This window comes from Heliconius melpomene, chromosome 17, assembly GCF_056956725.1.
Source record: "Heliconius melpomene rosina isolate 202511_hmr_F chromosome 17, ASM5695672v1, whole genome shotgun sequence".
In the NCBI taxonomy this organism is placed as follows: Eukaryota; Metazoa; Arthropoda; class Insecta; order Lepidoptera; family Nymphalidae; genus Heliconius; species Heliconius melpomene.
This window is the reverse complement of record NC_140405.1, coordinates 2,290,185-2,578,542: the sequence shown is the minus strand read 5'-3', so window position 1 is coordinate 2,578,542 and position 288,358 is coordinate 2,290,185. Positions and strand designations below refer to the sequence as shown.

The window sequence follows — 288,358 nt, the reverse complement described above, 5'->3', positions numbered from 1 at the left end:
GATTAGATAGATAGGTCGTTAGTTAGGATAGGTAGTTATTTTTATTGTCCTGTTCTGTTGAAAATTTCGGGGCGTTAAGTTCCTGCGCTTGAACCCTATGCCACAGCGGCCATATTGTTTTCAATAAGTTTATCTCATTAAACTAAAACATTTTAGTCATTATTTTAAATAATTCTTAGTTCACATATACTATTTTAAAATATATGTTCATAATTTTACTATAGAGTTCAATATTTCCAAGGTAACATTATCTTATTTTTCTTTGCAACACCCGCAGTCCAATCCAATCTCAATAATCTGCATCAGCAATAAACTCGAACGGATACGTGATAATGAGAAACAAAATGAACTGAGATACAGTTAAAGTATAAAAAAAGATGATAATAATTTGTTTTTTTTTCGTCATACATATTTTACACTTTTTTCAGCATAACAGTAGGCAGAGAGAAAAGTGTTAATACATTCCATTACTTACCTTCGCGTTGCGTGTTGTGTGCTCATTTCCACAATCTATACTAATATAATAAAGCGGAAGAGTTTGTTTGTTTGTTTGTTTGAACGCTAAGATCTCTGGATCTGCTGGTCCGATTTATTATGTTTTTGTTTTGTATGAAAGCTGCATTCTTCAGATAACATTACATTACACATATATACTAATAAATTAAAATACTTTCTAATTTGACGTGCAATTTATTCTGCCATGTTAATAACAACCGTCGTTGCTAAGGAACGGTTTGCAAAGTTTCTTTGTTGTTTTAAGAAAACGTCACCCAAAATGAAATAATTTTGATATTCATCCTTATAAAAATAAATATATTATATAATATTTAATAAATATTCTTATAGTTCAAGCAGGCGTAGCCGCGTCCGGGTCCACTAGTTTAAATATAAATGTTATAAGAAGGGAATGAACCCACATCCACCCCGTTCACAGTCAAAATCATCCCACTGTGCCATTTATTAGTGTTTTCTATCGTTACATTTTAAAATAACCGACTTACAACCATTATTTACACTATACGTTATTTTAAATTAATAATATAAAAGTTATTATGAAAGAAAATTGGATCGGATAATTTATTTCACTCTACTCTTATCAAAAATAATATGCGCCAATTTAATCCGGTGTTATTGATATGGAAATCATTTTATGGAGTATTATTTTCATGAATAAAATCTGCCGAGCGATTTTCATTTTGCAACCATTGAATAATATATTATATCGCTTTGTGGTCGCGCTCAGCTGTTAATGGCCTCTTAGCACGGAACTAGTGCTCTTGTATTTTTGGGGCATTAATTGTGAGGAATGACAGGTAGGTATGGGGCTGTTGTATTGATGTGTGGTTGGTGGTTATAATTGAAGATGAAAAATTCTCATCATCATCATCAGCCTGTCCTCGTCCACTGCTGGACATAGGCCTCTCCAATGGCACGCCACTGAGCTCGATCTTCAGCTCTTCGCATCCAGCCGCCGCCTGCGAATATCGTCACCCCATCTAGCTGGAGGACGTCCTACATTACGCTTACCGAGGCGTGGTCCCCACTCTAGAGCGCGCTTACCCCGGTCATCAGTTCTGCGGCAAATGTGACCAGCCCATTGCCACTTCAGCCTGCTAATCCTTTGGAAAAATTCTAATTTTCTTAAATTTATATTACGAATACGAATACGACACTAAACAAACATTAAACATGCCATAAGAGCTATACGAGCACGTATTACGAGAACTCAAAGTTTTTGCCTCTTTCCTTAAAACCCCTTTATTTTAGTATCAAAACATCACAAAACTACCTCCAACCAATATAACCAACATTACACGCTTAATAGTAAAATGCCCATCCAAAACACCAATTTTCCGTGTGTTTTCAATAAAAATTCAGTTCGTACCGAGATGGATATACGGCTAACTGATAAATAGCGGGCGGGCCGGCCATACATCGGTAGTCGGAACACGCGCGGCACACCACGATTTATATACAGATGAAGTTGCCCATATTTATTTTTCTGTCCTAATGCGCCTCCTGAAATATTCATGCAGTGACCGACCCATCCGTCTTGTCGATGTCCCTTGTAATATGATGTAATGCCCCGTATGACGAGATACTCCTAATCATGGAAGGAAGTACTAAAGCTACAGGTTGGATAGCTTGGAAATGTGTTTTGCTATTTCTTTGTTAAGCATTAAATTATATGCTTATAAGCGGCTATATATGCATAAAGTGTGGGGTTAAATTCCGTTAATAAAAATAGTTAAGTATATAGTAAAGTGTCTTAAAATTAATTTCTGCCTATATGGTAAAAGCAGAGAAATTAAAACGTTTTAAAAATTTTACATTTTAGTATCTAACGAGAATTTATAAATTTAATAAAAGTTAACTAATTAACCCAAGGTGCGACGTGTTGGGTGTCACGCTTTATCTTAATAAGCGGGAGGAGGACAGCGAAGGACGTCCTGAGGCCCTCAGTATGTACATTACAAAGTGAGTGAAAACCAGACTTCATATGATGCTAAAAATACGTAATTTAATATTTTTAGAATGTTAGTTTACATTATGAATGGAAAACTAGTATAAAGGCGTATAAATAAATTGTAACCAGCGTATAAGAATTTCGAAATTGCGTGATTATAACGTATGGCTGAATGGTCAGAGCAATTGAACAGTTAATAAGAGGCATGGGTTCGAGTCCCGCTGCGTTCAAAATTTGATATGTTTTCGTAATAAAATTCATGCACCTACATAATCTATCAAAGAAAATCTTGAAACTACTTATAAAACAGCATTCATAGTAAATATCTGTTAGTTTCCTTTACAATTAACAATTTTGATCTATCTCCTATAAACTTATGTCTGTTCGCGACAGTTCGGTGGCCGATTCGAAATTTGATCGTCATTTGTCCATAAATTGCAATATACGGGCAATCATCTCGGTAGCGACGATATTATCGCGCCATTTCCGTCCCACCAGGAATTGATGAGTTTCACATTTTGAATAACAACTCTATTTTCTAACCGAAAATTTTGACGCCATTATAAGTTAGCTCTTAACTAATATGGAATCCAGCTATAGTTGAAAAATGGAAAGTATTAAAATCTTTTTCTGTAAAACAGAAACGCAATAAAAATCAAAGTAGCATTTTGCCAGTAAAAACTAAAAAGTAACGTAAAGTAATTCTGTTATCATATATTACTCATAACTTCGGAGTTCTACGGAAAGTGGGAAATGGCAGAGTCTTAATCAGAAAGGAGTGCCTTAACTCTAGGTTCCCAGGTTCCCTCTGCTTATCCTCCTATATGCGATAAAAAAGGAAGCTGAAGGTAAAAAATTGTATTACTCATGATTTTATAAAATTTACTAATTTTATAAAATCATGAGTAATACAATCAAAAAACTAAACTAAACTTTGTGGAACAGGAGAGAATTTATTCACCTTCCCCTCCACCACTTTTAAGTAACAAAACACTAGACACAAAGACAAAGTAATTTTAGAGCACAGATTGATTTGAAAACAGATAAAGGGTGTTTTTGAATTGAAACGGAAGGTAATCACTGTAAAACAAAAGCGACGCTAGAACGTTAAGCAGACAGTATTAAGAAGGGCAAGGCCGACTAAACAAAAAGATTAAGTACTTACCCTCTAATAGATAACTTAAATCCTAAACCTAATTATTCAGTCGCGTTAATATTCAACGCTCGTGCAAAACAAAGAGAATTAAAAATCAAGATGCTCCAGTTCAGTTAAGGTGGCGTCCAATTCGCGGCGAATACCAATTTAATCTTAGCCACGGACCTCGTTCCGTGAAATTTGGTTACAAAACGACAGAAACAACATGGAATATTAGACTGAAAAGAAAAATAAATGCGGTAAAACGTTGGAGCATACAAAATTAGAGACACCCACAAGTTATAAAAGGTAACGGTGCACCATGAATACGAATCCGGCTGATGGCCGTAGATTGAACTTTTATGGGACATGCAAGAGTTATGGGCCGCGTCATTATTTATCATGCGAATGCTTGGTGTGGTGTGGTGGTAAGGACGTTCAATGTAAGCGTTTTGTGATGTATTTGATTTTAGTTGATGGTTGTGAGTTCGATTTGTTATTGAAGTATGAGGAAAAGTTTAGAAATATTCAAAATGTTTTTCAGGAGCCTAGTGTTAAGATATTCCCCTTCCCACTTTCCGCCAAATTTTGAAGACATACCGTGTTGAGTGGCGGATCTCAACGCCGCGCTCTGCCTTGACCAGAAAGAAGAAATAAAAATACTAAATATTTCATTAACTCGAGTGAGAATCGAACCCACAACAGTCTACTGTCACACGCTTTTGCCTCTGCGTCACAACTGGCTTCGGTAAAATTATTTACTCTTTTCAGGTTCTGGCAAGCACTAATTTGGATTTGGTAGACTCATTTTAGTTACGTTAATTATGTTGTACATTAAAAACATTTATTTTACCACATTGGATTCTGGGGGCAGTAGAACAGAACTCTATCTCTTAACCTTTTTGTCCTGTCTGACTTCTCCTATATGAAGAAATAAGTGTGAAGTTGGATAAAAGCTTATTTCATTTCTTATATGAGTGTCGCAATGATGACGACTTAATTACACATTTTTTTGTATAAATAAAGAATGCCGTTGAGTTTTCTCCACTTAAGAGGTTCTTACACTTGAGAAAACAGTGATTCTTTAATTTTTTGGTTTATATCATAAAATATGAGAGAAAGAGAAAAGAAAATCAAAAATACTTATCAAATAATAAACGCTTATAAACTGTACCACGTAAAACAGTATAAAAAGTTATGCTTAGAAATACTGGAGTTGGTGACAATAATGTATAGCAGATAGCTGTTAATAGCTATATAAAATGTTGTGATTTTTACGGCTACCTCAATAGCCTATGTTTAGAGACTATAGTCCCATATAGAACTTAACATAGAATATTGTCTCGTATGTTTTAGATTATGTTTTAAATAAGAAATAAGGATTTGTAATAATATTTTGCTTAAAAATTTTCACTACCGTACTTAAACAAGATTGTTTCAGAATTTTTTGAACTTATTGTTTACTCGAGTGTATTTCATCGTCGCTCAATGCTCAACACGAAAACGAAGCAATACAGAAATCTGTGCCATCTGTAAGCAATTGTAGGGACACACAGACTGCTACAATGGCACAAAGCCCCGATTATGATCGATGACAATAATAACCGAGGCCCAGGCTCTCGTTCATTATTTATCTTCACACTTCGCCGGTCGGTAAGAATTTTTCATGCAAATATTAGGCTCCCGGGCGTCAGGCAAGTTTCATAAACGCTCTAACGCCGTTTTATGAACTCCCTATTTTTATCTTGATATTTTGAGGCTTTTGTAGCTTGTATTCCCTTTCGAATATTGCTTTGTTGTTGACTATAAATTCGCTTTTACGATTTAATAGCGAGTTTTGTATTATTTTTTTGGCATTCCTTTTTTGTTAATATATTATTATTTCGTGAGCATATTTTGTAATGTGTTTTATTATACGGATGTGGTTCTGGATTCTAATCTGACTCGAGGGGAAACAATTGGGATTTTTCCTTTTCCAGTTATGCAAAATTATGTCTTTGAGTCATCGAACACCCTGTGACTGTTAATGGGTAAAAATAAAAATCAAAGTAACAGGTCTGTGATGATAAAATATGTTATTGAGATTTGTTATTGTAAATAAACTTTGCACCTTGTCAATAGCATGTATGTACGCACATGTAGTGCGTGCATAAGTTCCGTCACTCAACACGCAAATCCTCCAGAATTCGATTGAAAGTGGGGAACAGAGTTTCTTAACACCAGGTGAGGTAACCTAGCCTACCCTTGCTAAGTGGGGGGATACAGTGTAGAGTTAAAAAAAGAAGTCTTCTTAAGCTGAAGTCAGAGTAAAGTATAAGATTTTAGCAATCGCGTTTCCTACGTCCATTAGCCCTAATGTTACGATCTGTTTCAGCGAGCGTTCGTCCGTTGAAGCGTTTTAAAGTACATTTCTCTTTATTTCATAATCTGAGTTACGTTCAACTACAGTGTATTGTGCGCCGTAATGGGAAATATATATAATGGTGTAAATAATATTAAATGTAGTCTTTTGGAGTTGTGCTATAAATCCAATTGGTTTTAATAACGTTGTGTCAAGAAGAAGGCGTTATGTAGTGGTAAACTGCGATAAAATATTTTCGCCTCACGTTGTATCCCGTACACGCACGGAAGGTCGAGGGAACCTGGAAACGTACTGTTGAGACACCCCGTTCCACACTTTTCGCCTAATCATGAACGCTTTTCATGTTGAGTAGCGGATTTGCATCGTTACTAGAGCGAGGAATATAGAGAAATGAAAATATTTAATTTCCGTAGTTAGACATCGAACCATAATTGTCAAGCTTACAGTCGCACGTTATTGCCCCTACGCCACGACTGGCCTCAATAATAATGCTACGTTCATATTAAAACGTTAATATTTAAGTAAATCACCAGAATTGTGTAGATTTCGTAGATATGTTTTTAAGAACGTTCAGGGGTACATCCTCAGGGATTTCATACTGTTTCTCATACGTGTCCATCATAAGGGTGCAATCAGGAGCTTCATCTAAAATTGAGCAAGGATTTCGTGTGGATTATTTGACGAGCCTCGAGATTTCCTTTCGTAAATTCTAAAGAACATTTGTTGGTTATTACGTTTCTCTGTGTTCTTGCTACTTGAACACTAATTCTTCATGTATGATTTTTAATATTTTGTCATAAGTGTCGTCTCCTAAGACTCTTATGTGATTTCTTCTGCATATTAGTGACATGTTAGAGGATTCTAACAAAAAAAATATACGTAAAAATAATTTTATTATAATTAAAGGTCTAGTTTAGGGTTATCTGCACACAAAACTAGAAATAGCAAACTTATATGTTAGATGATATTGCAGTTTCCGCTCAAAGTTTTAAAACGAGCTGTAATGTCTTTTCTCGTCTTTTTATTTACAAAACTGTAACAGTAAAATGCGATAGCCTTAAATTATCTTACACAAAGGTAACATTATCTCAATGAGAGATCTTTTCCGCCTTTCTTCGGAGATGAGGACAATTTTATATTAGATTCTGCAAGGGCTTCTTTTATTATCAGATAAATATAAAAAAAATGTATACACAGCATTTGTGCCTACCCTCAAGCAGTTTTCGTCAGAATTTTGAGTTGCTGTTCTTCAATTAACTTTTTATGATTACGTTTTGCATGAATTGTATTTTTATTGCTTCTATTTTTTTGGGTAATATACGAATAAAAATAAAAATAAATATATTATTGAAGCATATAATAGAATTGTTTCTTAAATGATCCATTAAACATCTTTTTATCCACCACCACTTGAAACAATAAACCTATGAAGTAAGACAATCCTTACCAAAATTATATTAAAAAAAAAACACCTTGATCATTCTAAAAACGAAGTGTACTTAATAAAATATTAAAAAAAAAATAGTATTTCATTCATTAACCGGGAAATATTTAGAACCTTCAGTTTCACAAACAAAAGTCACCTAAAATCGCTGAGCGTTAAATAGTCTCTTTTCAAATGGTAATTTGATTGTATCCAGTTTGGTTCAAAGAGTGAAATATTCTTTTCATAGGTCGGGAAGCCGCGGGAGAATTATTAATGGGCATAAAACTTCGCAAAACTTACGTTCGGTTCGCAAGTTAACACAGAAGTGTCAAGAACTTGCTATATTTTTTTCATTTTGGTAAAGTAGTTAAAGTGCTACGTACCTACACGTTACATATATTATGTAGAGTTTTCAATTTTCTATCGTTATCTTTTTTGTTATAATTTTGATAAATTATGTTTGTTTTTATAATACATACATATGTTAGGCGGTTTCGTGGTCACGTCTTTGAGTTTCACTAATAATAATATACTAAATTTGGAAAAATTGGGCTTTGTATTGGGATCGGAGTGCCTTAACAGTAAAAAATATAATTTAGCAAACGTATTTTTTGAAAAAATAATTAATATTGGCGTAAGCATATCGCTGTTGGGGCGTATCAGGCTAAACGTCACGTTTCAAAAAGGCACAGAACACAAAGGTAATAGAGGCACTTATAGGAATTTAATTTCATTTCTTCGCCATCATAACTAGTGCAGCGTTGTATTCCGCATTAACGACGATTTTAGTACATATATATATCCCAATTTTTACTATAATTAAATTCGTCGCCACCATAAAAGTTGATGCCCAATGAGTTGTGAATGTAAAAACTTTGTAAGGAATATGGTGTGACGCGATACGTCTGTCGCGACGCACTTCATCATTGTATTTTTACGAGCCACAATGAATTTGTACCTCATCTACTTAGCTAAAGCTAAACGCAAAGCTTTTTTAGGAAAATAAAGTATAAAGTAGGAATAATATTTCTTTATTTTTTTTCTGTATGTATACAGTTTAATTTATTTGCGTTGCATACATGGGCTTTACACTCTCTGGTTCTCTCTGCTTACCCTGCATGCGTGAAGTTTTTTGATTCAATTAAGAAACTATATTCATAAATAATTCCGTTTTGAATATCAATAACATTCGAATTAAATTTTTAACCTTTTCAAATTAAGAACAGGTGTTTTAAAGCACACAAGAAGGGGCTAACATAAATAACCTAATTGCATTCCACCGTAATTGACTTCAAATAAATGTATTTTGTTTATTTTACTATGAGCTTTGAGAAAGGAAAGTAAAAATAGAAATATGTTTCTTTCTTGTTTTATAACAAAGAGTTGTTTGTGTTTTTTTAATGATTTCTAAGTGGATTCTTTCAAAACAAGCCATTGTAGTTCGCTGTAACCTTAGGCTGATGTTAGATATAAAACTATATATACACATGCATCTGTACATAAATATAAGTTAGGTACTAAGCGACTGAAAAAGTACTAGGTACATTTTGACTTCTTCTAAAATGAGTGAGAACATTTAGGTGATAATGATAAAAATAACAAAAAAAACGTGTAAGCGTTAATTGGACTCATTCACCGAGGCTTGCGAATTAATATCAAGATTGTATGTCAACGGGAAGTACAATTTATAAAAGTTAATAAACTTAAGTTGAACTTAAAATGAACTACAAATATAACTTTTTTCTATGAAATACATAAATTTTCACTTTTCCTCTATTTATATTATAACTTCATGTCAAATTTCATATTCATACTACAGTTGTAGATACATATTTGATATTAATTTAAGCTTGGCACCTCCACGCAGTTATTATTTTAGTAACAATCCAAAATTATAGCTTTGATATTTAATAATGTTTTTTTTTAATTCTTAAAGGGCATATAAATATAAATGAATTTCTAATGATTAAACGAACCTAATAAAACATAAAAAACATATTACTAAAGCGAATATATATTACGAATTGGTAAAACTGTCTGTTAGTCGAGGAGGCCATATTTTATTCCACATCTTCCTACCGGAAAAGGAAACTATACGTACAACTCAAACCTCAGGTACGCGCTCTGGATTTGAAGCCTACTTCCGGCGCACTTTAAAATTCAAAATTCAATTCTACTGTTTATTCTACGTATATTAATAAATGTTTTATTTTTATAGATTTGACGTGTTTTACCATTGTGTTAGTGATATTTTTTTTGTATAATCGCAAATTGTGTATGTTGATTGTCGAAGAAAAATAAGTTGCTTTTTTCTTTAGAAAAAATGACCAGAAGGGCTAGTGACATGAAAATTTATTTTCTTTTTTTCTATATTAGTCATCAAGCAAGCTAAATAGAGAGAAAGTAGTATAGAGTAAAAAATACATATATGTATCTAGAAAGAGGAAGGAATAATTAAATTCACTGTGGGATTTATTCTGTGACAATTTTGTTGTAAAATAAAACAAAATAATACCATTTATTACCAACAGTAAATATATAAAAAAAATTAAAAGAAAAAAAGAGAGTTCATTACCACCAAAGTAAAAATGAACTCAGTAAAAAGTAAAAACCAAATTAGTGTGTTTACATCGTTAATATCAAAATAAATGTATTCCGGGAAACCTCGGATTTAAATAAATTATTCCTTTATTGATGTCCCGGCCTCAAGTTAGTGTTCTTAATTAAATATTTAGCTCTCAGACTCAAATGAACAGGCGTATTCTGGATATCCATATTTATAATTCAATTAGATTGTAGGTTTGTGCATATTTACAAAAAATAAGCTTTCTAGTATTTTTAGGTATTTAATTATAGCGAAGATATTTTTTTTATAAACGACGAGGATGATATTTTACGTGACGAGGTACGTAGTGTAAGTTTAATCATTACGTAAAGCTAGATTATCAGGAACTGCGCCATTATGGTCTCAAAGGTACAATTATTTTCATATATGATTATTAATTGCAGTAGGTATTTAGAATTTTAACTTGCGTGTGTGTAATTTTTCCAATACATACTTAAAACAGTAACTATGTCGCTCATTTGGGACAACAAGGCAATTACACTTTTAAAAATATATTATATTGTTACCAGAAAAAGTATTTATACAATTTGATCAATCGTCTCTCGTTATTTTAATAAAAGTGCCAGAATAGGGCTACTACGGAGCCCAAAGGCTGTTTGCTGACTGTGGAACTCAGCACTAATTTGTCAACCCTCATTACTGTTATCTTTCGCGTTCCGTGAGATTTTACTACGTAGTTCCCTCTGAGCTACGATCCGCTTGCATTTTGGCTGTAAAAAGGTTTTCCGTGTACCTCGCTTTGATTGATGTTGGTTAAATGAGAAATTGTGTTTTTAAAGTATTGAATCTATTTGTGGTTCATGGTTCAAGGTTTTTCCACATAACATAAGAGATAAGCCTGTCTGGCATGGTCTAACCACCGACGACGCAAAAGATCGTGCAAAGTGGAGTAGGTTGAGTAGGAAGGCAGACCCTGGTAATAGCCGGGATTAATGCCAGGAAGAAACATAAGAGATAAGCCAGTGACAAGACACTCTGTTCCCCATTTTCTATGTAATTTTTCCAGAAATTGAATGTTATGCAGCGGAATTCAACGCCGCTTGATCAGTTTGTCAGAGGGGGATAAATGAAATATATTACGATTTTTGTATGAACAATGAATTATTTAGCACGTTTCAGAAAGTCCTCAATGCATTTACAAAAATACGAATATACCGGACAGAGCTTTGTATGTCCAAAGTTTTTTAGTATTATCAAAAATTACAGACCAACTAGATCCACTTGCAAAGTAACGCTTGGAGTTGTATAGAACATATTCTGCATACATTATACATAAACATATAGTTATATGTTTAGTATTTACATATTCATAAACTTATTTCCAAGCTCACAGATTTCTATGTTTACGTTGAAATGTTAGTGTTTTTGCTTCTGTCTCGGTCATAGTTATAATTTTAGGAATTATTTGGAATTATGTGGATTGTAGGCCAACGAAAAGTGCAACTCATTTTGTATAAAATTTTACTACGATATTCCCTCTGAAGAATTATTATTACAATTATAAGTTTGTTATGATTTATTCTATAAAAAACTAATAAATTTTAACTTTTCGCAATTTTTTATTTATATGTTCTGTAAGACGTCGCTTCGTACCAAATTTCAAAATTTTGAGTTCACGGGCAGTACTCTGTAGCCAGTAACTTTTAATCACGTTGGCTTAGAATTTTATTTTTTCATAGTTCTAAAGTACAGTAGACCTGAGTATTTGATATAAATTTTAGGTTGATACCTCTATGCGTTCCTGAGAAAAAAGATAGGACGGACGGACGGACAAGAAAGTGATCCTATATGGGCACTTTAACTTTGGTATTCTCTATTCACTCTTTCTACAAGATAGACAAATCTTAACTTAGACAAAGCGCTATATAATTATCTTCATTTTTTTTTAAGAAATAAAACATTTCAAGAAAAAAAATCTTTTGTTGAATGAATATGAAATTCTATTATCAATACTGCATATATAAATAAAATATAGACATTTAAATTCTATTTAAAATAATATATTATAATGAAAGAAATCAATAGAGCTGTCACGAAAAAGGAAAGAGAACTTAACCGTTATTTACGAATCGTTAAATCTATTTATGTTCCCGAATAGTCCCATACTTTCGTAACGCTGACTTTATCTAGTATTAAAGAAAGGGCTATAAATTAACGCAGAACAATTTCGCCTCCAATAAATTTCACTAAGTAGCCGCACCCCAATCCTTTTGCCGATTATAATGTGATTAAATTAAATCGGCAATTTCAATAAGTGCTGCGCCTTGGTACACATCTACATATTTTATTCGGCCGAGCTATAAATTTTGTTGAGACGGGATTGTAGTGAAAGTATCTAGATTGATATCGTAAATATTCTGTCGTCTAAATTTTCTTTAAAAGAATAGATTTGGAATTGGAAATGGGCTAGACGTGATAATATAGAAGAGTAAGCTTCGTTTTTACCATATAAAATATAAAAATAGTAGAATAAAAGTATAAAAATACTTATTTTTTAATTAACCAAGCAAGTTCCTACAATAATTATCGACATTTACAATTGTTACATCAACTATATTTCAACAACCCTTAAAGTTAACAGATTGTTTATTTAAATTGTTTTCAAATACATTCAAACTGTATACCAATCTTCCAAAGAATGGGGGTGATTGATCAAAAACAATATATCTATTGATATTAAGATACAATATTTTATGAAAATAAACCGCCAAAGTAAACGAGTCTTAATAAATAATTATTCTTTTTTACTTCCCGATGTATCCCGTATATAGCAGGTTAGGCAGCGAGAGCCTAGTGTTAAAACAATCCGCTCCCCACTTTCGAAATGGCGTAACTCAACGCCACGATAATTAAAGCTAAAATCAAAACCTTATAACACTTACGACATTTCACTAATAAACCTTCTCAAAGGTTTTTGTAGCATTGTCTACACTAATTAATTGTTGAATACCTGCACTGCCTGTGTTTCAGTGGAAAACAAACAGACTGTACACAATTTTTTTTTACTACTTCAATGCAGACCTCTCATTATGTTTACGAACAGAAAGACTGTTTAGTTCTAACATTTAACGTAGATTTATATGCTTGGTAAAGAAATAGCTTTTCATTGTATACCGCATATATAACGGTAATGAGAATATAGTGTTAAGACACTACGTGCTGAGATCCTAGTTAATGTGAGAAAAATATTGTTTGCGCTTTATTACATATTTTAGAGTTTTAAACCTGCTTTAAGTATTTGATACGTTGAATGGATAAAATAAAAATTAATTCAACAAATAGTCAATTAGTAAGAGATTAGTATTTCAATGTTTCATACAATAAGTCAATGAAGAATCATACATACAATAGTCCTTATAATTTTCAACAATCGCCTAGAAGAAACAATGGAACTATTCTGCTAGTAATCCTCTTAATTAACTGAACACCCAATACATCTCTCTCTAAGCATCGACATGCACAATTTTAAAGAAACGCAAATATATTCGTATTAGAGATCATAAATTATGTTCTCGTTTTCAATAGAAGCACCGCGAAACTGGGTCGTAAGGCAGGTGGGGTGCTTTAGGTACTTTCCACATTGGCTTACCTTTTATGAATTGTGTTACTGTAAGAAAAAAATATTTCTTATATTTAAAAACATATTTCTTAATGATGTTATTTAATTTTGTAGTTTGGATTAGAAAATAGTGCGTATACGAGAATATGTATTCTTTTAGTATAAGTAAGGTTAATTTTATTAATAGACATAGGGAAAATATGGGAACATAGTGCTAAGATACTTCGTTTCCTATTAAGACATATCCGTGCTTCCGACACTGAAGCCATATCGCATATATAGATTTGAAAAAGAAAATTTTTTTTCAATTTCATGTGGGGAACTTACCCTTGATCATGTATCTTATTTATATTTGTATAGCAGTCGTAAAGGTGTTCACAGAATACATCTACGTAGCAAGTTTCAAATGTGTGATCCTAATAGTTTCAGAATACAGACATACATATAGACAGACAGACAGACATGATGAGCTTATAAGGGTTCCAATTTTAGTAATAACCTACGGAACCCTAAAAAAGGATTCCATAAATATCAAGAATTAAAATAGACCACGCAACAACAAAACTTTTTAAGCTAAAACTTAAAGGAAAGGATATTTTAACTATATCTTTGTAGAGCACTTACTGGAACACATTTTGGCTGAAAAATGAGAACTCTTTATTCCGAAAATGTATTGTTTTAAACAATGAGGAAAATTTCTCATTCTTAACTGAAAATAAAACGAAAACAATTAAAGAACGCAGGTAGAAAAATTACGTATGAAAGAAATATTGTATGTATTTGTTTGCACAATAATAATTGCATACGGAATATTGTCTTCTTAATTTCTTTTTAATTTAAACTTTCATTATTCTTATTAAAAATTGATTTATGATTATTTTATCGTGAGGTATATAACAAAAAATTATATGTTGTTTAAGTTTTTTATTACTGAGAAGTATTAAGTGTCGCTTCCAAAACTAAGTGGTATGGTTGACTAATGTTGAGATTTTACAGCTTTTATTGAAAATTCTGAATATTTAGAATAAGAGTGATAATTTAAAACTTGTTAAATAATTTAGCAGAATTAATTTGTTTTTATAGGATTATTTGTAACCTCAGTTATCTAAGAAATTAATAACTTTTCAACCGCTGATGAAGGCTTTCAGCATTTAAGATAGACGCGCTTTGTGAAGATACCCAGGTTGTATCGACCTGGAACCATTCCCGCAGGTGGGTAGCGTCGGTTGGTGACGGAACCCTTATATCATCGGAACTCGTATATCATTTATAGAGCGAAGAAGTGAAAATATTAAATATTTCATTTGGCACTTCGGCTGGCCTCAATAAATAAAATCCAAAATAATAATATTAGCTCACCCCCAGTGTGAACACAGCACAGCACGTTAATACATTAATTTAGTCCGCGGCATACGTTGCCAACTATCCCCGTGTCTATTGCCCCATATGGTTAGCGTGATAAACGATGGCGCCGGCGACTCTAATATTGCCTTACGCTCGTTTATGCTCGTCCAATAATATCCTCTTCCCCATTTTGATATATCAGTGTTGCTATATAAAAAAATATTAATTTTTGTCTCATATTGTATTGGTAAATATTTGGTGTATTTCTTTTTTTTTTTGTTTTAAGTTGTAGTGAATTTCTTGTTATGTATAAATTGCAACATCGTCACCCAGTTAGAAAAATATGTAGGTACGATTTGGGAAAAAAATCAATAATCCGATTTATGCGGAATATAAAAATAAGTAGTTAATAATTTTGTGATGTTGATTGTACCTTGAGTATAAGTAGTAAAACGAGCCACAAAAGTACATCAAAATACGTTTGCCAAACTAGGAGATTTATAATAAATAATTAAAATAGGTAAATTATTGAAAAATATTTTTTTTATTGCATTTAATGCTATATAATATATATTAAATATTATTTAAGTACAAATTTAGGTAAGTTAAACAATACAAAAAAATAGCTTAAATAGATTTCTTTGTATGAGATTTATTCTCCAAACATCAAGCGCCATATTCCTCTTGAAAGTGAATTGGTCAAAATACTAGTGAGTTTCGTTTAATTTACATTTTTATTTATGAAAAATATGTTTTAAAACTATTTTTCATAAAAATATACTTCAACAGAAGCGAAGTTGAAATTGAATAAATTTAAGAATTATATGAAACAAAATTTCACGTATGATACAACATGTGTCACGTATTCATATGTAACAAATATAAACGACTTTAAGGCTGTGGACATAGTAGTAGCTTATTGTAATCTTTTCTTTAGCTATGGTTGTGGCTTGAAATCCTGATTAGGGAAATGTTTATATCAGTTCATAAATAAAAAAAATCTGTTATTATAAAGAACTATGTGCTATAATTTTGTTCCAAAATAAGTGTATTTTTTTAATTGGCTGAAAGGCTGAAATTGGCTTTTGGCTAGCAATGTATCGATATTGTCTTTAAAACGATAATGTTATTAGATTACGTAATAAATTCAGTAAGTAAATAACTTTTAGTACTTGTGGGTAAAGCTGCGAGCGGGTTGCTAGTTTGAAATATATCTTTCCTCCATCTGGTTATACAAATACGGACTGTGATAGCTAGATTTTAGGTCATAAACGTTAAGTTCAATTTCAATCATGAAAATAATGAAATCAGTGCAGAAAAAAAATATTTTAATATTACTTTCGCACATTTTTGCGCGAGACAAGCATGTATGACAGTGCTAGCAATAAGTTGGCAAGAATTGCGTTGCCTGAAATTGTAACCAGAATGGAATGCAAATATTGAGAATGGTGCAGTAAAAGGTTTTTATGCAGCGGCACGCTTCAAACACCTACTATTCATTCCCTCGTTTAACATTCATTTTTATAATGCGGACGCACGACGCCGGGACTAAGATAGATCTAGGATATTTTTATCTTTTATCACAACTAGACTCTGCTTCCAGCGACGTCGTTTATTACAGATTTTGTTGAAATATCTGATATTCTGTTGAAGAATATCTATATAAAGAGATTGGCACTGATACGCTTAGAAACACTCGAAGGAATTAACTATTTTCACTTCCTTGCTTTGGTAACAAGACCGGAACCTAAGTGGAGGGTTGCGCCACTCAAATGAAGTGGGGAACGGAAGTGTGTTGATGGGAATAGAGTGTTTAATACTAGGTTCCTTCTGCTTACTCTGCTATGTGCAGGATATATCGTGACAATAATTTTATTCTTTTGTTTAAATTCTTATACAGAAAGTTTATTTGAACAGGTTAATTAGATCAGTAACTTAAATAACTATAAAATAAAATAATATTTCTACAACATATTTATTCTTCAGCAAAACTAAATACTACTTAGCTAATATTACTTATATAGTAATGTTATTAAGCTATTAGGATTATCTAAACTGTAAACACAAGTGAAGTGCCCCACTATGGAAACGTTAAATCATACTGCAATGCAGTTGTCAATCATTCCGAGCACGCGTCGGCTTACGCATGCTCGCTATTATTTACTATCCCTTAACAGTTTGTTATGTAAATACTCTTATATTGATCGATTAATGTCTAATTTAAATATGCTAGATGCTGGATTATTCTTAACTAAGTTAAACAATACTGAAAATTTAAATATAAATAAGCGTGTAGCTGTAGAGGCGACAGCTCATAAGCAGTCAGTAGCTTCCTCAAGTGGGAATCGAGCCTATGGACTAAAAATTAAATATTTATATTTCTTCTCTATCGTAACAACGTAAAGTACGGCGTTGAGTTCTGCCAATCAACACACAATGCCTAGAGAATTCGGCAGAAAGTGGGGAACGGAGTGTCTTAACACTAGTTTTGCTTCCTATATGGAAAAAGACATATTTTTTGTGCGTTTCTTTTTCAAAACGGAAAATAACGAAATAGCAAAATAGTAGTGCATGCGGGCGAAGCTACGAGCGGCGCACTAGTTAAGCGTATATACGAATATATAACTCTAACACAATATGTTTGTTAAAATGTATATAATCTTTATATTATATTATGATATATGTTATACATTTTTCGCGATTGTACAATAGGAGCGTGGTAGAGCAACAGATAAGCTGCTAGAGCTGAGTGCTTCCATTAGTCAAGTCGGACGGTTCCACAGATTTACCGGGCGCTGAGATCCAATACTACAGGTGTGATTTATACTTTCATATCTTAAAATATCAAAGATTCATCTTGAGATTTTATTATTGATTTTTTATTTATAGATTATGATAGGATATTATGGTATGTATATAAGAAATGAGAGCCAAGTTCAATATTAAATAATGTGCCAAAATATTCTAAAGTATTAGATATCTATTTAGGGGAGGGGAAGGGGTAGGTTGTGGTTCTACAAATAGAGTTCATAACTCTACGTATCAGACTGATATGATTGTAGTATTTGATATATCCTAAGAAAAACAATACGACCCATCTCTTCACCTATAGGTAGACGACCCTTATGTTTCAAAACAATGTTTTCCGCATGTTCGACGTCTGTTTGCTAAGGTTTACTCGTTCCCAGTCCTATACATACAAAGCGAGTACGACTTTGAGCCGATAATAAATATATCCCGCATCGTTTTTCCATTCGCCTCCAAATTCGAAATGAAGAAAAACCGTGAAAAGATATGAGCTACAAATTTAGACCCGTGTCTTCTTAACCGTCACATGTCTACCAGATTTATACCTAAAAGGAAATGTCTTCGAGGCGAACGCTTTTATTGAAATTGGTCGCATTACCATAATAATATTAGAGGGATTGGCAACCATCGACGAAGTGTAAAATCTTAGTACACTACTCCCAGTTATCTTCTCCAAGTACTGCAATCTACATACATTTTTCTCTACCATTGTAGCGAATTCAATTATCCAATCTTTTATATTTCGAGCTTTGTTACATATCATTTTGGTATTGGCTGCTCCAATCTGAACGATGAGATGTTAAATTGTTACGTATTCCCCCATTTTACGTAAGCCTATTCGGATTTTTCTTTTATCTTGCTTTTCTATATTTAGTTTGGTGAAGGAATTGAAGGATTTTGGTCCCCTCACAGTACAGTGTATTAGAGCTTAATATGAAATCTCAAATGATTGTTCTTCATTTTCTTATAAAATAAATATGTGCTGGCTTTCTCGTTTCTTGGAAAAAATCTGTTATAAGTATTGTCTTTTTATTATTTGTGATTACTGCACTATGAAAATAAATGTATAGAAAAGCATATTTTTTTCTTATTAAACAAAACACAACGGACATTGGTCGTCTGTGCTCTTTCTGCTCTTTTTATTGTTGTTTTTTGTGATTTGTACTAATTTGATTGTATTTTAATATACTATTTTACATAACCGCGTCCATTTTGAAAGAGGTGAAATCTATACAATTGCAAAAATGAAGAGAAGAAGACTAGAGGAAAAAGTTAAAAGTTTTTAGTAGACTGAAGGAGTCTATTCTTTAAAGAAAAACATATTATGTTTTATAACCTATAATATATGAGTATATTCTCACAAAACAACAAACAAAGCGCATATAGTAAGTAGTAGATACAAAAACTAAATAACAATAGAAATCACAATAGGGGAAGCAGCGTCGCATCGCGATCGTATTTCACAAGGCCTGGTCCACGTCGCGCTCTCCTCGTCCCACCATCACTCATAGCGGGACGGAAAAAAAGGAATAAACTTACAAAGGAACAAATAGCAACACTTTACGTGTCCCACAATTTAAACGTCGCGAAATGGGATCCCGCGTAATGCTGCTATCAGTCTTCGCTAAATGCAATGTGTACTGGGAACATCGTATTTTATTTACTTATTTCTATGTCTTATAGTTACGTATTTTATATATACATATATAATTATGGTCCTTAACAGTTTTAGTAGAATAGTTGAAATATATAGGACCCAAGGAAGCGCTGTTTGGATGTCGTGATGCAAGACATGAGAGCCAATGGTCTAACCACCGAGGACGCAAAAGATCGTGCAAAGTGGAGTAGGTTAAGTAGGAAGGCAGGCCCTGGTAATAGCCGGGATTAATGCCAGGAAGAAGAAGAAGAAGAAGTTGAAATATATACCTAACTAAATATCATATACCGCACATACTCGTAGGAGGCTTTATTTACCCTTCTAAAATGATGGAACCGAGTGTCATGCGTATGTCACCTTCACCTTCTATTCAGCGAGTGAGAATCGAACCCATAACCTGTCTCGTTTACGGTCGCTTGCTCGTACTCCTGCGCCACGACTGGCCCTCTCATATCATATACGTATAATATGTACTTTTAGATCAAGATAGCTAAATAATCTTTAATATCTGAATTGTTATAACAAAAACATTAAAAAAACATTTATTTCGCAGATCGTTCTAAGTGTACTAAGTAATTTACATAAAATATTACAACAGTACAATCTAGATTGAACATTGTTGTGAAATTTAATTCCTAAGATTTTGCTTTTATAAATATTTGTTCATTCTTAAACAATATTAACGAAACACCTCTCGAGCAAAGATTAGAACAGAGAACAAAAAGAATTCGTCAAGGGGGATCTGAATAAAGAGAAACAAAATAAATACTTCAGAACATTGTTTTTAAAAATTTTTAATCATTAACACAATTACTTAAAAACACTGAGGCAATGGTCAAACAAAACGAGGCAAAATGCCAACAGCGGACGTCAGATATCTTTTGTATTCAGTTGCAAACGTGTTTTGCAGTCGGGACGGCAGATCTTAGGTACAGTGGCAGTGGGATTTATGTTTAGCTGAGTGCAAAGCTAAGTTTGTCCGAGAGTTGTCCGGTTCGGAGACAAAGAAACAATGGCCGACCCGGATATTCGAAGGAAAGTAGGTAAGTCGTGTTTTTCGGCGGTCCCCATCTGTTAGGGTCTCAGTATCTTTTTGTCACTTATGGCTAGCTAGCAAGTTTCTACGGTTTTGCTCGATTATAGATAACTCCATTCGTAATCGAGCAAAACCAAGGCAAGTTATTAGTTAGCTGTTGGATTTTTTAGATATTTTTTTACATGTATGGAAAATAGATAAAATATTTTTGAACTGAAAAATTGTGTTCATTTTCCATTAATAATTATAAAACTACGGTTTTAAAAAGAATGTACAACATGAAAAAAGTAAATGCAAAAATTCTACAATTTGTATTAAGTTAATCTTAAGCTAAAATATTTGTGCATTCACTGAATTTTTCATAAAAGTTTTTGGTATATCATAACTGATATATTTTCCATTGAGGCTGCGTAAAATATTTATAATGTATAACTGTAACAAGAAATTGGCTCAAAGGATTAACTTTTTACAAATTAAAAAAAAATACTATTTCATAAAACAATCTCCATACATTTAATTAAGTTGCGTGATGTTATTGTAGCATTGCGAGAAATTTTTAAAATTTTACCGGTCATGATAACCACGGCGTTAGGTTCCACTATACCAACCGAATTTATTTTAAAAGTGCCAAAAAGTGGAGAATGCAGAATTATACCACTAAGTTTTCTCTACCGACCCTATTATTTATAAATGAGATGCAAAAAAACTAATAATAAAAATGTATATAGAACAATAGCAAATATTTTCATTTTAATGTATTTTTATTAAGTTCCCTTGCCTTGAATATTCTAGTCGGATATGCCCATCACGTCCGACGAGAAAAAACTAATCTATACCAGTTATTATGCAATCAGAAGTACGGTCTGAAGATATTGAGAATATTTCACCTCGGGGATATTATCATCGAGTCTCTCCACAGTATTTTTTATTGTAAGAAAATGTAAGGAATACACAAATAGTATTATATTTGCTATTTATTTTATAATAGGCTTGAAATCTAAGTGTTTCTTATTCATGATATAATCTTTATTTATTCAAAAATAAATAAATTATTATGAACGGAACGCCTTAACTAGGTTCCGAGGTTCCCTTTACCTACTCTGCTATAAGCAGGTTACAGCGTAAAGCTAAAAAAATATTTTATCTGTAAATGGGGATTGAACTCACAACCATCATATATATAGTCAGATTGGCTCCCTGCACCACGACACCCTCATTATTTTGCAAGTCTTGAATAATGCAAGATTTTCAAAATCAAAGCTTTTATATGAGACGACAATGTATACTCAGAATATGTGTCGTTCAAATATACCTCGTTAGCACGTTTTGGAATACCAATGAGTCTGTGTGAATATCTGGTGCACTAAATAATAGGGTGTAAGATTTGATAACGTCATTTATTTAAGTAAATATTAAAGTTATTCATTGAGCTGAATTCTTAAGGCGTCTTGAGCGGCGGAACTGAATGCCGCGCGTAGCCTTGCTACCTTGAATGCAAATTAAAAGAAAGTATTAAATATTTCATTCCCCGAGTGAGAATTGAAGTTGAACCCGCAACCGCCGTGTTTACAGTGACACAATTGTATGCCACGACGGCCTCGGCTATAAAGAAATGTTAGTTAATTTAAAAAAAAAATACTTATGCTTACTGCGCTATACAAAAATTGTGGTATGCCTGAAAAATACCAACACGCTGTACATTCCGAATATGATAGAATATAAGGAAAAGAATTTCGCCACTTTTACGTAGTCTCTTCTTATTTAGACTGCGGTCCGCAAGTGCCATATTTTGTACTCGCTACGAATTGCTACTGAACATGTGCTGTTTTAAGGTTTAGAGTGTCATTTGAACATTTTTAACTTGTAATTGCAAGTTGTTCTTTGTAAACATTTTATATTTTTGTATTTAATATTCTGTGTGTATATAACGTTATTTTAGTTTGAATCTAAGCAAATACATATGTACTGCAGGAGTAGAGGAAACCTAGTGTTAAGACACTCCCTTTCCTATTTTTCTCTCAAATTTTCGAGAGTATGTATGGTGAGAGGCAAAACTCTATGCCGCGTTTTGTCTCGTTACTGGGGCAAAGAAAAGAAAAAAAAAACAATACTTACCCAGAGTAGAAATCGAACCGACAACCGTCGCGTTAACAGACGCGGTACTACTCTGCTTACAAAACATTAGGACGCGAAGGTAATTGAGATTAGCAAATAAATAATTGTGAAGTACAAGTGGGCGAAGCCGCCAGTGTATGGTACAAAAATTTAAGAGAATTAAGCTAAAATAAGAATATATTTTTACGAAATAGTAGTTAGGACTAGAAACTTTAAAAATGAAAGACAAGCTCTGTTGACCTTATCATTAAGCAACACGTCGCAGACAGTCTAATTGGACAATACAATGTCAGTATTCCGAGAAAAACTTCAGTCACACTCGTTTTATAGAGACTGACGAAGTGAACGAGTCTTAAATAATTTTAGTGCAAAATAATTCATGATTATTGGTGTGACTGTAACGCGACAGGTTGTGGGTTCGATTCCTATTTAGTTCCACGATTTATTTTTATATTTTCACATATTTAGTTGATCAACTCTCATTTGCACCAAAGCACTAACTTAAAAATATTATTATAAAAAATTAATTTTAAAAATTAAATTTGTAACACTCTTGACAGTTGTCAAGTCCTACTACTTTTAGAGTCGAGCTTAAAAGTTTAAAACTGTCGTCCGCCAAGTCACGCGCCGTTGACCCAGTGATTTAGGAACATGGTTCAGACCAAGACATATTTCCTGGCTTGACGACGTGGTCTCTATTTGTTAGGGTACAATCATTCATACTATATGTTATGAAACTGTTTATTTAAGTAAAGTATTTTTGTACATTTTTCCATTTTGTTGAAAATAAGATTATATTCATTTTTTTATACTTACTTACTTTTGAGTGGAAATTCGATTACTAAATAATTATTTATTTTTGATGTCACAACTAACAATATATAGATACTAATAATTTCATTAATAATTAAAATAAGTTACGGAAGTAAAATTTGTATATACCTGCATAATTTTAAAGACAAAAAGATGGCTCCGAAACCAGATGGTATTTCAGGACGATTTTTGAGTATATATAATGGAAAGATCCCGAAGATGTGGAAGGAAGAAGAAATTTGTCTGCAGCGCAAAGAGAGACATCCTCTGGATACTCCTTTCGAGTCTCATAAGAAATTAAACCTTATATGTAAAATTTCACTTTTGGTATACAAACAGTATGATAAAACAAACCTCGGTACCTAGTTCAAATTTGTTCGAGAGAAACAATTCATATCAAAAGAATGGAGCCATTGTCCAGCTTCCCAAATGGTAATAGTTGAAAACAATGCAATTTGGTCAGTAATAGGTTCAGTCGTTATACCGGAGAGGAGTTCAAACATGCCTTTGGACCGCCTGTGAAATGTCACGTCCCTAATGTTTGAGCTTACATTATGAGCACTACTATTTGTCTTGCACTTTCTACCCTTCCATTAAATACATTTTAACCCTATTAAAATACTTGCTACAAGAATCTGTTAAAACATAAGTGTTACTGGACATATTATGTTAATATAAATTATTCCATATAGATTTTTCAATTTGTGTTTTAGGTAATCTTTGTATAATAGTATAGCAATATAGATCCAATTCCAAAATTGTAATTTTAAAATAACGGACGTTTTAGGATTTTCAATTTTATGTCTTTAAGGTCAACACTAGTTTAATATAAGAAAAATTTTGAGGACAAACCACGTTGCCATTTATTATGAGCATAAAGGTATCATTTATTGTAGCGAGACGTAAAACGAGAAAAGCAAAAGTAAATCTGGCCCAAGAACGAATCAACCAGTCCTGTTAATCCGACATTATTCAACCAGAATACAAAGAGATATTTTACTTTGAATACGAAAAGATTCCGTAACTGTACACATTGTTGAGTTAAAATTTAGAGACGATTTATTAGAAGCATCTTTTGATCATGTCCATTGATGGTCGTTTGCTTACAAGTACAACCATTAAGTTTGAATGCGATGAATCTACGATAATGCTTTATCTGATGCCTTTTGACGGGTCTCCCCCCTCGTTTTCGTGAATTGCAAAATTAATTAGACAGTTATCTAAATATTTATCTGCATTGAGTGTTAATTTCCTTGTAATTTACAATTCAGTTATTTTCAATTAATTTACTTTATTCAGTTCAGTTCTTTGATAATGGCGTTTTGAGAGTGCTAGTTGAGTCGTGCCAATATACGAACGCCCCTTTCACAATAGGACTAGGGGAGAGCGGGGCCAAAAGTTCCGATTTTTTTTTAACCTCAAATATTGCTACGAATACTTGATTTCAGTATTTATATAATATAATCAAATTCAACTTACATATCTAGACTTGCAATTAAAACAGTAATTTGGGGTATTCTTTGTAAGACTTTTTTATTATGATTTTTTTTATGACTGAAGTCGGAAAGTAACAACTTACCCCGAATTGGGGCAAGTTGTTAACAGACCGGGGTAAATTGTTACCATATTTTTTAAAGCTATTATTTGCAAAATAAAAAACAATAAATAATCGAACAAAGCCTGTTTATTTAAGGAATAACCAACAGTATCATTAATAATCACCAAGCGCAAAAGCAAATCTTTTTTAGCTGACTTCTGTAAGAAAAGAAGATTATCAATTCGAGTTTTTTTTTTTAATGTACGTTACTTCATAACTTTTGATTAGGTGAACCGATTTTGATGATTTTTTTTATTTGATAGGTAGTGCTTTCCATGTAGGAACCAAATTTTTTTTTGGTCTATTTTTGACAATGGTATCTATGAGAAAATCACATAAGTATTAAATTTGTATTGGTACGTGTGCGACAAAATGACGAATAACTCAATATCACGCCAACCAATTCCAATGATTCTTATCTTATTTGAAAGGATACACTTCAAGGATAGTTTGATGAAAGTTTGGTTAGGTTCCCATTATAAAATCCGGTCAAAATTGAGAAAATTTGTTTTTATTTGGTAAATTTTAATTATACTGGAATAGTTACAAGGGAAAACTTTATTAAATTTATTGTCAGAAGTAAGATTCCCCATCGTTGCATTTCTTTTCAACCAACCTCAAAAAAGATGTTTTCATTTTCAACCGACTTCGAAAAAGGGAGAGGTTCCCAATTCGCCCGAATATTTTTTATATATTTTCTTGTCAATATACCAAAATGTTTGTTTCCACAAAAATAATGCCTAATTGAGTCAAGTTTTACATATCACAACAGATGCCACTCGTTAACAACCACTACCATCACAACCAACACTCGTTTAAGAAGTATCCTTTTAAGGTTACTTATCACTTAAAATCGTAAAAAGCATTAATTTTAAACAAAAAAAAACCGAACCGAAAAACAACGAACTAAAAAGTAAAAGATAATTTTACATAAAATAAAACTTATTTTGATTTTGTTAAACTAAAACAATAAACAAAGATTTTATAGCTTAGCTTTTCCCGCTCAATATGTATATATAATTCTTTGGTAACAGTTTTTATCTTATTCCTGCAATCTTTGAAAACTACATCCGCTGCTTTTTGCATCAACTCATATGACACATAACCCCGAGTTGATTTTCGAGCATAAGTCCGCATGTTACTAAATTACAATATTTTTTAGTATGAAAAATTACAATATTTACATCCCATTATTGGTACAAATGAGTTGACAAAAGTTTTTCCGAGGTCACAACATACCCCAAAAAAAGGGAACATCTAGCCCCAAAAACACGTGTTGAAAAAAAATAAAATATAAACAAGATTAGGAAACATAAATAATTTACAAATAGTGTTCCGAAATAGTAGATAATATATGTAAAAAAAACACTAACATACTCGAAGGCTAATCGTTAAAATTTGTGAGACAGACCAAAAATATCAAAAGCGAAACTATTTACAATCGTGCACCTACGACACCCGTGTGCTATTCCATTGATTTCGGGTGCCACTGGATTGTTCAATATGATATCCATGGGTGCGCTATCACATTGCATTTCACTATATGTTTACTAAATATTCATATCACTTTTCCCCGCGAAATTATTTCCATCGGAACAACTTACCTCGGTAACTTTTAGCCCCGCTCTCCCCTAAATGTAATTTTTAATATTATTTTGTTTTATAAGTAAATAGTAAGAAATTTTACCTACACACAAAAGGAACATAAAATTGTATGAATCTTAATCTAAAAAAACAAAGTATTGAATAATAAGAATATTATATCTCACTAAGTCGGATTTTTCGTTCGTATACTTACGTACATTCACATTAATTTTTGTTTCTTTTAATTAAGTTACAAATTACGAGCTATTCAGAAATAAAGATTATAATAAATAAACCTCAAGCTTATAAAATATCGGAAAGGCAAATTTCTCGTATATTTGAAATGCAAATATCATCGTAACCGTCGAATCGACATTTCAAAATGTGGAAAATTATTTCTATCGAATAATATAAATATGTTGCTGTATTACTTGTAATCTTAGATTAAAAGATAAAATTTGTAGAAGTGGTAATATTGAAGACGCTATTCAAGGTTTATTAATATTTATCATTGTTTCATTTTAATATATATTAACGTGTGTCGTGAGTGGCGGAACTCAACGCTACGCTTTGCCTTGTTACCTTTTGGTAACCTTTTGGTAAGGCTCTTGTTTTCAAGAGGAATAAAAAAATATGATATATTTTATTCTTCCAAGTGGCAATAACCACGATAGCCTGTATTTCGTCAACCTAAAATCAGTAAAGCTTGTGTAATTAGATAAATTGTTGGTTCCTGCGATGACTTTTCATTTTCACTACCAATATCCACAAGGTTAGGGGCTTATGAGTTATACCATGAAACTCTTCGAGCGCATGGTCAACCACTGGTCGCCGAGAGTTTAGTGTCTCTGAATCGCAATATGGACATATTGAACATTCACTTCAAGGAAGTCTTTGAATATGTGTCTCGTCCATGTATCTGGTGGGCAACGCGATCACGCTTCTGTGGTTAGGACCGCTGTTTGTGTCACTAAGCCCTTCCAAATCACAGTAAGAGTTTATTAGAGCTCAGCTCTTAGTCTATTCTTCTTCAATGTAGAGTCTCATATCCAAAATCAGCAGCCTCCATTATTGAGGATGTAGGTCGATGAAAGCACTGATTGATGAGAACTGACTAAGGCTGGGGCGTTGGGTAAGCCTCTCCTCTGGCAACAAAAGCCGTGACTAATGTCAGGTAGAAGAAGATAATAATAATATAATGTTACGGTAGACTTTCATAAAAAAATCTAATTATATAATCTCATCTCATTTCATACCCATACAAATTCGCTTGAGGATGTATAAAAAAACCTTGCTACATGTGTATGAATTAACAACTTCTTGAAATATGCCTCATGGAATTTCTATCTCATGTTTTTAATTCATTACTAACCTTACCTGAAACGTTGCCGCTTTCATGTTCATCAAAGCTGAGTTATTTGTAGGTCCTTTGCCTTTATATAAATGTTTTCTATGCTCCGACTAGTTTATATTAAATATAATTATTTAAATTTATTTAGAACGCTGTAATTTTATTTAGTAGATACTTGGAGAAAAAATATGTTTGAAGGAAACAGCGCAATGGAGATATTTTTATGTTATTGTTTTATAATGAACAGAAAGAAGATTGTGGTTATAATGATGATGATGATGAGAAATTGAATTATTTTTATAACCTTGCTCTGTTAGGAAAAACTGCGATGTTGAGTTCCGCCACTCCTCAACACGTAACTCGTGTAATCACATTTCTGATGAAAGTTCAGACCTCAATGTCTAAATATGACTAGGATCTTTCAGACTATGGTGCTATAAATAAAATTATGTTGTTGTAACTAAATTAAAATGAGTAGCTTAACAAAAATATATATATTATGATTATTTTCAGCATAATATTGATATATCTATAGATATTTACTATATTTCATAATTTTTACTAGGTATATTATATTATAAATGCCTGTACAAATATTGAAGCTTAAAACAAATACAGCACAAATAAAACGGCTGTTGGCCAGTTTTCAAGAAAACCGGCTGAATTGGACCTATAGTAAATCAGTTTATATACGGGCATTCCTGCCCACTGCCCACTAGGCTTGCAATTCTCGTCTAACGTAAATACATACAAGTGTGCAGCTTTACGTGGAACTTATGTAATTTTATATTTAATATATTTGATAGATTTAAAACTGGATTTTTTTTAATATTTACGCTTAATCCTATATGTGTCTGAATTTCAAGCTTTGCGTGTTGAGTGGCGAAATTCCATCAGAGCGAGAAATGCAAATAATTTATCTTCGCTCTGGTGTCGGGACAAAAGAGCGGCGTTGAGTTCCACGCAATGCCTCAAGAATTCGGCGGAAAGTGGGGAATGGAGTGTCTTAACACTAGTTTCCCTCTGGCTAACCTGTTGTAAACGGGATACAGCGTGAAGCTGATTTAATTTTGATTTAATATTTTTTGATCTATAGATGAGACAAAATGTAGTGATAGTGAAAACCATATTAACTATAATATATACTAGTCAAGCCTATGAAATATTATTTTCTTTAGTACATACTCGTAGGTAAGTAGGTACATGTGAAAGGAAATGATTAACTTTTATACATGTTTGAACAAAATGAATTTGGCATCGAGCGAGGCAATCGATGTAACGCGCTAAGACGGCCATTCGCACGCGTGACACGTAGCGGGGCCGAGGAGACTTTTTTTGCAAAAATTATGATCTGCCGTTATATTATGTTGGCGAATTTTATTCACATTCACACAATTTTACTGGCGTAATTTGTAGGGCATTTAATATAATCGTCCTTTATAAAAACATTGGTGAGAATGTATGAGTTCATTTTGCTATTTTATTTCTTTTTTGTGCTCGTTTCATTTGAAAATTACAAAGTTCTCGTGTAACGTAGTGACGAAAAATTTCGAATTTTCATTTTTTTCAATGTCTTTGTGACGCCATAGACTACAGCAAGGTATGTTTCAGATGCCCGGAACAAGCCTCCGAAAAATGGAATAGAAATGCTTCATGCAGTCCCTGCATAACTCTCTCGCGCCATATTTTTCATTTTTATCCTCTTTAGAGGTCCTTATATTTTTTATGTAAATTTTATAAAGTATTGAAGTTTAACAGTTTGTTTTCGATAGTCAGCCGATGTATTCTTCTATCTTTCTTACTTTTTTCCTTTAAACTTGCCAGAGTTCGAAAACAGAAGACTTGAATTCCGCATATAGCAAGTTAACCAGAGGAACCTGTTAAGTCACTCCGTTTCTTACACATCGCCCAACTTCCATTACTTATGGGGAGACACAATGCCATGTTTTGTTTTATTACCAGAGCGAGAACATGAAAATGTTTCATTCCATGAATGAGAATCGAACATACAACCGTCGCGCCTAGAGTCAGACGGCCCCGTAGTGACCTCACTACTATATTACCATGTAGTATAATAATTATTCTCTATTAAGTATAAAATTTAAGTATCTTAAAACAGTACGAGTGTAATTTTATTATAAAACAGAGTCTGTATTATTTGAAACTCATTAATAAATCAGCGCAATATTTTGCCTAAAGAAATCTTTATCTCAATTTGTTTTGCAAATCTCCCTCGAAATGTACTCGATTTTTAAGAAACAAGAAACAAACGAAAACAAGATATTCTTTTGTTGGGAAATTAAACCAATTTTACAAATCGGATGAGGTATAAAAAAATGTTTGGCAAAGTTGAAGCGTGGAGTGATTTAATGAATGTTATTTAGTAATCGATGTCCCAAATATATCTTATAATGTTATGTAAATTACATGAATGGAGGTAAATTTTTATACGAATAACTTTTCATTTTGTAAATATATATTCATACCAGCGGACGCGCGCAGCTTCGCTTGCTTATTGTTTAGGGGTGAATTCTAATGAACTTTGAAACACGTGTTCAATAAAATATTTTTAAGAGTCTCAATTTCAAATTTTATAAAAATCAGTGGCGATTTAAAGATTTTTCTATATAAAATTTTAACCCCTTATTTACACCCCTAGGGGATGAATTAAAATAAACCACGAAACTTATGTTCAATGAAATATTTTTAAGAGTCTAAATTTCAAATTTTATAAAAATCGGTGGCGATTTAAAGATTTTTCCATACAAACTTTCAACCCCTTATTTGCACTCTTAGGGGGTGAATTCTAGAAAACCATGAAACACATGTTCAATTAAATATTTTTAAGAGTCTAAATTAAAAAAAATATAATAATCGGTGGCGTTTAAAAGATTTTTCCATTTCCATACAAACTTTCAACCCCTTATTGGCACCCTTAGGGGAAGAATTCTAGAAAACCATGAAACATGTGTTCAATTAAATACTTTTAAGAGTCTGAATTTAAAATTTTATAAAAATTGGTGCCGATTTAAAAAAAAATCTATACAAACTTTCAACCCCTTATTTGCACCCTTAGAGGGAGAATTCTGGAAAACGACGAAACATGTGTTCAATTAAATATTTTTAAGAGTCTAAATTTCAAATTTTATAAAAATCGGTGGCGATTTAAAGATTTTTCCATACAAACTTTCAACCCCTTATTTGCACCCTTAGGGGGTGAATTCTAGAAAACCATGAAACACATGTTCAATTAAATATTTTTAAGAGTCTAAATTAAAAAAAATATAATAATCGGTGGCGTTTAAAAGATTTTTCCATTTCCATACAAACTTTCAACCCCTTATTGGCACCCTTAGGGGAAGAATTCTAGAAAACCATGAAACATGTGTTCAATTAAATACTTTTAAGAGTCTGAATTTCAAATTTTATAAAAATTGGTGCCGATTTAAAAAAAAATCTATACAAACTTTCAAACCTTATTTGCACCCTTAGAGGGAGAATTCTGGAAAACGACGAAACATGTGTTCAATTAAATATTTTTAAGAGTCTAAATTTCAAATTTTATAAAAATCGGTGGCGATTTAAAGATTTTTCCATACAAACTTTCAACCCCTTATTTGCACCCTTAAGGGGTGAATTCTAGAAAACGATGATACACGTATTCAATTAAATACTTTTAAAAATCTAAATTGCAAATTTTATAAAAATCGGTGCCGATTTAAAATTTTTTCCATACAAACTTTCAACCCCTATCTCACCCCTTTAGGGTTAAAATTTTTCAAAATCCCTTCTTAGTGGATGTCCAGATTACAGAAGTAAACATCTGTCGAAATTTCACGTTTCTACCATCAGCGGTTACGGCTGTGCCTGCGTCTTACCTCAGTCAGTGAGGACAAGTCCTTTTATATATATAGATATTATTAAAATTTGATCAAAACATAGTTCTTGGCTTCTATTTCTTCTTTGTAATACAATGAAAATATTGTAATGTTATCGGCTTTGACCGCGCGTACCAATTTTCAGGTTATTCAGTCTGTGTTAAGTGGGTTAAATTAACTTTGTAAGATTTCTTTAAATAGATACAACAAGTAAAGCTGATGTACAAGCCTGTTAAAATCTTTAAATCTACGTTTAGAATTTAGACCGCGACATGTTTTAAGCGTTCTTGTAAAATCATTATTATGCTTGAATGAAAATTTTTACTTTAACTTAAACATTCATCTCTATATGAGTTACTATTTTATTTAAGCTCTTAGTTTTGATATACACAGAGTTAACTAAATCATATATTTTTTTGTAATCAATAAATATATTATTTTCATTTACATATAAATATAATATATATCAATATCTAGTTCAAAATCTTCAAAATGTACATATACACAGCACAATTCGGAGCGAGCAAATTGGCAGTGATTTCAATAGAGGATAGGAAACCGCTTAGCATGTCTGAGACCGTTTGCCCCCGTTTGAACAATGTTTGTTAATATACCGCAGGATTGTTAGCGTGGAAGATTAACACGTTGCCCGAAACTAGGATCTTGATATTAAGTATTTTACAATATATAAGTAATTCATTTTTTAGGTATCTTGTGACTTTTTGGTTTATGTAGGTTATTACAATTATTAATTTTTTAGTTTAAATGAAATATTTTAACTAGAATAATCGTATGTATTTTGTATTTTTTCAAACCCGATGTTTCGAATACTTTAATAGTCCGTGGTCACAGGCAGACATTACAAGCTAGAGGGTTGTACCTAGTCAAAACAAAAGTATTTAAAATTTTAATATCGAGATTAAACTTGATTATATTTTACCATAACATAACATACCGTTCTTTTTTTAACCTGTACGAAAAAATCTAATGAAATTCATCAAGCATTCCGTCCCGAATAAAGAAGAACAAGAAGGACTTGGCACCCATATACGAGTACATAAATCTTCTAATCTTTAGTCAAAGAAAACAAGAACGATGCATTATTTAATACAGAACTTGGCTCTCAATTCCCATTTATATTTTCGATGAGGTTCAATATACAACTGTCACAATATAGCAGAAACTATGTATGGATAACACACATACTCATTTAATGATACAAACTCATTAAAAGCAAAACATTTTCTTTTTATTCCACAGTCGGTTAAAGAGGTAGGTTCAGTAAAATAAAAAACCTCTAGTTATTATTCAGTAAAATGTGTGCATTTCGCTGAGGGCGTAAACATGGAACCTTGTCTTAAAAATGCATTTTATGCAAAAAATCTTTACACAGACCTTGCGTTTGCTCGCTATTATAATAAAGTTGCGGCTGCGTTAATATCGTTAACTTTTCCACAAGCACGTAAATATTCATTATTCCTATGGTGCTCCTGTGTCTCTAGATTTATCTTTAGATTTATTTCATCGTGTAGTTTTCATGGTTATTTTATTCATCGAAAGGTCTCTCCAGATGTATTTTAGTAGTTTCAATAGATCAGCAAATGCAGTGCTTTTATTATATCTGCTCGATTTGTGCTAGATTGTGCTTAATATAATTTTACTTGTTATAAAAACTTAGATGTTTTTTTTTGTTATATAATTATATTTTAAATAGCAATGTGACATGAAGAATATCATATATGAGAAAACACTGTCGTAAGCTTTCGTCATCCAATTCATCTATTACTATTGTCAGATTGGTTGACGATGGCATATTATGGTGGATGACAGACGGCGGATAATCGATGACCGATCCCGATAACAGATGACGGATAAAAATAGTCAAGAATATCAATGACTGATAATCTTTCAATTACTACTTTTTGAAATTTTTTTTTTAATCTGACAGCTATTATAATTCGGCTGATCATAAGTTTTTGGTCTAAAATAGTTTTTATTAAATAACAAAAACATATCTTGTACTTATATTTTTTATAAAAAATCCATTACAATTACAAGCTGCATTAATTTCCAACAAAATACAAATGTATGCGGAACACTATAAAATGTAAAATAAATATTAGCACAACCCTTATTTTGGCAAAACAAAGAGGTTCCGAGTGATATTTAAATAGGTTAACCGTAGCCTGCGTAAGAATTTCATATATTCGGCGTACAGGTCGTCACTGCCTGACAGCTGTCTTTACAGAATTTTCAAGTGACCAGAACAATGCTTATATAAACGGCCTATGTTTTTTTCTACGGTTTTGTTTTACTTATTTCTTTTATTGTAGGTGAAGTGTACAAGTATAACATGTCAGTTAGTTAACTACTTTATATAGCTAAAATTCGTTCTCGACCTCATTTCGTATATCGTATTCATACAAGTACCCACAATGGCCCTCTTGAGGTTGAGAGTTAAAATATATGTATTTCCAACTGATCTCGAGTTCTTATTCACATTTGGTTTAATTTTGATATTTTTAAATTACTTAATTAAAGTTCTGTCAGTGAATGGAATTTCGTTGCTGTATTTAATAACTATATTTTGGGTGCGCTTTTCATGGGATATGCATGCAATTTTCATATTGAGTTGTTTCAGAGAAACGCGATGATTATAGTTTCGACCCCAGACAGAGAGCGGCGTTGAATTCCGCCACTCAAAAAGAGTGAGAATATGAAGAATATTTCAACACTAGGTTCCCATTGGACATATTGCTGTGGGTAAGTTGTAAAGTGGCCTCATATGTACAAGAATGCTGTGAACAAATTTGAATTTACTATTTTTGTAAAATTTTCTTTTACATCATTTTACTTTTACTTTTCCTTTGTTTCTTAAATATACGGTCAACAGCTGCCGCTATTAATTGATCACACTTCATTAGTGCGGCGTGGGTCGAGAGGTGGCCGCTTGAAACAACTTGTTTACAATCTAGAACGATACAAAGTTTATAAATTAGTCTAAAAAAATTTAGGTGTAGATACTTTTATAGAAAAATAATATATTTTAAAGTCACATTTAGTTATAACTAAAATAGTCTTGTTCATAAGTTTGCAATGCAAATTTATTCGTGTATGTGCAGCTCATAACCTAACACTGTACTGTACTGTATTCGAACATGAAATATGAAATGATAATTTTAATACAGAGAAATAGAAATAGAAGTTTCACTGGCTTCGTTAGCATTGATTAACACCTACGAATTTAATTATCTACTAAAGAGGTTTACTGCATATTGAATGCTATTTCAGGAAATATTAATAAATATATTAGAAATACATGTATACATATTGGTATCGGTAGCTCAAAAACTGATTTATCGATTTTGATTTAGTTTTTTTGGCTGAGAAATGACTTAATTGAGTGTGAAAAGCCAAGATTAAAAAAAAAATTATTGTGACACTGAAACAGTTGAACTCAGCTGTTTTGTAGTCGATTGTTTACTTCTTAGTTTTTCGTGATGATTTATTAAAAAAAAAAATAGATTATTTTATTGTCATTATATAAAGACTGCTTAGAATTGAAATCTTATTTAAAATATTGTTCAAAGGTTATTTATATTTCCAATATATCATAACAAAAAATTAAACATTCCGTAATATATAAATTCCTTAGTCTATAGTGAATAACTATAACTTTTCTTTTGGAGCATATAAACTATTCAGATATAAGTAGGAATCGAAGGTAAGTTTGGGGACGGAGTGCCGACACGTCCGCTGCCACTTCTCTGTCACATTAAATCGTGCTCTAATTCCGGTACACAAGATGTTTAGGAAGGTTTATTTGGAAAAGACACTTAATTATCGAAACTGTAGGCTATTGTTTATTATTTAATAATTTAATAAGCATCATATTACTTATTATTTAAATATTTACACATTTTCTGAAATATTTTTCTTACTCAGTATGGAATAACACTTTAAAAATGTTAAAATGAATAAAATCTTTTCGGAAACCCATAAATCATTTAATTTAAACCGACCAAAAAGGAAAGCGCCATGTATATTATAAAATAGATCAAGTTTAAAGAAGAAATTTACATGACTAGGGCGTGTCTCGAGATGGAGCAACAATTTTCCCTGTACCGGTAGCTCATACATTTTAAATAAGAATTACTCCGGTGATAGAGACACCGCGAAGCTTCTATAGCATTAAGCCATTACTGTGAAAAATACCAATTTAAACTTATAACAGGGTTTGTAGCGAGATAAAGGCTGACCATCGAATAAAATACGTAGGAAAGTTAACTTTCGTGTCATTATTTTTTTAAAGTAGTTCCTAAATGGGAAATTGTTCGTGTAAAATTAAATAATATGAGACAAAAATTATCGTTTATATGTTTATAGGAAGATTTTTAACGATAACTTTTAAAGATATTTTAGTATATTCTACTGCCAATGTTGTTTCATATAATGTCAAAAAAATTATCTATAAAATGCTGTATTTCACACAGCAGGGTAGGGAGAGGGAACCTAGTGTTAACACACTCCGTTCCCTACACTGTACCATTGCGCCATGACTATATTTATTGTTAAAATGTTCAAATACTTCTTGAATAGTATCATTAGCAATAAAAATACATATCCATACCTATATTATAAATTCGAAAGTAACTCTGTCTGTCTGTCTGTCTGTCTGTCTGTCTGTCTGTCTGTCCTTTACGCAATCAGGGTCAAACCGCTAATTTAATTGTGATAAAATACTCATATAGAGATACTTGAGGGCCCCGGGATGAACATAGGATACTTTTTTTTTCTCATATTTGTAATATTTTCGATATATACCAATATATTAAAATAATTAATTTGACAAGCAATTTATTCCGCCATGTTAATAACAATCGTCGCTACGCGTTGCTAAGCAACGGCTTGCAAAGTTTGCTGTTTTAAGAAAACGTCACCCAAAGTGAGTTTGCTTAATGCATACATGGCGCGCGCCGATATAGATTTGTATACATTAACAAAAATTAGATGATTTCTATAATTTGATATTCATCCTTATGAAAATAAATATATTAGTCACTTTTAGCATTTCATCTAGATTGAAATTATGGTTTACTGTATAACATTCTAATAAATAATTAAGATGTCACTGATTCCAAATGACCTAGCCTACGAGTGGTATAGTAGGACCGACGCGAACGGGCAGATGACTTTGATGATTTTTTAAATTTTTATATATTTTCGAATTATTTTTTATGTAATTATTTTCTGCTTATAATTAATTTATCTCAGTTTGGTTATACATACCGATGTTATGCACTTAAAATATCGTAATTTTAATCATTTGGGATTTTATTTAATATTGTTCGCAAAAATTAATAATTATTTAATATTGAAAAATGTTTAGGACGCGCGCACGGCAAACTTTAGGTACTTTTACTTCTTTTGTTTGTTCATATCGGTTACTCAGATATTTTTTCTAAAATAAATCTCCACTTATTATTATTTTTTAACTTATTTTAGTTATTTAGGCTTATATTTTCGCGGGCGTAGCCGCGTCCGGGCCCACTAGTATATAAATAACTGTAAAACTTTTATAAAAGGCAACTTCAATGAGTATGTAAGTCCTATGGGAGCGTATGGACTTGGACATTCACAGAAAAACTTTGGAAAGATACAGAAACGTCTACACTTGCCTTGAGTGCGGCATTTTTACATTTTCTACAGATGTCAGGGTCATATAAAGCATACAGTTTTGTTTTTTGTCTAATCTTAATGCGAGTGTTGTGTGAGAATCTCTTACTAGTATTTTACTGAATATTTCACTGTATTATAGAGTCTATCTCTTGTAGCTAAGCTTTTTTTTATTAAAAACCTAATAAGATATATTCGAACCGTATCCTCTTTCATTTCATATCGATATTTTTATTATTTTATAACATTATCAAACTTTATATACCGGAATTCTAAACATTTATTCTTTAAATACAACATTTTTCGTGAGCAAAAGTTATATAGTCATAAATATTTAATTATAAAAACTATTATCACTAAAGTATTCAATAATCGCTCACGGCTATCGTTACGTTATTCCGCGCACGTCGCCGTCTTAACATCTGGATTGTTTCTACGCTAGTTTCATACAGCAAGCTTCTTTAACTTTCATTCGGTTACCACGTGACTTAGTTATCGTTTAACTTTGAAAATAAGGTGACATATTGGTTGTCTAAATTTTAAAATTAAAAATAATTAATTATATAATTTTATTTGTAAGAAAACTGAAATGGTAAACGTTAAGTTTTGTTCTTATTTGTTTTTAAATAATTATTTCTGGTATATTAAAGATGTAGTAAAGATGTATTAAAGATGTATTAAAGGCGATAAGACCACATTTTTATAGAATAACTAAAATTGTAAGGATAATAAAAATACATTTTTTAACTTATCAAAGTGTTTTTGTTTTTAAATAATAAAAGGAGAAGAAAATAATTTAATTTAAATTTTATTATTCTTATTTAGTACATACCATACGTTTGAAAACGTAGATAGATAATGTTGAAGGAAGGTCGTGTATAAAGCATGAGGCGCTCCGTTCTCCCTAAAATAATAAAAAAATAAATACACCTATCATCAATACAAACAAAAAAAATATATAAATATATCTACAATACAAACTATAATTTAATATAAAAAACCAATACAGTAATCTTATTTTAATACAAAAAAAAAATGAAATCCGCTAGGAAAGTATAGCTCTACGTCAGTAGTAATCCCGTTCCATCGGCCACGTGCTCACAGATATATCCACATACGGGGATTACGATCGTCGAAAGATTTTATATAAATGTTATTACGTTTTACTAGAAAGCTTTCCGCTCAATCCGTGCGTGGAGGATTGTGAGTTGGCGCTTCTTTCGAACTATAGTTTAAAATATAATATATAAGCTATTACTATGTTGTAGAGATTTTTTTGCATACTAGTGTTAGCCGATGACTTTTTCCTATAGAATCACAGACCTATTTCAAAAGTTGTATATATTTTTAAATTAGTTTCTTTTTGCTTACAAAAAGTGTTTAGAAATTGCAATGATAAGGGAACTTACTCAATAATATCTAACTGTGACTGAGAAATGCCAATTTAAAGTTGTAACAAGGTTTGCCGCGAGTGGCCGCGGAACGAAATTTGAACTGTAGAATGAATAGCATCGAAGTCTTAACTTTCAGCCTCATTTTTCAACTTTTTTTAAAGTTTAAATTAAAAAAATAGCCGTTTAGTTCTCCATTGTATTTTAGCAAATATCTTTAGAGACTAAAACTAAATGATAATTTTAGCATGTACCGACTGTATAATATAAATCTATATATATATAAAAGGACTTGTCCTCACTGACTGAGGTAAGACGCACGCACAGCCGTAACCGCTGTGCGTAGAAACGTGGAATTTGGGCAGATGTTTACTTTCGTAATCTGGACATCCACTAAGAAGGGATTTTGAAAAATTTTAACCCTAAAGGGGTGAAATAGGGATTTAAAGTTTGTATGGAAAAAAAATTAAATCAGCACCGATTTTTATAAAATTTGAAATTTACATTTTTAAAAGTATTTAATTAAACACGTGTTTCATCGTTTTCTAGAATTCTCCTCCGAAGGGTGCAAATAAGGGGTTGAAAGTTTGTATGGAAAAATCTTTAAATTGCCACATTTGAAATTGAAACTTTTAAAAATATTTCATTGAACACGTGTTTCATAATTTATTAGAATTCACCCCTAAGGGTCTTAATAACCAGGCGAAGCTGCGCGCGCCCACTAGTTATCTATAAGGTGATTTTACTTGATATTTTCTAAGGATCGTTTGTTTTCATAAATCCCATATCCTAAAAATCGACCATATCTCCACGAAAAACAAAAAATCTACATTTCCTCAAGGGAGAATCGAACCCATAACCACAACTACAACTCCCACAATCAGATAATACCCAGATTTACCAAGACACTGATATGAGAGATATTAAACAACGGAAGGGGCATAACAATCCAGATGTTAAGACGGCACAAACGTGCGCCGCATCGGAAGCTCGGTAAGCGGTTATTGAATATTAAAATGGTAATCTTATGAATAGGGCTGGCTTGAGGAGATTTTATGATCTTTTTCGGTTAATCGTAGCGTAGGTAAGTGGCTTAGTGGTTGTGGGTTCATAGCCATTCTATTTATTACGTGAATATTTCACGGTTTTTTTTATCGCACGTAGCAGGTTACGCAGAGGGGACCTGGGATTCTATCGTTAAAACACTCTGTTCCTAATAAGGTAACTCCGTTACATACTTTTCATCTAATTTTGGAGATATTGCGTGTTAAATCTTTCATTTCTTCAATCTATGCGAGTCAAACTCACAACCTATCGTGTTTACAGCCATACGCTTGTTGTTGTGCTAAGCTTTTCAAAATGTTTATATCAAACAAATATTTATATATTTACTTCTTTTTAGAGGCCAGTCGTGGCACAGAAGCACACGTGTGCTACACAACAAGTTGAGAGATCGATTCCGATAATTTAGATTTTTCTGGCCAGAAGCATAGAAGTTGTACCAGTCAACACGCAACGCCTCCAGGATTAGGCAGAAAGTAGAGAACGGAAGTGCCACAATGGGAACGTAGTGTCTTAACACTAGATCTTAAACTAGATTACCTCTACCTTCCCTGCTTTATGCTGGAAACATTGTAAACCTGCTCAAAGGAAACTAATTTTAAAAACTACTTCCATATTCAAATGCAAGTTACTTCATAAAATCGGTAAGCAATTATTAGGAAAATCGCATTTGCAATCCAATTAACCTCAATTGGTGTGGAATTTTTTGGAAGCATTTCCAGATCTAGACTATTGTATTTTAGACCACTAGGTAGGACGTCTATGGACCGTTGAGCGCGTTATAACGCCAAGATGGCCTCCGTACGTGTTTCGAATTCTCCATGCAACCAGCTTCGGCTTCTACGGTTTTAGATTGCCCTATATTCGGGGCATGCACATTGAAAAATAGCTTACTAACTGTAAAATCTATATGTCTTTGCTTTTATTATTATTACTTGAGTTATCGTTTTGCTAGTCTATTTGGTTGCAGAAAAATTTTGCTATTTTTTGTCTTTTATATTATGCAGTTTTTACCCTAAGGTAAGTAAAAAATACTACTGTTAGCTTAATAGTAACTTTTTTCCTTTTTTTTGCCACGTTTTATCCCACACATTGTAGGGTAGACATAGGGAACCTGGGAATCTCGTGTTAAAACACACAGTGCTCTTAGGCCACGACTGGCTTCAATATCTAATTTTAGTAGTTTTTAAAATTATATAAATTGCTTGTAGTCATATTCTTTACTATGCATACGAAGGAATATAAGAGCTTTAAATTCTTTGAAGGAAAATCGAACTCTTGAACTACCAAGAGCTTTTCAATTGCGCTATCATAGTGCTGATTTACTTATGCAAATCCAGTACTCATTTGGTAATTTTAGCTTAGACTTAAATAGTAGAAGTAGATAAAAGAAACATTTAATACAAAACTACGGATTCATACTTTTGTCGAGCAGCTGAAAAAGCACTAAAGTAAGCCCTTCAAAGTTAGGTGCATTCAACGTCTTGGATTTTTAAAAGGATATTGTTTTACCAAAGTTACGATAGAACTCTTACAAAAGTACATAGAAAGCTGAAATTTTTTCGCAAGACCTACTTTTATAAGCTTTTTAATAAAATATTCATATTTTATTTATGAAATCTTAACTGAAGGTTTTTTACTATTTTCACAATATCTTGCTGCATCTAATTTAATAAACGCTATAATTTTCGGACGATACTCTTATAAAAATAGACAGTTAAGGTTACCTGTAAGAAATCACTAATAGTGATAAGGTCGCCTTTGCATACTACTTTGTCTTTTGTTTTACTAGTTAGTTAGGTGTTTGTTTATGTATGCAATAAAGAGTTTTATCTATCGATCTATCTAAGAATTTAGTAGCAGACATAATTAGTGTACGAGTATAATGTGGATAGCATTTCCCCCATTTTAGACAACGGCAAAGTATTTATTATATTGAATATATTTGAGAAAAAAGAAAGGGGGGGGATTTAGAAATACTAATAAAATATGAAGCTATGATCAATTTATTTTTTGTCTGTCCATTTGCATGTTTTACACGCATGTGTTTGGAACTACGGATTTGAATGTTTTTTTTTATTGTATATTTATTAAGCCTGGGCACGATCAAGGCTAACAAATAATTAGATATACATTTTATAATATATGTATTAATAATAATGTTATTTTTATAAGTATCAATCATTTTTACTGAAATTAAGGTATTGTTAACAAATGAAGCCAAAAATATTCATCTCATAAGTTAATATATGTTTGTACTTTGATATTCCGCTACATGACGGTAGCTGCTGACTATGTCAGATAACTTGACGTGATTGCAACAACGGAAAAATGCTTTATTTCAGTCCGTCTATTTAGAGATTGAGTGGAACTGTGAGAGGAATTCTACATGTAATATTTATTTTTGGAGACTTCGTGGTGACTAGTGATGACTTGGTGTTAAATAATTGTTTGTTATTTTATTATGGCGTTCAGAATATGCCAGAATGAAATAACGAAATGTGAAAAAGGTAATTTAAAAAAAATATTTAAAGGTAATAGATTTAAAGCGAGCTGAGCGAATGAAAGAAGTGAACATTATATTCCCACAGCAGGAATCGAATCACGATGGCTTCGATCAGTTTCGTGTTGTATCCCGCACACAGAAGGGAAGGCAGAGAGAACCTAGTATTAAGGACACCCCGTTCCTTATTTTCCGCCGAATTATGGATTGCGTGTTGAGTGACGGAACTCAACACCACGCTTTGCCTCGACACCAAAATGAATGAAAATATAAATTTAAATAAATATTTCATATCCTCGAATTGGGATTGAACCAACAACCCGTCGCGCTTACAGTCAAACACTCGTGTCCCTGCGCCACGACTAGCTTAAGTAAGTCTACCCTCTTATCTATATATATATATATATATATATCTAAATATATAAAATCGAAAGGTCACTCACTCATCACGCAATCTCAGTAACTACTTGTGCTAGGAATCTCAAATTTTGCATAGGAGTTACTTATAGGACGTAGGTGCTCGCTAAGATGGGAATTTGCAATATTCGATTTCTATGGGGTTGTTTTTGGGGTTGAAAGTTTGTATGAAACTTCGTTACTACAAATTCTAGGAGTATAAAATTTTGCATGGTCGTCACTTACAGGACGTAGGTACTCATGGAGACAGAAATTTATAATAACGTAGTTCACGCAGGCGTAGCCGCGGGCGGGCCGCTAGTATGGAATATAAGTTTTTTTCTTGTGATTTAAATGGTATTAAAGAGTAAAGGTCTTGTAACAAACAAAAAATACTTTCAATACGAATTTAATTCTCATTTGCATTTACTTTTTAAGCTGCAAAAATACTTAATCAGTCCTATCCACATAATTTCAAACCAACACAAAGTACGTACGAGATAATCCAAAGCGGCGATGAGGTAACAATGTCGCATTACACTTGCCATCTGCCTCCAGCAAGTTTATTGCGGCGGGACACGCGATGCACACTGATACTACAGTTTGCACAATAAATCTATGTTTGTGTATATATGTACTAGTACTAGTGTAGAGAGATGGTTGCTGTTATTTATAGTTTTTTTTTTTGTATTTTTTTTTACAGCTTCACGCTTTAACCCGCATTTAGTAGGGTAAGCAAAGGAGACATTTTGCCGCATTTGAATTTTGTAGGCATTGTGTGTTGAGTGGCGGAACTCAACGCCGCAGCTTTCCTCGATACCAGATGGAAGAAATGAATATATGAAATCTTTAATTTTTTCGAATAGGAATTGAATCCACAATATGTCGCGTTTACAGACATATGCATAACCTGGACTTAGGGGCTCTTAGATTATTTATAGTCTTAACTGCAAATAAAATGCATTTGTTTTCAATATATTTTTTTATAATTTCTATTTCATATCTTATCATTTACGCTTAATTCGAAATTTTTATCTTAATCTTATTTCTAGTATAAAACTAAGCCCTAACTTTAAAAATAAGACAGTTTTGATAACAATATTAAACGTCTCTAAGAAGACTTCACAACGTAACTCAAACGAAAAATTCGTTTACCGAAAATTGTGAAAAAAAAAACATTTCTCGCAGAAAACGACAACTGTGGAAACTTAATTTGTTAAAGAACTTGGCACTCGTAAAAACGGGTGACAAAACAATTTTCAATCGAAAGTTTATTTATCTTCACATAAGTTAAACAGAGTGGGGTGAATGTATAATGAAATCTGCATAAGTCCCGACGAACGGTAAAGCTGGCGAGACGCATTCTGCATTTCAACTTGGCTTCAACGGATACGAGTTTTCTTATTATTTATCGCCTTTTCTTTTATGATTTTGAGACTTATTGTAACGTTTGTCGCTTATTGATAGACTATGCTATTGTGGAACAGGATGCGACTGGCTGTGATTCACAGTGGTTATGGGTTCCATCTCATATAATATAGACTTCAAATTTCGTTAGAGGCCCTCGTGGCGCAGGGGCACAAGGTGCTTGCTTCCTTCGTTCTGGTACCAAGTACGCAATGCCTCGAAAAATTCAGCTGAAAGTGAGGAACGGACTTCCTCTGCCTCCTCTGCTATATGAAGCTAATCAGAAAAATCAATGGATTCGTCCTTTTGATGCTCTGTTCCTAAATAAGCTTTGTCTGTAAGTAAGTTAGAAAAGGGAAATAAAGGAAAAAAATAAAATGCAAAGGAAGCTACGTCAATCGGGGCGCGGGACGCAATCAACATCTCATTAGCGGACTCCTTAATTCTCCTGTCTTCGGGGTCTTCGTCGATAAACCGTTTACTTTTTAACCGATTACAATAAAAACTAAAGAGAGTTATAATAAGTCCATGTTTTATATTATTTTCTTCATATAATATTATTTAAATTATTTTTTATATAATTTAACGCTATATTTATTTAATTTAACGCTATTTTATCTTAGAAAACGGAAAAAAAATAAGTTCCTTTTCACAGAGTTTTTTTTTTTCTCAATTTCTATCCATTTACGATCAGCCAATAAGCTATAATTAAATAATATTTAATATTTTCACAGAGTGGCGTTTTAAAATTCTAATATAAAAAAAAAACCTTCTAATATAAAACAAAATACAATTTTGGAATACGCAAAAAATATTTGTATATTTACACCGTACTATCCACATTTGATAGGTGATTATTGAAGCTTGGATCGAGACCAAATTGAGTTGCGAAAAGTTTAATGAGCTCCACTGTACGTCTTGCTTTGCTTTGAAAATATAATTTACTTGCATCGTAAGAAACGAGTAACAACTTACTTTAATTTAGCCCCGTCTCAAATGATAAGCTTGTTCCAAATATCTTTGATGTTGGGGAACGGGAATGAGTAATGTGATCGTATTAAGACTTTTTAAGGGAATTTTGTTTTTGGAGAAACATTCCTTGATTTATGTTGGAAATGGAAATGTTAGGTAATGATTTTGTTTTAGACGGTTTGTTTTGAATTTTGATTAACATAAGTAACGTTCTAAGAATTCAGAGAAAAAATTAATACAACTAGTTTAGTAGACTTTAAAATGTAAAAATAAAAATGTTGTTTTTTTTCGCCCCTTTTCCAAAATTTCCTACATTCTCTAATTTATTTAAAAATAAAAATACAATTTATTCATTAAAATATATAGAGTATAAATATAAGTAAAAAAAAATATTATAAAATAAATCAAACTAAAGACCCTATCATAGCACAGAAGCTAATATTTCTAAGAGGTAAACTAAATCGCAGATAAAAACTGAATACATTGGGTGCACTATGAAATATGATTTGAGATCATAAGCCGATATCGATAGCGCTCGGAATTGTCCACTCGGTCCACTATTATCTATTTTATATGGAAAAGATATCGTATTGCGTATTTATTTTATGGAAAACGGTGAAAGAACAGGAAATAAAAATTGATGAATGGTGAATTTCGTGGCTTTTGTGTGTACGCCATTTTGAAATTGAATGTAATTGTGAGAAAGGCATTATATACGAATATGTACTGGATCTGGATAAAAGGCTGGAGTGAAGGGTTACAGGCCAATTTAGTTGCTTTGTGCAAATTTTTAGTACTTAGAAATGTTATTTCAACAGCTAGGGTCTGTATTTTCAAGCTTACATTTTTATGGTAGATTAGTCTTGTTGTTAGAAGGCTTAACATTTTTTATAAAGGGGTTTGTTGCTCCCAACAGAAAAAAATATTTTTTTTATTTTTTTATTTTAGTACATATTTTGAAATTTTTCATTGATGAGTGCAACTGCTCATGTTATGATTAATTATTATTAGATGAATTAAATATTTAAACTATTTTATAAAACCCATTGCAATTTGATCTCATTGTAAATATTTGTGCCATAAAATATAAGTTATTTTTTTTAGTAATAGAATGCTGCAGTTTGTTTTTAACTATGTTTTTCTAGAAATAAAAACAATTCGCTCCCCCAAGCGAATTGAACCCACAAGCATCGCGTTCACTGTTAGACATTGTCACACTACGTCACGAAGCCGCATAAAATAATACGACAATAAAATTCATATAAAATCGTTTTATTACACCGCGCACAATGTCTATTCTACTTAAGCCCTTATTTGCGTCGAGACGACAAAGGAAATGTTCATAGCGAATAAGTATTGAAAACCTTTTAAAACCATCGAAGTATAATTCAGATTTCCGTAATCTTCTCGTTCTGTCGATTCCTTTTTCTCTTTCCAGTTTAAGTGGGTTCAAATGAATTTTTGGGGCTACTTTATTTTGTGGGGGCCATCTTTTATTCGAGTCTGCCTCTCGCTATTGTTTCAGTTACTTTAACAAACGAATTTTCACGTTACTTCGTTTAAATTTTATTACTTGGTGAATGGAATGAAAAGGAACAAGTATGTCATCATTACATGCCCGTAAAGGCTTCTTTTGGCAACGCCCCTGCTGGAATTTTGAGAATAAATGTCGAGTCTTATTCATTTTGTGTGCTTTAGCACTGTTTAATTGTGGGTGGTTAATTGAGATGTGTTTAAAATTTAAGCTTCGTGTGATTATAGTATAAAAGAATTAGTTTGTATTGAAAATATTAGGTTAAGTTGCGTTTGTAAAGTATTTTATTTATTTATAAGTATTTACAGTAAAGTTCTTTGTAAGTATTACTTTAATAAATTTATTTCAAAAATGTTAAATTTTCATACATAATTTGAACATGTTTCGGAGATTTCTTTATATTAAAATTAATTAAGAAGTTTTCTTACTAATTCAATGTAATGTCTTAATGCTATATTCGTTTTGAGGTTCATCAAAATAAATTAAGCCTTACAATATGTAACAACAGAAAAAGTGGAATAATATCGATGTTCTAATACGACAGGTGATAAATCATCCTCGCCTTTCCTTTTGTAAGATTTTTCAGTTTGTAAAGCTTTTAACTAAATCGTGATTGAATATTAAATCGGTGATGTGTCTTGTCTAATATAATCACCACCAAAGCGATGATATACTTGTTGCAATTTCGTAAAAACTGTCGTAAAATGACGATTATCAATTTCACTGGTTCAATTCCCACTCGAAGGGATATATTATTTTGTTTTTCTTGCTGTGGTGGAAAAACCAAAGCACAGTATGGAAACCCACCACTCAACATGTATCATTCAATAGATTGAAAATTGGGCGGAAAGTCTAAAGAAGTCCTGTCCTGTCAGTTCCATATTCAGGTTCTGTGAATTGAATATGTTTCAAATCATACTGTAAAGCTAATTTAATTGCATTATTAATAATTTCGTAGTGGTGCAGTCTCACAACGTCCTCTCGTGGGCGCGATGTTTATAGGCTTCATTCTCATTCGTTTTTACTTTTTGCTCGCGGCGTTAAGTTCCATCACTTAAGATAAAGTGTTCTGGCAGATCACAAGATCCCTCTGTCTACTAACGACAGTTTATTTCAAAAATTTTTTTTTGCAGCTTCACGATATATCTCACATATATTAGGATACAGGGAACCTGGGAACCTAATCGTATTCTGGTGGTATTGCGTAATGAATAGTGGAACTCAACGCCGCGCTTTGCCTCGTTACCAGAGCAAGGAAACGAAGATAATAAATATTTGATTTGATGAAAGGGAATCAAACCCACATCCTGTCCAACGTTTACATTCGCACTTTTGTGCTCCGGCACCACAACTAACTTCAAAATTTTGTCAGGAATCTGTTACATCACAAAACACGACGTGTTAACTGTTAGTGAGTCTCCTAAAGAAATATTTAAGCTGTGTAAAAGATGTAAATTACTGAGCCGGGTATCCCAAGACGCCAATTTACTTCGTAATATTTTATTCATTGTCAGACTGGCTAGTAATAATGACTGGAGGCGAGGGGATAAGTTTCGTTTTGAATATTTTATGTAACGTATTAAATTTTTCCACTAAAGTGTACCGTTGAAATTAAATCAGCTTTACCCCGTATCCCGCTTACAGCAGGGTAGGGATAGGGAACCTAGTGTTGAGACATTTCGTTGCCCACTTTCCCTCGATTTCTGGAGGTATTAAGTGAGGATCGTTTGCGTGTCTCATAACAGTCTTCATTTTTATACTTAAATCTAAAGATTATAACTAAACTCTACATCTATTAGGTACACAGGTCTCGTTCGGGTCCGTCCTGATTTACCAGAGGCAATTGAACAGCAGTTGCGTTTTATTACACTTTTTAAATATATATTTTTATTTACATAGTTCAATGGATTGACTCAAAATTTTATCTCTACCATTTTTAATACTATATATACATATGCACTATCTATGTAAGGTACCTAACAGTATACAAAATTAAATAAAATAATATTCTCTTACCTCGACTACAAAAGTCAGCAAAGTGATATAACTTAACTTTAGCATACACTAAAACGTGTTTTGAATTCAAAAACCTTAATACAAATTTAAAAATTACATACACATATTCCTTTGAAATTTACTGTGTATTTTACTCTAAAATTTTATTACATTTGATTCAATTACCGCAAATATAATATTAGATACTAAAGCCCCAAGCCAGCTGTACGTGAGTGAAATTTTACACAGCTATTAGTTATTATGAAATTTATCCACGATATACCATATCGTGTTAAGTCTGACCATGCTGGCTTAAAACAATGTTTTTTTTTGTTAATGTAGGAAAAAATACTGGTTTCTTAGTTGAAGCTAATATAAGGTAAGTAGACTTTTCGCCTAGTGTCATAACACTACATTTATCGCTTTTGGATCAAATTCGATATATAGCGTGCCGAGTGTCGGAACTTAACGCCGTTCTTCAAGATTTCCCTCAGCTTCGCGCTGTGTCGTGTAAGAAAGAGAGTAGGCAGAGGGAGCCGAGGGAAAAGAGCCTGATTCGACATCAGAGCGAAAAAACGAAAATAATAAATATTTCATGGCTTCGAGTGGGAATCGAACCCACAAACATAACGTTTATACATACTCATAATACTTGTTTTTCTAAAACGAAACAATTATGAATAACAATGAGTAGTAAAAGTTTGCAATCACGAATATTAAATCTGAATATTTGAGTCGGAGAGGTTTCACCGTTATTTGTCATCTACCCCGTTAGCTTTTTGTTTTCTGCAATTTGCATTTTCATTTACCACTTCGTCAACAAACGAAAATTGTATATTTTTAAAAGCTTTTATTTGACTTGCTCTGTATGCTAGTTCATGTGGAATCTTTAGTCAGCAATGTTTTTCAGAAAATAATTCAGCTTAATCGGTTAGAGATATCTGCTTTGAAAGCTTAATTAAGCGATTAAAATGATTTGTTTTTATAATTTAACATTATGACTCCTGAGATTAATTCTAAAAATAAAATAACGTTACTATAAATCTTACATGGCCGTTTTTCCGCTTCGGAACATCAAATAAATGGACCGGCTAAGAGAACCTAATTTTTTTTGCTTAAATGGAAAAGATAACTAAAAACACACAGGAAATAACGCCGACGTTATTTAAGTTTTCTTTTAGTTGGTTTTACCATTTTCTTGCCTTAAGACGCAACTTATAATCTCCAAAACTCTAAAAATACTTATTTTTTTATACAATACTATTTATTATTAGATATTTTTAGTAATACATTCATAACCTTTATTTTAAAACTCATAAACTTTAGCAAAAGCCTTCTATAGTATTTCAATTCAAAATTTGTAGTATCGAGTTGTATTTCCGGTGATTATAAAAAGTATTTTACTGTCGAACTACAAACTACAAAATTAAATGCCTATTCTCAAATCGGTTGGAAATAAACATTTCTCTTTATACGAATGATAAATGAAAAAGTTTCCATTTCAACTTAAAGTGAACCAATTGAGCATTTATCTTTGTTTTATATAAAAACACATAAGTAAGTTATGAATTATTTTTCTCGTTGAGGGCAGTTGTAGCAAAGGGGCACAAAAGTGAACGCGACAGCTCTGATTGTACTAGAAAGGGTTAGCTTTTCCTTGATATTTATCCCTCTGTTTTCCACCTTCCACCTCACTCAATTCTTGAGGAATTGCCTTTTGAGTGGCAGAACTCAACACCGCACTAAACCGAACCTGTATATTCAAATTCAATATAAAACGTTCATTATAATAATAGATCAATATCAAATATTAATAATAATATCGTTCAACTAATTAACGCCGCCGCCGCAATGGAAACAAACGCTCAAATATTTCGGCAGCCATTCAATAAAGTTTAATTTGATGAAGTGGGGCGTGGGGGGGGGGCGGTTTTTAGACTTGCCGTGATGCATGCAAGCCCCATTGTTGTTTGGCTGACTTGCTAATTGTTTGTATTTGCATTTGCTTCGCTGTAATTGTATGGGATACCGTATTTCTAACGATTAATGTGGGTTTACTTAGTGTTATTGACGCCGAGTGGTGCTTATGGCGTGTTTAATACTGTGTATATGAATGTGGTGGTTCTGAGTTCGATTTTAAGGAATTGTGGAATGAATTATTTTTCATTTTCTCGCTCTGGTAACAAGAGAAAGCGCGGTGACGTTCCTCAGTTCCTCTACTCAATATGCCAGGCCATCAATGTGCAGCAGCACAGGACGCAATGTCTCCAGAATTCGGCAGAAAGTGGGGAACGGAGTGTCTTATCACTAAGTTCCCTCTGTCTACACTCCTGTGTGCAGGATACAGTGTGAAGCTGATTTTGTAGCATGATTATGTACTTGTTTGAAGTAAACATACATAAAATACACAAATTCAAAATAAAATTTTAAACAGAAACGCTACGTAGGTCATACAAATAGCCATTCTCAGTATTACCCACATTAAAAAAGCTTGAATATTTAGCAAGGAGCTCGACAAATTGTAAATTGAGTCCTAACTGCTGGGCAATTTAAAAAAAACAGTATAAATCTTTTTCTCAGAGCTGATTCCTCGTAACTAATTTACGGTCATTCATTTCAACAACAATGGTGAATGCTTCAGTTCACGCAAATGGGCTTAGAGGGGCCCTTGTATAACAAATAGACGCAATGAGCTGTGTAAGCTGTAGAAGAAAGGGGAGTATTGAGAGGCATTGATAGCGACGAGTATTTCTTTTGATACGCATGTAGAGAACAAGTGGTTGTTTCTTCTGTCCTTAGATGTGATTGTACGGAAAAACTGGTTGTAGATTGTTGTTTTTATTTCGTGAGGTCATCTCTGTAGTACGCAGGCTACATTTTATGTTTATATTTGTTTCATTTGGCTATAATATAGTGTAAGAAACTATTGGAAATATTACATAAAGTGGGAAAGGTAATGAATTAAAACAAGGCTTCAAATAATTATTAAACAACTAAAGGGAAATATCTAGTAGTCTAATAACAATATCCGATTCTAAAGAATTCATCGGGCAGAGTGACGTTAGCGATCTTTTTCTTTCGGTCGCCGTTGACAGCCCATAAAAGTGCCAGCCAGTAATTAGAGTCGTTCTTATATAACCTCTATGGTCATTATTTCTAACAATAGTATAATTTTTGATTTTTACTTACAAATATTGATATTTTGTGCATTCTACCTAATATTTACCAGCAATTTATTAAATAAATTGATTTCACAAACGTTAAATTACGTTAAATATTTAAAACGTTTCTAATACAATAGCTACGTCATACGGTGTATAATTTACCCGTCATACGTAGTGTATTTTTAAAGCAGAACATTGTACCGCTAACCGATATGCAAATTCAGGATTGGCTCAATAAATCCCGTGTAACGTACATACTCATGAGTCACGGCCTCGATGGAAATCACGTTAATTTCCGCGCTATACCAGCTGGTTGCCAGATATTTTCAAAATTCACTTATTTCTGAACTAAACGTGTTTCAATGAAGATTTCGAAAATTGTATTTTCTAGTATAAATGGCTGTTTGTGACTTTGTTAACTCCCTAGTGGTGTTTTCAGTGAAAAAAAAATGAAAAATATGAATTTTTCTGTTGAAATGTCAATGCAAATATTTTCTTGTAGTATATATAGTATAACATATCTACATACATTTATATATACGTAGGAAGTAGCATTCCACCGTTTCCATTTGTGAGTCGGTAGTATATGGAATTCGTGAGTTTCCGTGTCACACGCGCTTTGGCCAGACATTTTCGAACAAACTCAGAACTGCTAGCACTGCTTTTATTCAGTTAAGCTTTAGCAAACAACTGAAGTTGCGTATTTATACGAGCTGCGAAAATTATGTTCTATTAAATAAGTGTTTTATTTGATGAAAGTAGTAAAATATGAACGATATTTTTTATTGTATCATATCGATTTTTTAAATAAAATAGGAGGATTTTAAAAACAATCAGTTATAGATTATACTATTCTATATTACAGTCCTTTTCAAATGCATTGGAAGCTTTCTTTAAAGATTCACTCTAGAACAGAAGATATCTATATTACCAGAACTGTCATGTTGCAGTATGAAATACGTACTTTTAAATCCGTATAAACTTCACTTTCACTGCCCTAGCCCTAGTCCTAGCCCTACCTTTTCTCCATAATTCTAAATGTTCCCCATAATGGAAATCGAATCTATAATGCTCGTGAGTTTACCTATACTGAGATATTTTTCAACAAAAATGACATAGTAGTTAAGTATAATTATAAGAATAGAACATAACAAAACTATACAGTGTATACAATTAGAACTAATCAAAATGGCGACTATTAAAATATGTTACATTAATTAAAGTGCATATAATAAACTCTAAGTAATTCAAAGCTTCACGTGATGAAGCTCGCATACCGGAAAGTGTTCGCGCATTAGGACAGGTGACCTATGACCTTCGCCGAAGATTTGGAATACGGCCAACGCATACATTTTGTCTCTCCAGAACATTTGGGACAAGGGGTTAGAAGTTAAATATGGACATTGTAGCACGTCCGTGGGAGTTAAATTATTTATTCAGGTTAAACTAAGTAAAGTTAAGGATTACAGGTTGTTTTGTTGTTGTTCACCCTTTTAAAATGGTTGTCGTTTGTGTAATCGTTTAATTTTTGCCCCCATGTTGATATATTAGAGGTTTTGGTAAGTTCTTTTGTATAGAAGATAGTTAGGATTTTGTTTTTTTTTATATTAATAAAATTGCAATAAAAATATTAAATTGAATGTTTATTCAATTATATAGTAAATAAGAGATTTTAGGTCAGATGAATGTAAAAGCAGTTTTTGGAAAACAGGAACTCGACACTTAAAGAAAATAGCAATTTAGTATTAGATTTCCAATCATTATCAGGTGGAAATAAATAACAATCTAGAAAGGAAATTTGACCACAATTGTATTAAATAAGTATTTTTGTAATAATTTGATATCTGATAAATATTAATTCATGTCTGTAAATTGATACGCGTAGGGGCACAAGCTAAACGCTGGTCATGGGTTCAATACTCACTCGAGAAATTATATATATAATATTTTATTTTTTTCGCTGGTGTCGAAGCAAATCGCGGCGTTGATTTCCGCCATTTAATACGTAATGCCTTCAGAATTGAGTAGAAAATGAAGCACGCAGGGAGGGAACCTAGTGAGGGAACCTAGTATTCCCTCTATCTACTCTACTACGTATGGGATACAGTGATGCTGAAAAAATCTTACTGAAATTTAGCATGGTATTAAAAACTATAAAGTTCGTACGATCAAGTCGTCTGAAACTTAAAAACATTAAGACGCAGAGCTTTTGAAGCTTTAAGCGTTGTAAAACTTGAACTGTCGAAATATCGTCAATAATAACGGTTGTTCCGTTCAAGAAAAAACGGAAGTTTTATCAAACGGAAAACTAATTCAAAGTTCCGTCATTGTTTGCCTTCAGGGAACAGACTAAGGAATAAAAAACATCTTGTCACTGAACGATATCGAGTTTCTTGGAGCAATTAAGATAAAGCCATGGACAAAAGCCGTTGGGAAGACCTCGCTTTGTTGACGGCGTGGTGGTAATTACAGAACAAGTTTTCTATCAGGCAACCCGCATGAGTGACGACGAAAAGATTTTGAGATTGAGATGCGTTTACTAAATTAAGTTAATACGGTAAATTATATTTGTATATGGAATGAAAAAACTTCTGAAGTAAAAATAAATTGAATATCTGAATCTTTTTTTGTGTATAATATTATAACTGCGTATTTTAATGTACATTAAATAATTATTGAAATGTATTATAAATAATGAAGAGCTAAATCCTATAGTGACTACACTTCAAAAGGTAAGAACATAACAAAATCGCTTATCAGGTCAACATGAGATCTTCCTGGAGGGCTGTCGACGAGACGAGAGAGGTTTACAGAGAATGTAGCGTAGGGCCCTTAGCTTCTAACTACCCCAATAGGTATAAAAACAAAAATACGGGCAAACTATACATAATATGTATATCAATTAAAACTTCTAAGCAAAACGTTAACAATTCATAGAAATTAATAACCTTTGGTCACCACAGCCCCACATATAACAAAATATACGCCTAATTAATAATAGTATGAAGAGTAATAAGCATTATTATAAATAATAGTAAGCAATCAAAATATATGACAATATGGGACCGCTCGTTATCTACAATGAGATATACACGCGATTTACACTCTAAACACGCGGACAAAGCGTTGTATTATTCCATACAAAGTAGAAGGGACAAAAAGATCAGTCAGTGCAGTTAATGGGTACTCGTATAGCGGTGCTTCAACTAACAACGGAATTTTGACTATCAGATTTAAGGTTGGACGGTGGTCGCAGGTTTGATTTACGTCAATCAAGCAATTTTGTATGATATACTCGTATATGAAAATATATATTTATTGTTCTGGCTAAGTATTAAAGCACTTCGGCCCTCATTTTTCATATTTTTTTGATGCTGTGTAAATTCATAGAGTTATGAAGTACAATACAAGTCTTCGCGCTGGCAAAGTGCGGCGTTGAATTCCGCCACTCGCCCCACAAAAGTGGGGACCTAAGTATCTTAATACTAGGTTCCCTCTGTCTATTTTGCTACGTGCGGGATACAGGGCGAAGGTGAAAAAAAATATTACAAAACACATATTTATCAGTTGCCAAAACGGTATGACCCGATAATGAATGCATCTAGTAAATTTTATCAACCGATTATAACTTTTATTGCGCGTTATATTAATGAATGGTACCATCACATAAATTGCCTATTTAATGATAGCTTTTAAAATATATTTGGCAGAATATAAATAATGTTCGAAATTTGTTGGTATTTAATATTTTATTTATGTGTTCATATTAATTATGTTATGTAATTAGACTTTAGTTATGATAGTTACAATTTATATGTCATATTGTGGGGGGGAAACACCAGTTAATGATAAAATAAAAACTGGTTAAGTGTGAGACTTCTGTACCAATTTCAGGATTGGAGGTCAACGGGAATTGCAACTTATAAAAGTAGACAAACTTGGCTTGGGGATATATGTATGGGTAAGTTTTTTTTAACAATTACATAATTATTATCCTTATTGGAATTACGAAAATTCAACCTAAGGTTTCAATAATTTTTACATTAGACATCTTAAATATGCTATATATAGATACTAGCGACCCCGTTGCGGCTTCGCCCGCTTTTACTACTGGATTATTCATATAATGTATGTTTGCAAAGCACTTAAGATAATGTGAATATTAATTAAACCCTAATGCAACCCGCATTTTCGTAGTTTCAATAAGGATTTTCCAATTGTTTTACACTGCAATGATTTTTAGTAGGTACCGTAATTTTAAATCTGTGGTACTAATCTTTTCAAGTACTTATTAAAATATATTTCAATGACCAGTTTTAGATAGTTAAATGACTATTTTTAAACGGAAGAAATTATAAACAAAAGCCTACCTACTAATAACTACTACAAAAAATATGAAACCAAATATATCGCGCTGAAATAATACATTCAACTCTAATTATCCAATACGTGCAAACGCATCTAAATCTTCGTTGCTATGCCTCTATAGCGGGTGGGTTTTTTTTTCGAGCTTGTGGTTAATGCTGAAGAGGGTATTCTGTCCCTGATGAAAAGCAAGCACTACGTGGCTACCTGTGAGGAAAATTAAATAGAATGCATTGGCCGGGAATCGAACCCGGGCGGCCCGCGTGGCAGGCGAGCATTCTACCACTGAACCACCGATGACTGCTCATGACGCGCTTGTATAAGCAAAACGTCGCGGGGCGCGTTTCGCAGCAAGGATGTTTTGATATTGTAACAACTTCTAAAGTACTTATTAAAATGAAAAACAGTAAAAGACAGTTTTGATCTACATTAAATGGCCAACGTAACTAATATACTTATTTATATGCTGAGAGTAAGGGATAAGTAAAACTTGAGTCGGCACAGCTGATGAGTCAACGGCGGGATGTGTCAACAATTAAATGCGTTTTTCTCTAATACTACTCGCAATTTCGAAATAGTGTAAAAAGCCAATTTTATCTTCGTTTAACGTAGAAAATTAATAAAGTATTTTAAAGAATAAGGATTAATACCATTATGGAAAAATATCCCTCACAATAAAAAATATATTGAAATTACTATTTTTAGACAGAAATATGATCACTACACGGTATTCTTAAAAGATAAAAATATGCTCTCGCGGACTTTTTTGTAGATCTTATTAAGAGGAACAATACTCCAGTACATTATTTTCATGTACGACTTACCATTAAAGCAGCGCATGCGCGAAAGTGTCTCAACGGGTAGGACTTTAGACACATTTATCGTATTTATGTTAATTTACATAAGAATGTACAAATAATAAACTATATATAAACCTTCCCTGCGAAATACTCGATCTAATGGTGAAAACCGCATAAAAATCCGTTGGGTGGTTTAGAAGAAGAAGAGTTAGTAAGTTCAGACAGACACGAAAAGCGACTTTGTTTTATAAGATATAGGATTAAAACAGGAATTCAGTATTAATTTAATAAATAATTCAGTACCCAGGCAGAGCGTGGCGTTAAGTTTTATCACTCAACACATTAAGCTTCCAGAATTCGGCAGAAATTGGAGACCGAAAGTGTCTTAATGATAACGGAGTGTCTACACTAACCCAGGTTTAGGTAGGATACAGCGTGTAGCTAATAAAAATAATATGAACAAAAATTGTAACAATTTAATTTATCTGCCTGTTTAAATAAGCCTCGTTCCATTACAAAGGCTATTAATCATGTCGCCAGCAGAGAAATGAAACATGAAACTATAATTAGATATCAATATTTGCTATATTGATGTAATCAAATCATTCCACCGTTTGTCGCATATCTATTGGAATGTTTATTAAAATGAAACTGCTGTGGAATTAATTGTAACAACGCGTGTACTGTGGCTAGGGATGTTCATAAAAATAAAAATATTAATCGATAATTAATAAAAATATGTAATTTTGAGGCCCAGAATATATTGTGAAGGCCAGTCGTGGCGCAAAGGCTTAAAGTGTGACTGTAAACGCAACTGGTTGTGGGTTCGATCCCCACTCGAGGAAAGGAAATAAGGATTTGAACTTTATTAGAATGAATATTATGTGAATTCTGTTGTAATACACTCTGGGTCCACATTACGTTAGTGTAGCAGCTAGAAGGAGAGTGAGTTACGTGGTAGACATAGATCTTATATATAGGTGGATTATTTTTTTCTTTTTTATTCCTTTTTTCTTAATGCCTTATATTTTTAATTTCTATAAAAACTAATTAATATGCATCCCTAATACTTATTCAAACACGCTAAATTGAATTTCCAATACCTTGTCATTAGGTGTTTAACCGCATATCGGTCGCGTACAGTGAGCAATGGTCATTGACAAACAATGAAACGTTTTAAAATAATTTTATATAAGGCTTAATAGAACTAATATGGTTTTTATAAAGAGTGGTTCTTTTTGTAGTAAGCATATTCTCATATACAGGGTGGAATTGTCAGCACCACTTTAAATGAAACCACAGTTTTAACTACTCTATAAAAGCCTAATATAATTCGGAGAAAAAATAATTCCCAAAAATGAAAAAGTTATTTTTTCAAACAAAATAAATAATAAAATTATCGTTTTAAAATAAAACGCCATTTGTAAAGTATAACATAGGCACGCACACACTTACCTGTTAAATCGGAAACGTCGCACACGTATGTGTGCGTCACACGAAATACAGGATGGATAAAAATCGTGAAATGAAAAAAAAATCCTACGTCCAAACTGTTGAGGTACCTTGATTAATTTCTTAGGTGTGGGTTTGAAATATATTACCCTATATGCAGTTTCAATAAAAGAAGCGCTGCCTCTTCCACCCAGTATAAAGGTAAAGGGAACCTAGTGTTAAGGCACTTAGCTCCCCAATTTTTATTCAATTTTGTCAGTGCTTATCTACAAAAGCGAGAATGTGAAAATAACTTTTTAATTTTCTCCTTTTTTTATTTAATCCTCCAATCGACAATCGAACTCCTAACCGTCGCTCGATAGTCAGACGCTGTCACTCAAAAATGGAGAACGATGTGTCTTAACACTACGTTCCCTTTACCTTTATATACGAGATACATCAAACAAGCATGAAAGCAATCATGCAAAAAAGTATCAAAAATACAATACCATCCAACCCACCCCTCATAATACATTCATCTAATTTCTTAGGTATAACGTTTACACTTTTGCCTTTTGTATGGTCGTTCACTTCGCACGTAATCTTGGTCATTTCGAGAACAAATTGTTGAGTACTCGGGACGCAGGATCATTTACAAGGATCAAAATTGTTTCCGCCACACTACCCCCGCGCTGTGGCATGATAAGGTGGGAAATGCGTATTACTTCAATTTATTACAAATGTACCTCTCTGTATTATTTCTTTTGTGCCTCTCAAGCGCTTTGCAAATAAGTGTAATATATTTTCTTGTTGCTAAATTTAGATTTTTTTGAATGGGATATCCCGTTCTTTTTTTGTATCTTTTTTTGTAAGGGTTGAAATATAAATAGTCACTCGTTATTACATTTATTTTACATACCATGCATGTTGAATGACGGTATTGAACGCCGCAATTTCCCTAACTTGAAACGCCAATTACGCCAAACGTATTAAGTTCCTTAAATCTCTCTGACTGAAAATCGAATTCATGATCATCGTTTACAATTTTATAATGACAGTTTCAACATTTAAAGCTAGTCATGGCTCTGAGGCACATGTATATAACTGTAAGCGTGACAGTTACCACACAAGAAAATGAAATATATTAATTATGCAAACACGTAATGCCCCCAGAATTCAGCGGAAAATTGCGAAAGGAAGTATCTTAATTGGAAAGGAGTGTCGTAAACTAGGGTCCCAGGTTCCATATGCCTACTCTGGAAATAGGGCAAAATAAAAACATTAATATTTAGTAGATAATGTATGTGTACATTAATGTTATAAGTTAAAGCGAAACAAGATAATGCATAGAGACACTGAAAAACTAGCCGTAACATTTTATTTCACAGACTAACGAATGATTCACGTCGTTGCACAGAACGAGTGTAATAAACAAAGAACAATTGTTTAATCTGTAGAAATCAATATAATTGCGTTGCAACTACGTTATAAATGAGAGGCCATTTCTTTCCTTCTATAAGCGAATCTGTTGTGAAGCGAATAAAAAACAGTATATTCTTTATGGACGATAGACTTTACAGTTTAATTTTTTTTAGTTTTTTAAAGGGATTTTTAATAATTATAAAGCTCTATTGGTAAATGTAGTTGCAATAACAATAAGTTCAAATCCTGCTACTATTATTTTTTGGAAATTTAATCATTTGTTTTTATTTGGCAGAGCCCTGTAAGCTCAAGAACTGAAGCTCGAATTGAAAAACATCTTTTTATTTTGATAGTTGACTTATCGAGAAAATATCTTTTAATTACAACATCGTCCAAAATTATTTCTTGTACTTAGACTGTGTAATTTGTCATATATAACTTTTAGTAATTTCCACCACCCACGCGGGCGAAGCCGTAGATAAAAACTAGTATTTATAAATCTGTAAGGGTAGTTCAATTATTAAAGTCCACTCTACAGTCTATCCTACTCGTATATGATGCAGTTGCAAAAGTTGCTATGAACAAAATAGTTGGAGCCAGGCTACATTGTTAAAGAGCTTTACTAGTAAGAAACTTTTTTCGAAAACATAATTGCAATTTTTTACATTATGCTATCGTTTATTCGATTACCTTAATGAAAGCGATAGTGTGTTAGAATTTCATACAGGTTTTGAATTGTGGAGAACGGAGTGCCTTACATACCTATACACTGTATCCCGTACATGGAAGGCAGAGAGAATATAGTGTTAAGATGCTCTGTACCCACTAAAGCACTTCCGTTTTTCATTTACTGCCGAATTCTAAAGGTATTGCGTGTTCAGTGGCGGAAGTCACCACTGCGCTTTGCCTCGTTACCAGAGCAAGGAAATGATAATATCCCCAAGTGAGAACTGAACCCAAAACCGTCGCGTTTACATTCGCACCTGCACGCTTGCACCATAATGGCCTCACGGGGTAAATAATGATTACAAATATTTAAAATGTATAACAAGATCTGGTTAACAATTTTATATATAAAAAAGGCATCTCGTACAAAACTTGCACATTTTTTGTTGAAAATGTATTATAATAAGAACTATAATAACATGGTGGGTCCTATCTCGAGTTGTCAGGCGACAAAAAACGAAATATTCTCTTGCAAAGCCTTCCTCTGAAATTCAGCCGACACGTCTTACAGCGTTGTATTATTGTAATATTTAAATAGTGCTGATGTTGCGTTCACTGTTTTTTATATATTTACGTTATTTTAAATAAGCCTTACGTAATTTTTACGGTTTGATATCAATTGAAAAAAAGAACTGACATGGCCCGGCGTTGAGTTCCGCGTAACATGCAACGTCTCGCATTGGTACGATAAATTGTGAAGATATTGGCGAACACTAGGTTCTTTTGGTCTACCTGTTGTGCTGGATAAACCATATAGGCCAATATTTTTTTCTGACATAAAATTTAAAAAAAAAAACCTTAATTAGACAAAATAATATCTTCATAAATAATATGAATAAATTAAGCATTAACACGTGCACTCAATCAATTCAATTATTTCATCAGACGACGGCAGTCAAGTGTACTAGAATTGAGTCTGAAATCGGGTGCATCGCTGACAATTACTATCGAGTCTCTTGTCACTCTTACTTGAAATATTTGTTCAACGAATTTATACTATATTCTTTTAATATAAGGTCTATATTAGCTTAAATCCGGCATATATGTCCGATCACAATTCAAATTTAGTGCACTAGGTATTTCGCTTTTAAGCAAATTAATTTTGAAACTAATGTCACTTATACTCGTACGAGTTCTGAGCTTAAACGTTTCAATATTACAGTATTAGGTGTAGTATATGACTCTCCACTACCTTTATGAAATACATAAATTTATAGAAATGTGACAAATTTTATTACTTTGATTATATTTGTTTTTTCTTTTTTTTTATTAAAATTTCTATTTTTTTTTTCTTTTAGTATCCCGTTCTATTAAGTATATAGCAGGGTAGGTAGAGGGAACCGAGAGTTAGGTTACTCACTTTCCTCCGAATTTTCGAGAAATTAAATGGCGAAACTGAACACCAGGCTTTTCTTTGTTACCAGAAAGATAAAATGAAAATATTAATAAATAATAATTCATTCCCTCGAGTGGGAATCAAACCCACATCGGTCGCGTTTACAGTCGTACGCTTGTGCTACTGCACTACGACGGCCTCGATTATGCTATTTAGAAGGAAGATTAAGAATTAAGAATTTTCTATGATAATTATGTAAGATATATAGGAAGATTGAATATTTTTATAATAATTGTGTAAGATATATTGAATACAGAAATTTGTAAGCTATTATGGGTCTTTTTTATTTTGTCTAATGGTATTTTGTCCGTTGTAGGTTACTATAATGGATTATACATAATCAAGTCCATACAGGAACGCAGCAGCACTAGTCTAGTTACCGTATAAAACGAGTATAAATCGAAATTATATAAAAAAAACGAGTATAAATCGAAATTATATAAAAAAAACGAGTATAAATCGAAATTATATAAAAAAAACGAGTATAAATCGAAATTATATAAAAAAAACGACAAAAGCTAAAAAATATAAATCCAAAACGCCATTATAATTGTCATTCTAACTCACTTTAAAACACACAAAAGCTGTACATCATAGACTACTCAACTATTTTCTATGATACTTTCAGGAACATTTTTGACGAATGTGAATTAGAGTAACGTATATCAAAGTACACTCGTCAGATTTACTAACTGTAGATATTCGTGTAAATGTTGGTACTGTTGCAAGTAGGAAGTTAGAGTACCATGTTTGTTTCCTTTGTTGTGAAAGTTTTTTTTGGGAAAACGCGAAAAATAGAATAGAATGTAATGTGCTTTATGAAGCCGGCTATTTTCTGATTGTTAAAAATGAAATAAACCTTTATTTTGTTGTGTCTATATTGTATTAATGAAGTCGTAGTGGTGCAGCGGCACAGCGTCTGTCTAAACGCGAGACACGCTCTGGGTTCGATTCCCACTCCTGCTCTGGTTATACTAACACGGTCTTGAAAATCTTATTATATATATATGTATTTCACATACACAAAGCTAAAGAAATATAAGAAACATAAGACACCACTACAGTATTTCACATTCCGCCCGAATAAGAGACGTGTTAAGTGGCAGAACTCAACTGTGTACTCTTGTCGTACTATGTTAAAGATATGAGAATAATTCATCTACCATTGCTCATAATGGCCTCATTATAATGAATGGCTTTGCAATTTTTATTTACCAAATTTTAAATCGAAAAATTGATTCTGAAGTCATTCATTACGAAACTCTTCAACTGAAATGTTCCCAGGTGATCCTTTACATCCGTTTATCTTACAAGGAGCAGAAAAATTAATATACAGTTTCATACAATAAAAAAGGAAATTATGCTTTAATTTTATGGAGATTTTTATATAAAAACATAATGAAGTTTTAAACAGCACTTAAGCATCATTTAAGTATATACACCGAGTAAACCTGAACACTGCGATCAATCAGTTGGTTGGCGTCCTCATGAATAATCTTCCTGTTGAGGAAACTTTTACAAAAGATTTATTTTCTTTCGACAACCGCTCCGGTACGTACGCCGGGATGCGGCCAAGATTGATCGATAAATAAATCTTGAAAGAACGTGTATATGATAATGGCCATTTAGATAACGAATGTATTAGAAAATCTGTTTGTAATTTAAATTGCCTTGAAACCGTTATTGACATTATAATAACTAAAAAAAAAAATAAAACCAAAAAGCCCGTACCTACACAAATATGTTTAAAAAGTTAGCAAAATACAAAATATCACCTTTATAAGACATTGATCAGACTTTTTCTTTCAACCTTCGAACCGAATCGAACCTAGAACCCTGTGTGACCTGTGCCACACCTATCCTCATCATCATCGATGATAAACAGTAATTAAATAGCAATACGTATAGTTTTATCCTCATGCACGTGACCACGCAAACGTAAATTCAGTCAAATTAACAAGGAGCCCGGCCGGCTATTAGTTGGCTGCGTTACCTTAATTGCAGATAAGCTAGTTACCGCTAACCGTGCGGTCATCTGATCTTTAATGATAACACAGATTAAATAAGATCTAATTCTAGTGAATTCTAATGTATTACATTTTTATTGGGAAACTTTCATTTCCTCGTTTTAGTAACAAGTCAAAGCGCGGCGTTGAGTACCCCCACTTAATTCAGGGGAAAATGGGGAACAGAATGTCATAATGGGAAACAGAGTGTCTTAATACAAGGCTTTCAGGTTCCCTCTGCCGTTAAGCAGTTATTCTTCTTTATTTTCACTTTAGGTTTTTACCTAATAATATAGATATCATAAAAGATATAGATATAAAGTCCAGTACAGATATATGATCGAACAAAGTTACACCGATATTCCCATAAGTTTTATTTTCTTTTACGAGTAGAATGGAACACAAATGTATTTTCAGAGAAGGTGACTTGACTTTCCAAGACTGTCATATAAAATTTCTGCAGCGAAACTTACTTTTGTCATGCCACAAAATAAGATATTGCGCTTTTATTGCACCCAATAGTACAGTACGAAGGAATGCACTACTATTAGAATAAATATCATAGTAGATACATACTAGTAGTGTTGGAAATAAAATGATTTTAAAATCTTTGTATAACACAAATTCCAATAAAATGTGGTTGAAGTTGCTAACTTTAGCAGAGGAAAAAGGCAACACTATGTTTTCAAATAAATTAAGAATATTATATTATTACGCAAATATGTTAGAATTCCTGATATAAGAATATAAATAATTAAATATATAGTTTGTTTGCTTGTAGGTTATAATTATTACTTTTTAGCTCTACACTGTATCCCCCATATAGTTGGGTAGACGGGAAGAACATAGTGATAGGAGACTCCGTTTCTTACGTACCGCTCAATATTCGAGACATTCCGTGTTGGGTGGTGGAACTCATCGCCGCGCTTTGGTTTGTTACCAGATATTGAAAATTGAACCTACATCCAATCCCATCATCACATCTATAGCCAATCGCTGTACAGCTGCGCCACGATATTATATAATGTTTTTTTGCGTTTTTTGATATAGCAGGTTAGGCAGAGGGAACCTGGGAACCTAATGTTAAGACACTAGGTTCCCATTAATACGATTCCGTTCCACACGTCGACACGACGGCCTCAGACTTTTCCATCGACTAACATAAAAGAATAAAATTACACTTTCTACCTTTCAGATATCACAGAAACTTCATTATCTAATAGTAAGTTTATCTAACAACAATCTTCTACAATTGACAAACCACCCATCAGCGCTGTCACCAGCATGTGCCATGGAGCTGTTGACACACGGCTTCCTTCCACATGAAGGCTGTATGCAAATGAATGAAAGGGACGGAATAATCGGTTACGAGAACCTATGCTACTGCGTGACGACAAATGTGATTTATTACAGTTCATTTGTACTGCTGATACCTATTTGTTGGTATTCTATTTAGTGGTGGAGTTTTAGAATAAAGGAAAATATAAATGCTGTATGCCATTATATAATAGCTGGGTGGGCCAAGGGAACCTAGTGTTAAGTCAATTTTTTTCCCATGTACCATGGAATGATAGAAGTCAACGTCGCGATATAAGGAAATAGATAGGATAAGAATATAGATATTTTGCTTTGCGGGAAAAAAAAAGGTTTAAATTTAACCCAGAACCACTGACTGTCATTGCGGACCCTATTCTATAAAACAGCGACGTCTTTAGAATGAGAATAGAATCAATTATAGTAACTCCACAAAGGCAATAGGTTAGATATACATACATATATATGTTTACAAATATATATATATATACATACATAATTAGATTAGATATAAAATATATAGAATAGATATAGTATTTGATGAAGCACATACGTCAAAATAATCTGTATACTGAATCCATGTTCAATTAACACTACCGCATTCGCAAACTATTATATACCAATGCATTAGGTTAATTGGACATAGGTAGACTCTTGACTAAATTGCGTAACGGCTGTCGTCGGTGAAGATATGTGTAATCTTATAACATTTATTTAATGCGTTGACTGGTAGTGGGTTCGATTTAAAGTCGAGGAAATGACATATTTGTTTAAATTTATATTTTCATTTCATCGCTCAGGTTTTGAGGTACGCGCGGCGTTTAGTTTCGCCACTCGCGCGATTTGGTGGAAAGTGTAGTAGGGGACGGAACCCAATCATAATTATTTTAAGCGTAGTATAGTTCTATTCACCTCTTGATTTACTACAACCATAAACAATATGTATAATAAGCCCAAAGTTTAAATATTTAATGCGATACAAAATTGGTATGCTTTTACGTTAATTAATGATAGAAGTGTTTCAACGGGGCACGGGTACGGGCACGGGCACTGTCACTTCGTTGTTTACCAGATTTCCCTAAGGTTACTCTCATTCTGAGTCAATAACCATTTCCAGAATCATATTACACCTCTTCATACTGTATGAGTATTTTAACTGAATTTTTAAATAATGTTAAATTTGGGCTAGACGTTTTATTTTTATTTATGTGCTACAAATTGCGTAAATATGTAATTTATGTCAATTTATAAAGTAGAAAAAAAAAATGCGTTAGTAAAAAAATACGATGCTTTGCTAAATTTATAATTCTATTTCATCGCTCTGGTGTCTCGGTAAAGCCCGGCGTTAAGTACCATGACTCGAGAAAACTCCAAAACTCGAGAACAGGAATTGTTTCCATTTTTTTTTTTTTTTTTTTTTTTTTTTTTTTTTTTTTTTTTTTTTTTTTTTATGGAAAAAGGACAAGGCAAACGAGCGTTCGGGTCACCTGATGATGATCACCGCCGCCCACGACCCCGTGCAGCAGCGGAGGAGCTACAGGTGCGTTGCCAGCCTTTGAGGTGGAGATAGACGCGCTTCTTGAAGGTACCCATATCGTACCGACCTGGAAACACTGCCGCGGGTAGGCCATTCCACAGTTCGGTGGCGCGTGGAAGGAAATTTCTACGAAACCGCACAGTAGTGGAGTGCCACGTATCCAGGTGGTGTGGATGGTATTTAAGTTTGTGACGTACTGTGCGGTTGGAAAATTCGGCGGCAGGTAACAGGTCGAACAGTTCCTCAGAACACTCACCATGAAAAATGCGATAGAGAACGCACAGCGAGGAGACATCTCTACGCAGACCCAAAGTGTCAAGCCTTTCACAGCACATTGGGTCCTTAATGATTCGAACGGCTCTACGTTGTATGCGATCAAATGGGTCAAGCTGATACTGGGGTGCACCAGCCCAGAGATGAGAACAGTACTCCATATGAGGCCGAACCTGGGCCCTATATAGGGCCAATCGGTGTTTTGGCGTGAAGTACCGTCTCGCTCTATTGATGACCCCCAGTTTCTTCGAGGCCAACTTGGCCTTGCTTTCCAGATGATCGCGATACTGGCAGTCACTCGAAACATTAAGGCCCAATATACTGATACTGGGCGCGGCTGAAAGGGGAGTGTTCTGAAAGACTGGCGATACGATAAATGGGTTTTTTTTAGTGGTTAACGCGCAAACCTGTGTCTTCAGGGGGTTAAATTGGACCAGGTTCTTCTCACCCCATGAAGAGACATTCTCGAGGGATGCCTCAACAGAAGACACAAGTTTATTTCGGCACTGTTCAGCGTTTTCCCGAGAAAGACTTGCGCGGCCGGAGTAAACAGCGTCCACCGTGCTGTCATCTGCATAGCAATGAATGCTAGAATCTTCCAGCATGTCATTGATATGCAGAAGAAACAGCGTGGGGGACAGCACGCAGCCTTGGGGAACGCCAGCGTTCACGGGCATATGTTTGGAGCAAAAACCGTCGACAGCGACCTTGATGCTGCGCCCAGTGAGAAAGCTGGCGATCCACCTGCATAAGTTCTCGGGAAGCCCATAGGATGGAAGTTTAGCAAGGAGCGCGCCATGCCACACTCGATCAAAGGCCTTCGCCATGTCCAAACTAACTGCCAGGCCCTCTCCCTTGCTTTCAATAGCCGCAGCCCAACGGTGGGTAAGGTAAACCAGAAGATCACCGGTTGAGCGACCATGGCGGAAGCCATATTTGCTTTTAGAATTGGTTAAAATTTTTATTTTTATTGTAACTTGATATAAGGATAATGATTATGATATTATAGTACGAAAATAATTTAAAAAATAATTATGTACTTCAGGCAGGCGAAGACGCGAGCGAGTTGCTAGCATAAAATAAAATATATAAATGAATCAATAGTGCAACGTTCTGCGCTATTTCATTTTAATTAAATCGATCAATCGAAGCAAAAGCATTGTTTTCAACTAGGTTTTCCCATGACTTTGGGTTTAAATTGTTCGAGACAACAATCTCAAAGATCAGTTGGATAGTTATTGAGAAGTTGAAACTATTAAACAAACTTAAAGCTTTCCGCTTCTAATATTAAACCCCATTGCAGTTCAGTAGATTTATATAACAACTGACACGAATGACAGGCATTTAAATCTTATTTATATAGCCTCGTAATATCTGATTACATTTTAATTAGTTACTACAAAAAAATAACAATAACAAAGAAAAATAAAAACCCATTATAACGAAACAACCAACAATAAGCATTATTAAATGAGTAATAATAGAAACAACAAAAATATAATATCATTTTCATTGTAATATAGAGAGATTCATAATGAAAATCACTAGTACTAAGAAAAAAAGTAAGTATAAAGTAGAGTACCATTCAGTTCACAAGTACAGGAGTGAATTGCAAGGCATCGTTAAACCTAACAAACAAGCTTATTATTTGTAGGAATATTGATTGCACAATTTTATTTATACAATGGTGGAGCAGAGGCTAGTCGTGGCACAAAGGTGCTAGTCTGGCGCTGTCTACTAGTGCGACAGGTTGCGGTTCATTTCTAGCTTTGGTGTCGAGGCAAAGTGGTTCGTTGAGATTCACCATTCATCACGCTTCAATGTCTCAAGAATTTGCGGAAAGTGGGTAACGGAAGAGCTTTAACAAGAACGGGGTATCGTAACACTACGTTCCCAGGTTCCTTCTGCCTACCATGCTATGTGAGGGATACGTCACATTTCTGCAAAATCTATGAAATATTGGAGATGAACTGTTAATGTTTCACATTAACTGCAAGTAGACACAGGGAACCTGGTGTGAAAATTGTGTGTTGAGTGGCGAAAGTCAACGCCGAACTGTATATGTATGAGTAATCGTGTTTTGTTTTTTAAATGGGAAACGTTTGAAATTTTTTTAGTTGAGAATTGGAAGCTGCAGTAATGTATCTCTAACTTTTAATTTCTTTAAGCTACTTAGTTTGGCAACTGAAAGAAAGTTAAGGTTCAGAAACCAATTAATCAATTGAAGTCCTACTCCATTCGCTCTCAAAGATAAAAAAGTCCAAAATCGTATAGAAATAAAAAAAAATGGTTATCTCGCTTTTTCCTGCATATCAGGATAAACGGTAACGAGAGAACGTAGTGATACGGTACTTCATGATGATACTTTCTGTCCAATTTTAGAGATATTGTGTGTAGAGTGGCGGAACGCTTTGCTACTAGAACACTAATAGAGATCTAAATATAAACTTTCCCCCGACTGCACATCGACCCCACAACTATCACATTTACAGACAGACGCTATCCCACTGCACCACGAGTGAAATTTTATTTAGCACAATAAGGCTTAAAAATAAGGTAACATGATAGAAGTGGCTGCCATTGTCATTCTAGTGTTTCACGCTATTGAGAATTCCGCAGGCGGCGAATATCAATACGCTTTCGAGTTGACTGCTAGGTGCTCTGAATAAAAGAATACAATGACGTAGATATGTTAGCTTATGTTTCATTCTAACAATAAACTGCGGTTAAATTTGTATTTTGTACTAATGTTTTTACCTATATTTTGCTTTAGAAATTTATTTTTAAATTTAAAGATAATAATCACTAAGGTAAAATACATAACTGATTGTTTAGAAAACGTATAAAATTGGTTAAAAAAACGTATAAAACGGGTTCAAATGTTACTCCTTCGGGCGAAAAGTGAGTCCTAGCATAAGATTTTAGATTTAAAACTACTAACTAGAAGTGTTATACAATATACATTCATAACATAAATCCGAATTTAGAAATTAAGTAATAACCTTAGTTTTCAAGGCAATTTCAAATTCCGGAACGTTCTCAGGAATGTGTTCTTAGTGATGTGTACTTCAGCTATTAAGCTTGTGCAACGTTATAGTGGTGCATCTGAGCGTGTTCTCATGGTTTAGTGATGTTCTATACAGTTCAGTTTATATATTATAATTATATTGTTTGTTAGGCCATTGTGAAGTAGTAGGAGCGGTTGTTATGGGTTCGATACCCACTAGAGGAAATTAATAAGTTATTATCTATAACTCTCATAATATAACGGGATGACAGAATTTTACTAGTATACTATTAGTATTAATAAATGCTGTAAATGTACCTACATTTACAGCATTTATTTAATATTGTTAGGTATTAATAAATGGCTGAATGTTAAATTTTGTGATATAATTGAAAATACATTTAATTATTATTAATTTAAATGTACTTTAGTCAACGTTTGTATATAATATTGATATACATTTACTTTAAATTATTTTTATTTTAGGTTCACGCTGTACATATCAGAGTAGGCAAAGGGAACCTAGAGTTAGTATTGAGTGGCGGAATTCAACGCCGCGCTTTGCCTCGACACCAGAACCAAGATATGAAAATATTATAATAAAAAAACAGATATTACATTTCCTCGAGTGGCAATCGAATCCACTACACTCCTCTGGCCTCAGCCTGCGCCACTACTGGCCTCATGGCCCTAAATCGTTCTCAAATACAAACATATCTCTACTAAACTCAACTAGAAACTTGTACATAATCTTTGAAGCTAAAAGTTCGTATTAATTAACACAGCAACCAGAGCATGTGTTTTCGGTAATTAAGCAACAACGTTATATAACGGGTAAGTCACCATTTCACTATCATAATTGCATTTCCCACCGTTCTCGCTGGCTAATTTTTATCAACTAGAAAAAGGCAATTAGTGGCGGAGAATACTATTTTTTGCCTACAAATTGTGCTCAGTCCGATTAATGATTGCAATTTAAATCGTTAGATTGTAGCTTGTAAAAGGTTCAACCGTTCTGCACTTTTCTACGTAGTCGGTTGTGTTTAATTTTTTTTCTTTCTTCTGATTTTGCGGTTTCGCTTTTTCATAACTGCGGTCGAGATTGAACTGGGTAACAATTTGCTAACTGTGGAATGAATTTAACGAGGAATCAGCTAGTGGAAACCTTGCTGCAGGTTGCCATTTAACTTTGTTTTACTTTTGATCTCACTAAATTAGTTTTTGCGTATTTTTTACTTTTGAAATTTTACTTTAAAACTATGAACGCCTTTCATTTGTTCTATAAAAATTGTTAAGTATTGTTATTCTCCTATTTTCCTTATTATCTAGACATGAATGTATGAATAGTCCTCGCAGGCACTTTTTATTTGGTGCAACAAGTGGAAATTATATTTTAACTTGGTTTTTGCTATTATAAATACTACATTTTATTTTGTATCTATTGTTTCTTTGTAAATTGAAGTAAGAAAAAATCGACAAGCTCTGGGTTCAATTCCTACTTGAGGAAATGAAATTGAATATTTTCAGTTTCATCGCTCTTGTAACTAGGCAAAGCGCAGTGTTGAGTTCCTCCACTTCACGCAATAACTTGATAATTCGAAATTCAGAAAACAGAGAACAGAAGTGTCTTAATGGAAACGGACACGGAAATCGTAACGATGGGTTTCCTCTGCATACGCTGCTCTGTGTGCGATACTTGAAGCTAAAAGAAAAAGAACTTTGTAATGATATCCTTCATCTTCATCAAGAAACTTAAATATATTATTTTATATTTGAAGATGAACTTCAAAACAAAATTCAATCTCTCCTCCCACATTCAACCAGCGCCGTCCACATCATAACTCCTGATGGATTCATTATCTGAGCAGACACTATTAAGTTCATCTGTCCATTCGCGGCTCAGCGTCGGCCATCGCTCGATAGATGCAATTTCACACTCCAACGGTCCCTGATATTACTAAATGTACTTGCCTTAGATGTAAGGCAACACGTATATGACATTTTGTTTTTGTAAACAACGAGATGTTTCTTTTGTTTCGTCTGTATAGAATTTAGAGGGTAGATTGGTTTTTGTGTGTGAGTAATTTTATTTATTTTTATAGTTTTTCTGAAATGATTTATCTTTTTTTTTTCAGTTTAACGATGTATCTTGTATGTGGCAGGGTGGTCAGAGAGAGAGTCTAACATTAAGACACTCCGCTTCCCATTTTTCACATTGAAATCTGGAGACATTATGTGTTGAGTGACATAAATTAATTCCGCACTGTGCCTCGATAACAGAGCAGAAAATAAAATATTAAGTATTTCATTTTCTCGAGTGGGAATCGAATCCACAATTTTCCCGTTTACAGTCATACGCTCTCCGCCATCCCTGGCTTTAATACATTTTATTAAAAATATGAATGTCTTAGGTGAAGTATATTTATAAGTATACTGTAGTACAGTAGTTATTTTAAAGGAGCCATTCAACTATAAAGACCTCAGGGCTAAGGTCCCCATGGCTTAAGTGATTGAGATTGGCTTGACAACTTCAGTTCCGTCGAGCGGAACGTGTTCCGTTTTGTAAACACTACACCGTAGCCACTAAATCTTGTCTCGACCAGACTGGGTCATGTCTCCGAGTTTCCCCTAGATGTACAGACTTAAGGATTTTTGTATAAGAGAAATTATAACAGAAACGAAGGAAATTGGAGTTTGAGTTTGTTACAATTGGATTGGAATATGAGGATAGTGGTGAAAATCCTTCTTAGATTGATAATTAATAATATTTTAATATATCGAAAATATTTCAGTGCAACCGTAAAATAAGACAAACGAAATGGCTCTAGATATTCTTTGTCCATATAGTAATACAGAAATGATACGATAATTATCTTAATTATAATTAAACTATTTGATTAGATATTACATTGTTTTAGCTTCGCGTAGTATACCCTTCAGAGGACTAGATAGAGGGAACCTGGGAACTTAATATTAAGACAATTTGTTCCCATAAAGACACTTCCGTTCCCTATTGTTTTGCCGAATTCTATAGACATTGTATGTTGAGAGCGTTCTCAGCACCTGAACTCACCGCTACGTTGTGCTAAATTACTCCTACTCCTGGGGCAAAGTCGAACTGACTGCCTGCTATAATCGCCCGATTGTGCCATTGTATCATGACGGCTTCCAAAAATGTAGTAAACGAAAATATTTATAAAAATTAAAACTTTTTCTATTATATTTTATTAATATAAAAATATAAATAATCTAACATACCCATAGTATCAAAACTAAAACTACAGCATAAATATAATGAGCTATATTCTTTGCAAGTCGACTCAAGAGACGACTATTGATATTCGTCGCCGCGGGACTCACAATGGCGACGGAGAGCAAAAATGTGAATAGTAAAAACTTTGCTGGATACCTAGTTCATTTTAAACAATAACGATATTTGAAGATTTTGATGTCTTGTTTTACGTGGAATAAAGAAAGACATTATATTTTTTCTTTAGCTTCAAGCTATATCCCGGATATGTCAAGGTAGACAGAGGCAGCTTAGAATGAAGACTTCCCGTTTCCTACTTTCTTCCCAATTTTTGAGATATTGTGCATTTGTTTAGCTTCACGCTATATATTGTCGCAGGGTAGGCGAAGTAGGGGAGTAGCGGTACTTAACGCCGCACTTTGTCTCGACGCGAAGAAATGAAAATATAAATTATTCCAATTAGTCGAGTGGGAATCGAACCTATAAACTGTTTATGATTATTGTCATAATTTTAATATTAATAGGTAAATCAAAACAGCCAACAAGGATTTCTAATATCGTAAAGTGTACTGACAATCATTAAGGAAGTCTACAAGAAACTGTGCATGTTGCCAAAAGGCGTCTGCTGCTATAACATTGTAAGACTATGCTCGGTCCCAGCTTGCAAATGTACCTACGTCACGTGGTATATGACTGACATTACTTACCGCATATATAACTGAAAAATATATTGGATATTATATTTTTCAGTTACAATTGTATATTTATAAGTAAATTATATGAGGTCGTAAGTGTAAACGCGGCAGTTGTAGGTTCGATACCCATTCGAGAAATTAAAATATTTAATATTTTAATTTTTTTTAAATAATAAAAAAATTAAACTTGTTTTATCTTCACGCTGTAACATCACATTTAGGTGGGTAGGATACTGTACTCGTATGCAGTGTCAAGACACTCCATTATCCATTTTCAGCTCAATTTTAAGGAAAGATGGAACTTAACGCTTTTTGCTCTGGGAATCGAACCTCGGGCTGTGCCGTTGCGCGACAACGGCCATATCCGTATTTCCTATTTTATTTATATCCTTTATATTTAAAAATAAAATAAAAACTAAAAATAGCTAATTAAAACAATACTTCCAACAGGAAGTCAGTTTCGAGACAAGGGTGGCGTATACAAGCCTAAGTGCTGCCATTTGTCACTGGTTACCCTCCAACAGAATCACTCACCATCTCAAGCAACTAAGCGTGAAAATACGGGCAGGTGCATTTCAAATTACGCAGAATAACGTTAATAGCTATATACAGGGTGGTGTATAATGTGTGGTAATTTAGTTTTCATCTCCATTTTATAATAATTTTCACTTGTGGCTTCATCACCGTGATCCTTATAAATTAAATTAAATTTGTATGTTGTTTATAGAACAAGTTTTATGTGTGACAAGATGATTAAAAAAGTGAAAAAATCTTTCCAAAATGAGGGTAATTATTAAAATTTAAGAGTTTAAGAAGAGGGTAATTATTAAAAGTGTAGTATGTGTTGAGGCCAGTCGTGGCTCAGGGCCACAAGTTGCTATTGTAAACATGACAAATTGTCGCACGACTGGTAACGGAGCATAGGGTGGCGTTGAGTTCCGCCCCTGAACACGTAATGCCTCCAGAATTCGGCAGAAAATGGGAAACGGAATTGTCTAAATGGGAACGGAGTATCTTAACACCGCAGTGTGCGGAGCAGCAACCTGCCTCTCCTGCATATAGAGGATACAGCGAACCTAAAAAAACAATGTATAATAAAATATGCTTTTAGATTTAAAATTAAGTAAAGCTGAGGCATGTTTAATTCCCTTGTAACAGCGTGTACAGGGTGAGTAAAAATGTTAATGGCGTCAAGAAGAGCAGGTGCATTAAAAACGGTAATACTTACAGTGTCGCTTAATTTTTAATGTTTGAAAGTAAAATATTTTTACACCAGAAATGAGTGTCTTATTTACGTTAGTTACGCTTTTATAGTTGAGTTGAGTAAATTTAGCTGTGGATTAATTTTTAATTAACATTTTTAACCTATGTAGATGTTATAATGAGGGCGGTTAATATTCAAAATTAAACTCAATTAATTCAAAATATAAAGTTTTTTTTAAATTTCTATTTATGACAGTGAAATAATGTAATCATTCATTATATTGACTATATCCAGAATATTGGTATCGTCTCAATTCTAGGCGGGAAGTAGAGAACGGAGTGTCTTGACACAAATTCTCTCTCTTACCCAGCTATGCAGTGCGATAACGTATGAAACTGAAAATGACTAAGTACCTACCTACTCGAGGTATAGCAAGTTTTATTAAACATAAAAATACTCTTTCCATTAGAAATAAAACAAATATTACTTACAATCTATAATAATGTATTAAATGGGGTAAAATGTCCGCCATAGATTGTTTCAGACACGTTCAACGTAACAATTAACTCACAACGCTCAAGGAGCGGGATTGCCGATGAGTCGCGTCCCTTTGTCAGTTTTTGTCCGTGCTTTAGTTCAGTTTTTGTCTATAAAATTATGTTGATAATTTATTATACTAATCAGTTAACACTAAAAAGGAAGGAGCAGAATATAGTTTCACCACTTAACACGTGATATATTGAAAATCGAGCGGAGAGCAGGAAACGGAGTGTTTGAATAGTCGAGTGCTTAAACACTAGGTATCCTCTGTCTACCCTGCCAAATGCGGGTTACAGCGTGAAGATAAAAAATTAAATTAATTAAAAAAAAAAACTGAAATTTGACTCTACTTTACCTTACATAAACTTAAAGAAATATGCAGTTTCAAGAAAAAGATACTTAACAACAATTTATTTAATATTTCAAAACTTTTCACTGGGTTAGGCAAAATTTACCTCATAACAGTTACGAACTGAACTAGTTCAATTACAAAACAAATTAAAACTCTATAAAAGTCAACTCGATGTTTATATCTAAACTTGTTAGCTTACGTTATTTTTAAAATGTAACTTTAGAAGCCACCTCGGCAACTTTAAGTTGGCTTATCTTAAGTATAGTTTAAGTCGGCATCTTTTATTTTTAATCTTCCCAACGGCAAACGCTACCCGAGTTGAAATTACTTTGTTCTTAAGCAAAGATCGAAGATCCGTTCATTTTTCAATACTTTGTTAACTGCTATCGCTTAAACTTCGGTAATTAAGTATCCAGCTGGTCACTTGATATTGAGTACACTATCATCTACCTCTCAGCAACTGTTCTTATCTTTTGTCCCTTTCATTGTGTTATATATAATACTAGCGGACGTGCGCAGTTTCGCTTGCTTATTTAAAGGTGAATTCTAATAAACCACGAAACATGTTTTCAATGAAATATTTTTAAGAGTCTAAATTTCAAATTTTATAAAAATCGGTGGCGATTTAAAGAGTTTTCCATACAAACTCTCAACCCCTTATTTGCACCCTTAGGTTAAGAATTCTAGAAAACGATGAAATACGTGTTCAATTAAATACTTTTAAAAATCTGAATTTAAAATTTTATAAATATCAGTGCCGATTTAAAAAAATTCCATACAAACTTTCAACTTCTATTTTTTCAAAATCCCTTCTTAGTGGATGTCCAGATTATGTAAGTAATCATTTGTCCAAATTTCACGTTTCTACGCACAGCGGTTGCGCGTGCGTCTTACCTCAGTCACAGTCCTTGTATACATGTATATAGATAGATAGAATATACAGGGTGTTTGGTAGACAGATAAACTGATATAAATAAAAGAAGGGGTTACCGTTTTGAACATATTGGCCTTACTAAAAAGTATCTAAATATCATATATTGGTAAGTATTTTTTTTTCCTACCTGTTTTGTTTTTTATTTATTGGGTGACCAAACACTGCGTTGAATCGGCTGCTTAAGAAGAAATATCTCGAAAATTGAGCAGTGTGGGGTACGGAGTGTCTCTTTTCTATCTATTCGTAGCTATATGTGGGAAACAGCGTATAGCTATAAGAAAAAAAGTATATCAAAAACCTCTCTTTTTCTTCCACTTTTCACTTTTACCCCGATTTAAAGACTCCCTACAAATAAGCAATGTTAAGAGATTATAATTAGGTACTCGTGTTTTAGGTGAATCCGTATAGTCCATAGTAATCCAAATGAAATTGAGACCTTCATAAAGTTTCTCAGATCAGATCCTTGGGTAGCAGTTAATTATATTCGCTAAAGTGATATCTGTGAAAAAAGGGAAGTTTTGGTAAACAGTGTCGTAACTTTAAATTGGTTTTTTCGCCGCTCAAGGAAAATTCTATTTAATTCTTTTTTGTACCATCGAATAACTTATTATTCGAATAATATTATGTTAAATATTTTATTACATTTCGCGATTTGTGACGAAGAATTGACAATTTTGGATTTAAATTGTAAATATACTTTGTTTCTAGTAATTATATTTTTTTACCTTAACGCTGTAACCCTGCTGAGGGAACCTGCCGGACTTCCGTTCTCATTAAAAACGGAAGACGTTCTCCGTTCTCCATTTTCCGCCGAATACACGAGACTTTATGCATTGAGTGACGCAACTCAACGCCGCGTTTTGCTTTGTTACCAGAACGAGGAATTTAAAGTAACAAATATTTCACTTCCCCGAAGATCGAACCGACAACCATCGCGCTTACAACTTACGCTTACAGTCGCACGCTTGTGTTCCAGAACTACTTCCTCCTTGTATATAATTTGTCATTTTTCTAATAATTTCGTTATAATATTAGATACATTAAAAGCAGAATCTTCGATAAATTTGCCAAAATATTACGAACACACCCACACTTAATTGACACAAAAAATACAAAATCACTTCTAGAAGCTACAAAATAAATGTAACTTAAAACCTTTTCTTAATATATTTCGGTAATTTTAACAGTCCATTTATGTTTGCCCTGGCCGCCCTAACCTCAATTTGCGAGTATGGTGATCGTACCGAAAAGTTAGTTGCAAGGACTTTGACCGCTTTATTTATTATACGTTCACAGCATTGAATATGTAATGGAAGGATGAGGCAAGGTCGAATATAAAAATATAATCTATATGAGAGCATAAACAATAGGTTAAATAATAATTTTTTCTTTTTTTTTTCTTAATTATTTATTTATTATTTTCCGCCCAAGTTATTGTCCCCACTGGTATTCGAACCCACAATCGTCATTAATTAAGGCAGATGCGCGCACAATATATAACATATAAGTGTATTTATATAAAGTACCTACCTACATACATATATTACGCACGTATACTTTTACAGAGTCGCTTACAAAAGTTGCACTTTTTATTACAACGCTTAAAAACAAAAAAAATATCTTGTATTCTTTACAAAAATAATATTTAAATTAGGAACACAATAAAAATACACTTATCTTATAATGTTATATGAGAACTATTATGTATTCTTTATGAATTAATTTTTCCTATTATTTATATTATACTTTTAATTTTAAAAATATATTTTTTATGTTTTATAATTTAAACACTTTTGTACAAAAAAAAGTATAAAATTTACATACAAAATTAGATCCTGTCTAGAATATTATTAGCATGCAAAACTTGTTCTGCATGCATTAAAAACTATGAAAAAACAAAAGTGTTAGAAATATACGACGTACAGATTAGTACATATTATATTATGTTAGTATTTTAAGCAAAAAGGAAAGTTAAAAGTTTTTAACGACTATGTAATTAGACTTTAACTTTATTTCGTTTCTAAAGAGAGGAATTAATTGGTCAGTCCTTAACATCGTCGTCCCAGCGTATTGAAAATTAAAATACTACAATTGTTGCAGCTTACGATATTTGTGGGTTCAAATCCCAAGTGAAATATATTTTTAAACCATTTTTTTTTTTTTAACAAGATCGCGAGCTGAGTTTCGGAACTCAACGCCATTTGCCTAATCACCAGAGCGAGGAAGTGATAATATTAAATACTTAACTTCCTCAAATTGGAATCGAACCCACAACCTATCATGTTTACAGTCACACCCCACCGTAACGACTGGCCTCATTTTCGTCAACAAATTAACAAAAACAAAAACAGTATAAGCAATTTCATCAGAGCGCTAGCCAAGTATTTGAAATGGTTTCTGTTTAATCAGAATCCAAGTAAATTCTGTGCGTTGACTTAGAATAAGTTGAGATACCTGAGGAGACCAGTTTGATGTGGAAATTATGCAAATCAGTCTTCCAAGTTTGATTGCTGACAACTACTGTCGACCTCCGTTAGCCGGTCCACTTGATTAATTTTACAGCCTATCTCCATACTAACTTTATGGATGAGCCTCCTTAATAACTGACTCGAATTTGGGTGAGTGAAAATGCTATATGTTGCATGAGATTGAAGGGTGTTGAAAGAATTTCGTTTGTATTGTTTGTATGGTTTATTATTCTTCGCAAACCGAGTTCTTCTTTTTATTCCTTCTTCTGTCAATAAGTACAGCTTTTTTAAATTTATTATCAAAAAAATCTATATGTATCTTACATAAATAAGCATTGAAGTCTTATATTTAAAAATATGGGTAACTCTAGCTAGCATACCTATGTACGTAGAATCAGTCCAGTGGCTAGTACTAAGTAACTTTTAACTAGTTTTTCTCGCGTATAATTAGGTTTTTGCACTTTTAAAACCGACATAAAAACTTTTTAGTTCATTCCAGTAGAAGTTAGAATAAGAAAATGTATGTGAAGAAGCAAAAGTATGATAGGCAAGTATTTCCTATTATATTTCTATTTCCTGTTTAGCCCTATTTCCTGCGGCTTCGCCCGCGTGGTCTAATGGAAAAAAACTATGAATAGTTTACGATGCACGACAAATTATAAGTGTCCGAGGTAGCTTCGCCCACAGTATAGATACATCGATACGATTAACATGATTCAATATAGACTATATTCTTTTTCCATAATGGACTATCTAACACAATAAGATTTTTTTATAGAATTAGTAGTTCCTGAGATTAGCGAGCGCAACCGCACAGACTTTTCTCATTCGTTATTTTAATATAGAATTACTTTAAAAAATTGCATATTTAACAATCATATTTTACGCATAATTAAAAGAAAGAAATAAATTAATAAAAACAAACCAAATAATATTTCCAATTTACCTCCTTGATTTGAAAGTAGACTTAAAATTCAACAGCTGAATCCAACAAATTAGCGGAGATGGAATGAGTAAGTCTTGTTAGTAATAAGTCGGTTGCAGGGAAACTTTTGGGAACTATGCTAATCAGCAGACAATCGAGTTGATTGCGTCTGCCTTAAGAAATTATCTTAAAGGAGTGAATTAATACGAATGTTTTATTAAGGAATTACATCTGTTTTGAATTGGTAATGTTGTTGTTATTTTTTTTGTATAGAGTTTGATAATACTTATTGAATAATTGAATTGAAATTTGGTTGCCATATATTGTTATAACAATGTATTAAAACCAGTATTACTTTAATTAATTAAGTTACATTTCGGAACATCTCTGAAAGAAATGAAAAGCGTGATAACATATTTTAGGCTACCCTAAGGATACCTGTTTAGCCTAGCACTGGGCCACGCTGGGATCGTGGTTCCTGTTAAAATAACTGGTTTAAAATTAATTAAATTTTAAACAAAATTTACATCACTTTCATAATATATCTTCACAATTTATTAACATAGTAAATATATCAATATTATGGTAAATAAGTTAATGAATACTTGCCAATCAGATATCATTATTCTCAGAACAAATGTAAGCTGTTAAGCGTCTCAAGAGGAAAGTTTTGGTTTCTAAGTTTGTGACACAGAAATGAAATTAGTCGTATTTAAAGTTGACTTCATTAAGATTAACTTCGCTGTGAAGGACGCTGGTTTGTTGTTATATTTTTGTTTTGTGAAACAATTTAATTATTAATTTCACTTCCATTTCTTTATTTATTTTAGCGTAAGTATATTAAAGGTTGGCAGAGGGAACCGGGAAATTGAAATGTTAAAACACTCCGTTTATCATTTTCCGCCGCATTCTGTAGGTATTGCGTATTGAGTGGCAGAACTTAACGCTGCACTTTCCTCGACACCAGAACGACGATAATGGAAATATTAATACTTCATTTCCTCGAGTGGGAATGGAACCCATATAATTTGTGCCCCTGCGTCACAACTGACCTCATTTGCTTATTATTTAATAAAGTATTAAATGAAACTCCTATCACCAGTTAGCTTGCGTTGAAAATATAACGTGATCGATAACTAAGCGGAACGTCTTAAAACCTGGCTATTCGGCAAAAAAAATAAAAAATCATGAAAATAAACAGAATGCTTATAAAAAAATAACATTTATTGAATTGTTTGAAATTCATTTTTATTTAAATTTTCAAATAAAAGAAAAAAATCTTATCATGAATAACCATAATCGGCAGTTAATTAGTTTATTATAAGTTTATTAGTTAGTTAAGTCCACTCATATCATAATAAAATACTGTTTAAGTTCTTTAATTAAGTCCTAAGTGTATATTTCCAGCAGTGAGGAAGCAAAATGTAAATATTATAATGAAACGAAATTCCTGCATGTTTTGTCAGTGGCGCTGCATAAACATGTATACGCATGCATTTCTGGCCGTGCCAAGTTAAATGTATTCATAAGTTTTGCATTTTAACTGTAATTGTGAAATTTTAAATGTTTTTACTATTGTTTACTACGGTATAGAATTGAATTTAAATTTTAAGTGAACATTATAAATGTTTTGTTGAATATCTAGCTTTAATCAAACATTTATTATGTACATTTATTATATTTGTTTAATTTTGTTTTTAAATTAAATTAATTAATTGGTTGTGTAATCAAATTTCAACCAGTCTAATAAGGCAAGGCTTTGATAATAATGTCGTTCTTTCATTTGTATTTTTTTAAGCAAAAAACAGAAAATAAAAGGATTAACTATCACGAAACTATATTCGCTAAGTTAGAAAGGAGTATAATTTTTAGTTACTTAAACATAAATATAAAAATTTATGTAATTGAAAATTAATCACTTAGCACTTGTTTTGCCTAAAGCTTCACGCTGTGTACCGTCACGCTGTACATAGCAGGGTAACCTGGGAAACTTAATGTTTGGTTCTCCGTTCTCCACTTTCAGCCGAATTAATAGCCGAATAAAACCAGTCAAAAATCTATGTCTATCATCTACATCTAAAAAGAATTCCCAAACAAATAAGCACTAGAAGAAAGTACATGATACAGCAATATACCCTTGATTTATAATGCTGAAGAAATAAATTAGTCAATGTTAGTGGCGACCGTGTTCTATCCAGCTTGGAGCCGCGGATGGGACGTGAGCTCTTATTTCGAGAATTATTTATTGCTTGTCCCATCCTTAGTGTTTTTACTGACATTCGCTTATAGTAGAGTATAATGCTAGAAAGTTACTACCGATGCTATATAAAAAAATGTAAGTATTGTAATGTGAGACTAGTGGCCTGAGTAGAATGTGATAGTTGTGGGTTCGATTTCCATTTGGGGGAATTAGTTATTTAAATTTTATCGCGATTTTTTTTGGTTTTCAATACGCTAGGTCTCGAATTCAGACGGAGGGCGTGATGAAATTCTACTGTTGAGTGGCAGAATTCAACGCTTTTCCTCGTTACCAGAGAAAAGAAATGAAAAAAATAAATATTAAATTTCATCGAGTGGGAATTCAATCCAACTCCTGACGCGTTTACGGTCTTGTGCCTCTGCTAGTAAAAGAAAATACACGTAACCTAAAAATAATTTAACTTTTCGTATATCGTTCCTTCGTAACAGGAAAAAATTGAGTGAAACAACTGAACCCAATTTTCAATATTCAATTACATTGTTATAACAGTCACGTTCTGTGCCCTATCTCGTAAACTGACTGACGTTCTGAAGTCAATTTTTGTGACTTCCTGTTTTTAGTCATAACTTTAAATTTTTTAAGAATTATTTTTACCGGGTTCCGTACATCAAAAGGATAAAATGGAACCTTTATAAGACCTCTTTGTTTTGCGTCTGTCTGTGTCTGTAAAATTAATATCGAATATTTGAGCTTACTGTTTAGCACAAAAAAAATCGAGTTTCTAAGTCAACGCAATCAAAAGATACGAGCATTTTTATAGGGTTGTTTTGTTCAGAATTAACCAGCAAAAATTCAAATGTTTTCGTTAAAATTAAATTTAACCCAAATAATGTTAGTTTTCAAAGCAATTACTATAATAAAATACAATTTATTTTATTTAAAACAAACTCGCTAGTAATATTGAACCAGACCGCACGTTAAATACATTTTATCTTTAATTATTATGATTCCCCGCAACGTCACATCCAGGTGTTCATTACGTTTGTACAGATATTGTTAACTCACTGTAAATTCTAACGGAAATCAATTTAAAAGCAATATTTGTGATCTATGTCGAGTAATGTATGCTCGCGCTCGTGGCTTCGTCGGCTTGAGCTACGTAATTATTAACTTACTATTTTTCATTAGTTTCGTTTCTCAATAATAATATCGTTTTGAAAACAATATCTATACTTATTTAAAACTGAAGTATCAGCCAGTTAAGAGTCGGAGCATAAAGCCTTGCTTCGTCTATCAGAGCTGCGAAAAAAAATGAAATATAATCATTCCCCCAAGTGGGATTCGTTCTCCCACCACGACCCCTTCAAAAAGTAAACATTTTAAAAAACACTTTTAATTATTCCACATTGACATACAACTCCATGAAACAAATGACAAAATACACAAGCTCATACATAAAGAAATTACTCTACATACAAATATATAATAAATTTCCATACACCAGAATTAGGTCCATAGCTAGCAGCCGCCTCACATAATTCTCACAGCAACAAATATCTTGAACCCGCGCCAGTACTTTCGCAATATATCAAATTTTATATGCCATTACAGACGTTACGTCTTTGCATAAAAGTGGTATTGCGTTACAATTTACGTGTTACTATTTGAATTGAATAACGTTGAATTTGAATTTAGACAAGTTAGCGGTTTTTTTAATTAAAATGCTAATGAAATATATTAATATTTTCATTTTCTCATTCTGGTAATGTGGCAAAGCACGGAGTTGGGTTCCGCCTCTCAATGACGCAGAGTTCAGAGTCCAGAGTTGGGTAGAATGTAGGGAACGGTAGTGCCTTAATGTACCCATCAAACGGAGTTCTTCCTCTGTCTACGTTATGTAAGGGTTACAGCGTGAAGCAAAAAAAAATTAAAGTGTAGTGAAACATTTAGTTTTTATTTAGACAAATGTTTTATAAATATTAAAACACATATTTATTTATATAAGAAAAGAAGTCGGTATCAATGCTTTAGTATAAAACTGCGTCGCAGTAATTAACGTAGTACTTACTTGGGTCGTTTGATGAAATAATGTAGCTAATACCAATCACATAATAAATAGCTATTTAGGAACTCAAAATCACGTGAAAATTATTAAGTGGCGGAGCTTAACGCCGCCGTTACTCTAAATATATCGAAGTACCAAAATATAAAGACCCTAAAAGTATGATTTGGATCTACAATCTTCACCTTATATAGCACATGTATGTTTGTACGTCCCACAAGCGCCACCACGGCGACCATTCTTATCTAACATACACGATTAGTTTAAGTTATAACACTACACGTTTTTAGTCCATCAATCAGTCTAAGAATTGCAAAGAGTTGGCCACTATCTTTTGATTAATGGTAGCCACGCCCCAGGTACGACTGGACCCTAATTAATGACTGTTTGTAGGAAACACGAAGAAATTATTAGTTTACTTCTTTTGTTTATTTAAGTACGTACTAAACAATGGTTTTTATAGTGATTTAATGGATATACAGTAGTATTTATAGTAATGCGGGTAAATAGGTAGATGTATTCTATTTTGATAATTTAAATGAAATAAGTAGTTCTAAGTAGATAATTATAATACTTCTTAATAAAGTATACTATATTATAGATAACCAAAGGGAACCTAGTGTTAAGACACTCCGTTCTCCACTTTTCCTTCTATTTTTAAAACAAGGAATCTATAAGGAACTAATCACCGCTTTATATTGCGAGGTAATAAAAATAAATACCGCAGAGAAAAGAGAGCGAGTTAATTAACTATTAATTTTGCACTGAAAAGCAAGCACTTTCAGATGACAATAACTTTAACATAATTTTAAAATACAAAGTTAGCATATTATGAACTTGATTCTCGGGGGCACAAAACTAGGCTACCTTGATCGTGCTGATAAATTGCAGCAAAGCTTTTGTTAAATGCTTTAGAAAGTCGCAAAAGTTTAAAAGATATTCTTCGTAAGATAAAAAGAAAATGTGATATATAGTATTTCATTTATTTTAGATGGGGTGAAATATTGGGGTGCAGTGAATATTCGAACTGTAATTGGAGAAGTATGATATTTAAATTCTTTACTTAACACGAAGTGTGTATCGAATTAGGAAGGAAACAGTGCCTTTATAACTATACTTGTATCTTATATATGAAGTTATATTCAACCTTTACGCTTTTTGCCGTATAGCAGGGTAGGACTTTTCATATATAATCTTTTAATTGTTTATAAGCGAGCACAACCTATAAATGTTTCGCACATAGTAGGGTAGACAGAGGGAACCCGGAGACCGTAGTGTTAAGATACTCCGATCCTATTAAGACACTTAAATTAATCGTTAAGTGTTAATAAAACCCACTACCATCGCGCATACATCGGCCTGAGCCTCAAATATATTTCTTAATTTTATACATGCAATTCACAAGCGCAACAGGTTTTCTCTATAAATAAACTGAAATTTTACATTAGTAGAAAACATTTTTCTTACTAAAAGTTGTAACCGCACTTGTAAACATCTGGCACGTCTGGCTAAGAGGACAGAAGCAGTAGCAATTACAGCGGCACGGACATCTGTGTTCCTTATACTTATATCTAAGCAATAAAGAAAGACCGCGCATCTTAGAAGCTAAAATATGGTTAGAGATTTAGTTGGATTTTGAAATTTATTTGATTTTGTTAAAATGTTTTAATTATATGTGGAGCTAGGCATGGCGCGAGGGGCAAAGGCGTGTGACTATAAACGCCAAAAGTTTTGGGTTCCATTCCCACTTGAGGGCATGAAATAATTAATATTTTAATTTTTTGCTCTGATGATGAGACAAAGCACGGGCTTATGTTTAACCACTCAACACGAGATACCTCCAGAATTTGGCGTAAATGGGGAACGGAATGAATGTGTCAACACTAGGTTCCCAGGTTCCATCTGCCTACCCTGCTATAAGCAGGATACAACGTGACGATAAAAACGGAAACAGTGTGAAGCGAAGCGTATAGTGTTAAGATATATCATTTCAACTATTTTCGAGACATTGCGTGTGCAGAGGCGGAACTCAACCCCACGCTTTATCTTTAAATAGAACAAGTCTCCGATTTAAGAACATCAAATTATTTTGGAATCCTAAAATAATACAAGCTTCGAATATTTTTGCGTATAAATTTGACGCTGATACCAACGAACTGAGGAATAAATATATATGTACATAGAAGTTAGCTTTCTGACTAAAAAGGAGAATAAAAATGTCAATTAACACTTTCCGCCATAATTAACATATTATACTAATACACACAAAAGAAAATTGTAGTAATTATATATTTTTTTACCTATAAACAAGAAATTATACTTGTTATGTATGTATGTATAGTACATGTATCTACAAACCACTTAAACTGAATTCAGTGACTTGCGAAGTCAACGCGATCCGCAAGTCACGACGCATCCATTAATTCTTTGATCTATGCCGGCTATTCTAATTAATATACAAATGATTAGTTCTGCTTCTGTTGCCAATAACTTTTGAAGTATATAGTATAGGAGGGATTAAGATTTGATTCCTGATTAATGAAATTACACTATTTTAATATAACTATAATTATTGTCATATTAGCTTCACGCTGTATCCCGCGTACAGCAGGGAACACAAAGGGAAGTTGGGAACCTATTATTAAGACATTTCGTTTCATTAAAAAACTGCCGTTCTACATATAGAGTAGAAGTGAATATTTCATTTTGTCAAGTGGGAATGGTACCCCGCCTCTCCGCCATGGCTGACCTTGTCATTAGGCTATAAGTTCTAAGAAATGGCTAAAAATAAGTAATACATTTTTTAATGATAATCTACATAAATGTCTGTATGTAATTTCAAAATAATCCGGTTTTTTTTTTCAAGTGCATATAATTTTTCACACTATACTAAAACCTAAACCAACGATTTTATTTTTTTTATCTTTCTGTTTGTCCGTGCCAATCTCCCGAACAGTTGAACCGATTTTTACGAGAATTCCCGTGGGATTGGGATTTACGCGGGAAATCCACGTTTGTCGTGCGCACATAGTTACCTAGATAAATATGAAATAACTAAACATTTTTCTTTTTAATACTAACAGTTTAGCGAGCTCAATTATTAAAAACCCCAAAATATTTAAATTATGATTTATTAACACTATATGTAACCATACTTACAATAATCAAGAAATTTTCAATAAATACACTTATGTAATACAAAAAAATTATAATATTGATATTTACTGTTTGTTTTAGTTAAGTTCGTGGGAACGAAATATTTAATATTTTATTACATAGATACAAAGTTAAATAATTGCATTATGTGGATCTTATAAAAATCTTGTTAAAAAATAAGCCACTTCCATTAAATTGTTGATCCGTACAAGTTGTTAATTAATAAAGCTGGATGAAAAAAGTATTCATCCACTTCCGACAGTGCAAGTTAATTAAAATGAAGCGATCAAATTCTGCCTTTATTGACCTCGGTATAAAATGTTTTCTTGAAGTCAGATATTTGCTATAATGGCGATATATTGTGTGTATAATATTTATATTATATCAAATATTAAATATTTATGAATATTACAATTCAATTTCTTTTGAATTTACGGTAGGTATTCAATTGAGAATTACATCTGGTTTCAAATAATTGATTTTTTTTATAAAAAAGTGGTTATAAAATAGGCAATAGAGACAGGCGTTTTATTCATATAGATACTATTAGAAGTAAAAATGTAAGTTAAGCTTTTCACAATTTAATATTCATCATTCATTCTTTTTTTTTTCTTTTTCATTTTTCATTTTCTTTTTATTTTTCTTAACTTCACGTTGTATTCCGCACATAGCTAGGTAGGCAGAGGGAACTTGAGAACCCAGTGTTAAGACACTCTGTTCCTATTAAGACACTTCCAATCCTCACTTTCTGCCTAATACTGCAGATATTGTGTGTTGAGTGGCGGAACTCAACGCCGCGCTTTGCCTCGTTACCAGAGCGAGAAAATATTGAATATTTCCATCCTGTTCCTTCAGCTACTGTGAGAAATTTCTATCTATAAAAGAGCTATAAAAGAGTTGATATTTTGTCATTTACGGGAATAAAACTATATAATACATAAAATTTTATAATGTGTAATACATAAAATTTTACTAAACCAGAATTATACTAAATATTTATTCCGAAGCCAATTCTTGTACCTGATTTGATGTCGCTGAATCCGACCATCTGCACCCCCTGGGATTTGAATCGATAAATAGGAAAATGGAAATTGCCACCTATTTGGTAGACGTTAATTTAAACCGATAGAGACTGTTATAAAGAAATATAAAATGGCTTCTTTATTGTGTATTTCGTAAATATATTATTGTTCATTCAATCATGTCCTCTGATTGCATATTTAAATTGTCGTATAAGTTGTAAGGATAAAAAAAAGATATAAGAAAGAAAGGAAAATTAAATTTTATTATGGTATCGATTTAAGGTAACTAAAACAAAATTAATTGGATTGTAAATAGTACTAGGTTCCCTCTGCCTACCCTGCTATGTGCGGGATACAGTGTGAAGTTGATTTAGGTTTATTTTATTTTAACTACAAGAAAAAACTACTCAACCTTTATATAATAAGAAAAGATAACAAAAATTGTGAGCTTCCAGAGGACATAAAATAAATCGAAGTTTGCTTTTCAGTAACATTATACTTCATCGATAATTCCTCAGTCGGTAGAGGAAACTTTTTAACTTGGCCAAGCCGCTGTTCTCAAATTCACAAAGGTTCTCAATCAAATCTAGATGGTATCGTACGAAAGTAAACTATATTGTTTAAATTTTAAGGTCAAATATACCTAAAGTAAATAAAACGTGATCATAGTTAAGAATTATATTAAGTTGTCAAGTATAGAATTTCGTTCATGAAGTTTTTAAAATTATTTATCATAATCGCTTACTATTTTTAGATATTTTTTTAATTTTTTTTTTCAAAGAGGAAGAATAGCCGTAATAGCAATTGAAGCCGTTTTGTTTTATTTCTCTAAGAATGTAATTGAGACAGTCGGAGTGCAGTGGTGCAGGGTCAGGACAGGACCAGAACATTGTATATAGCTTGACGGTTGTAAGTTTGATTTCCATTCAGTTTTAATTTCTTTGGTCTGGTAAAAAGAAACAAGAACGACTATTTCATTTAACTCGGTTTGCATAAATGTTAATACTGAATCCAATGATCGAAGAATGTAAGTATAATATTATGAAGATACATACATATAAATAACGCTAACAACTCTAACGCTCAGTACTCACACATTTCTGGTGTTCAGTCAACAATCGATATTATAGATATTTACTTATCGCTTAGAAATAATGTACTTACAGGTACATTTTAAGTCCTTTTAACTGTTTTAAATTGCTTTTATTTATTTTTCACTTGACGTTTATGTAGGCTTAATTTAATAAAAAACTTCAAATTCTTTAGATAATATATTTTATTCTTTATAAAGCACTCAGCGGCTAATGCTTGAGTTTCTTGTGAATGAAAAGACATTAAAACTTTTCTCTCGTGACCAAATGTTTGAATTTATCAACCCAAAAATTCTAAAATATTACAATATTTTTAAGAGAATTTAGTGAGCTAGTTGTTACAGCAGAGGTGAGAGGAATCCGATAATATAAATGGTGGTTATGGGTTTGATTCCAACTCAAGGGAATGAATAATTTTCATTTTCGTACTCTAATAACAAAATAGCAGTACATGACATCTGCGGCGTTGAGGTACGCCACTCAACACACAATGCTCTGAAAATTGAGCTGAAAGTGCAATACAGAGTGTCTTGACAATAAGCTTCTTTGGTTATTTTTTTTTATTTAATTTATCAAAATAAATATATTTTTATACGGGTTTTACCATTCGGCATGATTTATTTTACGTACACTACTATTTATTTAAGTTATTAAGTATACTTATTTTATAAGGAATATTACAAATTAAAATATTATTATTTTTCATTTTTGGGAAAAAATCTCATATTTGGCTCTATAAATGGACTACTAGACCACGGCGTAGTACGAATATAGTATTTTATAACAAAGAAATGAACACGTCGCACTTTATACCCCAGAGGTGTAGAATTTTTCCTGTTTCCTTATATGATTTAAGGGATATATTTTTTTCTTCACGCTATTGAATGGCCTATATCGTGTTTAGTGTAAAGTGAAAGCGACTGCTGAGTTGCTCAGCGCGTTTCCTCGTGTATGTAGTATTTTGGAAATTGTATTTTATAAGAATCTTAGTCATATTCATTTATATGAATAAACAGTTTTTTTTACACACAATGACAGAATAGCACTTTCAATTTTTTATTATGGCTAGTAAGCTAAGCTTTATGCTGACTGTATAATGTTTTAGTTGGAAAACCTTTGAATTTTCTCCAGCAAAGATATTACGTAGTGGTGGCAACATTTTTTTACATTAGACACAAGAATTGGAGAATTTAAAGCTTAAAGCTTAAAACATTTTCCCTTGGATTCCATGGATCACACTTGAGATATTCAAGTTAACTAAAGAAAGTATTTTGTGTACATTATAAAAAACTCTGATAAAATAAATATGTATTAGACATTTAATTCTAATTCAAACTTTCATACATTAAACTTTATAATTGAATACTTTTTATTAATAAAAAAACGAAAGAAAAAATGTATAGAATGTATGATGGAAATGAGTCCATCCTTAATGGGGATCCACACAGGCTTACAACATCATCCGACCATTAGCGTTTTCGACACGAAACGCCTCCTCGCACTCTAGCCAATTAAAAATACATCGAATTTTATAAAAAACGTAGAAGTCTATACATTTTTTAACGTATGTTGCGAACACCGCGTTTAGAATTTTTTTTTTTGTTGGCAGCGAAAAGGGAACCTTTAATTTAAATTGTTGTGAAGTATCCAATGCATTTCATTTCGTAATGTTTGATAAGTTTTAATGAAATTTAATTTGTTATAAGTTATATAATATTTATATTAGTATTATATTTATATTAGTAAAAGCACCACACGTACGCTTTTTTGATTTTTTTTATTTATTTTGTAAATTCTCGTGCCAAATTTCATAACTATATCCACGGGATGTAATCTATAGGTTTTGATGACGCGGTTAGTTATCAGTGTAGGTAATTGCAGCTTGGTACCTAAAAAGAGATTAAAGAAAGAAAGATTTTGTCAGACGGAAAACAAAATGTTCTGTATCTTCCTTTTAAGGTACGGAAACCTACAAATAGCAGAAAAACAACTACTCTCTTTTACAGTACTCAAATTATGATACTTTTGTCTATTAAAGTCAAAGGGAATTCAAAATAATTCAAGGATAACTACTCCATCGAGTGAGGATCGAATCCACCACTATTTTACTAGGCTACTTTTTAGATACTGCACCATTACTGCCATATTTTTGAATATATAATGAAATTTATGAAATAAATAAATAAAATAAAACTACATTTTTCCTTAATTTCAAACAAAGCGTCTATATCCCACAGTTATTTAGCGGAGGTGGATTTATAGCTCAGGTTAGATGTCATGCTGTAAATATCTGGAGCGCTTCACAAACTTATGTTTAGTATAAAATATTTTAGCTACAGCCATCATTGTAGTTAGTGGAAAAGTATATAAGTAACATATACATAAATTTGTATCTATATATATAAAATCGAAAGGTCACTCACTCATCACGAAATCTCAGAAACTACAAGTGCTAGGAATCGCAAATTTTGCATAGGAGTTACTTATAGGACGTAGGTGCTCGCTAAGACGGGAATTTGCAATATTCGACTTCTAAGGGGTTGTTTTTGGGGTCGAAAGTTTGTATGAAACTTCGTTACTACAATTGCTAGGAGTCTCAAATTTTGCATAGACGTCACTAGGACGTAGTCATGGAGACAGAAATTAATAATAACATAGTACACGCGGGTGAAACCGCGAGCGGGCCGCTAGTATTATTATATAATCAAAATGATTATATTATATGTTCTGAAAAATTTAAATAGTGATGGACAACGTTTGCACAGAATGACTGAGTTACATTGTCAGATAGTTGTGATTTCAATCCACGATCGGGAGGATGAATTTTCATTTTTCTACACTACTAACAAGACAGAATGCGGCGTTAAGATCTGTTATTTAACACGCAACGTATCTAATCCAGATCGGATAATGGAAACGGATTGTCTAGGCATTAAGTCTGCTCCACCTACTATGGTATAAAGAAAAAAAAAACATTATTGGTATAAAAATATTTTTAATAAAGTAAGCTAAGCTTTTTCTAAGTATGAAATTCAAATATTTTCTCAGTAATAAGACGGACTTAGAATATTAAATAAGTTATAAATCTGGCACGTATGAAACTTCAAGCCCTAGCCAAAAAAAATCTATTCAAACTACATATATTGAAAATACGAATATTTTTCTTTTTTCGGTCCCAGCGATAGATAGACGTTGGTTATCACACGCACGAGTTACAGTAAAAAATGAAGAACGATGGGCTGGGCTGGGCTTACTTGTTTTATATTCACTTTGACGTAGTTAAAAAATAGATTTATTTTATAATATTTTTTTAAAGTTAAAGTTACAGACAAAATTAAAAACTACATACTATTAAATTTAATTTAATAGGCACAAACGTAAACGTGACAGGTTGTGGATTCGATTCCCACTTTAGGACATTCAGTTTGAATATTTTCATTTCTTCGTTCAGGTGGTGAGACCAATCAACACGTAATGCCTCCAGAATTTGACGGAAAATGAAGAACGTAGTGTATTAACACTAGGCTCCCTCAGCCTACTATGGTTAAAAATATACATATCTATCTATACAAGTATAAATCTATCAATATGACAAATTAGCAATCCAATCAATCTTTCATCGACTCTATTACAATGAAAATTGAACAATACAGGTGAGATAATGTAATGGAACTACAGACATTAATCAAGAAGATCCGCACCAATAAGGCTGTATATAACTCACGGAATCTAATTTGCCTCGGCCCGCCAGATAAGGGTTAAATGTTATAGTGAGTGTTAATATTACACGTAAACTTTATAGGGTGGAGCCGAAGATAATTTTATTATAGCAACCTATTGTGCGAATTGTTTGGTATATGAGGTGTATTGGGTGTGTTTTAGTTTTTTTTAATTGGGTTTTTAGGGAGAAACTCAGGGTAATACAAAAATTTGGTTATTGTAATCATCCTCATCTTAGCAAATCAACTTTACAAACATCCTGTATCAGAAACTGTCTCACTGAGTCAGTGGCTTTAATATTCAATCATTTTTCCAACACATTTTTCCAATAGAATACTGAAATTGGTACGGAACCTTCGGTATACCAACTAGCAATTGAGCGGTTTTTTATAGTACAGATTTCCACGACAGCTAAACCGCAGGGGCAAGAAAATTTTCGCCATAATATATATCAAGATAGAAGAATAACACATACTTTAATCAATAAATTGTAACTTTAAGAAAAAAGCAATAAAGTCCAATTTACTGCGACATAACATATCAAGAACTTCTAGGTTGATAAACTGTGCTCCTAAGGACGGACAAAAACGAACTCTTCAACTAATTAACTGGCATCAAAAGGTTTCATACCTATAATGCGGGTTCCAACACATTTCCGAATTTCAGGTTCATACACGCGATGTTAAACCTTATGTGATTCGAATACTCAGTCGCTAACTAATTTTGAGATTCCTTTGACTCTACACCAGTCTTTGTAAATGCTCTTGACCGCAAAATGATAGAGTAATTACGTTTATGAGCAAAAAATCATTTATTTATTTTTAAAATACGTGAAATCATTAAAAATTATAAATGACGATTCTAAATCTATAAATATTTATAGAGCAAAGTCCCGTATGACGGCCTTTATCTGTCTGTCTGTTCGCGATGAACATAAAAACTACTGCACAGATTTTAATGCAGTTTTCATAAATCAATAGAGTGAGGAGAGAGTACGTAGAGTTCCACGAGGAACGTTTTGGTATGGAACACCATGCATATTTACAGAAATATAACAATTGTTGAAAATTTGACTCTTATATTAATTTAGATAAAATAAAAAATATACATATATAAGTCATACATTTATTAAAAAGAATTCCATACAATATTAACAAAGAAATCTGTTAACATATGATATAAAGTACAGTGTGGTCTTATTGTACCAAGTAATATCGTTAAAGGCGTTATTGCTGTATATTGGTAAACTATTAATCCCATTATCGTTAAACTTTTTTCATAAAAGCAACAAAAGATATATTGTTAGGAATCTATTTTGAAATATTATATTATGTGATATAGTCGTAGCGCAGTGGAACAGTGTCAGACTGTAAATGTGATGGTCGTAGGTTCAATCTCCACTTAGAAGAAGGATAATTTATATTTAATTTATTTTTATTTTCCCGTTCTAGTAGACAGAGTGTTTCAAACATTCGGCGGAAAGTATGTATGGTGCTATTGAATTTGAATTCCAGTTAAGAAAATGTTTTATGCGGTATACAGAATAGAACCTACAGAATAAAATGCCACTCAGTATTACAACAAAAAAAAATACCCCATATTATGTTGAATTTTTGGCAGTCTCATCAAACGCCGTTCTTTTTCAAAGCACAGCTTATAAATGATAATATTTTAAATACGAATAATAACCCAATGAAAATCGAATTCACAACTACATCACGGAAACAGGTATACGAGTTGTAAAACACGAATTCCCACATTCACAATAAAACGCAATGTAAAATAATTTTGCGGTCTTAATTAATTAATAACTCAGCAGTATGAAATATAGTTTCGCGAAATACCCTCGTTAGTGTAAGTCAATATGGGACTTGTATTCTAACCTACTTATTCTCTTCGTTACGCCGGACGGACGCGGACGTGACAAATGTTATACAATTTTGTATGTTAGAAAGTACCTACGCTGAAGTGGTTTATTTGTTTTCTTTGATTATTTATTTATTCTCGTTTTCATTTGAGATTTTAATAATTATAGAATTTTTTTAAACTTTATATTGACTTCTGTCTCTTTCGTTTGTTTGAGATGTTGTCATCATTGGCGAAGTGATTAGTGCTCAACTGGCACGCTCGAAGCGCCATAAATAAAGAATTGAACTGAACTGATGTTGTCACGCTGCACCATGATGGAAACAAATATCATCATTTATTTTATTTGTAATTAGACTTAGCAAAACATAATTATTGAGAATTTAAATATTCCTATCAGATGAACCTCGTCAAACAAATAAACTAGGATACTTTTTACACCAAATATTTTCATTTTCTCAAAAGTCGAAACCGGTTTATATTTACAAAAAGAACCGCCGCCTCGTAACTTTTTTTATATTATTCAAAGTTTTCAGGGGGATTTAGGATATCAGATCTATCCGTTTTGGTAAGGGTACAACGTAAAGAGAAACGACCTTTCCTAGCTGCGTGATAAATAGGTGTGAAATAAGATATATATAAAACTTTTATGTCTTTTTCATACGATACTATTTTCCATTGCTTTTCTACTTCAATGTATATTTAAAAGTTACAGTAATTAATTTTAGACTTTTGTTTTTTATTCTTATCTTAGCTTTACACTATATTTCTCAGGTAACAGGGTAGGTAAAGGAAGCCTACTGTTAAGACACTTCCCCACTTTCCCCACTTTCTGCGGAAAGACGGGGGTATTCTGGTGGAATTGCGTGTCAAGTGACGAACTCAAGGGCGCACTTTGCCTTGACAAAAGAGCGAAGAATGGAAAATATGAAATATTTCATTTCCTCGAATCTGATCGAACTCGCACCCTGTCCCCTTTACAGCTACAGCTCTTGTGCCCCTGCGCCATTATTGGCCTTAATTTTTGTTATTTAGATTTTGTCTATTGAACTTTGTTGTCTTTTTATTTCTAGCTCCGGACTAAAAGTCTAATTTTAGTAAGGTGAATTATTTCGTTCATGTTTTTTAATATGTTTTTAGTATATTTTAGGCTACTACCATTTTATCACCACTATTTTATCAATACTTTAAATCCAACATTTTGGTCAGCAATCCAAATTAATGTACCACAAGATGCAATTTTGATGCATTTCCGAATACGACAATATCATTAGTGCGATGTCAGTTCTCTGATTACACGAGCCGGGAGCGTCTCTGATGCGCTTTGAAGTTCTTTGATATGTTATAAGGGATTGTTTATGCCACTTGCATACAAACTGCCACTTGCAATGAATAAAAGGCTTATGGTAGACCAATTTATGTTTAGATGTTTAATTTGTTTGGCGCCACCTGTCTACCGCATAAACAGAGGGAACCTAGTGTTAAGGTATTCTATCCTCAATTTTCCGCCTAATTCTGGAGGTATTCGAGGTCGAGTGGCAGAATTTAACGCCGCGCTTTGCCTTGACACCTTTTATTTCCTCGAGTGGGAATCGAACCCACAATCTGTCGTGTTTACAGTCACACGGCCATGTGCCACTACTGGCCTTACATACAGCTTAAATTTATATTTTATTTTTAATAACCTATAATTAATTTATGTATATTATTTATATTAGTACCTATGTTTATAGTAATATAATTTTTTTATAGGCATATTTATTAAAAATATCATTATGTAATCGTCAAAAATGATAAATAATATATTTGAATATTTTTAACAGAGCGCTTGGGCGGTTTCCAATAGGCGCAGGTTCAAAATCACTACATTCTAATTATTTAATACGTTTCAAAAATATATTATAATATTAAATTCAATTTTCTAATTAAAACGTTTAATAAAATAGTATTATGCAATTTAGTGCATTACAAGTAAGAAGAGCAATCCGTCTCCGACTAGTACTACGTTCATTCGTCTCGCGTTCGGATTGCTTAATTACAACTCCAGTAACATTTTAGATGCAAACATCGTTCCTCGCGAGCTACTCGAAACCCGAAAGCCGGATTGAATATAATGTTATTAGTTAAATTTGCTGTTATATTATATGGCGTAAATTCTTTTTTGTTATATATGTGTGGTATGAAAAAAATAGGTTTTCGCAGTATAGCAGGGTAGATGAGTCTAGTGTTGAGACACTACGTTCCACAGTTTCTGCTCAATTTATGACAGAAGTTAATGGCTAGCCTTGTGTTTGAAATTGGGGAATGAATATAATAATATACTCTCAGTGAGGCCAGTTGTGGCGCAGGGACACAGAAGGCGGCAAAAAATGCAAAATGAAGTGAAAAACAAGTGTTTTAATGAGAACGGAGTATACTAACACTAGGATACCAGGTTCCGTATACAAATTAGTATATAATTTGTACGGAGCTATAAAAATGAATTAGCATATTTTTCAAGCGATAATAAAACCCATAACCATCGCGTTTACATTCTGACGTCCCACTACGTCATGACAACCTGCATTAGTTTCATTCTATTTACCTATAGTGAAAAAGGCATATTTTAAAAATATTCCAGTATATTAGCCTTATTAGCTGTGGATTAAACTTAGTGTATTATATATGGCAATCGCTATTGAAGAAACTTGAATAGACGCGAACATGTTCAAAGTTTTACTTTCCGGATTGGATGTGAAAAGACATACTGCGCTTCATATTTTAGTTATAAATTAACATTTTACAATGATTTCAGTGTGCTGAAAGATATGTTAGATATTTTATTTTAGCTAATTCATTAATACGTGAAGGCAAAGTGGGACAGTAAGCGGTTATTGTGTGTTCGATTCCCATTTGGGGGATTGATTGTATACTAATTATTTTTAATTTCGAAGCAAGCGTGTGACTCTATACCCTGATAGTTGTTGACTCGGAAAATGCAATAATATATTCATTCCCTGAACCTGTTCCTCTGAACAAGACCAAGCGAGGCGTTGAATACCGCCACTCAACATGCAATGCCTCTACAATTCGGCAGAAGGTGATAAACGGAAGTGTCTTAATGGGAACAGAAAATCTTGACACAAGATCTCCTGTGCCTACTCTGCCGTGTGCGAGATACAATTTATTCAAAATTCATTAATATTTATTGATTCATTAATTTTTCTATTAGAACAGGAGTCGAACAGATTTTCAATGGAATTTACCAAGGCATCAATTCCTTTTTATATCATTTAAAAAAAGCCTTATATAATAATTAAACGCGGGAATCCACGAAACTATATAGTAATCTATAATTAATATCGACAAATACAATTAATTAAATACTCCCCACTAAAACGTCTTTTGTTCCAAACGGAATTAGTATAACAGTAATCTATGGCGTCTCATAAAGGGGCATTATATTCAGCAAACTAATCAAGTCAGTAGTCAACTAAATTGAATTTAATTTTGTAGGCGTCCGGCGCGGCGTCCTCGGAGAGACGGTGTCAGGCGAACTTGCCATGTAAATTACTATGCACCTACTAGATATAAGTATAGTAGCGCGTATAGAAGTGTTTGGTAAAAGCATTATCACTATTTCTATATAAGATCCTCATGCCCCAGGGGCACCAAGGCGTGGTTGTGGGTTCGATGCCTACTTGTAGGAATTAGTTTTTATTTATTAACTAGTGGGCCCGGACGCAGCTACGCCCGCGTAAATATAAGCCTAAATAATTAAAACCAGTTAAAAAATAATAATAAGTGGAGATTTATTATTAGAAAAAATATCTGAGTAACCAAAATGAACAAACAAAAGAAGTAAAAGTAACTAAAGGAAATTCTTAAATTAGAAAAAGTACCTAAAGTTTGCCGTGCGCGCGTACTAAACATTTTTCTATATTAAATAATTAATAATTTTTTCGAACAATATTAAATAAAATCTCAAATGATTAAAATTACGATATTTTAAGTGTATAACATCGATATACATAACCGATAAATTAATTATAAGCTACAAATAATTACATAAAAATTAACAGTAATTCGAAAATATATAAAAAAAATACAAAACCATCAAATTCATCTCCCGTTCGCGTCGGTCATACTATACCACTCGTAGGCTAGGTCATTTAGAATCAGTGACATCTCCTTAATTATTTATTAGAATGTTATACAGTAAACTATAATTTCCATCTAGATGAAATGCTAAAAGTGACTATTATATTTATTTTCATAAGGATGAATATCAAATTATAGAAATCATCTTATTATTGTTAACTAGCGACCCTCCTGCGGCTTCGCCCGCTTTAACTACTGGATTATTCGTGTAATGTATGTTTGCAAAGCACTTAAGATAATGTGAAAATTAATTAAACCCTAATGCAACCAGCATTTTTAACCGACTTCTGTAAGAAAAGGAGGTTATCAATTCGACTGTATTTTTTTTTTTATTTTTTTTTTATTTTTTTTTTTATTTTTTTTTTTATGTTTGTTACCTCATAACTTTTAACTGGGTGGACCGATTTTGATAATTTTTTTTTTATTTGAAAGGTATAGCTTCCCGAATGGTCCCATTTTTTTTTGGTCCATGTCTGACAATGGTATTCATGAGAAAATCACATAAGTCTTAAATTTGCATTATGCATGTGCGCGACTAATAGCCGAATAACTCAATGTCGCGCCAACCGATTTTGATGATTTTTTTTTATTTGAAAGGATACACTTCAAGGATAATTTGGTGAAAGTTTGGTTAGGTTTCGATTATGAAATCCGGGGAAAATTAAGAAAGTTTGTTTTTTTTTGGTCAAAAATTAATTATACTGTAATAGTTACAAGCAAAAACTTTTTAAATTGATGTCAGAAGTGAGATTCCTGATCGTTGCATTTCTTTTCAACCAATCTCAAAAAAGAGGATGTTCTCATTTTCAACCAACTTCAAAAAAGGGAGATTCCGAATTCACCCGAATACTTTTTATGTTTGTTCTTGTCAATATACCAAAATGTAACTTTGCACAAAAATAATAGCTAATTAAATGAAGTTTTACATAGAACAATCACAACCACTCGTTGACAACCACTACCACCACCATCACCACTCGTTCAAGAAGCATCATTTTAAGATCTACCCATCACTAAAAATCGTAAAATAAATTAATTTTTAACAAAAACAAAAACCGACTTCTAACAACGAACTAAAAAGTGAAAAATAATTATATAAAGATTTTATAATTTTGAAGTCGGTGTCAATCTAATGCTACAACACCTTTACTACAATATCTAATTACTAAGCCTGTTTGTTTTACTTGGCACCGACTTGAAAATTATAAAATCTTTATATAATTATTGTAGTTTCAATAAGGATTTTCCAATTGTTTTACACAGCAATGATTTTTTAGTAGGTACCGTAATTTTAAATCTGTGCTACTAATCTTTTCAAGTACTTATTAAAATATATTTAAATAACTATTTTTAGATAGTTAAACGACTATTTTTAAACGGAAGAAATTATAAACAAAAACCCTACCTACTACTAACTACTACAAAAAATGTGAAACCAAATATATCGCGCTTAAATAATACATTCAACTCCAATTATCCAATACGTGCAAACGCATCTAACTAAATCTTCGTTGCTATAGAGGCAGCCGGGTTTTTTTTTTCGAGCTTGTGGTTAATGCTGAAGGGGGTATTCTGTCCCTGGTGAAAAGCAAGCACGACTTGGCTGCCTGTGAGGAAAATTAAATAGAATACATCGGCCGGGAATCGAACCCGGGCCGCCCGCGTGGCAGGCGAGCATTCTACCACTGAACCACCGATGCGTGTAAGGCAGGCGGGCGCGGCGGACTCGTTTGTATAAGCATAACGTCGCGAGGCGCGTTTCGCAGCAAGGATTTTTTGATATTGTTACAACTTCTAAAGTACTTATTAAAATGAAAAACAGAAAAGACAGTTTTGATCTACATTAAATGGCCAACGTAACTAATATACTTATTTATATGCTGAGAGTAAGGGATAAGTGAAACTTGACTCGATACAGTTGATGTGTGAACGGCGTGATGTGTCAATAATTAAATGCGTTTTTCTCTAAAACTATTCGCAATTTCGAAATAGTTTAAAAAGCAAATTTTATCTTCGTTTAACGTAGATATTTAATAAAGTTTTTTAAAGGATAAGGATTAATACCATTATGGAAAAATATCCCTCACAATAAAAAATATATTGAAATTACTATTTTTAGACAGAAATATGATCACTACACGTTATTCTTAAAAGATACGAATATGCCATCGCGGACTTTTTTGTAGATCTTATTAAGAGGAACAATACTCCAGTACATTTTTTTCATGTAGTACTTACCATTAGAGCAGCGCATGCGCGAAAGTGTCTCAACGGGTAGGACTTTATATACATTTATCGTATTTATGTTAATTTACATAAGAATGTACAAATAATAAACTATATATAAACCTTCTACGAAAAACACTCGACTTAATGGTGAAGACTGCATCAAAATCCGTTGGGTGGTTTAGAAGAAGAAGAGTTAGAAACAACAGACAGACACGAAAAGCGACTTTGTTTTATAAGATATAGGATGTATACAAATCTACATCGGCGCGCGCCATGTATGCATTAAGCAAACTCATTTTGGGTGACGTTTTCTTAAAACAACAAACTTTGCAAATCGTTGCTTAGCAACGGTGGTTGTTATAAACATGGCGGAATAAATTGCATGTCAAATTAATAAGTATTTTAATATATTGATATATATCGAAAATATTACAAATATGAGAAAAAAAAAGTATCCTATGTTCATCCCGGGACCCTCAAGTATCTCTATATGAGTATTTTATCACAATTAAATTAGCGGTTTGGCCCTGATTGCGTAAAGGACAGACAGACAGACAGACAGAGTTACTTTCGAATTTATAATATAGGTATGGATATTCATTTCCTTCGTTCTGGCACATTGCAAAACCCGACGTTAAATTTCGCCACTCAACACGAAATGCCTCGAAAAATTCGGTGGAGAGTTGGGAATGGTGTGTTAGTAGGAAGGCAGACCCTGGCAATAGCCGGGATTAATGTCAGGAGGAAGGAGGGCACCCTCTGCCTCTGTTGTGTGATTATTTTACTTATAAAAAAAATAATATTACAATGCATAAAAAAAATCTATAATTAATATCTATCTGCCAATATAATTATACCTACCATTGTGATCTTGTTCAGTGAAACGAAAACACCGACTAATTCAGTTAACAATAAATGACCAGTCACTTGTAAAGATAATATAGACAACTTAGGTAATTATGTCTTAAATATAACTATTTTATATATAGCCATTAGTTCTTTATTAAGTTATAGGGGTAATGGCAAACATGAGGCTAAATAAAAATACATCCTCAAGTGGGAATCGAATATGCTATACTTTTATACAAAAAACATACTATTTAACACTAAACTATAGTTATTTGTAAAACATCCATTACTTTTATTTTATAATAATATTGTTCGATGTTTATATCTTTTTCCTTTATTGTACTAAAAGGAAAATAAATCATATCGGACCCATGTTACTCTAGTTTCCATTTCATGCACCACCAGTCCCCCTTTACTTAGAAGTAGAACTGGAGAGTCACTTAATTTGGACGTGCTCCATGTCAGAATGGAATGTTTGGTACATATAGATTTCAAATAGATATCTATAAATAATGTATGAAAAAAAATGTTAAGAAGAAATTTTAAAAAATATTTATTTTCTAACTCAGCTAAATCTAAATAAAAAACTCAGCTTCTAAGTCAACGCAATCAAAAGATGATGTAATGATATTTTTTATTGCTTCATGACGTATGGTAGGGAAATGGATTTTGCAGTAGTCTGCCATTCGAAACGCTATGAATAGAAAATTGTTTAGAAAGTAGAGAACGAAGTGTCTTAACTTTAGGTTCTCTCTGCCTACCGTGCCCGCATAAAGCAGGATTATTGCGATACGATGCAATTGCATATGCGGGTATATTTTTTTATGCATAAAAATTATAAATACATGCATAGTGTATACTAATAAGAAAAATATTAACAAGTGAATTGAATTTCCGTAACAGTTATTTGGTTAACAAGCCCATACTTAATTGATAGAATAAACCGTTACAATGTCGTTTATCATTATAAATATACTGAATAGCTGATAAATATTCAATGAGAATATAATAAGCGGGTTATTTATGGTGTGACGTTTTAATTTTAGGAAACTAATATATCGTAGACTGTTGTCGGGCTAATGCGGAATTATCATTTAATTTAGTATCTAAAAACTAGTTCAAAATGTTTCATTAGTGCAATTATATGCATAATCTTCTTCTTCCTGGCGTTAATCCCGGCTATTACCGGGGTCTGCCTTCCTACTTAACCTACTCCACTTTGCACGATCTTTTGCGTCCTCGGTGGTTAGACCATTGGCTCTCATGTCCTGCATCACGACATCCAACCAGCGCTTCCTTGGGCGTCCGGGAGGTCGCGCCCCAGGAACTTGTATAGCAAGGCACTTGCGTCCGACATAGTTCTTAGGCCGGCGCGTAACGTGACCAAACCATCTCAAGCGACGCTCTTGGAGCTTATCCGCTACGTCACGGACCCCAAGACTACCTCGAATGAATGTGTTGCGTATGCGGTCAGACCGCGTTACGCCGCACATCCACCTCAGCATCTTCATTTCCGTGACGTGAAGCTCCTGAGTGTGCCGAGATAGTGCTGGCCAACATTCGCTGCCGTATAAAAGAACCGGTCGGACGATGCTCTTGTATATCAGCCTCTTGAGCTTGGGCGGTATTCTGCGGTCGCAGACCACACCAGTGACCTCCCGCCATTTGGCCCAGGCAGCGCTTATCCGGCCATGGACGTCGTGGTCGATGCCTCCAGACTCGTGCATAACGGATCCAAGGTACCTGAACTTCTCCGACTTAACGGCTGGCTCAGGACCTATAAGGATGGTGCTCGAGTCCCGGCTCCCGCAGGTCATGTACTCTGTCTTCGACACATTTAGTTTAAGACCGCCGTTCTCAAGCGTACCCTTCCAGAGGTTCACTTTACGCTCCAGCGTCAGTCGGTTCTCGGCAATGAGTGCTATGTCGTCGGCATACATCATCAGCCATGGAGGATGGTCCTGGATGTGAGCCGAGACAGTATCGAGCACTACATTGAATAAGAACGGACTAAGAGCCGAGCCCTGGTGAACCCCCACTGTAATCGGGAAGGGTCTAGTGTCGCCAACAGCAGTCCTAACCATAGAAGCGGAATCGTGGTACATGCCCCTGATAATCTCAATATAGGCCTCAGGGATCCCTTTGGATCGCAATGCCCACCAGATACACTGACGAGGCACACAGTCAAAGGCCTTCTGCAGATCTAAAAAGGCCACGTGCAGAGCTCTCCTTTTTTCCCTGTATGCCTCCATCAAAGTTCTGAGGGCGAAAATGGCGTCCATGGTGCCCGATCCTGGCTGAAATCCATATTGAGACTCAGAGACAGTACACTCTCGGCGGAGCCTGAGGTCGATCATGCGCTCGAAGAGCTCCATGGTATGACTCATAAGCTTAATGCCCCTATAACTACCACAATCTTGAACACTGCCCCTTCCCTTGTAAATAGGGGTAATAAAGCTAAGCCGCCACTGATGCGGCATCTTACCAGTGTTCAAGATATGGTTAAAAAGGTCAGTAAGCATGAGTACACCAAGAGAGCCCAACGATTTCCACGCTTCGATCGGAATGTCGTCAGGTCCCACCGCTTTTCCGTTCTTCATGCGTCGAAGGCAATTACGTGTTTCGTCTAGGGTTATTGGGGCAATAAGTCCGAGGTTAGGCGGACGCATAATGTTACTTATTATTATATTTTTAATATTTAAGTTAAGTTTATAAATTAATTGTATTAGTATTTTTTATTATTTTCAATATCAAGATACGCGCCAGCATGTCAAGCCAAGTTAAAAAGATTGGAAACTGTCAATGTGTATTTACGTGAACCATTTCAAATTACTTTGGAACTCTTGAACCAATTAGTCTACATGCATGAAATTAAGCTAATTTGCAAAAAGGACCTAGTTTAATACGTAAAGTTTAAATAATTTAATTTCTATGAACTGTGAATAAATTTATCATTTATTTTAATTTATCTGTTCTGGGATAAAAAAGCGCGGCGTGGATTCTCACCATTCTAGACACAATGTCTCAAAAATCACATACATACATAGAATGGTAAAACTCACCATCACATTTGTTAACATACTGAACAAAATTCACTTCAATCTGCACACATAGCCGCGGGCAAAACCTAGTTATGAATTAGTTATCAAAGCCAGGTTACGTCAGTTTATTATAATTAAATAGACGGCACCAATGTTACTTAATAGTTAATTACTCAGAAGTTTCGCATGAAGCGCACAGTGAAGTGTAAACCGATTTATTTCAAAACTTTATTTTATAAAGACCCTTGAACAGAGCTCGGTGGTGAGGAAAATTAATAACCTGCGAGGTAATTAACGTGAAAAGGTTTTCGATTAATAACAATTTTCTATGTTGTAACGTTTTAAAAGCTGCCTCTAATGAGTGTTGCCAGATGTGATAATGGTGGGATTGTTTTTCGTTGTATTTAATTTGAAAGTGAAACTTTCTAATTTATTTTTCTATTAATTATTTGAAAAAGCCAATGAAAAATTTTATATAATAGGAATATATCATTAATGTATGCTCTACAAAATTAATCCTCTTAATTGCCTTCATAAATGTTTGAAACAAAAAAATAACCTGCCGTATATTATAAGTTAGACATAAAGAAACTGGCGGTAAGTGAATTCTTCTTGGAGTTCATGATATAATCATGATGATAATGTTAGGCACATTACCTTTTTTAATATATGCCAAGAGGTATCTAAAGTGAATTGAATCCAGGACCATCGATTATGCTGTTATCCAAATTTTTTATGAGAAAATAGAAAGCGTCGACTGTAAAGGCAACGTTTACGAATTAATTATTATTTGCATTTTTTCGCAACGCTACGTTAAATTCCATCACTCAACGCATTATCTCAGCAATTGGATAGTGGGTAGAGATCTGTGTACTTTAACACTAGGTTCCCTCTATCCTACTGGCCTCCTCCTACCTACCCAAATACGGACATAGCATTTTAAATAAACCATTAGTATGTAAATATATTAAAATATATTATTCTTAATGTATTCAGCTTGTACTGTATTTTAATACATTAAAAAAATAACATTCATTATTAATCACCTGCCTCATTAATCATAAATACTAATCGAAATAAAACATTCACGACAAGTTTAAAGCTGACTTATAAATAATTACTTTAATAAAACATTTTAGTACGTATGTATATTTGTTCGTTCAAAATGATGCTTAATTTTCAAGCACTCATTTTATTAAATCAAGGCTCGTTAATCAAGTCTAGTTTAAGATTAATATTCCAAAGAACTAGAGTCACATTTATAAGGCGTTTGAGGTAAAGTTTGGACATACATATCTAACTAAAATGTCTATTTTATAAGTATTTGATCTTTCTAAACCAAAATAGCGGTGAAATTAACATAATTTATTGTCTCGAGCGGGGGTCGTACCTACAACTACCGCGTGACGTGACAGTCATTCCAAAAGTCATTTTTGTAGCTTTACGCTGTATGCCGCATATAGCGGAGTAGGCAGAGAGAAACCTAGTGTTAAGTCACTCCGTTCAAATTAAGACAAATTTTCAGTCGTTCTCCACTTTCCGCCAATTTCTGGTGGCATTGCATGTTGAGTGGTGGAACTCAACGTCACGCTCTGCCTTGTTAACAGAGCGAGAAGAATTAATTCCCATTTCCCATGGAGTATGATAGCCCCAAAAGTTATTACTAGTGATATTATATTATTCCATCAGGTAGATCATAATTTTCTCATAACGGCTTCATTTTATAGAGGTATTTGTATTTAAAATTGTATAGCATGTAATAACTAAAAGGAAGGCTAGCTATGAAACGATGTATGAATTGTTAATTTTTATGAATATCTAAGGTACATCCTATGTTTCTATTTCAATATTTATTGTAATATTATCTTATGTTATATAGTAAAATATATATAACATAAGATAATATGATGACAAAAGATCATCTGAGACTGTCTGGCTGTGAACGCAACGGCTGTGGGTTCTATCCTTCTTCGATAGAGTTTTTTGAAGATTTATTGACGATCTTTTTTTGCTTTATTATGTCTCTGATTGAAACTGCACTGAACGATGATACGATCTTTATCACATGAATAATATTTTTTTTCTGCTCTTCACTCAACACGTGACCCCTTCAAGTCTCTATCTCTATCTCTCACTCAATGGGCAGAAAGTGGAGAGAGGACTGTGTTAGCAATAGGTTGCTTAGGGCTTTGCGGGATACAGCGTGAAGCTGAAAAAAGTTAAGAAAATAAGTTATTAATTATATAATACATATCATTATATACAAAATCGCTTATTAAGAGCAATTTGTTAAAAAAAAAAGTTCTATAACGGTTGGTATTTCATTACAGGTATATAGGCGTACGTTTGCACGAAAAAATTGAGACCGTGCACTGATTGTATTTCTGCCCACTTTACCAAACCCAGTAGTTGTTAGAGGATGAGAAATGAGGTTACAACGGAACTTTAGGTAACAAATATTTTTTATTAAATAAAATAGAATATACTTTGCGTTGTTTTGATAACAATAGTACCACTAAATATAACTTAAAAAGAAAAGAAGGTTCCTTTTCGTATTTATTTACTCTGACTAGTCCACAACAGAAAAATAAAACAAATTCTTTTTATATTGTAGTACATATATTAAATTTAATGAATATTGTACTACTAAAATCACAATTTCCCAAAGATCTTTAAGTAAAACATTGTGTTAGAATGTACTATCCGAATGGTCTCTCCAGCATTTGTCTTGGACAAATCCAGCCACTCGTTCAGCTAAGCCTCGCTAACATCGCTCAATTTCCTGCTTTATTTTATACTAGCAAGGCTAGGTTGTGGCTTCACCTCCTTTAACTAATTCCGAATTTTGGAGGCATTGCGGGCTGAGTGGCGGAACTCAACGCCGCTTTGCCATGAAACCAGAGCGATTTGAAGCCACAATCTGTCACGTTTGCAGTCACACGACTGCCCTCAATATAAGACCATAAGCCAAATAAAATGAATGCGTTTGTGTTATTCTGTGATGACATTAATGACGTTAAGGACAGTAAATCGTTTAGAAATAAGAGTGACTAATGCGTAAAATATCTAAAAGTACGACTTAAATCTAGGTAATGTTAATTAAATAAAAATACAATATAAAATCCATTTGAAAAATATAATATTTTCATAATTTAAAAACATATTTCTCTTTAATAGTTCGCACACCATTTTTAGATGACAATAATTTATACATTTAAAGGAGTATTCGACCTGTACTGACCGAGCGCACTAAATTTTGCTCGGCTCTAGTTGCTTTTTTAACTTTTATTTGGCCATTTCCAACCAGTCTTTGGCCAGCGAATAGAAACAGAAGAAAAAATATTCAAAATTTTTCAATAACTAAAGGAAATAAAAAGTACCTAAAATATGAATAAAGGTATTTCTTTTTCAGCCTCACGCTGTATGCCGCATGTAGAAGGGTGAGCAGAGGGAACCTAGTGATAAGACACTCCGCTCAAAACTTTTCTCAACACGAACGTAATTTCGTATATTAAATAACTAATTCAGCATTTTAAGCGGGCGAAGCCATAAGCGGATCGCTAGTATTATATATAATATGATAATAAGAAAAGTATAAGCAAAAATAAATAATTCTATGTCTACAACCATATTAATGTCTCTAAGTTACGTAGCAAAACATTAATTATACATTTTTCCAAGCTGAAATGAAATAAAAAAGGATTAACCTGTATTTACGAGGTCTTTGCGTAGCCTTATGTGAAGTCATGGACAGAAAGTAGTCTCTATATAAGCTTCCACAAGCATTAACTTAATAAAATACACATTGTACATTATTTTTCTTCATATAATTACAAAAGTAAATCAAATTTACGACGCTTGCAGAAATACAAGGATTTTACATCTAGTGGATGCATTTTAATAAAACACGCTGGGAAATTAGGACATTCTCTGTATACTAGGATGGAATAAGGTTAATACGAGTAATGCAAGAAGTAACCACAAGCTGGAATTAAGATATAATGTTTCTATTTTCTCTTAAAAATCACTATGTTATTGTTACATTATGTTTTAATTTACAATAATTTTATAAATTATTTAAATTATTTCACTCAACAGGATATCGAATTCGGATTAAAAGTTAAAACCGTAATTTCTTAAAACTATGTTTTATTAGCTTGCTTATATATGTGGGATAAAACGTTAAAAAATCAGCTTCACGCGCACAGCAGGCAGAGGAAACCTAATAATAACACTTCGTTCGTCATTTTCCGTCGAAAGGGAAATTGGGGAACAGAGTATCTTAATACAAGGTTCCCTCTGCCTTCGCTGCTATATGAGGGATACAGCGTGAAGCTGAAAAAAAAATCTTAAAAAGAGTAAAAATAGGTTTTTCCTTATAAAAAAGGTAAATACTTTTATGCTACATTTCCACCTACCCCGTTAGGTCCTCCACAAAATAAACACGAACACTGATTTTTCCTAACATCATTAAACTGATTACAAGTTCCCGGGTCAGTGGGTGATTGACTCCCGTCTCTCATAAGGCCCGTTTCAGCGTGGCAAGGAAGACTTATAAAAACGCATCTAGCTTATCGGCTTCCCTCACAGATTTACAGAGATTATCCAGCCGGTACACCAATGAAAACTTATATCGTAGTAATTCATTCTATGGATTTGTGTTCGTTTTTCTTTTTATTTTTATATTACTTTGTTTGATTTTTAAATGTACTTACTGCTTTTTAATTTTTAATTTTGAAATGAATTTTATAATATATTTCGTATTTTTTAACTATGGATAGAGAAAACGAGAAATTATAGTTAATGGCGTTAAAATAATTTTGAAAAGTTAAGAAATTCACAAAAGTTACTTTACCATATCGTCTCTATTATATGAAAATAAAAAATATGTTATTTATATAATTAAATTTATATTAAAAAGTACTATGGCATAGCAGTAGTTTTGGGTCCGATTCACACTCGATAACAAATATTTTGTATATATTTCCCTGCTCTGGCAAAACAAAATGAACTATTGAAATCCGCCACTTATTATCATAGAATATCTTTTGTAAAGCTACCAAACGAAATTATTATATATTAATATCAAAAAAATCTAATAAACAGTACAATTTAGTCTACAATAGATACCAATTATATTAAAAGAAACAAAAAAATATACAAGTTCGTTGTACTTTTTAATTTACCTTTGTATAAGCCAATTGGATTATCTAATCGAACCGCCCAGCGGTATGAGGATTATTCCTAGTTACCCTCGCTCGCCATGATTTCATAATATCATTAGCTCATAAGCTACAGAACTGAAAAATAATTAAAACAAATATACATATATATCACAAAGCTAATAGTTAAAATGACTTGTTTAAAATGAAGGTCGTTATGGCGCAGTGGGACAGTGTCTATTGTAATCGCGATGGTTGTAGGTTCGATTGTCATCCAGATTTATGTTATTTTCTTTCTCGCATTCGGATAGGCAAAAACACTGTCTGAGTTTCACCAGTCAATGCCTCGAAAACTGTCCCGAAAGTTTGTTCGCCTCCTATGAAATTAACTTAAGAAGCAATAAAAATGTTATTTGCTTACAATAATAAACAAAATATACAGTGTGATAATACATACTAATAACTCCCTATAATATAAATGCATTTTGCAGAGAAAAATGTTTTTAATCTACATTTGAATCCTAGGCCCAGCACCAGGCATCTTTACGATGATTTCATAAATGATATGAAATTTCTATTCTAGTATTAAGTTAGCTGGGTAGGGCAGAGGGAACTTAGTGTTAAGAAACTCCGTTCCCCACTTTCCGCTGAATTCTGGAGGCATTGCGTGAGTGGCGGAACTCAACGTCGCGCTTTGCATGGACACCAGAGCGAAGCAATGATCGAATCGATCAATCGGGAACCGAACCCGCAGCCGTCGCGTAACACTTACACCCTTGTAGTACTGCGCTACATCGGCCTCAATATTATAAAAAATATAAAATTAAAAACATATAATAGTTTTATACACTACAACATAATTAACCAAATATTTGCAGCGCGAAGTGAACGTTTCTACCTCTAAATTGATTGGCTGTCAAACTCTTGTGATATATAACACAGCTGCTCGCCAAAACAAAGCTGTTATTTACAAAACGTATGCAGATAAGATTTTGATGAATATTCCACAAATATTCGATATTTTTAAGCATATATTTTTTATTTTATGTTATTTTTATTGCTATGTATCAGAATTTTGTTTTTTATCTTTAATTTTGTAAATAAAATGAGTTAAATATGGTTTATATTATTATACGATGTAAATGTAATAATTATGTATAAAATTCACAACGTTATTAAAACCCACAATTATGACATTTGGCATAAAATGACTTTAATAATTTACAAAAAAATGACCTTACAAGGAATTTAATTATAATGAATAAATGCTCGTATCTTTTGATTGTGTTGATTTGGAAGCTGGTTAAATCTCAAGAAATAAAAAAGCTCGACACCTCTAATATTTGTATGGTGGCCGAGCCTGAATAGCGCTTGATTGTTAAAAAAAATAGATCTTCAATTTGAATTTTCTAAAAACAACTTTACATTGTATTTAAGTGGACTTGGGAGATAAAAATAATGTTATGCTAAAATAAAATGACTAAAATTCGAAGCGTTCAACAATTTTACAACACTATTTATAGATTAAAACACCTCGGGCCTAATTTTATCATCACAAAGCCACACTACTAAAGGTCACTGTTATTTATTAAACTTTATATGAGATTGTCGTAACATCTTGAAATCAATTTTAGATCTAGAACCTTCTGTAATAATACTTATATTATATAAATATCATGTATACATAATATTGATTGGCGGAATTCAACGCCGCATCATACACCTTTGTGCCTAAACTTTATAATTTTGTCAATAATATCTATCTATAGACTAGCACTAAAGTGCACCAGACGGCGTTTACACGACGACCCACTGTTAACAATCGTGCTATTAACAAGGTAGCCTGAGCGGAGCCAAGCGTGGCACCCATCCAACTTGCTTCCCTCTTACCATGTAAGGACAAATAAGTGTTATAATGTGAAGTAATGGTTCCATGTTCTGGATAACCGACACAACCGTAGTTGAAGGAGTTTGCTCGTAAAATTTTAAATATTATATAGGGAATGTCTTTGTGAAATAGAAGTGCATTGTTTATTGGAAGGATAATCGAATTGGATTTGTATAGTTTTTTTGGCTTCACGCCGTATCCTCACATAGCAGGGTAGGCAGGAAGAGCCTGGGAACGTGGTGTTTTCCGTTTTCTCACTCCGTTTTCATTACAACATTTTAAAGCATTGCTTGTTAAGTGGCGGAACTCAACGCTGGGCTTCGCCTCGTTACCAGAGCAAATAAATGAAAATATTTAATATTTTATTTCCTCGAGTGCGAATCGAGACCTACAACCTGTCGCGTTTAAAGCTGCAGGCTTACGGCCTTGCGCCATGACTGGCCTCATTTTTTTAAACAAATATATACGACGTTAGCATTGTTTTCTAAAAAATATAGTGCTAATAAAATAATTTCCAAAAAAGCTACCAATATTTAAAAAAAAGGTGTACATATATTAACTAGATACACCTTATAAATAAAGCTGATATATATTTGCATAATCTCATCTAAAATTAACGAACAGTGCCTACCTCCCTACCTAACTGCGAGGTAGAATTCGTACTAATTATCGTTCCATGGTTTACTTTGCGCCCGCCAAATGAAATAAGGTCACTGTATGATTAAATTTTAAAAACAAACTTGCGTGTCCGTGCGGACTAATGAAATGAATTATTTTAATGAAGGGTTCTTAGCCACCACTATTTTTATGTACCGTGGAGTTTTGCTGGATTGTCGAAGTGGATTTGCGATTTTGGTCACTATTAGTGGGTAGTAAAGCTCGTTTTGCTAGCTAGGGTGATAGTTGAATGTCACATTATTCTAGGTTGGTATAGCAATTTTATACAGAACGATAATTACAGCTATTAAGTAATAAAATTGCGGAAGGGACATATGCAATTTTCGTTTTAGCTAACTCTATAGTGAGCTCTTAGTATTCGGAATAATAAATGTTGTTAATAAATCGGAATATTAACGCTGTATCCCTAGCGGGGTAGTCAGAGAGAACAGAGCGCCTAATGCTACGGTCTCTACATACCTCTTTCGCCTCGTCCACTGTCATCCGCCTCTTGATATATGCCCTCTGTGGGGTCCTCTTGCTCTTTAAGTGACCTTCCTCCAGTACATTTGATACTGTTTCTCAGGTCAACCAGGTCTTCTCCTATTTTTCTTACCACTCATTTTTCATCATAAATCTTTATGGCCATTCTATCATCTCTAGCATATTCATGCTTACGTAACTTTTTGTGTAACTGTTATTAAACAGTTACGCAAAAATAATATAATTAATAATAGCATGATTTATAAAAGAAATAGCAATAATAAGGACAGAATTGTTGATTTTATGTTATACTATTTAGAGGTTAGACCTTTTTCTGAACAAGATCTGTTCGGTGGGGAACGTTAATGGAAATCCTACGGTTACAGCAAAAACAACTGAATCACGTTTTTGCTGGCTAACATATTCTTGGAACATTGTCCGACTATTTGACAATATATTTTTTATGTTGGCATATAGAAAGACATTCCCTTCTCCGCTTTATGCTCAAACTAGCGGACGCGCGCAGCTTCGCTTGCTTATTTAGGGGTAAATTCGAATAAACCTTTAAACATGTGTTCAATGAAATATTTTTAAGAGTCTAAATTTCAAATTTTATAAAAATCGGTACCGATTTAAATTTTTTTCCATATAAACTTTCAACCCCTATTTCACCCCTTTAGGGTTAAAATTTTTAAAATCCCTTCTTAGTGGATGTCCAGATTACGAAAGTAAACATTACGGCTGTGCGTGCGTCTTACCTCAGTCAGTGAGGACAAGTCCTTTTATATATATAGATAGATTGGAGAAATCAAACATTTATTCAAGCATTTGTAATAAAATATTTTGATCTGTGCTCCTTATATCAATTCTACAATAACCAACATGACATATTTTCTTTTTAGTCGTTTTTTTACATATTTAGCATTGTTGTTCAAGATTTAAAGGGGAAATACATCACTTTTCAAAAAGGTTGAGTTGTTATATAGAAAAATTATGTTACAATAAATAAATAAGATAAAAATAAATAAAAATTTCAACTATAAAGAAATCTAAAATTAATGCCGAACTTACAATCGTTACAAATATATCAATTTCACCAATATATGAGCTAACACCTAAAAAAAACCAATAAACATTCAACAAGTAAATTCCGATAGATATTTAATAAACACAGCGGACACTCCATACACAGTCAAACGCAAACAGATATTAAACACGAGTTTATGATAAATGCCCACATATATTGGACACTGACGTACTCGCCCACGCCATCGTTCAATGTAACTCGATTTGAGCGCACAAAGGACCGAAATTCAATTTTCGCTATCACTTGTGGGGTCACCTAAAATAATATATCCTTACTTTTCACGTATAACCCGCTATGGAGAGCACTTCAATGGGTCAAGTCTTTTCAATAAGGGATTACATTGTTTCAATTGAATTTTGTATATAGCTTGTAAAATTCAGGATATTTTTAAGAGCTTTTATGGCTACTGATCGTTGGATTAAAGGCATCGTGGTGGTATGGTGGCGCGACGGTCGTAGGTTCGATTTCTACTCGAGAGAATAAATCCTTTCCTTTTTCTCGCTCTATTAGATATATATATATAATGACAAAGTGCGGCATTTTATTACACCACTTACACACAATGCTTTTAAAATTAATCAGAAAATGTGGAATATAGTGTGTTAGGCAGACCCTGGCAGTAGCCGGGATTAATGCCAGGAGGAAGAATGTGTTAACACTAGGTTTCTTCTACGCACTAGATGTCTTCTATCTAGCTTGATGAGGGAACTAATTTAACCGGATTTATCGCGTTTATTTATGACATGGGTAGTCTACCCGTGACCACGGACTACTGTAAAGTGTTTGAGACGACGAGAGAAATATGTATTATCATATATAAACTCGATTAATCCGGTTAAAATAGTTTCATAATCGTGAAAATCAAAGAACTTATTTTGACGAGCAAAGTTAAATAAAATAAGATTGCGTAGTCATCATTGCTTTTCTGGAAACCGACCTGGTCGGGTCTTTTACGCATTCGACATGTTAGTAACACGTCTATGGTGACATTTTCTAGCCATAGCTTTCATGAAATTGGAAATATTTTAATATCATCAGTATATTTTCATTAAATGTGATATATGCAGTGTGAAATGTGTGAATGGTATATCTAGAAATGTACTTAATTCCTAAGTGTTAAGCTTAGAGATATATCTATGTATAGCCTTTATCAACTAAATAATAAAGGCCAAAATGGTGTAACCCTTGCACTGTACGTATCCTGCCGTATAACATCTGTTTTAGTATTCAGTGCAGAACCATAGAAGCTTATACTTGGCATATTCGAGTTGAATACACGGATTCCTTCCAGATTAGATGGTATTGCTTGCTGGCATACCCCATAACATTGCTTATAATATAATTATGGTTATATGTTCACGAAACTTTGCATAACGGAAATAAATTCGGTTAAATTTTCTTTTTTTTGAAAACACATGGTTCATAAATAATTATTTAAATGTATAAATTGTTGCATATTTAATAGTACTTACAAGATTATAAAAGCTTTCATACCTTTTGGTAATTCCTCTTTATTAATTGAGAACAAAATATATTTTAAAATTAAAAAACATTATAACTAAAATAAACGGAATATATTCTACAATATACAACGCAACCCAAATTAATTTAATTTCACATGTATTTAAAACACAATACGAAAGAACATTCCGGTTTAATGAAACGTTTCACCTACTGCGTCTGAAAACTTACTTCAAAACTTAACCAAAGATTTTAGTTTAAAACTTACATAATATTCAGTTCAGAGTATAAAGGCTTTAGAGCATACAACTTGCGGTTTCTCATGTTCATAGTACGTTATAGAATTCATTACACACTATTAGATTTGCTTCTAGGTTATTTGTAGCGTTCTGCTAAGCGGAGGGTACGGTGCTACGGTGCTACGGAGCTACGAATCTACGGTTCTATGGAGCTACGTAGCTACGTTGCCACGAAATACGTAGCCTGGAGATTGCAAGTGCTAAGACAATTACGGCCAACTAAGTTACGGCTATTCTATTACATGTGTGGGTCTGTGCGATGTAAGGGTGATTGCACATTATGAATATATTATATATAGTTAGAAGTTAGTTATTCAGTTATCGCTATAAGTTGTAAGTCATAATGGTATTATAGCATGTAGAGTATATACCTTGGTGTCTATTTCATATTATAATAGTTAAGAAAGGTTTCAAGCTATAATATTCGTAGCACAGTAGCACACACAGGCTACAATATTTTACTATGTAGAGATTTTCTTTTATTGTTTATTGAGAATTACGCTTAGAAATTATACTAGCAGTTGTTTCTATGTATGTATACGTTGTCTCTTTTGATGTGTACTTCATAAATTAATATTTGTCTACATACAAAAAAGTATTAATATCAGTAATACTAAATTGTGAGCAAAAGTAAATAACTGTTACTTACAATGTTTGTTAGTAAAACTTATATAGTAAAACAATAGAGCTTACTATCATTTATTTTATTTATCCAAATAGTTACACGATAGTTGTGCATTGAAATCCCATTAATTTTTATATGAAATCAAATCAATCAATTAAATTTTATTATTATTAATTATATAATTAAACTTCCACGGACAAGTTGGATGACATAACTTTTTCATAAAGCTTTATGTGTTATATTTTTATTTCGCTATCCTTATTTTGATCTCACTAATAACGTATTTCCATTTCAATATAAATTCTTTAGCATTAATTTTCTTATAATATTATATGTATGACAGGAAACTGAAGGAAAAATATTGTATTATTAATAATTTTGAAAGAAATAGTATCAGAATTATGTTTATATTAGACAGAAGTATTATTTTAAAGTTCACGCTGTATTGAGTGAGGGAATTCAATGCCGTGCCTTTGTCTTGGTACCAGAGCGAAGAAGTTGAAATGTTAGTAACTAATAATTCATTCTCAAGAGGAAATTGAACCCACAACCGTCGCGTTACAGTCACAAGTTAGTACCTCTTTGCCACGACGCATAAAGTTATTTTGTAAAAAACATTTAGTTAGCCACGATTATTTTAATAATAAAAAATGAAAGTGTTATTGAAGAAGTTTTTATAGGTACCTAAGTCTTATCAAAACGATAACTATTAGATTAAAATCCACTCGGGTTAATCTGTACGAACATTTAATTTATGAACGTATAGCATAAATATATATCTAGCTATGTTTTTAAATGGAGAATAGTACACAAATAACTCAATACTAGTAACAAGATAAGGCGCGGCGTTGAGTTCCACCAATCAAAACGCCATGTATCGTAATCTGGGCAGTGTGTGTGGTGAGGGGTGAACAGAGTGTCTTGGCACTAGGTGCCCTCTATATGTAGGATACTATTTGAAGCATATCGAAACTAGACAAATACATAAAGGAATTGTATATACAATTTAAAAACCCCTAAAATCTAATTTTCAAATAAGCCATTTAAATGTAAAATTTCCGTATACACTGATGATATAACGACTATATATAGTCCGAGGTACACATGTATGTATGTCCACATTATCACGAGCACAATCGCGAACTACTTTCATATGACAGGAACGAGCCACAAGCAAATACGCCATAATAATTATGAAACAAAACAAACTTGGTTTTCGGTTTGGTCAAGAGGAAATCGCCTCTGTGCCAGTAAATATAAGGATTATATTACTTTGTTAATTTTTTGCTTAAGTTTTCGAGTGCTTTCCTCGCGTTCTAGCTAATTAATCAAGGCAAACACGTCTCAACATGTTGCCGGGCATTTTGTGTGTTGCCAACTTGGTTTTTGTTGATAACAGATTGAGAACACAAGTCTTGAGTGCAATTTTATTATGTCCTTATGGAAAGAGTGAATATGCATATACATTGAAACACAATTGTCATAGGTTCGATTCCTTCGGTGTCAATCTAGTAAATATTTATATAATTTTTTTATAAGGGAGTCTGCGAGGTTGAATTGAGGTATTCAATACCGATTAGCGGAGAACAGACCGTGCTATAGAAAGAAGACAGTATGAAATGGAGAAAGAAATACATCTCCAAAATAAATTTCAAAGATCTGCATCTACAGCTTTCTTCTATTCTTTCTTTCTTTCTTCAGATGTCAACTTATGTTTTTGTTTGTAACGATTGAATCACCAAAATCCTTCCTTGTTATTTTCACGGAAGGCTAGTCGTAGGATTCCATTAATGTCGACTAACGACCGGACGCACTTCGGATTGAGGATTAAAAGGGTTGAGTGGTTTTGTACAATCGCTCTGATAAAAGGGGTTAGATGTTGGCCCCTGGCGTTTTAAAAGATGTCTCGTGGATTAATTTCGATACTGATGAACTAATAAGAATTGTACTTTGGAGTCTTGTTTAGTTGTTACATTGCTTATAATTGGATAGATCGGTTTGACACGTTATTGGTACTTAGTTAGTTATTTATATTTGGTTTTATATAATACTAGCGGCCCGCTCGCGGTTTCACCCGCGTGAACTATCTTATTATTAATTTCTGTCTCCATGACTACGTCCTAGTGACGTCTATGCAAAATTTGAGACTTCTAGCATCTGTAGCAACGAAGTTTCATACAAACTTTCGACCCCAAAAACAACCCCTTAGAACTCGAATATTGCAAATTCCCGTCTTAGCGAGCACCTACGTCCTATAAGTAACTCCTATGCAAAATTTGAGATTCCTAGCACTTGTAGTTTCTGAGATTTCGTGATGAGTGAGTGACCTTTCGATTTTATATATATAGATTTTAAATGTATATTTTCGTTTCATGTTAAGGAAAATTTCTTTCATTTCTTATTGAATTAAATTTAGACTAACTTAGAAGAAAAAGATAAACAGTTCATAAAATGTTCTAGAGGATTATTAAGAACCAATCTATGCTTTTTCTTAGATGTTTTTTTATATTATATTTATACTTTTATACCTTATTTACTTTTTCTTTTATATCTGATTCTAAACATTACTCGAATTAGATAAGCAATAAACAAATATACGTTATATTTTCAACTTTACGCTTTCTTTTCTATCTGAACATATATTGTGATTTAAGTGGTAGAACACGTTACTTACCTTACTTACCAGAGCTAGAAAATTAAATAATTAATGGCCGGGGTAATAGAGATACTCTCAGGTTACATTCAATCACTGTCTCACAACGCTACGATAGCGTGGATAAAAATAATTTATTTATATAACAGTATATAGTTAAATCCTGATTATTGGAACATCGATTATAAGAACAACTGATATTCTGATTATTTTCTAAAAATATATCGATTATTTAACCGATGTTCTACTACTATGAATTTCCGGATTCGCATCACAGCTCTTATTTCTAATATCAAAATATTTACCGCAATAAGACATGTTACGACAAGTTTATTGTCGTTTCCTATTTCGTACTCGCGCTCATATTTGTTGCAATGGTGTTTGCAAACTTTTAAAGCGACTAATAAGTAGTTTGTACATTTTCGATATTATGTAATGATACCTATATTATATTAGGTAATGTGACCTTGGGAAATGTGTAGCTTTTACGAATTACTAGATATTGTAATTTATATTTAATATATAATTATAGCTTACACGACGAATGGTTAGCTCTAATAAAATTTGATTTGTAGACGTTTGTTCCACTTTCACGCAAAAACTAATGAACAGATTTAGATGAATCTCTTTAGTAGTATATATTTATGATCTTGATTTTTGTAAGTTTTCACAGTTTTGCATAAAGTTCCACCACTAAACATGCAATATCTATGTTAAAATGAAAAAGTACAAGTTTTCTACACTGCTAGGTGTATAAAGGGAAAAAAAACGTAAGTTACTCTTCTAAAAACATAAGTAACGCTACTGCATAATGAACATAACACTTAGCAAGCTACGTAACTGTTGAGTTTACTGTCTCCATTTATTACAGGTGTCGGTGTGTCGCTCCAACATGGGAAGTTGATGACCATTATTTCAAAGCTTGTAAAAAAACGCAGTAACAGGATAGGCGGAGAGTAGCTAGTGTTAAGATATTCCGTTTTATTAATTTTTTCGAACAAGAGATAAAATGTGACGTCGGTCTTTGCCTAAACTATAGTGGCAATGCTTTAGCTATAAATATAAACATTTTTCTCAAAAGAAATATCCCAAAAATGTCTTCTAAACACAAAACTTTCTCGGAAAGAAGAAAAATCTCATACTAACATACTTGTTGTCCTAAACAACTGTACTATAGCACCCAAGGGGAACATCCGTCAAAACAAAACTAAAAACTAACTTATGAATATTCGCGTAGAGCTTATAAGCTAGTGTCAATCGGTCTCGCGCATGCGCCCTAGTGAAGTTGGCGCAAGCTTGCCTGAGAATTTCAGTAATTGGCCGAATGCGCTGCCGTTCGGACGTATATCGTGGACTAATATTTGATGGGCTTTCGTAATGGTGGGAAGGACTTGGATAAACTTTGTGTAATGTATGTAACTTTTTATTTGTGAATAATTGGTAATTACATGGAATTTGAATTTAGTTTGAGTTTTCTAAAGTAGTTTTGTGATGTGATGTTGAAATGGACTTGTGGATTTTATTGACTTTAGGTAAGTTATTTTTTTAACACAATTTTTTTATAATTATTTATAGATATAATTATTTTAAAAGTACTATCAAAAATTGTAGAAAGTTGGAACTTTTTCAATTTGTTACAATTGCGAGTTTTAATTATTTATCTGAGTTTAATTTTAAGTACATTATTATTTGTTACCATTTACAATATCAAAAGTGCTTATAACTTTTTACTGCTATTACCATTTCCCGAAAAACAGCATAATAATTACTTTGCTAGTAATAATAAGAGTAAGACGCCTTTTAAGTAATTATTTGTCACATACTACATCGATGCTGCCGTCCTTATAGATAATATTGAAAGCTTTTATATGTACACCATAATTTTTACTATTCATGTTATCGCGCAATTACTAAAGTAGTTGAACTACTTCTAACGATCATGTTATTACCGTATATTGATGTTTCGTAAGTATATAAATAGTTTTTACTTCTAATAAGATTTCTTTGAGATGAAATTAGAAAATAATATTAGACGTTTTGTTGCACTTAGGTGGAAAGCGGAGAATGGAGTGTCTTAATACAACATTCTCTCTGTCTATCCTGTGATATTTCAGAAAATAGAACATATTTTTACGTGAAGATGTTTTTTGTATATTATTAAATTTTAATACAAAAATTATAATAAATCCACAGTAACATTTATTATGCTATTTCGAATATGGTATTAATAAGTGAACTAATAAAAGCCTTCTAACAATAAAACAGGCTATAACTGTGTATCTAGTCTCATAAATAAAATGCTTATTTATGATAATATCCTCATATATTTATTTTATGGCGAGGCAAAGCGTGGCGTTGAGTTCTGCCAATACCGCATACCTCCAGAATTCGGCAGAAAGTGGGGAACGGAGTGCTTAACACTAGGTTCCCTCTGCCTACCCTGCTGTATGCGGGATTCAGCGTGAAGAAGATTTATTTATTTTATTAAAGACAAAAATAAATTACTTTGATAAGCTTGCTATTAAAACGTACTTATCCTTTTTCTAGGCAAAGATTTTTTTCTAGAATAGTTTTCAAAAATATAAGTAAAAAACTACTTAGTTTTTTATTAAGATTTATATAACATGTTATAATATTAGACTGATTTTGCAATTTAATAATCTGTAGCATACTATATACTGGATGCCGTCGATATCGTGCGGTGGACAAATTCTTTAACTTTATTAAATTGATATGTTTCAACCTCTTGAGTTGAGAGCTTTTAGGTAAGTACCCACCCCGGGTTCAAATCCTGATATAATTGGGACGATTATATGAAATATTTTAAGAAAAAAAATACTAATGAGTATCTTATTAGACTAACATATTATAAATTTTAAGGTTTATAACACAATCTGTTTAATAGAAAATAGAAAACATACAAAAAAAAATGTTTGATGTGACTATTACAGTAATGGTATTAAATTACCTTTAAAGGATATATGTGTGTGTATATGTATAATATACATTGTATTCCATTTCGTAGATATTACCTAGTGAGTACCTAGTGAGTGGTATTTGTTATATGATTAATACAAACATTTCTCCAGAATATAAACCGCATAATTTAACACCTAAACTTCATTATAATGGTTTTGTTGAAAGTTTTACAAAAAATTTTAAGAATATTCACAAAATAATAAACATAAGTAAAACTCTGTCTATTTCTCTTTGCTTACCCTGCGGAATAAAGCTTTAATTGAAAAAAAGTAATCAACTCAAAAACATTTGATCGTACGCATTAAAACACGCAACGATTTATATCATGTATATTTTACTTATTGCAGAATCTGTTACAATTATATTCAAATTCTAATTAACATACCCAATTACGGTAATATCAAAAACCCTTTATTGTTTTGTTTAGCTAAAATTGTTCTTAATTGAATATAAATTTTGTTTTGAACTGAAACAGAGTGGCGGGCAGAGGTCCAACCCTTCTTTAAATAAGGAAATTACCTTTTCCTTTTTATATGTTTTGGGCTCGTTTGTGTTATTTAGAAGAGTGAATTTTCAATGAGTACATTAGGAAAGAAATGTCTATGATAATCTGTACTAATATTGTAAAGCTGGACAGTTTGTTTGGTAGAACGCGCTAATCTCAAGAGCTATTGGTTTGAATTAGATAAATTCTGGAATAACTTAATATATTCGTCGTCTTGGCCCTCATGGCACATGGTCACAAGGGTGTGACTTAACGCGACGGTAATGGGTTCGATCTACATTCGATGAAATGAACTAGGTGCGGGATACAGTGTGAAGCTGATTATTTTTTTTATGAGAAAAGGACAAGGCAAACGAGCGTTCGGGTCACCTGATGGTGGTCACCGCCGCCCACGACCTCGTGCAACACCAGAGGAGCTACAGGTGCATTGCCGGCCTTTGAGGTGGAGATAGACGCGCTTTTTGAAGGTATCCATATCGTACCGACCTGGAAACACTCCCGCGGGTAGGCCATTCCACAGTTCGGTGGCGCGTGGATTGTATAAGCATTGTGATATACAACTGAAAGTTTGATTGAAAGCAAAGATTGCATAATAAAAAATCTTAAATCGTACTGGCTGTAAAAATGTAGGAATATCTGATGTCTATATTTTTTCTACAACAGTAAAATATTTTTATAAGGACCAGCGAGCTTTGTCCTTTCTGACATTAAACAAAACCAATGTCAACGTAACATGTCACTACAGTACGTACAGTCGAAACTATAATTACATTAATAACGAAAACCACGATTTAACCTTCAATGAACGAGACACGAAATGTTTGAGTTTAGCATAAATGAATGTAGTAGTTCGTGTAAACCCTACTCAATAGTACAATGGGACATTATTTTTGACCTTGGTCAGACCCCGCTGAGGCTAGCCTGGTACTACGAATCTAATCGCTGAAGCCAAAATCAACTATATTACATATTTTTTTAAGCGTCACGCTGTATCCCGCTCTCAGCAGGGTAGACAAGGGTACCTAGTGTTAAGATACTCTGTTCACCACTTTCCACCAAATTCCGCAGGCATTCCGTGTTGAGTGAAGGAACTTAACGCCACACATCGTCTCGACGCCAGAGCGAAGACATGAAAATATTATTTCGATTGGGAATCGAACCTACAACAGTCACGCTTTGCCCCTCTGAGCCACGACTGGCCCCCAATAAATATATTACATAAATAGTTTAGTAGGGTCCACTTCTTACTGTCCTTGGGCGTGCGTGTCCATCGTCTTGCATCACGCGAACTGGCCGTACAATGGACTTTTGTAACTTGGGAAAATAATTTATTATACTTTTCTGTAAGTGAAAAGGACTATTGTTTTTTGTTGATAATGAAATAAGATTAAATTTCAGTTTCATAAATATTTTATATGAGTTTATTATGTTTTATTCGTATTTTTTGATATAATAATTAAAATATTAACGTTAGTGGTCGTGTGTACTGCAATGCTGTCATTGCGACTTATTTATACAAATATATTTTTTTGTTTTATATAAAAAAACATTAAAATGAATGAATGAATTTCGTATTCAATAGTAAATTTAATCTATTAAATTATTATAAATATTTGATATTTTCGTAGGTATTTCGTAGGCCAATTGTGCGTTAACAAATAATATTTAGATGATCCACTGCATATACACAAATAAATGAAAAAATATATAGGCGAGAATATGCCAAACAATTCAACGCAAAGAGTATTTTTAATAAATACTTTTCTTTTTTTTCTTGATATCTCCCGGCATGACAACCTCTGCCTATTTCAGTCAGTTTTTGAATCGCAATTTCGATGTTATTCAAGAATCGAACTGAAAAAAGACATACCAATACCACGTGACAGTCAACTAACAATTTCACAGCGGAATACAATGTTGTATAATAATAAATCGTTCGGTTTAAGCAGATGAAAGGTCGTTTTTCACAAAACCCCTTTGTTTACAACCACGCAACTAAGCTGAAAAATTGGCACGGAAAATTTTGACGCGAAAATGGTTTTCGTTGGACATTGTTTGAAGAGACTTTACTGGATGGTATTTGTATTGTCGAACTAAAAGTGGATGTTTTTTTTTTTGTTTTGGAAGTATCTTAAAGTTCGTTCTCTGTGCTATTTATGTTTGTGAAATATTATTTTAAAGGAAAAGTATAAAATATAAAATGTTTTTTTGTATATTGTAGCTTATAAAACAGAAAGTTAAATTTGAGTTCAAATAATTCAAAATAAAATAAAATTCAAAATCAAATGGATAATAAGTCTAAAATGTTATATCAGATTCAACTAAAAATTGAGGTAAAATAAAATACCAATATAAATTTTAAACAATAATGCTTTTGTTTTCTTAACTAATTCAATTCTAATCCCTAATAATAAATATAATATAACATATATAACTATATACTAATACTATATTTTTGAAAATTCACACTTAAAGGCTACAGAATAAGATTTTTTTGCAAATTAAAATAAAGAAAAAAAAAACAGTTTATTAATAAAATCTTTTCACTACTAGCTATTACAATGAATATATACAAGAAGAGCAAATCAAATAAAGTAGCTCATATATCGCATAAAAAAGGCAAAATGAAACTTAAAATAAATAATAAGGACTTAAAGTAAGATCTGTTGTTTGTGACAGTACTTGAAGTATAAATTCCAATACATTGATTATTACGAATTGTAGGTCGAGAGCGTACTTGTCTGAATGCTTGTAGATGATATATGTAATATGTGGGGTCGCAATTATGGAACAATAGAAAATGGTCTCAATATGTTCATGAAAATGAATTTAATTAGCTAATGTTTATTTTTGAATTATTTGACTATCCAGTAAGATAAAGCATGGTATTTTAAAATTTTTAAAAAATCTTCTTTTTTTGTTGCCTCTTCAATGCTGGAAGTTGATTCAAAAACTCTGCTCTGTCTAATATTATGGAATAGTTATTTCATGGATTTAAAATTGGAATGCCGTATGCCTGAAGAGTCTTGGGCGAAGTCTTCTACCACATGGACTCCGAACTCTAAAAGGAGAATTGGCAGACCAAAACAGAGATGGCGAGACGAGCTGGACCATTATAAGCCTGACTGGCTGACTGGTGCTCAATAGCGCGAAATAGACAAGAGTGGAAGAAGTGGAGGGAGGCCTTTGCCCAACAATGGGATAGTACAGGCTAGGGAAAAAAAAGCCAAATTTAAAATAAAGCAATAAACCAAAAACTTTTAACATAAATCACAATTAACATTAACTTTAAATTAATTCAACAACAGACAGACAAACCCAAAATTACTGACGGTCCAGTTAAAGTTAATCCTGCGGTTCTGTAAGCTATAAGATTTAGTCATATTGAATAGCTGTGAGTTAATGTTCAAAGTAGATAAGCCTGGCTTTATTAGGTTGTGGCTTAGTTGACACCAAACGGAATATATAAATATTCTATGGGATGTTATATTGAATTAATAATGGTAGACAGAATAGGGGGTCAGAAGTTATGTCTATTTGTAGTTTATTTTGTGTGAAACAAGTGCGTCTTTTAGATAGATTGCGTTATCTTGGAAAGTTTTGTTTGTTTTTCACTTTGATATTAATATATAAGTATTTTTTTTTTATTTTACGCTGATATTATTATTATGATATTAGAGTAGACCCTACATATATTAGTAGAGTAGATAGAGAGAACCTAGTGTTAAGACACTGTTTTCCACTTTCCATCCATTTTTTTAGGTGTTGCAATTCAACGACGCGATTTTCCTTGTTAGCAGAGCATATCAAGAAAATACATATAATTAATTTCCTAAAGTCAAACCCACAACTATCATATTTGCAGTCAGGTGCTGTGCCCCATTATAAGAAAGATAAAAAAACAAAATATCACCCACCCGTAATATCAGCACTCCATTAGAAGTTATATCTAAACCATTTACCCCATTACCATTAAGAACCGCTAACCCCTCATACAAATTGTTGCAATATACAATAAAATGATCCGTCTAATTTAACTTCAAAACATGTATGTATGAGAAATATCATACATTAAATCGCGAAATATTCATGGATAGCGTCCTTGCGGCCGTTCCCAGAAAGTCGTTTTTCATGCCCAAATTACGTCCGTACCTCGACCGAGTAATACACTGACGTTTTATTTATGTTGCGTGAAAACTTATTTTGTTCTAATAAAGTGTTTTTTTTTACATATTTATATAATACAAAAATATAAAAAAAATATTAAAAGTCCTCTATATATATGTAATAATTTATATGCTTGTATGTTTGTATGTAAATAAAATAAGTTTAGGCTTTGGGCCAATAGGTAGACGCTATCGTAACGCAGGAGCACACCTCCTGGCTGTAAATTGGTCGACTCTGGGTTCGGTTTCCCATTGAGAAAGTCAATTATTATTATTTCGTCGTTATAATAAAGATAAAACGTGACGTTTAGAGTCGCCACTCAACACGAAAAGCTTTTTAAAGTTGAGAGTGCCTTAACACTGCTTGCTATATACAATGTCAACTTTAACATATCAAATAACAGAATTTATTGTCGGACTCTGCCAAGGAGCTACCTACATTAGCAACGGCATCTAAATCAATTTCTACCATATCCATGAACAATTTACTAAAACATCATATCCATAATCGACTGCTATTTTCTCTAGTGCCCTGTTCAAACCAACCTTGGTACTTCCGGCTCGTATTAAAACAGTTATCGCACAATCTTAACTGCGCTGTACTCGAAACTATGGCCTCTACTGAAAATGATATACTTATATTTAATGTACACGCAATAACTGGCGTTATCACGATGCTGTAGAGCCCATTTTGCCGTAAAACATATACCGTTTACAAATACCCTATTATTTTTCATTATTAATTTGATAAGATGTGTGTACGCTGCTGACCGTATTTTATTTTAGATTTTGTTATGTAAAATGTCGTAATTTTTCATTTGTTAATAAAATTTGTTAAATACTTTCGTGTGAGGAGATCGAGATTAAAAGTGAACTGAGTTATGAAATAATACATTTACTTGATTATAATTCTTTTTTATTTTTTATCATCTGAATAGTAATTATATTTGTGTTATTTTCATCTATCGACTCTTGTACGTGAAGGTGCGGTGTTAAATTCCGCCATAAAACACGAAATATCGAGTAGTAATCGAATTAGTAATTTTAACGTGAAAATGTCTCACTTAATTTTCTTAAGAAAATCATAATTTTTATCAAAAGCTCTACTCAACTACGCTATAACAGTAATTACATGCTCCTGACGAAGTTAATATGGAAAAGATATGATAATTTGTCTCTGACTGTTAACCCAAAGCTCAATTACCTTGGAAATATCCTCTTCATTATACTTACAAATATTATACAATATTCTTATAGAAATCTCAACGTTTATATATTATTTTTGTTTTGCCAATATTTTGGCTGTGATAATTGTAATGCAATGATAATTAATCATAATGCTCTAACGTACATTGTCTGCATATAGCAGGCCAGAGGGAACTTGGGAACCTAGTGTAACCACTAAGTTCCCATTAAGATACTTTTATTCTGCCGATTTCTGGAGGTATCGCGTGTGGAGTGGTGGAATCAACGTCAAGTTTTGCCTCTAGGCAATATCAATCAATATTTCATTTCCTCGGGTGGGAATCGAACCCACAACCTGTCGCATTTACTGTCGCACGCATGTGCCTCTGCACTAAGATTGGCTTCATAGTTTTTCAATTGTTATGTATACATTTTTCAATTATCACCATCGACGTAAAACATATAATTACATATAGATAATCTAGAAAACAATGAAATCAAAAAACACTTATGGAATTTTAATTAAAATATTCCAGCTACTCTATATTACACTACACACAGAACTATGTCAAGACGGCTCTCAGCGTTCAATATTTAATGAACAAATAAGATGGTTTATTAAATTAATTAATAATTTCCAGAAGAACGACCCTCATGCCGAATAGTTCGGTGGCCTGACGTAATAAGCTTCCCAAAGCTCTTAAGTTGCTACAAAGAGCGAACTAAGAAACAGCCACGAAACTTGTTCCGACGAAATATTTTTGGTTGCGTTGGCTATATCTTAAATAAGAAACACGTGAAATTTATTAAGGTTATGTCTTAATAATGTATAAAGTTTGTTTTTTTTATATATTGGCGTAGTAGTGATGATATATCGTTTAGTCTTGTCAGAGGAAGGTCGTGGTGTCAGTCCAGGTTAGAACAGTGACGTATTTTCATTAATATCTCTTCTAGTGGTTAATCTAAATATTATACTAATTTTATTCCTTTTGACTTATAATAATATAAATAAATAGATATGAAATAACAGTGATATCACATTTTCAGCTTAATTCTAGTTTGATAATTGATGTTTTTGATTTTGTTACACCAGTAGCCAATGACTATTGAGAATCGAGAAATATTGTTTAACTTTCACACTTATATGAAACGAAATATTTGTCATAATCTTTATCCTTAAATATAAAATACTATAGTTGCAATACGAAAACGCGTACAAAACTTAAGCCGTTCCCCAATAAATAAATTTCTTTGATACATAAAATAGCACCCAACTCAACCAATTTTAAAACACCAAGTCTCTACTAAACATCCGGTGAAACTTTACAGCTTAGTTGAAGTTACGAGGCGCTCGTGTCGAACTCTCCTAATTTTCTCGATCACATCCGCTACGAAGTGATTTCTGATGTCTACCATCTGAAAATGACACTGTCATTAAATAACTTTTAACTATAACATATTGCCTTTTTGATGTTGGGTTTTAAATTTTCTTCTTGTTTTAATTTGTTATATATAATATGTGAACCCATTGTGGCACAAGCGGGCGTAAAAGCGACGGATGTAGGTTGAATTCCCTTTCAGAGGCGTGAAATATTGAATAATTTCATTTCCTCGCCCTTATAAGGGGGCAAAACTCGGGTTTTTCTTTGCCGAATTATATTTCAGTACGGTTTTTATTGTATTTATATATTGTCCAATCAAAACTTATGCTTAAATTAAAAAAATATTATGTATATATATATACCTCATATTTACGTAAATTTTAATTAAATTAAAAAAAAAAACTTTAGAAAGTGTAAAAATGTATAATAGAATAGAACGCTGTGATACTTTGTTCTAGTATAATTAAACTGGCCTTCAGATCTGGCGGCCAGTGAAGCAATTAAGGGAATCCAGTTAACATAGATGCAATAGCTGACGACAAGTGAATTAATTATCGCAATCTTAATTTAGTATTATCACACTATATATTGTGTATTTTGGTTAACGATTTATATACTGATATTACTTATGTTTTTTGTAAGAAGGGTAATGTTTTTAAAGTGAGTAAGTGTCCATGGTCTTTGGCGCGTTCCCCATTAATCTCCGATTACGTTAGTTGTTATTTAGACGTCATCAAACATGTTATCTCATTAAGATATTAATTTTTTTGCACTGAGCCCTCGGTGGGTAAGCCCAACTCGCACTTGACCAGTTTTTTATATTAAAAAAAATTAAATCTACAACCATCACAAAAACAAACGCTTTTCAACCGCACTCATATACCATTCCAAATATACCCTCTAAATTTAGAAACTACTATACTCCACTGTAATTTCCACGCATATGAGCTTGCACTGCCTACTACTTAATCCTGCAAAACAGCCACTAAGCAGAGACTACTCTAATGATGAATAGATTCAGTTTTGACGAACACCGACCATCCATATTGCTTTAAACTCTATTCGGAACGTATTATAGCAACTAGCGGAGAGGATTTGCTCAAAATCGATATATGCTTGATGTATTGACGTTGAGTATAACGGTGTTGTACATTAATTATTTGTTTTAAATATTGTAAATTTGTAGAGACAGGTATGGGTTCGATTTTGATTTGGGGGAATGTATTATTTATATATCCATAGCATTTTTAGTGAGGGTTATCATGGTGTAAGGGCACAAGCGTGTGAGCGATTCTCAATCGAGGAAATTAAATATTTAATATTTTAATTTCTCTGCTTTGGTTACTACTTCAGAAAGTACATAGTTGAATCTTCATGTTTTATTCCACAGTAAGGTAATTAAAAAGAACCTACTTTCAAGATTTTCCGTTTGCCACTTTCCGTTAAAATATCTGAGATTGGGTGTAGAGTGGCTAAGCTTTATATCATGTCTAAGAAGAACCCAGTGTTATGACACGGTATTCCTCATTGTACACCAAACATTAACAGTGCGTCTGGAGTTCCGGAACTTAACGCCGCGTCTTGTCTAGGTATCAAAGCGAGGAACTCACAATAATTCATTATTTCGAGTGCGAATGAACTTAATACCGTACCGTTTATAAAAATATGAAGCACGAAAACAATATTTTTTTTCCTCCTTGCTTAAATTGATTGACTTTGAAATATGATGCAATTTATTCTTATGTAATAAAATGCATATTCTTTACATTCCACTTTTCTTATTATAAAATTTTACATTACTATAATATTATTAATTGTTATAATGTTCGAGATAGAGTTTCCGAAGGCACGACTTTCAAGACGAAAGTGCTGACATTCTCATGATTTGCATAACTTCATTTTTCCATTTCAAATTAACTGTTCGTAGGCAGTGCTGTGGTAGTTGAAGTTATTCTAAGAGAACATTTCAAGTATTTAACTTACAATAAGTTAAATACTTAAAATTTGCTGCTATGAAAACTTATTGTAGGCACCATCTTGCCAAAATTATTCTTCATCTGACTAAGCGACAGGATATTAAACTTAAATCAAAATCGTGGAGTGGTTATATAGTATTTACTATTTTTCAATTTCTTTTTTTACCGCAATCTTAAAAATCTCTCAATCGGAGGATAGAATATTTTATCACAGAATTTTACTGTATATTCTCCAATAATGTAGAAGACGCGTAATCTAAATTTAAGTATGTAAGTTAAACTTATCTTTGTTAGTTTTTGATGCATCCCGCATGGCATGAGACACAGGGATACTGAAAATTAATTAAAAAACTCAGTTGCTAAGTGGCGGGAATCGAATCCACAATCGTCTCATTTACAGTCAGACGCAACTCAGGTGCTGAAGTGACGGCAATATTAAACATAAGTAAAGAAAAATTTAAAAAAACTTGAATAAAAATGAGAACTTAAAATCCGATATATGAATTAACAACAGAAATATAGAAGAAATATAAAACGAGCTGTTACATTGTTAATAACTAGTAAGGACTCTTACAATGGTTCACCTAATTCCTTTTAGGTAACCTAGTCTCTCTCTAGGTTCGGACAAAAATACCCAACCAACATTTTGTACGTGCAGCCAATTTCGACGTTAATGTCGTTACGTGAGCGAACTCATCCCTTGCCATTAGTTTTTGCTTCCATTAGTTTAAAATTGATCTTGAATTTTTGATTATTGATGTTTACGAGAAAAAATTATAGATCAGGTTCAATTATTAAAAATAAAGTTGTGACCCGTTAGCACAAGGGTGTGACTGTCAATGTGGCGGTTGTGGTTTCGATTCTCAGCCGGGCGAATGAAATAACTTTGGTAACGGAGGCACAGCTCGTCGTAGAGTTCCTCCACTCAACAACAATAATAATGCCTCCAGAATTCAGCCGATAGTGAGGAACGGAAGCGTCTTAATGGAAACGGGGTGTTTCAACACTACCTCCCCAGGTTTTCTCTGTCTACCCTACTATACAAGTGCGAGAAAAACAAAATATTCATAAAATATACATATACCCACATAAAAACGTAAATCGGATAAAAGAAATCATACGCCTATAATAATTTACTCATCAAAAACGACGTTACGTTAATAATCTCATAACATATTATTATCAGAGGAAAACGAAAACGACCGGTTTATTTCGGTAGGGAAGATGTCGTGAAAGTGACATGAAGTAATGACGTTTGGCGTTAAGTACTCGCCGTGAGAGGTTCGAGAGCTACTCGCGTACCTCTTCAGTGGGTGTGCGGAGACACCGTGTAAAAGAAATTTAATCTGTGAAGGGATAGGCAAGAAGTATTCTTTTAGGTTTTTGTTTTGGTTTTTTTGGGGCTGGTGGTGGTTTGATTTTTTTGTAAGCTTGTGGTTTTTATTATTATTATTATTTTACACAGCTTTATTGTTTTCGTGCTGTATTCCGCACATACACTGCAATCCAGGCAGAGGAAACCTGGGTTGTTGAGAACCTAGTGTTGAGACATTCTGTTCTCATTAAAACACTTATATTTCCCACTTTTTATCGAAAATCTGAAAGAACTGCTTATTGATTGGTAGAATTTAACGCCGCGCTCTGCCTCCTTACCGGAGCGAGGAAATTAATAATTTAATATTTTCATTTCCTCGCACTAGTAAAATTTGGGAATAGATTGTATATAACAATGACTTACATGTCTTAACACTAAGTATTAACACACTCCGTCTCTCAATTTATTATTTAGAATTAAATTACAAAGATTAAGTTCTATAACTTTGTTAAATAATATATTAAATACTATATATAAATCGAACGGTGCTTTTTTATATAAATGTATGTAAAATATATACAGACAACAAATTGCTGTAATTATAGTATAATTTTCTCTTTGAAGTAATTAATATATTATTTTCTACTTTTAGTTTTTGTTTAAGATTGTAACAAAAACATTTAACAAAAATTGTGTTTATATTTACGTGCACACCACGTTACTTTATTCTTTCTTGGAAATTTTATGACTGATTTCAATAATAAGAGACCCTTAAGCGAAATTTCGGCCCCTACCCCAAGGGAATATTACAGCTTTCTGGGACAACCCAAAAAATATGGAATATGCAATTTCTTAAGTCAATTCTGCAATATTTTTGATGTACAGAAAAGAATTTGATTTTATTTTAAGCTAGTAACGAGGTTACACATTATGGCTATAGGTATATGAATATCTATAAAGGTAACATGTTTTTACTATATTATTTTAATGTCTGTAGCTTTTTGTTCTGTTCATTTTTCATACAACGGTCCAGTCGTTACTTTTCTATATAGAAAGGGAGACGATAAGAAAAATAAATAAAAAATAAGCATTTTCTGATTTGAGCAACAAAACTTATCTATCCAAGTGAGGTTCAGCAACGAATTAGGTATATACCTTATAATAATAAATTAGTAAATAAAACTGCTTGCACTGGTAAATAAGACGAACTGCGGTATTGAGTAGGTGATAGAGTGTCCTAACACTAGATTTCCTCTGCCTACTTTGCTATATAAAATACAGTATAAATCTTCGTAAAAAACTTCTAAATTTTAGATCGTTTTATATTATACTAGTGGACCCGGGCGCGGCTACGCCTGCTTAAACTATAAGAATATTTTCGCGTCGGTCATACTCATACTATGCTGCCCGAAGGCTAGGTCATTTCGAATCAGTGACATCTCCTATTATATTTATTTTCATAAGGATGAATATCAAAATGTCGCGGTAACGGTTGCGTAGCGACGCGACGGTTGTTATTAACATGGCAGAATAAATTGCATGTCAAATTAGAAAGTACTTTAAAATATATTAGTTTATATGTGTAATGTAATGTTATATAGCCTATAGCACTTCTGAAGAATGCAGCTTTCATATAAAACAAAAACAAAGTAAATCGGACCAGTAGATCCAGAGATCTTAGCGTTCAAACAAACAAACAAACAAACAAACTCTTCCGCTTTATTATATTAGTATAGATAGAAGTATAGATTTTGATAGGCTTTGAACATAAGGGAGTGAAATATGTTGTACAAGTGACGTGCGTTATCGTTCGATGGATGCAATTTATAAATACGCAGGTAGTATGGCGACCGGATTTTTATGTGGCGGATTATAAAATGCATGTTCAATATTTTTATTGCCCGTAATTGAACTAAATTTGAAACTAAAAATTTGCTCTGAAAGTCAGTTTGTCGTATAAATGTTGGTATTTCATGGAATTATATGCTGATGGACGTTAAAGGGGTAGTTGTAGGGTGGAGAAACAATTGTAAATCTTGAAAATTCTTTGATAAATAAAGCTTGGAAACTAAGCATGTAGACATATTGTTTGAAAGGAAAAGACAAAAGTTGAAAGGATATTGTTTAAAATATGTTTAAAATATTAGATAACAAAATCAACTTTATCTTTCGAAGCTGCGAAGGCGCCTGTTCTATTTCGTCTTTTCGTTCTTTTCGTCTATTTCGTGACGCATGAGAGCACTGCAGCAAATAAAATAAAATGCTCAATATTCTGACATAATATTTTTTTTCTATTTGTGTTAGTTATGATTATTTTCTTTCCCTGGTAAGTCGTGTTGGTTGCTTAAGGCACCGGTATTTCCCAAGATCGTTTGTAAGCTTTAATATTATCATAAAATATGCCAAATCCATTTAAGCGCAGTTTTTCTTTCCGGCTTAGTGGCCTGAAAATATTGTTATGGTTCTACGTCGGCAGTGGGAATTTTAATAATGGACCCGCACTTTGGGTGAGAATTGCTACGTTTTATACCTAATAAAGTTACCGAACTCGACGTTGTAGTGATGTTTTGAAAAAGTGCTTTGAAATTTTCGGTTGAATAAATTTCGAAAAAACGAACAAACTCGACTACGGTCAGTGGTTATTGTATTTTAAAAGTTCAGATCGTTAGGCCAATTAATTGTAAAATAGTTGAAAAATATAATTTTTCGAAAACCTCGTTCAACCGCCTTAGTTTACAGTTTTTTTTTCAATTTTAATAATAATGATTATTACTGTAGACTATGTTTTTACTTATTGGCTGCCGTAAAAGCGCTCTGACCACTAAGGCATATCTATCAAGCTACATACATTTATGTCGAAATTCTTCTATATTTGTTTTTCAAGACATACAGTTTCAAATTTTGCCATGTTAAAAGTTTCCAGTATGTTTACAAAAAATATGTTTATTTATGAAATTGCAGCTTTATATACCTTACAGTGTTCATAGAGAACAGAGTGATTATTGGGGTGTTTCTACATATTTTATTAAATGTACATTTTTTTAGTGTCACGCTGGCAGCAGGTTAAGCAGAGAAAAGGGCCCGGAGACCAAACTGCCTGAGCGACAGAAATCAAAATAAAGAAAAAAATATTATTAATATATTAGCAAACCACGATTCTAGTAGAGATACTGATATGAAAATATTAAAAAAGTTAAAATTTAACAAGCTATTTCAATGAAGTGGCAATTACCGATACAAGTAACGGCGAGCTATTGAGACGGACTTTACGTCATTCAAACAGAATTAGATGTTCAGAATTTTATAATTTCTAATAAAAAATATAGTCTATTTAATATATTATATTTTTTTAGACTATATGCTGTACCTGCACAGGGTGGGTACCCTGAAAAAAAAGCAGGGTTGCTAGTGTAAGCAGATATAACCTAGCTAAGGTATTACCATTTTCTACTTTCCGCCGAATTCTGGAGGCATTGGCTGTTGATTGGAGGAACGAAACGCCACGATTTGCCTTGTTACCAGAGTAAGAAAATGAAAATATATCATTTCGTCTAGTGAGAATCAAACCCACAACGGTGCACGTTACTTTACTTCAAAAACTAAATATAATTAAAGTTTATATTAAATTAGAAAAATTATATTAAATCTAGTAAAGACCGGTAACAGGAAGGATGAAGAGATTTTTCCTTTAAATCAGCTTCATCGTAGGATTTAAGAAGATTTCATACGAGGGTTTATGTTTGAAGGTAAAATTGGCAATTTTTGTTTCATTTCTATCACAATATCAGATTTTTGTTAAAATATATCTATTTTTAATATATACACGGTTTCAAATACATAAGAGTAAAAAAATTTTCATTTAAAATAAAGCCATAAATGTATGATTCTATATATACAAGGTGGAATTGTCAGCGCCACTTTAAATGAAACCACAGTTTTAACTACTCTATAAAAGCCTAATATAATTCGGAAAAAAAATAATTCTCAATAATGAAAAAGTTTTTTTTTCAAACAAAACAAATAATAAAATTATTGTTTTAAAATAAAACGCCATTTGTAAAGTATAATATAGGCACGCACACACTTACCTGTCAAATCGGCAACGTCGCACACGTATGGGTGCGTGACACGAAATACAGGTATGGATAAAAATCGTGAAATGTAAAAAAAATCCTACGTCCAAACCGTTGAGGTACCTTGATTAATTTCTTTAGGTCTGGGTTTGAAATATTTTACCCTATATGCAGTTTCAGTAAAAGAAGCGCTCTTCCACCCTGTATATATTTTTTCTATATATTTTTGAATATGGTGTTTAGGCACTTCGAGCCCCATTTTCCGGATCCGGTCGTGGCGTAGAGGCACAAGCGTGCGACTGTAAACGCGACAGGTTGTGGGTTCGATTCTCACTCGAGTAAATAAAATAATAAATAATTTAATTTCCTAGTTCTGGAAACGTGGCAAAGCGCGGCGTTGAGTTCCGCCATATATCAAGAATTCGGCCGAAAGTCGTGAACGGAAGCGTCAGTCGTAAATTGGGGTTCTTAGGTTCCCTTTGTCTACCCTGCTATGTGCGTGAAATTCAACTAAAACTAAAATATCGTTACCATAAAAAATAAATACATATTCCACTACGCTGAATCGAAAGGTGAAGGTGTAATTGATCAATGTATTTCACTCAAGTTGCAGTTTTTCAATCATGGCGGAAAGCAGAGACCAGAGTGTCTCTCCTACCTGTTTTTTCCCGCATATAAGTATGCGGGATGCGCCACGACGACCTCATATGAATACTGTCAATATTTTTTTGTCTACTCCATGAAACGCGTTTGTTTATCTATCCATATGATACTTGGCTCCTCAATTATATTTTCCTTTGTCAAGTTGTTAAGTGATCATTATAATCTTGTTATAATGAAAATAACTTTCATTCTATCACAGGATGTAAGCTAATTAGTACTGTATAATATCTCACGTCCTCTTGAGTTGCTTATATTTTTATAGTATACATAAAAAATAATGTATATCAACTAGTGGATACAAATTTTATTATTATTTGTGTGCCTTTTGATGTATCTGATGAGTTGAGAACTTTCCGATAGTTGTGGGTTCAATTATTTCTATTCGCTTTGCATTCTATCTATTTTCAGATATTCATATAATTGGATAGACAGAGATAATATGACAAGACACTAACTACCTTTTCCATACTCTGTGCGAGTTTGAGACATTTCGTTCTTATTGGCTGAAAGTTCTGCTAGAAATGAGAAGAGAAATAATTAATTTCCCTGAATGGCAATCAAACCTACGACCATCGCGTTTGCATTAGCCTATGCCGCATTGCACTACTACGGCTTCGATAATCAAAGAATATAATTATGACAAATAATGTTTCTCTGGTTTTAATTCATTTTTTTCAAATAAGAGCACCCAAAATTATAAAATTTCTACAAAAAAATATAGATAAACTAAAAAAGTAAACATTCCTTTAAAAAACAAATAATAACGTGGTGACAAAACTAAACCCTAGGATTTGTAATACTTTAATGGCTACTTCCACAGAGTATTTTAGCATCTTATTTGCGAGCTCCCAATGCTATCTATTTCTCACGGTCTATAAACTCTACTGTATATAAGGACTTTCCGAAACAACAGTATACCGGTGGGAGTCCGACTTCGTTACTCAATATCAATTTATGGCTGCTCCCTAGAAAACCGTTTTTATTAGGTGCTTTCAACTTTTAAAAGGTAATAGGTGTGATGGTGTATTCTTGTGTTTGGTAAAGAATGTGCCAATTGAGTTTATGGTTTTAGGGTGTGATGGTTCTATAAATATATTAAAAAAATGTTAATCATAATTTGTAGTAGAACTCTTTAGATATCTTTTAAAATTTGTGAAAAATTCACTGAACTGTTTTTATTTTAGAAATATTTGTATCTAACGTCCCGTTTTTAAACAAAACAAGGATTTTTTTATTGTTTTTTAGATTCATACTTTTTGATACATTTCGCATCCCGTCAAGACCACTCTGGTAGCTTTTCCACGAAATTGCAAACATTTATTTATAAATATTCTTTATTTTTTCTAATACCAATTTTTTTAAATCATTTTTTTTTTTAATTTAGAAACGTAAACAAAATTAACATACAGGTATTTTGGAATGATTGGGTTTGAGTCCCGCTATTTCCAAATTTTAAACATATCTAAATACCAATATAATTTTTTTTTTCTAGTAAAGACTGAATACGTAAAATTAATAACTGATTTAATTATTATAGAATTTTAATAGTCGCTTAAAACACTTAAAATACACTCAAAAAGAATATTTTCAAAACAGAAATTTAAGCTAAAGATACATACTCGTGTACATCATGATTAATACAGTAAAAATTCATTTAAACGATACCACACATTATAAAAATGACATTTTTCCCCAGTAAATAGATACGGTGGCTGTAAAATTTAGGTCGTAGCCCCTCGCTCGCTGATGTTAGCCCGACTCGCTGTAACAAAGCGCAAATTTTATTCAAGGCAAAGACAATAACAATGATATTGTAGTCAAATATAAGACACCTATGCGGTATAAAAGGGAACTGTCATATGCATACTCTTTTATTGCGAAAGCTTCAGCTGTAATATTATAGACATTGCTTTTCTAATTTTTTATTCAAAATATTTTTCTTTTTTTTTCTGTTGTAGAGCCCGTCGTGGTGCGATGAGGCAGCGCTCGGTTATAACCGGTGGTTGTTTGTGGATTTAATTTTCATGGTATATGACTGTTGTTAGACTAAGAGCAGTATTGAGTTTAACCATTCATCACGCATGGCCTTAAAAAAATCAAATAAAGGTAGGGAACCTAGGGTGATAACACCAGGTTCCCTCTGTCCCTTTGTCCTCTGTCTATCCGGATATGCAACAAAGCAATAAGCTGCGTATTTTTTTTAAATTTTCTTTTCTTCTTTCCGAATTTAACTAATGCGTCTTAAATTTAATATTGTTTAAAATGTTAATAATAGCTAGCTTTAAATAGCTTCATACAAAAGGTTTTCTTAACAAAGTTAATTTAAAAATATACCTGATATTTTAATTAGCTTTATTATTTTGAGGGGTTAATAAAAAAATGTTAGCGGTAAATCTAAACATCTACCAGTTCACGCTGTCGTGTTAGCAAGAATGTGTGTTTGTTAGCCTAACCTAATGCTGTTTTTTATAGATCATTAAATTGAGCTCAATGCCGTGTTTTGTGGTTCCAGAGCAGGATATAAAATTCAATTATTCCCCCAGAGATAGAAGGAACCCTCAACCCGACCCGTTTGTGGTTATATTCAGACGTTGTAACACTCTAGTCTAACATTTATGATGTTAGATACATTCAAAGTAATATTTCGACCAGTATATTCAAATTAATTTTATAAAAGCTTTGTTTTAGTTGACCACTCTTTATTGTGTAGAATTAATTTAAAAATAAATTTAAAGCAATATTATTAGTACATATGTACATGTTCACGATGTTGAGGCCAGTCGTGGCCCAGGGGTACAAAGTTAGACTGTAAACACGACTGGTTTGTTGGTTCGATCCTCACTCAAGGGAATTAAATCTTTACTTAAATTTATTGAGTGTCACCACTTATCAGGCAATGCTTCCAGAATTCGGCGGAAAGTGGAAAACGGAGTGCCTTAACACTAGGTTCCCTCTGCCCTGCCTGCCGTGCTATGCGCGGGATACAGCGTGAAGCTGTTTTTTATATATATGTCCACATAGACGATACGATAATGTGACACAATTTCGAATTTGAAATATTTACCTGCTATTTCTACATCAAAGTAATTAACTTTGCTAACAATTGCAGCACTAACGAGATCTAGAGCGGTGCTCGACCGCATGAAACACTTCTGCACTATGCACTATATAGCTCAGGGTTATTTCATTATTTTTAGGCTTACAGGGTTGTTCGAAGCAAACATAGTAACAGGCTAACTGGACTAGGGGTTTTTCCTCTTTTTGATTTTTCATTTTAGGTTATCTTTTTTTTTTCAACTCTACAGTCAGTTATCTATTTTGGATGTTTTTGATCGAATGATTTTTTTTATTTCTCATATTTGTATTAGTTGATAGTTTAAGTTCGTACTCTCCGTCCAATTTCCATAAAAAAAACAAGAAGAGTAGCAGGACTCAAGGCCGCATTTATTTTGTTACTAGAGCAAATAAATGGAAATAATTCATTATAAATGGTAAAGATAATTAATTAAAGCAACACAGAATACAAAAAAACTAAATTACATCGTATAAAGCTACAAATTTTAAAGAAAAAGAACAAACAATTGAGTTCCATTCAGAAAAACAAACGTAAACAAAAGGCTTTTCACGAAATTAAGCGTCAACTAGTTAACGAATTCCTAAAATTGCCGCATCGTATTACTGAAAATTCACATAAAATACGTTTGGGAGCGATTCTTCTGATTTTGAACGTTCATTTTATTCAAAAACTTCGAGTGGACCGACCGTTCGCACGGTGCAATTTTAAATTAAAATTCGATCTGCCAAATAAACCAAGAGAGGATTGCGGACCGACATCGGCGGAGGTTGAGTCATTTTATCTTCATACATTTCCTGGGTTTTTTTTGGGAAGGTTAGAGAGTTTAGAGACCAGTCACTCCGTTTATCACTTCTCCATACTTAGAGATATTGTATGTCGGGTTATGAAATCCAGTTTCTTAACTGATCATGTAAAACCGGTATAAATCCTACTACGAAACAAAATGGCGGCGTGGAGTTCCGCAACTAAACATGTAATGCCTCCAGAATTTGGAAAGTGGGAAAAGGAAATATCTTAATGGGGACGAAGTGTCTCAACACTCTGCCTACTCACGTGCGGGATACAGCGTGAAGTTAAACAAATAAAATCCTACTATATGACTGTTAACCTAGTAGTTTGCCTTCCATTCACATTAATCGCCCAATCCATAGCGCGCTCTCTGTACAAAAGTCTTGAATTTGGACGAAAAGTCAAAAGCAAAGTATATTGATGACAGTTTCTTCTATCTATCTACTATTTACATAATATGAATCTCAAAAAAATCTATATTTATTTATATACAAAACAAAAATGTTCCCACCTAATTTGAACCTAAAACCATCGTATTCAGTCACGCATACTTTTTATTAATAAAAGAATAAGAATGCCGTCAAGTCGCGCGGGAATAATAAAAGGTAAGGAAAATTGATGAACGCCGCGTTACGTCTTGACGCCCCATGGTGTTCCTTTATGTTACCTGCGAGGATACGGAAATATTGCCTTATTTAGTATAAAAGAAAATGTAACAAGATTGCTTGTTTAGTACATTTTGTATTTTAAAATATTCTTACATTGTATTATATGGAATTATAATGTTTTGAGGCCGTCAGCGCAGTAGCAGAGCGTCTAAACACTAAACGCGGCGGTTGCGAGTTTGATCCCATAAGTTTTAGTAAACAATATCTCAAAAATTGGGCAAAAAGTGGTTAACAGAATTTTCTAACACTAATTTTCTAACTACAGCTTAAAAACGTGATTATTATTAAACGAAACGAAGAAAAGACAAGGAAAATAGTTCATAACTAGGAAACAATTAATAACAATTTAATTTTTGATACCAATTAATTATCGTTAGAATTGATGAAGTAAATATTGAAACTCTTGTTGAACTTTAAAATTTAGATTACCCAATGTTGATTTTATACAAAACTTTCAACTTGCGAATTTTGCTAAACAAAAGAGAACAAAAAGCCAAACAGAAGCCCTAAAAGAAGATTACGTAAGAAATTACTTGTTTTAATAAAGAATTCTTTTAATTGGTTGTGCCTTTTCTTATAAATTTCATGTTCTATTTTTGTAGGCCGTTGCGAGATATCGCTTAAAATTTGTAGAGTGTATATATAATACAATTCTATTAGAGAAACGCCATTCTCGTGTGGAAGAGATTTTCTTATAATAGTAGCAGGATAGGCAAAGGGAACCTGGGAACTAAAGACATTCCATTCCCATTAAGGCAAATACATTCTCAATTTTCTGCTGAATTCTCGAAGAAATGCGTGTTGAGTGACGTAACGTAACGTTCCAAGAGTGAGGAAAAATATTAAACATTTTATTCCATCGAGTGGAAATCGAACTTACAATCGTCGCGTTTACCGACGCCGACTCACATATTATTTACCTTATAAAAATAAGCTTAAGATAAATAGTCCGCAACACTGACAATATTACTTTAATAACGTTAACCTGTATCGTAATAAAATATATAAAAAAATAAACCTCAAAAAGTTGGCCAAACAAACGAAATATAAAACGCCCGCCCTCACACCTGTCAATCTATTTGCCTGTTGCTGATATTGCGCCACCTAACATTTTTATGAATTTTATTTGCTTCTCGTGAGAATATAAATTTATATTTTAATGTAGAGGGTAGAGGATTGTTGGTATTTTCTTATTTAGACATTTGTATATAAGTAACTTTATGATTGTTTCTTAGAATTGCTCATAAGTTTATATCGCTTGAGGTTTAAATTTATGATTAGTTTTTTTTTAAGATTAACAAAATTTTCACATTTTCTTATCTTCACGCTATATCCTTTTCATAGCAGGATAGGCAGAGAGAAGCTAGGAACATAATATTGTGACACTCGGTTCCCCATTTTGACAGTTGCAAACTTTTACCCCTGCGCCACGATAGCCTCAATAAAATGTTTCTCAACATCTATACGTAGAAAAATATCACTTTTCAGTTACTGAGTGACTGATAGACAACGCACTATTGGACTACAGAACCACAAGAATGGGATAAAACGTGAGAGAATAGTTTAGAGAATAGAAATCAGTGTTCGAGATTCACAATGTATTTTTAATGTACCATACTAATTTGGGGTCAAAAATTGTGCTATTAAGTTACCTAAGAATTATAACTGTATTTTATGAGACAAATCATTAACATATTCTCATTAGAAATAATGTCAAAATTTAAATACAATTCCACCGAAAAAGTACAAAGAGAACCCACGCTTGCATAAGAACATTACCAAACAAAACTCTCATTTCATGCATCAAGGAGCACTATCTAAACGGTAAAATTTTTACTACCTTCTATTCCACAAACGAGAATATTCAAGATTTTCCTTATCTTCAAATTTCAATAGCTTAGTCGGGCGGCCACCGTCAATTTTAATGTTAATCGAAGGTCGATGGCGTGTATACTGTTTTATATTAAGTAAGGATATAGGTTGGAGGACTTTCGGTGAATATTCAAGAGGCTAAACGCAGAGATCGCGTACGTTGTTTTCATTACCGTGATTGCTCCGACCTGGTTAAATTTCAAGCGTGTGCGCTAACCGTAATGTGTAAACAGCTAGCGTGGAGTCAGCATGGGTGTATCACTGGGTTGGTTTTGTAGTTCACTTACGTTAAAATTGGATAAGGAGTTCGAGTTTTGAGGCCAAATATGTCATCCATAGAGCCTGAATGTATCCTGGCTGAAATCCATATTGAGACTCAGAGATAGAATAATCTCCCCTACCTCTTAAACACTATAATTTGAGACTATACTATCTAAATTAATTTGGTTAATATAAAACTCTTCACTTATAAAGTGACTGACAAATGACAGAGAGACATACAGATGAAACTACTGGTAGGTTAGGGAGTTCCTGGAGGGAGAGGGAGCAACCAATAGAAGATTTCTTGAAATTTCTGCGAAAACAGAAATAAATAGATTTTCCTTTTAATTTTCTAAAGTCCACGCAAACCAAATTGCAGGCGATGACTAGTATTAAATAAAAATCTACATATAATTGATATAAACTATAAATCTTTCTTTGTATAAATTAACGAATAAAAGATAATGAAAGATACCTCAATCGTGTTGACAGTATGTGTACGAGAGAACAGTAATTTTTCCATTATGAGAATTTTTAATTGGCAATTTGAATATTTGCATCTGAGGCATTCTTTGTAAAATTTTCACATTCGACTGCTTTGTGACCGATCGCTATTAATTATATGAGAATAAAATATTTGTTGAGTTCTTGTTAAATATTTAAATTATTTATGTACCTCTGCTTATTTAGTCTCCGTTGAATATAATATACTTGAATGAATGGCTTGTTTGAATTATAAGCATACTTACTGTCGTCAAGTATATATTGGATGCAGTTATTCAGTGACATGAAAAAATTCTGTTTGTTATCATAGAATAAATACATTAATATGAGAAAAAAAACATATTTTAATACTTATGGCCGCTAAGGCGCTGGGTCACAATTCACCTATGTGAAAACCTAAACCTATGCAAAAAGTCCAACTGCATAAACTTAATTAATATATCTAGAATATTCGGACTAAAATTGTATCACTACCTTGAGCTAGTAACTTTTAAGGTTACAAGAAGACAAAGGAATGTCACATACATGAATAAATGTGGGTACCTGTCGTCCCAATCGGGTAATTAAAATATACCAATGACTACGACTTCCACGAATACTCCTAGTTACACACGATTTTCACTAATTTCATTCGTCGTTTTATTCGTATTTTGTGTATTTCCTGAAAAACAATTATGGAACTTAGTCTACCATCTACTAGTCTCGTTTTCTGTGAGCGCTGCAGTTTTTGAAATGCAACTGCGACTTGGTTCTACGCCAATTGATTATTTTGTTCAATACTTGAAGCTATTTTTTTGTATTATATATACTTTTTGACGATGTAATGCCGTAATTTAATTACTAATTTAAAAATGAGAGAGATACAGCGAGAACTTGGTTGGCCTTTATAAAAACAGTATCAAAAATACTGGAAGAAAATGACGCAAACGTCACGTCACCTTGAAGCATGAGAACCTACAGAGGCTATCTATGAAGAGATTGATGACAGTGAACCAGGCGGAAGAGGAATGCATAGATCTGCCCGTTTGGCGCATTTATTCTGGCTATGCTGCTAAGGGGTACAACTCGAAGCTGAGCATAAGCAAATACCTTCATTAATTAAACAGAATGGGAATCGAACACCAGGGTTTTTGGCTGACTCTGGCTGCCCTACTGTGCTACTGTGGTTTATTGATTTGATTAATTTTTTGTCAATAGTAAACACAGAAAGAAAAGTAAGACTAATTTTCATAGATAATGTTGACTGTTTTACTTAAATACAAAAAAGAAAGGAATTATCTTTACATGTTTAAAAAATACAAAAAAAAATAGTAACCTAAAAAAATATTTCGTTCACAGAAATCAAGCATTTTTTAACAATACAAAAAAAACGATATGACGTGATATTGTGTATGTTCTATTCAAAATAATAACTGATGATTCCCACCGTGCATACATCACGGTATTGAGAGTAAGTAATTATTACCTCACTTCATGTTAACAATCTATGGAAGGTAGCAACGAAAATATACTTATTACTATGATTTTTTTTCAACTTCACAATGTATTCCACATTTAGAAGGGTGCGCTTTTGCGCAGTGAAAAAACACTCCGGTTCCCAATCACCGCCCAAGTTTCGAGACATTGCGTGTTGAGACATTGGAGCTGAGCGCTGTCCTTTGTCTCGTTACCATAGCGAGGAAATAACCATAATTCATTTATTCGAGTGGGAATCGAGCCCACAACCATTCTTTGCTGTCACTCTCTGACTCTCACGACAGCTACGAAATTTTTAATTGTAATAATATGAACTTATTTTTTTAGTAATCAAGATTTAAATTTGTTTGTATTTTTAATTTAGTATGTGAAATAAAAAGCAATATATCATGCACGTGTTCATAATCTCTCAAATAGCACGCGACTTAAATCGTTTACAAAGTATTAAGTGGAAAGAAATTTTGCTACGTTAAGAATAGGGCTGCCTGAATTATTTTCAGATGGGACATATTTTTAAAGTTTTTTTTATTTTGGTTTATATTAGAATAGAATAATTAATATGAATATTTTAAAGGATTTCTGCTTAACATTTTGTGTCTAAGATTAAGATTTTTATTATTTTTATACCGTCAAATAATATTTTTGAAATATTTTGTATATTTATCAGGTGTTATTGTGTTCGATTACAATGAGATTTATTCCATCTAAATGAAACCTTTACATATGTATTATATAAATTTCTATATAACTAAAAGAAAACATAATAATTTGCTATTTTTTTATTTTTATTTTACGTAAAAATCATGATTGACATTCCCTGTTTATCCATAGACTTACAAAATCAAAACATCGAACGCTTATAAAACGCAGCATCAAGTATTCCCTCTTTGACACGAGTACTTTGCGATCTAAATTGTCTACGCCGTACAAACCCTGTGACCTGAAAGGAATCATGCCGAGCACGGGTTTCTTTTCTATTTTGCAAACAAGGTGCATTTACCGAGTAAACTAAGCGCAGCTTGAAAGGCCAGGATTTACGTAATGCTACGGGCGAGTCAATTAAATACTTTACTATTTTATTAAACTGTGCTTCACTTGTCGTTGCCTTTGTCACGTTTTTTTTGATGTTAGGAAAATTTTATTTTTATTTTGTTTACGTCGCATGAATTATTTTTTTTATCAGCTTTATGCTTTATCCCGTATGTAGCAGTGAAGGTAAAGAGTAGTGTTAATACACTCTTCCCTCTATCCGCAAATTCGTTGCGTGTTGAGAGGCGGAATATAAAGATGTAATTTGACATGAAGTTCATTTTGACTTATACAAATAGACTTACTAGGCTAAGGAAAGTATTGACCTTAAGTGTAAAGACATTCATGAAGGCTTAAGGCCATAGTTATAGCTCTGTCAAACACTCCACAACAAATCCTGTTAAATGTAAAAACACGTTTATATTAGAGCGAGAATAAAAATAAATAAGGTAGACATCTTTTGTGCACAAAAACTAGAAAATGAAAAGTAAAAATCAATTTAAAGAAATTTTAATTTTCTTAATCAATAATTTGTATGAATCTGTTCCTAATACGACATATTGTATTTTCAAAACAATTCTTTTACATTTTCTCACATAACTTTAAACATACCTACTGGTCTAAAAAAAGCTCTCAAAAAAGTAAATTTCGTCCACAATATAAGAAAAATCTCCCCCGAAGGACTGTGCAAGCATTTTAATAAGCACATAATATATTTACTCAGTTAATAGTCATTTTCTTAAAAAATATAGAAGATTAGAAAGAAAATACAGAAATTCCAGAGTAAAAAAAAACACCTTGCATAAATTATGTGTACAGCTACGCTAATGTTTCGAGTTGGTAATAAGATGTTGGTAAGAAAATGACGGAGCATTTTCTCGGGTGTATTGGTTCTTGGCTCTCTTTCAAGATGACGCCTACAATTTTTACCTTATAAATTTGTTATAAGACGACTTATTTTAATAATTACATCGTTTGCGTGTTGTCGGATTTCTTTTTAGCTTCACGCTTTATCACGCATGTAACAAGATAGGCAGAGAAAGTGTTAAGGCACACCATTTTAAATTTTTCGAGACCTTGTGCGTAATCAACAATGCCTTTTTTGTTGTTATCTCTTGTCTTGTTACCAGGAGGTGGAAGTAACCGTAGCAACAATACAAACTTATATGTATTAGAATATTTAAACTGAAGGCGAACGAATATTGAAACTAAAAAATATTACAAATTTTTTAATAACTGACTGATTTATATAAAATAAAAATAATTGTACTAAGCTCAGTAAGTTCAATAATATTTTTTTTTATTAAAAGTCTCGACGAACTAGTAAATAATGAATATTTCATATGTATTTACTATCTAATGATGTCTACGGTCTATTTGTACTTTAGTCTAGACCCTTAATACTATTGAATCGATTTACCTAGAATTTTAGATAAAGCTAGGAGAATTAAGTTGCTTTTCAAATTCAAATATTTTATTTCGAGAGTAAAGTGGCTAAGTTATAACAACATTTTATTTATTCAATTCAATTCAATTCAATTCGGTGGAAAGTGGAGAACGAAGTGTGTTAACACTATGATCCGTCTACCTACCCTGCTGTGTGCGGGATACAGTGTGAACCTGATTTATTTATTTATTCAATTTGCAACCGTGTCCTGCGTATATTAGGGCATTCCAATCTTAGTTAGAGACACTTCATTCCACTTTGATCCTGCATTCAAGGCATTGCGTGTTGAGTAGCAGAACTCAACGCTGCTCTATAAATAAAATATAAATAAATTAATTTGACTGAGTATTAAAGTTACAACAGTTTCGTTTACTGATCTGGCTCAAAGCAGGGTGGGCAAATGAAACCTGGAAACCTAGTGATAAGATACTTCGGATCCTCACTTTCGTGTGAGTGGCGGAACCCAATGAAACATATTACTTCATTACCAGAGCAAGAAAATGTAAATATTAAATATTTCATTTCCCCAAGTACGAATTGAAACCACTACTGTCGCTTTTACAATCGTTCGCTTACGCCCCCTAGTCACTAATAAATAGTTTATTAAAAAAGTAATTCGTTTTACGTTTAACAGAATGCTAACTCCAAAGCCGTCCGTCTACCCAACGATCTTTTCTTACGTTTATTTAAGCTAAGTGAATAGCCTATGCCTAAATAGCCCGGGGCTTAGAACGTGTCAAGGTGACTCGAGATATAAATTATAAACGTTTAGACATTTAAATTTTAATGTTTTCTGTCATAATTACTGTAATTGTTATTTATTTTAGCAGTCATATTAAAGCCAAATTAACTTATAACAATACCCCAGACTGTTCTTTTTTGCCTTTTTGTTTGTATTACCTAATGTAAAGTGTCAATGTAAAGTAGGGTAGAAATATATTATCAAGAGTATGAGTGGTGTAACTTAACGCCGTTTTTCAACATATTACAGAATACAAGAATATTTAAAATATTATAAAATACATTATTACAAATAAAATATTATATTATATCATTGTATTTTCTCAATGAAACTAGTATTCTAAACGTGTATACTGTATAACAAAGTGACAAGTACTTTTGTTACAGTCCAACTTATCAGTGCTTGTAATGTTCTTCTGTTATTTTCACTTTCCTTATCAAACGCTACTTAGCATGCTACCGCTGGAAAATGTGTAGGATTTCTTTAATATATTGATTTTTTAAATAGATTATTTTTAATTCAATCGGATACTATACTTAGTTTACACTATTATATGGAATATGTTAATAATTATATGGAAAATGGAAAACGTTAATAACAATGTTAATACTTAGTTTCCAATGCTGAAACTGCCACATGTAGCTAAAAAGGATTTTTATTTTTTATTTTTGTTTAAAAAACTCAAATTTGATACATACGTTAATAAGTAATACTAAAAACCCTTAATAAATTGAAATAAAATGTATAAAACATTTAGATTTTAAACAAACAAGAAATTAATGAGTAAAAATCAGAATTTACAAAACAAAACATAATCCTTCATATATTGCCCGTTAAGTTACAGGTCTGGAGAATAAATTAATTTTTAACAAAAACAAAAACCGACTTCTAACAACGAACTAAAAAGTGAAAAATAATTATATAAAGATTTTATAATTTTGAAGTCGGTGCCAAGTAAAACAAACAGGCTTAGTAATTAGATATTGTAGTAAAGGTGTTGTAGCATTAGTTTGACACCGACTTCAAAATTATAAAATCTTTATATAATTATTTTTCACTTTTTAGTTCGTTGTTAGAAGTCGGTTTTTGTTTTTGTTAAAAATTAATTTATTTTACGATTTTTAGTGATGGGTAGATCTTAAAATGATGCTTCTTGAACGAGTGGTGATGGTGGTGGTAGTGGTTGTCAACGAGTGGTTGTGATTGTTCTATGTACAACTTCATTTAATTAGCTATTATTTTTGTGCAAAGTTACATTTTGGTATATTGACAAGAACAAACAAAAAGTATTCGGGTGAATTCGGAATCTCCCTTTTTTGAAGTTGGTTGAAAATGAGAACATCCTCTTTTTTGAGATTGGTTGAAAAGAAATGCAACGATCAGGAATCTCACTTCTGACATCAATTTAAAAAGTTTTTGCTTGTAACTATTACAGTATAATTAATTTTTGACCAAAAAAAAACAAACTTTCTCAATTTTCTCCGGATTCCATAATCGAAACCTAACCAAACTTTCACCAAATTATCCTTGAAGTGTATCCTTTCAAATAAAAAAAGAATCATCAAAATCGGTTGGCGCGACATTGAGTTATTCGGCTATTAGTCGCGCACATGCATAATGCAAATTTAAGACTTATGTGATTTTCTCATGGATACCATTGTCAGACATGGACCAAAAAAAAATGGGACCATTCGGGAAGCTATACCTTTCAAATAAAAAAAAAATTATCAAAATCGGTCCACCCAGTTAAAAGTTATGAGGTAACAAACATAAAAAAAAAAAAATAAAAAAAAAATAAAAAAAAAAAAAATATACAGTCGAATTGATAACCTCCTTTTCTTACAGAAGTCGGTTAAAAAGAAACTTCATTCCACCCTTAACCCTCGTGAATCACAACTTTCACGTCGTAAACACGTATTGGAAATTCATAATCCCTTCTTCCAACAAACGACTGAAATAGCTTCCCAGCTATGTTACCACATTTGAAAAATGACAGCTACCCTCTCCATTTAGAAAGGCAACACTCTCGGGTCGAGACTATTCAATAAGGTTTAACCGCATCAAGTCGATCCAAAGAAATGTTGCTACGAAATTTTAGCTTCTATGAATAAGCTACATCCATCACGCTGAATATTTTACTTGGTATGGAAATTCGTTTTGAAATCTTGATTTTGATTATGATGTTTGTTGCTGAATTTATATTTAATGCCATAATTCACCAAATTCTTGAAATTTCCTACTACATTTACATCTATGTTTATGCAATTTAACTAAGAAAGTATAAAATCTTCAAAGCCGTGGTGTAATATTATTTAGTTGTATCTATATTATATAGCAGAAATGTAATTTTAAGCCTTTTCCCGCATAGCAGGGTAGACAATTTTTTAATTTTTAAATTTTGGGAAATTAACAATTTGTGAGGATGGACAAAAATTACTGAACAGGTTTGGATGAACCTTTACAGTAGCACATAATAGCTTATCAGAATAACACATAGGTTACCATTTATGTAAAGTTTTGCTCAAATATAACAAATACATTAGGCGGGCGAAGCCGCACCTTCATATAGGATAAACGGCTTATAATATATAATTATAGTTTTATGTCAAAATAACGTTGCTTTAAATAAATTAAACAGCACATAAAGCATTTTAGTACATCAGAAAGTCACGAGAGTGTACAATTCCATTAAGCGCATGGCCACAAGCGGAATAGACGTTAAAATTTTAAAAATCTAAATCGATTTCCCTCGACCTGATTCGTGCCTTCCATTCACCTGTGGAACTCTGAGAAAATCTGCCGCGACGTAATTCAGGATTCGGTAAAAAGATTTCCTTTCTCTGACATTTGTAATAACGAGATATTTGGGGACTTTTCTTGGATAGCAAAATTTTCTACGTAGACTTTTTTTTTAATGATGGCTCTCTAAGTGTAAATCGTGAATGCCTTTTGCCTTTGATTTGTCTTCGGTACCTGATCCTGTTTATTGAGTAAGTTTACGTTTTAATGAAATAAATAATGGACGATGCTACTTTTTATATTCTTAACTAGACCTTTGTGAATGAAAAATAAATCCTTTGTAAGAAATATTAGATCTTAATGTTTAAATAATCTATGTTCTAAATATTATTTTTGTTCAAGTTGTATAATGTTTGTGGAAAATGGAGAAAAATTGTGAAAGTTAATTCTTTATTCGTTAATTTTGTGGAAATGGAGATGTTGAGTAAAGAAACAAATCTAAACAAAGTGGAGCGTTGAGTTTCGTCACTCCCACACCATTGTGACGTTATTCAGGCACAAACTAGAGAACAGGCTGTCTTGATAGCATTTTCGTGAAGCGAAAAAATATGAAAAGTTACAGTTTCCATACCAAATGAAATTAAGCGTGAAGCTGAAAGTGGGGGACAGAGGTGTCTTAATAGGAACGGAGTGTCTTACCACTAGATTTCCAGGTTTCCTCTGCCTACCCTGCTATGTGCGTAATACAGCATAAACCTAAAAGAAAATTCAATAAAATATGCTCAGAAAATACCAAAACTTGTTGATACTTTAAAATTAAAATTATTTAAGGCAATATTTACGTGTTTCAGTGTTTAGTTGATCTGATGTCAAACAGCCGCGCGGACGTGCCGCGGTATAACAATCGAGATAATTTATGGAGTGACGTGTGAATGTAGAATATCATTAAGCTATTATGCTGAAACTCGCTAGTAATGTATACAAGTATAGTATACTAGCGGCCCGCCCGCGGCTTCGCCTGCGTGAACTACGTTATTATTAATTTCTGTCTCCATGAGTACCTACGTCCTATAAGTGACGTTCATGCAAAATTTGAGACTCCTAGCATTTGTAGTAACGAAGTTTCATACAAACTTTCAACCCCAAAAACAACCCTTTAGAAGTCGAATATTGCAAATTCCCGTCTTAGCGAGCACCTACGTCCTATAAATAACTCCTATGCAAAATTTGAGAGTCCTAGCACATGTAGTTGATGAGATTTCGTGATGAGTGAGTGACCTTTCGATTTTATATATATAGATTACAATATTTTACTTAAATAACAGTTTAACTTTTGTCCCTGCATACTAGGGTGAGCAGAAGGAACCTAATAAGTATTTAATATTTTTATTTCTACGACTGGTGACGATGCAAAGTGCGGTGTTGAGATCCGCCACTAATCCGCCTCCAGACATCAGTGTAAAGTAGGGAACGGAATTATTTTATTTTATTTAGTAAATATGAAAAAGAAAATTGTCAAACAAAATTATACCCAATTAACTACACAAGTAGCTTTAGTTCGTAAATGTTTTAGAATTTCTATATTGAATTACTATAGTATTACATGAAGTGCGTGCTTGAAGTAATCATAGTGTTGTCAACCGCAGATGCGGTCTGCCACTTTCATATATAACTTATGTTTGTGTTGGTTTTAGTGTTAAAACTACTGAAATATTATTATTGTTATATTAAACTTCATAGTACATGCTGATTTAATTGTTGAACTAGTTTCTAGTTTTGTACGCGGAAAATGTTATTTTATTTTATAACTATTCACCATTTACGTAATATTTGTACTTGGAAAATATACGAAAAAATATAATATTTGGGGTATTTTTAAATGTGTCTTCTTCACACTAATCTCAAAAACATTTACTGTTAGTTTGTTAAATTGGTTCATAAAAATCAACGAGTCCACAATTTTGCTACAAAATAAGTGTTCCATTGAATGGACTGAAATCTTTGTTTTCAATGTTCCATACATTACGATGATAATGTTATTAGATCACAAAAGTAAATCAAATGAAAAAATAAATAATTGTATTATACGAGAGGGCGAAGCCGCGAGCGGGCCGCTAGTAATTATTATATACAATATAAAAAGTATCAATGTGAGTGAGGTGAGACGTGGCAATATTCAAGCTCAGATATGGTAAACCAACGGAAATTGAAGATCGTTGTACATATTGGATACGTCAGTCGAGTTTATCCTTTCAGGTGTTTCCGTCGGCTTTTTTTATAAAGTAAATATAGAAAAAAGCCTTTGTAGTACAGTTCTGGTTTGGACTAAAATTTTTGTTGTAGATACTATATTCGTATTCTAAATTTCAGAAATCATTGAAGATATAATTTGTCGTTTTTTTAGTTGTGAATTTCTACTAGGAGTAGTAATTATATTTAAATTATTTTTAATTTCTCGCTCTCATAGAAAAAACACGGCATTGAGTTCTGCTATTTAACACGCAGTCTGGGCGAAAACCTTTTTTAAAAAAAAATAGTTTTCACTGAAATGTTATATCTGATCGAAACGCTAAAACTAAAAAAAAAAAAATAGGTTGTCACTCAAAAGCGATTTGAATTCATATCTGTCATAATGTCAAAAACTGTCACAAAGTCGAAAAAAAATCCAAATTGTATTACGATATTGCTTATTTCGGAACATTTTTTACTATTTAGTTTACTTTAGTGTCTTTTCATGTATCTTTTAAACTAGAACTGTGAAAGGGTGAATGCCAATAGGATGCAGGAACTATATTCGACTAATTGGGCTGTCAGCCGCAGGTGCGATGTCGCGTCTGCACGATAACATATATTTGCGTTTTAGCTTCGACTTAATTGACAGTCTTACATCGCCCGGTTGTGAAGTAAGTAAGTCAGTGTGAATGATGAATATAATCTGCTAAATTCAGTTTAGAACTAGGGTTTTTAGTTGCTTTTTTTAATATTTGTTTTAGTTATATAAATAATAGTTTTTAGGTTACTTATATTATATGTATGTCTTTATTAACATTTTAATAGTAAATAGTAATTAGTATTTATTTACGCCGTATAAAATGGGTTTATATTTTTACCTTTTTAGCACAGCGCTTTAATGATATAAGAACAATTTTCTAAATATATATAAAATATGAACAATAACTTAACTGACAAAGATAAAACAATCCAAAATCTTAATAAATTTACATTAATTATTTATCTAATACACAACAAATCTATTTATATTCCAATATAATGATTCAAAATAATTATATTACTGTTATACGTATTCTAGAGTACGTTGAATGTTTGCCAGTAATTAATTGTTTCAATAGCAACACAACGTCTCACTCGTCTCTCAAAATCTTATACGACGCCAGATATTCTGAATGGGTTTCATACGAGAATAATTTCAAGCAACTTGCCTTAATAATTTGTTCTACCGTTTAATGTAAAGGTTTAAAGAATTAAGTTTACAGGTTACATTAAAGTTTTAGAAAAATGAATAAGATTTTTGTTAATATTATTATTATTAGTATATAGTCAAATTTAATAAATATCCGGTTATGAAAACAGAGAATCATGGTAAAATGAAAAAAAAAATGTACAGTATACATTAATCAAATTAAAATTAAAAGCTTTATTAATTAATACCTAGAGCACTTGCGTATATGAAGGGGTTTTCACTTTTATGAAAGAGTATTAAATTGATCCGCTTACCGACAATAATATTATGATAATATATAATAGTAATCCACAGTATTAAATGACGTTGACACAGCTCGTATTTTTTTAGCGTCACGCTGTATCCCGCACATAGCGGGATAGACAGAGGGAACAGTAGTATTGACACACTTCTCATTCCGCCGAATTATGGAGGCATTACATGTTGAGTGGCGGAACTTAACGCCGCACTTTGCCTGGACAGCAGACCGAAAAATGAAATGAAAGAAGAATGAAATATTTAACATTTTCATGTTAAATATTTCATTTCTTCGATTAGAAATTGAACCCACAACCTGTTGCGTTTACAATCGCACTTTGTGCTCGTGCGTCATGACTGGCCTCAATCATATTTCTTTTAAACATAAAAATATCGCAGTTTTACGATTTTCAATAATTATTTTCTTCAAATTATACAAAAGAAGCTAAAGAATTCTTATATAAGCCTGAAAGGCTTAAATTAGTTTTTTTTTAATACACTATAACTCACTAGAATACACCATACTCAATCGAATGTGGCTTTCCTAGAGGCCTAACATAAAATCGAGTGCATATTTCATCTATGATACGCCTAAAAGCCCAGCTGTATGGAACAATCGTATTTGCACCTGGCCAAAGACTGGGCGTGCCCGTAGGTAGTCGGCAAATAAATTCCAAGTCCGTTCGTCCGTTGGTTTGAGCTTTCAACTACTATATTGTTCATTCACCTAACATATGGAAGTGGTTGGTTGGTACAGTGGTTCAGTTGGAATATTTATGACGTATAATAGTTTAAATGCCGATGGTTGTGCGTTTTTTATTATTTTTTATTTTAGAGTAATAAATAAGTTTTAACTCTTGATCGGTGATTAAATAAATTAAAATAAATAAATCACTTTCACACTGTATCATCTCGCACTTAGCCGGGAAGGTAGAGAGAATCTAGTGTTCCACACTCCGTTCTCCACTTTCGTTGCTATTACTGAATATTTTCACTGAATGTTCATCGTTCATTCAGTAAAAGCAAGGAAATGAAAAAAAAAATTTAAGTGGGAATCGAATTCACAACCATCACGCTTAATAGTAAAAACCTTATCACTAGTACTATACTTAACATCAAATAATAATAATAATAAAAACGATAACAAGAAAATAACATTAACAAAATAACTCACTGGTAACCAATTACTCTAGCTCCATTCGGTTTAATGAAATCTGCGCCACGGCGGTTGACGACTCGCACAGGTGTATTTTCGTTTAATAAGCGCAGAGATGAGAGGTCACCCCGACATCGAGGGTCGCGGACAAAGACGGCAACCTTTTTACCTTTTTTCCTCAAGATAAAAACAGAAAGTGGATTAAATGCATAGATAGCCGTCACCCATAAAGAGATTGAATCGAGATTATCCCTAAAAGAAAGAACGGTACGCTGTTTTTTAGTCTAAAACCGTTTTTTTTTGTACAGGTGCCTTAATTTTTATTTCTTGAATAATTTAAATCTGTTTGTTTTATTTTTTCGTTATTTTTTGCAAAAAATATTCTATTTTCGGTTCGCTTTCATTTTCAGTTATCTCTCGTTTTATGCGGGGTTGAGCGGGATTGTAAATATGTACATTTTAAAAAAGCACTTCGGTATTTTTTCTTATGATTTTTTGACCCGAAAATGCAAGTACGGCGTGCGGGACTACAGATTGTATACTTGTATTGTGAAAATATCGCCACGGTGCCAAAAAGCTGATATAATTTAATATAAACTTTGCACCTAGCAAGGTAGGCAGAGGTAAATTGGCGTTAGGGCACTCCATTCCTTACTTTCCGCCGAATTGTCGGGGTTTTGCGTGTTGAATGGTGTAACTCAACGCCGCGCTTTCTTGTCTTGGTACAAGAGCAAAGAAATGAAAATATTATTAAATAATAATTCATTTCATCGAGTGGGAAAATATTTTACTTCAATATTTAAAAGAAATTAACATATAATAATGTTGTTTGAATGAAACAATAATAAAATGAATCGTACTATCGATTTAAGCATTCATTAAAGCGTATAAACCGTTATTTAAATTCTGTTTATTCAATCAGTTGTAATATTTTATGAGACTTACGAATGACTGCTCCTTTACCCTTTAATTTATTATAGCGTGTATATTTTACTAGCGCACCAAAATAAATTAAAACTTATATAAAACTACAAAAAACTACAGTCAGCAACCAATTTACCAGCGAAGTAATTATATGAATGCAATTAAATTCATAATTTATACATTCTATGCACTTATTTGTCTTTCGAATGCAGTAAAAGTACCTACGTCTGAGTATACCTTGCACTTTGCGCAACCTGACGAAGCAGCGACTACAAAACTTTGATTTCTTTGCAGTTTCAACCGTATAATTGAGCGGATAATATCTTTAGAAGTCCGATAACTTTGCTTTGTGCTCTACAACGACTCGTTTAATTTCCTCTCCATTTTAATTTAACTGACAATAATTTTCGTAAAGTTTTTGTCTTATCTTACTGGTATGACGTTTGGGAATGATTGATCTGGTTCGTTTGAAAATATTGGATTAATGATTGTTATCATATATCTTTTTAGTTTTAAATATATAACGATTTTTTCATTCAAATAAAGACTAAAATTAAGATTTTCTATAAAATACATTGAAAATCTAGATTACTAGAAGTGATTTTTACGGGACTTTCACTGAAACTTTATCTCAGGAACGCTTGGAAATATCGAGTTGAAATTCAAACTATATACTAAAATCTACGGTCCCTAGATTTCCTAAAAAAGTGTATTTCAACATTTACTTAAAAAAATATATGGCCGTTTATATCGCAAAAAACGCGTATTTCAATAAAAGGAATCAAAATTAATAGGGTTCTTTCGGTTGACCTAGAATTATGAAACTTAGAAGCAAACATCTAAAAACTATACATTTGTAGTAAAATCCTAAAAAAATAATAGCTAAAATAATGTGAGAGATCTGGCTAAGCTAAGCTTGAACTTCTGAAAATGTTCCAGACCTTAATTTTTTGTTGCTTAGTGGTAGTTTTAAGAGGAGCCCGCGGGCCCCTTCAAATCCCGCGTTAAATTTATACATTAATTCATTTTCGTATACTTAACGTGAATAACACTTCAAAAACGTAAAAAAATGTCTAAAATCTGTTTCAAAATATACTTCCCATTTACATTCATCTCGCGATCCACACCCGGTCAGCCACAGCTTCAACTTATTAAGTATTGCCATCACACCCTCATACCGTCTAAGTGTACCCGAGTGGCCGCAGTTGGGTAGTACTGCTTTTTCTTGAATTTTTAACTTCCTTTAATGTTATCGTAAAGTGTTGGAAGTATGTAATCATCATTTTTAATGGTTGGAAGTGGTTTCTTAATTTTATAGTAGTTTAAGACAAGATGAATGTTATTTATTTAAATTTATAGTTTAATGGGCTCACTGCTATTGAGTATAAAAATAAAAAAAAACACTTTTTTTTTCTTAAGGGAGAGAGTATTTAATAATATATTATACATATACATACATACCAGCCTTTTCTTTTAGCCTAGCGTCCTATATTTACAATCAGACCAAATTGGTTTTGACTTATGTTTTCACAAAAATATAAAAGTAGCGGCATAGCGTATGAGTGTGTATGTGAGGGTTGTGGTTTTGATTACCATATGACGAAATCAGTTTTTTTATTTTCTCAATCTCAAGAAGAAAAAGCGCGGAGTTTAGTTCCGCCAGTCAACACGCAATATCTAGAAAATTTGGCGAAAAATGAGAAACGATGTGTCTTTAATAAATTTCTATGTGCGGGATTCACCGTGAATGCGAGAAAAATAAAATACATAAATATCACGTTAATATTAATTACTTTTATTTTTCAATTAGAACTTATTGTCAATATAATATTTCATATAGAAACATAATAATTAGCCTGACACTAATTGGACCCAAACACTAACCGTCGGGAATATATTTTTATATATTATTATATCATTAAATTTAATGACTACGCATTCTATTTCCATAAATAATGTTAGCTCGCTTGTCAAACCATGTCATTAAGCCTAAAAAGGGGTGCTATTAGTAGTGAGATGGCAAAGTGTTTTTTTTTTGTGGAAACCATGTAAAATTACTATAAGTATTATTTTTGGATATATCTATAATATACATATGTTAATATGTATAATATTTGAAAATATATGAAAAAAATATTTAGGAAAATCAATTTTTTGCAAATTAAATTATATTATACATATATCTCAGAAACTATTGGTTCAAATTATATTTATTAATGTAAGATATTTGAATCATAATCAGTAGAGAGGATTACATTACAAGTCAAATTCGTTTCATGTTTCCTACTGTACCTGTGATCAAAATTAGGTCGGACACAGTTTTCAGTTACATCCATTTGACCTAGTTCCTAGATAAAAGCTACTATTATAAAGAGTACAAATTAATTTAAGAGAAAAAGTGGAAAATTAAATTAACTTATTACCTTACAAATTAATAAATATTTTTAATACAGTTATTAAGAAAACGTATAAAATTTGAACATAGCAGGAATTGAAGCAGCTATTTCGGTATACTAAGGCGCTCTAACAACTAACCCCATATGCTTACTTTCCTTATGGAATATCACTTTAAAAATGTAAAAAACACCATAAATAATTTATATCTTTTGAAGTGCTTTAAAATAGTTTCATTATGTTTATTTTATTCTTTCTTTCTAGATAATGGACGTTATTCAGTCATTCACGAGTTTTCAAGTGAATTTTTAATGGATCAACAAAACGAACAAATCTCAGAAGTCCATAGATTTTGCTCAAAAAATTATTTGAGCGCTAAATTTATTTAAAGAGTCGTTTCGACTAAAATACTGTTTTGTAATATTTCCATTGATATTTATTTTTATCATTTATTTAATGATTTATGTGTAATAATATGCATAAATATTAGTTTAGTTATTGTATAAATAAATATTTATTACGAACTTTACACATAGGTTACATAGGTCACATAAATAATTCGTTTAAATTCAGTTTTTTTATATATTCAGTATTTTTATATACTATTTTTATATATTGTATTACCGAAATGGGAAAATGAACATATTGCAACTGTCGTCGTAGGGCAGCGGCACAAACATGGGACTGTAAAACGCAACAGTTATGTGTTCAATTCCTACTCGAGTATATTGAACATTTTCAATTCCTCGCTCTGGTAACGAGGCAAAACGCGGTTGAGTTTTACCCAAACAACTCGCAATGTCTCAAGAATTCGATGAAAAGTGTGGAAGTGAAGTGTTAAAACACTTCAACTATGTTCTCAGTTTTCCTCTGCCTACCTTATACCATACCATAATTGAGGGATACAGCATAAAAAAGAAAAAAGGAAAAAAATGTTATATTATGATATTTTATACCTAAAATATTGTCAGTAATGTGGTTATAGGCCGATATTTTAGACCGCAGTGGTCAACATAACATAACTTGGCATTTACTGTTTTTGTTTTAGCCAAAAGTTGAAAATGGCTTAGCTAAGAATCAATCTATTGTTATTTACCGCATTAACTGTTAATCCCTTTTACTACTTAAGTTTAAGATGTTTATTAAAGCTTCCACGTCTTAACGAAAACGTTAGGTATTCTCTATTTACTATAAACTTTGTAGTTAAAATATTGTTTAAAATTTTTTGTAACAAGATTTGTTATCAAGAAAATTTAATACGCAAATCCAAATAATTTTATTTTTTATCATTTTCAAAGTGTTGTTTTAATTTACTTTTAGAAAACGTATAAAATATATCCCGCTACGTAGAATTTTTTATACGTTTTCTTAAAAGTATAAATATCTTTTTCCATTTACTCTAGTAATAATATCTGCTTAATAATATTTACATACTTCTTGCTAGATTTAAATCTGCGACAAATTGCTTCAAATCCTTTTTTAAGCTATAAACATTTAAAAATGAAAATCTTTAATTTGGTGGTACATAGTGTTTATAATGTAAAATATCCTATAAAGTTTTAGGTATACTAAAAAATATAACATCACAAGACTAAATTTTTATACATTTCCTCCAAATTGACCACAATCAAAATATAAATCAGCCACTCAACCAAATTGGGGAGGTTTTGATATAATTAATTATTTTGATTCATTAGAACGTTTCCGCTAATTGACAGAAACATTCATATTTCCTCATTTATACGCCCCTTATAATGTTACTAGGAGGTTTTCTTTTATCTTTTTTTCTTTTTTCTGTGAAATCGGGGAAAATTCCAAGAAAGTATCTAAATAACACATTAGACGATTATTCAGGGAGTCGTAAGCGTAACGAAGTGCGTCGTCGGTATAAATTATTCTGAACTAAAACAAAGTTAAAGTTTTCTATATTAGTTTTATGCTGAATTTCTCTAGTTTCCGTTTTTTTTTGTAATGTTATGTAGAGTTTTTTTATTTGTCTTATTTGGTAATTAATATTTTCTTTTTGTTTGGTCCTTTATAAAATGTGAGTTAAAGCGCTTTATAGTTTTATGAGGGCGTCGTCGCTCAGTGGCACGTATGAGTAAGCGGTTGAGGACTCGATTCCTATTTGGGGATATTATTTTTTTTAATTTTCTCATTCTGGTTACAAGTTAAAGCTCGGCGTTGAGTTTCACCCCTCAATATTAGTTTATATATAAATCAATAGTAGGTACGTTTTCACAGTGCCATAAAAGCTTTTTAAGTTTATTACGTAATTTATAGATAATTCAACTTTACAAATAATAAAATGAATTGAATTTTGGAATAAGAATCTAACGGAAAATATTTTTTTTCCCGTAAACTATTATTCCGAAATTTGGAATTATTTCATGAAAATGTTATATTTCTAAAGATTTCTGGATATTTTAATAATAATTTAAAATATTATATGTTTGAGCTTAAGGTAAAAAGCGTAACATTAAATTATGAATCATTAAGTGAAGGACTTTGTTAAAGAAATACATTTTCAGTACTAAATAAATATTTTAATATGAAACGAAAATAATTAAAAGTGATTTTATAAAACGAAAGCTATGTCATAAAAATAGAGTTTACATTTCCGTTTACTTAAATTAAGTTACTTGTTTCGTTATAAAAAATTATCTGTATATATTTTAAAATGCGGAGACATTTTAATTTAAGGTAAAGCGCGACGTTGAGTTTCGCAACTGATAAAAAGAATTACGACATAACAATCTATCGTCGAAATATTTACAAAATATCATCAGACTAAAAGGATTTTGTTATTAAGATTTATTTCAACACAGCTCATTTCTGGAAACCTGATCGTTAGTAATTCTTAGACGAATGTAAAATGCCAGTTTGTGCTTCGAAAATATGAAGATTGATAGCCGTCAGTCTCGTCAGTCTCGTCAGTCTTAGCTTATCTATTAAGTCAAGTTAATGGTCTTACAAAATCCCGAAATTAAGCAGATGATAAATTATAAGCAGCTGTGTTTGAAACCCAGAAATTAAATGGGTGATAATATTATCATAATGTTTCTCGGCATTCCACGATTAGGACGTTAAAATTTTGCCCTCTGATGGTTATTGTCGGTTTTGAAGCGTTTTTTAAATTTTATTTTGTATACAAATCGCTTATTTACAATATATTTTTATTTGATTTTATTATATTTTTATGGAAAATGTATAAAAAAAATGTAGTGCGATTTGAACCTACACCTCATACCACGCGTTTCACATCTTCGGCTATTTCCATGTATTTTTCTTTCCTATATAATTTATATAATGTTCATGAATATTTAATCTATTTCTTACTTATTCACCTTAAATTTTATGTCTTTAATTTTTAAGTATGTTTTATTTGGCAAATCCCTACCGTCTTATTTAGATGAAATATACCTCACTCCGTTCAGTGCAAACATTTATATAGTACGCAGTGAATTTATGTCTTAAGAGTTTTACTGAGGATGAAGCTATTTTCTGTGAATAATGAATATATTACTTACTAAAAATATTTATAAAATAATAATAAATACATAGTAATATATATATATAAATAAAATTGCAGGATCCGTCCGTGATTTCAAAATTACCGTGTTTTTCCAAGAGTATATAGTTATTTATACAATACCAAACATTTATATAAAAAATTGTCTTTTTGTCTTTCTGTTTCTCCGAGTTAATCTCCGTAACTCACTTTTGTGATATGATATACTGAAAGATAGAAGGAATGGCGGAGCAAAATAAAGGATACTTTTTATCCCAGAATTCCCGTGGGATAGAAATAAATATAGATAGACAAAAAAGATAATATAGACCTTTTTATCCACAGTTATAATTTGTAAAAAACATTTAAAGTTATTTTCTATCCAGTTTCAGGTACATAGAAGATGAAGGTGAAAATGTAATTGAGAATCAGTGCAGTTCAGTTATAATTAAGGTGCAAAATGGAGTGTTCCCTGCGAAGCTCCACACAGGTACTCTCCCTGTGGACCTTGCTCATCGGCAGCTTCAATATAGCAGGTCAGTTTATTAAACTTTAATATGATTTATAATTTATTTCATATAAATCGAGTTTATGTAATCCGATTTGGCTTTATGATTATATAGAATATTTATTATGATGTAATTATGGTACAATTTGATAGTTGATTTTAAATTTACATTCGTTTATGCAAATTATCTTAAAAAATATAAGAATTTGACAGAAAATGGGGAACGGAAATATCTTAATAGGAATGGAGTATCTTGCCACTAGATTCTCAAGTTTCCTCTGCCTATCCTATTAGGTGATACAGCGTGAAGTTAAAAAAAGTGTAATTTCTAATCGATTTTTTTTTATTTACTTAACTAATAATGTAAACATTCATACACTCATAGTAAAAAATATTATATATACAATATATATAAATCACATTACATGATTTCTCCATTAATGTCTATATCAGCAATCAAAGCCTGTTAATAAGCGAACTGACTACGTAATCAACTAATAGCAATTTATGATTAGATACAAACTATGAGCTTATTATTATTATTATAACTTATTTCAGTTGTAATGAGTTATTGATTGTTTGGTGAGAGACTAGTGTAAATTACTTCATATTTCTATCATTACTATAGAAATATACAAATTTATATAAAAAACTAGGTGTATATATTCCGTATCCGTAGAAATTTGGAGAAATCTAATGGTACACTCCCTAAGGAATTTAAGCTAGCTAGGCTCTACGTTATATGTCAGTCACTAAGTAACGGAAGAGTATATAGATATGTTAGTTGACGCTCGCAACTTCGTTCACGTGGACTTTATGACATAAATCGTAAAATTCCACCTTTTCTCCTCTTAGTGTTCCATAATACTTCGGGGATAATATATTGAAATAAATTAATTTTTAACAAAAACAAAAACCGACTTCTAACAACGAACTAAAAAGTGAAAAATAATTTTACAAAGATTTTATAATTTTTATTTTTTTTTTCAAACTACTGCTACAACAACCTTACTACAATATCTAATTACTAAGGCTGTTCGTTTTACTTGGCACCGACTTCAATATTATAATAGTTCGTTGTTAGAAGTCGGTTTTTGTTTTTGTTAAAAATTAATTTATTTTACGATTTTTAGTGATGGGTAGATCTTAAAATGATGCTTCTTAAACGAGTGGTGATGGTGGTGGTAGTAGTTGTCAACGAGTGGTTGTGATTGTCCTATGTAACACTTCATTTAATTAGGTATTATTTTTGTGCAAAGTTACATTTTGGTATATTAACAAGAACATACATAAAAAGTATTCGGGCGAATTGAGAATCTCCCTTCGTTGAAGTTGGTTGAAAATGAGAACATCCTCTTTTTTCAGGTTGGTTGAAAAGAAATGCAACCATCTCTCACTTCTGACATCAATTTAAAAAGTTTTTGCTTGTAACGATTACAGTATAATATTTTTTTTTCCAAAAAAAAACAAACTTTCTCCATTTTCACTGGATTCCATAATCGGAACCTAACCAAACTTTCACCAAATTATCCTTAAAGTCTATCCTTTCAAATAAAAAAAAATCATCAAAATCGGTTGGCGCGACATTGAGTTATTCGGCTATTAGTCGCGCACATGCCTAATGTAAATTTAAGACTTATGTGATATTCTCATGGATACCATTGTCAGACATGGATCAAAAAAAAATGGGACCATTCGGGAAGCTAAAAAAAAAACAGTCGAATTGATGACCTCCTTTTCTTACAGAAGTCGGTTAAAAACTGACAGTAAAAGTAAAGGAAAAATTCAAAAAGTAAAAATGGAATGTATGTCATATTTTATTGTAAAAAAACATTATATACTCATATTTGTAGTTATTTTCATACAAAATATACAAACTTAAATTTGTCAACTTTTATAAGTTACATCTCATTGAACTACAATCCTGAAATTGGTACGAAACCCTACTAGGTGGGCGAGTCCGACTCGCAATTTTTTTAATGTAATTAATGAGTGACCAAAAATTAGAATCAAATCAAATATTTCTATTACGTAATTGTAAAGCAGAAGAATAAGTGGAATTAATATGAAAACAATATTAGTAGTCGCTAGCGACTATAATTTATAATAATTAACCATCCTATCAACTATCCATAGCAAAAAAAAATATTACTTCTAAGAATAAAGAAAAAATAATATTTAACAACATTTAAGCAAAATACACAATACAAGCTCGAATACTTACATAATACGAACTTTATATTTCACAATCATCCTTTTTTTGTTGGCTCATCAAGATCATCATCACGTACCACGCTGTCCCTATAAAAATAAACACGATGTGTTCACTTTAATAAATGTTCGCGTAAAACAAAAAATATATAACATATATATTATATGTTATATATTATATATCTCCTCGCGCTGTAACGTGTACCAACATTCATAAAGGCTTATAGTAAAGCTATGTGTCAACGCGAAGTAAAATGGGTGGCCTACTTTGTTCACGTAATTAAATGAGATGTTTCATTTTCGAGGGGCTATCGTGGTTGTGGTGTACGCATCGGTTATGGGTTCGATTTCTAGTCAATGGAATAAATATTATTTAATTGATATATTTTTTTTCAGCATCACGCTTTATTCCACTCACAGCAGAGAAGGCAGAGGGAACTTAGCGTTAAGAGACCAGTGTTCCCCATTTTCTGCTAAATTCTTAAGGCATTGCGTGTTGTGTGGCGGAACTCAACGCCGCACTATTAAATTAAATATTTCATTTTCTTGAGTGGAAAACGAACCCACAAACTTTCCTGTTTTCAGTCACACACTTGAGCATTCAATTCAAAACTATTAATATTGTAAAATATTTCTTCACTCTTTAATAGGGCGTAAAAGTGTAGAACGATGTGTCATGGCACTATATTATCTTTTTTAATAAAAATCAATAAATCTCCACCTCCCTGTGTTTGTTTTACACAGATTTCTCGGTATATTAAAGTTAAATATGAATAAGAAATGAAAATTTTGCGTCCAATTAAATTCTAAATTACGATTCTGTAATATATCTTACTTATACAAATGTTCCTTATTATATTGGAACTAGCGGACGCGCGCAGCTTCGCTTGCGTAATTAGGGGTGAATTCTAATAAACCACGAAACATGTGTTCAATGAAATATTTTGAAGAGTCTAAATTTCAAATTTTATAAAAATCGGTGGCGATTTAAAGATTTTTCCATACAAACTTTCAACCCCTTATTTGCACCCTTAGGGGGTGAATTCTAGAAAATCATGAAACACATGTTCAATTAAATATTTTTAGGAGTCTAAATTTAAAATTTTATAATAATCGGTGGCGTTAAGATTTTTCCATACAAACTTTCAACCCCTTATTTGCACCCCTAGGGGAAGAATTCTAGAAAACCATGAAACATGTGTTCAATTAAATACTTTTAAGAGTCTGAATTTCAAATTTTATAAGAATCGGTGCCGATTTAATTTTTTTTCCATACAAACTTTGAACCCCTATTTCACCCCTTTAGGGTTAAAATTTTTCAAAATCCCTTCTTAGTGGATGTCCAGATTACGAAAGTAAACATCTGTCCAAATTTCATGTTTCTACGCGCAGCGGTTACGGCTGTGCGTGCGTCTTACCTCAGTCAGTGAGGACAAGTCCTTTTATATATATAGATTACTGAGCGAAGAAGGTTGTTTTATATGTTCGTTAGGGTTTTGTTCTTTGATTTAGTCTACAGTATTAATGTGTATAAATATACATATACTAGCGGACGCGCGCAGCTTCGCTTGCTTTTTAGGAGTGAATTCTAGTAAACCACGAAACATGTGTTCAATGAAATATTTTTAAGAGTCTAAATTTTAAATTATATAAAAATCGGTGGCGATTTAAAGATTTTTTCATACGAACTTTCAACCCCTTATTTGCACCCTTAGGGGAAGAATTCTAGAAAACCATGAAGCACATTTTCTATTAAATATTTTTAAGAGTCTAAATTTCAAATTTTATAATAATCGGTGGCGTTTTAAGTTTTTTCTATACAAACTTTCAACCCCTTATTTGCACCCTTAGGGGGAGATTTCTAGAAAACGATGAAACACGTATTCAATTAAATACTTTTAATAATCTAAATTTCAAATTTTATAAAAATTGGTGCCGATTTAACATTTTTTCCATACAAATTTTCAACCCCTATTTCGCCCCTTTAGGGTAAAAATTTTTCAAAATCCCTTCTTAGTGGATGTCCAGATTACAAAAGTAAAGATCTGTCCAAATTTCACGTTTCTACCACTAGCGGTTACGGCTGTGCGTGCGTCTTACCTCAGTCAGTGAGGACAAGTCCTTTTATATATATAGATTTTATAATTAGAGACTAAATTATACATACTCTCAATGATACAACAATATATACACAACTTAAGACATATAAATTTTGAGGCCACTCGTAAACACGACAGGTCATGAGTCCAATACCCACTCGATACCTTTTGAGGCACGGAACCCTAAAAAGTAAAAATCTTAAGGAAAAATACCAACACAAAATATGTCATCAAAATATCAATGACAAAATCGACAAGAAATATAAAAGGAAGTCTAAGTTCGTCAAAGGCATTAGCAATCAGTGTTCACAAAAATAGGGTACCACGCTCCTACTAATGAAAATAAACTAGAGTACAATCTTGTAAATATTCAACAGTGCTCGGGCTTAAGAAGAAATAATAAACTTGTACTTTCAATAGCACGAATAAGATTTGGTAAAATGTATGTATGACAGATTTTTTTAACTATTTCTCAGGTTTTTGTATAGGTTATATATTTTTTAAATTCATTCTGCAGCAGGTTAGGTAGGAGGAACCCGGGAACCTAGTGTTAAGACACCTCCCATTAAGACACTTCCGTTTCCAACTTGCCGTCCAATTTTTGAGACATTGTGTTGAGTGGTCGAATTCAACGCCGCGTCTTGCCTCATTGTATTACATACTTTTTTAGCTTCACACATAATGCAAAGTAATAGGAACCTAGAGTTAAGGCACTCCGTTCTCCACATTCTGCCCAATTTCCGAGATCTTACCTGTGGAACTCAACGCCAGGAATTGTAAGAAATAATCCATCTATTTGGCAGGAATCGAACCTACAACCGACGCTTGCTGCTTCTGCGCCATGAATATCTCATTATTATGAATATAATAAATATATAATTTAATTTATTTGTAGGTACGTCCCTAAAACGCAAAATATAAAATTCCGCAATCTATTTACTTATAACGCGAGGCTGCCCGTTTTTATTAGGCGTCAGATTGCACTTGAATATTCAATAGATACGGAACGGAAACGGTGGCTAATTTTCATTATGTTGATTGTTGCACTCTGGTTTTTTTTATAAAGAAAATCTTTGTTATATTTCAAATTAGGTACTTTTTAACCGACTTCTGTAAGAAAAGGAGGTTATCAATTCGACTGTATTTTTTTTTTTTTTTTTTATTTTTTTTTTATGTTTGTAGGTAACAAACAAAACTCGGTGTCAAATCTAATTACTAAGCCTTTTTGTTTTACTTTGCACCGACTTCAAAATTATAAAATCTTTATATAATTATTTTTCACTTTTTAGTTTGTTGTTAGAAGTCGGTTTTTCTTTTTGTTAAAAATTAATTTATTATGTACATTTTTTTATTTATTTTTTTGTTTTGGTTCACATTACATATTATTTTATTTCTACATATATACATTTCGCAACATGCCTACATGTTAAGTCACTCTGTTTTTATGGTTAGTCCATTTCATAAAGAGGCACTAGCGTGCAACTGTAAACACAACGATTTTTGCGACGTGACGAATGCTTTAACAAAGGTTCCCAGGTTCCTTTTACCTACTCTGTTATGTCTGGTATACAGCGTGAAGTTAAAAAAACCAATTTGAACCTACTTCCTCTAGATTCAGCTATAATTTAGTAATATCTTCTCTACTAACCTAATATACCAAAACTTAAACTTTCAAACATATTACATTGAAGAAAGTAAAAGAGCAAGAACCTTATTACTCTAGCCACGTTTATGATCCCTGTTAAGGTCTTACGTCGTAAAACCAAAAACCTAATATACCCAGCTCTAGTTAGTTTGAAATAACAAATTTTCAAGTAACTTTATTACGTCGCCTATATATTTTATAAAATCTGCCACGGTAGAGGCGTTGACTAGTTTTCATATATTTTCTGGTAGGTTGTTAACTTTTATTCCTGGTTTTTAATTTTTTTTTTTCTTGGGTTCACGCTTTATTCTGTACATAGCAGGGTAGGCAGAGGGAACGTGGGAACCTAGTGTTAAGACACTCCATCCCCATTAACACACTTCCATTTCCTTCAAATCCTGGAGGCATTGCCTGTTGAGTGGTTCGTTTCTAGAACGGGGAAAATAAGAATATTACATTTTACATTTTCTCTATTGGGAATCAAACCCACGACCTGTCTCCTTTATATATCTGCGTCCCAATTGGCCTTAAGACTGGTTTTTAGAAAAAAAAATACTGAATTATACTGTGTAAAAAGATCCTTGTTTTTCGATATTCTTACACTTAAACCAGATTAGCCGTGTATATTTAATTTTATACATGTTTGTAGGTTTAAATAAATTAAGAATTTAAAAATATTGTATAACAAAAGATACATAAAATAATTTTGTAGATATTGCAAATATTACCATTTTTTTATATTTAATACGAATTTGAAAATACACTGTGACTATACCTATATTACATTTAATCGATTTAATCTTATTTGAAAATTTTATCTAACAAATGGTTGCTGTTTAATCAGATAAAAGTAAAACCTTAAATAAAACACGATACGAACATCATCTAAATTAATAAACTCAATGCCTTCACAATTATGTTAACTGCTACTGGGGGCGAAAGAAATTATCGTAGAAGCTTCTCGACCGTACTAAAGGTATTATTGCTTTCTTTAAAGGGACCTATATTTTTATACAACGTATTACGTAGATTAAATTTAAGTTATTGTTTGTAACTATTATTATTGTTTCACATAAACTTGGGATCTAGTGTTAAGACACTCCGTTCCCATTAAGTCACTTCGTTACCTACCTTGTGCTGAATTCTGGAGGTATTGCGTGTTGAGTGTTGGAACACAACGCTGCAGTAACACACTTGTGACTCTGCGCCACAAGGGACTCTATGGTTCTTTAGTAATTATTATAGCACAAATAATTGATTCCTATTATTCATACTCTAACCAGGTTCCCTCTACCTTCCCTCCCATATGCGGGATACGGCGTGAAGCTTATTTTTAATAATTGATTTAGTTATATTTTCACAACCCTTTCAAATTAAAAATGAACTCATCAACCACTATATCACAAAGGATTAATATAATCAGAAGTGAATAAGGGGGAGCGTCTTCAGTGCAACGTAAAATTATAGCATAGTTAAATCACGGTAGGAATGCCGCCTCAGATTGCCGGGAATGTGGGCCTTTGAGCGGCAGCGGTATGCAAGCTTTGATATAATACAAGGAGTTACGGTTTTTATATCGAAAATGTTTTTTTTTACTTACTGTCGGGTCTGTTTTAAATGTGGACGTCTTTGGTAAATTCCTCGGGGCGGATAAAATGGACTTTTCAGGTTCCCTTGAATATTCTTTATGCATGAAGTTGGTTTGGTTACATTTTTGTGAGTTGTGATTTTTGGGATGTAAACTATGGAGGTGTTTGTTTTATTTTGACTATGTTTGTTTATATATTTTTTTCACTTGAATGGAAATATGTGTACTATATTACTAATATACGTAACTAAATCATTGGGACATGTAAAGTATGGATATGGGATCAATAGTAGTTGATGTAATAAACAACATACATAATATAACGAAACATAAGCGTACCTACATTAAAATTTGTAAATACTAGCAACATAAATAAATTGTAACAAGCATATAAAGCGTATGGACATTGTATATGAGGTTATCTAACACTAAAACATTAAAGAATAGAATTATGAAGATATACCAAATAAGTACTAAGGTAGACTACCTTAGTTAAATTTGTTAGCAAAATTTTAGCATGAGGAAATTTATAAAGATTTATATATCCATACATATATGACTAACTCAAAGGAATTGGCGTCGACAGTGGCGTGGTTGAGTTTCAAGTGTTAATGTTGTGGTTGCCATTAAAACTTGGACTTTGCGTTTGTGTGAATTGCCCACTAAAACTGAATATTTAAGCCAAACTAAAAGCTTCTACGACTACGAGTATAGAAGCTCGAGTGTAAATGTTAGAGCAGGTTCTTGATCTTTGTATAGATATAGATTTTATTATATATAGATAGATAGATTTTAATAGATTTTTGTTCTCTCTTAAGTATAAATTTGACGTAATATGATATTTCGTTAGTTAGCCTTTTTAAACACTAAAAATAAAAATTTAAAAATGTATAACAATTTAAGCGTAGTAGGGCTCGAAGCCGCACTTCCTGAAAACCGGCCAAGTGATCTAACCACTGCGCTATACATTCTTGTTGGTTATTAACCAACCTGTAGTTCAAATACCATTCTAAGTATGTACCCAGATATATTTATTTTTATAATGTAAGCTATTTTTGGCTCCTTAGCGCTAATCTTCCAGTTCGGCTGTTGCAAGGTATGTAAAATACGTAGAAAGCTATACGTGATTTATCTCTATTTAATCGTTGTCTTTTCTAAATAAGGAATCGATACGAAGAAAAAATTAACTAATAATAATTTTTTAAATATTTTTTATAGTATATATATGTATTATAAATATTTGTCCTTGTATTTAAAAAGAATTAAAAAAATCCTAAAATATGCTGAAAAAAAGTTTTAGTAAGCCCTTTCAATTATTACAATACTCAACAAATTCACATATATTTGAAATTCATAAATAACTGCACAATTTTAAATTCAAGTATCACGAACATTGCTTTTTGCAAAAAATAAATCGGCGATGAGTTTTCCCAATGAAAATTAATTAATAAATCTCCCTTTTACTCAAATATGCATCATTGACGTACAATGGATCGTCTCAGCTTACATATACGTAGATCATCTTTTTAATCTTCACAAATAATCGGCATTTTCATGTGCAGTAAACGAACCTAGTGGTATGTCACTTCGCTCTACATTTCGTTAAATGGATAATATTTACTCAAATATGAGAAAATCGTTATTTTCTACACCAAGAAACGTCAAGAAAGTAAGGCTTCGGTTGTGAATTTGATTGCCACTCATAAATAATAATTTATTAATATTTTCATTTCTTTGCCCTCAAAAATTCGATGAATACAAAAAGATGGAGAACGGAGTGTCTTAACCACTATTATTTTATTGCATATATAAAACATATTTCTCAAGAACAAACACAACAAATTCCAAAGACACAACTACTATTTTACCGTCACCAAGCAAAAAGGGAGACGCAAAACAAGGATAAATTCAATACCGTGCCGGCCGTCACTTATTACTCTGAAGGTCACGTTATACGAGTTGAGTTCGCACGTACGCTGCTTTTTTATTGTTTCACATTGTTCCCTTTGAAAATAAATCCGGGCTGGGGGTTGGGGGTTGGGGGTTGCGTGCTCTGTATATGTATTTTGCATGAGAAAAAGCTACTTTGTAGAACGAGAAGGGGTGCGTGATTTTTGTTGTATATATAACTGTAGAGAATTTATAGGCGTAGTGTGTAATAAGTTTTATTAGAAGCTACCGTTTGGTGGAAATGGCCTTGACACTGTTTTTCTAGTATATAAGAATGGGTGGAAAGTGTAGTTCACTTTTTGGAGTGATATATTATAGGTATGAGTTTGTCTGTACCGTATATTGTAGAATATACTCTTATTTTTTTTAAATATTTACTTCTATTGACATCCTAACATTACCCTCTTTTTTTCTTTTATTGAACTCCTATCAATTTAATTAATAACATGTATTTTTTTAATTTGTCCTATCTTTAGGTTCATTTTAACCTGCTATATTTGGGATAAAAAGTGTAGTTTAAAAAAATTACATCATAATTGAAACACTACCAACTATGAAAAAAGGAGGAAACACTGTCAACTTTGTATGCGGATGCGTGTCAAATATACAAAGAAAAAAATTATATCCTTTATTGTGCAATAAGTTTTATTAGTACGAGCAATTCAGCGAGGAAATGCCCTTCATACTTTTTTACGATACATAAACGAAATGCACTAACACTTGATATTGGGGCATTATAACTAACGTACGCGCTATTATGTATAACCGCAGCTATAAACGCTTGTATTGACTGTCGACAAGTGCTGCAGCATTTTACAGGGTACCTGCAAAGCCTTTTTTAGGGTTCCGTACCTCAAAATGTGAAAACGCAATCCTTATGGGATCACTTTGTTGGCCGTCTGTCCGTCTGTCACGACTGTTTATCTCGAGAGAGAAACTAACTTGATTAAGTTTGCATGAAATTCGTTGTCATAAAAACCTATAGAGTACATCCCGTTGACACACAGTTACGAATTTTAGCATGAAGTAAGAACTTACAATATAAATAAATATTAAAATCCAAAAAGCGAAAATTTATACGTATTTCACAGAAAAAAATCCTTACAAATTTATATTTGTAGTTCGTTTCTTAAAAAAATAGAGTATATGCCCGCAAACTTAAGTTTGTCAACTTTTATAGGCTTTAATTTCCATTGACCTACAATCTTTAAATTGATACGGAGACCTCGGTGGACGAGTCCGACTCGCACTTAACCAGTTTTTTATTCTCATAACAACCAATACGTTAGGTACTATTATTTAAATGGACGACAAAGAGTTTTTATAAGAAACAATTTTACAGTTTCACTTCACGCGACCAAACATTTTATCGTAAAGATTTTGACCTACTTTTTACAGTAACTCATTCTTAGAAAGGTTTAATTGAGTGGAAGAAAGTAATTTGTAAATGTTTTCTGAACATAACTTTGTTTCGATGTTATGGCTTAGATATTTGTATATACATACATACGTCGTGAGGCCAGTCGTAGCACAGGGTTGTGGATTCGATTCCACTCGATCACGACCTGCCTTAGTTATTATTTATTAAAATATATCAATTTCAACATCCAATTGTCAAGCAATTCAGAAATAAACCAACTTTTTAAACTTTGTCGAGCTAACTTTATATTACATTATATATTTATGATAAATCGAAGAGAAATAATTTAATAATAAATTAAATTTTAATTATAAGCACCTATTGATAGTTAACCCTTGAAAACCGTTCAGAATTAATCGTTCCCAAAGTTTAACAAGCGGAGATCCAACGATAACGGCTCAAGTATCTGTTAAATTATTATAAACGAATGTTTAATAGAGGTCGTCGTTGTGCAGTGGCACAAGTGTTGACGGTTGTGGATTCGATTCTCACGTGAGGAAATGAAATATTTAATATTTTCATTTCTTTGCTCTGGTGTCGAGCGTAGCGTTGAGTTCCACTACTCAACACGCAATTCCTCTAGACTCGCAGAAAGTGGGAGGCGGAATGTCTTAACATTGGGCTTCAGTTGTAAAAAAATATATATTTAATAGAGGCCGTCGTAGCACAGTGGCACCAACACGTGGCTGACTGTAAACACGACTGTTAGTTCTATTCCTACTCGGGGAAATGAATTGATATTTTTATTTCATCGCTGTTGCAACATAGCAAAGCGCGGCACTAAGTTCCGCCACTCAAAACACAATGTCTCAGCGGAAAGTGAGGAACGGAGTGTCTCATCTCTATTTTCCTTATTTTTACCCTTCTATATGTGAAATACAGAGGTGAACCTAAAAAACTTAATAGATATGTACCTACATACTTACCATTATAATTTTCGTTTTATTACCGGTGTCACCGCAAACCGTATAATGTTCATCGAATATACTGAAATTGCTTTCGAGAATTGGAATAAGTCGAATGTGCCAGGACAATTTAAGATCGTCCTCCTGTGAAATTAGAAGTCTATTTGTTTTGTTAAATTGTTTTTAAGGTTATTTTAGTATGGTAAATATATTTTATATTGGTAAATGAAAATTATAATATATAGGGGAGAGCGGGGCCAAAAGTTCCGATTTTTTTTTAACCTCAAATATTGCTACGAATACTTGATTTCAGTATTTATACAATATAATCAAAATCAACTTACATATCTAGACTTGCAATTAAAACAGTAATTTGGGGTATTCTTTGTAAGACTTTTTTGTTATGAATTTTTTTATGACTGAAGTCGGAAAGTAACAACTTACCCCGAGTTGGGGCAAGTTGTTAACAGACCGGGGTAAATTGTTACCATATTTTTTAAAGCTATTATTTGCAAAATAAAAAACAATAAATAATCGAACAAAGCCTGTTTATTTAAGGAATAACTAACAGTATCATTAATAATCACCAGACGCAAAAGCAAATCTTTTTTAACCGACTTCTGTAAGAAAAGGAGATTATCAATTCGACTGTTTCTTTTTTTTATGTATGTTACTTCATAACTTTTGATTAGGTGAACCGATTTTGATGATTTTTTTTTATTTGAAAGGTAGTGCTTCCCATGTGGGAACTAATTTTTATTTGGTCTATTTTTGACAATGGTATCTATGAGAAAATCACATAAGTATTAAATTTGTATTGGTACGTGTGCGACAAAATGACGAATGACTCAATATCATGCCAACCGATTCGAATGATTCTTTTCTTATTTGAAAGGATACACTTCAAGGATATTTTGATGAAAGTTTGGTTAGGTTCTGATTATAAAATCCGGTCAAAATTGAGAAAATTTGTTTTTATTTTGGTAAATATTAATTATACTAGAATAGTTACAAGGGAAAAATTTGTTAAAATTATTGTCAGAAGTAAGATTCCCCATCGTTGTATTTCTTTTCAACCAACCTCATAAAAGAAGTTTTCATTTTCAACCGACTTCAAAAAAGGGAGAGGTTCCCAATTGGCCCGAATATTTTTTATGTATTTTCTTGTTAATATACCGAAATGTTAGTTTCCACAAAAATAATACCTAATTGAGTCAAGTTTTACATATCACAACAGATGCCACTCGTTACCAACCACTAGCACCACAACCAACACTCGTTTAAGAAATATCCTTTTAAGGTTACTTATCACTTAAAATCGTAAAAAGAATTAATTGTGAACGAAAAAAACCGAACCGAAAAACAACGGAACTAAAAAGTAAAAGATAATTTTACATAAAATAAAACTTATTTTGATTTTGTTAAACCAAAATAATAAACAAAAATTTTATACCTTTAGGTTTTCGCACTTAATATGTTATGTAATTCTTTGGTAACAGTTTTTATCTTATTCCTGTAATCTTTGAAACATCCGCTGCTTTTTGCATCAACTCATATGACACATAACCTCGAGTTGATTTCCGAGCATAAGTCCGCATGTTACTAAATTACATTATTTTTTAGTATGAAAAATTACAATATTTACATCCCATTATTGGTACAAATGAATTGGCGAAAGTTTTTCGTCACAACAACAGGTCACAACATGCCCCAAAAAAAGGGAACATCTAGCCCCAAAAACACGTGCTGAAAAAAAATTAAATATAAATAAGATATAGAAAACATAAATAATTTACAAATAGTGTTCCGAAATAGTAGGTAATATAATGTAAAAAAAACACTAACTTACTCGAGGCTAATCGTTAAAATTTGTGAGATAGACCAAAAATATGAAATGCAAAAATATTTACAATCGTGCACCAACGACACCCGTGTGCTATTCCATTGGTTTCGGATGCCACTGGATTGTTTAATATGCTGGCCATGGGTGAGCTATCACATTGCATTTCACTATATGTTTACTAAATATTCCTATCACTTTTCTCCGCGAAATTATTTCCATCGGAACAACTTACCTCGGTAACTTTTAGCCCCGCTCTCCCCTACAAGAAAACGAGAAGGCTTAGGTAATATTTTACAAGGTAGGATACGAGATATCTATATATATAAAAGGACTTGTCCTCACTGACTGAGGTAAGACGCGCGCACAGCCGTAACCGCTGTGCGTAGAAACGTGGAATTTGGACAAATGTTTACTTTCTTAATCTGGACATCCACTAAGAAGGGATTTTGAAAAATTTTAATCCTAAAGAGGTGAAATAGGGGTTGAAAGTTTGTATGGAAAAAAAATTAAATCGGCACCGATTCTTATAAAATTTGAAATTCAGACTCTCAAAAGTATTTAATTGAACACGTGTTTCATGGTTTTCTAGAATTTACCCCTTAAGGGTGCAAATAAGGGGTTGAAAGTTTGTATAGAAATTTTCTTAAATCGGCACCAATTTTTATAAAATTTGAAATTCAGACACTTAAAAGTATTTAATTGAACCCATGTTTCATGATTTTCTAGAATTCTTCCCCTAAGGGTGCAAATAAGGGGTTGAAAGTTTGTATGGAAAAATACTTAAATAACCATCGATTTTTATAAAATTAGACTCTATAAATTTAGACTCTTATAAATTATAAATTTAGACTCTTAAAAATATTTAATTGAACATGTGTTTCATGGTTTTCCAGAATTCACCCCCTAAGGGTGCAAATAAGGGATTGAAAGTTTGTATGGAAAAATCTTTAAATCGCCACCGACTCTTTTAGACTCTTAAAAATATTTCATTGAACACATGTTTCGTGGTTTATTAGAATTCACCCATAAATAAGTAAGCGAAGCTGCGCGCGTCTGCTAGTAATCTATATATATAAAAGGACTTGTCCTCACTGACTGAGGTAAGACGCACGCACAGCCGAAACCGCTGATGGTAGAAACGTGAAATTTGGACAGATGTTTACTTTCGTAATCTGGACATCCACTAAGAAGGGATTTTGAAATATATTTACCCAAAAGGGGTGAAATAGGGGTTCAAAGTTTGTATGGAAAAAAAAATTAAATCGGCACCGATTTTTATAAAATATGAAATTTAGATTTTTAAAAGTATTTCATTGAACACGTGTTTCATCGTTTTCTAGAATTCTCCCCCTAAGGGTGCAAATAAGGGGTTGAAAGTTTGTATAGACTTTTTTTAAATCGGCATGAATTTTTATAATATTTGAAATTCAGACTCTTAAAAGTATTTAATTGAACACTTGTTTCGTGGTTTTCTAGAATTCTTCCCCTAAGGGTGCAAATAAGGGGTTGAAAGTTTGTATGGAAAAATCTTTAAATCGCCACCGATTTTTATAAAATTTGAAATTTAGACTCTTAAAAATATTTCATTGAACACATGTTTCGTGGTTTATAAGAATTCTCCCTTAATTACGCAAGCGAAGCTGCGCGCGTCCGCTAGTTAATGTATAAAACTAATATACCTGATGTCACCAGTACAGATTTTTTACTATTTCTTCTATACTAATTACTAAGCCTAATTATCGTAATTGTTAGAAATTTTATATTTATACAGCGTGTAATAATAAAGATATTTTCATATTAAATTCGAAAATTTTTCTTTAAGCTATACTTAAATAATTTAATTATTTTATCAAATGTTCTGAACTGAAGGTTTTCCCACATTGGCCTATAATTAAAATCTCTATAATAATATAAATACTGTGTTGAATTTTTAACATATTTTTAGCTGTATTGTTCACATAGTAGTATAGGCAGAGAGAACCTGGGGATGTTACCCATAGATACACTTCCGTGACCCGCTTTCGGCCAAATTATAGAGGCATTGCTTGTTGAGTGGCGAAACTCAATGCCGCGTTTTGCCTCATTAGTAGAAACGAAAATATTAATAATATTTAATTTCCAAGAGTGGAAATCGAACCCAGAAACTCTCAAAATATTTACATAATTATTAGTTTTTATACTCTTCTTTTTCTTCTTAATGTATAATTGTGCACAAAAAAGTGTAAATAAAAATAATAAATAAAATAATATAATATTTTTTGTACAACACTTTAGTAGCGTAAAAGAGTAATTTTTGTTAGTAAAAACGTGTAAAACTTTTAAACATTGAAAATTCTATTTTCTCGATCTAGTGTTGGTTTCCGACATAAAATTCTTCCATATTTAAGAAAAAATCTTAAAACCATTCCCATATTACTAAAGTAAACATACAAAGCCTATAAAACTGTACACGATTCTAAGTAGAATCCATATAATCTTAGCAAATAATAGCGTTATTAAAAGAACGGCAATGCCCAACAGACTCACCTTTTCTATTATTTATCAATCTCGTTTGTACGAAGAAATAATATTTGCTCTCTGGTCCAATAGGCCCTGTAGGAGTCGAAAAAACAACTTATTTTCGTTATCTAAGCCAACGGGGCAAACTGAGAAACGAATTACTCCCAATTGTCTTAATGATTTAGGAATACGTATTTGGATTATATATAACGGCGGTCGTTAATGATTGTTTGTTTTTATATTCACGTTTTTCGTTGTTCTTAAGGCTCTAGGTCTTATTTTTTAGGAGTCTTGAGTTCGTCATGGCGCAGGGGCAGAAGTGTGCAACTATAAGCGCGACAGCTGGGCTCGATTCCCACTCGAGGATATGAAATATTTAATATTTTCATGTAATCGCTCTGGTATCTAAGCAAGGCGCGGATTTGAGCTCAATGTCCCCAAAATTCGGTGGAGAGTGAGGAAAGGAGTGTTTTAACACTAAGATTTGCATAACCTGCCACATGTGGAATGCAGTGTGAAGCTGAAAAAGGAAAAAGAAAAATCTAAGTCCAAAACTAATTTCCAAAACGACTAGAGACAAATTACATATTCTTATAGCAGTACCAGTCAAGAATGTCGGAAACACGAGTCAAGCGGTTGTATTGCATTCGACTGGGTCGGCAGGTATTGTTCAGTGAATGGGAAACAAGTTGCTTGCTTACCAATTTTCAAGGCATAAATCCAGTATAACATGTACTCGTACTGGTTTCTGTAAACATTGTATTGTGCTTTTGTGCCATGCCTGGCCTGGAGGACTATGGTGATGTGGTGCAAATTAAATGTTTTGTGGTATTTGGGTTGTTATATTTACATGTTGACGTTTGAAATATAATAGGAAGAAATGGATATTTTTTGAAGGAATCTAATAGCTTGAAACTTTTAAGTGTACCTATAGTAATACAAATTTCCATATATTCCCAAGTTAATTTATGCATTTTGGACCGATCTAAGAATACTTTTATCGGATTTCTCAATTTCGTTAGGCTATTAAACAAAATCATTTATGTTAGGAATATACTTAAAGTATATTTTAACAATTTGGGTCAAATTATAAACTGGAAACGCGTCGGTCGTGTGTTTGATTCCTACCTAGGGAAATTAATTATTTTCATTTCTTCACTCTGGTAACAAGACGAAACGTGCTGTTGAGTATTGTCACTCAAAAAAGCAAATATTTTGAAAAAATTGACGAAAATACCCTTCTGCATACCCTGCTATCTACAGTATACACCAGGAAAATGAAAAAAGAGCACGATTACTCTTGCTTCTACATCACTGCTTATGATTCAAAAAACTATAGTACATTTCCAATGTGCAGTTCCTATTGTAGTTTTCTTTTCTCGTCGACTTCATCTACACTTGTATCTTATGGTGCACTTTTGCGTCTCTAGTTCACAACTACATGCCGTTCAAAGGGTAAATTAGCGATTTAACTTTGCATAGATATTGCTAGAGAAGACTCCAGCTACAGTTTCTTGCGTTTTAGAATATTTGTTCTTTCAATACTTTTATTTTCATGCAATTCTCCTGCGCTTTGTAGTGCTTGTTGAAATTGCGATGAATTTTATTTCTATTAACTATGTATATATAAGCTTTTAGTAGGAGAAGCTGTTTTAGTAGAAACAAGAAAAATATCTGGTAAGGGAAGTATTATAATAGTTTCTTAGTGGATACTTTTATTAAAGCATGTTTTAAGAGCTCTCTTCAATATTAACTCTAATAGTTTCGTAGAATAATGTAGTACATAATTGATTGCGATTTAAATTAAATTTTATATTCACTTCTCTGGTAAGTAAGTTTATTAAGATTTTGCAATATCTTTAACAAAATAATGAGTCCAGTCGTGGAAGTTTGCGACTGTAAACGCGAAAGGTTATGGATTCGATTTCCACTGGACGAAACGAAATATTTAATATTTTCCTTTTCTCAGTCAGATAACTAGGCAAAGCGCGGCGTTGAGTTCAGCCATACAACAGATAAATAAATGTCTTAATGGAAACAGGTGTTCCTTCTGTCTATACTGCTATGTCCTTTGTAATGATATACAAAAAAATACTTCATTTAAATGAAATATCCATTTTTCGGGTTTTAAATAAAAATAGTTTCATAATTCTATAATGAAAATAACCCAATCAACAGAAAACAAACGTATCACTGCCACCTGCCAGTTACCCCTGAGAAATGCTACGTAATTGTTCACATGCGGCGGACGCGCCTTGATATACCTATTAAAAGAAAACTTTTGATATACTTCGACGTTGCAATTTCGTTGTGCATGTTAACTAAGTGAGTGTATCGATTTTTTGTTTGTTATTGTTTTAATTGGTAATCGAAGTGGAAAAAAAAAGGCTGACAGACAAAATCCAGCCGAAACTAAACGGCTTAAAATGATGATATTTGGCATGCAGCTGTTAATGAATGTAGGGGAACATTAGGAGATTTCTCAAAATCCCTACGGAGAAGGGAAATATGGGATTTTATCTTCCCTAGTCCGTCCTAACGAAGTTTTGGGCTACAACTAATTTAAGAAATATAAAATGTATAGCCACTGCATGTGTCAGCCCAATGTTTTAGGGTCAATTCTATTCCTATTAAAATGAACAAGAATTGATATAAAGAAGAATTGTGTTTTTTATTGTTTTTATATAAAAACTATTCAACTATATCATTAGATAATAGAGAGAACCGAACAAGTTTTTCTTATAATATTCTATGGTTAATCCAGATTTAAAAATATATTTATAGCTGTGGTAGGAGGGTACGCTGTCCAGTGTGATGAGTCTACTGAGACGCCGTAGTAGCATGCACGAGTGACTTTGCGACGTCTCATGTAATAAAAGAGGGTTTCCGCTGTAGGTAATAGTTATTTTAACGTTAAAGGTAGTTCCTGGTTGCCTTGCAAAAAAAATTCACATCCCAGTAAGAAAAATTAATTCCGTCAAAAATACTCAGTTTTTTTCATATTGTAACAAATATACAAAAATAGTGAATTAACCTGAAATATTCATACATATTTTTTCTGGTATTAGTTTCGAAGGTATCGAAGCCCATTTTTACTACGAAAAAGAACCCCTAAACAATAATTCACATCAGTATCTACTTAATATAACAATCAAGATATCACGGCACGATTTTCTTTTACCACAATTGTCCGTGCTACTGCATTTTGAACCTTATTCCTTTGTTTTAAAGGTAATATAGAAAAGAAATGTAATTTACGAAGTGATAGACCATTTACACGTCACGCCACGACCTCGGCGAACCGCCCGTCATCCACGTCAAGCTACAATCAATGTTTTAATAGGGAACACCGTTGAGAAAGCCTTGTTATAACTTAATTAAAAGAAAAACATAAAAAAGCTATTTTATGCTGTAAACTGCACGGTAGGCAGAGGGAACCTAGCGTTAAGTCAAAACGTTCACGTCTCTTCGCTCGATATTCGAAAGTAATCGCTACTTTTAGTTTTATAAGCAGAATTAGGAAATTAACATACTTTATTCACATCAATCATTAATCAAATATTACTGTCGCATTTAGATTTAGTGCGGCCCCAAATTTTGATTGCTTCAATATGAAACTTAAATACAAAAAGCACACAAAAATAAAGTATAAGAATTTCAACAGCTCGGTAAGTATAGCTTAATTTATTAGGGTGCTTGGACGGTATCTAAGATAAGTGAGTTCGAGTCCGGTTATGTTAACATTTTTATAAATGTCTTTTAAATATTTTTTCCTTTTTCCATTTTATTTTTTTAAAAATCGTATGAAAACGTGAACGTAGCAGGAGCCTGTCTTTTGCGAACCTCTGTCTCTCATCTCGCTCTTAGTTATTTATTTATCTTACTGCCTACAGTATGTTTGTTTCACAAGCAAGTATATCAAACTTAATTTTTTATGACTATTAAGGATCCCATAATTGTAGCGATAGGAACTTCTGAATATCCGTTCTATCCATTGAACCATATTGGAGAACATAGGTTCCCTCCCCCACTTCGCTATAAGCGGGATACATGGTGAAGCTATATATTATAATTAACCTTTAAGTATGGACGTCGGGTCTCACAGACCCATCTAGATCTACGAATTCTACAAATCGGCCACTTCTCGGTGACCTCCGCCACTGAGTCGCTCAGTACCTTTCGTATTAATGACAAAATGAATGTAGATAGCAGTGGTTGCGTCTCTGGGTTCAAAACACGTGAGTATTTAACTTTCTAAATGGGCCCTGGGTCTGTCAGACCCGACGTCCATGTTTCCCATACATGAATGATTTCAAAACACCATATATTTTTATAATATTACAAAATATACTTTAATATTTTAATTGTATTATTTGTATTCAAATGTTTTTATTGTTATATATCATATATTATTTTGCATTTTTTGTTATATATTTTAGTAATATACATATTATTTACATAGAAAAGATTCAATTTTTTTAGTTTTTATGATAAAATGAAAAAAAAAATGATCGACCAAGCACGTCAAGGACAAAAATATCGGTACTTTATAATCAACATCAAACAAAAGAATTGGACGACGACATTTTATAAAAAAAATAGCACTTTATCAAATAGAAAGACGCGTTTCGTATACTAAACTACTCTAAGAATTGAGAATGACTTTGACTCGCGTTTCGCGATCTGATCTATCATTTATTGAACATGAAGCTAAAAAATTGTTTTGGGTCCTTGAAAAACATGTACACTTTGCCCCCAAAAGATATATAGAAAGACAACACATACTTATGTTGACTGCAATCGTCCTGTTTGCCTACAATGTTGTAAGCCATTGTGTATCGATGTTCAATAATACCTTATCTTGAGGTGTTGTCAAAATTTTTATTTTATAACATAAGATGTAATTTCTTTATTTTTTTTAATTGTTAGACTTTATATTTTGTTAAAAAAATGTTTATTTTATTATCTGTCTTTTTTTTTTATAGTATTTCTTTTTTAAGAGTCATCCCATGTGGCCAAAGACTGAAATTGTGACCTTAAGTTACTTAAATCGTTGTGATGCGTAAAGTTTTATAAAAAGCGATTTTATTTATATTGATTTTGTTTGATTTAAAGCTATTCATGTAAACTAAAACATAAAATTGTCTTCTTCCTTTAAAAAACAGACGGAATATGACCAATAAATACACTGGTCTGACAGACCCGACGTCCATATGTGTGTTATAAAAAATTCACGTCCATAGTTAAAGGTTAAATAGAAATGAAATAAAATTATAGTATTTTCATACTAGAAATAACATTCTGATACATTTTTAGACATATCATAAATTTATTTAGTTAATTATATTATTTGATATGTAAATAAAACTCCATTTCTATCAATAGTCATCAATTACGTTTAATATTAATTTGTGTATTGCCTTTGTAATTGATACCACAAATATAATATTGTGACAAAGCCACTGTAAACATAGAAGCAGCCGCAACTTCAAAACAATTCGTCAATTAAATTTAGTACAGCCACCCACCCTCTCTCTATTAAGGACCCAATTTATCAATTTAGACTATATTCTACACTATTATATGTTTATATGTTTATATTATAAATTAAGGGCAACATGCCTGAATAATTCATATTTTTATAATTTTCAGTTTTATTGTTTTCGCTTTCATACCGAGGCAAAGCGCAATATTGAGTTCTCAACATGCGATTCCTCAATAATTCGGTAGAAATTCAGAAGGATAGTGTCTTAATGGGAATTCAGTGTCTTACACTACGTTCCTAGATTTCCTCTACCTACCCTGCTATGTTTGAGCTCCACGTTGTAAACGTGGAAAATCGAAATCTTCTCATAGAAGGAGTAGAAATAGTGGTCTCATACACTTCTCAAGGCTCTAGGCTTCGTAACCTGTTCGTCTATCAGCCACCTGATATCAGAAGGACTTTACATTGATTTCACGTGACTAAATGACTAAATTTTAATAAGAATTGAACTGATGACAGAAATATCAATAGGTGTACTAAGTACGTCCTACTTATATATATTTTTTTCATACAAAGAAAATATCAGTTACGTATGTTTTGTTTAACTACACAGAAATTGTCAACCATGTTCTAGTAGATGAACTATATATAAACAGCTTATATCTACTAGTTTACGAATTATGTATGCATTACCTTTGAAACCTCACCAAATTGTACTTGAATATATGATATATTTGATATTTGAATGAAATGATGAATGATAATTTCAACTGAATATAAATTTCCTGGTAGGTTTATAATTAACTAGGTTTTACCTTTACTCGCGTCGTCAAATGAAAATAACTTAAAAGTTATGTAACGTCTCCAGAATTCGATAGACAATGGGAAACGGAAGTGTCTTAATGGGAACGGAGTGTCTCATACTACTCATACTCGATTTTATAACCTTCAATCCCCACTCGAAGTAACGAATTATTTTTAATTGGAAAACGTCTTTTTCTCTGCCTACCATCCATGCGAGAGATTAAGATTATACACATATTATGTCTAGTTAAGTTTTTTCAAAATGAGACTTCACAAAAAATATTTAGGTATATAACATTATCCTTTTCACACTTAGCTAAAACAAGGACACATTCTATAAGGCTATAGCATCGGGTACGGCGCCCGAAGCTGACTCAGTACTTTCCGACGTGATAGCCAAACTTATTTAGGTCCACGTTGCCTATTTCCAGCGTAATATCAAGAATTAATTTTGTTGTTTATAGCAAAATTGCCTTTTGCTGTTCCAGATATTGAGGAATATTTACGAAATAACACTGTATAAGATATATTTTACGGTATTGCAGTATGACGTCTAATATAATATTTATTAAAGTATAATTAATTAGTTATATTTGGTTGTCATCTATTTTGCGGATAGAAGATGGTAATGTAAAGGTGTTTTTTTAGCTCTACATTGGAACCTGGGAACCTAGTGTTAAGATACTTCGTTCTTATTCTCCATTCACTCTTGTATTCTCCACTTTCCGTCAAATACTCAAGGCATTGCTTGTTGAGTGACGGAACTTAGCGCCGGGCTTTGCGTCGGCACCGCACCGGCGCGATGAAACGAAAATATTAAATACTTAATTTCCTCGAGCGGGATTCGATTTATTATAATTATTATTATTATATCTATGCAAGACACTGTACATAGAATTCAGTAAACAATTTTTGTAGCGTGATTTACAGAAATAACCTACAGTTTTATTTAGAAGTTGCATCTTTCATAGAAACGTGTGATGGATGGATTTATTTTAGTACTTTTGCCTTCGTATTTTTAAATAAAACGGAAATTTGACGTGCTCGCTTTGACTACTGCCATGCTCTTGTAGTACTATAGTACTAGCATCATATATTATGTTTAAGATGTACTGTGGTATAATTTTCTAATGAATAAAATGTTGTTGTTATTTTTTTTCACCATGTATGAAAAAAATGCGCATATTATTTTTCGTGAAATCTAGTTATTCAAACTTGAAGCGAATATATTTTTTGTTTTCCTTCAATAATTTTTTGCTATCATAAAGTTCACTGTTTCGTATTCTAGGGTTAATCCACCAGACAACAGTTTAAGTAACATAGTCGTTTCAACTGACAAAATTTATTATGGAATTCGGAAGGAAGTTTTGGTATAGAGACAAGAATCCAGCCCCGGTGTAGAATGTCAAATGCGATCAAACTTACCCTGGAGTTGCGGCGTGCACTAACAATTTGAGTAATTGTATTGAATTATCTATTGTTGGTTACAGTCGTACAAGTTACTGGGACTCGCGGTGTACTACTGTCAAATGTGAAATATACTTGATATTGGTTTATTGAGCTGTTATAATAGTTTATATTGGATATGTGGCCAAGCCGTGACAGCCATTAAATCACTTTCTTTATGAAAGTCTGTCACGGCCGTCACGGTAGCACAGTGACAGCAAACGCGATAGTTGTGAATTCTATCTCCATTTTGGGGGAATAAATATAAATATGAGGCCCTTCATGGCGCAGACGCATAGGCGTGGTGAGTGACGGATGCAGAAATTAAAATATTGAATATTATTACTTTTTTTGAGTGGGAATCGAAACCACAAACTAAAAAATTATCTACTTAATATACATTTAAATGTGTTAAATAAATATAAGACAATAATCAAACAAAATTAATTCTGTTTCTAAAGTAATATTCTAAACTTATTTCATAACAATACGCGACTATAATAGAGTAACCTTCAAAACATCCTCAAATAGATATTTAATTTACATTAAAAGATTTATTTATAGTATTTCTACGTATAAATTGTTTTTCTCGTTTAATTTGGTAGAGAAAATCAAAATTCATGCTCCAATACAATCTATACAATGTACTTGTTTACCAAAGTCACGAAATCCCTAAAATTTACATTCCCAGATTGAGTCGTCTTACAATCAGCGTTTCGTGTTCCGTATCCTAAACCTTTAAAGCTTTCACCTGGGATGGGGTGTAATATGTACTGTTAGACTCAAAAGTAGGTTGCTTTTAATTTTATAATGATGTAATTTTGTTATTTATTTATTTATGTTTTAGCTACACGCTTTATCCCGTACACACCAAATTAGCTAAAAGGATCCTCGGAGCTCAGTGTTAAGACATTCCGTTCCCATTATGACACTTCCGTTCCGGCTTTCAAACGTATACTGGAGGCGTTGTTGTTTTTTTTTGCCTCGTTACGAAGAAATTAAAATATTTAATTTCCTCAAGTAGGGATATTTTATTAATCAATGTGATTTTCTCTTTAAATAAAAGATAATATATATATTTCTTTCTTACCTACAAAAGTATGGACTAAAATAAAAAACCTATAATAAAAGCCGTTTCTAAGTAAGCTACCGTTTAATATAGAACAGTCAAGTAATAACAAGTTACAAACTAAGCAACACTTACGAGGTCACGTGGGTCATATTGATAAGGATCAGTCATTATTTTTTTGCAGATTAATTCAACTCTTTTTTAATTGGACCGATTTATACATCCCTATTACAATACCCTCGTTTCCTCTGTAATATTTTTTTTGGAAGAGAGCAAATAAAATGTTCTCAAAATAGAATTAGTTTTGTTCTGCCTACATACATTTCATTTCTCTCGTAAATCTAATTACATTAGGAGTGATGTACTTACTTATACAAGCATATTTATATGTAAGAATTGATATTTTATGTTTTAGGCCAGTCGTGTGACAGGGGCAAAAAGTGTGATTGTAAACGCGACTGATTGTGGGTTCGAACCCGACTCGGGGGAATGAAATATTTACTTAGGTCTGGTGTCGAGGTGAAACTTGAGTTTCGCCATTCAATACGCAATGCCTCCAGAATACGGCAGAAATTGGAGAACGGAGTGTCTTAACACTAGGTTTCCACTACCTACCCTGTTGTGTTCCTGCTAAGAATATCGTTGATGACTTAAGTGGAGGAATATTTTCAAGTAAATGCGATGATTATGTGCTCAAATTTAGGAGAAATATCTATAATATACTCGTATGTATGTCTGTAAAATAATGGATTCCTGCCCTAAACATACCACATGCCCTAAAACAATAAAGGACATGAATCCCTGAATTGAGATAATCATTGTTGTTATGACTTAAAAATGCTCGAAGACCAATAAAAGTAAAATCTTACAATTACTTATTACATCACAATTTTAAGGCTCAGAATCAAAAGCGTGCGACTGTATATACGATGGTTGATGGGATCGATTCCCATTCAGGCGAATGCAACATTTACTATTTTCATTACCCCGTTCTGGTGACGAGGCTAAGCGCGGCGTGGAGTTCCGCCACAGAACACATCATGTCTTAAATAAATAAATGATATAATATAGTTCATCAAAATTTTATTTAATATGCTTAATCAAGATAATTATAGAATTTACTTTTACCATCCCTTTTCCCAAAAAGATATAACGAAAGGGAACTATCAACTAAAAAATCACTTATCTAATAACAGATAACTCCCTTAAAAAGACAATAATGCATTTAAATTACATATTTATATAACAAATTAACATAGTAAAGCGACTAAAGCCAAACCAGTACATCCTCCACCACATATCCTAGCAGTCAACTCCACGCTTCGACCGCAGCCTTCAGTTTACAAGCCACAATCTTAAATAGAGTCGACTATTTGTCAAATGTTACAAGATCCATTATTCAGGAGGAACAGCGCTAAGAGAATTCCGAAGTATAAGCAGTATACCAATTATAAGACGGCATCGTTTCAAATGCTAATTCGTTGGTCCTACGAATAATTTTGGTTTCGAAATTTCTGTGTACGTTTGTGTGTTTGTTTGTTTGTATGGAGGTATTGGTAGAGTAATAGTGAAATGAAATGTTTGGGATTTTGGTTGTGATTTCAGTATTTCTTTAGGTTTTGTAAGATATAAGCTTAATTTCGTTTTTTATTAAATTTTTTTCATTAGAAGCTTGAGCACAGGTGTGCGACTCTGTCAGGTTGTGGGTTCAATTTCCACTTGTGAAAATAAAATTTTTAATACTTTCATATCCTCGCTCTGCTAATACGGCAAAGCGCAGCGTTCGGCCACTCAATACGCAATGCTTTGGAAGTGTTAATAGGCTTAATGGGAATGGAGTGTCTGAATTCTAGGTTCCCAGGTTCCCTTGCCGACCCTGCTACGTGCGTTATACAGCGTAAAGCTAAAAAAAAAGTAACAAAACTCAATAATTAAAAGTAAATCAGATGACTGTACAACTAAGAGGTAACATCGAACTAGTCTAATGATGGAGCTCGTTAAATGGGGAACTGAGTACCAATCTAAACACCAGAATCTCTCTGCCTACCCTCTTTAACGGGAAAGACAGCAGGATAGGCAGAGCGAACCTAGTGTTACAACATACCGTTTCTAACTTTCCGCCGAATTCTTGAGGCATTACGTGTCGAGTGGCGGAACTCAACGCCGCGCTTTGCCTCAACATCAGAATAAAGAAATTAAAATATAAATTTAAATAAATATTTCATTTCCTCGAGTGGGGATCGAACCCACGACCAGTCACACTTTATGTCTCTGTTCCACGCCTGGTAAAATTGACGTTAGAATGATATAACAGCGTTACAACATTAGCGAGGTGTACCGCGGGCATAATAACGACAGTATAAGTCCCTCGTTCGTATAATCTCCGTCTTAGAGTCACCGTTTATCTAAATGCACAATGTTATATCTTAAATTGTAGGCTCTATGAATTCTAATTTATCCCAGCCTTATTTAGTTTGACGTTATCTTTGTTTGTTTACTTGGTTTGTGGTAGGCTTTGTGTGTGTGACCTTTTCGTTTCTATACTTTAAATAGAAAAAAATGAATTTTATAAGTAAGTAATCTCTTTAGCTAAGATTCTAGTAGGTGATGATAGCTAAAGGACGTAGCGAGTGACTGTAGAAGCGGCGGTGCTGGATTCTATTCAGTGATTTATTATTTGTTTTTTTTTTAGTTCCTCTGTATTAATTTCCCACTTTTCACCGAATTCTTGAGGTGATACTTGTTGAGTTGCGGAACTCAACGCTGCACTTTTTCTCGTTAACAGAGCGAGTATATGAAAATAGTAAATATTTCATTTCCTCGTGTAAGAATCAAAGCCACAACAGTGGCCTCAACTTACTCAGAAAATGATTATTTTTAATTATTTATGTCGGGAAGAACGTAAAGCTGTTTTTTTGAGTTTTTATTTAAATTACTCTGGTAAGCCTTTAATGCCTTTAATATATTTACTATCTGCCATACAAGAAATATATTTTGTATAAATAAAATTTTTAAACCAAAATATGGTCACTCAAACATACGCACGTCGAGCCGATGACGTATAGTTATTTTTAGTGTATAGTTAAATATAGTCTTTATCAGTCTAGGGTTAAATATCTATAAAAGTTTTAGCACCACTATAAACTATAGAATGAAAGAGATATATCGACTACTTTTATTGTAAAAAAGATTCCACTAAAAAATATCCTATTCCTGGAATGTTTATTTTCAAAGTTTCATACGTTCAATTCCGAATATTACACAGCTTAGGTCTTTGACAGTTTTTATAAACGTTTTGCTTATTTATTTTTTTTTGTTGTATATTTAGTAAAATTTTTTTAGCTTCCCGCACGCACATAGCAGATGTCCGATATATGACATGAAGAGAGAGAAAATCAAATATTAAGACCTTTATTCCCCTTTTCTCGTCAATTTTTTGACACATTGTGTGATAAGTGGTGAATTTCAATAAAAAAAATGTTAAAAGAGTGATAATACGAAAAATTTTGAATGGGAATCGAACCCACACTGCCCCACGACGCACTATGGGAAATCGAGGTCTGTATCAGATCAAAAATCGATAACTTTTTTATTTGTTAAGATAAACAATTGAATTTTTGCACAGGCATAGAGTATGAAATAGTGCGTTAGGTGACGTTCAGATATTATACTTTTGTTGGAGAATATATATATAAAAAAATTATGAAAAGAAAAGTTTTCAGTAAATAATAGTAAAAATTAAAGGAATAATAGTAAAAATGTATTATTAAATTAGTTTATTATTAATCTCGACTGCTAAAGAAGAGTTGTTGTTTTTCGCGCGTATTTTGTATGTATGTATGTACGTATGTATGTATGCAATATTCTTTATTACCTTGTATCTCCAGAACCGCTGAACGGATTTACATAATTGAGGCATCGTTATATTCACTTTAGCAGCCCAAGTGTTCTTAGATAGGTGACGTTAAAAAATAATAATCATGGCGGCTGTGGGAGGCCATAGGACTTAGTGAAAAAAAAATTTTTGGTCTCGAATACTACAATATGGGTATCAAATTCAAGAGCTCAATATGAGGATTTCAAAAAGGTATATCATGATTATCATTACCATAATGACTCCTAACAAAAATTTGAAAAATAAAAAAATATTTATTAAAAAACAAACACCCCGACTGCATAAATCTGAAAAGAAATTAACAAGTCCAATAGTTTAGTAGGATGAACAGTCGGGACCTATAAGTAATTTTTCAATCAATAAAATCTTTACCAGGAACCTCAAATAATTTAAAGAGGTGCTAATTCTTCTCCTATTGAACGTAAACCCTGCACCTTCAATGTATGGGAGTAATAATTCACACTTGGAACACTAAAAGTATTCGTCATTTTGAAATTTAGTGAAAACACCTAATAATCAAACGTCTGTTAGTAATTTTATTACTAATTTGTAATAGTTTTTTAAATTAATTCACTTTTCATATAATTTCATAAATGAGGGTAGTGTGAATAAATGATTGTGCAAAATGTGTGCAAAATGAAGATAAAACGTCCTTTTATCAATAAATAACAATAATTTTATGGAAATTTACCGCAATCTGATCAATTAAATAGTAAAACATTAGAAATTACAATAGATAGAGTTTTCGTGTCCCCTGACTTGTATCGGAGTTTTCGTGATAACTTCTCAGTCTGCAGGTCTCTGCAGCTGATTTTTAGTAAATCTTATTTATGAATATGTGGACTATAAAACAATATCAAATATAACGCGTCGGGAGACGTCGGTAACTGTTAAAAGTCTCGATGAACTTTAAATACGTACCTTTTTTCTCTTAACTTATTGTTAATATTTTTTATAAAAATATAGTCACGATATCCACAATATAATATATTTTTTAAAATCTACATACTATGGGCTCTTCAAAAATATATAACACTTTATACCTACTTGCTCATTTTTTTAAGGAAATTATGTTTAAAGTATCAAAGTGAACAACCTGAAATAGACGTTCTCACGAATGACAATTTTTCACGATGAATAAATATATATTCCAAATGTAATTCACGAAAAAATAATTCATAATATTAAAGTTCTACTCTTATACTATTAATTTAAAAAAAAATAATGCAGCAGGGACTACTTTGAAAAAATGACTTTTGATCTGCCGTTGTTCTACCATTGTCCATAGTGCGACGGTCTCACTGCGTTGAAAATACATCTAAAAAATATATTTTTTATCTTTAAAAGCTAAGAGTCTAGTATCATCGCTCTGATCTCCGCTTTATGCTTGAATATGATGCAGCGTCTATTTACAACGGTTGTAAATAATCTGTCCATAATATATATATTTTTTCATATTTATGTAAGTATTTATGTAAGTATAATATTAACTATATTGAATTAATGACGCCCTCGTGGCGCAATTAGGGCATGCCTGACTGCACACGATGATTGGATGATTGCGAGTTCTAATCTCACTCGGGGGAATATATATAATAAAATTTATTATAAAAATATTTTCGTTTTCCCAATATAATTTAACGTTATTCGGGTTTCTTGATTCAAAACGTTATGTTTTTAAGCAGGAGAAGATCAAAGTCCTAGTTGATTTATCAATAATATTTTTTTATTTATTTTTCAAAACTCGAGATATGTTAAGTAACGGAACTTAACTCCGGGGCTTAGTTTAGTAGAGCCAGAAACAATTATAAATTCAATTTAATGATATAATATTATTTGATAAATTAATTTGTGTGAAATCCTTATCATTTCAGAGTTACCTTTGAGATGTTGACTTTTGATATTTTTATCATCGGTAAATACTCATTATGCATTTTTTTTGTTTAGGGGCCATTTTTAAAATATAAAGTCGAATTAGTTGTTTAATATGGATCCAAACCATAGGTTCCAGTCTTCAAAATACTTATGTCCTTCTCTTGTCTAATAATTATAAACAAACATTTAAGTCCGTACAGAAATTCGAAAAATTTATGTACGAGTATACAAACTTTGAATATACTTTTTTGTTATAATAATAGAAATAAGATTTTTCAATATAGCATTTATGAAAAAGTAACTAACTAACTAACTGGATTTATTAACCTACTAGCCACATCGTTCAGAAACTACCGTCGTGTACCGTCGTGTAACACTGTAGTGTTGTTAAAGAAAAAGTGCCAGAGGAACTAAATTACGGAGATGTTACATTCAGTCAACTACTTGAACTAGTTCAGTAATGAAAGAAAATGGTTTCAGTAATTAAGAAAACACTTAACTGTAACTCGTAAAATAGAAACAACTATATGTCTATTTTATATATGTTTTAAAATATAGTGGTGTTTAGAGGTTAAGTTGAAAATGTTGGAATGGATATTGATATGAAACTGATTAGCTTTGAAAAAGATGTGTTAATTATTTCATTTTAGCTCAGTCAGTAGAACCTGAAAAACTAGTGTCAAGATACTCCGCTATCCATTAGAACACTCTGGTGAAAAAAAGGCGAGGACTTAAGTTATTTTAAAAAATATTGTATGGTACTCTTTAAATTCAATATATAATACAAATAAAATTATTAAATGACGCAAAATTCTATTCATAAATAAACTAAGCTAGAAATAACTACTTATTTCTAAACCAACTTAGCCTACAACCGCGTCACTAGTACGATTATATATGGATATTTATTTATATCTCAAGAAAAAATCTCTAAGATTTTTTGTATTCAGGTATAAATAATAGCTATAATTATAATATTATAACCATGCATTTTCAGCCTATTTATTACTAAGTATTTTTATTTAAACAGAAGAAAAAACAAACTGAACATGCTCTCGGTGAGCCGATTTTCATTTACTCTTATCTTTTACTCCACTTGAATATGGAGAACAGAGTGTCTCAACACTAGATTGTCTTAAAAAAATTGTCGCAAAAATTACACTATTCACCTAATTTTCGAGACAGTACGTGTTAAGCTTCGGAGCTTAATGATGAGCTTTACCTTGGTAAAACAGGGTCGAAATGCACGTAACTCATTCCCCCAGTGGTAATCGAACTCATAGCCGTCGTGTTTATGCTCGCTCTTATTTAAGGACTATGCCACAAAGTACAAAATGCTAAAGACATAAAATTTTATCTCAAAGAACATTTCGTGTGGAAAAGACAAGGAATTAGCGTTAAAATAAACGTGTCTCCAAGTCTATAATTTGTAAGCAAGACACGCAACAGCACTGCATTGTCACGTAAAACTGTGTAAGCTGTATATATTTTGATACGCCTTTATAGCTTTGTTTTTTTATTAATAAAATATTATAGAGTCTAACTAAATATATATTATTAAACGTAAACTGAATATTAGTACTACTACCCCATTAAATCGGTTAAAGCCATTTTTTTATTCACATTATATTTACTTTTTCATTACCTGATGTTAAAGTACTCTTAACATTAGGTTCCCTCTGGTTACTCTGCAATATGAGGTATAAATTAAACATGTGCATCATATACTTATATATTAGACGAATACTACACTACCTAACAAATATAGTGCATATTTTTTTTCTGAAATCTCAACTTAACCAAATTTCTCGCAGCATAATAAAATTAATATTTTAATATATGCAGTTTTATCAACTAAAACCGTTCCGTAGAATATAACAAATATGAAACACTAACGACCGTAGAGGAACTTTTCCTTCTCATAACTTTTAGTACATATATAACATTTGCTATGTAGGTATAAGCCTTAGCTTAACTTATTCGGGGTTATTTGAGTTCTTAACGTACAGTTAAGTTAATAAAAATATATTCATATATTCTACTGAAAGAGAGTATATTGATATTTTAGCTACGCAAATCTTAAATACAAATAGAAGAGTAAGTTAAGATATATGTATAACAAACTGAACATGCTCTCAATGAGCCGATTTTCATTTACTCTATCTTTTACTCCATTTGAAAATGGGGAAAAGAGTGTCTTAACACTAGATTTTCTTTACCTACTTTGTTATAAGTGAAAAAGATTTAAAGCTGCTTTTGTAATAAATATCACCTGCACAATATAAAAATACATATATAGTAACTACAATAAAAAGTAATATAGTAAAGTCTTTACTAAATATTTACAATGGATCTTTTAGGGCCTAATAAAAGTCGTTTACATTGAATCAGAGCTGTTTAAATGCATGAAGTTACAGGCATTTGTAGATGTTCAGTTTATCGTTACACAGTGTTTGTTTACTATTTATTTTGAACTGAAATATGTTTTTTGTAAAAACGTCGTTCAATGGAGATGAAATTAAGAATTATTTGTATATCATTGTTAGGTATATAATACTTCAGGCCGTTATGGTAAGTTCCAACGAAATTGACCACTTCAACGAAAAGTGGGGAGCGAAGTGGGAAATAAATTACCTAAAAAAACAATTATTTTATTCAATGTCTAAGATTACTTTTTATACACTTTCCCAATATAAATAGGTATAAATAAAATTTAGTATAACAAACAAAGATTACAAATATACTAAAATAATAATACGAAGTTTTCTGTTTAGAAATGGAACGACTGAACGTATTCCTTTGTAGAAGCAGCCGGTGGCACTTACTAGAATACACGGCGTATTACTCCACCTTTAAATTTGTATAGTATAAGTGATGAGAGAATCGCGATCGAGATGTCAACCAATATTTATCGAGTATATAAATATTGGTTGACATCTCAGTTTTTAATGATAATCTGTATTGTTGGCCCCATCATTATTATTAGTTTTGGGTGTAATTGATAATGAAATTACACATAACTAATATTACAGTTAATTTAAAGAAGCCGCATACACACATAACAAAATGCGAATTATGAATTTTTGCACAACCTTTGTAATAGGAGTATTAAATGAAAGAGCTTTTTTTAGTAAAGTTCATAAAAAATCTAGCTTATCTAGAAAAAAAATCTGTCTTTTGTAAAGAAACAACTATTATAAGAAATAAATATTTAATGATAACGTTACACAATTAAAAAATATATCTTTAAATAGGAGAAAAGTAGAAAAAGGCCAGAAAGGCCAGTGTTACCATTGTATTTTCCTCACTTTTACCATAAATCCCATGGCTTACACCACACCACTAGTATTTAAGCTGGGACATTAACATGCCGCGTTCAGCCATCATGAATATTTATATCACATCAATGTTCTGTGATATTTAACGCGCGTACCGTGACTCCAACTAGTTTGAATTTTACTATCGTTATCTAATATTATTTTTACAATCTCAATAAATAATATATTTAATCACGTAATATCACATGTCACGCTAGATCTATGTAGATAACACTGTGTAACTAGATTATGAGGTTTATGTAATACCTCGTTTGTATGAAAATGGTATATGAAATTATTTTTCTTTGTTCCTGAACTGAAAGCTTTTTTTAATAATTATTATTCTTTATTGCATATAAAATAGTGTGAAATTTTAATTAAGAAAAGAAATACTTTGGTACGTAGATTAACATATTCCACATACAATACAAATGATATTTTACAAGCAACCATTAAAACTCCACAACTTAATATAAGAATACAGATTAAGGCGCAAAAAGCAGATATTATTTATATCAATTACTTCGTAGCAATAATGATTTTTTAAAAATATATTGCTATTTAACGTTTTATTAGGTCGACTTTACAGTCATGTGTTAAGATACCCAATTCTGAGACATTTCATATGGAGTTGCAGAACTCAACGTAACGTTTCGTCTGCCAGAACGGAGAAATGAAATAAAATAAATATGATCAATCTCCCGAGTTGGAATCCAACCCGCAACCGTCACGAATACATCCAGGCACTGTCCACTGCACTAGAACTAAATTATATGAATACAGTTTTATTCTTGTTCATAGAGAACCCATCCCATCCCATTTTTCAAACAGAAAACTGTCACTCAATAGACGTTTCCTCGACAGAGATCGAGAAATCACAATGAAACAGCCTCGACTACCCGTAGTTAGAAAACGCTCGAATAGATGACAGAGGAAAAAGTTACAATCCACTCCCAAAAGAGAATGGAGTTAATAGATTTCATTAATTAACCCGTTCACTGAACCAAATGATTGCAACTCTGCCAAGATAAAAAGTGACAATTCCTAGCCAGGGATTTCGGTGGCGTACACCTTTTTTACGTAGCCGTATGCGACGCGACATGAGTAAGCCGCTTATTTTTATTCATATTGTTAAAACCTTTTATGTTTGTATTATGCGAAACAAAAAGCGTATATCTTTGTATTATGAAAGTGGATGATAAGATTAATGAATGTAGAGAAAAAGTGTGCATTTTCAGATATATTATTTTGTACTGTTGATATATTTTGTGTTATAATCTTTGGAACGCGTTAACTTGATTCATATTGTGGAAGAGGTCACATTGAAAATTTGCTCTTTAACTGTACTTATTAGAAGTATTTAGATAAAGGATTTGATATAACCTTGCCTTTAGGACCAAGACAAAGCGCAGCGTTGAGTTCCGTCACTCAATAAAATTTAGCACTATAAAATAAAAAACGTGAATAAAAAGAAAAACGTTGCATTTCTACGATTATAAATTAAACCTATAGCTACAAATACCGCAAGCGAACACAGTTTAGTAAAACATACCAGAATTAAAAAGTTAAAACAGGTTGGTATGCCAGTATTTTACATAATATAAATCATAAATTAATTAATAAAAGATAAACTTAAACAGCTTTAATCAGTTTTCATAAGAGAAAGATAAACTGAAATATTGTGTACGTACTGTACTGAAAATTCATGTTCTTGCAGCAGTTCGCAACCATCTTGGTTTAAAATGTATTTTAGATTAGATGTTTAAAATTTATTAAAGCTTATATAAATATGTATTCTTAGCGTATGTTTTAAATTCAAGTACTCTCTGTTTGTTTGTTTTGTAGAAGTAGCTAACACATCTCTCCATATTCAACCAATTGATTATCAAAGAAAAAAGAAAAAAAAAATAACAGACTTTTAAATATATATTTTTTTATTTTAACATTAACTCGAATAGTATTCAAACCATCGATTGCCGCTAGATACATCCTCACTATACATTGACCGCGTTACACTGAAGTAAGGAATCATTATCGTTTAATTTTAATTTTGCTATTACCTACTTACAAATACACAATTAATTTAAAAAGTCATTATAATTTGCATTATTAACTTGAACCATACATTAAACCTAATTAAACATAAAACATTATAATGTAAATTAAACTTAATTGTAATTAAAAGTTAACTGCGTTATATATATAAAATTTTTATTTAGTAATGTCGTTGAAAATTTAATTTTAATTTAAGCTATACACGAAGCCGCAGGCCGCTATGAGAATGGATGCTTATTTTTTATACTGCCCGTTTATAGAACTAAGCGAAGGGCCATAAAGAAAACCACTAAAGGTAATATGGGAGATGTGTTTGAGCTAAAACGGACTTAAAGTATAACAAAATAAGTACTAAAATGGCTAAAATAAATACGCTTTATTCGTATGTGCTTGACCGTACGTTAAACATTGCCTTTTACCTGGGACGAGAGCGTAAGGTTCATTCAGTGTCTGACTACTGTATAATTCAATATTAACTAAAAGTTGTTATTATATAATATATTTTATATATTAAGTAGTTGGCAACAGGTTCGATTCCCACTGGAGGAAATGAAATATGTAATATTTTAATTTCGTCATTCTGGTGTCGAGGCAGAAGCGCGGCTTTGAGTTCCTTCAATCAACACGCACCTCCAGAATTAAAATTATTTAAATTTAATTATTATTTAATGAATTAAAAAGATATTTGTTTTATATTTAGGTTTCAAAATCGCTATATTCACAATATAAAGCTTTTCTTTATATCTTTGGGATCATAATGCAATGTTAAGCTCCACTAGAAGAAAATTGGAGGACATATAATTGATGACTTCCAACGTTCTCTCTTCGTTCTAAGCCAATAAATAAAAATTAATAAAAGTAAGAAAATAATTTGGTTTTATATTTGCACTATGAGATTAAACTTCGGTTCCTTTCATTTGCTTTTCATTGTCTTCAGAAAATCTGGGAAGATATTAAAACTATCATAGTTGATGTAAAACTCATCAAGATCTAAAGAAATGAAATTCTATAAAGATTAAATGTAAAATATTACTTTCTTATTCTTTTGTTTCATATTCTGGAATTATTTATTTTATCTAAAGTATTACTTAATTAATAGTTTAAGAAACTAAAAATACGTGTTTTTCAATGAAAGAACACATAAATATAAATAAGATGAATGTAATGAGCACAATCTAAATATGTTTACCAGTAGACAGTTTAATGTCACATCAACTCTGATGATGATGGTCTGATGAGGCAAAGCGCGAAACTGCCGACCGTCACTCAATACATAATGTATAGACAATATACAGCGAGAAGTAAAAAAAACATTATTTTAAATTTGCTACACTTTTAATCTCATGATTTTAATGACGTAAGTGTTATGTTTGATAGGAAAAGACATACTAAAATATTTAAAATGAAAGCTACATATAGTAAAATCAGAAACAGCAGATACCATTTGCAGCTAATTAAACCTAAAATACATAGATATTTAAGATTGAATTAAAATAAGCCTATTATTTATACAATATATACTTTAAACCAACAAACTCATTTAAGTGAATACTTTGTGGAGAAGTAAGAAACACATAAATATTCGTAAATTATTCCTTTTTCTTACCTGATGATACCTGGTTACGCCATTACCTCCATTAATTATTGATAACTCGTTTCATCTTAGACTTAGCAGTGTCCAACCGTCAGGCAGATTTAGAACCCTAATCTGACTTAAGATACGCCTGTTTCCTAAGCTTAGTAATTTTGGTCTAGCCATAAAGGTCACACGGAATAATATAATCCTGGAAAATAAGAAGATATCAAGATTAAGGTTTACTAATAAAAATCCTTGTTACTGCAAATAGATATTACTTATAAGTTAAGAGTTATTTTTTTAAAGGTTTCTCGCTCAGAATGTTACAAATCATATACAGAAGCTTTGTGAAAATCTCTGGGGGTTTCTGTAGAATTGTCCATTTTTTTAGCATCAGGCTTTATCCTTAGCTGGGTAGTGACAGATTAGGGAGAGTTAAACGCTACAGTCTCTGCATACCTCTTTCGTCTCTTCTCCTGTCATCAATATCTTCATATGCGCCTGTCCGTGTCTTCATACATATTCTCTCAGTATCTTTTTTTGGCTTTCATATAACGAACGTGATTGTTTGGCCGTTTTATAAAATAATGGTACGGAACTCATCGTGCGCGAGTCCGACTTGTGATTGGCCAGTTTTTTTATTAATTTATACGACTTTACACTATGACGTATATTTTATACTAGCGGACCCGGACGCGGCTACGCCTGCTTGAAATATAAGAATATAATTTCTATAGAAATATAATTTCAATTTAGATGAAATGCTAAAAGTAATTATTATATTTATTTTCATAAGGATGAATATCAAAATGACGCGGTAACAAAGGCGGTCGCGTAGCGACGACGGTTGTTATTAACTTGGCAGAATAAATTGCATGTCAAATTAGAAAGTATTTTAATTGATTAGTATATATGTGTAATGTAATATTATATAGCCTATAGCAATTCTGAAGAATGCAGTTTTTATACAAAACAAAAACAAAGTAAATCGATCCAGTAGATCCAGAGATCTTAGCGTTCAAACAAACAAACAAACAAACAAACAAATAAACTCTTCCGCTTTATTATATTATTAGTTTAGTATTAGTATTAGTATTAGTATATTAGTATTAGTATTTTATATGTATTTTTAAAAATACTCCAGCATCAGCATATCAAAATTTAAGCATCACACAATTCAATAACATGCTATTGTTTTATTCAATTGTACGTTTCATTGCAATTATTTTCTGCCTATTTGTATTTTACAATTTTTATAACAAAAATAGAAAATGCAAATAGAATATTTTGTTTGATATTCACGTTCAAAACATTATACGAAATACTTTTATATATTTTGTGTTTTATTTATGTAACTTAAATCTTATGCGAGGTAGGCAGAAAAAGCACAATGATAAATCACAACTTCTAAACGAATGTATACATTTTCTTAAAAAAAAATATGTAAGATTACTGACCGGTTATGACGCTGGGATACAAGCTTATGTATGTATGTAAGCGGGACATGTTGTCGGTTCAATTTCCACTAGAGAAATTGAAATATTGTATGATTAATATTTTTATTTCTTCGTTGTCGAGGCAAAGCGAGGGGTTCCGTCGCTCAACACTCAATGCACCAGGAAAAAAAAATAATATAAAAAAATTTACATGATTACAATATAATTGCTTTTACCCACAACCTTTCGTGGCGCAGTACAAATTTCGACTGTAAACGGGATGGTTGTGAGTTCAAGTCCCCACTCGAAGCAATACATCATTTTTATTTCCCTCTCTTCTTTCTATCTTCCCTTTCTCTATTAAAAAAATATATCATGGTGTTGAGTTTCATAATACAAACTTCACCAATATCATCCTTAAAAATCAAAATTAACATAATACTCAAACATATGAAAAACCACGTCATTTTGCTCAACAAGAAAATATCAATGTCATAGGAAAATGTCAAACGCGTCACTCACGCAATAAAGCCATTTCAAATACCCTTATGTCATCGATAGCGAACAATTCAGGCGTTACGTGCTCCTCGCAAATTTTCTTTGGGCTCCCGTCACGTATGTGGGGGGAAGGAAAAACACGATCTCAGGACGATATCGCACTTTATAAGAGTGAGTTATGTTGGCTCTGCTTTTGTTCTGGGATTGGGGGAATAGTGCTAGGTTTGGTTTTTAGAACTGTTTTTTTTGTAATAAAAAAATATATATATGCTATTTAATATAAAGGCTAATCGTGGCGCTGGGGTACAAATGTGTGACTGACAGGACCACTGGTTGGTTGGTGGGTGCGATCCCCACTCGAGGATTTTTTTTATATTTTAATTTTTTTAGCTGTGGTGTCGAAGGAAAGTACGGCATTAATGTGTAAAAAATAGCATCTATAAATTTAGCTATAGTAACATTTTCAAAGATAGCTATACGATAAAACTATTCTAAATTATCGAAGCTTAAATACAATATATTAGCAGAAAAACTAAACGTTTAAAATATTCTTATTCAATTAAAGTTCTTTCCGAGAGTACTTTCAGAATGTCAATTTATAAAGTGTCGCTGTCGTAAGATAGGATGAAGAAGTATAGCTTGAGAGAAATTGAGCATTTGAACTAAAATCGGTTTAATTTTTTTGTCTGTTTATATCCTATCCTATATCTTATAAAACAAAGTCGCTTTTTGTGTCTGTCTGAACTTTCTAACTCTTCTTCTTCTAAACCACCCAACGGATTTGGATGCGGTTTTCACCATTAGGTCGAGTATTTCTCAGGGAAGGTTTATATATAGTTTATTATTTGTAGATTCTTATGTAAATTAACATAAATACGATAAATGTGTATAAAGTCCTACCCGCTTAGACACTTTGGCGCATGCGCTGCTTTAATGGTAAATACTACATGAAAAAAATGTACTGGAGTATTGTTCCTCTTAATAAGATCTACAAAAAAGTCCGCGAGAGCATATTTTTATCTTTTAAGGATAACGTGTAGTGATCATATTTCTGTCTAAAAATAGTAATTTCAATATATTTTTTATTGTGAGGGATATTTTTCCATAATGGTATTAATCCTTATCCTTTAAAATACTTTATTAAATTTCTACGTTAAACGAAGATAAAACTTGTTTTAGAGAAAAACGCATTTAATTATTGACACATTACGCCGTTCACACATCAACTGTATCGAGTCAAGTTTCACTTATCCCTTACTCTCAGCATATAAATAAGTATATTAGTTACGTTGGCCATTTAATGTAGATCAAAACTGTCTTTTCTGTTTTTCATTTTAATAAGTACTTTAGAAGTTGTTACAATATCAAAAAATCCTTGCTGCAAAACGCGCCTCGCGACGTTATGCTTATACAAGCGAGTCCGCCGCGCCCGCCTGCCTTACACGCATCGGTGGTTCAGTGGTAGAATGCTCGCCTGCCACGCGGGCAGCCCGGGTTCAATTCCCGGCCGATGCATTCTATTTAATTTTCGTCACAGGCAGCCACGTAGTGCTTGCTTTTCATCGGGGACAGAATACCCTCTTCAGCATTAACCACAAGCTCGAAAAAAGAAAACCCGCCTGCCTTTATAGCAACGAAGATTTAGATGCGTTTGCACGTATTGGATGTCATTTAACTATCTAAAAATAGTCATTCAAATATATTTCAATAAGTACTTGAAAAGATTAGTAGCACAGATTTAAAATTACGGTACCTACTAAAAAATCCTTGCTGTGTAAAACAATTGGAAAATCCTTATTGAAACTACGAAAATGCGGGTTGCATTAGAGTTTAATTAATTTTTACATTATATTAAGTGCTTTGCAAACATACATTATATGAATAATCCAGTAGTAAAAGCGGGCGAAGCCGCAAGGGGGTCGCTAGTAGAATCATAAAATTAAGACGTTTTTCTGGTCTAATTCCACATAATCTCGAATTACGCCTTGCTATTAAGAAATATATCTATACTTCTATCTTAATACTAGCTGAAGGATTTATTTGGTTACGCGCTATAATCTCAGGAACTACAAGTACCAGGGCGACCTGGTAACACGCATTCACATGCATTGCCACCAGAATTCAAGGGAAAATGGGAAACAGAAGTGTCTTAATGGAAACGAAGTATTTAAACACTAGATTACAAGGTTCCCTCTGCCTGCCATGCCTAGCATATTAAGTTTAAAATTTCACAAATTTGCCACAACGACGTCCGCTCCCATAAAAGTATAAATTTAAAACAAACAAAGTAATTTAAAACCGATTTTCATTTCAATTTCAATTTATATAAACTATAAATCACTAGCTAGGTTCAAAACGGCCATCTATCGCCATCTTAAAACAATAGTATCTATTCATCGCTCGTCACGTAGGGAGGGGAACAGTTGTTTTCAATGCACGCTCGTAAAACTTCTTCGCAACACTAACGCCCGGAATTTAGTTCTTGGTTATATGTTTTGGAAGGATTTGAAATAAAGTTATTATTATTATTGTAATCTTTTTTTTTATATATACACAATTTTATATAAACTATTATGGTATTAAATTGATATTATCATTAGTCGTGGGACCGGAGATCTTATTTATAATGTGTGTTTCTTTTTTTTACTTTTTATCTCTGTATCCTGCCAGAGAAGGTAGAGGGAACGGGGAAGTGTTAAAACACTCCGTTTTTATCAAGATAATTCTATTTCTAACTTTCCGCCGAATTCTAAAGGTATTAGGTGTTGGATGGCAGAACTCATTTTGCATGGTTACCAGAGCGAGGAAATAAATGGAATATTGTTTTTTCTAGAGTGTGAATCGAACCCGCAACCCACCGCGTTAACAGTCGCACGCCTGTTCCCCTGCATCACAACTGACCTCGGGGTCATCTGATGTGCCAATAAAATGATTGGATGTCACTGACAAAAATACTACGCTCGAATTAACAGCGGCGTTTTCCGCTAAGGTTTTTAGCTTATAAGCGGATTGGATGATACGATTTTTAGAGTACCGTAAATAAAAGCGACCGGAACTTGTTGTTTTTTTTTACTTTTAACTATTTGTTTTGTTCTTCACAATACATATACATATTATAACCATATTTTTATATTGGCGTTTAATAAATAATTTTTAAAGGTCATCATACAAAAGAAATTCCGAAACTATATTCATGTTTTTTTTAATGTCAGACTTAATCTGAGAATATTGTAATTTCAAATGATTACAAAATCATATTTATACAAATATACATAATACATATGCAAGTCAGTACTATCGGATATTATATTCCTCATACATTCAATATCCAAACATCACAAATCCTAAAAAAAAACCACACAGAACTCATCAAAAAATATCAACTCGCACTTCTCACATCCAGTACATTCATTAATAAACAGAAAATAGCTTCAAAGTCTCGTCAGAGTAGAAAAATCCTTTGATATATTGGCTCGTTATGCCCGCCATCTCCTTCGTCGGTGCTGGGTTGTTTAATCGGGCCATTTGTTACGATCACGCTTGGCTCTTGGTATTCAGTGGAAACGAACGTTTCAAATTTTGCGAACGATTTCGTGAGACGCGGTCTGCCGGTTCCTTGGACTGGGTAATGACGGCTGATGTTAATTCAGCCAATCCTTTTCAAACTGCTATTGCTCACGCTCGCTCTAAATACAAATTTTGGATGAGTTGAGTTTTTGTTTGTGTGTGAGTTCGTGTTGTTGTAATAGCTAGGGAACGAATTGGTGTGTGCAATACGCGTTGATATGATGATATGTATATCACTCTATAGAAAAGTGCGTTATTGTCAAAATTATTAAAGTATGTTATATTTATTTGTTAAAATTTCTTCTATATAAATATTTTTTGCAATTATGGTCTAACGTATGTTTACATATATTTGGACAATCTAATTTAAATTTTGTATATGTATATGTGTATATTTTGCTCTACTTTTTGTTGTTATTTATAGTATTCGTAATTAAACGAAAGTTTTCCCAATAGTCCCGTTTTAATTACATTTTGTTGGTTTACGTGTTATGATATCATTTCACTGTATTGGTGTATGAATGCTTTATTTTTGTTTAAAATGAAATTAAAATAAAAAAATAGATAAAATAGTTTGTTATAAAGAAAAAAATGTATTTGAGTAAAAAATTATTGTTTAATAGTTTAGAGTATACATGTACATATTTATATTTTTTTATCACATGGTAGAATGAGCAGAGGGAACCTAATGTTAAGGTACTCCGTTCCCTAGAAACTTCCATTGGCGGTACTCAACGCAGCACTTTAAAAATAAACATAATTTATTAATCTCATTTTCTATATATCATTCTATATATTTCTATATATAACTACTAAAAAAATCTAAACCGGCAAAAAAAAATGTAACCCACCAAAAGCAATTCCTTCCAAAAAACAGATAAGGTTAACAGAAGCTATAGTTTGTAATACCTTACTTTGCTTCACCAAGCGTGCTTGGCGACGTTAAATTTACTACAATCGCATAAGCTCCGTTACTTTAGTTTAATTTACGATCAGTACTAAAACTTACGTATAATCAGCTTGTCTTTACTTTCGCAATTTATTGTGGCTAGCCTCGTTGACTAATGTACGTATTTTTTTGTTATCTTATAAAGCGAACAGTATAGAGTCTTGTATAGCTATTTCAAGTCGTTATTCTCCAAAAGTACTGTATTCTATTTATATTAGTAGTTTCTAACTGCGGCTTCGCCTACGGACAAATAAAAATAAAAATAAAAGATATGTATGACATATTATGATATAGTCTAATCGCCGGAGGTTAAACTGACTGCAGGTACAGTGGGTTATATGGAAAAATGGATTAACGACTATCTACTAGGGCAATATTTTTTCCGATTGAGCCAGTAGTTCCTGAGATTAGAACATTCAATCAAATCAACTTTTAAGCTGTATAAAATAACTGTAGTAGTTTCGATATAAATAGAAGTAGGAAGCATGATTATTAAGACACTCCTCTTTTGAACCAACAACTATCATGTAAAACAATTATATTTAACTAGCGGACGCGCGCAGCTTCGCTTGCGTATTTAAGAGTGAATTCTAATAACCCATGAAACATGTGTTCAATGAAATATTTTTAAGAGTCTAAATTTCAAATTTTATAAAAATCGGTGGCGATTTAAAGATTTTTCCATACAAACTTTCAACCCCTTATTTGCACCCTTAGGGGGTGAATTCTAGAGAACCATGAAACATTTGTTTAATTATATACGTTTAAAAGTCTGAATTTCAAATTTTATAAAAATTGGTGACGATTTAAAAAAAACCTATACAAACTTTCAACCCCTTATTTGCACCCTTAGGGGGAGAATTCTAGAAAACGATTTAACATGTGTTCAATTAAATACTTTTAAAATCTAAATTTCAAATTTTATAAAAATCGGTGGCGATTTAAAGATTTTTCCATACAAACTTTCAACCCCTTATTTGCACTCTTAGGGGGTGAATTCTAGAAAACCATGAAACATATGTTCAATTAAATATTTTTAAGAGTCTAAATATCAATTTTTATAAAAATCGGTGGCGATTTAATTTTTTTCCGATACAAACTTTCAATCCCTTATTTGCACCCTTAGGGGGTGAATTCTAGAAAACCATGAAACATGTGTTTAATTATATACGTTTAAGAGTCTGAATTTCAAATTTTATAAAAATTGGTGACGATATAAAACAAACCTATACAAACTTTCAACCCCTTATTTGCACCCTTAGGGGGTGAATTCTAGAAAACTATGAAACATGTTTTCAATTAAATACGTTTAAGAGTCTGAACTTCAAATTTTATAAAAATTGGTGACGATTTAAAAAAAATCTATACAATCTTTCAACCCCTTATTTGCACCCTTAGAGGGAGAATTCTAGAAAACGATGAAACACGTGTTCAATTAAATACTTTTAAAAATCTAAATTTCAAATTTTATATTTTATATAATTAATTTTTTTTCCATACAATCTTGCAACCCCTATTTCACCCCGTTAGGGTTTAAATTTTTCAAAATCCCTTCTTAGTGGATGTCCAGATTACGAAAGCAAACATCTGTCCAAATTTCAAGTTTCTACCATCAGCAGTTACGGCTGTGCGTGCGTCTTAGTCAGTGAGGACAAGTCCTTTTATATATATAGATTGTAAATTAATATTTTGCAGAAAAAAATATTTATGTTTATAGTAGATTTATTTTGTAATATGATTGGTTATAGAAAAATCATCGCTTAGTACTTCTTTTTTATAGGCTGTCTTCATATATAAAGCATTGTGTAATATCACTTTGCCTTCTCTGCAAATATCAAAATAATATGCTACTAAATATAAAATAATAATATTTTATAAAATATTTAATACAAATTTATTGTTTATAATAACTAAATAAGTAATTACACATAAATTACTATAAAATCCCCTAAGCCTTAATTAAATGTATAATATTTTAAGCTCATTCTAACAGCCTTACGTCATGAGTTCGATAAAAATTTCCTTTTGAACTAAATCCTATTTTTAACGAAGGGATTACTTTTCAAAGCAGCAACAGAATGTGATTCCAATTAATTTGTCAACATGTCACTTTTTTTCGAAATGTCAGTACATTTTTATTAACCTACTATCTATATTTATCATTGAAATATAAAACCTATGAAAGAAATGTATTTTAATAAATATTAGTAATTCAAATTCAAATTCAAATTGCTTAGCTGCTTAAATTTTATATTTATAGCCTAATGGTGCCTATGAGAGTGTTAAGTAAGATTATGCAATAAAAAGAAGAAATGCAAAAAGAAACAAAAATATAGAAAAATTGGTAACTGACTTTTTTTAACTATAAATTAAATATCTCATTTTAAGAATCTAACTTAATCCATCTTTCACAGGTCTACGTCCAGGTCAAACTGTTTGGGCGGAGTCGTTAGACGCGGTCAATCTGTCCGCCGTGTCGGGCGGAGATGCCACCTTACCCTGTGACACGCATTCGCCTCAACCACCCGATTCTTTGCTACTGGTTGTGTGGTACAAGAACGATTTACCTATATATAGGTAAGTGTTTATTTTGTATATAATTTTTATAGGGGAGAATGGAGTAATTTAGCACTAGATTATCTGTGATTTTTTTTCATGTAGCAGGGTAAACTAAAGAATCTAACGAAAAAACCATACAAAGAGCGGCGTTGAGTTGGGTCCGCCAATCAACCCTCAGAAGTGGGGCCCCCTCTAGTTTTCCCTCTGCCTACCCTGCTGTGTGCGGGATATAGCGTGAAGCTGATTTAATTTGATTTAATTATAAAGAGCAATTTCCGTCTAATTATACAACATAAATTGGCAAAACCATTTGAAACAATGCTAAAGCGATATATAAATCCAACTAGCTAGCTTTAAGTGGAATAGAGTGGCTCAAACAAGCGAATGAGTCGACACTGTCATGGAACACGTAAAGGTATTTTCAATCAAAGGTGTTATTTGTGGTCTCGGACAACGCTCCGTTGGTCATAGTGGTTCTCAATAGTGATGGAGAATTTGAAGAATTAGATGATAAGTACGTATAAAATATATAATATGGAGACCTTCGTGATGCAGTGGTACAGCGTCTGGCTGTAGGCTCAATATTTGTGGGTTCGATTCTCACTCAACAAGATAAGACGTGGCGATAATGTCTGATACTCAATAAGCAATGTCGCGAAAATAGCGGAACGGAATGGAATGGAATCTATTACTTCCGTAAAAATCTCCAATCAGTTTCATAAATTTTATTTCTTTTTATGCGTTTAATATCTAAAAATAATATATCCTTTTATAAAATTTCTCTTCAAATTGATGGAAAATAAGAATAACTCCCATAATGGAAGACAAATAAAAAATACTTAATTACTTCGTGACCCATTCATTGTTAATTCAAAGAGAAAAAACGAGACCATACTTTCTTAATTAAGACAAAGATACCCTCACCTGATATATTCTTGTTAAACAATCTCCCGCCAGCTAAAACCGACTTTAGCGGATTGTAATAAATTACAATTTCCCTTAACAAAGCTAAGCTTGCTAGACGAGATTACTCAAATAAGTAGGCCAATCGTCAAATTTGTAGCTGTCCTTAAAGCGGTCTTTATTAAAACCTCAGTTCTAGTTATCCAAGCAAATGTTGACTTTGGATTACCAACCCTAATATTTTTCAGCTTCACGTACAGCTACCTAGTGTCTAGACACTCCGTTCCCTAGTTTTCGCCGAATTTTCGATGCATAGCGTATTAAGTAACAGAACTCAACGCCGGTACCAGAGCAAAGAAATGAAAATATTCATAAAAAAATAACTCAATCCCCCGAGTACGGTTCAAACCCAACCCCTTCGCCACGACTGGCCTTCCCCCAGTATTCCGTCAATACTTATCGTAATAAGCGACAGAGGCGCACAATGTGACCGTGTCAACACATCAAAAATGTACCATCCACTTATATCTCAAACGTGACTTTGAAAATTTAATGGCTCCTCTCCACAGCTACTCTGCTCTTAGGAGCAATTTGACTAAGAAAATAATAATATGTTTGTGTTTTTTCTGTTATATTCTTGCTTCAGTACACTTTTCGTTTCGTTTTCTCATTGACTTGTATTGTACACTATTTTTCTAAGCTAAGATATTCTTGTAAAACAAGAAATTCTTTCTTTATAGGATACAAGAAAAAAATATGTAAACTACTTCTAAAAGAGCTTACCCAATATGTTGTTATACATGAAAAATGTGAGATTTTCTGAATAATGCTCGTTTACTCGAAGTTTTCTTCTCCTGCCAAGCGTAAGATGCTTTGCGTTATTTTTCTGAAATACTGCAATGAATCTAAATGACTATAACTAAAAAATAAAAAGCCTAAAAATCTAGACTTTTATTAGTGTAATATGTAAGAAATAATTATTTATAATTACCTAATTACATGTTTCTAATATTTTAAAAATACAGTCTTATCGAGCCACGGCGAGCGTCGTCGATGGCTTAGTGGTCAGAGCGCGGTCCATTTGAAAATTCGTTTAACACTTCCCAAGTAGCGCGGGTTCAAATTCCGCTACTACTAATAATTTGAAAAAATTTTTAGGAATCCCTTATTTAGGGATCAAACCCACAACCGTTGCGTTAACAGTCACGCGCTCGTGCCCCTGCGCCGCTTATATTATTATTTTTGATTATTTTTTTCCATAAAGTAGTTATATTATTTTTTTGGCATACATGTAGGTACATCCGACTTTATATTGTTTTGTAATGTTTAAATTTTCTTTTATATGAGAAAAATGCCATAATATTCTATATTTTATAAGCATGAAGGCAATATCTGTCACTCTATTATATACATATATTCTCACGGTATATCTCCACCAGTCAACATATCCTCGCCTGTCGCCCAGGATTCATTGCTAAATCAGAACCTGACTGTGCGTGCATATTTTATAAATCGCTCAAGCCCTTATATGTTATGCATGACCGTTCCGTGATGTCAAATTAGTTTCAACGGAATATGTTGTAGTGAACGGAGGTATTATACTCAGATTATAAATAGGATGCTATAATTTTGATATATCTATACTGATGATGATGATGTTCCACTTCCTCTTTGAAAGTTTCACAAATATATTTTATTGAAGAAGTTTTATTTGCTGTTAAAGTTGGAATATATTATTTTAATAAAATTTAATCTTCAAAATCCCGTTAAAGCTCTTCGCTCTCAGCTCGGCTCACTCGTCAATATAAAATAAATATATTTTTAAAAGCATATATTTTGATTGTTTTAAAACTCAAATAAGTATATAAATTTATATATTATAGACATTTCTGTATTATTTATATTTTTGTATTTACATATATATTTTTAGAAGAAAACTCATGTACGGGACTTGATTCGTCCCGAAATTTATACGTCGTATAGGTTGAGTTTGAATTTTTTACACGATACACGACTTGGTGTTACGGTGAATCTAATTTAACTTCTAAAAATATGGGCCTTCATTTTCGGCACAATTTAGGAAAAATTGCCCCCAAGGTAATATAATATTCGGAACGTATACTTGCTGCATAAATTGTCTTGAATTTAATGTTGAATTATATTAAATTTGTATAAAGTATTAATTTAATATATATTTTTTATTTAAAAGGTTAGTTGTACTAAAAGTAAAATTATTAATTTTATGAAATTTATTAGGGAAAATTTGCGTTTGCCATGCTGTTATTAATACAATATTGAGTTCCGCCGCGCTGCGCTGCCTGATATTCGTGGAGAATGTAGTGTTCTTATATTATTCTCCACTTACCCTGCTTTGTGGGATGAAGTGTGAAGTTGAAAAAAAAAAACGAAATACTTCGAGCATATCGCATATTATCATAGTATTTATAAATATTTTTTTCACTTTCAGGAAAAATAAATAAAAACAAAAATTATATAAAGTTAACAAACGTAAATTTTGTTTTGAATAAACACAAAGAGTAATCCAAATTGAAGAAAAATGTTCAATTGCTCTGGTTTCCTTCTGATAAGATTAAATATTCATAAATATTCGCCAAACATTTAAATAAACGAACGAAAATAAGTAATATAAAAATATTTTAAGAATATATTTCGAAGGTACTAGTGAAATCACATCGAATTTAGTTAGGTGTCGAAAGGAACTTGGACAGAGGGAGCTTAAACCTTCACTTGGTCACTGTTCTGAGCTCCTCATCCTATAACGCGATAGACACCTACGGCTAATCTATGGATATACAGTATCTTCTCTGTATAAAATTGACGATGGATTCTATTGTCGTACAGTAAAGATATTTTTTACTATTATAACACGATTTATGGACTGGAGTTTTAAAGTTTCAAATATTTTTTGGTATCTAGTCCGATTAAATTTAGGATTGAGTTGTATTTTTTAGCCTCACTTTGTATTCCCCATATAGCCGGGTAGGCAGAGTGCATCTGGGAACCTAATGTGAAGATACTCTGTTTCCATTACAATATTTCCGTGCCTCATTTTCTACCGAATTCTTGAGGCATTGCGTGTTGAGCCTGTCAGTGTCAGAGTGAGGAAATCAAAATATAAAACATTTTATTATGCTGAGTGGGAATCGAACCCGCAACTGCCTCAATTACTCACACGACTTCTAAAAGACGATTTATGGAAGATATAAAAGATAGCTCTTGAAAAAAAAAATTATAACGTTACAGAAATATTTAAATCAGGACAGACAAAATACTTAACCGTTAAAAAAATTTAAACTATACATTTTCTAAAATGCATTTCTTTTAACCACATTAGTTTTTCATTAAATTTGTCTTATATAATAATATATATTTTTATAGTACAAACAGTATGCAATTTTTGCTATATTAAAATTCGTTTTATCGCTAAAATCTTTTCCATTCACTCCGAACAGGGCACGTACTCGGAGCAGTGACGGATTATGATGAATTTATATATTGGATATTTCTGTGGCTCTATTGATTTTGATTGATGACGGTTTAGTAAATAGCTAGTTATAGCTTAATGTGGTGCCTTATTTATATAAATAAGGGTCACGTCCACTGCCCCTGCGTAAATATTGATGTATCGGGAATTTTGTAGGCTTTTGTTTTACGAAGCAGGTAATAGACATGTTGTTTTTTAGTTTGAGTGAGATGATTGAGTGTATGTATATTATTTGTATTTGTTTGTTGAGTGGTCGAATAGTAAAGTTGAGCGAAGAACAGAAGTATTTTAATAATGGGATCCCAGGATCCCTCTACCTACCCCGCTATGCGCGGGATAAAGCGTGAAGCTTAAAAATATATACAATTTACTTTACTATTTACACAAATTATATTTTCGCACTATCATTTACCATTCGACAGTTTAGCTCAATAAGACCGAATTACATTACGCTGTACAAAGAACTAGGTAGAAGTTAGTACGGCGCCTCCAGTCCGCTTAGTTATGAAATATTTATGAGAAAACCGTTTTCATTTCGAAGCTCTATGCCTCCACGTGAATTTCCAAGGTAACTTCTGAGGGATATAAATGGTCCTCTATAATTATGTTTAAAGCGAATACAAGACGAATGTCTGAATGGCCTTAGAACGACGTTTATTTTGCGTGCTTTACTTTAATATAATTTAAAATTATATACACAGTTATTACTAAATATTTGTTTTTCTTTATGTAGGCTGTTGGAATAATATACTTACGTATTATTTTTGACTTATATATATTTTTTTGGTTTTGAGTTCCACCACCTTCAATCCGATTCCGATCCGTTAAAACAATCCGATCCCCACTTTTCAGCTAATTCTGGAACTATTGCGTGTACGTACCAGTACGTATACCTACGTACCAGACCAAGAAAATGGTAATATGAAATATTTCATTTTCTCGAGTGGGAGTTCAAACACACCACCTGTGTCATGTACTGGCATCTATTTCATTATTATCAATATAAATAAATTATAAGCAAAAAATCATTTTTAGAAAAAGCTTTTATTTAAACGCTTTAAAAAGGAGAAAATAAAATTTGTCTTTTAAATTTTAACTATCAACTCATAACCTCATTGTACACAATTTATATGATCATAAAAGCTTGTCGCGCGATTTACTTGTGTAACTAAACTAGTGCTAATTTAATTATGTAAAATCTGCTAAGTTTCAATTTTTAAAGTTTCAATTTAATTAAATATTGATTAACGCGACAAGCTTTTATGATCATATAAATTGTGTACAATGAGGTTATGAGTTGATAGTTAAAATTTAAAAGACAAATTTTATTTTCTCCCTTTTAAAGCGTTTAAATAAAAGCTTTTTCTAAAAATGATTTTTTGCTTATAATTTATTTTTTACTTTTTAGTTACCACTGGCTAGGTTTCTCACACTAGAGACATGTACCACGATTCCTCTTCTATGGTTAGGAATGCTGTTGGCGACACTAGACCCTTCCTGATTACAGTGGGGGTTCACCAGGGCTCGACTCTTAGTCCGTTTTTATTCAATGTAGTGCAGCCTCCATGGCTGATGATGTATGCCGACGACATAGCACTCATTGACGAGAACCGACTGACGCTGGAGCGTAAAGTGAACCTCTGGAAGGGTACGCTTGAGAACGGCGGTCTTAAACTAAATGTGTCGAAGACTGAGTACATGGCCTGCGGGAGCCCGGACTCGAGCACGATCCTTATAGGTCCTGAGCCAGCCGTTAAGTCAGAAAAGTTCAGGTACCTTGGATCCGTTATGCACGAGTCTGGAGGCATCGATCACGATGTCCATGGCCGGATAAGTGCTGCCTGGGCCAAATGGCGGAAGGTCACTGGTGTGGTCTGTGACCGAAGAAAACCGCCAAGCTCAAGGGACTGATATACAAGAGCATCATACGACCGGTTCTTTTATACGGCAGTGAATGTTGGCCAGCACTATCTTGGCACACTCAGGAGCTTCACGTCACGGAAATGAAGATACTGAGGTGGATGTGCGGCATAACGCGATCTGACCGCATACGCAACACATTCGTTCGAGGTAGTCTTGAGGTCCGTGACGTAGCGGATAAGCTCCAAGAGCGCCGCCTGAGACAGTTTGGCCACGTTACGCGCCGGTCTAAGAACTAAGTCGGAGGCAAGTGCCTTGCTATATCAGTTCCTGGAGTTAGACCTCCTGGACGCCCAAGGAAGCGCTGGTTGGATGTCGTGATGCCGGATATGAGAGCCAATGGTCTAACCACTGAGGACGCTAAAGACCGCGCAAAGTGGAGTAGGTTGAGTAGGAAGGCAGACCCTGGCAATAGCAGGGATTAATGCCAGGAGGATTCTTCCTCCTGGCATTTCAACCTTCAACCTTCTGGTTTCTCACACTAGATGTCATATTATTTTTCTAATTATTCTCGGCAAGCCCTTTCATTTGATACCCGTATTGCAGATGTGCATAAATAATAACTATTCCGCCATCTTAGATGTTCCGCCATATTGGATTTAGAAAAATTTTTCGAGTTACTCTCAACGAGCCCTTTCAATAGATATTCATAGTGTAGAAGTAGACTAAAATTACCTATTTGGCTATCTTGGATGGTCCGCCATATTGGATTTAGAATGACGTTACATTATTTTTCGAGTTGCTCTCAATGAGCCCTTTCATTTTATATCCGTAATATACAAGTGCATCAAAAATAACTATTCTGTTACTTTGGATGGTTCGCCATATTGGATTCAGAATGACGTTACACTATTTTTCCAGTTACTCTCAACAAGCCCTTTCATTTGATACCCATATTATAGAAGTTCATGAAATATAACTATTCCGCCATCCTGGATGGTCTGCCATATTGTATTTAGAATGAAGTCACAAACCTTATCGTGCATTGTCATCCAAACCAATCGTGTATACAAAATTTCAGCTCAATCGTACGAACATACCTTTCATTATATGAAAGCACAAAAAACTTGAATCGTGTCGATTCTATTGGATTTCAAGTGATGTCACATTATTTTTCTAATAGTTCTCGGTAAGATCTTTCATTTGATATCCATATTGCAAAAGTGCATAAATAATAACTATTCCGCCATCTTAGATGTTCCGCCATATTGGATTTAGTATAACGTCACATTATTTTTAGACGACGATAGACGAGATTTTTACGGTAAACGACCCATTTCATTTAATATCTATATTGTAGAAGTAGACCAAATAGATACTCGGCTATCTTCAATATCCTCCTTATGGGATTTAGAATGACATCACATTATTTTTCGCGTTGCTCTCAACGAGCTCTTTCATTTGATACCCATATTGTAGAAGTACATTAAAAATAACTATTCCGCCATCTTGCACGGTCCGCCATATTACATTTAGAATGACGTCACATATTTTATCGTGCATTGTCATCCAAAGTAAACGTGTATACAAAATTTCAGCTCAATCGGTTGACGATATCTACTTCAAAATTGAGCTCTTAGATTTCACCCGAACCCACATACATACATTGCAAGTTAAATAAAAGCTTTTAAATAACATACTGACAAAAATCTCTTTACAGAACAAAAAATTATAGAATATAAAATTTTATACCGGCTCTAAACTATTACTATTTAGACCAATATTTGTATCGTTTGATGATTGATATTGAGTCATTATCATCAATCATTTGTAGATGAACGATGAGTCCACTATATTTTGCACTCGTATTTAGTCGTCATCGCTTAGTATTGTGTACAAGCAAATAATCCACTGTTGCTGTTTTTTGCGTTTTTCGAATAGAAATATGCATGAATCGACACTAATATTGTTAAAGAATTTATTCGAGTGAATGCCCTTATCTCAAGAACTACTAATTCTATTGAGGAAAGTTATTATCTTTTTATTCTAGCGGCACGCTGTATCTCGCACACAACAAGGTAGGCAGAGGGAACCTAGTTAAGACACTCCGTTCCCCATTTTTCACCGAATTCTGGAGGGCGTGTTACACATCAGAACGAAGAAAATAGAAATATTAAATATTGAATAAAACGAAAATAGAAATATTAAATATTGCATTTCCTCAAGTAGTAATCGAACCCACAATCTGTCGCGTTTATAGTCACATTTTGTGCACTTGTGCCACGACTGACCTCGTATAGCTATTAACTTACTTATTAAATTTAGAATTTAGCATTTCACTAATCGTTTAGACTTGTTGTACCTCAGGCCAGAGTTACCTGGACCACGAGCTGGTGCTTAACACAACAAAATGGAATCCATTTTACTCCAAAAAATCCACACAACCAAAATTCATACGACTACTTTATAATAACCATGTTCCGTATTTATTCCCATAACATACTAGAGAGCATATGAAAAAGAAACTTATTTGATATGCCATTTCGTTGAAGGATGCTGAACAATAACTGTATTGTTTGTTTTAACCTGAGGAAAATGCTTTCAAAGATTTTCTGAGTTGCTTTGTCCGTCGAGATTTCTAACAAGACTTTCGTTCAATTCGAATTTATCTCGGAATGTATTGAGTCTGATTCAAAGAAAATATAGGTTACCTTGCAATTGCCATTTCTTGTGATCTTTTGTTATTTTAAATAAGTCTTCGTTGTGTCTAAAAATAATAAACATCATTCATTCATTTATTTTCAATAGATCTTCATTTAAGTATAAAAAAAATAAAAATATAATTTTACTGTGAATATTTGATGAGAACAGACATTAAAATATGTTTTTGGGCCTATTAATTATTGCTGCTGACGAATACATGGACCTTTATGAAGTGTTTTAATTATTTCAATCAATTATAATTATTATAATGGTCATCGCCCAGAACTTTATTTTCATACTTGAAAATCCATTTTTTTTCCATTCCTGTAGGGGAATTCAGAAACCCTCTGCTCGCCTACATTCCATTACCTTTCGTTACTCCACTGTTTCCGTTACCATTAGCAGGTGAATGCACAACGTTCAAACAAGACTACTGGACTTAGAAAGTTGAAATTTGAAAGGAACTTAGGGAGTGTAGGTGAACACTAAGGAAGAATTTTTTGAAATTCTTATGCAACCGGTAAAACCAGAATTTTCCACTTTATAAATGCATAATAATATATAATTTCTATTTGTTCCAGCTACGACGGCCGTGTAAAGGGACCGACAGCGCACTGGGCGGACGCGTCGCTGGCTGGGCGGGCGAGATGGCACGCCTCGCCGCACTCTGCCCTACGCATACGAGACGTAGTGCCCACTGATCGAGCGCTGTACAGATGTAGGGTTGATTTTAAAGTATCACCTACAAGGAATTCGAAGTTCGTTCTGCATGTTATTGGTAAGACTGTCTTTTTTTAATTCGTAATTATTAAAATACATTGTTAGATCTTCCTAAAAAAGAGCATGAAAATAATATATCTACCTTGAGGTCGTCATGGCAAAGCAGCAAAGGTGACTGACTATAAACGTGACGGTTATGGGTTCAACTTTCACTTGAGGATTAATATATTTTCATTTCCTTGCATTGGTAACAAAAGGTACATGAGTCATGCAATATCATGAAAAATTAGCATAAGAGGGAAATGTAGTGCCTAAATACCAGGTTCCCTCGACCTTCCCTGTTATAAAGCTTGAAGGCGAAAAAATGATATACCAGTATATAATAATGACCTATTTCATAATACTATTCCTACTAGCGTCCTCAGAATATTATAATTTAAAATAATTTTCAAAGCTTCCATAAAGTCTGACACAATTTCATAATAATAACCTACTTTCATTAAGTACCAAACTAATAAATATCAAAATATCTCCATGAAAGTTCTCGCCATACGTAATCAGTTTAAAGTTAGTGCCTCGAATCTCCTCGCTCTACTTGTTGCCATATAAAACGTTATAGTTCATACAAGTTAGTCAAAGAAGCTAAAGCACGTACCGCCCAAATATATTAGGTCCATCGAAGCACGCTATCGAAATTGAGTTAGATTGAAAATTAACTTCGCCCGCTTCTAGTTGGGGAGTTTGAAAGTTTTTCGTGTTTGAAATTTTTGAAGTTACACGGCGTGTGGTGTGCTTGTTGCCAGCGTTCTGTTTATAAGTATGTATATTTGTAAAAAATACAAAAGGAAGTTTTAATTTTTTTTTTAATGATTTGCCTAATTAAATTTTCTTTATTTTAACTATTTTATAACAGATAAATCTTTTTATTATAATATTTCTTATACTCTATCCTATCTCGAAAATGAATTATTTACATGACGGGAATGCAATCTCAGGTCTGGTAGACGAAGTGTCACGTTGAGTTTCGCCACTCAACAAGCAGTATCTAAAAGAACAAAAGACAGAATTCTGAATTCTTTTTTTTTACAAAACAGAATAAAGAAGAAATAGTAATAGATACGTTCATATTCTTCCCCATTTTTTGTTGGAGCATTGCATGTTGAGTAGTGAAACTCAACACCGCGCTTTGCTTTGTTACCAGAGCGAGGAAATTAAATCATACTCATGACTGGAAATCGAACCCACGAGAGGTATAGTCACTCATAATACGTAACATTATTAGGCTAAACAATATATATATATTTTATAGTTTATACTGTAAATGTAAACATGATTACGAAATTATAATATGAAAATTTCATAATATAGAAACATATTAATATTAATATTCAATATAAAAGCTTAAGTAGACATAACTACCTAGAATTGTCTTTATTCCATATTTCCAAGAAGAACATTTTCAATATCCTTTTTAAGTATTCTTCTTATTTTATTTTTACTATTTTCATTACATGTAGTCCATTAGACTGTGAAAGCACATATGGATTTCTTTTAATGGATAAACTAGGTACTATCTCTGTAAGCGATAGTAGATAATGTAACATAGGATTAAAATTAAATTCGGAATTTAACGTAAAATGCTTTGTTTTTAAATTCACGCTGTATCCCGCACATCCCGCTTAAGAGAACCTGGGAACCTAGCGATTAGAAACTCCATTTCCATTAATACACTTCCGTTCGTCACTTTCCGTCAAAGTTGGAAGCATTGCGTGTTGAGTGGTGAACTCAACGCCACGCTTTGCCTCGTTACCAGTGTGAGAAAATTAAAATATTAAATATTTCGCTTCCTTGAATGGGAATCGAACCGACAACATATTGTGTACAGTCGCATGTTTATGTCTCTATGTCACGACTGCTCCCAAAATGTATAAAATATTTTATGACAACTTATTTACTAGTATATCAATAGTCTATTGAACCTGTTACAATATCATAAAAGCGACATCAAGCCGACAAGTCTCAACTATACCAGAAGGGTCTCAAACCTCTATAATTTAAATGTAACTGGTTGTAATCTAACCTAGAGTTATCACCGTGCCGTCCTCCCGTGAACAAGGATTCGAGATGTTCAGTTTGATAAATAACCTTTTAGTTAAAAACGTATCAATCACTCCGTCTAAGAGCTGACGACGAAAGAGGGAAGATTTTCCCCAGGACTCTTGAATCAGTGTACCATTAGTTTTTTGTGAAAAGATCTTAACTCTATTCAGAAGACCCGTGTCACTTGTATGTATGTATGTATGTGTGCTTTTTCTATGTACATATATTGACACTATTGTAGCTCAGTGGGATAGTATCTAAGTATATATAAGATGGTTGTGGGTACGATTTTTAGTTAGTCTGGTAAGGCTATGGTAAGTTTGAGTTCTACTACTCAAAACATATTATTTAGATTGGGAAAGAGTAGAAGAGAGTCTTTTAACACTAAGTTATCATGCTGCCTATGAAACTAATTTAAGCATTCATTCGTAATTAAAAAATATATATTTTCTATTTATGTAAAATTAAATAATTGTAGTAGAATAAAACAAAATATTAAATAAAAAATAAAGCCTCCACCTACTCCTTCGAGACTTAGTCAATAACTTTAGTTCATATTATAATAAGTAACTTATCTTAATAATATTATACGTATGTTGCTCCGGGCGCTACGAAAATGGAAAACAAATTAATGACATGTTTTCGGAACAAATTAAATACGAAGATATTATACATACATACATATAGCTACAGTCTACAAAGGGCTATAAATGTATATATCATATTCAAATCTCTCGGTAAGAGATGAGCAAATTTCAAGTGAAATTAGAAACGTCAGACTCATTTAACGAATCAATCTTGTCTCAGTAACGTACTGAATATTCAATTACTGGGTACACTTTGTTTAACTTGAGTTATTCCAAATTGTTTTAAGTGTGTTTTAAGTAGTTTAGTGTTGTTTTTTTATGTTATAATGGTTTTAGAGGTGTTTTAAGTAATTAAGACATGTTTTGTAATTAACATTTATGGAGAGTGCGAATTCGATTCCCATCTAACATAATGTATGTAATGAACTAAATGTAAAGTTCTATCAAATAATATACAATGTTTTTACAATTGAAGGGAAATCTGGCCTTTCATTTATTTTTATTTTCTTTAAATAAAAAAATTATATTAAGACAATAAATTATCCAATATGTGAATTCTGTAATTATATATCGAAATACCTGCAAATATGATATAGGAATGTATCAATTCTATTATATATACGGTGTTCTATGATTTTCATAATACAAGTTTTGCATATTTCGAAGCTGTGTATGAATGGTCCAACTATGATATTATACTGTAAATGATGTTCTAGTTTAATGATAATGATTCCGATTATCTATTCGATTGTCAATAATTAATAGCTCATAATTAGAAATAATTATGTTTATTGCATTTATATTATACTAGCAACCGCCAGCGGCTTCGCCCGCTTAAACTTCACAATTATTAATTCAATATACTGAATTACTTTATGTTCTAATATTTCATGTTTGCAGCGCACTTAGTGATTTCTAATATGCACATTTCAATAACTTTGGTACCGTATTAGCGTAATTGTTATAAGAATTTTGAATGGTTTAAAAGAATGCAACCTACATTACCTACTATTTAAGATCAGTTATAAGATTTTTTTTGTAAATATATATATTACCGATTTTTTTAGAGCGTATATTGCAAAATATTCGCAAAGATATGGTTAATTTTTTTATTATGGTTAATATTGCAAAGATATGGTTACTTTTTTTCTTTTTTTTACTTTCACCATATGTTAAAAAGAAATATAAGTATTAATTTGAACTATTCAAATAATTTACAATTGCATAAACAGACTTAAAGACGAAATATCTGGCCTTGACAGGGATTCATTCCTGATAGGGCTCTTATTACTTTTATGTAAATTTTTTTTTATAGAGTATTATTAATTTAAACAAAAAAAATGTTATTCTCATATACTCCCAGTGTCAACATGTTGGGCTTTAACGTTTCGAATAACTATCAGTCAGTATCGCGATCATACGGAAACCAAGAGCAAGTTGGTATCAAAGACACTGGGAGTCACCGGCAGAGCGAGACATTACTTTACGACAAAACACCGATTGGTAATGTAAAGAACCCAAGATCGGCCTCATATGAAGTACTGTTCTCATCTCGAGGCACGCGCCCCAGTATCATTTGGAACCATATGTTTGCAGACAACTTAGAACCATTTGAATCGGTGAGCATCCAATTCTATATATTCTGTAAAAGGCTTGACACTTTGGTTTTGCCAGCATCCATCATACCAGTCATTTTTGCATGATTCGCGATCGGAGACAAAAGTAGTTTTAAGCCTCTATTATCGATATATTAATGGACCTAATTCTTAAGTTTTTATATCTTTATAATCAACTTCACGCTGTATCCAGCGCACAGTGGGGTGCTATTTTCCGCCCATGGCTCCGTTCCCTATTTTTTGCCCATTTCTGGAGGCATTGCGTATTAAGTGATGGAACTCAACGTCACGCTTTGCCTCGACACCAGAGCGAAGAAATGAAAATATAAATTTAAATAAATATTTCATTTCCTCGAGTAGACATAAAACCTACAACCAGTCGCATTTACTGTAACACTTTCGTGCTTCTGCACCACGACTGGCCTCTTTATCTTTCTTTTTTCAGCTTCACCCACTGTACTCCGCACAGAGTATAGGCAAAGGGAACCGAGCGTTGAGACACTCCTTTCCCCACTTTCCACTAAATTTTTCGAGGCATTGCGTGTTGGGTGGCCGAACTTCACGCCTGGCTTTTGAATTGCTGCTAGAGCAAAAAAATGTAAATATTAATATACAATAATGCATTACCTCGAGTGGAAATCGAACCCACACCCTTGTGCCCCTGTGCCACGAAGGCCTATATATTTTTTATGTGCAGATTTCGCTTTTATATCCTTTAATTATGTGTAGAATATGAAATGCATTATATAGTTAACAGATGTTTTAACTTATATCCCGAAAAACACACCCTTAGGGGTCGAATTTCGAAAAAAAAACTTGTTTCAAAATCCATGTCAAAATCCCATCTAGGGTAGCACGTAGACACTAAAATAATTCGTATGTAAAATTTGAGATTTTTGACCAGCACTTGTAATTACGAAATTGCATATACAATATCAACCCCAGAACTATATGCTTAGGTATCAAATTTAGCAAAATCTCGTCTTAGTTAACAACTACTTCCTATAAGTAACGCTAATGCAAAATTTGAGACTCCTAGCACTTATAGTTACGAAGTTTCATACAAACTATCAACCCTAAAAACAACCCTTTAAGGGTGAAATATTGGAAATTCCCGTCTCCGTGTGTAATTGCGTCCTATAAGTGACGTCCATAGAAAATTTAAGACTCCTAGCGCTTATAGTAACGAAGTTTCATGCAAACTACCAACCCTAAAAACAACCCTTTAGGGGTGGAATATTGGAAATTCCCGTCTCCGTGTGTACTTGCGTCCTATAAGTGACGTCCATAGAAAATTTAAGACTCCTAGCGCTTATAGTAACGAAGTTTCATGCAAACTACCAACCCTAAAAACAACCCTTTAGGGGTGGAATATTGGAAATTCGCGTCCCCGTGTGTACTTACGTCCTATAAGTAACGTCCATAGAAAATTTGAGACTCCTAGCACTTATTGTAATAAAGTTTCATGCAAACTACCAACCCTAAAAACAACCCTTTAGAGGTGGAATATTGGAAATTCCCGTCTCCGTGTGTACTTACGTCTTATAAGTGACGGCCATGCAAAATTTAAGACTCCTAGCATTTGTAGTAACGAAATTTCATACAAACTTTCGACCCCAAAAACAACCCCTTAGAAGTCGAATATTGCAAATTCCCGTCTTAGCGAGCACCTACGTCCTATAAATAACTCCTATGCAAAATTTGAGATTTCTAGCACATGTAGTTTCTGAGATTTCGTGATGAGTGAGTGACCTTTCGATTTTATATATATAGATTCCATTTACTTTATGCTTGCATAACATAAAATTTAATAGCTTATTATTAGAAATAATCATAGCATATTTTTCACGTAGATTTTTATACACATATTTGAAATTTCTCAGTGTGTAAGTTCTTATTTATTTTTATTAGGGTTCTTTAGCCAAATAGCAAAATACGGAACTCTCATAGATTAGTCTCGCCTGTCTGTTCCCATTTTTTACTAAAACTTTGAAACTTGGTAGGTAGGCTCGATTCTCACTCGTGGAAATGAATTATTTTCATGTTACGCCTGTGGTAACTAGACAAATCGTAGCGTTTAGTTTTGTCAGTCAATTCATAATGTTATAAGAATTGGGCGAAAAGAGGGGAGTAAAATGTATTGGAAAACAAAATTCCTTGTGCCCATTCTCCTATATGTGTGAAGTTAAAATAAAAAGGGGAAGTCGTGTAAGCACCCATCAATTTACGATAAAATTCAACTGAACTTAACCAAAGGTTACATATTTTTCGGCAGAGGGAACCATTGTGAGTGGCATTGGATGTTCAGATTGAGGAGCTCAATGTCGTCTCGGCGTTACCTCGTTACCAGACCGAGAATGAAAACATTAAATATTTAATTTCCTCGAGTAAGAATCGAACCCACGATTACCGTTGTTAGTCATACGCTTGTGCCGCTGCGCCGCGACTGGGTTCAATAGCCAGAAAATTCTTATTATAAAAACAATTCAATTTAATTTGAACATCCAAAGCCAATATCATTAATTTCTATAAAACTAACACAATTTTAAGTTTCCCTCGAGATATAAAAGCTCTATTAAGCTTCGTTTTATCTTCAACAATAATAGAACATTTTACGCCTATCCCTTTTTATTGCTGATGGCATATAAACACTTGACTACCGCCAGAGTGGGATTCGTAAAGTAAAGGTCTAGTTAGAATTTTGACGTACAAAAGAGATTTAAATGTGTTTGTTCTGGTTAAATAATCCTAGTTTGGTTTATTTTGTATTGGGATTCAGTAAAGTGTAGGTTAAATTAGCTTAAAAGGAGTAAATATTGTTAATCCACACAGCAATATCAATTATCTTATCTATATATATAAAATCGAAAGGTCACTCACTCATCACGAAATCTCAGAAACTACAAGTGCTAGAAATCTCAAATTTTGCATAGGAGTTATTTATAGGACGTAGGTGCTCGCTAAGACGGGAATTTGCAATATTCGACTTCTAAGGGGTTGTTTTTGGGGTCGAAAGTTTGTATGAAATTTCGTTACTACAAATGCTAGGAGTCTTAAATTTTGCATGGCCGTCACTTATAAGACGTAAGTACACACGGAGACGGGAATTTCCAATATTCCACCTCTAAAGGGTTGTTTTTAGGGTTGGTAGTTTGCATGAAACTTTATTACAATAAGTGCTAGGAGTCTCAAATTTTCTATGGACGTTACTTATAGGACGTAAGTACACACGGGGACGCGAATTTCCAATATTCCACCCCTAAAGGGTTGTTTTTAGGGTTGGTAGTTTGCATGAAACTTCGTTACTATAAGCGCTAGGAGTCTTAAATTTTCTATGGACGTCACTTATAGGACGCAAGTACACACGGAGACGGGAATTTCCAATATTCCACCCCTAAAGGGTTGTTTTTAGGGTTGGTAGTTTGCATGAAACTTCGTTACTATAAGCGCTAGGAGTCTTAAATTTTCTATGGACGTCACTTATAGGACGCAAGTACACACGGAGACGGGAATTTCCAATATTCCACCCCTAAAGGGTTGTTTTTAGGGTTGGTAGTTTGCATGAAACTTCGTTACTATAAGCGCTAGGAGTCTTAAATTTTCTATGGACGTCACTTATAGGACGCAATTACACACGGAGACGGGAATTTCCAATATTTCACCCTTAAAGGGTTGTTTTTAGGGTTGATAGTTTGTATGAAACTTCGTAACTATAAGTGCTAGGAGTCTCAAATTTTGCATTAGCGTTACTTATAGGAAGTAGTTGTTAACTAAGACGAGATTTTGCTAAATTTGATACCTAAGCATATAGTTCTGGGGTTGATATTGTATATGCAATTTCGTAATTACAAGTGCTGGTCAAAAATCTCAAATTTTACATACGAATTATTTTAGTGTCTACGTGCTACCCTAGATGGGATTTTGACATGGATTTTGAAACAAGTTTTTTTTTCGAAATTCGACCCCTAAGGGTGTGTTTTTCGGGATATAAGTTAAAACATCTGTTAACTATATAATGCATTTCATATTCTACACATAATTAAAGGATATAAAAGCGAAATCTGCACATAAAAAATATATAGGCCTTCGTGGCACAGGGGCACAAGGGTGTGGGTTCGATTTCCACTCGAGGTAATGCATTATTGTATATTAATATTTACATTTTTTTGCTCTAGCAGCAATTCAAAAGCCAGGCGTGAAGTTCGGCCACCCAACACGCAATGCCTCGAAAAATTTAGTGGAAAGTGGGGAAAGGAGTGTCTCAACGCTCGGTTCCCTTTGCCTATACTCTGTGCGGAGTACAGTGGGTGAAGCTGAAAAAAGAAAGATAAAGAGGCCAGTCGTGGTGCAGAAGCACGAAAGTGTTACAGTAAATGCGACTGGTTGTAGGTTTTATGTCTACTCGAGGAAATGAAATATTTATTTAAATTTATATTTTCATTTCTTCGCTCTGGTGTCGAGGCAAAGCGTGACGTTGAGTTCCATCACTTAATACGCAATGCCTCCAGAAATGGGCAAAAAATAGGGAACGGAGCCATGGGCGGAAAATAGCACCCCACTGTGCGCTGGATACAGCGTGAAGTTGATTATAAAGATATAAAAACTTAAGAATTAGGTCCATTAATATATCGATAATAGAGGCTTAAAACTACTTTTGTCTCCGATCGCGAATCATGCAAAAATGACTGGTATGATGGATGCTGGCAAAACCAAAGTGTCAAGCCTTTTACAGAATATATAGAATTGGATGCTCACCGATTCAAATGGTTCTAAGTTGTCTGCAAACATATGGTTCCAAATGATACTGGGGCGCGTGCCTCGAGATGAGAACAGTACTTCATATGAGGCCGATCTTGGGTTCTTTACATTACCAATCGGTGTTTTGTCGTAAAGTAATGTCTCGCTCTGCCGGTGACTCCCAGTGTCTTTGATACCAACTTGCTCTTGGTTTCCGTATGATCGCGATACTGACTGATAGTTATTCGAAACGTTAAAGCCCAACATGTTGACACTGGGAGTATATGAGAATAACATTTTTTTTGTTTAAATTAATAATACTCTATAAAAAAAAATTTACATAAAAGTGATAAGAGCCCTATCAGGAATGAATCCCTGTCAAGGCCAGATATTTCGTCTTTAAGTCTGTTTATGCAATTGTAAATTATTTGAATAGTTCAAATTAATACTTATATTTCTTTTTAACATATGGTGAAAGTAAAAAAAAGAAAAAAAGTAACCATATCTTTGCAATATTAACCATAATAAAAAAATTAACCATATCTTTGCGAATATTTTGCAATATACGCTCTAAAAAAATCGGTAATATATATATTTACAAAAAAAATCTTATAACTGATCTTAAATAGTAGGTAATGTAGGTTGCATTCTTTTAAACCATTCAAAATTCTTATAACAATTACGCTAATACGGTACCAAAGTTATTGAAATGTGCATATTAGAAATCACTAAGTGCGCTGCAAACATGAAATATTAGAACATAAAGTAATTCAGTATATTGAATTAATAATTGTGAAGTTTAAGCGGGCGAAGCCGCTGGCGGTTGCTAGTAATTTATATATTTTATAATATGTGGTTATTTTAGGTCTTTCTTTCAATACTTTTTTTAAAAACTACATATACTCGGATATATGTATGCTCACTTAAAATACAAGTAGGTACGAATATGTATTTGACTATCAATTTGTATTTACTTATTTATGTTTTTAACATATTATTTGAAACGGTCGATACAACCTTTCTAATAAATAATTCATTCCATGAACACGAAATTGATCTAACATTAGTGTAGTGAGTCCCGAAGGCCCGAGTATTAGAGACCCTTTTGTGAATCGGCTCGTTGGTTATTTAAAGCATTTTAAATATTCATTTGAATGATAATCACATGCTGTTTTAGAAAGTTGTGATTTTGATTTGGAATAAACTGTCATTTACCTGTCGTAGGTATTTTACTTATAAGCGTGTGTAAAGTACGCGGAGGTTGCGAGTTTGATATCCACTCAGGGGTTTTAATTGTTATTGTTTTTTCGCCCTGAAAAAGACTACCGCTACTGAAATTCTATAAGATATAAAAGATAATATCATAAACTATAGCTTAATGAATGAGATTTATTTTTTTTACTTGTGAAATTTAGTATGATAAATTCTATTCCTCCAATTTTCATCTTCATCCTTGTTTAAAAAAATAACAATTACAATAAATAGACATGAATTACACACATAACGAATGTTAAAAATGTTAATAAATCGTCGAAACAAAACGATTGTTTTCAATCATGTGAAAATATGCAAATTGGCATTTATTGAACCTTAAAACTCTGTTTATATATTTTATCTATATGGAGACACTTACAGACCCCGCCCGTAATTTCACCTAGTATTTTTTTCCATGCGTCACCAATTGTTTCCCATTACACAAAGTTGTGCAGGACTAATAGTTTTAAATGGTGCAAAACACCACGTCCAACATGTTTTAGTATAATTTTATTATAAATGTTTTTTTTTCTTTCATTTATGTGATATTGATTCCTTCTTTGTTAGAAAATAATAATATTTTAATAAGAAATTGACGATTCCGTTAAATTTTAGTACATTTGTAAACTGCTTAAAAAGTGTCTAAAAATATTAATTTCTTAAAAATGACTTACTCTTGACTTTACTATTTGTAAATATTAAGAAGTTTAATTTTAATAATTTTAATTGATATTGAATATATTTTATGAAACACTCAAATTAAAAAAAGATATAGAAATACTTGTAGACCCCACCCGTGACGAAAATTACCATAAAGAACGCGTCTATTTAAAGGTTGATTCTATGTATCTATTCGATAAATTATATTATTTCACGGATATTTAAACTCGGGTTGTGTAAAGTGCGTTAAAGGTCGATAGGAATCCAACATAAAACAATATTGAATGAACATAATCTGTCAAAGCTTAGCCGGTTTGTATTGCCTGCATTTGTTGGATATTTGATCAAAATACGTAAATAAATATTACTTTTTATTAGTTAAGTGTTATTGGGAGTTATTGGGTAAAAAAATTAATATTGAAATACTGTATTTTTCATACTAAAATATTTTTATACGCCATATTCTTTCAAATATTTATTTGACAAATATTTTTTTATATAAGGCCAAAATATCGTAGTTTGTCACAAAATTGAAGCGGTAAATTTATTTATTTACATGACATTACAAATATAATTATAGTAATGGCACATCTTCTGACTGTAAATGCGGTGTACATACACAACTTACATTTTCCGCTCGGGAGAATAAGTCATTTTAGTTTTCCTCGTCGTAAGAAAAAAAAATCACGGCATTGCAACTCAACATCTAAACCTAAACCTATCTATCATAAACCTATCTTAAAAAAATATCAAACTTACTAATTCTACATTTTTTAGCATCTTTATATGTGTTCCGTTTAATTTTCGGAAATCGGAATCCTTAATTATCTTTTCATATTCTCAAATAATATTAAAATCAATAACCAACTAGCCATAGATATTACAGAAATATTTTAAAAACTCCCATCAATAAGCTGAGGTTTGATGTTCTGTATCAGCTGCGTAGCCAGTACAAGTCACCTGGGCCGGATGTCCTGTAAATTTATGTGTTGGAATATCGGAACGATGCCAAACGGTATGGCGGTCTGTACAACGAACTCCTTGCCAATGCGGCATTACTAAATTGTTTATGGGTGCGATGTCAAAAATATTGAGATTTAGTTTTATTTATTGGGTATTTTGTATTCTGGACTTAGTTTGGGTGGTTCGTTGGGTTTGCTGTTTAGAATCTTGGCACAGGCTAAGTAATTTTTGGTCTATAGAAAACATTGCGAGGGCAGTCGTAGCGCAGAAGCATAAGCGTCTGCCTTCGAAGGCGAGGAAATAAAATATATAAAATTTTCAATTCCTCGCTTTAGTAACGAGGGAATATGCGACATTGAGTTTCTTCACTACTTAGCACGTAAAACCTGCAGAATTCGATGGAAAGTTCCGGTGTCGTAATGAGAATGGAGTAACTGAACACGAGGTGACCAGGTTCCCTCTGCCTACCCAGCGTGAAGATATTATTGTCTTATTTGGTTTACATAATACCTAAGCCATTCTTCTGTTAAGTACAATAAATAAAGTGGTAAAAATAAAGTGAAAAATCTTTAATTCGTGAAACTTGGTTGACCTTCGAGGACACAGTATCGGTGATAATGGAAGTGGTGATCTTAATCTATGGCGCTTCATTCTTTCTGGTCAACCCTGCTAGAAATAAAACTCATGCTATATCCTGCACGTAGCAGAATGAGCAGAGGGAACCTGTAGACTTAGTGGTAGAACACTCCACTTCCAATTGAAACATTTCCGTTCTCCACTCTCTGCCAAATTCTGAACTCACTGCGTGTTGACGGGACTTAACGGGACGGGGCTGCATTAACAAACAAGAGATAAAGCGTGAAGTTAAAAAAATATAAAGTATCTTAATATCCTTTTCCTTAAATCACGCATTTTTCCCCAATAAACGTGTGGTGTTGCGTTATTCATAAAACACAAAAGGCAACACAGATTGAAACAATATAAATAAATCAGAACTACCCTTACCAGGCTTTCATTATCTATTGTCTTGTTTGTCCGTTAAATGTGAAATATTAATTTGCACTTTTAAATAGCAAATGTCGATTACGTACGAGAGTATGAGTATTTTTAATTACTGCGAAATATTAAACCGTATGATTTGTAAATTAACCAGTGTAAAATTAAAATGTGCAGTTTAAAGAAAAAAAAAAACTTTAATTAACTCGTTCGTTATATTATAACTGAAATCATTAAAAGCTCTGAACCATGACTGGAGAAAGCGCTACCACTGATATGACTATATGTAATTACGAAACGTAGTGTTGTCTGTGTATTTGGCCAATTTTATTTATACCTGCCCCAGTCCTGTCCTTAATTAAAATAACAAAATGAAAAATGTTAAATTTCACAATATATTATTTACAACTGCGTTACGTAATGCGTTTTAATTTAAACCGAGCTGGAGTCAACCAACCGTTCGCGCTGGTATTGTTTTATTAGTCGTTTTACATTTTATACATGTGTATATACAGGCAGACTGTATAAGCGCGATGGTTGTAGATTCTTTTTAGGCAAATGAAGATTAAATTTAAATTATTTTCCAGCCCCAGCCCTTGTAAGCCAAATTGCGGTGTTTAGCTCCGCCATACAATGCCACATATTGGCTATAACTCAGGCGTAAAATAGAGAACGAAGTGTTTTGACACTAAATTATCTCTCTGTCTATCTATTTTGTTTATTTCATATAATTCACAATGTTATAAAAGAATTGAAAGTAATTATATCTCAAAAATTGAAAAAACCCGTGAGCCCGTCGTGGCGTGGATATGGATTGTGGGTTGGATATCTCCTCGAGGAATTAATATTTTTAATATTTTCATTTCCTCGTGCAACGTGGCTAAACACTAGCAAACTTCAATTTGAACAATTCAATTATATTACACGAAAAAAAGCTTGAAGCATTAGCTTCATTTATACTATTTATATAAATAAATATTTTGTTATACTATTTAAATTAATAAATAATATAAAAAAAATATTTAGAATTACAGAATAAGCAAATCGTAATTTCTAATCCTACTCGGAACAATGAAATTAATTTCTCAGAACTTTATGGCTTTATAGTGCTTAACGTCGTAAGTAAGGTATTAATTTGAAACTTAGTTCTTTGGTTTCTATATTGATAATGGGTATCATAAAATCTATTGTCTAACTGATTATTACATTTTAGTTGATATAAAAATATATTATACTTGTAAAAAGAAAAAAAATACGACAATTATGTTAGTTATCATAAATGAAAACACTCGAGGCAATTTTTTTTATTTAATTATATACAAACAATGTTAAATAATTTGTTTTCTTTTTTGCTTTACTCTGTTTGATTATTACCCACAAACTCTAATATATGACACTGCCGTACTCTACTTGTCACCGAATTCTTCAGGCATTGCGTATTCAGTGGCAAAACTTAACGCGACGAGTTTACCAGAATGACCAAATAAAAATATTTATTAAATCATTTCCCTGAGTGGGAATCGAACCCACTACCACTGCTATACATCCACTCATAAATACAAATAACATTGTCACAATGACTATACAACCAATTCCTCCTGCAACATAAAACAGATACTCCTTGAAAGAACTCATTATAACATACCAAAAATGGAAGGGATTAGACAATAAACTAGACTTCCTAAGTGTTGGAAGATATTAAAAAAACTGTTGAGTACTACATTGAACGCGATCAAACAATGTCACCCCACTGAGTGTGTGAAATTCGCGAACCCCTTTTTACTTTAATGAGGAAGTTCCCTGTTCACTGATTTTGAATATGAATTGGAGAGCGTTTTGAAGAAGTATCGCAAATAGCGTGGGGCGTTAAGTGTTATAAAAATATTGTTTTTCAAGTAGGTGCTACGGTTTTTCTTTTTGTATGGAATGATGTTTTAATTAAGTTTATTTTTTTGCTTCACTCTGTATCTCACATATAGCAGGGTACGCAGAGAGGTCTGGTAACCTAGTGTTAAGACATTCCGTTCAATTAAGAAACTTCCGTTTCCCACTTTCCATAGAATTCTGAGGCATTATGTGTTGAGTGGCGGAACTCAACACAGCGCTTTGCTTCTATACCAAAGCGGGGAAATGAAAACATTAAATATTTAATGCTTGCTTGTGAAAATATATATTATCATATTTTTGCATACATTTATACGTAAACATAAATGCACAAATAAAAATAATGTACAGTCAAAAATATATATTAAAAAAATATCCAAGTAGCTATAGTTTAGTATAAAATTTTTAATTTATGGATAAATATAACATCTTATATAAATAAAAAAAACAATATTGTATAAAAATAGAAAAACTTACTAAAAAGCAACTCTATAAAAAAGAAACAAATTTTGTTACTCACAATTTAAGTATATTATTCCAAATAACATTACATCAGTGCATAATACCGTCTAACTTTTATTCACGTGTCTCCCATTTGAACGTGAAACAACGTCAAAGCTCAACAGTAAACGTTCATAGCGCTTGTACCGAGAGTTCTAAACGTTTAAAACAAAATTCATATTCTGAATGAAAAATGCTATCTCAAAAATCACAATAACCATGATGAGATTGCTTTGGGTCTAAAGTAATTTGTCCGGGGTTGAATCCACCAGGCTTTTATTTTAGCAATATAAGGCAGGAAAAAGTTTAATATAGCAAACTCAATTATAGCCACCTCGTGTGCCCCGGATTTATACCTCGTTTCCCTTCTGAAGTCCATGTTAGACATAATATAAGTATTAATTTTCATAGTCGTTAGTCAGCTTCGATGGGGATTAGAAAAGTTTTGAGTTTGCTGTTTTTAAGCTGAAATCGATCTGATAGGGTAACAATGTTATATAGTTTTCTTTAAGCTTCATGCTGTTTCCCGCATATATGGGGGTAGTCAGTCCTCGTTTTTTCGCCCAATTTGAAATTAACACCACGTTTTTGCCTCGACACCAAAATGAAAATATCAAGTATTTCATTTCTTCCAATGGGAATTGAACTTACATCCCGTCGTGCTTACAGTCATATGTTTGTACCCCTACGCCACGACTGATCTCTAAATAAGTATAGTTGTTTAATATATATTTTTAATTTTTCTTTATTTAAACTGTTGGAAACCATTATTTATTTGTATTGTATTTGTATTGAATAGTGAACCTAAGAAATAAATTAAGTTAAGGAAATCTACAATACAAATATTATTTTTAATGAACATGTTTGCCATTGCCGTGTGGGGTAACAAGACGATGCGCGGCGTTGAGTTCCGCCTCTAAAGACGCAATGTCTCGAATATTCGGCGATGTGTGGGAAACGAAGTGCCGTGTCACTGACTATTTCTCATTTCTCCAAACGGGCTATCCAGCAACCACTATGTTATAAACTCGCTACTTAAAAAGATATAAAATTTTTAAAAATAACAAAATACTTAGTAGCGTAATTCTGTCTCCGCAATATGTAGTAATAGTAAAACGTGAATCTCTCATTCCTTGTAACTAACACACTTAAGTGAACCACCCAGTTTGATGAAGTCACTTAAAGCATTACAGCACGATAAGCCATCGACTGGTGTATTTTCTAAGATAAACTTAAGTAATATATTTAGATCTTATATTTTTTTTATTATTATCAAATTTAATATTTTTTTGTGTTTTCGTTCGTGGCTTTAGATATAACTTAAAAGAAGATGAACGTTATTTAAATTTTCTTTACCATAAATATGTCTGCCAAATTTCATTAAATTTGTTTAGCCATTTTTAGTAAAAACAAACAAATTTTTGGTTAAGGCAATGCAGGGCCTGGAGGGAAGAAATGAAAATATATTTAATTTCCTCGAGTGGACTGAACCCACACCTATCGTGAGGTGGCCTATTATATTTAGGGCGAAGTCGCGTGCGGTACTAGTAAATTATAAAATACACAAAATCTTATAAGCGAAATCTCAAACCATTGAAATAGCCAGATTAAATATAAAAAAAAGCATCTCAAAATCTTAATTTCTATATTTTGGCTGTTTTAGAATTATTCTATACACAAAATATTCTTATATAAATCTTAAGAAGTTAGCAGTCGGTAGAATTTAAATGTGTCATGACCTCACTTCACACTTTCAATATAAAGCTTGTTTTAACTAGAGCAGAAGAAGGTCAACGTTTGTTGGTTTTTCAATGTCTCGTTGCACGGACTTTGTGTTATTATTATGGAAATTTCATTACATTTTTGGCTGCATAATGTGCTTGAATAATTTTACTTGGTCTTTTTCATATATATTATACATATGTATATATGTTGGGAATAGCGTATAATATAAATGACGCTTTTGTAGCAATCCTATTAAAAGTAAGAGTTAAGAGTTTGTTTGGTTCAACGGGCTAATCTCAGGAACTATACTAACCAAACTGCAATCTGTGGGAAACAGAGCGACGCTAAAAGAACTATCTTTGATGAACATATAAATTATTGAAAATTTTAATCCATTTACATACATATACATATTTGGGTCAATTCAAAAAAAAAATCTTGTTAACCTAAATGAAGCCTATAACTTGAATACAATGTGAAAATTTCCCTCAATGTGATAATATCACTGTAATTTGATTGGATCCACTGGATTGCGGGCGCCGTAGATTGCTTTTTTGCGTGCTTATTTCTTTATAACTGCTCAGGAAACCAATCTGTTCGATATATCTTTATTATTCATAGTTTTCTGATCACGTTTAATTATGGAAATGATTACGCAATAATTATATTTTGGTACGAATATCTGATTTCATTTAAATTATGAAAAATAATAACCAAAATGTGAAATTAGTATACATACTGAGATCCCTAAGTAATCTTCTTAATATAAGGAAAAGTTAATCAACAAATTATACATCATTCTGTGGTAACATCATAGTATGAGAATATTACATTTATTTTTTTAATGAGGCTCCCGTGGCCCATTGGCACATGTCTGTGACTGTAAATGTGACGATGTGACGTTTGTGGGTTCGATTCACACTTGGGGGAATGCGATATCTAATATTTTTATTTTAATTCTTATTATTATTTTTTTCTAATTTTTATTATTATTTTTTACTTGCTGTTGTAATTCAGCATGTGAAGAACGTTAGGTTCTCTCTGTTTTCGGTGCTGTAGTGTTAACTGTTTTCGCCTGAATTCAAGACACTGCGCGTTGAATAATGAAACTCAACGTTACTCAAAATTACTTATTCCAACGAGTTGGGATTGAACCCATCGCTTTTACCCCACAATACCCGAATGATATTATCAAATGAAAATTATGATAGTATAAAAACACCTACAGCTACAGAATACATATTTTTACCCATCATTATTAGGTATATTCAAATTTCTTAATATTGTTACAGAGCTACCAGAAAAACCAAGAATTTTTGACGAAGAGGACAAAGACGTGGTTGGCGTTGCCGGTCCCTATATAGAAGATACAAGCTTAAAGCTCACCTGTGTTGTAAGTGGAGGTAAAATTAGCATCATAATTATGGTATAATTATATTTATTAATATTTAAATTATAACTTTGTATGATATTAGATTTCTACTAGCGTAATTTTTTTTTCATCACGCCGTGCTTCGTTTATACACATCATGCTTCATCCCTTAAATATAGCACTCTAGGCAGAGGGAATCTAGGAAGACTAGTGATAAGATATTCCGTTCTCCACTTTCCGTTGAATTCTTTGAGACCGAGAAAATGAAAATATTAAATATTTAGAAATCAATCGAGTGAAAATCAAACCCACCATCTGTTGAGTTTACAGTCGCCCATGCGCCATGACTGGCCTCAATAAAAATATAATAAAGAAAAGTATAAAAATAGACACAGTCATAACAAAGTAAAATGATCTATTAAACTAATGCTCATAATTATTTTATTTCTATCTATCACAAGCAAAATCATCTAAGCTAAAAATACAAATATATAATATAGACAACAAAAGATACCCTTTCCAATTCCATCGTTCGAAATAACAGCCGTTTTAACTATTTCCTTTGGCTATATTCGTAATAATTGTCTAGAAAATTTAACTTTTATTCACGTAACAACACAATGGCGTCAGAATAGCAGCGATTTTGGTCTATTGTTACTCCACCGTGACCCGCTAAACGAAGTGATTAATTTAAAAAAAAAACTCCATAGAATATGACTTAATGTACTATAAATGAAGGTTCCTTTTGTTCACCTGCATGTTAACGCATGCAAATAATATTATGGAATAACTACAGTTGTTTGTATTGTTAGAAGGACTTTTATGAAAGAAATTAGAGTGTATTTAATTAGTATTAATTTTGTTAGTAATGGTTGTGGGTGTAAGATCTATTCAGGTTTTTTATTTATTTAATGATGCTACTCTAGAGAACTTTGTTTTATAATTAGTATTAGTTTGGCGTTTTTAACTAGGCGGAGAATAAAGCAGTCTTAGCATTAAATTCTTTCTAGATCTAGAAAGTTCAATCTTTTTATAAAAAAATAGAAAAATAAAATAAATATTTAAAACATTTATTACGTATTTCTCTTTATATATATTTAGTTTTACGCTATGTCCCACAGATAGCAGGGTAGGCAGAAATATTCTACGTACCTAGTGTGTTGAAATACCCCTTCCCGTGAAGGAACTTTCATTCTCCACTTTGCCTGAATCCTCAAGGCATTGACTTTTGTTGCCGCGCTTTGCCTTGTTACCAGAGCGAGGAAATGAAAATACTTAATATTTGGCAGAAAAACCAATAATATTAAAAATAATTGGTAATACCAATATAAACACTCGCATATAATTATTTAAAAAAAAAACAAGCAAATCAGTATTTTCATATACATATTTAAATATTACAATAATATACCATCATATTCAATCACATAAAGGATACGCAAAATAAATAATTTCAATTGTCATTAGGAATTACATCTCAGTAGAGCAATTAACGCGGAGTGGCGGCTCTCGAGTTAGCTACGTTTTTGGCACGAACGTGTCAAGCTTAGCTTGTTATGTGCATTGTTTGTTTGATATGTAGAGTTTGTACGTATGTTGTCATGTCCATACAATTACTTCTATGTAGGAAAACTTGTATGTGTTCTTATTCTAAAGGGATTTTTGATAATTGATCGACTGATAGTTAATAATTAAATAGTATTTTCGTATACGCTTCCTTTATAGTTAAATATTTATGCCCAACTATGATAACGTCAACGCTATACAAAAGTCCGCTTTCATGCATGCATGCATTTCTTTCATAGACTATAGATAATCTTATGTTTACCAAATTGTAACAATAAATTATTTTATTTTACAAACATACAGCATTAATAATACATTTGATGACAAACTTATAAAATGCTTAAAACGTTTTCACGAAACAAAATAGGGCTAATAGCATTAAACTGAAGTTTAAAAAGACTAATCCAAGTCCTTATCATTTACACAACTTTTTTTAGCTTCTTGCTTCATCCGTGCAACGGAGTGCCAATCGCCACGAACTCTACATACCTCTTTGACCCTTTTACTGTCACCAACCTCTTCATACATGGACATGTTCACAGGGCTTCTCATGCTTTTCCCGTGACATGTGACATTTTCAGTATCATCCATACTGTATGCCTGTCTTATAGCACGCACTTTTGCTTTATATTTTGTCTTTTTTATCTATTTTTTCGCCATTCCTTCTTTCGACATGCCTAAGGCATCTGAGCAAGTTCTTCTTAATTCTCACTATGCCAAATTAGCTGGCACCCGCCGTGTCTGAAAACAAAAAAATAACAAAATTATTTCACACAGGTAAACCAATGCCTCGGCTTCGTTGGTGGCGTGACGACAAAGTAATATCAAAATTGGAGCCCGTTGAAGATGAAACTCGACTCAGTCTACTCGAGCTAAGGATACCCAAACTCTCGAGAGAATACTTTGAAGCGGTGTATACGTGTACAGCGGATAACACCGCTTTGGTGCCACCTTTGCGGGTCAACGTTCAAATCCAGTTATACTGTAAGTAACTCACTAGTTATAAGATATTTTTAGACCTAGTGCGTTCCTTAGTGCGTTCATAATTATAGAACAGAACAGATACATGTATATTAACAAATATAAAGTAATGTATACTAAAATATATATAGCATTGGCCTTTATTCTGGGATTTCGAACTCACATTTAAATTGAGTGAAATTTGTTAAAACCTGTCACAGCTATTTATTTTGTAGTTATACAAGGAAAAGGTCAACGGTGAGTGAAGTTACGCTCTGAATATGCCTAAGTAATATGTGAATCCCACGCAAAAAACAGGCTTTTACGGGAATAATAGGATTAATGTGGTGCTATCATTCATATGTAGGGGAAACGTTTTTTTTTGTTTTAACTCTAGCATTGACTATTATATAAGATAGAAAACTAAGCAGAATTCCCCATATAATACAGCTTAAAATTTAAAATAATATTTTACATCTCTTTAATTTCATGAAAGTATTCTTATAGCAATACAAATAAACATTCACTTTTTAATTCAAATGTACATACATTCATACATATGTGAGATATGTAACGAAAGATGATTAATGAATATTCCTCTAATTTTCGAAACAATAATTCACAGTCCGGAGCCGGTTATTACCGGGTGAAGGTGAAACGCCATAATACCCTTGACTTAACCTCGCTTACATTGTAATGTGGTACTCGTATTCTCTAAAGAACAGAATGAGTGTACAGTACGGTTGACTAGTCGTGGCCTCTGTGAAGTTTGGGTTTTTTAAACTGTTGTGCATTGTTCATTTCAGAATAAACAATCTTAAATAATAAACATCCTAAAATTAATTGTGCAATGCCATCTTCAACAAACTTCAGGGCGGCTACAACTCGTCAGGCGTATTGTATATTCGGATATATGAAATAGGTTACAGCCTTGGAGATTTGGCGCTGGGAAAATGATCTTTACTTTCGGACGTAGTGGAATAAGAATTTGTTATGATGGCCTGTCATATTTCAGTTTCTTCGCCATTTATAAATAAGGCTGTACGTACTGCTGAAATTCTTTTAATTTAGTTTATATTCATTTAAATATAAGTTTTTTGTTTTTTTTATGCAGTATCATGTATATAATTGGGTAGATATAGGGAACCTGGTGTCAACACTTTCTGTTCCTCACATTCTGTCCGTATTGGAAACACCACAAGTTAATTGATGTAAATCAAGGCCGTATTTTTCACCCACTCGAGGAAATGAAAATATTAAATATTTAATTTTCTCTAATGGGAACCGAACCCACAACCTGTTGCTTTGTTGTGCCGCTGCGCCACGACTGGCCTCTAACATAGCGAAGCATAAAATATTTCATATATTGGTATATTATATTTTCGAGGAAGAAGCAAGTTCGAACGTGACAAGAGATGAATACGCTTTTCTAAAAACTTTTATACTCCATTTGAACTCCTAAGGGATTCTTTCATCCTTTCATTTTTCTAGTGACAAAATATTATAAGCCCTACAGTGATAAAGGTAGTTTTAATATTGAAATGTGTTCAAAAAGATTTTTATCCTGTAGCGACAGTTGTAGGTTCAATTTCGCACAATCCACTGGTCGATTTTAAAAATGGACCAAACAAGGTTTTCGTTATCGGAAAATGAAGAACATGCAAATATTAAAGAAGAAAATATTTTTTTGAGGCTCGCTGCTTAACCCAGATAAGCCTACTGTCCTATATTTAGGACAGTAGAAATAAAAAAAATATCAGAATACCCTCTTTATCTAAGATTATTTAGTCTTATGATTTGCAGTAAGAAACGTGTCAGCTTTATTAGAAAAAATAAAAAGACAGTTATTTTAACAGTTTTTACCTTATATTTTACCTTATAAGTGTGTAATAAAAGTGCGTTGCAGACATGGCAAATGACAGGTATGTATAAAAAGTTATATTTTACTCGTGAGTTGTTTTTTTCTGTGTTAATATCTAGTTGATAACCTTAACTTTTGTACTAAATAAATATTCTAGCAAAATAATATAAATAAATTACGTATAACTTGTTACAAATACTAGCGTACTATATATAGGACAGTAGGATAATATACATGATTTTAGTACAATAATACCACTTTTTCTTTACAGACCGTTAGCTGCGCATGAAATTTTAGATGCTTTAGAAAATGTTTCTGATAATGAAGAAGATTATAGAGAACGACTGATATGTATTCTACCTCCTCCTGTTGATCCTGACTGTCTCACTGACGAAGATTCGGGTGAAGAAGATAATGTAACTTTGAATAATTTGCCACGAAACATTCTGCTTCAACCGGCTGAAGTAATGATTCAAGGGCAGATTATGGTGAGTGATACAGAAGAAGAACCTTCTGATTCTACAGGTCGAACTAAACGTAGGCGTACCTACGCATGGAGAAAACGGGACTTGGCAAAAAATCCCGTGAATTGGCCAGATGTTCAAGGCGCTTGCCAAGATAAGCGCCCAATTGAGTGGTTTGAAAACTTTTTAGATGAAGATGTTATTTCGTTGTTGGTGTCAGAGAGCAATAAATATGCTGTCAAAAAGAATTTGCCTGGAGACATAACCACTGAAGATATGAAATGTTTCATCGGCATATTGTTGGTTAGTGGTTATTCATGGCTCCCCCGTAGAAGAATGTATTGGGAAAACTCCCCTGATACAAAATCAGCTCGGCTATGACTAAGGATAGATTTGACTTTATTTTTCGCCACCTTCATGTCAATGATAATCTGGATTTGCAAGACAAATACACAAAAGTACGCCCCCTAGTTACACTTCTAAATAAAAAGTTCTTAGAGTTTTCTCCTCTTGAAGAGCATTACAGTGTAGATGAGGCCATGATCCCCTACTATGGTAGACATGGCTGCAAACAGCACATAAAAGGTAAACCTATTAGGTACGGGTTCAAAGCTTGGGTTGGTGCTACACGGTTAGGTTAGTATGTTTTTGGATGGAACCATATCAAGGTGCTACAACTATGTGCAATCCAATATATAAAGAATTGGGGCTGGGTGCAAGCGTTGTTCTCACTTTTTGTGATGTGCTGATTTCACGTGGCTTCGACCTTCCATACCACGTAGTTTTTGATAATTTTTTTACTGGGTCGTAAAGACCAAATTAATCAACTGGTTATTCCTCAATCGAAGCAAACACACTGTCGTCAATGTCACAAAAAATGTTTGACACGTTGCAAGAAATGTGATGTTGGAGTGTGTGTCAAGTGTTTTGAAACATATCATTCATAAATAGTGTTAATCTATTAAATTACATATAACAATGGGTAATATAATCAATAGTTATCTAATAAACTACACTTTTTGATTATATCCTGTTTTGTCATAAATGGTCTTTTATTTCCTCTTATTATCCTACTGTCCTACATATAGGACGGCTGTTTCCCTGAAAGCCTTACACTTAATTTTTTTTTCATATTTTTTTTTATGTTGCATAAGATCTAATAAACTAAATAATGTAACTTTTTTCAAAATTTTCAGAAAATTTTAGTTTCAGGCTTATCTGGGTTAATATTTTAATATCCTCGCTCTGGTGACGAGGCACACCGTGGCGTTCAGTTACGCCACTCAACACGTAATGCCTCCACCTCAGAATTCAGAGTTATAACGAAACAAAGTTCAATAGATATTATTGATCTTACTTGACACCCAGTCCGAAGTAACTCAGTGAAGGGTGAATGTCTTACAGTATTGTGGTATAGCGAATACATGTAAGCTTCATACACTGCTACAAGTTTGTGTTGTGTTCATAGAATTTGGTTAGCCTGTATTATATGTTTAGATATGTATGTATATATGTTATATTTAAGTATATATTTTGTAAGTTGAGCTTTGAAATTTAATATTTTTATTTCTTCGCTCTGGTAACGAGGCAAAACGCAGCATTAATTTCACGACTCAACACGTAAAGCCTTTAGTATTTGGCAAAAGGTAAAAAATGGAAGTGTTTTAATATTAAGTTTCCGGTTTAACTCTGCCTATCCTATCCTAAGCTAAAAAAACGATTACTAATATTCATGTAGGTATTTGCTTAAGATGTATGTTTTTAGTTGATTTTACACCTAGTTTGTTATAAATTTGACATGTTTCTCTGTTTTAACATTTGTTTTTTATTTTTATATCATCACGCCGAATCCAGGAGGTATCGCGTATTTAGTGGTGAAACTTTAATTTCAAGTGTGTTTTATCATCAACTAGCGACCCCCTTGCGGCTTCGCCCGCTTTTACTACTGGATTATTCATATAATGTATGTTTGCAAAGCACTTAAGATAATGTGAAAATTAATTAAACCCTAATGCAACCCGCATTTTCGTAGTTTCAATAAGTATTTTCCAATTGTTTTACTCGGCAAGGATTTTTTAGTAGGTACCGTAATTTTAAATCTGTACTACTAATCTTTTCAAGTACTTATTAAAATATATTTAAATGACTATTTTTATATAGTTAAATGACTATTTTTAAACGGAAGAAATTATAAACAAAAGCCTACCTACTAATAACTACTACAAAAAATATGAAACCAAATATATCGCGCTGAAATAATACATTCAACTCCAATTATCCAATACGTGCAAACGCATCTAAATCTTCGTTGCTATGCCTCTATAGCGGGCGGGTTCCTTTTTTTCGAGCTTGTGATTAATGCTGAAGAGGGTATTCTGTCCCTGATGAAAAGCAAGCACTACGTGGCTGCCTGTGAGGAAAATTAAATAGAATGCATTGGCCGGGAAGCGAACCCGGGCCACCCGCGGTGCAGGCGAGCATTCTACCACTGAACCACCGATGACTGCTCATGACGCGCTTGTATAAGCAAAACGTCGCGGGGCGCATTCGCAGCAAGGATGTTTTGATATTGTAACAACTTCTAAAGTACTTATTAAAATGAAAAACAGTAAAAGACAGTTTTGATCTACATTAAATGGCCAACGTAAATAATATACTTATTTATATGGTGAGAGTAAGGGATAAGTAAAACTTGAGTCAGCACAGCTGATGAGTCAACGGCGTGATGTGTCAATAATTAAATGCGTTTTTCTCTAAAACTATTCGCAATTTCGAAATAGTGTAAACAGCAAATTTTATCTTCGTTTAACATAGAAAATTAATAAAGTATTTTAAAGGATAAGGATTAATACCATTATGGAAAAATATCCCTCACAATAAAAAATATATTGAAATTATTATTTTTAGACAGAAATATGATCACTACACGTTATCCTTAAAAGATAAAAATATGCTCTCGCAGACTTTTTTGTAGATCTTACTAAGAGGAACAATACTCCAGTACATTATTTTCATGTAGTACTTACCATTAAAGCAGCGCATGCGCGAAAGTATCTCAACGGGTAGGACTTTAGACATATTTATCGTATTTATGTTAATTTACATAAGAATGTACAAATAATAAACTATATATAAACCTTCCCTGAGAAATACTCGACTTAATGGTGAAAACCGCATAAAAATTCGTTGGGTGGTTTAGAAGAAGAAGAGTTAGAAAGTTCAGACAGACACGAAAAGCGACTTTGTTTTATAAGATATAGGATAGGATAGTTATTACCCTAAATAGTGTTTTATCACTCTGAAATTAACCATCCATAAACAACCTTCATATCAAATTTTATAATTTGACGTCGTATAGTTTTCGTGATTTCATGATTTAATGTTTTAAAATTAATCTATTTAGTCCGACTTCAAACCTAAATATTTCAAAAGAACAAATAAAAATTATATATGGGACTAAAAATCCTAAAATAACCGTACAAACATACATACCTAATGTAGACAAAAAGATCACACGACTCATATAATGATAATGGATAATAATTCCTCGCCATATCAGGGCAGTGGTGTTCCACCAGAACAAAGGAGCTCACAAATAAAAACTAATGGTTCGCACGACATACAAAAGGAAATATAAACCATCACCTGCAATCTGTATAACGTTTGATCACGCAGCTTTAGTTCTATATTCTGGGCAAGAAATGGATTAAGTAACTATCTAATAATAGTGCTAGTGTAATGGTTTGTTAACAATATATTCGTGTATAACCGAAATACAGTCTTTTTATAGATTTTTTTTATAGTGTAATATTTTACGGTTATAAGTTCTATTTCCAGTTAATGAAAAAAAAAAAAATATCTGTCTTCACTCTGGAAAGGCAAAGTCCCGCGTTGAGCTCCGCCAGTCAACTCACAATGTCTAGAATTTGAAAGTGAATTATGGAGTGTTCTGACTTTAGTTTTTGTATTTATAAATAGCTCTCAGCTCTGAGATGGATTTTAGAGTTAAAAGCGAATAGAATTTTCATACCAAAATAAAAATAATATTTTATTCTCTATGTCCAATGATATAAGAATATGAATATTAGAGTTAAAAGTAATAAAAATACGTCTATAGTAACTGTTCCAAACCTTAATAACTTGGCAGTTGACAAATAAAATCCCAGGAAAATGCATGCTAAAATAAACAATTTACAAGTTCCAAAAGAACGAACGTATGAATGCACAAAGCACTGTCGGAGCGTTTTAGAGTTGTCCCGTACCTTCGCCTTTAAACATGCAGAAGAATGCAATATGGAATCTACTTTAGCAAAGATAAATCATTTTATTCTGCTACAATTTTGTGTTTAAAATAATTTTGTTTGAATGTAAACTATTATGTTCGAGCGTGAAAGATTGACGATGAAAAGTTTCTAAGATTTTACTATTACTTTAGCAATGGAATAGATTAATATATTTTTTTCATAACATATCGCCGTTATTAGGGATCTGTGCCTAAATAACGATAACATAACCTTAAACCCCATTTCATTTTTTTGTCTGTTCGTTTGTTCGTCAATATATTTTTCTGCAGGTTTCGTAAAAGTATCAAATTGAAATTAATATGGAATATACTGGATATTTCTGGAGTTGCTTGAAGCACAGAAAAACATAAACTTTCAAAGTCAATGCAATCAAAAAATGAAAATTTAAATGCTTCTTCGTGCCCCTTTGCCAAGAACGACCTCATATTGACGTTTTCTAAAAAAAATATATGTAAATCTTAGCGCTCCCTGATGGAACATCAAACATTTTTATAATTCAAGTAAGGTATCCCATCATTATCGAAAACGAGCATTAGAACGGTACAAACTTCAGTTTTACTTTTCAACTAATGTAAATGGAGGGCATTAGCGGTCTTTTGTCTGACAATCGTGACTGCGTTATAATGGCATTGTTTTACGTTTTGTCGTTATAATTTGACTCGATTATGCCGCGCTTACAATGTACGCACGTGCTCGGAATATTATTTCGATATTTTACAATCTGTGTAAAAATATTAGTATATTTTTTTTGGTGATTTTAAAATGAATTTGGTGTAGTATGTGTCGCGATTAAAAACAGCGTTAAACCACGTTTCTTAAAGGTAAGCTATATTAGGGCAGAAAAATCTGGGTTGAATTAACTTATTGTTTGCAATTTTACTAAATGAGAAAAGAGTAGGAGAAATTATTTTGTTAGTTAATCAAACAGTATGTGAGTGCAAAATGAGAGGCAACCACGGAACCTAGTGTTAAAACACTCCGTTACCATTAAGACACTTCCGTTCCTCACTTTCAATCAAATTCTGGAGACATTGCATGGTGAGTGGCGAACCTCATCGCTATGCTTTGCCTCGTTACCAGACCACGGAAAGGAAAATATTAAATATTTCTATAATAATCGCATTTACAATTATACTCTGTTCCATTACATCACGATGACAATATAATATATCTTATTATAAGATAAGATATAATATTTCTCATAATATTTTTTATAATATAAAATATAGCAATAATATTATAAATAAATACATCTTCATTAATTGTATTGTATGCGTGTACATATATCTATTATATGTACACGCAAATAAATATTGATTCTATACAAATGAAATACTTCATGAAACATTTCCATATAAACTATTGATATAATATTTTTCATTTCCTCTACAAGCAGGTCATTTATGTGTAGGTATAGTATGCAAGCAATATTTACGATTCAAAAAATACAAATCTCTCATCGGGTGCATTATAGCGAGATATTAATGAAACATTTTGCTAAAATCAGTATTGCACTCAGACCGGAAAAAACTAAAAGGCCAACACGAAGCAAATTAAAATACATGTTGAATAATCATACTGCATCATCTTTATTATATACCTATGTATTTATTATGTGCATATTTGTATATAAAGAGAGTTCATTCAGTTAATTTTATATCGTTTTATTTGGAATTCTAGATTAATATGTTTTTTTATACCTTTTTATTAAGCAACGATTAGTGTTGTATTTTGTGCAGGGGAAATTAAATTAATTAAGATTTTAATTGAGGCTGTAGAGGTGCAGAGGCATAACCATGTGACTGTAAGCGCTACGGTTTTGGGTTCGATTCTCACTCTGGAGAAAGAAATATTTAATATTTTCACTTCTTCACTCTGCTAACGTAGGAAACTGTACACTGAACTGAACACTATTTTTTGCTACATATATCGTAAAGCTACAAAAAAAATTGTAGTAATTTTCCAGAGAATCCAACCTACAATTATTGTCTTTATCAACACTCAGATATTGCTAAAATATTTTTAAAATAAACATTAAAAGGAAGTCCTTAAAGCAAAAATAGAGGCAGAAAATATTTCCGAAAAGTAATCAGCAAAATATCTGTCTTTTAGACTATTTCACGCTTATACGGTTTCTGTTTGTATGACAACCTTTTCACGTTAGAAGCTTTAATGTATATGTATTTGGCTGTGAGTTATATTAAAATATTAATATGGTTATTTTACATGGTTTCCACTAGCTTGTAGGTTTTGGCTAAATATATACTTAAAATTATCTTATAGTTTCCTAAGTAATAACAAAATTTGGACATATGTACACGATACCTGTAAATTCATATCTAAATTAACAGTATATTTTTATTTTAAATTATAGATTTCGTTGCCAAGTGCGGCATTATGCTGATAACTGCAATGTTTTATATGAAACATTCTAACCGGATTAATTGCATATATTTCAGTTTTATACACTTTTGGAATTTTATGTTGTTTCGGAAATTTTGCAGCAGTCACGGGTAGACTGTGCTGGATTCGTATTTGCTCAGAGTGACCTGACTGTATCTTTCTCTCTGGTGTGGTGGGTAGACATTAAAGTTTTCAGACGGTAGAAAGTTTCCAATCATCTTTTCTATTGAATGTAAGATGTTTTTGGTTTTCCTAGCCAGGATATAAGATTGATAAAACTTGACATATTTTTGGGTTAACCTGCTTTTCTCTCATACTCAACTAACTACAATACACGACCATTATCATCATAAATGATACAAAACTTGCCTTAAACGATAAGCAAACAATTTTTAATTTCTTTAATAAAGTTTTCCACTAACTGGCGCACATCTGAGCCTTCAATTGAAGCGAAAACACGCGATGCTGACGTATTTGCCGTAGGCCTATTAAACCTGTTCTTGACAAGAGAATATCATCTCGTACAGTTGCCGTTATTTACTAGAACGCTACAATTTCTAAAGGCAAGCTGACGCGGATTCATTGCGCAATGCTTCGTGATAAGCGGTGAATAATACGGAACGTATATATATAATCTGTTAGTATTGATATTCTGTTGTATCTGTATTTATATTATTAAGCTGAAGAGTTTCGTGCTAATCTCAGGAACTACTGGTTCGAATTGAATATATTTTTTTGTTGGACAGTCTATTTTTTGAGAATTGCAAAAGTCTATATTACATGGTTATTAACCTTTAAGTATGGACGTCGGGTCTCACAGACCCATCTAGGTCTACGAATTCTACAAATCAGCCACTTCTCGGTGACCTCCGCCACTGAGTCGCTCAGTACCTTTCGTATTAATGACAAAATGAATATAGATAGCAGTGGTTGTGTCTCTGGGTTCAAAACACGTGAGTATTTAACTTTCTAAACGGGGCCTGGGTCTGTCAGACCCGACGTCCATGTTTCCCATACATGAATGATTTCAAAACGCCATATATTTTTATAATATTACAAAATATACTTTAATATTTTAATTGTATTATTTGTATTCAAATGTTTTTATTGTTATATATTTTGCATTATTTATTATATATTTTAGTAATATAAATATTATTTACCTAAAAAAGATTCAATTTTTTTAGTTTTTATGATAAAATGGAAAAAAATGATCGACCAAGCACGTCAGGGACAAATATATCGGTACTTTATAATCAACATTAAACAAAAGAATTGGACGACGACATTTTATAAAGAAAATAGCACTTTATCAAATAAAAAGATGCGTTTCGTATACTAAACTACTCTAAGAATTGAGAATGACTTTGACTCGCGTTTCGCGATCTGATCTATCATTTATTGAACATGAAGCTAAAAAAATAGTTTTGGGTTCTTGAAAAACATGTATACTTTGCCCCCATAAGATATATAGAAAGACAACACATACTTATGTTTACTGCAATCGTCCTGTTAGCCAACAATGTTGAAAGCCATTGTGTATCGATGTTCAATTATACCTTATCTTGAGGTGTTGTCAAAATTTTTATTTTATACCATAAGATGTAATTTCTTTATTTTTTTTTATTTGTTAGACTTTATATTTTGTTAAAAAAATATTTATTTCATTATCTGTCTTTTTTTTATAGTATTATTTTCTTAAGAGTCATCCCATGTGGCCAAGGACTGAAATTGTGACTTTAAGTTACTTAAATCGTTGTGATGCGTAAAGTTTAATAAAAAGCGATTTTATTTATATTGATTTTGTTTGATTTAAGGCTATTCATGTAAACTGAAACGTAAAATTGTCTTCTTCCTTTAAAAAACAGACGGAATATGACCAATAAATACACTGGTCTGACAGACCCGACGTCCATATGTGTGTTATAAAAAAATCACGTCCATAGTTAAAGGTTAAAACATTTTCACGTCCAATAATGTGAGGAACCTAAGTTTTTTAATAAACAGACTGTCTTACCATTAGGTTCCCAGGTTCCATCTGCCTATCCTGCAAAGTTATGCAAATGGGAGAAATGGGAGAAAGTTATGGGATACAGCGTTAGGCAAAAAAATACTTCCAGCTATTTCCATTTCCATTTGATCATGAGGGCGGATGCACAAGTAAAGCTAGTTAGATATAATTAGGAGTAATTAGGTTAGATTTATTAGCCTAGTACTTGTGATGGGCGTCGGTTCGATTTCTATGAAGAAAAACTTTATAATACATTTGATACTTTCACTATCGCTGTCTTTAAGTGTAACGTTGGGGTTCGGCATTTAAAACGCAGTGCCCTTAAAATGAGAAAACAATTTATTCCCAAAATAGCCAAAAACAATTTAATTACCTAACATTGAATCGTTTCTATGTAACTCGTTATATATTTAGCATTTTAAAACAAATTATACTATAAATGATAAAATTGTTTCAGTACGACCTCTACTAGTGGAAATATTGGCACGAGAACAACCACTCTCCGTCGGTCAAGAAGCAGAACTGGCCTGCAGGGCGATGGGCGCCAGACCCCCTGCAATCATCACCTGGTGGCTGAATGATAAGCAGATGATTGTGTCTGAGCCGCAAAAGGTAATCTTTATATATGAACCTCTTCTGTTACTGAGTGATAATGAAAAATCAACAGACCAAGATGGCGTCTTCGCGCAAGTGTGTAAATGGGTTATGGGTTTGATTCCTGCTTGGGGGAATGAAATATTAAATATTTTATTTTCTCAAGTGGGAATCAAACTCACAACCTATCGCGTTTCTTGTCATACGCTTGTGCTTCTAAAAAATAAAACAATTAAAACAAACTTTTATAAAGTAAGCTCTTGATTCTCTTGCACCTTTCCTCATACGCTATATGAATATGATAAACAAAACGTTTTCGCTTGGAAACTACTTTAAGTTAAACTTTGTAAGCAGGTTTCTGTTGTCATATGGAAATGAGGTATATCTAACTATGAAGATTAAGTTATAAACAAAATATATAATATGTATATGGAAAACAATTTATGAAGTCGTGGCGGCATCCTACTACTACTATAGCGGAATAAGATAATTTTATTTCGTAGCTCAGGCAACAAGACAAACCGCGGCGTTGAGTTCCGTCGCTAAGTACGCCAAGTCTCGAATTTAGGAGAAGAAAAGATAAAACTAGACCCTTTCCGCCTATCCTGCTATATGCAGGATAAAGCCTGAAACTGAAAACATATAAGTACAATTCGTATATATATTCCCACGATTGGGATTTGAATCCACAATTTTCTTGTTTGCTGTAATATTTTAACAAAAAAGAAAACTTATATATACTTATATATATATATATATATATATATATATATATATATATATATATATATATATATATATATATATATATATATATATATATATAAGTTTTCTCTATATATATATATTGTTTTGATAAAATTCTCAGCATTTGCCTGAATTACAAATGCATTACTTTGTTTCAGAACTCAGAAGACCGTAACGAAACGGTGTCCGTACTACAGTGGACGCCCAGCATGGAGCATAACGGCCGAGTCCTCACTTGTAAGGCGACTCACGAGAAGCTGGAACATTCTATGCTAGAAACATCAATGAAACTTGATTTGCATTGTAAGTAAATTAAATAAATTGTCTTAGAGGACGTGGTGGCGCAGGGGCACAAGCGTGTGACTGTAAAGGCGAACGAGGGTTCGATTCTTACTCGAAGAAATTAAATATTTAATATTTTAATTTCCTCGCTCTGGTAGCAAAGCCAAGCGCGGTGTTGAGTTCCGCCAATCAAAAAGCAATGCCTCAGAATTTTGGCGGAATATAGAGAAGGGTTTCCGGGTTCCCTCTCCTTACTCTGATATGGTCTATATAATAATATTTGATTTGATTCAATCCTCGCTGGCTACTTCGCTAGGAATAAAGCATGAAATTCAAAAACTGTATGAAAATTGGCATAGCTATTTCTAAGAGTAATTTGTATGAAAGCGCATCTAGATGCTTTAAGCCAAAATATACAAAGATAATAAAATGAGCGTTCCTTTGCAAAAGATATTTCCTTCGAAATTCTATAAATATTATGATAAATAAAGTTTTATAGGCACTTCCATCGTAACTATCAAAATTTTACCACTTACTTGTTTACAACAAAGCACAAATTGACTCACTTTACGAGAACATACGATTTTTCTACAAGAATGTTAATTTTGTTATGATAGACTATTACATGACTAAATAATAATCTTAATAAAAATTTGTCGAGGCAAGAGGCGGCGTTTAGTTCCGCCACTCAACACACAATGCCTCCTGAATTCGGCGGAAAGTGAAGAAAAGCACATCGAATTAAAATTGTACAAAATTATAAATATTTTTTTAAATCCAAACCTGAATCTAAAATATAAATAACACAACTAAAACGTACCTAACTAATTTATTTCAAAATGCTAACGATTAACTAATGTTTCACGTTTATGCATGTTCTCTGTCTCGTACGATGTACAAAATTGTACAAACAAAGAAGTAGTACTGTAAAAGGCTTTCTGTAGATGATAAGGTTGACAGTAGAGTCACAATGAATGTAAGATATATTTTTGAATGAATAGACCTTTTTGGCATAGTGGTTAATTTGATTGCCTTGATTAGTGTGGAGGAAGTCACCGTGGCCGAATTAATTAAAAGTGAAAATGACTTTAAAGTCATTATAGTGATCATTCATGGCGCAGAAGCACAGGCGAGCCATTGTAAACGAGATAGGTTGTAGGTTCAATTGCCGCTCGTAGAAATGAAATATTTAATATTTTTATTGAACTCTTTCTATCTATACTGAAATTCTAATAAAGAACAAACTTTTATATAAAAAGAAAATAATGGTATCAATTTCATAAAGTTACTTTATAGTTTTAAAATAAAATGTACTTTTCAATTTCAAGTTGTTCGTTTTCTTACTTCCATAAAGATATCATAAAATCTTTTATATCACAGATCTATGATTGAACTGCACCTGTTGAAGACATTCTTTCTTAATTAAATAAAGAAAAATCCACTTTTAATGAAGATCGGATTCAGTGTACCTGTTTCTTTTCTAACAAGAGAAGTTGTGAAGGAATTAATTTCATATTTTATTTTCTCATCAGACGATTTTACTTGTCTTTATTTTCTTGTTATTAAAAAAATATTGCATATACAAGCTTTATTAAAATAAAATAGTAGATAAACATTGTTTAACGTTAGTTTATTAAACATTTTTAAACTTTTAACAGATGTACCCAAAGTGGAGCTGAGGCTGGGCTCCAAAATGAATCCGAACGACATAGAAGAAGGCGACGACATGTACTTCGAATGTATCGTGAGCGCAAATCCTAGCGCTTACAAAGTTGTTTGGGAGCATAATGTGAGTAAACGACTTAATGTATATACTGTTAAGTACTTAGTTAAAGTTAAAGGGATTCCCGTTTTAATAGAACAAATTATTTGAAGTTTAAATTCGCTTATGATTAAATGGATATGCCTTGTAACTCGGGTAATTGTCTTATCTGTATTTTAAGTAATAAGCTATGCATAGGTACAATTAATAGACTTATTATACTTGTATGTGCCTTTAATATGGATTTGAAAGTACTTATTTCTTTAGGAAATATTATAAAATTTTGAATAAAAAGGCTATAATATTTCACGTTCACAAACGGCCCTATCATAAATTCACGCATTCTAAGCGCTTATCACAATTTATTCTTATTGTATTTCCAAAAAAATAGTAATTTTCGAGACAACTCTTGACACATTATCTCTTACAATCACCTTTATAACGCATTCATTTAAAACAATGACTAAGAGTAAAAGAACGTAAAACGACTCAACTTTAAATTCATTTAATTCGCACAGTTCATATTAATCTTAATTTACCCTTTTACGGGGCAACCCTTATTAAAAATAATCTTCCTTTTTAGGGGCAAATAATGAAGCATAATCAACGCGCTGGTGTCATTGCGGGTTCCGCACACTTAGCTCTACAGGGTGTTTCGAGAGAGCAAGCGGGGAAGTACGTCTGTATAGCGTCTAATGTGGAAGGGGATGGAAGATCCGCACCGGTTACTTTGCACGTTATTTGTAAGTATTTTTTGTTAGAAAAAGAGTTTGTTGACTTATTGTTTTTAAATTGTTTGTTTTTGTCTCTTTTTAAAAGATATATTTATTGTGTAATATTATAATAACTTTTGAAAATAAAAGTAAGCAACATTTTGAAATCATCGAAAGACATATTTTTATAACTATCAAGACTATCATATTTTTACTCGCCAGCGTGTCCAACCATTTTAGGAAGCTGAAAAGACACAATGTGTATTGACATCAATAGCTATTGTTGTATTGTAATTGTGAATTCCCACCATTATTAACATCAATTTCAAAGAAGATTCTTCAAATGAGAATGAAATGTTAAAACTGTACCACATTAAAGTAGTAAATTTTCTCCATAGTGGTATGTGAACGCAAAACCGTTGATTTCACATGACCAGACCGGGAAAATGAAAATAATTTTAACGTTTACAATCTGATACTGTCCTACCACGGCACAACGGTCTTGAATGATTAACTTTTTCTAATAATAACAAGAAATAAGAAATCAAATTGAAAAATATGATTGAAATTCTCAATTTCCAGCAAAATAAAATAAAAGAAACAGTTATGACGTTTTTTTTTGGTGCAGACATAAAAGTTGTAAGATTGGACCTGCTCAAGCCATTAAATTCTACAGTAGCGGCACGTAGCGCGAAATTACGACGAAGTGCGGTGTCCACACTAATCTTTCTCTGGCGCAATATTGCAAAGTTCGTCACTACAAGCAACTTTCAAATGTGACTAGCTCGCTAAAAGATATATAACTAGTACAATATTTCATTCGTCGTTTCCTTTGTTTTAGAGTTTCGAACTAGTGTTTCGTAAAAATAAAATTTGTGTATAAATGTGTAGTGTTTTCAATTTGTGTTGGCAGCAACTTTAGTGATAAATTAGTTTACATTGTGCTTATTGGTTGTTACCGTCTTGTAGCGACAATTGGCATATAATTTAATATTTGTATATGTGGGTTCGATTTCCACTTAAAGAATTGTGTTTTTATACATTCGCGTTTTCATTTCAGTTCACTTCTTCTCCAATCTAGTTAATTAAACAACCTCTACGTAATCTATCCAAAATAAACTTATAGGTATCTTTATTCTAGATTTTCCTAAAATTTGAATAAGCAATATAGATAATCCCCGAATGCAATAGCATATACTATTTTTAACTTCCAATAATACAATATATAATTCCATTCTATTCCATACACTGTGATGATAGCTCTACGACCGTGAAGCAATGTAATATACAGTCACATGCAAATCTCTATTGAAACTCGGTTGTTAACTTCTCTATGTATTTACATAAGCTCGATCGAGATTTCACAACTATGATGCTTCGTGTTATTCTAGGATAACAATCAATACATATATTGTATTGGTATTGTATGAAGTGATGAGTATGAGTCTTACTGAGTGTTGAGTGTGGCAAGATAGTTTTGGAGAGCTATTTATTAAAATAAATTAAATAAAACAATAAGGCCGTATTAACGCAAGCGCAGGGGCACAAGCGGAGCCCCTGCGCCCCCCCTTTGTGGTGTGGATTCTCACTCAGGCAGTTTTTGTCTAAATATTGTAAGGGAACTTTTTGAAACTTTTATTAACCATTAATCAATATATAAACCATTTTATTTATTCTTACTCTATTTTACGATAATAGATGAGATCGTCAAAATTGAAACGGAAGCGTCTGGGAACGGAGTGTCTTTACACTAGGTTCCTAAGTTCCCTCTGCGTACTCCTCTATGTGCGACCTACAGCTTAACACTAGAAGTGCCGAAGATTGATACCCCCCTTGAACCGCCGTCGTGACAAATTTGTCCCATTCTACTTATTATGTTGATTGTTGGTATAATACAAAAAAAATATTATTAAAATAATTCGTAAAATATGTAGACCATATTTAATAATCAATTCTTATTTTTTAACAAACATAAAAGTACCAAAAAATAAAACACAAAGAAAGAATAAAATATTTCTAATACGTTCTAAGGTCGTGACAACTAACTGAATAACTCTTACAAAATTATAAGTTATTGAAATTAGTTAATATTATTAGTAGGCCAAGTAATGCATTAATATATTCTTCATCAGTGATACATCACAGATGATGATGACTTTGCGTGGTGATGCCTCCAGAATTCGGCGGAAAATGCCAGCGGAGTGCATAGGACTAGGTTCCCAGGTTCCCTCTACCTACCCTACAATTACTCACATTTGGTATCAAGTGTTTTTCTGAAATTCAAGCCTAGCTCAGTCATCCCTTCATCTGATACCTCACTTGGACTAGCGGCAAAATTTAGTATTGACACCAATTTTACCCCACTTTTCAGGCCATTATTTTTTAAGATTTATACATAAATGTATAGTTTTCAGATTTTTTCCTGTACTAGTACTACATGTAGATGCTAGCTGCCAAATTTCATAATTCTAAGTTAACTGAAAGTACCTTATTAATTTGATTCCCTTTATAGTGTCGAAATACATGTTTTTTACTATATAAATAGTCATATCTTTTTTTAAGGTCGCTTTTTCAGGAAATCAAGGGACTGTAGATCGTCATATAGTTCATATTCATATACTCATATGAATATCAACTCGATTTCTCCAAGCATTCCTGAGATAAAGGCAGACAGACAGACAGAGGGATGGACAAAAAATGATCTTATAAGAGTTTTTTTTTCCTTAAAAACTACAGAACCTTAAAAATTTAGCCATTGACTGCTAAACCTACTATTCAATTTTTTTCCGCCCCCGCATTGCCCTTTCCCCTCCACCTCGTCCCCGAGGCATGAAAATATGTCAAATTATACCCTCAAATTATAAAATAATAATGGCGGGACAAAAATGACCCAGCGGCAGTTCTAGGTAAATCTCATTTTTTTTCAAAAAGTATGACTGCTATAAAATTATTTATATTTTTAATTAAATAAAGGTGTAAAATTGGTAATAGTAAAAAAAAATCATCTACATAAATTAACAAATAAAAAAGTTATATACAATCAACCTTGCGTTTGGGTCAAAAATGGGACGGCGGCGCTTCTAGTGTTAAAGCTAAAAATATAAATATAATTATAATAATAAATGCTCGAGCTACCTATTATAATATTTAAGAATGAATGTAGTCTACATGATCAACTAAAATAAAAACCCTACAAATCCGCCATTCCTATCAATACTATGATTGATCACAAGTAGATCTAATCTAAAATCCACATTTGACATTCCTAGTAGAACTTTTAAATCTTTTTGTATTTATGAATCTATGATTTTTATCTATTGTGACGAGAACTGGCACAATCGATATGAAATTGGACATACTGTAAAGTTTTAGTTTCATTTTGTATAGCAGGATACCAAGATATTTATATCTATACATACAAATGAACATCATTATCATTATCATCATGTGAGGCTTTCGACGCCCACTGCTGGACATTGGTCTCTTAAAAATATCTTGCATAAAAATTAAGGATATGTAGAATATGTCAAAATCTCGGTAAAAAAAGAGTTGGATAAATCTGAACCCAATGTCGTTATAAAAGAGATAAGAAAAAAGTAGAGAACGAAGGAACTGGTATTTAATAAATATTGCACAGTTGCTGTAAAGCTAATTTCAAAATAATATCGTGCATAACTCTATTATACAAATATTTCATAGATAAATTACTCATAATAACATGGTGCATTTTAATTAAATGCTAAATTATGAAATTTAGTATTAAATTGCTTATAAATTTAGTTTATTAATACGGTCGTTCTAAATTACCTTGGTTACTAGGATAGCTACATAATGTTAAAATATCTGTACACCGCAAACATTATTTCACTGGTGAAAAATGGTGAATACAAGTAGTCTTCTACGAATTCAAAGGTAATCTTACTAATACTTCGATCTTTAAAAGTATTCAATTCTCATAATTAAAATAACAGTTGTTTACAGTTTTATGATTTAAGTACATTTTTTAACATGTTGCCATTTGAGCTAGCCTTATGAATTTTTCCAGTTTGTTAAATTAGTACTGGAAAAAAATCACCAGTAATTTTCATTCTGAAAGTATTTGTTAAGATTTAGTTTAAAACTAAGATGTATAACTATATAGTTATAAATTATTATACGATACCGAAAGGCCTGTTATTGTTCAAAAATTCTTATTTGATTATAATATTATACAGGTAAGACCATAATACTTTTATTCAAATTACATGTTTACCATTTAAAGATACCCCAATTCAAAAAGCTTACCCTTTCCCCATTAGACAATCCCCATTTCCTAATTCCTAAAAGTCAATAAGTATTTATCGTTAGGACTTTTTCAACCATTCGACGGCTCATTGAGCGCGATACGAAAACTTTGCTAAAACAAAGCGGAGGTGAAAAAAAAAGGGGAAAAGAACTCGAAAAGACCTTTTTTCTTTTGGTAATTTAACTTCATCGGCATACGATACACGCGAGTAAATTGTAACGTTAGCTGTTTATTTTCATTTGGAATCGTAAAAGTTTTGAAGAGCGTGTCGTACAATAAATTGAGAGCTACTACAGCGATCTTTTGGGGTGCTTTTTTTGGATATTTTCTTGTATTAGCTATTTAAAAAATTACGTTTTTTTTTTGGAAGATATTTTTTTTCGTATTAAATATAGAAATATATTAAATGAAATAGATAGATCATAAAGACTAGGATAGATGAAAAGAAAGTAATTCTTTTATATATTTTTTTTGTAATAAAGTAAATTTCAAAAACATTTTGTCATTGTTTTCATTGCAATTTTTGTTTTTTTAAAATTATAAAGTCATGTTTATAATTTCATTATTTTTTCTGCACTGACATAAGGCAGTATTGATTGTACACTACGAGTATAAATGTATTTTAATCAGAATTTAGAAAAAGGTTTGCATTATAAAAATATTTCTAAACAAATATTTCATTTCCTCGAATGGGGATTGAACCCACAACCAGTCGGTCTACAGTCACACTTTGCGCCACGAGTGGCCTCATCACACAAAAAAAATAAGCACAAACAAAGAATAAAATCTCATTAAGCCATAAATTATTTAAATTTCCCCTTTTCCGTAGTCAAGCCTGTCTGCAAGAACAAAGTGGCGGCGATAGTAGGCGCGGCTATAAGCGAGGCGGCGCGCGTCGCGTGCGAGGTCGACGCGTTTCCACCACCTGAGAACTTTCAATGGACACTTAATAACTCTTTGGGGACTGTTGAGTTGGAAATGGTGAGTTATATGTGTTTGAAATATATGTTTATGTTTTTAGTTTCGCGCTTTTATTCGTATAGTGGGGTAGGAAGAGCGAACCTATTGTTAAGACGGAGTGTCTTAACGCCTTTCTTGCTTCTCACCCAATTTGCAAAATACGTAGGTTGAGTAACTGATCTCAACGCCCTGCTATGTCTTTTTATCAGAGCTTAAGAGCTTTTTTTTTTTAAACTATATGTAATATCTATAACATCTGCTTTCTAAAGCGTTGTTGAAATTTCGTATATTTAACCTAGTAAACATAATAAAGTAAATTTTAGTTCATAGTTTAAATTTTACCACTTTTGATAATGGACCATTTTCGTTAGTCATGATAACTAACGATCGTTAGGTCTACGCTTCAGAGATCAAGCAATAAAATTTATTATACCTTAATCGCGTTATGACTGAGCAGATTGTTATATTTGATATAGTATAGGTAGATTTTTGTACTATGAATCAAGAAAAACGTTCTATTTTTAATGTTAATAAATAAAATAAAGAGGTAGATAGGTATTCCGACTCGAACTTAACCGGTTTTCATTACATTGTAAATTCAATGGTGAAACATAACGCCGCATTTTGTCATTGCCCTGACGGAGAATCGAACCCAATTGTGCCTTTCACCTATTTTTAATATCTTTATTTGATCTAATAATATAGTAAAAGCTTTTGTTGTTTCATTGCATACTACTCACAGTAAACATTATTATAAAACCAATATTTCATCTATTCATGCTATTTTAGTATTAATAATATTTTTATTTCATTATATGCTATGTACAGAATAAATTTGTTGATATTAGTAAAATTAATATCTGTTTTCAATTGAAACGAGTTGTGAAACAATGAAAAATACTGTTTTTTGTTTAAAAGAATAATGTCATAGTAAGAATGCGTCTAAGTGTAATCGCAATGGTTCTAGGTTCAATCCCACTGGGAAGAATAAATTATTTTCATTTTCCCGTTCGAAAAAATTTAAATATGGCGTTGAGTTACGCCGTTCAATATACAACGTCGTGAATTCTGGCGAAAATTGAAGAATTTCTTAATTTAAATAAAATAAATATAAATATAATATTAACAAAATATCTTTGTTTTGTACAGAGTAAATACACAATAGACAAAACCGGACGTTCAATACTAACCTACACGCCTACAGCCGACACTGATTACGGCTCGTTAGCGTGTAGAGCGACCAACTTGGCTGGGCAGCAAATCGAGCCTTGCAGGTACACCCTTCTACCGGCTGTGAAGCCGGACCCACCTACGAACTGCTCAAGTCTCAATTTGACTGATGATTCAGCGGAGTTGAGATGCTTGGCTGGTAAGTGCTGTTAATAAGTTTATTTTTCTGTATGTTTCTTAACACTAGAAGTGCCGAAGATTGAGACCCCCCTTGAACCGCCGTCGTGACAAATTTGTCCCATTCTACTTATTATGTTGATTGTTGGTATAATACAAAAAAAATATTATTAAAATAATGCGTAAAATATGTAGACCATCTTTAATAATCAATTCTTATTCTTTAACAAGTATAAAAGTACCAAAAAACAAAACACAAAGAAAGAATCAAATATTTCAAATACGTTCTAAGGTCGTGACAACTAACTGAATAACTCTTACAAAATTTTAAGTTATTGAAATTAGTTAATATTATTATTAGGCCAAGTAATGCATTAATATATTCTTCATCAGTGACACATCACAGATGATTTATAACATTGCATAGTAATGCCTCCAGAATTCGGCGGAAAATGCCAGCGGAGTGCATAGCACTAGGTTCCCAGGTTCCCTCTACCTACCCTACAATTGCCCACATTTGGTATCGAGTGTTTTTCTGAAACTCAAGCCTAACTTAGTTATCCCTTCATCTGATACCTCACTTGAACTAGCGGCAAAATTTCGTATTGACACCAATTTTACCCTACTTTTCAGGCTATTATTTTTTAAGATTTATACATAAATGTATAGTTTTCAGATTTTTTCTTGTACTAGTACTACATGTAGATGCTAGCTGCCAAATTTCATAATTCTAAGTTAACTGAAAGTACCTTATTAATTTGATTCCCTTTATAGTGTCGAAATACACGTTTTTTACTATATAAATGGTCATATCTTTTTTTAAGGGCGCTTTTTCAGGAAATCAAGGGATTGTAGATCGTCATATAGTTGATATTCATATACTCATATGAATATCAACTCGATTTGTCCAAGCATTCCTGAGATAAAGGCACAGACAGACGGATGGACAGAAAAATGATCTTATAAGGGTTTTTTATTTCCTTAAAACCTACAGAACACTAAAAACTTAGGCATTGACTGCTAAACCTACTATTCAATTTTTTTCCGCCCCCGCATCGCCCTTTCACCTCCACCTCGTCCCCGAGGCATGAAAATATGTCAAATTATACCCTCAAATAATAAAATAATAATGGCGGGACAAAAATGACCCAGCGGCAGTTCTAAGTATATCTAATTTTTTTTCAAAAAGTATGACTGGTATGAAATTATTTATATTTTTAATTAAATAAAGGTGTAAAATTGGTAATAGTAAAAAAATTTCATCAACATAAATTAACAAATAAAAAAGTTATATACAATCAAACTTGCGTTTGGGACAAAAATGGGACGGCGGCGCTTCTAGTGTTAATAAGTCTTGGAAATGAGAGTAAGAACTGTGAGAATGAATTATTTTCATATTCTCACTCTAGTACTTAATGAAAATACGGCGCTTAGTTCCGTCATACGACACACAATGAAACTTGAAGATTTGGTGAAAAATGGAGAAAGTACTAGTAATGTTACTATACAATTCTATTCAAGGGTTCTCTCTTAGTTTGTTTATGATAGACGATGCGGGTTCGAAGTTTTCTCATGACAAATATTTGTTATGTTCCAGTATCCTTCCTATGAAGATATCCTAAGGATCGAAATCTTGTTACTTGCATAGTATTCAACTAGATCAGATGCTATTCATTTTTAAATAAATATAACTATAGTCCGTTTATAGCAATATAGGCAGAGAAAATTTGTTCCCTGCTCCGTTTCCTACTTCCTGCTAAATTTTTAACCATTGCGTGATAAGTGGCGGGACTCAACGCCATGCTTTAATTTATTATTTGAACGATAGAATTAAAACTACCCCGAATGGGAATTGAATCCACAACCATCGCCTTAACAATTACAAGCTGCTGCTCTACTATGACGGTCTCGACAATCTTATCATCTGTTAACTATAAAAAGATAAAAGATTTTATCCACTAAAATTGTATTTTTATTCTACGAATAGAAACCTTAATGAACTTGCAGTGTGTGTGTGTGTGTGTGTGTGTGTGTGTAGCTACAGAATTTACTCATTAGGCAAATGTGTTCTTATTTTATGTGTATTGGTTTTTCTTCATATTTTTCTTCTTTATCAATTAAAAACTGTTTTTTTTTATTTATTTATTGATATTTTTTTATTAACTATTGTATATATATATCAACATTTTGGCTTTACTGACAAATCTCTCGTAGAACTTAAATTTACGCTCAAAGTTCAAAAATAAAATTGAGATAAAATTATTATGGTGAAACAAAGTAATATATTTTTATAGGTACGTAATAGAGGCTCTCTTGGCGCAACGGCACAGTCTTACTGTAAACTTGACGGGTAAGGGTTCGATTCCCACTCGAGGAAATGGATTATTTTCATTTCCTTGTCCTGGCAGAAAGTGGGATGGATCTTTATCTATCCTACTGGAGCGTAAAGCTAAAAAATAAGTAATTAAAATGTACGTTAAAATTTTTTATTTATTTCGTACCTTTAGGTTACGACGGTGGTCTCCAAACAACATACTTTGTAGAGGCATGGGAGCTGGATACGTTAATAGCAAACGTATCAAAGATTACACCAGTTTGGAAATTACAAGGACTGGGCTCTGGGAAGGAATTGACTCTGGTATTCTATGCTAATAACGCAAGAGGAAGATCTGAAGTGACCACGCTTAGAGTCCACACACTGTCGAGATTGGCTTTACATACAGGTAAATATCTATATATCGATGTTGATAAAACGTATGGTTTAGTGGATAGAGCGCTTAGACGGTTTTCAAAAGATGCGGGTTCAGATTCCGCTTCGTTCAAATTTTTATACATTTTCTTTAAAATTATTTTTCGTTACTAAGTGTGCAATAATACTTTTTATTCGATTTCTTAGAATTTATTTCATAATGTAAAGAGATTTTTTTACCTGTATCTAGAAAATATCTATCTGTAAATTAAGTTAAATATACCTGTAATATAATTCTTATTAAGTCTCCATAACATTACAAATTCAAACATAAATTCTATAATAATGTTAGCGTTACCGTAGCGTGTAGCTTTAATTACAGGTATTATGAAACAAAATTATTACGATTTATTATGTAAGAGAATTTCGTTCACCTTGTTCACATTTTTTAAGTTCGATATAGCTTTTACGATTTATTGTTCAGTTTTGGCGAAGTGACATAGCGTCTGACTGTGATCGTGATATTTGTGGATTCGAGTCCCAGTCGGAGGAATGAATTATTTTTAGTTCCTCGCTTTGGTACTAGGATAAAGCGCGGCGTTGAATTTCGCCACTCAATGTCTTGAAAATAGTAATATAGTGGGGAATATAGTGACTAAATACTGGAATACCTTTACCTACCCTTCTATATGCGGGATACAGCGTGAAGCTAATAAATGAAATTTGGCTATGAATCTCTGCGCCACGACTGGCCTTTTTTTTAAATATCTATATGAATTGACTTTCACTAAAATAAATCTCCCACAGAAGCAAAAAGCACAGGCAACATAGACACCAGCTGGGCCTTGGGCATCATAGCGGGGGCAGTTGGCACCTTACTGTTCATCGTGATCATTGCATTCATAGCCAGGAAACGACATCAGCCCCTACAGTATGAAGGTAGCGTACAAAGTATGTTGAAATAATTATATTATTATAACTTTAGTTATTTTTTAATAACTATGAATATAGAAGAGTAGAAGAAGTGAAATGTTCTATAAATTAATAATATACAATTCATATATATTTTATTTATTGTTGAAAAAAATATATATTTTGTCTAATATAATAAATTATATATTATATATATTAAATTTATAGCCGTCCGAACTCACGATAATATGAATAAATCAAAAAGTTAACTTACAAGGGCGTCGGAGGCTGTGATCATTTTTTTTATCATTCCTATAAGATTATTCCCATACGTATATTTTCAATTCAGAAAAACAGAAGTAGTACTTTTCCATAACAGCGATGGTTTACCACGACCGTTGGAACATACCATATATCATGGAGCATCGCGTGAAAAATAACTATAGTTTAACTTTGAAATGGGCCAAGTTTGAATTTTTATGATACCATTATCATCACCTCTAGTGACAAAGCAATTTATATACAAATAATGTGGCAGTCGCCTCCGTAATTAGAAAATTATACTGCAATCAAAGTTGAAGCTTGAGAATTAGTTTAAAGAAGGCTTAATTATGTTTTGTCAGACGAGAAAATTATTTTGAACTGTAATTTTAGTCCTGTAAAAGCTTTTTAATTGTTTTTAAGTCTCTTTCAGACTTTATGCCTAGGAAATTTATTACACGTAATAGTTATTCCTACTCAGTCATTTTAATGAAAAATGTTTTTAGATAAAAAAATTATAGTAGCTAGAATTTTAGATGATGATGACGATTTTAGATGATACCTTTCTAACAAATAATTTTAATTTCGGTTATGTCTCTTTGTTTCTTCAACCCAGCAAGCGTTTTAACCACCAGTACCTTCTTATCAGCCTACATCAATATTATTTTGTACTTGTAATTATTTATTTATGTTGTTTAGCGTCTTTGTAAATTTCCGAGAGGCGATTTAATTGATTCTTAAGTTAGAATAATAATATATATTTTAAATATAATTAATTCATCTATGTTTATTTAAATTATTATGTCGATAATGTATGAAATATTATTTACTTAATACTTTGTCTAAGTATTCTATAAAATATATGGATGTTGGTGGTATTGTATGGATGAATCGAGACGAAGGAATGTGATACGTGTTGGCAGGCAGGCAATGAACGTGTTGCGACCTGTGTACTTGCTTGCAATTTATGCAGATTTTTATTGGTATTATTGGTACTTACATATGTAGTAACGCCACATCCTCGTCAGATTTAGCGGATTTTAACTGCAGGTTAGGTTAGGTAAGGTTAGTTATTTTAAAGCTTAGAAGTCTCTAACCTAACTTACACATAAAAACCATTAAATTTCTAGCTCTAGTATTAGAATATAGACCAAGTTTTATTTATATTACACTTTGCTGGTGAAACAACAAGTTATCTATACAATCCTTAAGGATTTTATGTAGGTTAGGTTAGGTAAATTATGTAATGACATTAATATTTCATAAATTGTCTGGTCGCCTCTGTTATTCTACACAATTCTGGGTAATTGTACAGAATTCTTGAATCATACATTCAAGCAAAACCCACATTTCAAATATAATTTATAATTATCTGACAGTGATTTATTTAATTGATTAAGTACTTAAATAAAAGGCAATAACGATTAATGGCGACTGAGAAAGGACACGGACACGGGGAACAATAGAAAAAGTGAACCGCAAGAGAAAAAAAAAGAAATTAATTAATCAATCTTTCTCAGGATTCCGTGCAGTGAGGCCGGATTAAAAGTTGAATCTTTTTTTCCGAAATGAAGATGACTCCTAAATCCCATCGTAAATAAAACCAGGGCACTAAGCTGATCACGGACATTTGAAAGCTTTTGGCCGATATCCAGAAAGGAGCGTTGTAATCAACCAAACGCCAAAACCTTTTTTTACTGTCATTCTACTTTTAATACGAGTTAGGCATAAAGAATATTGTATTTAGACACTCGATTGTTCACTTTTTTTATTAAGAAAGTTAGCTACCAGTATTTTCTCATAGCAATGTAGGCAGAGGCATCCTAGTGTTAAGTCACTCCGTTTCCTACTTTCCGCCAAATTTTTGAGGCATTGAATTTTAAATGGCAGAACTCAATACTTTGTTTTGTTTATGTATTTAGAGAAATGAAAATTAATTAACTATAATAATTTCCCGTGATTGAAGACCGAACCGTCGCGTTTAAAGTTAAATGTCCCACAGCGCCATAACGGCCTCGAATTATGAAATGTGATATAAACAACTGCTCTAAAGTTATTAAAATACAGAATTGTTTTTTTTAATGCTGATTACTAAATTAATAATTATGTTGTAGAAGCGGGCGAAGCCGCGAGCACCCGCTTGATTATTCACGTTAGTGAATTTTATTTTATTTTTATCAAAGTCTACTTTTTTATAGAAGTCAATAATAAAATATAACTAAAACATTTATTTTACAAATATGTAAACCAGTCAACGCGACTATAACGTGCCAAAGAAGTACCAAAGTATGATAATGTGAACTTTATGAATGTGTCGAATTTCCTACACCAACTTTGTCGTATCCAATGCATTCTATTTAAATGTGATTTACGTCCCGCATTTCAACAGATATTGCAGATGTTTCGTCAGTTGGCGACGTTTTTATTAAGTTTCCATTCTCGAGAGGCCGCAAAAAGGAATATCGTGTTTGTATTCAGATATTCAAAGTGCAGGGTTAAATTTCAACTTGTAATAGATATCAAATTTTGTATTGTGGATATCGAATTTGCATTTCTTATTTTATCGATTGTTGTTTTTAGATAACCATCGTCGTGGAAATTCTCGCTTTTGGGATTCGCCCTTTAATGTAATAAAGTGGAACGTGAGAACCTAGTGTTACAACACTCCGTGTCCATTAAAACACAAACCATAACTTTCCGCGTTTACTGTCTCTGCGCCACTACTTTCCTCATAGTAATACTAGATCATAAACGTCATATTACTAGAAAAAAAAAATACTAAAATGACTACAAAAAATTATTACTCAAAGTATAGAAAGTATGTACAAAATATTTTATGTATTTTGTATTACTAGAATAATCTATTTTTTTCTGTGCCAGGACATGCCAGGCCTTGTAACCGTATTTTTGACCCCAAATGTGATTTTGCGTGACAGGCAACAATCCCATTATTATCGACACGAAATATAGATTACTACACGTTCTGTCGAATCGAATACTATTTTCACTTGTACTGCCATTTTATTTAAACATACTTTAGAAAGGCTGCTCATTTATATGTAACTAATAAAAATATTTCAGTATTAATGTATTATAAAAAAAATATAACAGTTTTGTATTTATATAAAACTATTTTTACTATAATTCTTAGTTGCATATTTTTACTGAGATTCGAACAGTAAACTCGAGACTCACCAACTTGGAGATTAAATACCTTAAACTTAACAGTAACTTCGGAATTCACTAATTATTCGGTATAAACAATAGAGAATATTGGCAACAATAGAAGCAAATTTATAGGATGAACACCACAACTAAATAACAAATAACTTAGTTCCGCTACCGTATAGTTTCTGTATTTTAATACCCTCGCTAACGTTTGCGTCTTACACTAAAGTGAATTTTAAGCGCTCGCTAGCGACTATCGTTTTATTTAGCGATGTGTAATTTAAGTTGTTTTTTCAATAAATGTATCTTTTGTATTTAACAGAGTAAGCAGTGATATATTTTTTTATCTTCACGCCATATCTCACACATAGCAAAGTTGGAAGGAGGAACTGGAAGGAACCTAGTGTTAAATGTCTCCCATTCCTTAATAAAAATAGACTGCGCCATGCCTCAGAGGAAGACTGGCCGGAGAGAAAAATAATCTAAAGAAAATCATTATATTAACTTTTTGTTACGAAAAAAAAAACTATATTTTTAAGATTAGGTAAGGATGGTGCAAATATATATTCCCACGAAAGAGAACCAGTAGCCACCGTTATACACATCACCTGCCTAACTTAGCCGTCTGAAATACAGATACTGTAATAAGCTATAACTGAACTTTGGAAAATGAAGATATTTCAACTGACATTTGTTGCATGCAGTCAATGTCTTAGTCACGAAATGTCAAACCTCACTGCAATATTGTACCGTTAAAAGAACACTCAAAGTGAAAGGTCAGAAAAGTAATATAAGTTTAACCGGAAAGAGGAATTTCTAAACATGACGCTTTAATAACTTTGGCAAACATGTTGCATATATTATGTTTGAAATTGTCGACAGTTTTATATAATATTTCATTTTTGTATTAAAATGTTAGTGCTCTTATTTTTCGAAGAATTAAAGTGGGAAGAAATTTTTTTTGTTATAGATTTTTTCCTCAATTCTGCAGTTAGACTTAAGTTATTAGTAAGAGTGGTTGTGAATTCGAAATGTTTTGAAGAGATTTTCACTTTCTGCCTAATTTTCGAGATGTTTGTGTGTTGAATGGCGAAACACAACGCTGCGCTTTGCCTCTTTACGGCAGCGAGGAAATAGATAAGTTTAATTATTTTATTACATTGAGAGGGAATTGAACCTGCGACCATGCTTGTGTCCTTGTGCCACCACTGGTCTCATAGAACTTATATTAAATAAATATATTCTATAATGAAGAAACAATTTATGTAGCAATAAAATCATTATAAATTTATCGGAGAAAATTTGCGCTACCACACTTATGTCAATTCCGTACAATTAATTACGGACTATCCAATTAGCTTTGATTTATTAAAAGATTACTTTGTTTTACGAGCAGTGGTAAAATTTGTTTACCTGATTTTTTTTTATTTCCACATTTTGGGGGAAACGAGAACGGCCTTAGTTATATACGTATCACTCCGTTCTCCACTATACGTATTTTTTTTGAAGTATTCAATATATAATGAGATAGAGGAAAATAAAATATGAAGGATATAAGATTAACATAAGACTCGTCTGTTTCCTGCTTTCCGCCGAATTCTTGAGACATTGTGTGTTGAGTGACGGGGCTCAACGTCGGGCTTGCCTAACAAAAGCAATGAAACAAAATAAAATTTAATATAATAATCTCGGAGTAGAATCATCAAATCTATGACCATCATCATATATGATTTGCTACATTCCCTTCTAAAAAAAATTAATAAAACACAAACATCTACAATATTTCTTTATCAATCCAATAAAATATGTCAATTTAAATGAAATCCATACAATAAAGAATATGTTGTTTCAGCTCCCATGCAAATGGCGAAAGCGTATAAGGGAGTGCACAGCTCCAACCATTCTCTCATACAGCCGGACGACAAGAACCCGGATGTAGTGCCTCTTGGGAAAGGTAAGGACTTCGTTATCCTAGCTAGATGGAAAACAATGATCTTAGGATTTTAGTTTTGTTTAGATTGCTTTTTATATTGAATTTGAAAGGATATGCTCGGTGGTTTTTGATTGATATTATTTGTAGATATTCATTCTCATGATAAAATTGGTATTTTTAACAATTTTAGAGAGATTTTTTATTAAGGTTCAAAATATGTATTTTTTTATTATTATCTGTTATTCGTTTTACTTATTATTCAATAAAATAATTAATTGTATTGTTTTCCATTTCGATATATACACTTCTTAGTGTCAATTTTCATTATCGATGCTTATTCTAAGTTACATAGAAAAATAAAATATTTTTTTTCTCGATCTGATAACAAGGCAAAGCGCAGTGTTAAGTTTTAACATGCAACGCTGGAGGTATTGGGGAACGGGGTGTCTTAATGGAAACGAAGTGTCTAGACACTAGGTTCTCAGATTCTCTCTGCCTATCCTACTATGTGCTAAATACGGCGTAAAGCTAATAATACTAAGATATAACTCAGAAGACAATGAATAAATAACCTACTACCTATATGTTATAAAGTATATAGTAATACTAATCTAAGGGCGCAGGACCGGACGGAGTGGCGAGCATTGGGGGAGGCCTATGTCCAGCAGTGGACCTTAAAAGGCTGGTGGATGGAATTCTAATCTCTTTTATTATAACAGATTTCAACTGCACACGAGACTCAGAGCGACCACCGGAGCCTCCACCCTACAACGCGGTAGTATCGCCTCCGGTAGGCTCATCCAGGAGCGTGCAAAGTCTTCACGACAGGTCTAACACGCCACACACGCCTAACACTCCCGTGTCGGATGCACAGGTTTTTATTCTTTTTTTTTTATTTGCCATCCCGCTCTATCCCGCATATAGCAAAGTAAGTGGGGACCTAGTATTGAAACCCGCACAAATGTAAATAATATAATATATTTTATTTTAAAACAAAATAATTTAAGAATACATTCCTACATTATATTAAATACATTATCTTATAATAAATAACAAAAGAGACATACGACGGATAAGCATTTGAAAGTGCCGCAAACAAGAGAACTCCCTGCGGAACTGTCATCTCTCTCACTGTATACGCCTACCACATTGAGATAAACTTGAAATGTACATTTAAAACTTCAATATTATTTATTTAATAATATGATACATGTAATTATTTTATTTTGCTATTAATAGATTTGGAAATATTATCTAGAATCTAAGATTTTGGTCTACCAGGTGCAGCGTGTTAGGTGTTCGATTCCCAATCGGGGAAATAAATTGTTTTGATTTTCTAATTCTACTAATACGGCAAAGCGCGGCCTTGACAGCCACTCAACCCGGAATGTCTCAAAAGTTAGATGAAAAGTGGGGAACGGAGTGTTTTAACACCAAGTTTCTTCTGCCTGCCCTACAAACGAAAAATTTAATTACTTCGAATGAGAATTGAACCCACAACCGTTGCGCTTACAGTGGCACGCTGTACCACTGCATTACAATGGCCTCAAATTCAAAATAAATATATATATAAGTATTAAACATTGTTTGTTTGTTTCAGAGTATCGGCACGTTAGCAGATGATCGGCGTAGCGTGACAAGCGGGACTCTATCCAGGAGAAGAGAGGTGGTCACAACGAGAACCCCACTCTTAGCCAACGCTAGAGAGAGCTGTGTCTAGACTGTTATATATAAATATTTAATATTGAAGGAAACATTACATTATACGTATATTATATGGTTTTGAGTAATCCAAAAATTACAGTCTTAAAATTTTGAAAATTATTACTTTGTTAATCGTATTTCTTAAAATCTTATTTAGGCCAGTGGTAGCGCAGAGGCATAAAAATGTTACTGTTAACGTGACAGGTTCGATTCCCATTCGAGGGAATGAAATATTAAATGAATTTATTATTGAGTTCCGCCACTCAACACGCGATGCCTTTAGAATTCGGCTGAAAGTGGGAGCGGAGTGTCTTAACACTAGGCTCCCTCTGCCTACCCTGCTACAGCGGAAGCTAAAAAAATATATCATAAAAAATACCTTATAAAAACACTTTAATCATTCAGTTGTTATTATTACGCATATGTGATTAACATTAACATTATCAGAAATTTTCAATTGTTGGACTTGACATATTTCTTCATTGTTTAGAATTTAAAAAAAATAGTAAAATGGCATAGTGTGAGTCACTACTAGTTATTCTTTATAAAAACATAACGTTCCTATAACTTAATATTAAAAGCATATTTAATTTTCTTCCATCAAGACTTCAAAGAGGTCAAACGCAAAGAAGGTTAATTAAAAACACAGCAAAATCTTCGCTACTATTATAAGTAATTTCTTGCAATATTTAATGAAAAATCTTTTGTTTGTATATGACAAACGCAAATATAACGTCTTTTTTCACGCTTTATCCCGCACATAGCATAGTAAGCAGAGTGTACCTGGGAATCTATTGTTAAGACACTCTGTTCCCATTAAAACTCTTCAGTGCTCTATTTTCCGCCCAAATTACGAGGCTAGTGGGTTGAGCTGCGGAATCTTGTTATTAGAACGAAGAAATGTAAATATTAAATATTTCACTACCCCGAGTGGGAATGGAACCCGCAACAATAGCGCTTACAATCCTTGTGCCTATCCACGACAGCCTTAACATACATTACTCAAACTAAGTCAAAGTATATTAAATTAATATAAGATTGAAAAAGTAATATGATTACTTCCAAGATTAAATCTCGAAACATACATCAAGTGAAATTGGAAGTACAGTTCATTAAAGTGCACGAAATCTCAAAAGAACCTGATGTAATTTGAAAACTTTATAATATGTAACTTTGTGAAGGTTTTGTATAATACAATTTATTTTTTCGTATAAATTGAATATGATATTAAAAAATTCGTGGAGGTAAAGTGATATCATACTATTTACCCTAATTTTCGCTCTTAGGTCTGTATTTATAAACCGCTCTTAAGTCTGAGATTGATCTTGAGACGCTGTTATCATTCATAGACATAAATTATGAATGAAAACGGCATCTCAAGATCGATCTCAGACTTAAGAGTGGTTTCATTCGGACCTCTGAACTCTAATCTAATTTTAGCGTTAGGTAACTTTTGCATCGTATTTTAGTCCGGTAGTTGAAAATTGTAAAACAGTTGCTCAAAGCGCCAGTAATTCTTTGAGCAATAAAGAAAAGGCTCCCTCACAAAGCGAGTACGGAGCCATTTTCGATTCAAATAACAAATAACAAAACAAAATGAAATTCACCTATGCAGTGCGCAATCTGTATACTACAGTTTCAATAATCTTAAAAATGCATTAGATCAACACGACTAGTACGAACGAGTGTTTGAATGTATGAAACAATATGCTTTCGAGCGGCGGAGAGATTTTTTTTAAATGTCATCTGTCAAACGAGTATAGAGGTTTTACTTTATGTAAAATATATATGTGACACAGATATTTTTGTCATTTATTTTCTTTATATGTTTTACTGCAATCTAAGTGGAAACAAAAAAGAAGTGGAACCTAGTGTTAAAACACTCCATTCCCCAAGTTTCAAGATATTGTGTGTTAAGTGGGAATCAAACGGACAATGCGTTACAGGCAACCGACATGCCACCGCGCCTCACCTCCTTCTTCAAATGATAAATTATATTTTACTATTAAAGAATGTAACAAAATAAGTAACTTCATATCCATACGTATTCGCCATATAAGAGTACAGAAACACAACATAAATATTTGACCCAATTTAAATATTTAGAAAAGTACTGCAGTTATACTTGAAATATGCGGAAATTCGGAACAAAAGAAAACCTGTGGATTATTTCCACCGTGATATCATAGCGTGGGGCTGTAGTGGAGTAGCTTACGTTTTTAAGCCAATAGTTATTTTTCGATAGGTTGTCATCGGTTCTTTTTTATTGGTAAATTACATATTTAATAATATTTTGATATTTTAATAACATGTATATAAAAAGGATAGTTTTAATTCTTTATTTGGAGAGATTAATTGCTTCCGATACAAGTCTTCCAATAACAAAAGTAAAAATGTGATTTATACGAAGAACCACAACCAAGATTCGAATCCACTTACCATACAAACCAATCAATAAAACCTTCAATCTCACGATCGAGTTATAACTAGACATTCAGTCATAAAAGAATTAATCTAAAAGTGTCAAGTGCACTAGGCACCGTTGCGGACAACGCACGTCGAGCGGTGTATGGGACGTGAATAAAACATGGGGCCGGCGTCGCAGTGACGCGTCGCAGTGAAACTATAGCGGCTAAAGTAGAATGCACGGTGAAGTTTTTAGAAGGGAAAATTAATTTTATTATAATTATATGGTTTTTTTAAGGCTGTGGTGGGGTGTGAGTGTGGGTGTGACTGTAAACGTGACGGTTGCGGGTTCGATTTTCACTGAGGAAAGAAATAGTTATCATGGCGAGACAATATTCGGAGTTAAGTTCCGACGGGTTCCGAAAAGTGGGAAACGGAAGCGTGTTTATAAGAATGGAATGTCTTAACACTAGGTTCCAAGGTTTGCTCTGCCTACCTTGCTGCCTTGCGAAAACGAGAAAATGAAAAAAATAAATATTTTCATTTCGTCAAGCGGGAATTGAACTTGAAATTAAATGCTTGTGTCCCTGCGCCCTCATAATACAATTTTTTTAACAAAAAGGACGTCAATAAAAAGCTTTATACAAAAGATAGAATTCCACACAATTTCTAAAAGAATTAATCTAAGAGTAGGTACCAAGTGGAGGCATCGTTGCGGAAAACGCGTCAAACGGTGCACTATACGTGAATAAAACATAGAGTTGGCAGACTATTGCAACTAAAGTGGTATCCACAATAGCTGGCTAAACTTCTCTCGCACTATACTACTGTATTAGTAACACTCTGTATAAAGGTGGCTATTTCTTTTTAAATTTTCCGTCAGACTTTCTGGGAAAATTGGAGTTTTTCTCTTGTTTTATTTGTTTTTTTGTTACTAAAGATATTTTTTTATCATCAGTTTATACAGCAAAATTATTATTTTGTTTAACACGCGATGCCTCCAGAATTCGGCAGAAAGTGGGGAAAGTAGTGTCTTAACAATAAGTTCCCTCTGCCTACCCTGCTGTGTGCGGAATACAGCGTGAATCAAATGAACTGTAACTTATTTATAAATGGATATTATATTTTTTTTTAAATTATACTAACAATTGCCTCTGCTATATTACTTTTTTGTATATATTTTTTATTTTGATTTTGCCCAAGTCTTTTACAGTAAATTTAAAAAATCTGTTGGGGTGTACAAAATAAATAATATATTAAAAAAAGGAAAATCAACTGACCTTGCCTTGATAATATTAATATACACTTTGTTTTTTATAGCCTGCCATATGTAAAATACAGGGTGAAACCAAAAAATACGACTAACATAATTTCTTTTTAAATGAAAGTGTAATAAATTTTAAAATAGGTATGCCTACATACATATATTTAATAATTTCTAAAAAGAAAATACAGGCAAATACAAACACTTTGTCTCACATATTTTCATATCCCCAGTATAGCGGCATTCACGCTAACTAAAGTACCATGATGTTTCCGAAGAGCTCACGAGTTGTTTTCATCTACACTAGCGTTTGTTATTCTTTGTCTTTAGAAACTACGAGACAAAAAACTCTTGTAAATATTTTTACATATCATAGCAGAAATGTGAGTGTTATTTTATGTGGGATATTTATATTTATGTATATTAATATATATATGTCTATTAATTTGTCCTTCAATCATATCAATATTATATTATTGACCGATCACTGTGTGTGTGTTCATATTAATGATACATGATATGACTGTCTGACTGAAAGGTTGAAGGTTCGATTCCCATTCAGGGGAAATATTTTTTATTGTTTCTTTGGTTCCGTAACAAGACAAAGCCCAATATTTCGAATATAAATATTTAAAATAGGGCAAAACTGGGTTCTCTCTAAGTTATATTTAAAATAGGGCAAAACTGGGTTCTCTATAAGGGAAAGAGCGTGAAACTAAAAAAATATTTAAAATAATTATAATATACAACCACACGTGCCATTGATTCCATTTATTGCATGTACATTATTTTTAAGTAAGTACTTAAAACAATCTACTTTATTTTAAAAACTTCTGCATACGCTGACAATATGTAACTCGAATGGAAATTATAAACCAATATGTAATGTTACCTTCAATAATAGGATTGTGTAAGAAATGTAATATTGTAAAAAATACATATTCTAAAAATATTTTTATTTCTAAAAAAAATATAATAGTCAAAATTTTAACTATGTAAATAGGAAAAATGCTCATACTGTAAATGCGAATGTATGGAAAAAAGTTATTTAAATATGTTAATATTTCTATTGTAATTGAATTAAAATAACAAAATATTATATTTCATTTAGTTTCAATAATTTTAAATGAAAATATTTTCATAATTCATTGTTTTATTAAAAAGTTACTTTGATTTGTATTAAAACGAAACAGAGACAATAAGTGAAAATGCGTAGAAAATAAATTATTGCGAACTTATTCAGTTTTTAAATTATAAACTATCATAATATCTCTGTCATGTCTTAAATGAATAGCTGTTTATACACAATTTTAATAAAAAGTTATAATCTTTTCTATGAGCCCTTTCAACACCTGAAATTATTAGAACAATTATATATTATATTGCACTTTAAACGTGTAATTTGTATTATATGAATATGAAAATGAATTCACTGTGATGCTATAAAATTTATTACATTTAATGTTAACTAAAATATTACGAATAATTGTAAATAAATTATATGTTGTCAACTTTAATTTAAGAAAAATTGGAACTTAATATTGCCGTTTTCTTATAATGTAAATAATCTATATGTAAATGAAGTACTATTAAATGAAATAAAAATTTAAATTGTTATTAATAATAAATGTAACATCATTATTTTGCAATTCACTATCATTGTGTTTAGATTTTTTATTGTAAATAAATGAAATTACTATTAACATGTGAAGATTTAAGTTTAATGGGATAATTACATTTTAAATAAATTATAATTTCAGTGATTTTCAAAGACTTCTTGACATATCGTAAATATTAAGCAGATATGTGTAATAATTCTTGAATAATAAATTTGCTTATTAGTAAAAAGTTTTTTATTTAATTACCATTACCATACTATAACATACTATTATAAAAAATACTTTATTTCATTTAAAATTTATTAAATTCAACAAAGACAAGCAAAAAAGTAAAAATAAAAAAAAATGCATATAGTCAGTCAGTCAGTCAGGTCTCAGTGTATTCAATAAATAATAATTATTATTATCGCCTTACGCTTCAATTTATTCTCAGATTAGCATATTATCTGCTAAGTAGTAAGATACATAATAATTATTGATTTGGTAAACATTTGCGTAATGTCCAAAGGCTGTCAAATTATTAGATTGTATGCTTAGTATCTAATGACGACATATTATTATAGATATTGAAATTAGTATCATGTTTATTATTCTTTATTTCTGTTGAAAGTTGATAATTGACAAAAAATATTTGTTTTGCTGAATAAATAAAGAATTAAACTATAGTATAAAGTAAAGAAGTATATATATAGTGCTCATTTGCACAAAGAAATATAACGGAATATGTTTTTATTTAAAACATTATGTAATATAATATACTTATATTATAGTACACATACATTTAATCATTTTTTTTAAAAAAAGTTAAATAACGTCATTGTTGCACCAAATGAGCAATACGTTAATGTAAATGCGAAAGTGATTTTTTTACTACATAAGTATGTACATAAAATTTTATTTTCATCTTGAACCCTTTAAGACCCTTTCCAACCTGTTGTAATAAAAACTCGAAGATACTCAACATACGTACTTAAGACACGTATTTTCATGAAGTGGCTGACCCGCATCAGTAAAAGTAAGGTCAAGCAAACAATGAACCATTGAGATTGAACGTAGAATTTTTATGCCATCTCTCTCAAAAGTCTTAAAAGGTGGAGGATTTAAGGACACCATAGACCGTGATGAGTTTCTTGTTTATATCACTGTTTACGAGGGAACTGAATAGAATAATCTTGGGAACAAAAGAAAGGTGCTTTCTTGCCTTAACTTTTTTGTTAAAAAAACTGTTGTGATAACGTCGATGGTGTATTTATAGGAGAAAATTTTGTTATTGTTTGAGAAACAAAGGACTTATTTGTGTTGTCCCCAAATGATAATAAATTGTATTTTTTTGTTATTTTTGTCAATTTTTCTTATTTTTACTATATTTGAAAGGTGTCCTGTACGATTTTTTGATATGGCCAGTCTACATCACAACCGATTCAGCTAATTAGTCTAATTAAATTAATTTTTACACTTAAAATACTCTTAGTTACTTAAAATCATAAATCAGTCCAAAATTTACTAAAAACTTTTGTAACGTGATTAACAATTAAAGCTTAAAGTTAAAATAGTCTTGAAATTATAATTTTAACCTACATAGAATTCATTTATTACAACATTTATACGCCACAAATAGATTTCAAATAATTTAACCCCACATTTACAACGCAAATTACTATAATATTCACTAAATGATTCTGAATATATTCCAATAAAGTGAGCGTGAATGTTTGTTTAACAAAAACGACTGAAGCGCAAAGCATCCTAAAATTTGGCTTAAAATCTAGTAATTACCAGTTTGTAAAGATGTGTACTAAATAAGGTTTAAATATTTTACTAGTAAAAAGTTTAATTTTGAAAATATATTATTGACAAAATAAAATAACCTATATTCTAAAATAACTAATTTACAATGTGACATACTATTAATAATCACTGAATTAATCTATATATTTTACACTAAAGTGAACGCAAACGAATATATTTATCAAACACAAACGACTGAAGCGCAAAAACCCCTAAAATCCAGCTCAAAATCTAGTAATAACCGGTTCGATTCGGTAATATCTCGCTTCAGCCAGTTTCACTCGAATTAGCCATCGGTTGGAGTGGTAGCGAGCGTTGCGTGCTACTTGCTAACCTGAGCCTGTGTGCATATGTAATTGATGGCCTCTTCCCATCAATTTAACACAGAAGGCAAGCTTTTAGAAAATATTATGATATTATTATGATAGCTTGTTGTAGTGCGTGACTGTTATAGTATGAGAACGTAATAGCTGCTCGAGTTTGATAAGTGTTCACTATTAAATTTTCATGGTAAACGCTTTGTTAGTGATATAGATACCATGAATAGGAAGAACAGGAAAAAATATATTGCTGTGGCACAAACGTATCTCAGGGAGATTTATTTTATATTTTAATTTCTTCGTTCTGGCATTGTGTGTTGAGTGGTGAATCTCAATGCCACGCTTTCCCTTTTTACCAGAGCGAGGAAATAAAATATTAAATTACAAAAATATTTTTTAAAATTCTAAACAAGAGTTTCTGAGATAAACACTATTAGGTAAATCAATGCTTCAGCATTATTATATTATGTATAGATGATTCCAAAACTTAATTGAACTATATCTTTTTGAGGCCTTCGCCTCATGGCGCAAGGCACAAAGATGTGACTGTAACGCGACGTCTGTGGGTTCGATTCCCACTCGAGGGAATGAATTATGGTTTCAAATCAAATTGAAGGCAAAAGCCCGGTGTTGAGTTCCATCACTCAACATGCAATGCCTCGAAAATTTCTTCGGTAAGCGGGGAACGGAGTCCCTTAATACGAAGTTCCCCCTGCCTTGCAGAATGCAACATGAAGCTTTTAAATATCTTTTCAGAAAATACATTTACAATATTACCAGCATTTATAACATTTTCCTCACCTACATATAATGACCTAGCGTTATAAATAATAATTAGGTTATGTCACATGCTATAAAGAAATCCCTGAGGGCAATTTATAACACACGAAAGTCAGGTTAATGAATAAAGGTGTTCAAGGGCCTTTGTCTTTTTACTATTATCGCAATTTGTCGGCCAGTGTCTCATAAAGGTAGATATATATTAAACTTTATTTATATAAGGAAAATAGAGTAATAAAATTACTTGAGTAATATAATTGTAATTTTATTATTATAACATAGTAATTTATAACCATGCTATCATGGTATAGTAAGACAGTATCTGAATGTCGTTGATTCGGTCCAAGCAAGGGCAAATGTATTATTCTCATTTTCCTGTCCCAGCTGACCAAGGCAGGAAAATGAGAATAATTTATCTAAACAAAGGGTGGTGTTCTGTAACTTAACACCCAATTTCTCGAATTGAATTCGATCTTAACACCAGGTTGTGGCCAGTTTATGTTAGAGGAATAAATAATAAGTGGAATATTTTTCGCAAATATTGCTAATTGAGTTAAACTAAATGCTGATTTAAGTCTATCATATGGATACAATACTAATTTACTTTTTCTAGTGCTCAACGAACCTACAACCATCGCATTTGCAGTAAGAAGTTCAGGACGGTGTCTCCGTTAAATATATGAAATGTTCATAGCAATTACAAAATTAATTATTTCCAAAATACAAGTAAGTCGTCAAATGATTAATAATTTAGTTGTTACAATATTTATCGCAAGACAATAAACAAAGTCTATTGTAATAAACAAACGGCGTTCAAATCTAAAAAAGACCATTCTCAGCATCTTCTATACAAAAACGAATCGGACATTTCATTGTTTAAAAGTAATCTCCCAGCTATGGAATGGATTGAAACTTTTCATTCGCAAAAAAGAACATCAATTTTCATTCTAATTTTAGTTATAGGGAAGATATAGATTTGAGAGCAGTCGCGTAGGGGCACAAGCATGTAACTGTAAAAGGGGTTAGTTATGGGTTCAATTCGCACTCGAAGAAATTAAATATTTAATATTATCATTTCCTCGCTCTAGTAACGATGCAAAGTTCAATATGCAATACGCCAGAATTTGGCGGAAAATGAGCATCGGTTATGTCTTAATGAGAATGGAGTGCCTTTACACTTGTTTCTTAGGTTCCCTCTGCCTACCCTGCGGTATATGAGGTATTCAGTGCAAAGCTAAAAAAAATAGTACAATTTACGACAGATACGATAGTTTCATTCACATTTTGGTTATAGGTAACAGATAGGTAAAATTCCACGTTTCATAGGTAAAAGCTTTCGTAATTTACTTTGATCAAAGAACGTCTAGTGTATCGACTCGACCGAGATAGTTCCACAGTACTACGTTTGAATGCCCGTGAGAATCGTTTTTCGTAATTGATACGTATGGCCCGTCAGTTTAACGAGGATAGTTTGGCTTGCACTCGAGAATAGAAGAAACGGACAGTTTCAGTTTGAACTTTTGGTTGAGGTATTAGCGTTGATTAGATATTTAAGTTTTGGGTGGAAGTTAGATGGTGTTAGGTAAGTTTGTGGATGCTATGTTTATTTTGATAATTATATTGTTATGTTAAATGTAAATCTGATTAAAAAAAGTTACGTACAAAACTATTAGTATTGCATATCAAAAAATTGTAACTAACAATAAAAAATAACGCATTCATTAGACAAATCCAATTTCCATTCACAACATGACAATATATGCCCTTCATAAATCCTATGAATTTCTCGGCATCATTTCAAGCTTTCATATTGTTTAAGAGAAACAAAAGCGTAGCTTCTGTTGTTTTCGTTGCTTTAGCCATTGTGCTATCTTATCGACAGACATAGTCGCTACTGTTATTGTTTTATATGACGTTCGATCTGTTTATGACGTTTAGTTGGCGTTTAGCGGCGTGCTTGTGACAACGATTAGCCATATTCTGATTTTTTCTATGTTTCTGTTTAATTAGCTAATTTCGTTATTTTATATGTTGCCAAATTAAAAAACCACTGTTTTTAAAATATAGGAGATTAATTATGATGAATAAACAGGTAATTAAAAACAAGATTTAAAATTTATCTGGAAGAAGGTTGTGTAAATAATGTGTTAAGTCTGAACTTTCAGGCTGACATTCAACAGAATTACATGATTAAAATGAATGTAGACAGAACGGAATGCAACACAAGCGTAAACGGTAAGAAATTAGAACAAGTGGATCAAGTGGTACACCTGGGAAATATTTTAACAAAAGATTCGAAATAGATGTGGAAATACATATTACTGCTGGTAACGGCGTTAAATGTACCTTAGCTGCATTATGAAACAGCAAAACGTTAGCAAACGCTGCAGGTTTCGTCATATACTATGCAGTATTAGTACCAAAGCGGATGATAGCGGCGCGTGGGTATTTTAGAAAGGTGATGAAAGAAATATGAATGATGTGAGATCTCTTCTTAGGATATACGGAGTCAGTTTAGCTGATCGAATCCGCAGTGAAGAGATTCACAGAATGGCAGATTTGGTGTAACCACTACGGGATCAAATCTATCTAACCACCGCAGTTACAGTGAGAGGCTGTTCTACTACATTTTTCTACTTAAATACTAAATTCTAGTAACTAAAAATGAACCACAAACCAACTTAATACAATACTGCTTAACAAATGGGTATTGAAAACAAACTTGGTTCATACTACAGTAACTACAGTGACCTATTAACACAGCACTATTACAACAGTACCGTTACGCAAACGACAGGAGCGCCCGTATTTGTTTTACAAATATTTTATACACCCGCTCTCTACTATTAATGCTATACTATAGGTACTAGCGTAAATACGGCGGCGCTGTAGTAACAGTAAAAGTAACGATTTTGATTCTCGATTTTGATTCCAGCGTACCATTGGATATTTGTTTTCATCTAAAATGCGTTGCGAGTATGTTTTTAATCTGGCTTTTGTTATTTTAGACTAGTGTTGCGTTATATTGTTCCTTGTTGTATAAAACTCTTTGATGTGTGAATGTATTGATGATATCGTTGTGGCGTAGTAAATAGATATGAAGGTGGACGATAGTTCCAGGTTCATTAATAAATTATTTGATAATTCTTAGAGGAGTTCATATCTCGTCAACGCGTTCAACACAATGTTGAACGCGTTGATTTCAAGAAATACTTACTGGTCTTCATTAATCGAGGAAGGAAGTAGACTATACACAAGTCTTAGTTATTTCCATTAGGCCATGCGGACGGAGGTGCAAGTATAAGCGAGTAGTAAGGTAAACTGCAATGTAGTTTTCAAACATCTAGCACTGGCAAAGTTGGTTCATTCAGCAGGCGATCACAAGTTATTTCTGTCGTATACATAAGAAAAGCCGTAATTGCTTCTATAAATGAAAGAGTTGTTTAATAAACTTATTTAGCGATTATCGATATCATTTGTATGAATCTCAAAATTTATTTCCCACAAAATTTCAACTTGAATACCGTCCAAAAGCAATAATTGCATTAGTACCAACGGATTAGTCCGCTAAATAAATGTTGACGGCCAATCGCCCACATGGAACGTGAACAATTAAATCGATCAGTAATCGACGCGCGAAGGATTTTGATTTATATTCTAAACGCCAGAATGAATATTTACTTTCTATTGAAAATGGGAATGGACTATTGGACTACTACTTCTCTACTCAATTTCAATTGAGAAAATACTAACTTATGCCAGATTTTATAGAATTAATTTAAAAGTTAAATTTTATTTCATTAAACTTTTAACCAATACTCATTAATAAATATTCAAGTAAACGAAGCCCTATATATAAAATAGTCAAAACAAAGTAATATTAAATACTGACTATCAAAGTACATAATCTATCCAATGTATTATAATTCCGCAGGACGTGCACGCCTCAATCAGTAACTGTCGGCGTGATTGGACGTTAGCTCGTCGAGTAAACATCGTTTTGTGGACCTCTCGGGGATGCCAACGCTGAAAAATCGCTTTGGAACCCTTTAGTTTGTCTTTTTGGAGCTGTTGGTTGATTTTCGCGTATTTTTTTTTCGTCAAATTTGTTATGAATTATTAGTTTTGTTATATTTAAATATTTTTTAAAATTTTGTACAGTATTTCATTACATTTGTTATCACTCAAGAAAATTAATTATTTAATGTTTGCTCTAGTAACTCCTCACTACAAAGGGTCCCCTTTACTTCCCTGCTATGTGCGACAGTGTGAGGGTAAAGAAATCAAATTAATTGGATTTTTACCAAATGGGAATCGAATAGACGATGCCCTATTGCACCATCTCGTCCTTTATGTGGACACAAATTGTTTTTACCAAACAACATTTTTTATACATAACCCACATTCGTTTTATTTACATATTGCATTCTACACATGTACTCGTATAAATTTTATATTTTTACCTTTTTTTTTGTCAACATTAAATCTTGGTATATGGTCACACTAATAACACTTCGGATACCTATTTTATAACTATACTATGGACAATATTAGTTTACAAAAGGACGTAAAATATTTTGATTCTTTTTATATTTTTTTGTAGTTCTTTTATTACTGTTGTTTGACATCGCTTTATTAGTATTATCATCGCTTTATTAGTATGGTCATAGAGTCAAAAGAAACAAGGTTTTTTTATGTATCGTTTTCTATGGTGCTAAGGGAATCTGGGAACCTAGTGTTAAGACAATTCGATCCCATTAATACACTTTCGTTTTCCGTATTAATGGCGGAACTCGACCCCGCGCTTTCCCTCGTTAATAGAGTAATCTATATATATAAAAGGACTTGTCCTCACTGACTGAGGTAAGACGCACGCACAGCCGTAACCGCTGTGCGTAGGAACGTGGAATTTGGACAGATGTTTACTTTCGTAATTTGGACATCCACTAAGAAGGGATTTTGAAAAATTTTTACCCTAAAGGGGTACCGATTTTTATAAAATTTGAAATTAGATTTTTAAAAGTATTTAATTGAACACGTATTTCATCGTTTTCTAGCATTCTCCCCCTAAGGGTGCAAAGGGTTGAAAGTTTGTATGGAATAATTCTTAAATCGCCACCGATTTTTATAAAATTTGATATTTAGACTCTTAAAAATATTTAATTGAACATGTGTTTCATGTTTTCTAGAATTCACCGCCGAAGGGTGCAAATAAGGGGTTGAAAG

The 288,358-nt window shown here is 32.5% G+C and overlaps 1 protein-coding gene across 2 annotated transcripts; it reads left to right on the top strand.

Annotated features, from left to right (window-relative positions):
• The first annotated feature begins 121,476 nt into the window (after window positions 1-121,476).
• LOC146529808 (B-cell receptor CD22-like) lies at window positions 121,477-280,473 on the top strand. 2 transcript variants are annotated; one of them, XM_085200449.1, is made up of 17 exons: window positions 121,477-121,726; window positions 165,131-165,280; window positions 211,799-211,961; window positions 221,496-221,692; window positions 239,950-240,060; window positions 242,373-242,579; window positions 254,056-254,210; window positions 255,098-255,242; window positions 256,880-257,010; window positions 257,567-257,726; window positions 262,811-262,962; window positions 264,091-264,310; window positions 266,796-267,011; window positions 267,785-267,916; window positions 273,171-273,272; window positions 273,971-274,125; window positions 274,852-280,473. In XM_085200449.1, exons 2-17 carry the CDS (start codon window positions 165,205-165,207, stop codon window positions 274,969-274,971), a joined length of 2,442 nt encoding a protein of 813 aa, XP_085056575.1. In that variant the 5' UTR covers window positions 121,477-121,726; window positions 165,131-165,204; the 3' UTR covers window positions 274,972-280,473. The 2 variants fall into 2 exon arrangements, with proteins under 2 accessions (XP_085056575.1, XP_085056574.1); XM_085200448.1 differs by having other exon boundaries at window positions 267,785-267,928.
• Window positions 280,474-288,358: the final 7,885 nt, after the last annotated feature.

What these genes read in the sequence shown, in the direction of transcription:
- LOC146529808 (XM_085200448.1), top strand. Translation starts at nt 165,205, where the DNA reads ATGGAGTGTTCCCTGCGAAGCTCCACACAGGTACTCTCCCTGTGGACC. An exon ending in AACGATTTACCTATATATAG is followed by an intron (nt 211,962 to 221,495) that starts GTAAGTGTTTAT and finishes TATTTGTTCCAG; the next exon opens with CTACGACGGCCGTGTAAAGG. An exon ending in TTGTGTCTGAGCCGCAAAAG is followed by an intron (nt 254,211 to 255,097) that starts GTAATCTTTATA and finishes ACTTTGTTTCAG; the next exon opens with AACTCAGAAGACCGTAACGA.